Source organism: Coregonus clupeaformis, chromosome 6 (genome assembly GCF_020615455.1).
Source record: "Coregonus clupeaformis isolate EN_2021a chromosome 6, ASM2061545v1, whole genome shotgun sequence".
Taxonomy (NCBI): domain Eukaryota; kingdom Metazoa; phylum Chordata; class Actinopteri; order Salmoniformes; family Salmonidae; genus Coregonus; species Coregonus clupeaformis.
This window is the reverse complement of record NC_059197.1, coordinates 14,354,690-14,643,047: the sequence shown is the minus strand read 5'-3', so window position 1 is coordinate 14,643,047 and position 288,358 is coordinate 14,354,690. Positions and strand designations below refer to the sequence as shown.

At 43.6% G+C, this 288,358-nt stretch overlaps 7 protein-coding genes and 1 pseudogene across 13 annotated transcripts; 6 read left to right on the top strand and 2 right to left on the bottom strand.

Annotated features, from left to right (window-relative positions):
* Nucleotides 1-44,435: 44,435 nt before the first annotated feature.
* On the top strand, nucleotides 44,436-44,969 carry LOC121568345 (adrenodoxin). Its single transcript, XM_041878898.2, has one exon. It carries the CDS (start codon nucleotides 44,436-44,438, stop codon nucleotides 44,961-44,963), a length of 528 nt encoding a protein of 175 aa, XP_041734832.1. The 3' UTR covers nucleotides 44,964-44,969.
* A 15,253-nt stretch (nucleotides 44,970-60,222) lies between these two features.
* Nucleotides 60,223-164,578, top strand: LOC121567764 (galactosylgalactosylxylosylprotein 3-beta-glucuronosyltransferase 1). 2 transcript variants are annotated; one of them, XM_041878022.2, is made up of 9 exons: nucleotides 60,223-60,747; nucleotides 114,915-115,149; nucleotides 155,323-155,478; nucleotides 156,329-156,471; nucleotides 157,994-158,065; nucleotides 158,163-158,674; nucleotides 162,047-162,343; nucleotides 163,497-163,603; nucleotides 163,884-164,578. In XM_041878022.2, the coding sequence occupies exons 4-8, from the start codon at nucleotides 156,360-156,362 to the stop codon at nucleotides 163,581-163,583; spliced, it is 1,080 nt and encodes a 359-aa protein (XP_041733956.1). In that variant the 5' UTR covers nucleotides 60,223-60,747; nucleotides 114,915-115,149; nucleotides 155,323-155,478; nucleotides 156,329-156,359; the 3' UTR covers nucleotides 163,584-163,603; nucleotides 163,884-164,578. The 2 variants fall into 2 exon arrangements, with proteins under 2 accessions (XP_041733956.1, XP_041733957.1); XM_041878023.2 differs by lacking the exon at nucleotides 157,994-158,065.
* On the bottom strand, nucleotides 155,091-190,288 carry LOC121568114 (annotated as a pseudogene).
* Nucleotides 190,289-190,320: 32 nt separating this feature from the next.
* Nucleotides 190,321-220,638, top strand: glb1l2 (galactosidase beta 1 like 2). 3 transcript variants are annotated; one of them, XM_041878020.2, is made up of 19 exons: nucleotides 190,325-190,430; nucleotides 197,942-198,120; nucleotides 198,216-198,284; nucleotides 198,356-198,451; nucleotides 198,557-198,665; nucleotides 198,782-198,874; nucleotides 198,984-199,065; nucleotides 201,058-201,122; nucleotides 201,212-201,296; nucleotides 201,563-201,703; nucleotides 201,798-201,878; nucleotides 201,995-202,101; nucleotides 202,236-202,382; nucleotides 202,489-202,560; nucleotides 202,956-203,034; nucleotides 203,277-203,364; nucleotides 219,421-219,535; nucleotides 219,762-219,878; nucleotides 220,101-220,638. In XM_041878020.2, exons 2-19 carry the CDS (start codon nucleotides 197,957-197,959, stop codon nucleotides 220,209-220,211), a joined length of 1,821 nt encoding a protein of 606 aa, XP_041733954.2. In that variant the 5' UTR covers nucleotides 190,325-190,430; nucleotides 197,942-197,956; the 3' UTR covers nucleotides 220,212-220,638. The 3 variants fall into 3 exon arrangements, 1 of the variants encoding a protein (XP_041733954.2); XR_006001161.2 differs by lacking the exons at nucleotides 219,762-219,878; nucleotides 220,101-220,638 and adding an exon at nucleotides 207,757-207,887 and having other exon boundaries at nucleotides 190,321-190,430; nucleotides 219,421-219,493; XR_006001160.2 differs by lacking the exons at nucleotides 219,421-219,535; nucleotides 219,762-219,878; nucleotides 220,101-220,638 and adding exons at nucleotides 207,757-207,931; nucleotides 208,064-208,391 and having other exon boundaries at nucleotides 190,321-190,430.
* Nucleotides 220,639-222,463: 1,825 nt separating this feature from the next.
* LOC121567765 (2-hydroxyacyl-CoA lyase 2) lies at nucleotides 222,464-228,053 on the top strand. Its single transcript, XM_041878024.2, has 14 exons — nucleotides 222,464-223,026; nucleotides 223,422-223,623; nucleotides 223,793-223,920; nucleotides 224,142-224,392; nucleotides 224,485-224,584; nucleotides 224,745-224,842; nucleotides 224,931-225,067; nucleotides 225,156-225,290; nucleotides 225,409-225,523; nucleotides 225,659-225,828; nucleotides 226,036-226,106; nucleotides 226,238-226,309; nucleotides 226,405-226,510; nucleotides 226,664-228,053. Exons 1-14 carry the CDS (start codon nucleotides 222,925-222,927, stop codon nucleotides 226,840-226,842), a joined length of 1,866 nt encoding a protein of 621 aa, XP_041733958.1. The 5' UTR covers nucleotides 222,464-222,924; the 3' UTR covers nucleotides 226,843-228,053.
* Nucleotides 228,054-236,660: 8,607 nt separating this feature from the next.
* On the top strand, nucleotides 236,661-247,019 carry LOC121567766 (protein FAM118B). Of its 4 annotated transcripts, none has more exons than XM_041878026.2 (8): nucleotides 236,661-237,105; nucleotides 238,136-238,228; nucleotides 238,484-238,736; nucleotides 241,158-241,385; nucleotides 244,979-245,107; nucleotides 245,284-245,581; nucleotides 246,113-246,178; nucleotides 246,450-247,019. In XM_041878026.2, the coding sequence occupies exons 1-8, from the start codon at nucleotides 236,981-236,983 to the stop codon at nucleotides 246,461-246,463; spliced, it is 1,206 nt and encodes a 401-aa protein (XP_041733960.1). In that variant the 5' UTR covers nucleotides 236,661-236,980; the 3' UTR covers nucleotides 246,464-247,019. The 4 variants fall into 4 exon arrangements, with proteins under 4 accessions (XP_041733960.1, XP_041733959.1, XP_041733961.1 ...); XM_041878025.2 differs by having other exon boundaries at nucleotides 236,663-237,105; nucleotides 238,433-238,736; XM_041878027.1 differs by lacking the exon at nucleotides 236,661-237,105 and adding an exon at nucleotides 237,292-237,368 and having other exon boundaries at nucleotides 238,433-238,736.
* A 764-nt stretch (nucleotides 247,020-247,783) lies between these two features.
* LOC121567768 (signal recognition particle receptor subunit alpha) lies at nucleotides 247,784-258,469 on the bottom strand. The gene is made up of 14 exons (XM_041878029.2): nucleotides 258,120-258,469; nucleotides 256,098-256,181; nucleotides 255,790-255,953; nucleotides 255,389-255,549; nucleotides 254,881-255,043; nucleotides 254,619-254,775; nucleotides 254,291-254,424; nucleotides 254,047-254,165; nucleotides 252,948-253,034; nucleotides 252,582-252,754; nucleotides 252,123-252,336; nucleotides 251,741-251,904; nucleotides 249,220-249,318; nucleotides 247,784-248,782 (listed from the first exon to the last, which is right to left on the bottom strand). Exons 1-14 carry the CDS (start codon nucleotides 258,240-258,242, stop codon nucleotides 248,654-248,656), a joined length of 1,971 nt encoding a protein of 656 aa, XP_041733963.1. The 5' UTR covers nucleotides 258,243-258,469; the 3' UTR covers nucleotides 247,784-248,653.
* A 3,260-nt stretch (nucleotides 258,470-261,729) lies between these two features.
* On the top strand, nucleotides 261,730-264,715 carry LOC121568346 (toll/interleukin-1 receptor domain-containing adapter protein). The gene is made up of 3 exons (XM_041878899.1): nucleotides 261,730-262,466; nucleotides 263,148-263,717; nucleotides 263,868-264,715. The coding sequence occupies exons 1-3, from the start codon at nucleotides 262,460-262,462 to the stop codon at nucleotides 264,071-264,073; spliced, it is 783 nt and encodes a 260-aa protein (XP_041734833.1). The 5' UTR covers nucleotides 261,730-262,459; the 3' UTR covers nucleotides 264,074-264,715.
* The last annotated feature ends 23,643 nt before the right edge of the window (nucleotides 264,716-288,358 follow it).

Genomic DNA, 288,358 nt, shown 5'->3' with positions numbered 1-288,358 from the left:
CTGCGCCAGTGCCACGTGCTGTAGCGCCAGTACGAGTGCACAGCCCCGTACGTCCTGTGTTGATGCCTCACACGTATTGTGTGGAAGTAGGCATTCAGCCAGGACGGGTTGTGTCAGCTCTCCGCTCCAGACCTCCAGTCCACCTCCACAGTCCGGCCCGGCCCGTTCCGGCTCCCCGCACCAAGCCAGTGGTGCGTGTTCCCAGTCCAGCCCGGCCTGTTCCTGCTCCCCGCACCAAGCCAGTGGTGCGTGTTCCCAGTCCGGTCCGGCCTGTTCCTGTCCCTCGCGCCAAGCCAGTGGTGTGCGTCGGCAGCCCGGTCCGGCCTGTTCCTGCCCCTCGCGCCAAGCCAGTGGTGCGCGTCGCCAGCCCGGTCCCGTCTGTTCCTGCCCCTCGCGCCAAGCCAGTGGTATGCGTCGCCAGCCCGGTCCGGCCTGTTCCTGCCCCTCGCGCCAAGCCAGTGGTGCGTGTCGCCAGCCCGGTCCGGCCTGTTCCTGCTCCCCGCACCAAGCCTGTGGTGCGCGTCGCCAGCCCGGTCCGGCCTGTTCCTGCCCCTCGCACCAAGCCAGTGGTTCGTGTCGCCAGCCCGGTCCGGCCTATTCCTGCTCACCGCACCAAGCCTGTGGTGCGCGTCGTCAGCCCGGTCCGGCCCGTTCCTGCTCTCCGCACCAAGCCAGTGGTGCGCGTCGTCAGCCCGGTCCGGCCCATTCCTGCTCCCCGCACCAAGCCAGTGGTGCGTGTGTCCAGTCTGGCACGGCCCGTGCCTGTTCCACCGGTGCTCCACTCCGGAGCCAGAGCAATCCGCTCCACCGGGGTCTGGTCCAACTCCAGTCAGCGGATCCACTCCGGAGCCAGAGCAATCCGCTCCACCGGTGTCCAGTCCAGCTCCGGCCAGCGGCTCCAGTCCGGAGCCTGTACAGATCGATCCACCGTCGTCGGGTCCAGCTCCAGTCAGCGGTGCCAGACCAGACCAGGGGCGCAACGGGGAGGTGGAGAGAAAGTGGTGGTCACGCCCGGAGCCGGATCCACCTCCGAGGTGGAATGCCCACCCGGCCCCTACCCTGTTGTGTTTGTGTGGCGCGGTCGCAGTCCGGGGTACTGTCACGCCCTGGCTCTGGGGACTCTTAAATGTTGAGCCAGGGTGTGGAGATTCTATGTTGTATTTTCTATGTTGTGTTTTCTAGATCGTGTGGATCTATGTTGGCCAGGGTGGTTCCCAATCAGAGGCAGCTGTAACTCGTTGTCTCTGATTGGGGACCATACTTAGGCAGCCTGTTTGGCACTAGTCGGTGTGGGATCTTGTTCCGTTAAGGTTTATTTTGTGTAACCTAGGATTTCACGTTTCGTTTGTTTGTTGTTTTGTCGTGAGTGAAGTACTTAATAAAATGTAGGCTTATCACGCTGCGCCTTGGTCCGTCTCATCCATAAACGAGCGTGACAATTACACAAGTAATTTTTCCAACAATTGTTTACAGACAGATTATTTCACTTATAATTCACTGTATCACAATTCCAGTGGTTCAGAAGTTTACATACACTAAGTTGACTGTGCCTTTAAAGAGCTTGGGAAAATTCCAGAAAATGATGTCATGGCTTTAGAAGCTTCTGATAGGCTAATTTACATGATTTGAGTCAATTGGAGGTGTACCTGTGGATGTATTTCAAGGCCTACCTTCAAACTCAGTGCCTCTTTGCTTGGCATCATGGGAAAATCTAAAGTAATCAGCCAAGACCTCAAAAATATAATTGTAGACCTCCACAAGTCTGGTTCATCCTTGGGAGCAATTTCCAAACGCCTGAAGGTACCACGTTCATCTGTACAAACAATAGTACACAAGTATAAACACGATGGGACCACGCAGCCATCATACCGCTCAGGAAGGAGACACGTTCTGTCTCCTAGAGATGAACGTACTTTGGTGCGAAAAGTGCAAATCAATCCCAGAACAACATCAAAGGACCTTGTGAAGATGCTGGAGGAAACAGGTACAAAAGTATTTATATCCACAGTAAAACAAGTCCTACAGTGGGGGAAAAAAGTATTTAGTCAGCCACCAATTGTGTAAGTTCTCCCACTTAAAAAGATGAGAGAGGCCTGTAATTTTCATCATAGGTACACATCAACTATGACAGACAAAATGAGGAAAAAAAATCCAGAAAATCACATTTTAGGATTTTTAATGAATTTATTTGCAAATGATGGTGGAAAAAAAGTATTTGGTCACCTACAAACAAGCAAGATTTCTGGCTCTCACAGACCTGTAACTTCTTCTTTAAGAGGCTCCTCTGTCCTCCACTCGTTACCTGTATTAATGGCACCTGTTTGAACTTGTTATCAGTATAAAAGACACCTGTCCACAACCTCAAACAGTCACACTCTAAACTCCACTATGGCCAAGACCAAAGAGCTGTCAAAGGACACCAGAAACAAAATTGTAGACCTGCACCAGGCTGGGAAGACTGAATCTGCAATAGGTAAGCAGCTTGGTTTGAAGAAATCAACTGTGGGAGCAATTATTAGGAAATGGAAGACATACAAGACCACTGATAATCTCCCTCGATCTGGGGCTCCACGCAAGATCTCACCCCGTGGGGTCAAAATGATCACAAGAACGGTGAGCAAAAATCCCAGAACCACACGGGGGGACCTAGTGAATGACCTGCAGAGAGCTGGGACCAAAGTAACAAAGCCTACCATCAGTAACACACTACGCCGCCAGGGACTCAAATCCTGCAGTGCCAGACGTGTCCCCCTGCTTAAGCCAGTACATGTCCAGGCCCGTCTGAAGTTTGCTAGAGTGCATTTGGATGATCCAGAAGAGGATTGGGAGAATGTCATATGGTCAGATGAAACCAAAATAGAACTTTTTGGTAAAAACTCAACTCGTCGTGTTTGGAGGACAAAGAATGCTGAGTTGCATCCAAAGAACACCATACCTACTGTGAAGCATGGGGGGTGGAAACATCATGCTTTGGGGCTGTTTTTCTGCAAAGGGACCAGGACGACTGATCCGTGTAAAGGAAAGAATGAATGGGGCCATGTATCGTGAGATTTTGAGTGAAAACCTCCTTCCATAAGCAAGGGCATTGAAGATGAAACGTGGCTGGGTTTTTCAGCATGACAATGATCCCAAACACACCGCCCGGGCAACGAAGGAGTGGCTTCGTAAGAAGCATTTCAAGGTCCTGGAGTGGCCTAGCCAGTCTCCAGATCTCAACCCCATAGAACATCTTTGGAGGGAGTTGAAAGTCTGTGTTGCCCAGCGACAGCCCCAAAACATCACTGCTCTAGAGGAGATCTGCATGGAGGAATGGGCCAAAATACCAGCAACAGTGTGTGAAAACTTACAGAAAATGTTTGACCTGTGTCATTGCCAACAAAGGGTATATAACAAAGTATTGAGAAACTTCTGTTATTGACCAAATACTTTTTTTCCACAATCATTTGCAAATAAATTCATTAAAAATCCTACAATGTGATTTTCTGGAATTTTTTTCTCATTTTGTCTGTCATAGTTGACATGTACCTATGATGAAAATTACAGGCCTCTCTCATCTTTTTAAGTGGGAGAACTTGCACAATTGGTGGCTGACTAAATACTTTTTTTCCCCACTGTATATCGACATAACCTGAAAGGCCGCTCAGCAAAGAAGAAGCCACTGCTCCAAAACCGCCATAAAAAAGCCAGACCACGGTTTGCAACTGCACATTGGGACAAAGATCATACTTTTTGGAGAAATGTCCACTGGTCTGATTAAACAAAAATAGAACTGTTTGCCCATAATGACCATCGTTATGTTTGGATGTCCACTCCAAATGGACAATGACACCAAGCATACTTCCAAAGTTGTGGCAAAATGGCTTAAGGACAACAAAGTCAAGGTATTGGAGTGGCCATCACAAAGCCCTGACCTCAATCCTATAGAGAATCTGTGGGAAGAACTGAAAAAGCGTGTGCGAGCAAGGAGGCCTACAAACCTGACTCAGTTACACCAGCTCTGTCAGGAGGATGGGCCAAAATTCACCCAACTTATTGAGGAAAGCTTGTGGAAGGCTACCCAAAACGTTTGACCCAAGTTAAAAAATGTAAAGGCAATGCTACCAAATATGAATTGAGTCTATGTAAACTCTGACCCACTGGGAATGTGATGAAAGAAATAAAAGCTGAAATAAATAATTCTCTCTACAATTATTCTGACATTTCACATTCTTAAAATAAAAGTGGTGATCCTAACTGACCTAAAACAGGGAATTTTTACTCGGATTAAATGTCAGGAATTGTGAAAAACTGAGTTTAAATGTATTTGGCTAAGGTGTATGTAAACCTCTGACTTCAACTGTACATATAGGTAGCGGTAAAGTGACTAGGCAACAGGATAGATAATCAACAGTAGCAGCAGCATATGTGATGAGTCAAAAGAGTTAGTGCAAAAAGGGTCAATGCAGATAGTCAGGGTAGCTATATGGTTAACTATTTAGTAGTCTTATGGCTTTTGGGTAGAAGCTGTTCAGGGTCCTGTTGGTTCCAGACTTGTTGGATCGGTACTGCTTGCCGTGCGGTACCAGAGAGAACAGTCTGTGACATGGGTGGCTGGAGTCTTTGACAATTTTTAGGGCCTCCTCTGACACCGCCTGGTATAGATGTCCTTGATGGCAGGGAGCTCAACCTCAGTAATGTACTGGGCCGTACGCACTACCCTCTATAGCGCCTTGCAGTCGGATGCCAAGCAGTTGCCATACCAAGCGGTGATGCAGCCAGTCAGGATGCTCTCAATGGTGCAGCTGTAGATCTTTTTTGAGGATCTGAGGGCCCATGCCAAATCTTTTCAGCCTCCTAAGGAGGAGAGGCATTGTCGTTCCTTCTTCATGACTGTGTTGGTGAGTGTGGCCCATGTTAATTCCTTAGCGATGTGGAACTTAAAGTTCTTGACCCACTCTACTACAGCCCGATGATGTGGATGAGAGCGTGCTCGCCCCTCCATTTCCTGTAGTCCACGATCAGCTCCTTTGTCTTGCTGACGTTGAGGGAGAGGTTGTTGTCCTGGCTCCACACTGACCTCCTCCCTATAGGCAGTTTCATTGTCGTCGGTGATCAGGCCTACCACCGTTGTGTCGTCAGCAAACTTAATGAAGGTGTTGGAGTTGTGCACGGCCACGCAGTCATGGGTGAACAGGGAGTACAGGAGGAGACTAAGCATACAACCCTGTGGGGCCCTCGTGTTGAGGGTCAGCATGGTGGATGTGTTGTAGCCAACCCTCACCACCTGGGGGCGGCCCGTCATGAATTCCAGGATCCAGTTGCAGAGGGACGTGTTCAGTCCCAGGTTCCTGAGATTAGTGATGAGCTTGGAGGGCACTATAGTGTTGAAGGCTGAGCTATAGTCAACGAACAGCTTTCTCACATAGGTGTTTCTATTTTCCAGGTGGGAGAGGGCAGTGTAGTCCAATAGAGATTGTGTCATCTGTGGATCTGTTGGGGCGGTATGCAAATTGGAGTGGGTCCAGGGTGTCTGGGATGATGGTGTTGATGTGAGCCATGAGCAGCCTTTCAAAGCATTTCATGGCTACAGATGTGAGTGGTACGGGGCGATAGTAATTTAGACAGGTTACATTGGAGTTCTTTGGCACAGGGACTATGGTGGTCTGCTTGAAACATGTAGGTATTACATACTGGGTAAGGGAGAGGTTGAAAATGTCAGTGAAGACACCCGCCAGCTGGTCAGCGCATGCTCTGAGTACGCATCCTGGAAATCCATCTGGCCCCACGGCCTTGAGAATGTTAACCTGTTTAAAGGTCCTACTCACATCAGCTACGGAGAGCAAGATCACACAGTCGTCCGGAACTGCTGGTGTTCTCATGCATGGTGCAGTGTTGCTTGCCTCGAAGTGAGCATAGAAGGCATTAAGGTCGTCTGGTAGGCTCACATCACTGGGCAGCTCGCGGCAGGGTTTCCCTTTGTAATCCGTGATAGTTTGCAAGCCCTGCCACATCTGACGAGCATCAGAGCAGGTGTTGTAGGATTCGATCTTAGTCCTGTATTGAAGCTTTGCCTGTTTGATGGCTTGTCGGAGGTCGTAGCGGGATTTCTTACAAGCGTCCAGATTTGTGTCCCGCTCCTTGAAAGCGGCAGATACTGTTCAGTCATCTCAACAATGGATGTGTGTGTGAGAGAAGACTTGTTGTGGACAACCAAGTCTGGAACTGTCCAAAGAAGAGCTTGGAAAGAATCATGACCATGGTCACAAAAGGAAATGGAAGTCATAGGAGGGTGGGGGTAGCACTTTGTTCCACCCATGTTTACTTGAGTGAACACTATGTGATCCCCAGACCAGTCCTCTGGTGGATAGGTGACTCTCCCAGCCAGTGATGTGAATATGGACAGAATGGACCTGTCCTCCATCCATTACACATGAAAGGCGATAGCCCCATGGGTCTACCAACCAATGTGCTCATGTTCTATTCCCTTTAGAACACCTCACATTGTGCATCTGCAATAGGCCCCAATTATGCTTTACTTCTGAAATACCCTACATCATATGCAGCCTGGCCATGAAATTAATGTAAAATACTAGAGCAGAATAAGCTCAAGCAAACCTTTGGTGGCCGAGATAAGATAAGCAGGGGAATGGTGTTAGCTACGGTAGAGTGGTGGATTTAGCTAGACCCAATATGTATATTACTGTATCTGTTCAGTCTTGGCTTTGTAACTTATGACTACAGTAAAATATGTTCTTGGAAATTCAAATAGTCTGGTAAAACAACAACAACATTTTCCCTTTCGGGAGACATCCTGTGTACCACTCTAAGAAGATCTCAAGACCCCTACAAGGTTACCAACAGATCAATAAGAACTAGAGTCAACACTCAGACAGAGCAGGCTGTGAGAGCTAGAGAACTCCAGAGGGATTATGTGGGACATAGCATAGGGTCAGGCAGGGAGGCTATAGTGCTAGGGTAGAGGATAGGTCTGGTTTACGAAGGAAGTGAACGTCTTAACTGACCTAAATCTGTGGATTTTGTAATGGTCAATCACACACCATTGCCTCACAGCTTCAAATCACGCTCAACCACTCAAGATAGCTTGCTAAAAGAATTGGCAACATCTGTCCATCAGAGGCAGTGATCTATGTTGCCCTTCAGATGGCCCCACCTCCTAATAGTCTCCAGGGTTTATGAGATTTAGAGTGTGCCGTCATCAAATATATCTGATGTTATATATAGAGTATGAGCTGTGCAGAGGCTGTGTATAGTAAGCTTTTGTTTGCAGCAGTGGCGTTACAGTACGTAACTTGACACATATTATTTATAGGATGTGGCATCTAATTGTCTGTCAGGGCTTTGCTGAGAAAGATGATGGATAATGTGGCAGAATTGCGTTAATAAAGTTCACTCAAGCAGAGTGGAGTGCAGACTGGTCGGCGGGGGATGTCTGGACTCTGGGTATTAGCATGCAGTGGGGCAGTGCTGCAGACAGACGCCTGCCTGGAGTCCAGAATGACACAGCCATTTTGGATCGACACTGACCAGCTCTCTCCCAGACTGAAGCATAAAAAGAGTCTGGTAGTTAAAACTGCGACTTTGAGTGCTCTGACTTTCATGCTGGAGAGCCTACATTTTAATTTTCTGACAAGATGTACTGTAATTTAAACATAATTTACCAGCTGCTATGTGTTTGGTTTGATTTATCATATTTCCCTTCACGAGTAATGAGTGAGTAAACTAAATGTCCATATTTCTGTCAACATTTCCTGTTTTTTAAAATAAGAAACTTGAAAAATATGTTTCAATGCAAGTTGAGTCAAATGTCATTTGATTCATAATGTCCTTTCAAAATTAAAGTAGCAATTCAGCCCACAACTTTTATCACTTGATGAGGGTCTCTTTTAAAGTGAGTTATTACAGATGGTAAATGGAAACTGCCTGCACTCTATAACAACCATTGTTGAAAGGACACCCTCAGTCACTCCAATTCATTGTGCTTTCCCTCGAACAGGTCAGGGTTACTATACAGACTGTGTTCATGATTGATCAAAGCATTTAATGTAATGACAAGAGGCTTCCTCTAGTCGTGTACACTGTATCAGAGCATGTTTTTTTTAAATGGCTTTGGACTATCCTTTACCAGTATGTACTGTAGCTATTAAGAAAATGACACGCCTAGTGATGTGCATAGTGTGTGTGGATCAGAGTCTATATTCAATAAATACAAAATTATTTTGACCGCTATGAAAACTAGTCTCCAGACCAGCTGAAAATGAAAAGCTCTTGACAATACATAACGCCATGTTTTGGAAGAAGAGAGGAAAGGGCATGGTGAAACAGGATAGTGTGAGAAGCCTCAGAGTTGTCACTGGCCCAGCTTTGATTTAACATGCCCTTCCTGCTGTGTTTCAGAAGGTCTCATGTCACAAAGCTAAGAGCTCTCTTCTCCTTTCCTCCTTCTCCTTTCGCTCTTCTTCATCTCTTCATCTCTTCTTCCCTTTAAGACGTTGCCCTTCAGCCTGTGCCTGTCAGATCCATCTGGCTCAGCCACACCACACCCGGCTCCTGGGGTATTACACTCCTGCACTACACAGGCCCTGTCAGACACTGATGCTATCCCATCACCACCAAATACCACCTTTTTAACACAATAACAAAATGATATAGGAAGTAGATTATTCTGCTGTCAGGGACAGAGCTTCAATAGCATGAATGGGCTTAAAACTAACAGTGTACAGAAGGTGAAAAAAATTAAGACATAAATAGCCCATCTTAGTATCATCATTATTGCCTGAGTGCCCAATTGACTTTCCTTTTATAAAGTTTAGTTTTTGCTTTTTCTGGTATCAAGAGACATTATCTTGGCTGGAGAAGATACCCTGCTATTACGTAAATGTCTTAATGCCTTACCTTTCAGGGAGAAATTAGAGATGAGACATATAACACAGACAGAACAATGATCCAGAATTAAAGCGATGTCGTCAATAACACACGCAGCACAATGATCCAGAATTAAAGCGATGTCGTCAGTCTTGGGGGTAATGACTAGCAAAACCTATTTCCATGATAGAGCTATAAATGTCATATCCTTTCCGCTCACACATCTCTTCTCTAAAACTCATCTCAGGCTCTGGAATTGCAATCTACTGCATAGCTCTATCATACTATCCAGGTCTGTGCCCAAACAGTTTGAGCTTCTACTTCTAAAAATCCACCTTTCCAGAAATAAGTCTCTCACTGTTGCCGCTTGCTACAGACCCCCCCTCAGCCCCCAGCTGTGCCCTGGACACCATATGTGAATTGATTGCCCCCCATTTATCCTCAGAGTTCGTACTGCTTGGTGACCTAAATTGGGATATGCTTAATACCCCAACCATCCTACAATCCAAACTAGATGCCCTCAATCTCACGCAAATTATCAACGACCCTACCAGGTACAACCCTAAATCCGTAAACATGGGTACCCTCATAGATATCATCCTGACTAACTTACCCTCTAAATACACCTCCGCTGTCTTCAACCAGGATCTCAGCGATCACTGCCTTATTGCCTGTGTCCGTAACGGGTCCGCGGTCAAACGACCACCCCTCATCACTGTCAAACGCTCCCTAAAACACTTTAGCGAGCGGGCCTTCCTAATTGACCTGGCCCAGGTATCCTGGATGGATATAGATCTCATTCCGTCAGTAGAGGATGCCTGGTTGTTCTTTAAAAGTAATTTCCTCTCAATCTTAAATAAACATGCCCCATTCAAAAAATACAGAACTAAGAACAGATATAGCCCCTGGTTCTCCTCAGACTTGACTGCCCTTGACCAGCACAAAAACATCCTGTGGCGTACTGCATTAGCATCAAATAGCCCTCGCGATATGCAACTTTTCAGGGAAGTTAGGAACCAATATACACAAGCAGTCAGGAAAGCAAAGGCTAACTTTTTCAAACAGAAATTTGCATCCTGTAGCACTAACTCCAAAAAGTTTTGGGACACTGTAAAGTCCATGGAGAATAAGAGCACTTCCTCCCAGCTGCCCACTGCACTGAGGCTAGGAAACACTGTCACCACCGATAAATCTACAATAATCGAGAATTTCAACAAGCATTTTGCTACGGCTGGCCATGCGTTCCACCTGGCTACCACTACCCCGGCCACCAACTCTGCACCCTCTGCTGCAACTTGCCCATGCCCCCCCCGCTTCTCCTTCACACAAATTCAGACAGCTGATGTTCTGAAAGAGCTGCAAAATCTGGACCCCTACAAATCAGCTGGGCTAGACAATCTGGACCCTTTCTTTCTAAAACTAGCCGCCGAAATTGTCGCAACCCCTATTACTAGTCTGTTCAACCTCTCTTTCGTAACGTCTGAGATCCCCAGAGATTGGAAAGCTGCCGCGGTCATCCCCCTCTTCAAATTGGGTGACACTCTAGATCCAAACTGTTACAGACCTATATCCATCCTGCCCTGCCTTTCGAAAGTATTTGAAAGCCAAGTTAACAAACAGATCACCGACCATTTCGAATCCCACCGTACCTTCTCCGCTATGCAATCCGGTTTCCGAGCTGGTCATGGGTGCACTTCAGCCACGCTCAAGGTCCTAAACGATATAATAACCGCGATCGATAATAGACACTACTGTGCAGCCGTCTTCATCGACCTGGCCAAGGCTTTCGACTCTGTCAACCACCTCATTCTTATTGGCAGACTAAATAGCCTTGGTTTCTCAAATGACTGCCTCGCCTGGTTCACCAACTACTTCTCAGATAGAGTTCAGTGTGTCAAATCGGAGGGCCTGTTGTCTGGACCTATGGCAGTCTCTATGGGGGTGCCACAGGGTTCAATTCTTGGGCCGACTCTTTTCTCTGTGTATATCAATGATGTCGCTCTTGCTGCTGGTGACTCTCAGATCCACCTCTACGCAGACGACACCATTTTGTATACATCTGGCCCTTCATTGGACACTGTGTTAACAAACCTCCAAACGAGCTTCAATGCCATACACCACTCCTTCAGTAGCCTCCAACTGCTCTTAAACACTAGTAAAACTAAATGCATGCTCTTCAATCGAACGCTGCTGGCACCCGCCCACCCGACTAGAATCACCACTCTCGACGGGTCTGACCTAGAGTATGTGGACAACTACAAATACCTAGGTGTCTGGTTAGACTGTAAACTCTCCTTCCAGACTCACATTAAGAATCTCCAATCCAAAGTTAAATCTAGAATCGGCTTCCTATTTCGCAACAAAGCCTCCTTCACTCATTCTGCCAAACATGCCCTCGTAAAACTGACTATCCTACCGATCCTTGACTTCGCCAATGTCATTTACAAAATAGCCTCCAACATTCTACTCAGCAAATAGGATGTAGTCTATCACAGTGCCATCCGTTTTGTCTCCAAAGCCCCATACACTACCCACCACTGTGACCTGTACACTCTTGTTGGCTGGTCCTCACTACATGTTCGTCGTCAAACCCACTGGCTCCAGGCCATCTATAAATCACTGCTAGGCAAATCCCTGCCTTATCTTAGCTCATTGGTCACCATAGCAGCACCCACCCGTAGTCTGCGCTCCAGCAGGTATATCTCACTGGTCATTCCCAAAGCCAACACCTCCTTTGGCCGCCATTCCTTCCAGTTCTCTGCTGCCAATGACTGGAACGAATTGCAAAAATCTCTGAAGCTGGAGACTCTTATCTCCCTCACTAACTTTAAGCATCAGTTGTCAGAGCACCTTACCGATCACTGCACCTGTACACAGCCCATCTGAAGTTAGCCCACCCAACTACATCCCTATATTGTTATTTAGTTTGCTCTTTTGCACCCCAGTATCTCTATTTGCACATAATCTCTTGCACATCTAGCATTCCAGTGTTAATACTAATTGTAATTATTTTGCACCATAGCCTATTTATTGCCTTACCTCCATAACTTGCTACCTTTGCACACACTGTATATATATTTTCTGTTGTATTTTTTGACTTGATGTTTTTTTACCCCATATGTAACTCTGTGTTGTTGTTTTTATCGCACTGCTTTGCTTTATCTTGGCCAGGTCGCAGTTGTAAATGAGAACTTGTTCTCAACTGGCTTACCTGGTTAAATAAAGGTGAAATAAAAATAAATAAATAAATAAATTGGCCTGTCTCTGTACTGTCACAAACGAGACTCCCGCTGTTCCTCCTGCTCACCACCAGAGGGAACCCTCTCCTGAGTATTAAACCCCTGAACTTCATTTCCCACATACCTGGCTCTGATTACCGTTGCACCTGACTCCCATCAGTAGACTATTTAGGTGCTCTCTAACTCTCTCTCTTTGCGAAGTCTTGTTAGCCCTGGTGATCATTTCTGAGCGTTTTCGCCTGTGTCTGTCTACCCGTGGATTTACTCTGGACTGTTTTTCCCTCCTTGATTCTTTGCTGTCTGCCTTGGACTATATTCTTTACTGGACTGATTGTTGTAAGCTTGCTGCCTGCCCTGACCTTATGCCTGTACCTGGATTACGAGTTGCCTTATCCCTACTGTTGTGTCTGCTGGCGATTGACCCTGTTTGTACGACCAAGATTGTAATAAAACTGCAAATGGATCCTCACTCTCCTGGAGCGTCATTACAGAAGACTTCGCCAACACACGATCCAGCAGCTCTGGTTCAGATGTCCACGGAGATCTCCACTCAAGCTAACCAACTCGCCATTCATCAACAGCAGCTAACCCATTTAACTACAGTAACAGAGGAACTCGTCAGGACGCTTACAGAGGTTGCCGGTGTCGCTAACGAACCCAGCCCCTCCTCAACCGAACGCGAGTGTGGGCGCTTCTCCACCACCGTCACTCACAGTTAACCCACGTCTGGCTCTCCCTGATAAATTCGACGGCAACCCAACTAAAAGTAAGGGATTTCTACTGCAATGTTCATTATTCATTGATCAACAACCAGCGATGTATGTCACCGATGCCAGCAAGATTTCCTTGGTATGCTCACTCCTCACTGACAAGGCGTTAGAGTGGGTGACGGCGGTTTGGAGAGAGGATGGCACTGCTTTCCCATCGTTTGGTACCTTTCTTCAACGCTTCCGGGAAATATTTGAACACCCGGAGGGAGGTATGAGAGCTGATGACCGACTACTTGCGTTGAGCCAGGGCAGGAATACCGCAGCAGAATATGCTTTGACATTTCGCACTCTAGCAGCTCAAACCGACTGGGTGGAGAGCACACTTAAACTGCTCTTTCACAAGGGACTCAGCTTGGAGTTGCAATCCGAACTGGCCTGCCGAGATGAAGGGAGATCGCTGAATCAATTCATCGAACTAACCATTCAGATTGACAATCTGATTCGTTCACGTCGTCCACTCAGAACGGTACCCACCAGCACACAATACCCGGTCACTCTGTCTCAAACTGAACCCATGCAGCTCGGATATACTCACCTGACTCCGGAAGAACGAGAACGCCGCATACGTCAACATCTCTGCCTCTATTGTGGTCAACCGGGCCATCTGAGGGCGTTTTTGCCCCACAAGACCACCTCCTCGTAATCCCTCTTCGGTGAGTCCTTGTGTTCAAGCACATCACTCCAGTTCTTGCATCAAAGTACCTATAGTATTATCTCTAGAGGGCAATCATATATCCACATCAGCTCTATTAGACTCAGGAGCAGCCGGGAACTTTATGTCTCACGAGTTTGCCCAACAACAACAACTCCCATTAATCTCCTGTAACTCTCAATTGGCAGTGGAGGCGCTAGATGGACGGCCTCTCGGCGATGGGAGGGTCCTGCACACCACCGTGGACCTTCAACTACAGACCGGTACCCTTCACACTGAGGTAATTCGTTTCTACGTCATCTCATCACCTCATAACCCGGTTATTCTTGGACTCCCCCTGGCTACGTCAACATAATCCCCTCATCTCATGGAGGGAGGGTCGTATCATCGAATGGGACCCGTCATGTCACTCCAACTGCTTAACTGGCAGCCCTTCACTCTCCATTCAGACCGTCACGCTAAAGGACGAGCCGGTCCTTTTCCCCACTCTTCCCATTGAATACTCTGACCTCATCGAAGCTTTTAGCAAGACCAAGGCGATGGAACTCCCTCCCCACCGATCAAGCGACTGTTCCATCGAACTATTACCAGGCACAACACCACCTAAGGGCCGAATCTTCCCTCTATCACAACCCGAATCAGAAGCCATGAACAACTACATCGAGGAGGAACTTTCGAAGGGGGTTCATTAGAACGTCGACATCACCTGCAGCCTCTGGCTTCTTCTTTGTTAAAAAAAAGACGGTGGCCTACGCCCTTGTATCGACTACCGGGGTCTCAACGACATCACCGTCAAGTTTCGATATCCTTTACCGCTGGTACCAGCTGCCCTAGAACAACTCCGCAAAGCCAAGTACTTCTCCAAACTGGACCTCCGCAGCGCCTACAATCTCATTCGCATCCGGGGACGGTGATGAATGGAAGACAGCCTTCTCTACCAGCACTGGGCACTATGAGTATTTGGTTATGCCTTTCGGGCTGTCCAATAGTCCGTCCGTATTTCAGTCGTTTATCAATGACGTCTTTCGGGACATGCTTAATCGTTGGGTAATTGTTTACATCGATGACATTCTCGTCTATTCCAACACCTATGAGGAACACGTGCAACACGTGAGAACAGTATTACAACGACTCATTGATCACCAATTATACGCCAAAGCAGAGAAGTGCGAATTTCACCAGACTTCCACGTCTTTCTTGGGCTACATCATCAACCAGGAGGGGAGTCGCCATGGACGAGAAGAAGGTCAAGGCCGTTCTAGACTGGCCACTGCCAGTAACCTTAAAGGAGTTACAACGCTTCTTGGGATTTGCTAACTTCTACCGACGCTTCATCAGGAATTTCAGCTCGGTAGCCTCTCCCTTAACCTCTATGACTAAGAGAAATGCACCACACCTCACCTGGTCAACTACAGCACAGGAGGCTTTCGCAGAACTCAAGTCACGTTTCACATCTGCCCCCATCCTCCACCACCCTAATCCTGAAATCCCGTTTACAGTTGAGGTGGACGCTTCTAATACGGGCATTGGAGCCATCCTCTCACAGCGGCACGGATCCCCACTCAAGCTCTATCCGTGCGCCTATTACTCCCTGCAAACTTAGTCCAGCCGAACAGAACTACGACGTCGGTAACCGAGAACTGTTGGCCATGAAAGCAGCTATGGAGGAGTGGCGTCATTGGCTGGAGGGAGCTAAACACCCGTTTGTGATTCTAACTGACCACAAGAATCTGGAATACTTGCGATCTGCCAAGAGACTGAATCCCAGACAAGCGAGGTGGGCTCTCTTCTTTAACGATTTGACTTCACCGTTACCTATCGTCCCGGTTCAAAGAACACCAAAGCAGACGCATTGTCACGCCAACACGACGGTGTAGTTCCCACTGAATCCAAGGAAACCCTGCTTCCTGAGTCATTAATCGTGGCCCCTATTCAGTGGGACATCATGACAGAGCTCACCCAGGCCAATTCACAAAAGACCCCTCCTCCCGAATGCCCCCCCTAACAAAACTTTTGTACCTCAAGATCTCTGTCAGAAAGTGCTACAGCAAGTTCACTCCGTACTCAGCTCCGGTCATCCTGGAATCGCTGCCACTGTTCACCTGCTTCAGAACAGCTTTTGGTGGCCAACCTTGCGGGCAGACACAATAAAATTCATTAACGAATGCACCACCTGTAACACAAGCAAACATCTCAGACAACTACCATCGGGCCTACTGCAACCACTGCCAGTTCCCCACCGACCATGGTCCCATCTTGCCATAGACTTTATTACTGATCTTCCCAAGTCCAATGGGAACACCACAATACTCACTGTCATAGATCGCTTCTCCAAGGCCTGCCGGTTGATTCCACTTCCCAAACTGCCTACTGCATTGGAAACAGCCGAACTCATGTGCAACCTTGTGTTTCGCTTCTATGGCCTGCCTGAGGACATCGTGTTGGACCGGGGCCCCAATTCACATCCAGAGTATGGTCAGCATTCTTCCAACAACTCAACATCAACATTAGCCTCACGTCAGGATATCACCCACAATCTAATGGTCAGACAGAACGCCTCAATCAGGAAGTCACCCGGTTTCTCAGAGCCTACTGTCATCAGAACCAAGCAGACTGGAGTCGATTCCTCATGTGGGCGGAGTATGCACAGAACTCACTCCAGAAACCCTCCACCGGTCTAACTCCATTCCAATGTGTAATGGGCTTCCAACCTCCCCTATTTCCATGGTCAGGGGAACCCACCGAGGTACCCTCTGTCAACGACTGGCTCCAGAGAAGCGAGGACATCTGGAGTCAGGCTCACACCCACCTGCTACGTGCTGTCAGGAGACAGAAGTTGCAGGCCAATCGAGTCACCGTCGCCCCAATCCCGAATATACTCCAGGTCAATGGGTCTGGCTATCCACTCGAGACCTACGCCTCAGACTTCCTTGCAAGAAACTCAGTCCCAGGTATGTAGGTCCCTTCCAAATTGTTAAACAGATTACACCAGTTTCCTTCCGTTTGGCATTACCCTCTAATTATCGTATCTCTCCCACTTTTCATGTATCACTTCTCAAACCCGCTGGTGGTCCGAGAGCGGAGGAGGAGGAGCAGACCAGTGATCAGGGCCCCCCACCCATCTTGGTGGACGGCGAGGAGGCATATCAGGTTCGAGATCTACTCGATTCCAGACGCCGGGGCAGGCTCCTCCAATATCTGGTGGATTGGGAGGGGTACGGACCGAAGAGCGATCCTGGGTTAATACAGAGGACATACTCGACCCCGCACTCATGACTGAGTTCCATAGGACGCACCCGGAGAAACCGGCCCCCGACCTCGAGGAAGACCCCGAGCGTCGTTCGCCTCTTCGCGTCAGGAGCCGCTCGCAGGGGGGCTCTGTCACAAACGAGACTCCCGCTGTTCCTCCTGCTCACCACCAGAGGGAACCCTCTCCTGAGTATTAAAACCCCTGAACTTCATTTCCCACATACCTGGCTCTGATTACCGTTGCACCTGACTCCCATCAGTAGACTATTTAGGTGCTCTCTAACTCTCTCTCTTTGCGAAGTCTTGTTAGCCCTGGTGATAATTTCTGAGCGTTTTCGCCTGTGTCTGTCTACCCGTGGATTTACTCTGGACTGTTTTTCCCTCCTTGATTCTTTGCTGTCTGCCTTGGACTATATTCTTTACTGGACTGATTGTTGTAAGCTTGCTGCCTGCCCTGACCTTATGCCTGTACCTGGATTACGAGTTGCCTTATCCCTACTGTTGTGTCTGCTGGCGATTGACCCTGTTTGTACGACCAAGATTGTAATAAAACTGCAAATGGATCCTCACTCTCCTGGAGCGTCATTACATGTACATGGCTCTACATGACTTTCACTGCTGTCATGTATGTATCAGAGGAGGCTGGTGGGAGGAGCTATAGGAGGACGGGCTTATTGTAATGGCTGGGATGGAATTCATGGAAAGGTATTAAACACATCAAACATATGGAAACCACATTTTGACTCTGTTCCATTCCAGCCATTACAATGAGCCCGTCCTCCTATAGCTCCTCCCACCAGCCTACACTGGTATACCTCATTATAGCACACGCATTCATGCCATATATCATGGAGGTGAGTCTCCTTAGTGCCTCTGTATAGCCGTTATTTATCAATGTACAGAATGTAGATGTTTTTTACACTGATGCACTTCCATTCCAAGTTCATCAATCTCCCCAATAACTGTTCCTGCAAATCAATAACAGCTGGAAATAAATGTCAACATGTCTGCTGAATTGCTGGTTTGAACATATTTCTGCCATGTTGTGCAGATCTGAGAGTTTATAAGGGGATGTCTGTCCCCTCGTGTTTGGTATTACTTTGGCTTGCATGTTAAAAATCTGTACATAAACCTATATATGGTATAGGTCTGTTAACATTAGGGTGGTCCCGTGTGGCTCAGTTGGTAGCATATGGCACTTACAATGCCAGGGTTGTGGGTTCAAATCCCACGGGGGACCAGTACAAGAAAATATATGCGCTCACTACTGTAAGTAGCTTTGGATAAGAGTGTCTACAAAAATGTATAGACCTAGTTTTAATGAAGGGCGTGACCTTGGGCTGTGATATCATCTGGAAACAATCAATGGAAACATAAGTCTGGGGACTGGGAAGGGATATGTCTAGGTTGATCTGAGCACACATACACACAGGGAGGGTGGTGCCAAGGAAATGGCCTCAGAAAAAAATGAAAATCTAATCTGTCCCCCTAATGTACTTTAAGCCACAGTATTAAAAGCATTAGATGCAATTCAAACTCCATTACCCCACAACTTGTCCTTCCTCCACCTTCTTCACATGGGGAGATAATAAGCATTGAAACGCTACTAGAACATTTAAAGCAGGTGAATGGGCTTGTTTTCGGTCTGTTTACTACTATGTATTATTTTTTTCCTTATGAAATATAAAGGCTCTCGCCAGCATTTAATTTTTTTTAACCTTCAAAATGTCCATAAGATTGAATCAAGCAAGTACTGCCATGTTCAGGCAAGGGAACCGTTGTGTGAAATATAAACCTGGGATGTACTGTATGTTTGGTTTAAACAAAGAGAATGTCACATCCAGTGTAACACCCAGTTGAAAACATTGCAGACCTCTTTGCTCACCATACCCCCCAGATGTTGAGCCATATGTGCGCTATCACCAGAGCATGGATAAAACCTCAGGATTTTACAGCATTACATTTGTTTTATCTCAGCTTTGCTGTGTTTTCTTGCAGTGGGAGATTACCGCTCACATAAGAAACCAACCATCTGTCTGCCGGCCTATAGAATGGGGGATGTTTCTCTGTGTCTTTATGGAAAACACAGTCTGATCTGTGGGGGAAGCACATACATGCATCAAAGGAGATACTGTATTGATAGCTATTCTAGTAATTCACATGACATTTTAGTCATTTAGCAGACACTCTTATCCAGAGCAACTTACAGTTAGTGAGTGCATACATTTTGCATACTGGCCCCCCATGGGAATCGAACCCACAACCCTGGCGTTGAAAGAGCCATGCTCTACCAACTGAGCTACAGGAGGCCTACATCACCAGGACTAGCTGGCTTTGTGCTTCTCATTGACTATTAAAAGAACATGTTCACCTCATATATCAGTGATTCAACCAATTATATGTTGTGTTGGTAACATACTATGTATATCAGTGGAGGCTGCTGAGGGGAGGATGGCTCATAATAATGGCCGGAATGGAGTTAATGGAATGGTATCAAACACATGGTTTTCATCTGTTTGATACCATTCCATTCAAGCCATTCTATTCCATTCTAGCCATTATTATGAGCCGTCCTCCCCTGAGCAGCCTCCACTGATGTATATGCACTTTCATTGTATCACTCGCCACTGCTGTACCATATGTTAATATTTTGCAGGCATGTAAGTATTGCCTTTAGAAGCCAAATTATTTCAGCAAACCTCACCCATCTGCTCATCTAAGGACCCAGCTAGCACATTTGGTTCTTTGGAAGTTCTGGGAATGTACGTTTTTGGTTTCCCATTGGTTCTGGGAACGAAACCATATGTTTCCTGACCGGTAAAACAGAACGCTTTTTAAACATTCTGAGTACAGAAGTGAACATTTTGCCTGTTCTGGGAACATTACGTTTTAGGTTGCATGGAGGTTCTGAGAACATTTTACTCTGGTTGCTTGAACGTTTTCCTGGGAGGTTTTATTAACTCTCTGATTCTAGCTATTATTAACAAAAATTCTAGCTTATTTTGAAGTTTTTTAATAACTTTTCCCAAATGTTTCAATAAGCCTTTTAAGAACACTGCTAGCTTATTTTAGGTTAACTTTTTGGAACTCCAAGCCAGATAGGACACATGGAAATTAATTTCCTTAGGCATTCATTTTAATGTGACACGGCATCAGTGAGATTCAAACTTATAACCTTCTGTTCTCTATCCATGGAATTTGTCCAATGTGCCACCAGGATGGAGCTAGCATGTGATGTTTTTTTACACATACAAAGCTGTTAATTTTTGTCTATTCAAACAGACCCCATTTCAAAGGAAACAAGCACTCATTAAAGATCAGGGGCCGGATTCACAAAACACTACTTACGAAAAAACATAAGAAGTTTCTTAAGGAAAAAAATAAGAAGTTCATAAGATAGTTCATAAGTGCAATTCCTCAAAATGTTCTTATGAATTCATAGTTTTCTTAGGAACTTCGTAAATATCTTTCCTAAGATCTTCTTATGTGGCATTGACATTAGTGACATGCTTGAAACCAATAAATAAGCCTATGTGACAGGGATGATAGGATTTGGCTCACTATAATAATGTGTTGATATTTCCATTTTATTACATTTATTTATCTGCTTTATGTCTTTTTTTTAAGTTGTCTCGCGAACCCTTTATGCACAAAAACAAACGTTATTTTTCTCACATTATAGCCATCAGACAAGAGCTTGAAGTGATGGTGGAGGAAATAGCAGCCAGGAAAAGGTTGCTGTGTGTTGGGGAGACTCGATAACTGCGGGGCCACTGCAGAGACCATAAAGAGAGGATGGGCGAGAGTGGCTGAGTCTGTCTCTGCCGTCGGGGGTATGGCAAGGGACAGTGAAGCTGCCATAAAAAATAGTGGTTCTACATCAAGTCGGCTGCTAAGAAGAAGGGAGCTGAGAGACCATTCATGTGGACCAGCTGGAGGAGAAGGTGTTGTCCATGATAGGCGAGACGGTGGTAGAGGGACTACGCGACCGGTAAGTTAGGTAGCTAGCTAACGCATAACGACATTATAGCCAACAAAGCTAACAACGTTATCTAAGTTAGTCAAGTTCTTCTTTGCAAATTGACGAGCTAACGCTAGCTATTTAACACTTCTAGAATATTGAAATATATTGTTAATTACTAGCTAGCTAAATAATGCGCGTTTAATTAGTTTTCTTGCTGTATTCAAATGTCCGGTAGCCAACTGTGTCTGTGGCAGTGGCGCAAGAAAATGTTCATCCTTACAAAAGTATCCATTCGTCACAAGATAAGGGTTTAGCTGCCCTAAAGTTAAGTACATTTCCAAGAAGAAATCCTAAAACATTATTTTCAAGAATCCCATTTCTTCTGAACTTCTTTCTTAGGAAGAAACATAGAAGAAAAAAGAACATTCCCGATAACTTTATTGAGGAATATCAACTTTGCTTAACTTTCTTGATAAGTCTATAGTTAAGGAAAAAAATTGAGTTTAAGAAGACATTTCTTCTTAAGGTTTTGTGAATCTGTCCCCAGGTGTGGCCAATTAGTGGGTGTGGCCAACACACCTGAACACACTTGTCGACCTGAACAACTTGTCGACCTTACCAAATTCATATAGAAATGTTTGTTATAGATCTGTCATTCTCATTGAAAGAAAGTCTAAGAAGCAGTAGATCTGTTCTCTGTGCGCTATTTCAATGCTTCCCGTTCTTAAGTTTCATTTTTGATGTTTTTTTGAGTGCTCCAACTTCTATTTATCTCATATTCAGTGGAGGCTGCTGAGGGGAGGACGGCTCATAATGTCTGGAATGGAGTAAATGGAATGGCATCAAACACATGGAAACCATGTGTTTGATGTATTTGATGCCATTCCACCTATCCAGCCATTACCACGAGCTCGTTCTACCCAATTAGGGTGCCACCAACCTCCTGTGCTCGAATTAGTCCTTTTGGAAGTTTGTCTTGGTAAGCCATTCTCGTGATTTTTGGTATTGTTGTTGAGCACCCCTCCTTTCCTTAGTTTGCTGAAGCGCGAAGGCCCACCTGAACTCTTTCACTTTTGCGTATTTTACTTTCTGTTTTGTACACCAGCTTCAAACAGCTGACAATACAATAGTTTGGGTTACGGAAAATAACCGTGGAAGGCTACCCGAAACTTCGGGTAGCCTTCCACAAGCTTCCCACAATAAATTGGGTGAATTTTGGCCCATTCCTCCTGACAGAGCTGGTGTAACTGAGTCAGGTTTGTAGGCCTCCTTGCTCGCACACGCTTTTTCAGTTCTGCCCACAAATGTTCTATAGGATTGAGGTCAGGGCTTTGTGATGGCCACTCCAATACCTTGACTTTGTTGTCCTTAAGCCATTTTGCCACAACTTTGGAAGTATGCTTGGGGTCATTGTCCATTTGGAAGACCCATTTGCGACCAAGCTTTAACTTCCTGACTGATGTCTTGAGATGTTGCTTCAATATATCCACATTATTTTCCTTCCTCATGATGCCATCTATTTTGTGAAGTGAACAAGACAAGAGGACATTTCTCCAAAAAGTAAGATCTTTGTCCCCATGTGCAGTTGCAAACCGTAGTCTGGCTTCTTTATGGCAGTTTTGGAGCAGTGGCTTCTTCCTTAGTGAGCGGCTTTTCAGGTTATGTCGATATAGGACTCGTTTTACTGTGGATATAGATACTTTTGTACCTGTTTCCTCCAGCATCTTCACAAGGTCCTTTGCTGTTGTTCTGGGATTGATTTGCACTTTTTGCACCAAAGTACGTTCATCTCTAGGAGACAGAACGCGTCTCCTTCCTGAGCGGTATTACCGCTGTGTGGTCCTATGGTGTTTATACTTGCGTACTATTGTTTGTACAGATGAATGTGGTACCTTCAGGTGTTTGGAAATTGCTCCCAAGAATGAACAAGACTGATTTATTTTAATTTTCCCATGATGTCAAGCAAAGAGGCACTGAGTTTGAAGGTAGGCCTTGAAATACATCCACAGGTACACCTCCAATTGACTCAAATGATGTCAATTAGCCTATCAGAAGCTTCTAAAGCCATGACATTGTCGTGTATTGGGATTATGCCTTTGTTAAATGTTTTTCTTGAAGAAATGGAATGTTGTTTATGTTAGGTCAGATGTAGCCGTTTGGAGGGTGACGCCCCAGGGGAGACTGGTGATTGGCCAGAAGAGGGAGCCACCCATCTTTTTGCATTGTTTATAAATAGGGGCTAGACAAAGAAAGGGCAGAACGGCCATTGCAATCTGGGACGCCGTTCTCCAGATGTCATGACATCTGTCACTTATGCTGAAGCTTGTGATCTGAATAAACCTTATGATCAAAGTTCAGTATGAGCGGACTCCTTTGTTTATCAGCAATAATTGCCAGCACTTACGCGATACGACAAATGGCGCCCAACGTGGGGCTGGTCTGCATCTCTCCTTTGCTTCATTTGTAGCCGCCAAGCTAACTCAAGCTAACTCGGTCTGAAGTCATGACCAGACAAGGGTGAGTTTTTTCCTCACAAGCTTTGTGAGATTGTTAGGTTGGATACTGCTTGTGTACACTGGAGAGGTGTACCATACGACCGAAATGTGCCTCGTGTGGCGTTATTGCTGTTGACTAGGAGTCTGGTAATAATTATTCTAAAATTGTACAGCAATTAAAGGCAGAGATTAAGGCAGATATTGGCAGAATAAAGTCAGGAATACGTATGCAATAAGGGCATTGTGAATCTGTTAAAGACCTCGAAACGAGGCGACTCCTTATGAGTGGGCCATAAATCCTTGCAACGCGCTAGTGTGGTGTCAGGTTGGTTCTAGGAACTATAAGATTGGACGGTTATATTGTATGTTATGCTCATCTTATAGTCGACAGAGTATTTGTTTGGGGTAACCGCTCATATGATTATCCATAACTTACGGCAGCATAAAGTTAGCAGGGGATAAATGGACAATGATTTAGGCACAATGCAAGGTTACTTAGGGCGTGGTAGGCCACAGTTAGCTAAAGGCTAAGGCTAATGTTAATGCTAAATGGGAGTGTGGTTCATGCTACATGGTACATAGCGGCTAATGCTAAATGCTAATTGTGTTGCGTGCTACATGCTAACGGGTGTCCTTAGAGGGCCATTGCGATGGACTAAGCCTCTTAAAATATGTATGTGTGTGTAGAATTCAGAGTTCTACGCAAATGTGAGCTCTGTTATGTGTAATTGTGTGAGTATAAGGTATAAAATAGTGAAGCTGTAGCGTAATGCTATCGTTCTATTGTCTGGGAATCGTATCATTGAATGCATTTGCGCATGCGTTTAATTTTATGACACTACACTACAAAACGTGGGAGTTGTAGTTTATGGCACGAGATTATGAGACGTTGGGTTCCGGTACTAAAACTACAAAACGTTGTTTACTAAAACTACAACACGGGATTGTGGGAAAAGTGTCATATTTCTGTGGGGTTGCGTGCTCAGGAAGAGACAGAGAAACACAGACGAGGGAACAAAGAGGAGAGATTTTAACACGAATCTTATAGTTTTAAAGCGGCTGGTGTTTGAACATGAAACTATTTGTTGAGATGTAGTGAATTTATACATTAAATATATGGTGACGGAGTATAATGAATTAAATTAAATGACGGATTAAAATAAAATAAAAATGTTTTTGAGCGATCTATTTAGTTCTGAGTTCAGTCTTATAGCGAATGTGAACGAAGGAATATTGAATATGGTTTAAATAACTCAGTGATTGCATTAACTACTAAAATCTTTTCCTGTGTCTCTGTTCTTTTGTCATATGAGAGGAACAAAGGAGAGAGAGAGGAGGGGCTAACGTGTGCGTGACGTGACAAGACGTGACGCGGCAGAGGATCGAGTCAAGGGTTTTGGTACTGATTATGGTGACAAAATCTTCCCTTACAGGATATTTGATGTTATGACAATTTCACATAGGCTTGGCAAATACTATTTCATAAAAAATTGCATTTTGGAGGCTATGTGCATCACTGGGGTTGATTGGAGTTGTGTTGGGAATCAAGGACTGACATTATTCTGTAAAATTAAGATAAGGGGTTATGGGAATTGTAGTAATGGTAGGGTTACAGGCTTTGTTTTTAGGATTGTAGTCTGAAGTTGACTACTTGCATTTGATGGGTTGTGGTAAGATAGCCACTAATTGATAAATGGGTAAGATAGGATATAGAAATAAGAATTGGTTTTAATTATTCATAATTTTTAATTGATTTTTTAATTGATTTTTTATTTTAATTGGAAATGGTTTTTGATAAAGAATTTAATGGAAAATTATTTTTTTTTTGAGTTGTTTGGGTTATATTAATAATTAAAGGGGGGAAGCCATAGGCTATATAGTCTAAAATAAAATAAGTCACAATAAAGGAATATAAAAGGGTAGTTACAATGGGGAGAAAGGGACAGCAAGGCTATGAAAGTAATTACACCGGTTGATATAGGGAAAAAATAGTAACCCTTTAACTAAAGTATTGCTAGGTTATCCGGCAAATGAAACAAAAGTTGCCCTTCATTCTCAAACAAAAACTGATAAAAGATTCCAGCGATAAGATAAACAAAGGTATAGAGAAGGTGACAGAAAAACTAATGGCAGAAGTTAGTACACCTTTCTCACATACGGATTCAGCGAAAAGACACCCACCTTACGAGAAGGAAGTAGAGCTTAGGGATGTTTATCCTCAGCTTCCAGGGATCATCCAGGAGGGTGATTGTTGCATCAGAGATGAACAAATAATAGATAGAGGACAAGCAGAAACGACAATGAAGATGAATCCAAAACTCCAGAAGGAAGAAAAACCGAGATGTCTGGAAACTAAGAGAAGAATGAGGTTCGAGTTCAGATGAAGACAGGGATAAAGAGGAGACTAAAGGTGCTGTGTATTCAAAAGGAGTTTATCCTACAAGGACTGGCACAGAAGAAAAGTAAGAAGATGATGGAAGATGATATTTTGAGGACAGAACTTAGAATATAAGCTTTTGAAGAATCCTGATATGTCAACAGCAAGAAAGAACAGGATCAAGAAACTCTCAGAAAACTCAATCATACAACTGGTGGAGAAGAGAAGCTTTGGTTATGAAGAACCAGAGTGAACCAAATCAACAATCACTGTTACAGCTTCAACTGAACAATATCAAATGCAATTGTACCAGCCAAGGGGGGTACCAGGTGTTCCATATCCACAGCCAGTTTCTGGACAGACACAGAATTGGAGAGGAAGAGGACGAGAAGGCTTAGAAGGAGGAGGAAGATTTCAGCTACACTTCCAGCAACTTTCAGAAGACTGTTATAATTATGGACAGGTTGGTCACTTTACCTGTGAGTGTAATGGGCCAGGAGGAAACAACAGATAACATTTTTAAGGAAGATACAGGGGCCATTCAAGATCACGTGTTCTCCAGGTGAACCCTAAAGATTCTAGAGTGCCTAGAAGATACGAAGGGGGGTGTCAGCTGATAGCACCGATTAGAGAAGAAGAGAAAATATCTAACAATTGAAGTAAAACCAGAGGACTATGAGAAGTGATGGTGAATAGTGGAAAAGCTTTTATCTGTGTTCAGCCTAAAGAGGTTAAACATCTCACTATGTAAAATTAACTAATTAGGATAGGGATTTGAGGTAGTAAAACAGTTAATTACTCTTAAGGTACTAATATTAGAACATATACCTATTGCATTGTTGGGAAGAGATGCATTGTTTAAATTGAATTGTACAATAAGATGTACACTAGACAACTGTCTGGTAGAAGATTTTAAAAAAGTAGGGTTTTTGGGAATCATATTGGCTTAAAAAGATAATATCATAGGAAGGATGATAATCTATTGGACTGCCTATTAGACAATCTGTCTGGAAAATAAAGTTAAAAGGGGTGACTGTTATTCTGGGTTACATTCTTACACCAAGAGATTTCAGGCTAGGCTAAAAGGTGTTTAGTCGTTTGCCAAGTCTGTGTGTAAAGAAGTCAGAAGCAGGTGGGGACTTTCCCAATCACATATTCTAAAATTTGGTGGTAAAGGGATTTTGTGAATAAATCAGTGGGAAAAGGTTTTTAAAGGTTAGGAGAAAAGATTAGATTAAAATAAGTTAGGAGAACTAGGTTGAAGGAACTCTAAGACAGTAAGCTAAGTTTCAAAGTTAGTAGTAAGGGAGAGAGAACAGTGGTGAAGGACATTTTAGAGTTTAGTGGGAAGATATGGTAGGAGTTTAGATCTGTTAGAAGCATGAGAAAGTATGTGTTGCTGAATGATAAGAGAAGATTGAGGGTGATTGAGTATCTATATTTACACTTTAGAGTAGGGAGATCAAGGTAATTATAGGTGTATTTTTATAATCAAAAGTTTGAAAGTTAGGACTGAGAGTTGGGAAAAAGTGACACTAGTGGTGATAGATGGAAGTACAAGCAAAGAGTTCAAAGCTTTGGGGAAACTAGATGAAGTAACTAAGGACATTAACACTTCAGTCTATTAAAACAACAGTGAGAAGCAATTTAACTCTTTCAACATGGATAGTTATTAAAGCCATAAATATATCGCATTTGATTATAAGGGACCCAATAGCTCCAGCACCAATTTTAGGGGGAAAATACGTATTAGGGTTAGGATGGGGACGTTCCTCCCACATGGAGAGATAATTATGGAGAAGAAGTATTGTTATCAGGACCAGATGTAGAACCTGCTGCACCTAGTCAAAGGAGGTATAGTTTGTACAACGATATGAAGTGGAAGAGGGTTATGAGTGACTGTTCACTTATTTTGCATAATGTTACAGAGAAAGATCAGGGAGAATATATGTGTACTTATCTAGTGCAAGCATTAAAATTTGTTCCGGTTAAGAATTATTGGTTAAAAGGCTATGTAATTCGTAAAGTGACGCTTATAATGGAAGATTTGAAGTCTGTTGAAGCTTCCGCAGTCACCAAAGGAGGTCAGGAGAAGTATATTATTACAGTAGACACTCCAACAGTAAATAATACACATAGGATATCGGTAGCTTTCGCACTAGAAGTAGTTAAGAGTGTTAATACATCAACTAAGTCAACTACTTTAATGGTAACTGTGGAAAGGGATTAATGATACGATGGCAATAGCAAATCTTAGGAAGTATGACACCGACAACAACTTTTCTGAAATTAAAGGGGGTAGCAAGAAGGACTCAGGGGTTTATGTTACGGATGGAGAGTGCTGTCAATGATAGTACGAATAGGGTTAAAATAGGAGAACAGATAGTAGTGGAGAGAATATAGATTCATCATGGAGGTACAGGATGAGGTCTTTGATTTTAATGACAGACAAGGAGAGGTATCTGATCAGTACCGCTCGTTAGGGAAGAGAGAAACTAAATGGAGTGGTTTGATTCTTCTGTTGTGAAAATTAGAGATAGATGGGCAGGTTCCAGCAGCTCATTCTGTAATATCAGTGAGGAATCTTGAGGGTCCATGTCTGTTGAGAATTCCAGACAAACATGTTAGAGACGGTCGCTCGACCTCTATCAAGTATGTGTCAATCTTATGCTTTGTCATGACTGTGGTATCAGCAACAATCAGTAACCGATAAAATAATGTCGTTGTCAAAACATTTGTTTAAGCCTAGGGTTAGGTGGTATTGGGTTAAGTGAATTAACTTGTGTGCATTTGTTAGATGGGAAGGAAACTCAGGTAACAGCAAACTCTGAAGCATTTGAGGTGAAAGCAGTGAGGGCTAAAAGTTGTTTTTGTTCTAATAAAACATATGAGGTAAGGGGTATGTTTATGGGAATATCAGATTGTGATGATTATATGATGACTTTGGATAAGCACGAACATAAGGTTAGAGAGGACAAATATAATGTAACTTTTTATGTACCAGGTAGTAGGAACAGCAGGACTTTGATGGTTAAAAGATCAGCTTTTGCCTGTCAATGTAACTATTGGGAATTTTAGAGATATTTAGAGGGTTTGTGGTGATAAAGCGTATATATTCTTACCCTATGGATGGACAGGATGTTGTTACATGTCAACGTTGAAGCTTCCATATGAGGTTTCTACCATTAAAAGAGGGGTAGCACCGAACACAGATCAATCTGAAGCTAGGGTTGGAAATTGGATGGAAAGAGACATGGCTACATGTCATAGTCTTCAAGCCTATCATTGAAGGATGAATCTAAGGGAGAAGGGGGGACTTTTTCCATGGTATGGTGTAACATTTGGGAAGATCATATTGATAATATTAGTTATACTTTGAGTCCAGATAGTTCAGATATTATCACTAGGGTTAAATATGCATTGAAGAATATAAGGGATGCATTTGGTATATCTGAAGGAGCTGGATGGTCAGCGAAGTCTTGGTTGCAAGATCAGGTAGGCCCAGTAGGGGCAGTGATGGTTCAGATTGTAGTTGCAGCTTTGATAGCACTGTGTGTGATGTTTGTAATTTGTTACTGACCTTTGAGAAAGCTATGATATTGAGATAGGTTGGAGAGTGATGCCTGGAGACAACACTCAGATGCCGGTGTTGACTGTTCCTGATCTGGATGAAGATGGACAAGTAGAACTGAATAGATAAATATCCTTTTTGATTATTTGATCGTTTTTCAAATTATTTTTATTTATTTTTTTTCAATATTGGGGTGATGTTAGTATGATTTTATGAATCAAAGGGGGGAAATGTATGAATGAATAATTATCCTAGTTCATTATTCTATCATTTAATGTGATTCATACATCATTTATATATCATTTTTATATTCTTAGTTGATATTGATGGTCAATTTGAAAGTGTTGTTTTGCAAAAGATACTGTTTGGTCTTTCCTTTTCTTCCAGAAGCATTTGGGGGAACATGTGGAGATTGAAATACTCAAACAAGGACAATATGAAGGGACAATGTAAAAGGACAATGACTGGAGGAGATGAAAGAAGAAAGGTGTGGAGAGATTCCGATTCCATCATCAACAATCCATTGGAAGTCGAGACTACGGAGGAGATGAAGTGTAGTGGACTACATTCCAGTGTCTGCAATGAAATATAGACATATTTGCATGTACAGTGGGGAAAAAAAGTATTTAGTCAGCCACCAATTGTGCAAGTTCTCCCACTTAAAAAGATGAGAGAGGCCTGTAATTTTCATCATCGGTACACGTCAACTATGACAGACAAAATGAGATTTTTTTTTCTAGAAAATCACATTGTAGGATTTTTAATGAATTTATTTGCAAATTATGGTGGAAAATAAGTATTTGGTCAATAACAAAAGTTTCTCATTACTTTGTTATATACCCTTTGTTGGCAATGACACAGGTCAAACGTTTTCTGTAAGTCTTCACAAGGTTTTCACACACTGTTGCTGGTATTTTGGCCCATTCCTCCATGCAGATCTCCTCTAGAGCAGTGATGTTTTGGGGCTGTCGCTGGGCAACACAGACTTTCAACTCCCTCCAAAGATTTTCTATGGGGTTGAGATCTGGAGACTGGCTAGGCCACTCCAGGACCTTGAAATGCTTCTTACGAAGCCACTCCTTCGTTGCCCGGGCGGTGTGTTTGGGATCATTGTCATGCTGAAAGACCCAGCCACGTTTCATCTTCAATGCCCTTGCTGATGGAAGGAGGTTTTCACTCAAAATCTCACGATACATGGCCCCATTCATTCTTTCCTTTACATGGATCAGTCGTCCTGGTCCCTTTGCAGAAAAACAGCCCCAAAGCATGATGTTTCCACCCCCATGCTTCACAGTAGGTATGGTGTTCTTTGGATGCAACTCAGCATTCTTTGTCCTCCAAACACGACGAGTTGAGTTTTTACCAAAAAGTTATATTTTGGTTTCATCTGACCATATGACATTCTCCCAATCCTCTTCTGGATCATCCAAATGCACTCTAGCAAAATTCAGACGGGCCTGGACATGTACTGGCTTAAGCAGGGGGACACGTCTTGCACTGCAGGATTTGAGTCCCTGGCGGCGTAGTGTGTTACTGATGGTAGGCTTTGTTACTTTGGTCCCAGCTCTCTGCAGGTCATTCACTAGGTCCCCCCGTGTGGTTCTGGGATTTTTGCTCACCGTTCTTGTGATCATTTTGACCCCACGGGGTGAGATCTTGCGTGGAGCCCCAGATCGAGGGAGATTATCAGTGGTCTTGTATGTCTTCCATTTCCTAATAATTGCTCCCACAGTTGATTTCTTCAAACCAAGCTGCTTACCTATTGCAGATTCAGTCTTCCCAGCCTGGTGCAGGTCTACAATTTTGTTTCTGGTGTCCTTTGACAGCTCTTTGGTCTTGGCCATAGTGGAGTTTGGAGTGTGACTGTTTGAGGTTGTGGACAGGTGTCTTTAATACTGATAACAAGTTCAAACAGGTGCCATTAATACAGGTAACGAGTGGAGGACAGAGGAGCCTCTTAAAGAAGAAGTTACAGGTCTGTGAGAGCCAGAAATCTTGCTTGTTTGTAGGTGACCAAATACTTATTTTCCACCATAATTTGCAAATAAATTCATAAAAAATCCTACAATGTGATTTTCTGGATTTTTTTTCCTCAATTTGTCTGTCATAGTTGACGTGTACCTATGATGAAAATTACAGGCCTCTCTCATCTTTTTAAGTGGGAGAACTTACACAATTGGTGGCTGACTAAATACTTTTTTCCCCCACTGTATAATACATAATTGTGTCATATTCTTAGGTATTAATTTTTGTAGAATGATATTTGATGTTATTGAATACATGTGAGTATCTTAGATGTTTTTGTTTATTTCGTGAATGCTTAGGGACAGGGAGTCTAGGCAGGGAGAGGTCCACTGTAGGGTCCAATGGGTTGACCAGCCTTAGAGTGGATATTTTTTGGATAGGATTTTGTTTGCAGGGGCTTACATGTGTATTTAATTGCATCATAGTTTCAAATGCATTTACATTGTTTATGAGTTTATCTGGAGTACCGAGGTGGTTGCCTGGGGCAGAGGGACCGTGAGAGAATTTTACTGTCTTGATTGATGGATGGATTTGGAACGAAGGTTGCCGGACAGTTTTTCGCTCTTACACTCCATAAAGATTTGTTCATATTTCATAGTAATGTCTTCACACTTCATAAACAGTTATTCATATTTCATAGAAAGGTATTTACACTCTAGAGAAGAATGTTTTTGGTTTAATGTTAAAGATACTCAATAAGATAAATTGTCACTTGTCATAATCCTATTCTGTTTGTTTTCGAGACTGTTTAGTCTCGAAGGGGGGAAATGTCGTGTATTGGGATTATGCCTTTGTTAAATGTTTTTCTTGAAGAAATGGAATGTTGTTTATGTTAGGTCAGATGTAGCCGTTTGGAGTGTGACGCCCCAGGGGAGACTGGTGATTGGCCAGAAGAGGGAGCCACCCATCTTTTTGCATTGTTTATAAATAGGGGCTAGACAAAAAAAGGGCAGAACGGCCATTGCAATCTGGGACGCCGTTCTCCGGATGTCATGACATCTGTCACTTATGCTGAAGCTTGTGATCTGAATAAACCTTATGATCAAAGTTCAGTATGAGCGGACTCCTTTGTTTATCAGCAATAATTGCCAGCACTTACGCGATACGACAACATAATTTTCTGGAATTTTCCAAGCTGTTTAAAGGCACAGTCAACTTAGTGTATGTAAACTTCTGACCCACTGGAATTGTGATACAGTGAATTATAAGTGAAATAATCTGTCTGTAAACAATTGTTGGAAAAATTACTTATGTCATGCGCAAAGTAGATGTCCTAACCGACTTGCCAAATCTATAGTTTGTTAACAAGACATTTTTTGGAGTGGTTGAAGAACGAGTTTTAATGACTCCAACCTAAGTGTATGGAAACTTCTGACTTCAACTGTAAGTATCAAATCCAGCTTTTTATCCAATGATGGGTAATGCAACAATAAGTATGATAATCACTTTACATTCAATTCTATGCAGCGCTGAAGCTTGGCATTATTAGACAGAGATGCAGAGATTTTCAACATGCTTGTGAATCATTGGCTCATGTTTTGCACAGTATTTAGCTTGAGTGATAGAGATTCAAATGTTCTGCGTGTTGACTTCAATCCTCTCACAGATTCAGTGCAAGACTGGATGAACTCACAATAAAATGTAATCGTTAGATTTTTTGCCCTTTAGAACATCGTCATCATTGAATATGCTAGCATCATTGACCTGTCTCATATGACAAGAAGTAAAATCCCAAGGACTCAACAGTTGCCTTCTTTATCCTGACACACAAGAGGACACCACACTATGTTCTACGTGAATGGTTGACCAACACACTTAATCTCCTCAATGTTAAACTTTCATTCTGCTTTGTCTGCTAAAGTAAAGTTACAATCTGCAATTTCTTTCTCAAAGTGGCAAAGTGGATGCCTGTAAGGTAATGTTGATTAAATATTCATCCATTCTGTTAGATCCACTGTCTGGCTTGCCTCCAAATAAAACAATGCTTGTTAATACAAAAAGGCCCTTGAAACGTCCTCCAATGCAATACATTCAGGGGCATGGCATTTCATTCATTTAGTGTACTTGTCGGTTTTACTGGCATGCATTTTATAACTTATGTACTTGTCTCATTAGAAACATTATTATTTCTGTTCTATCACAGAGGTATTGTCATGAATCTCATAAATCTTCTTGGCACAGGACAAGCTTGAACGGAAGTGTAAGAAGTCGTGAATGCCAGAATGTCAATGTGACTCTTTGCCTTGTTTTGTTTCTTCCTTTTTGCTGCTTTGAAATTGTGCAAGTATAACATATTATTTGACTGGACATAAATCGACACATGCAGACAAATACTTTCACACTAGTTTTTTCCCCCCTACTTGTTGATCTTGTCACGGCGGACATTGAGAGTGTAAAATGTCAACATTAATTGGCATTACTGGCCACGTTACTGGCCAAGACTTTTATTAATTCCCTTTCCACATTCACTTTGTAGATGAAGTGTAAAGTAATGTCAGTGCTAGTCCTTTGTCCCACATTTCGAGCAATGCATTGTACGTTGGTAGTTTTAAGGATTATACAAATCCTTATAATGTAAGGATTATACAAATCCAGTTTGAAGCACATTGTTTAATGTCATATGGCAGTGTATTGGGTGGAGCACAGCATATGAATGCTTTTGAAGATTGTCCAAATGATTTGCCGGCCGCCTGTGGCTTATAAATTCCATCAGGGCCATTCCACATGATCCATGGAAAGAAAGAGCACCAGTATTATAATGTACCCAACCCACCACTGTGATATGCATTGGAGAAATAATATAATATCAATTGTATTCATAAGACTAGGTGACAGTCCATTCCTTTAAATGAAAGAAGGTGGTGGTGCATAACTGATGCAGTCTCTTTGGACGCTCTGGCTACTTTACTGTGGTGCTAGGTCCTAGATGCATTGGTCGTATAGGTAAACAAACAGATTTGTATAGAGGCGAAAGAAATGCACACCTATTTAGGCGAGGTGCTGGCTAACGGAGTAGAACACTTGAAAAAGAAAAGGAAAGCTGCACACTCTAGGAGCTCAGATGCAATCATTTAATATCCTAATAACCAACGTTTCGACAGACAAGCTGTCTTCATCAGGGTATAATGACAAACACTGCGGGTCACTAGTTTATTTAGTGTCAAAGGACACATGCAGGTGTCTGTAATCATGGCCGGGTGTGGCCTAATAGCATTGGTTAATTCACAGATAAACAGAACAAACAAAAAACATGGATAGCATACGATCATAGATACAACTTGGCTACATAGGCCCACAAACAAACAGATTTGACCATCTGAAAGCCCATTTCCTCAATCAGTCTTGAGTGATGGATCCCTTTTTTCATTCCTTTCCTCAAACCACTGATGGAAAGGAAAGGGTGAGTTCCTTTAGCAATTTAGATGCTGACATAGGTGTTTCTAAAGTGTATTAGCTCTGGAAATGGCCATTCTCCATGGATACAGGATGGGGCAGAGGCAGCTGAGCAGAAAATGAGATGTTTTTTTCCCCCAGCAGATGAAGGCCCCTTCACTCATCGTTTTACCCATTAGCCAGCCAGAGCAAGGATGCCTGGGAAGTCAGGGACAGGGCAAAGTGGGCCAGGGTGATCTGTGTCATTCATTTTGAAGAGTGTTTTCTGCCAATGTCAACGGTCAACAGGTTTAATGAATAACCCGTTGTACACATAGCTGAATAAATATATACAGTACACTCTAAGAAAAATAGTTCCAAAAGGGTTCTTCGGCTGTCCCCATACGAGAACCATTTTGGGTTCCAGGTAGAACCCTCTGTGGAAAGGGTTCTATATGGAACCAAAAGGGTTCTACCTAGTACCAAAAACGATTCTACAAAGGGTCCGTTCTCTTATGGAACAGCCGAAGAACCCTTTTAGGTTCTAGATAGCACCGTTTTTTCTATGAGTGAACATAAATGTTACCATTGGCCATATAGCCATGGTTTTGGAATAGGAAATATATAGTTTTTTATCAGAAATATGTAATGTGTATCTAACCTAACTCTTTATCATCGAACCCACGGGCCCTTCGGAGAAGGTGATAGATAAGTAAGTGAAATAATTAGGGTTACACACACATACCTCTTACTGTATGTAAGACTAAATAAGATGCTAGCTGATTTTGAAGAGCATTGTATTTTTTCCAACAACAATCTTGCTAGCTTGTAGGCTCCCATGATCCACAATCTTGGTCCTGAGAGGACACTCCCAGATCAGGGCCCGTATCTACCGTACATAGCATCCCAGAGTAGGAATGCTGATCTAGGATCTGTCCATATAATCTTATTCATTATGATCTAAAAGGCAAAACTGATACTAGATCAGCACTCCTACTCTGAGATGCTTTGTGGATATGGGCCCTCATCTTAGGGGGAACTAAATCCTTCAGAACAGCCTTGTCTTAGAGGATTTAGGCCAAGGATTAGCAATTTAGGGCTCCTGAGTGGTGCAGCGGTATAAGGCACTGCATCTCAATGCTTGAGGCGTCACTACAGACCCCCCCTGTTCGATTCCAGGCTGTATCACAACCGGCCGTGATTGGGAGTCCCATAGGGCGGCACACAATTGGCCCAGCGTTGTCCGGGTTTGGCCGGTGTAGGCCGTCATTGTAAATAAGAATTTGTTCTTAACTGCTTTGCCTAGTTAAATAAAAAATAAAAAAATATAGAAGAGCTCTCCCTGTCTTGCGCCCACTCGCCTCGCTGATTTGTTGTTTTCGCTCAACAAATAATTTGACCATAGCAACATCAAACCAAAACACAAATAAGAAATTATCTGGAAAAAAACACACTGAAGAAGAAAGGAAGGAACGGGATGTGCTTCGGTGTAGAGATACATCACTTTGTCTTCTATTGACTGCACCCTAGCCAGACGGATGTTGTGGTAATTGGTCTTGTTTTGACAACTCAATCCTATCCCTGTCTTCTCTCTGCCTTCATTAGAGCTATACTGTTTTTTGGGAGGGATGAAGAGGAGAGAGGAAGCAGCTGATTTTGAATAATAATAGAGAGATAACAGTGTCTCATTCCGGATTCCCTTTGAGCCATGCTCCCACTGATCTCACTTGCTCTTTGTCTTGCTCCTCGTGACTCTGGTGCACACTGTGCTCTGGAGGCTGCAGCAGCAGCGGATCTCTCACTTTGATTTGCTGTTGAAAACTGTTAGAGGCTCCTTGCCGATGACAAAGTCACATGTCTTTTTTTTGGACCGATAAGAGCCTTGACTTCAGTCGTGAATGCTTTTCATTAGCATTTCATTATTTGGCGCTGCAGCCTTTGTTTGGTAATCGGTGTTCACGCAAGGCCTTTATCTTCAGAGGAGGTACCTTCCAGTGTAGCATTACACAGCATCAGCAAGACAATGCCGTTACTTAGCTCAATTAGCAATATCTGGATGGGCTTTTGAGATTTCTGAATCTCATTTGCACAGCTAGTTAGATTTGGTAGGGTGCAGAGGCACAATTTCTTGAATTTGGCTTTTGAAATGTGAATATTTGGAGCCGTTTGAGGAAGAGGGAGAGCCGAAATGACATCTTCACATGCTTCTCTGCCTGCCTTTTCAGATGGAAGCATGGAAGTGCTGAATGAAAGAGCTAACTCCTCTGATACATGAGGTCACCGTGTTTCAAATAATCTGATAAACAACCACCTCTATTGAAAAAAGCCCTCAGAATGCAATTTCAGCAGGAAATTACAGAGGTAATGAGGAGGAGATAGGTTTGTGTTAAAAATGGAAATCAAAAGAGTCCATTAGTGCACCATACTCACAATCTCCTCTCTTTTGGTGTCTTTGAAAAATGCACTCATTATGGCACCAGGTCCTATGGTGCAATTAAAATACTGTTTTACATTTTAATTAGCTAAATAATCTGCCCCAGATACAATCGAGAGGGCCTGGAGAGAAAAGGCGAGATACTTTGCAGACGGCGTGTCTCCGTGGGCTGTCCACGAACATAGAGTCCCAACAAAGGCGGCCCACAATCTCGCTCTTCTGGAGACAGAGTGGGAAGCGCACTGATTGGCTCCCTGATGTATAACAAGTACGGCACTGTCTACCGAAAACAACCACAAACTCACAAAAAATACCATCCAAAGAACCAGGGTGGTTACAATGACCTTTTTCCATGATGGTGTTTCCTACATGACTAAACAATATGTTCACCTGAAGGTGGAGATCTCACCGTGAGGCTGTAAGTCTAATTGTGCTCCTGGGCCATCGATTGAGACAGAGTTTCAAATCACATTGGAGGAAGAGGAAGAGGGACTGCTTGTAATAAGGGGGGAATCCCACTGGGCAAAAACTGGTTGAATAACATTGTTTCCACTTTATTTCAACAATAAAAAACATGGACAACTGATTGGATTTGCAAAAAGTAATCAATGGAAGAGCATTTAGTCTTTTTTTCATCCAACTTTTAACCTAAATCCAATGACATGGTGACCTTTTTTGTTGATTTCACATTGAATTCACGTTAGTTGAATTTCAAGCAAATGTAAATCAAAACTAGACGTTGAACTGAAGTCTGTGCCCAGTGGATGTGACTGCAGGTCAGTCTAGCTGACATTGACTATCTAGATGGCAGCAGAGAGAGCTCATTACACTAATGAAGGAGGGCAGGAGTGGAGAGAGGCCAGGTCTGACTGACCTATTTTCAGATTGGGGGAAAGTAAGATATGAGACCTAGGTTTGCCATATCGCACATCTGAAAAAATGTGTGCCTCTCGTCAGTCAAACTCTAACGAGCCATCAGAACCCAGTCTGTACTTCATGCGTATAGGAAGCTATGGAAAATGTGGCTTGTTGTAGAGTGGGTGAAAACACACTTGGTGATGAAATGTAACTTCCTTATGTTATGAAATACATTTTACCAAGACAAATGCAATTATTCATGTTCTGAATCGTTCAGTGGGGTCTTTCTCTAACATTTTATTAACAGTATATCCAAAAAGTTGGATTTCGTAACCTAACACGTGATATTAAGCACCAAGCTTTCTTTGTGCAGCTTTTGAGGATTTTACATGTTGTGGTGGTCTCCAAAGTTGTTTCCGCAGGTCGCAAAAAGCTAAATTAGCATGACACAAGCTGAATTAAATGTAAAAAGCTTGCGGTACTCTCAGTGCTCTGTTTACATTTCACAGCGATATGCTTGTTTTTGTGAGAAATCTTCTAAAAAGAACAGGAATTTCACATTAATATGAAAAACATATACTAAAATATGAAAATACCACATGTCATGTCTCAAAATCGGTATCTATTTCAAGTCTATAATGTTTTATTTCCTGCAGATTGGAGAAGAAAGATGACGAGTTCAACGGGAAAGTGAGCCTGTCAAGTTACCTTCATTCTCACACATGATCCAGCCTAGCTGACACGATGCTGTGCAATTTTCCTTATTTTTGAACACATTTTTCTCTGCCCTCAATTGATTTAGTCACCCTAATTTTGGCCATCCTACAAGGGTAAAAACTCAAATAACTTTTGAACGGACTATGATAGAGACATGAGGTTTGGACCATTGGTTTTCTTAGAGGATTATCTACACAACCCATTATTAACCTATGATTTTACCCATTGGTCAACATATGCATTTTTGATTGGACATCCTACTTATTAGTTATTGAAAAGTAGACCTATTCTAGGTAGCTATTGCATAGCAGGCCTATAGAAAATAAATATTTGTAGATGATCAAACAAGTGGAAATTTGGAAAACACATTGCTGTAGCATGGATAAGAGAGTTCAGGGAACTAACTGCAGTTGGCTTTAGATCTGTACCTAAATGCAGATAGGAAAATCATAATTATGAAAATATATGTCAGAAGAGGATTAGTTACACAAACATCATAATAATAGACAATCAGCCTAAACTGAGAATAAAGGACATGATTGGCAGTGGGTGATTCATCATTGTGAATTGTCATATTGATTTGAAGACAAGAATACACAATCATAATTTCATCATAGCCTGGAGCGAAAAAATCATTAATGAGAACTATGTTATCCGGTGCATAAAAATGTAATCAGTTGTATCATTTATGGTTGCCTACCTAAGCAACACGAAGGGTTCATGACTATGACAAACTCAAATGGCCCTCTTTTTTAATGGCTAAGGTAGACTGTGACAATATGTCTGCACTGTATACTGAGTTCTGAGGGACACTCACAATCACAAACACACACTCATTTGATGCCTTGAACAAAGATAAAGTCTGAGGCCCTGTGGGGTTTAACTTCCAGCACTGGCAAAGGGCTGGGAAATTGCTCACTCAGGGGGAAAATGCCGGTGAGTTTCCTGCTGTCAAGGCATCCGCTGCTGAGAGAGATGACGGAGAGGCGAGGCGGAGGCGGGGGGCAATGAAAACACCCCCTGGGCTGAGAGGGAGGGCACGGCTAACGGTAACGGCAGGGGACTTGTGATGGGACACTGTCATCTGAGGGACACCACCGCGGGGTGTAGAGACCGTACAGACAGAGAAACCAAGACTGGTCATTATTTTCAAGACTGGACTGCTCTCTGATCCAGAGGACATTCAATGATATTCTCACTCTATTACCTTGACCATGCAGAGCTATACTGTAGAGGACACAGGGCATATCGTCTCGTTATTGCATGGAACTCCGTCCCATCTCATATTTCTGAAATGAACAGCAAACCTGGTTTTAAAAGAACAGATAAAGCAACACCTCACGGCACAACACCTCTCCCCTATTTGACCTAGATAGTTTGTGTGTATGTATTGATATGTAGGCTACGTGTGACTTTTTAAAATGTAGTTCTGTCCTTGAGCTGTTCTTGTCTATTAATGTTCTGTATTATGTAATGTTTCATGTTTTGTGTGGACCCCAGGAAGAGTAGATGCTGCTTTCGCAAAAGCTAATGGGGATCCTAATAAAATACCAAATCTCTATTGGCAGTATGTATTCCTGATGGAGGACAGCAGTCTTTTAGCTCTGGTCTTATTATGACTGGCCTCCTTCCCTGCAGCATCACTCAGTCATCTTCCTGTCATTCACTTCATCTGTCTGAGGAGGACAGGATCAACTCTGCATAATTCACATGCCACTGAATCTTTCAAAAGGTTCATTTTCTACATACGGTAGATACCATACTACAGTATATGACCTGATTTTACTCCATTCAAAGCCATTTCTCATACTTTTGCCGTATACTGAATGAACGTCCAGAACATAACATTCTAACATACAGTTGAAGTCGGAAGATTAAATACACTTAGGTTGGAGTCATTAAAACTAGTTTTTCAACCACTCCACAAATTTCTTGTTAACAAACTATAGTTTTGGCAAGTCGGTTAGGACATCTACTTTGTGCATGACACAAGTAATTTTTCCAACAATTGTTTACAGACGGATTATTTCACTTATAATTCACTGTGTCACAATTCCAGTGGGTCAGAAGTTTACATACACTAAGTTGACCGTGCTTTTAAACAGCTTGGAAATTGATGTCATGGCTTTAGAAGCTTCTGATAGGCTAATTTACATAATTTGAGTCAATTTGAGGTGTACCTGTGGATGTATTTCAAGGGCTACCTTCAAACTCAGTGCCTCTTTGCTTGACATCACGGGAAAATCAAAAGAAATCAGACAAGACCTCAGAAAAAAAATGGTAGACCTCCACAAGTCTGGTTCATTCTTGGGAGATATTTCCAAATGCCTGAAGGTACCACGTTCATCTGTACAAACAATAGTACCCAAGTATAAACACCATGGGACCACGCAGCCGTCATACCGCTCAGGAAGGAGACGCGTTCTGTCTCCTAGAGATGAACGTACTTTGGTGCGAAAAGTGCAAATCAATCCCAGAACAACAGCAAAGGACCTTGTGAAGATGCTGGAGGAAACAGGTACAAAAGTATATATATCCACAGTAAAACAAGTCCTATATCGACATAACCTGAAAGGCCGCTCAGCAAGGAAGAAGCCACTGCTCCAAAACTGCCATAAAAAAGCCAGACTACGGTTTGCAACTGCACATGTGGACAAAGATCGTACATTTTGGAGAAATGTCCTCTGGTTTGATGAAACAAAAATAGAACTGTTTGGCCATAATGACCATCGTTATGTTTGGAGGAAAAAGGGGTAGCTTGCAAGCCGAAGAACACCATCACAACCGTGAAGCACGGGGGTGGCAGCATCATGCTGTGGGGGTGCTTTGCTGCAGGAGGGACTGGTGCACTTCACAAAATAGATGGCATCATGAGGAAGGAAAATTATGTGGATATATTGAAGCAACATCTCAAGACATCAGTCAGGAAGTTAAAGCTTGGTCGCAAATGGGTCTTCCAAATGGACAATGACCCCAAGCATGCCAAAGTTGTGGCAAAATGGCTTAAGGACAACAAAGTCAAGGTATTGGAGTGGCCATCACAAAGCCCTGACCTTAATCCTATAGAACATTTGTGGGAAGAACTGAAAAAGCGTGTGCGAGCAAGGAGGCCTACAAACCTGACTCAGTTACACCAGCTCTGTCAGGAGGAATGGGCCAAAATTCACCCAACTTATTGTGGGAAGCTTGTGGAAGGCTATCCGAAACGTTTGACCCAAGTTAAACAATTTAAAGGCAATGCTACCAAATACTAATTGAGTGTATGTAAACTTCTGACCCACTGGGAATGTGATGAAAGTAATAAAAGCTTAAATAAATCATTCTCTCTACTATTATTCTGACATTTCACATTCTTAAAATAAAGTGGTGATCCTAACTGACCTAAGACAGGGAATTTTTACTATGATTAAATGTCAGGAATTGTGAAAAACTGAGTTTAATGTATTTGGCTAAAGTGTATGTAAACTTCCGACTTCAACTGTAACTGCATTGCATTGCATTGTTACTTGAATTCATCACTGTCTCTTGATCGTTTCTCTCACATCTGGACATGAAAAACCTTTGGCTGGACATGCACACACCCAACCAGCCATCATAACCCAAGGTGCCCCTGGGTATTGGATGGTAGCTGCCAAACAAGCAAAAAAATTATAAACATAATGATGATTGGTATCCCAGTTGTTGACCTAATGAAGGCTGGTCTCAGTTGGTTCTTCATGCTATAATTTATCAAAGTAATTTCCCTCTCATACCAGTGGGAAGGCAGAGAGTGGCCTCAAGCTAAATTCATCACCTGGTGTGTAGCAGAAATCTCATTGGCTAGAACTGGCAGCCTTGCCTATCTGTCTTATAGTGACAACATAGGACCTAAGTGTCTCTTTTGGGTCTCTAAGAAATAGCATAATTATAGTTCACACGCCAATTTGTTGGATTACTTTGCTAGTACATTAATCTACTTTTAAGAATGTTTTGCATTTTCATCTTGAGTTAAAAAGACATCCTTTACCTTTGTCGATACTGTTTGTAGAATACATCGGCCACACTCGTCAACATCTAAATAATGATGATATTGTCAATTGATGAAAAAGGTTAAGGGAGCCAATACATTTGATATGCAGAATGATAAATATATACAACAAATCATAGTTTAGTGCTCATATTTGTTGAAATTATACAAACAATTATACAAGTGATTGTCAGAAATCTGCGTAGGATAAATAAATAACGTTGTGGAACAACTGTATTTTAGTTTGTTTTTCTGGAGGGTAGGAAAGTGAAAGTGCTACTCAAAGGAGAAAAACGCTATTCTATTGAAATGCACAAGGGGGAGTATTATATATAGTGCATTCGGAAAGTATTCAGACCCCTTCACTTGTCCAAATTTTGTTGCGTGTGAGCCATATTCTAAAATTCATTAAACTGTTTTTTTCCCCCTCATCAATAACCCATAATGACAAAGCAAAAACAGGTTTTTAGAAATGTTTGCTAATTTCTTTTAAAAAAGCAACTGAAATATCAAATTTACATAAGTATTCAAACCCTTTACTCAGTACTTTGTTGAAGCACCTTTGGCAGCGATTACAGCCTCGAGCCTTCTTGGGTATGACGCTACAAATTTGGCACACCTGTATTTGGGGAGTTTCTCCCATTCTCCTCTGCAGATCCTCTCAAGCTCTGTCAGGTTGGATGGGGAGCATCGCTGCACAGCTATTTTCAGGTCTCTACAGAGATGTTCAATTGGGTTCAAGCAAGGACTAGGAGACTAGTCAGGATCGAAGGAAAGATGAACGGAGCAAAGTATAAATAGATCCTTGATGAAAACCTGCTCCAGAGTGCTCAGGACCTCACACTGGGGCAAAGGTTCACCTTTCAACAGGACAACGACCCTAAGCATACAGCCAAGACAACGAAGGAGTGGCTTCGGGACAAGTCTCTGAATGTCCTTGAGTGTCCCCGCCAGAGCCCAAACTCGATCGAACATCTCTGGAGAGACCTGAAAATAGCTGTGCAGTGACGCTCCCCATCCAACCTGACAGAGCTTAAGAGGATCTACAGAGAAGAATGGGAAGAACTCCCCAAATACAGGTGTGCCAAGCTTGTAGTGTCATACCCAAGAAGACTCAAGGCTGTAATCGCTGCCAAAGATGCTTCAACAAAGTACTGAGCAAAGGGTCTGAATACTTCTGTATATGTGATATTTCCGTTTTTGTATATATATACATTTGCTAAAATTTCTAAAAAAAAATTTTTTGCTTTGTCATTATGGGGTATTGTATTTAGATTGAGGGGGAACAACTATTTAAAACATTTTAGAATAAGGCTCTAACATAACAAAATGTGGAAAAAGTCAAGGGGTCTGAATACTTTCCGAATGTACTGTACATAGTTCATGTTATTATTAACTTATTCACTGTTATCTGGGTTTGCTGTGATATAGTCAAAGATAGAATGCATTATATATACTGTCAAAAATATAAACGCAACATGTAAAGTGTTGGTCCGATGTTTCATGAACTGAAATAAAATATCCCAGAAATGTTCCATGTGCACAACAAGCTTATTCCTCTCAAATATTGTGCACACATTTGTTTACTTCCCTGTTAGTGATCATTTCTGCTTTGCCAAGATAATCCATCCACCTGATAAGAGTGGCATATCAAGAAGCTGATTAAACAGCATGATCATTACACATGTGCACCTTGTGCTGGGGACAATAAAAGGCCACTCTAAAAGGCTAGATATAGCCATTTTAGCTAACGTTAGCTGAACTTGGCATGAAGTTAGCTTGTCAGTACTGTATCGGACTCTTCTCCGTCGTTTAAGCTATATTTTGAACGTCATCTCCAAGCGATGGCTCTGGTGACATCGGCAAGAAGACTATTTCATGTTTCGTTACGAGAAAGTTATCTACGTCGAGCAGAAACACTAATTTCAGCAACAAACTTATCATTGGCCGGTCAGAGAAGGGCCTGCATTCGTGTAAGGGATTTTAGCACCAACACACAACCTCTCAGAGCTGACAATAAGGTGACGGTCCACTTCATCAACCGAGATGGAGAGAAGATCTCTGTCAAAGGCTCTCCTGGAGACTCTCTCCTAGATGTCATTATTGACCAGGACCTCGATTTTGATGGGTTCGGCGCATGTGAGGGGACGTTGGCCTGTTCTACCTGTCACCTGATCTTTGAGGAAGACGTGTATAATAAGCTGGGCCCAGTGACTGACGAGGAGATGGACATGCTGGACCTGGCATACGGACTCGCAGACACGTCCCGCCTGGGTTGCCAGATCTGCCTGACCAGGTCCCTGGACGGCATGACGGCGAGGGTGCCTGAGAGTGTGGCAGACATCCGACAGAGTGGAGACGGATCCTCATAATAGCAACCCCAGTGGCTACCTCTGCGGAAGCACAGTTCCCGCTCAGCCCAGTCAAAACTGTTCGCTGCTCTGGCACCCCAATGGTGGAACAAGCTCCCTCACGACGCCAGGACAGCGGAGTCACTCACCACCTTCCGGAGACACTTGAAACCCCACCTCTTTAAGGAATACCTGGGATAGGATAAAGTAATCCTTCTACCCCCCCCTTACCCCCCCCAAAAAAATAAATAAAAAATAACATATTGTAAAGTGGTTATCCCACTGGCTATAAGGTGAATGCACCAACTTGTAAATCGCTCTGGATAAGACGTAAATGTAAATGTAAAATGTGCCGTTTTGTCACACAACATGCTGACTGCAGGAATGTCCGCCAGAGCTGTTGCCAGAGAATTCAATGTTCATTTCTCAACCATAAGCCACCTCCAACGTCGTTTTAGAGAATTTGGCATGTGTGATCACGCCAGATCAGGACCTCCACATCCGGCGTGTTGACCTGCGGGATCATCTGAGGGGGAGGGATTGGGGTGCTGAAGAGTATTTCTGTCTGTAATAAAGCCTTTTTGTGGCGAAAAACTCATTATGATTGGCTGGGCCTGGCTCCCCCGTGGGTGGACCTGGCTCCCAAGTAGGTGGGCCTATGCCCTCCCAGGCCCACCCATGGCTGTACCCCTGCCCAATCATGTGAAATCCATAGATTAGGGCCTAATTAATTTATTTACATTTACTGATTTCCTTATATGAACTGTGACTCAGTAAAAAAAAAAGATGTTGCGTTTATATTTTTGTTCAGTATATTATCTGTGAAAAGAAAGCAGTCCAATGCAACCTGTGTACAATTCCTCTATTACACATTAACTTAAACTGAGGGAGGAAATAATGTTATGCTTTCATTGCTGGGTGTAAGGTCATTGCTTTATTCATACTGGCTGTGGTTGAATAGCTTGATTGATGAGTATGAAGGCATATTCATTTAATCACGATTAAGCTATTGATTCTCCTACACAAAGGGTGTCTGGTATGTAACCAACTTTAAAGGCCTATTTTAGTGGACAAAGACCTCAACGTATGAATCATATAGATGCTGACATGTATTAATGCATCCTGGAATAAAGAACATTTATCACATATTCGCTGCATTCTCTTATCACTGGTAGCTGAGCTGATTGTTACAAAATGCCACTTCACTCAGACCAAGTACATCTGCTTCTGTTGAAGACATTGACTTTCCAGTGGAAAGTATGGTACTGTAAAGCTAAGAGATCCTCAGATGTAACAGAAAAAAGTCCCATGATATTTTCCCATGATGCGATGGAAACCTCAAGAAAATAAATGGTACTTCAAACCACTCCCTGAGGTGTCGCTACAACCTGACAATCTGAGCTTTTTTTCTGTTTTCCTGTCAACACAACCGAGAATAATCATCTCTAGATATCTTTGCAAAGCTAATGCCCTCAAATGAAATTTAAAAATAATAATTAATGTATTCATACAGAAGGGAAATAATCACAGTGATGAGAATGTTTGTCAAATACCTGACTTGGATATGTATAACGGCCTTTGTTTTCGAAGGAGATAGTACTGTTCATAAACTGAATCTCTAATCGTTTGAGAGGACTGAGGAGACAATCGGTGATTCTACGTCACCTATTTCCTATGTCTGAAACAGCTTGATCACAACAGAGAGACACAAACATCAGACATAGTATACATCAAGCCCTTGCTTGCAGACAAACTACTCCTATGGGAAAGCTAAAAGATAACCCTTGGGTTTTATATGTTATCTAATGATGATACTCGTAATATGGTTCTAAATTAGGGGTAGAGGGATGATTTAGGCTATCTTGGGAATGCACTGGATCGCATAATACCTTGACAATCAGATGTAATGGCTCACACTAATGTGCAGTCCTTGAATCAACTGTCCTAACCATCTCATAATAACACACATAACTGCTTTCCCCATTACATTTGAGATATAATCTATACTTTCATTTAGATTAATCAGAATTATTTTATTGACGGTACAGTAGTTTAAATATATTTCAGTTCTATCTGAAATAATATTTAGTTTCATACTTTATTTCCAAAGAACAAACAGAGGAAGATAGTTTTTTGTATGTACTTGAATAATAGTAAATTTTTGATCAAACTCTATACATTCATCAGATTGGTACTGTGTGCATCATTATCCTCCATGACACTTCCCCTAGCAGCTCCTTTTCCATTTCCGCACTACTACATCAAATCAGCCTTCATTTCCCATGGGATATAAGACTCTCCTTCACTGTAGTCAAACCACCATAACCACTTCCTAATGGTCAAGCTACCACAAGCACAATGTGCCACAAATGGATTACTATGAGCTGTACAGTCGTGGTCAAAAGTTTTGAGAATGACACAAGTATTGGTCTTCACAAAGTTAGCTGCTTCAGTGTTATGAGATATTTTTGTCAGATGTTACTATGGTATACTGAAGTAAAATTACAAGCATTCCATAAGTGTCAACGGCTTTTATTGACAATTGCATTAAGTTTATGCAAAGAGTCAAGATTTGCAGTGATGACCCTTCTTTTTCAAGACCTCTGCAATCCGCCCTGGCATGCTGTCAATTAACTTCTGGGCCACATCCTGATTGATGGCAGCCCATTCTTGCATAATCAATGCTTGGAGTTTGTCAGAATTTGTGGGTTTTTGTTTGTCCACCCGCCTCTTGAGGATCGACCACAAGTTCTCAACGGGATTAAGGTCTGGGGAGTTTCCTGGCCATGGACCCAAAATGTCGATGTTTTGTTCCCCACTTAGTTATCACTTTTGCTTTATGGCAAGGTGCTCCATCATGCTGGAAAAGGCATTGGTCGTCACCAAACTGTTCTTGAATGGTTGGGGGAAGTTGCTCTCGGAGGATGTGTTGGTACCATTCTTTATTCATGGTTGTATTGTTAGGCAAAATTGTGAGTGAGCCCACTCCCTTGGCTGAGAAGCAACCCCACACATGAAAAGTCTTAGGATGCTTTACTGTTGGCATGACACAGGACTGATGGTAGCGCTCACCTTGTCTTCTCCGGACAAGGTGTTTTCCGGATGCCCCAATCAATCGGAAAGGGGATTCATCAGAGAAAATGACTTTACCCCAGTCCTCAGCAGTCCAATCCCTGTACCTTTTACAGAATATCAGTCTGTCCCTGATGTTTTTCCTGGAGAGAAGTGGCTTCTTTGCTGCCCTTCTTGACACCAGGCCATCCTCCAAAAGTCTTTGGCTCACTGTGCGTGCAGATGCACTCACACCTGCCTGCTGCCATTCCTGAGCAAGCTCTGCACTGGTGGTGCCCCGATCCCGCAGCTGAATCAACTTTAGGAGACGGTCCTGGCGCTTGCTGGACTTTCTTGGGCGCCCTGACGCCTTCTTCACAACAATTTAACCTCTCTCCTTGAAGTTCTTGATGATCCGAAAAATTATTGATTTAGGTGCAATCTTACTAGCAGCAATATCCTTGCCTGTGAAGCCCTTTTTGTGCAAAGCAATGATGACGGCACGTGTTTCCTTGCAGGTAACTATTGTTAACAGAGGAAGAACAATGATTTCAAGCACCACCCTCCTTTTAAAGCTTCCAGTCTATTATTCTAACTCAATCAGCATGACAGAGTGATCTCCAGCCTTGTCCTCGTCAACACTCTCACCTGTGTTAACGAGAGAATCACTGACATGATGGCAGCTGGTCTTTTTGTGGCAGGGCTGAAATGCAGTGGAAATGTTTTGGGGGGATTAAGTTCATTTTCATGGCAAAGAGGGACTTTGCAATTAATTGCAATTCATCTGATCACTCTTCATGACATTCTGGAGTATATGCAAATTGCCATCATCAAAACTGAGGCAGCAGACTTTGTGAAAATTTGTATTTGTGTCATTCTCAAAACTTTTGACCACGACTGTATAATACTGTATGACATAACTGTGCTCAAGGTGAAGGCTATAGTAACTGTCTCTTTCCCCACTCCACACTCTGTCTAATTTAGCCTGCAGAAGGTCACTCATTTATTATATCGAAATGGGCTATTATATCTATTATATCTTCCCCCTTATCAGTCCCCTGTAGTACCTGTAGAGGTCACCTGGAAATACATTCACTTTTTTATAATGATAGTGCCCAAGGCCAGGCGGCCAGGAACACTGGAAGGCCATCATGGAGGCTATTATTGGGCCAGTCACCTGCCGATGCATCATTTTAATGTATCATAATCATCACATATGTTATTGTTATACAGTGGGGGAAAAAAGTATTTAGTCAGCCACCAATTGTGCATGTTCTCCCACTTAAAAAAATGAGAGAGGCCTGTAATTTTCATCATAGGTACACATCAACTATGACAGACAAAATGAGAAAAAAAAATCCAGAAAATCACATTGTAGGATTTTTTATGAATTTATTTGCAAATTATGGTGGAAAATAAGTATTTGGTCAATAACAAAAGTTTCTCAATACTTTGTTATATACCCTTTATTGGCAATGACACAGGTCAAACGTTTTCTGTAAGTCTTCACAAGGTTTTCACACACTGTTGCTGGTATTTTGGCCCATTCCTCCATGCAGATCTCCTCTAGAGCAGTGATGTTTTGGGGCTGTCGCTGGGCAACACAGACTTTCAACTCCCTCCAAAGATTTTCTATGGGGTTGAGATCTGGAGACTGGCTAGGCCACTCCAGGACCTTGAAATGCTTCTTACGAAGCCACTCCTTCGTTGCCTGGGCGGTGTGTTTGGGATCATTGTCATGCTGAAAGACCCAGCCACGTTTCATCTTCAATGCCCTTGCTGATGGAAGGAGGTTTTCACTCAAAATCTCACGATACATGGCCCCATTCATTCTTTCCTTTACACGGATCAGTCGTCCTGGTCCCTTTGCAGAAAAACAGCCCCAAAGCATGATGTTTCCACCCCCATGCTTCACAGTAGGTATGGTGTTCTTTGGATGCAACTCAGCATTCTTTGTCCTCCAAACACGACGAGTTGAGTTTTTACCAAAAAGTTATATTTTGGTTTCATCTGACCATATGACATTCTCCCAATCCTCTTCTGGATCATCCAAATGCACTCTAGCAAACTTCAGACGGGCCTGGACATGTACTGGCTTAAGCAGGGGGACACGTCTCGCACTGCAGGATTTGAGTCCCTGGCGGCGTAGTGTGTTACTGATGGTAGGCTTTGTTACTTTGGTCCCAGCTCTCTGCAGGTCATTCACTAGGTCCCCCCGTGTGGTTCTGGGATTTTTGCTCACCGTTCTTGTGATCATTTTAACCCCACGGGGTGAGATCTTGCGTGGAGCCCCAGATCGAGGGAGATTATCAGTGGTCTTGTATGTCTTCCATTTCCTAATAATTGCTCCCACAGTTGATTTCTTCAAACCAAGCTGCTTACCTATTGCAGATTCAGTCTTCCCAGCCTGGTGCAGGTCTACAATTTTGTTTCTGGTGTCCTTTGACAGCTCTTTGGTCTTGGCCATAGTGGAGTTTGGAGTGTGACTGTTTGAGGTTGTGGACAGGTGTCTTTTATACTGATAACAAGTTCAAACAGGTGCCATTAATACAGGTAACGAGTGGAGGACAGAGGAGCCTCTTAAAGAAGAAGTTACAGGTCTGTGAGAGCCAGAAATCTTGCTTGTTTGTAGGTGACCAAATACTTATTTTCCACCATAATTTACAAATAAATTCATAAAAAATCCTACAATGGTATTTTCTGGAGAAAAGTGCACAATTGGTGGCTGACTAAATACTTTTTTCCCCCACTGTATGTATTTTATATAGGACTTTTCATTAGAATCTCAAAGTAACAAAAAAAAAAAAATCTGGCAGTTCTTGGGTGATGGTCTTCCACAACTTTAGATGATAGGCAGTTCAGAAGGGTAGTATCTTGAGCGGAGGGAGCATTGATGGTGCTGCCAGGCAGGCAGGTAGAAAACATCTGACAGACAGGCCACGGAGCTCTTCCTCGGGACCTCGTAGTCTTTGACGTTCACAGCTCCTCCTTCGTAGGTAGGCTGTATCGTCCACTAACAGAAGTGTAGCACCCATATTGACTCATTCATCCCAATACATGTGAGGGTTACAGACATGTTCTCTAGACCAGACCAACAGTTATCGGTGTACTTCCTCTGGAATACTGTGAATAGTGCTGTATGTGAAGTCACACTACCACCACAGCTCTATGTAGCCCAGCTCCTTTTAGCCCGCTCTTAAGCGCTGCGTCCTTTATAGGGCTAAGCCCAATGGCTTTTAAACTATGCAATGACTGGTGTATAACATACTGGACACAACCCTCCACATTCTCTCTGCATTTGACAAATGCTGACACCATTTTATTAAAATGTCCCTTTGCTTTTCTATTCACAATAATATACATTATGCTCATCAGCCTGGTCTCATAGACTAGATGTAACATAGTCAACTTAAATCCGGGACAGGCAATTAGTATGATATGTTATGTTTGGTATGGTTAAATAACACAGAAGGTTACTTAAGACATAAACTAAAACAGGTTGGTTGGTCGGGTTGGAAGGGTAGGCACATAACACGAATGTCTAGCAACCCAAAGGTTATGTGTTCAAATCTTTTCACGGACAACTTTAGCATTTCAGCTAATTAGCAACTTTTCTACTACTTACTATTTTTTAGCTACTTTACAACTACTTAGCATGTTATCTAAACCTTCCTCTAACCCTAACCTTAATCTTAACCCCTAACCCATAGCTAACATTAGCCACTTAGCTAACGTTAGCCACACAAATTGGAATCCGTAACATTCATACGTTTTGCAAATTCAGAACATATTGTAAGATATTGCAATTAATACACACCATATGAAACATATCATACTAATTGGAGTGTCCCGGATTTATTTTTACTATGTTATATCTACCCCTGAGTCCAGGCTGTGCTCATACACTACCATAACATTTGAAGACTAACTATTGTGTTAAATAGTGGAACATTTCTGGTTTTTGACAACAGCTCAAATCAAATCTAATCTAATTTTATTGGTCGCATACACATAGGATGGCATAGACTAGAATACAGTATATACTGTAAATATAAAATGAGTAAAACAGTATGTAAACATTATTAAAGTGACCAGTGATTCCATGTCTATGTACATAGGGCAGCAGCCTCTAAGGTGCAGGGTTGAGTAACCGAGTGGTAGCCGGCCAGTGACAGTGACTAAGTTCAGGGCAGGGTATTGGGTGGAGGCCAGCTAGTGATGGCTATTTAACAGTCTGATGGCCTTGAGCTAAAAGCTGTTTTTCAGTCTCTCGGTCCCAGCTTTGATGCACCTGTACTGACCTCGCCTTCAGGAGGATAGCGGGGTGAACAGGCCGTGGCTCGGGTGGTTGATGTCGATGATCTTTTTGGCCTTCTTGTGACATCGGGTGCTGTAGGTGTCCTGGAGGGCAGGCAGTGTGCCCCCGGTGATGCGTTGGGCAGACCGCACCACCCTCTGGAAAGCCCTGCGGTTGCGGGCAGTGCAGTTGCCGTACCAGGCGGTGATACAGACCGACAGGATGCTCTCAGTGGTGCATCTGTAAAAGTTTGTGAGGGTCTTAGTGGCCAAATTGAATTTCTTCAGCCTCCTGAGGTTGAAGAGGCGCAGTTACGCCTTCTTCACCACACTGTCTGTGTGGGTGGACCATTTCAGATTGTCAGTGATGTGTACGCCGAGGAACTTGAAGCTTTTCACCTTTTCCACTGCGGCCCGTCGATGTGGATGGGGGCATGCTCCCTCTGCTGTCTCCTGAAGTCCACGATCAGCTCCTTTGTTTTGTTGACGTTGAGGGAGAGGTTATTTTGCTGGCACCACTCTGCCAGGGCCCTCACCTCGTCCCTGAAGGCTGTCTCGCCATTATTGGTAATCAGGCCTACTACTGTTGTGTTATCTGCAAACTTGATGATTGAGTTGGAGGCGTGCATCGCCACGCAGTCATGGGTGAACAGGGAGTACAGGAGAGGGCAGAAAATACACCCTTGTGGGGCCCCAGTGTTGAGGATCAGTGTAGTGTAGGTGTTGTTTCCTACCTTCACCATCTGGTGGCGACCCGTCAGGAAGTCCAGGGCCCAGTTGTACAGGGTGGGGTTCAGACCCAGGGCCACGAGCCTAATGATGAACTTGGAGGGTACTATGGTGTTGAAGGCTGAGCTGTAGTCAATGAACAGCACTCTTACATAGGTATTCCAGATGGGATAGGGCAGTGTGCAGTGCGATAGCGATTGCATCGTCTGTGGATCTATTGGGGCGGTATGCAAATTGAAGTGGGTCTTGGGTGTTGGGTAAGGTGGAGGTGATATGATCCTTAACTAGCCTCTCAAAGCACTTCATAATGACAAAAGTGAGTGCTACGGGGCGATAGTCATTTAGTTCAGTTACCTTTGCTTTCTTGGATACAGGAACAATGGTGGACATCTTGAAGCAAGTGGGGACAGCGGACTGGGATACAGAGAGATTGAAAATGTTCGTAAACACTCCAGCCAGCTGGTCTGTGCATGCGCTGAAGACGTGGCTAGGGATGACGTCTGGGCCGGCAGCCTTGTGAGGGTTAACACGCTTAAATGTCTTACTCACGTCTGCCACGGAGAACGAGAGCCCACAGTGGGAACAACATCCCCTATACACTTCCTGATGAACTCAGTCGCTGTGTCAGTGTATACGTCAATGTTATTCTCAGAGGTAACCTGGAACATATCCCAGTCCGCGTGATCTAAACAATCTTGAAGAGTGGATTCCGATATGTCAGACCAGCATTGAATAGACCTTAGCATGGGTACTTCCTGTTTGGGTTTCTGTCTATAGGAAGGAGGAGCAGAATGGAGTTGTGATCTGATTTGCCAAAGGGAGGGCAGGGGAGGGCCTTGTAGCCATTCTGGAAGGGAGAGTAACAATGGTTGAGTGTTTTTTAAGCGTGAGTACTACAGGAAAAGTGTTGATAAGATTTCAGAAGCATTTTCCTCATATTTGCTTTGTGAAAGTCCCCAGCTACAATAAATGCGGCCTCAGGATATGTGGTTTCCAGTTTGCACTGTGTCTAGTGTAGTTCCTTGAGGGATGTCGTGGTATCGGCTTGAGGGGGAATATACATGGCTGTGATTATAACTGAAGAGAATTCTCTTGGGAGGTGAATATGGTCAGCATTTGATTGTGAGGTATTCTATGTCGGGTGAAGTAAAGGACTTGAGTGCCTGTACATTTTCACAATCACACCATGAGTAGTTAATCATGAAATATACACCACTGCCTTTCTTTTTTTACCTGGAGAGTTCTTTATTCCTGTCTGCTCGATGTACTGAGAACCCAGCTGGCTGTATGGATGTGGAAAGTATATCCTGAGAGAGACATGATTCCGTGAAACAGAGTATGTTACAGTCCCTGATGTCTCTCTGGAAAGAGATCCTCGCCCTGAGCTCATCTACTTTATTGTCCAGGGACTGAACATTTGCGAGTAATATACTTGGTAGCGGTGGATGGTGTGCACGCCTCCTGAGTCGGACTAGAAGTCAACTCCGAATACCTCTTCTCCGCCGGCGGCGTCTTGACGCAGCCTCTGGGATATGTTCAATTGCCTTGGGGGGTACGAACAAAGGATCAAATTTGGGAAAGTCGTATTTTTGGTCGGAATGCTTTGGTTACCGTCGCTCTGATATCCAAAAGTTATTTCCGGCTGTATGTAATAACACAAAATACGTTCTGGGCTAATAATGTAAGAAAAAAAATAAAAATGTATGCAAAGTTGCTTAGGAGCTAAAAGCAGAGCTGCCATGTCTGTCTGTGCCATCTTACTAGTGGCTCTTTGTGTAGTGAACCAAAATTACTACGGCTATTGTTGTTTGTCACAATGAAGGAAATTGTAGTTCCACATTTCATTAAAGAGTGAAAAAAACCTGTATTTCAATCAGGGGTTGGAACCGACAGAACCTACAACTGGAAAATAACTAAACTTTTCAAGGAACAGAAACGGAACCAGGAACGAAAGTGATCCATACTGTTATGGAACAGAAACGTTAATTTAAAAGCATGGGAACCGGTTAATAACGTTATTTTACGTTCCAGGCATTTTTTTCTTGTCCCACAAAAAAATGCAACAAAGTGCTTAAGCAATGCCCTCACTCTGTCACTCAGAAACTTATTCCAGTGTCTGCCTGCAAGCTGAAAATCTTTGCCAGTGTGTGTGCGTGTTTAGGCTACCTGCCCCTCCCCCCTCCAAAGCTACTGTCGTTACAAGCGTGATTCAGAAGATAGGGAGAGAGATTTTTAATTAGCTAGAGAAGCAGCGATTAACTTTTTCAATGCCAGTTAAGGATACTATAGGCTTAGCTATCACATTTCACGTTGAATTTATTAACTACAAAAAGGTAAGACGTGTTTTTAATTCTGGTGCCTCTGCACGCACAAGCTTGTTAGCTAGCTAGCTCAAAGGACATTCAAAGTTCCTCCATAGAAGCCGCTCCTCCTAGGTATAATTCTGTGGACCTAATTCAGATAATGCATGTCATAACAAGATGCCCAGCGCTTCAAGCATCCTCCTCAACCCTCTCTCGCTCTCTCCCCACCTGCAAAATTTCAGTCGCATCTTGCACCATAGGCTAGTCTGCCCATCACGCATGTAAACAACTAGCTTGATTGGTGAAGTAATTTAATGAGCAAAATGTAAAAAACGGTTGATTTCACAGGTTAAAAAAGGAACTGAAAGAAACGATATAAACCGGTAAAAATAAGTTGGGTTCGAACCGGTTCAGAACCTTATTTTGCTGGTCAGAACAGTGGAACGGAACTATTTTTTTTTTTGTTCTGTTCAGAATAAAACTATTGGAAAATAATTCCAACCCCTGGTTTCAATAGATCACAGTTATAGCCTATTGTAAAGATTAATGTACAGTGGGGAAAAAAAGTATTTAGTCAGCCACCAATTGTGCAAGTTCTCCCACTTAAAAAGATGAGAGAGGCCTGTAATTTTCATCATAGGTGCACGTCAACTATGACAGACAAAATGAGAAAAAAATTCCAGAAAATCACATTGTAGGATTTTTTATGAATTTATTTGCAAATTATGGTGGAAAATAAGTATTTGGTCAATAACAAAAGTTTCTCAATACTTTGTTATATACCCTTTGTTGGCAATGACACAGGTCAAACGTTTTCTGTAAGTCTTCACAAGGTTTTCACACACTGTTGCTGGTATTTTGGCCCATTCCTCCATGCAGATCTCCTCTAGAGCAGTGATGTTTTGGGGCTGTCGCTGGGCAACACGGACTTTCAACTCCCTGCAAAGATTTTCTATTGCATTGAGATCTGGAGACTGGCTAGGCCACTCCAGGACCTTGAAATGCTTCTTACGAAGCCACTCCTTCGTTGCCCGGGCGGTGTGTTTGGGATCATTGTCATGATGAAAGACCCAGCCAAGTTTCATCTTCAATGCCCTTGCTGATTGAAGGAGGTTTTCACTCAAAATCTCACGATACATGGCCCCATTCATTCTTTCCTTTACACGGATCAGTCGTCCTGGTCCCTTTGCAGAAAAACAGCCCCAAAGCATGATGTTTCCACCCCCATGCTTCACAGTAGGTATGGTGTTCTTTGGATGCAACTCAGCATTCTTTGTCCTCCAAACACGGACGAGTTGAGTTTTACCAAAAAGTTATATTTTGGTTTCATCTGACCATATGACATTCTCCCAATCCTCTTCTGGATCATCCAAATGTGCTCTAGCAAACTTCAGACGGGCCTGGACATGTACTGGCTTAAGCAGGGGGGACACGTCCTGCACTGCAGGATTTGAGTCCCTGGGCGGAGTAGTGTGTTACTGATGGTAGGCTTTGTTACTTTGGTCCCAGCTCTCTGCAGGTCATTCACTAGGTCCCCCGTGTGGTTCTGGGATTTTTGCTCACCGTTCTTGTGATCATTTTGACCCCACGGGGTGAGATCTTGCGTGGAGCCCCAGATCGAGGGAGATTATCAGTGGTCTTGTATGTCTTCCATTTCCTAATAATTGCTCCCACAGTTGATTTCTTCAAACCAAGCTGCTTACCTATTGCAGATTCAGTCTTCCCAGCCTGGTGCAGGTCTACAATTTTGTTTCTGGTGTCCTTTGACAGCTCTTTGGTCTTGGCCATAGTGGAGTTTGGAGTTTGACTGTTTGAGGTTGTGGACAGGTGTATTTTATACTGATAACAATTTCAAACAGGTGCCATTAATACAGGTAACGAGTGGAGGACAGAGGAGCCTCTTAAAGAAGAAGTTACAGGTTTGTGAGAGCCAGAAATCTTGCTTGTTTGTAGGTGACCAAATACTTATTTTCCACCATAATTTGCAAATAAATTCATAAAAAATCCTACAATGTGATTTTCTGGATTTATTTTTCTCATTTTGTCTGTCATAGTTGACGTGCACCTATGATGAAAATTACAGGCCTCTCTCATCTTTTTAAGTGGGAGAACTTGCACAATTGGTGGCTGACTAAATAATTTTTTTCCCCACTGTATGTATAGAGGTGTTTGGTAGAGTTATTATAAGACTAGGATAGAGGAAGAATAACATTGACAAAAATACTACAAAGGATGCCTTCTATAGTAGTTCATCATTGTTTGAGTGACAGGTCTGCCTGCTTATTCTTCAAAGGAAAAAAATGTCAGAGCGTTAAAGATCAATGGGCCAATGACGCCGGGGTCTCGGGACTACTTTCAGGAAGTATGTGACACCATATCAGTGCCCTCTCCATCTGTTGCCCCTGCCCTCCTCATGTGAACACCACCCCTATTGCCTGTGGTGCTCCAATGTCTTCATGTCCCTCTCTCATTAGGCCAAAAAAAACACAACAGATGGCTTGTGGGAACTCACACAAAAAGTGGAAAGGCACCCCCCACAGCAATAATGGGCGCTGAAAGATTTAAGAGCCCTGATGATAAGCCCAGTGCAAAATCCAGCTAGTGACCACTCTGCAGAGATGCCTCCAGGGCAAGATTCATGACAATAAATGCCAACCTGCGGATCAGACTCAGATGGGAGTACTGATATATTTACCTCACACATGACCTTCATATGTACCGAAGCTGTGGAGATTGGAGTCAGAGGCACCATGTGTGTAGACATGCCCTGTGAATAAACAACAAGATCACTGATCCTTTGAATGTTTAAGACAGAAAAACCTGGTGTGAAGAAATATGTGCGATAGTTCACAAAACAGAGTATATGGCCATCTCAATTTGAGGCTGATTGGAAACTGCTTCAGATTTTCACATAATACATAATTCTATACATCTGGGTTTATGTATGTGGCCGCATTATTTCAGTTGGGATAAGAGAGGACAAAAGCTGCTCCAAAGGATCCTCTATTACCTCTCAAACAACAACTGCTTTAAAATGTTGACTGAAAATGACTCTCTCACATAAAACAACCCTTTATGTTTCATATAATATTTTCCCATTCCTGTGGCATCAGTAGGTCCCCAAAAGATGCATCTGTCAGTAAATGGTTCTCTCCCACCATGTGAAGCAGCCTTGTATTTACGATGGAGTGACGCAAGTCCAAAGCTCTGATGAGATCAAGCCCGAGATACTGCATAACGCTCCTCAGTGAAATGTATCACGCAATCGTTAGTTCATCTGAGGGCTTTCTCTGCTGTTTCCTGGAGTTTATCATCTCTCCAGTATCATTGCATTAATGGCGCTTTTGTGAGGTTATGTTTGCTTCATCCAGGTTGAAATCCCTGTCATTCTCTCAACCTTGACCTTTGACCATCTTCTATGTCAGGCAATCATTGATCCTTTCAAAATGAATCTTGTGTATTTTAACCATACACTAACAATAAACATTCACTTAAAAAATAATATTATCCCTATAATGCATACATCTTCTAGTGACCACCCTTTCAATAATACTGTGATTGTAGGCTTACCTAAAATAATGTCAGTGACACCTTGACCCAGACTTTGTTCGATGATGAGTTACTGTAATCTTAACTTCCATATTCTCTATGATATCCTTCATCCCAGAACATCCCTTTTCCCTTGCACTGTGTCAGCTCTCCAGGCTCTGTAGATCTGTGTGAACTGAAGGGTACTGAGAGGAGGGTTTTAGGGGATACCTGGGGCCACTGTTAGCCCTTGCTGCTGTAGGCTGCGTCTCTATGGTCCTGCCCCCTCCAGGTGCTGGTATGTTAGTCTGAGACCCAAACTAACCACAGGCAGGGGTCTCCCTGTGCTGCTCTGGCCTGACAGGAGGATCCTCCCCAGGCTGGGTGACCTAGTTGAGCTCCTCAGAGAGCCAGGCTGCTCACACTGCTCCGAGGAGGGAGGCCAAGCCGAGGTGGTGGTGCTGGGTTTTAATCTTCACACCAGACGCTGTCTCATCTCTGAAGCAGACACACACTTCCCTTCTTTCTGGGAGTCTCTGTAAACAAACTGCTTGACAGGTTTATGGAAAAATTATGTTATGAAAAATGACGATAAGGATAATCCTTCCCAATTATTGCTATTAGCTTAGCTCTTTAAATCAGATTTTAAAGCGTACATACTGACAGCTTGTCATAACGTTTGAGATGAGCGTCTTAGGGTGCATCCAGAATATTTTTCCATCCAATGGCGCCCGTGTGTGTGTTTGTGTGTTTGTGTGTATGCGCACACGTGTGTTTGATTGTCAGTCATGCGTGTATGTATGCTTTATTTGTGAAACAATTACAGTTCTTCCAGAAATAATACATTGATGTATGCCAAAATGTTGGGGTTTTCCAACATATGCTCTGTTATGCAATAATTCTGAGCATTTCCCCCCAAAAAATCCATGGATATATTGGGGATGGAGAATTCTGAAAGTGAAGTTGCACATGTAGCAGGGTGAAAAGGGGGTTGGGGGCTGTGTGATAAAACAGCCTTCAGTAGTGGTAGGGGGAATTGCATACAGTATGGTTAATTTTAACTGTCTGGACCACTCACAGAGAAAAGTGTGCATAACAAGGATCCTCTCATTTAAAAGGTAAAAATAAATTAGAGGAAAAGGAGAAAGGTTCCAGAAAGGAGTGAGGTGGGAATAGATGAGGAATACGCTCAGTTCACCATGTTTCCTTTCTTTTTCTGCCTGGCTCTCGCTATCCCCCCTCCCTTTTCCCTCTCTCTCTGCTGAAGCCCACCCTGCTCTGAGCCTTAATGGTACATGCCATTAGCGAGACCATCTCTACAAGGGGAGGGGGGTCTCTGCCTCGGCTAAGAAGCTACTTTAGTCCAACCTAATCACATTCACAGTTGTCTCTCCACGCGAAGACCCATCTCCCCAGTTACGACAGCACAGCACAGCCTGCCTCTGTGACAACTGCCGAGTCACGGCAACAGAGACAGAGATAGACAGAGAGAGAGGAAGAGAGAGGGAGGGAGGGACAGATAGAGAGAGAAGGAGAAGGACGACCACGGAGCAAAACACATCGCCATCTCTCTCTGACATCCCCCTTCGTTTGCGTGTATCTGTGTGTGAGCCTGCGCTGAGGAGAGAAGGAAAGAAAATTAAGCCAAGGAAATTCTCCCCCTCTCTCTTTTATTTTCCCTCTTTTCTCCATCCATCATCCAAGGCTTGAATAACGGTGTCAGCTGCCACTGCGGGATAAAATAAAGGGATGCTTTGAATGCTGTCTCTGTCTAAGACTAAGCACACAGAGAAGCAGAAAGAGGCAAAACAAGCAGGGACAAAACCAGGATTTTGATAATGAACGGCAGTCCTTCCGCAGCATGTGGTAGGAATAGCAGTCCATCACTGAAGCCTACGGTAAATAATATTTATGTCTCTCTCTCTCCATGCCTGATTAAACCCTTTAGTAGAAATGTGAAGAGGTGCTTGCAGCAGGAGCACAAACAGAGACATTATAATCATGAAGATAATTATTTTTTAATGCTGATAAAGATCCTAACATGAGGAAAGATATTTGTCCTGAGTCCATGTACGTGTTTAGCTGTAGCAGCATTGTGGAAGTGTTGGAGATTTAAGCCATGCATATTGTATGCAGTAGACTACAGAGCCATACAGGCAGTCTGAAGGAACAGGGAACCTGATGGTGGCTTGACTGAGTGACTGACTGACATGAGGAATCACTGATAATCCCCATCATCATGTTCCTTCCTGCTCAAATAGCAGGAGACAGCAAGAGCACATGGAGAGCTTTCATCGACTACAGTCATCAAATCAAATCAAATCAAATTGTATTTGCTACATGCGCCGAATACAACAGGTGTAGACCTTACAGTGAAATGCTTACTTACAAGCTCTTAACCAACAATGCAGCTTTAAGAAAAATAAATGTTATATGTAAAAAAAAATAGCTAGGTAACAAATAACAAATAACAAATAATGAAAGAGCAGCAGTAAAATAAAATAACAGTAGGGAGGCTATATACAGGGGGTACCGGTACAGAGTAAATGTGCGGGGGCACAGGTTAGTCAAGGTAATTGAGGTAATATGTACATACAATGCAAATAGTCCGGGTAGCCATGATTATCTGTTTAGAAGCCTTTCGGTACCGCTTGCCGTGCGGTAGCAGAGAGAACAGTCTATGACTAGGGTGGCTGGAGTCTGACAATTTTTAGGGCCTTCCTCTGACACCACAGGTCCTGGATGGCAGGAAGCTTGGCCCAAGTGATGTACTGGGCCGTACGCACTACCCTCTGTAGTGTCTTGCGGTCGGAGGCCGAGCAGTTGCCATACCAGGCAGTGATGCAACCAGTCAGGATGCTCTCGATGGTGCAGCTGTAGAACTTTTTGAAGATCTGAGGACCCATGCCAAATCTTTTCAGTCTCCTTATTTCTGGAGAGAGGGTTGTATTTTCTCATTTTCAACAGGTACACTACCCTTGCGACTGGCTTCTTCCTTGCTGAGCGGCCTTTCAGGTTATGTCAATATAGGACTCGTTTTACTGTGGATATAGATACTTTTGTACCTGTTTCCTCCAGCATCTTCACAAGGTCCTTTGCTGTTGTTCTGGGATTGATTTGCACTTTTCGCACCAAAGTACGTTCATCTCTAGGAGACAGAACGTGTCTCCTTCCTGAGCGGTATGACGGCTGCGTGGTCCCGTGGTGTTTATACTTGCGTACTATTGTTTGTACAGATGAATGTGGTACCTTCAGGCGTTTGGAAATTGCTCCCAAGGATGAAACAGACTTGTGGAGGTCTACAATTATCTTTCTGAGGTCTTGGCTGATTTCCTTTGATATTCCCATGATGTCAAGCAAAGAGCCACCGAGTTTGAAGGTAGGCCTTGAAATACATCCACAGGTGCACCTCCAATTGACTCAAATGATGTCAATTAGCCTATCAGAAGCTTCTAAAGCCATGACATCATTTTCTGGAATTTTCCAAGCTGTTTAAAGGCACAGTCAACTTAGTGTATGTAAACTTCTGACCCACTGGAATTGTGATACAGTGAATTATAAGTGAAATAATCTGTCCGTAAACAATTGTTGGAAAAATTACATGTGTCATGCACAAAGTAGATGTCCTGACCGACTTGCCAAAACTATAGTTTGTTAACAAGGTGTGGAGTGGTTGAAAAACAAGTTTTAATGACTCCAACCTAAGTGTATGTAAACTTCCGACTTCAACTGTATATGTTGTTTCCTGGCATGAGGCAGCCCAACACCCAGCTGTTCTCTCATCCGGGTGACAGTGTACTTATACCATTCTCTCTCTCTCTGTCTGTCTGTCTGTCTGTGTGAGCCTGGACATATTTAGCCCCTGCTCCAGTACAACTATGTCAGCAAATAGCATCCAGATCTAATTTATTGAACAGGGCCTGTCATCGGATTCTGTGTCACACAGTACCCCTTGGGACCAACAGTACATAGTGTAGAATGCTGATGGTAAGAAATACACATTTGGCCACGCTTGGCCAGAACGGTCAGCCCTAACTCATGGGTTAACATTTATATCACCGCCAGGCACACTTCACAGCCCGGCGCATTGGGTATGAATGACAGGCCGGGGCTAGAGGAGAAAAGACTTCGCCACTGTAGCCAAAACTTTGCAAGAACGTTTTAAAAGAGATCAGCAGAGTTCTAGAGCTAAGGAAAAGTAAGACCATGTGGCTGCTTGTGAAAACCATCTACTTTCATTCTGACTGCGTCTTCAAACTTGTTCCACTGGGTGCTATTCACAACTCTTTTGATGTCAGCTCAAAAAATGTTGTTTTGCTGTTTGAACGCAGTAGGGTTTTCTACAGTTTCAGGTAGTTTAACCAGCCCGAGGCAACGTGTGGAAAGAGTACAGGAACGAGGAGATTATAGCGTTGCACTCTTCACACAAAAACACCTGCCCCATTTCTCAGAGAGAGAAACTCTCCCCTCAGTCTGCATCCATCCTCTCCCAGACTGGGCAACAGTAAAACCAGGGCAGACTTGCCACCAGTGGCATGGCGTCTGCCACCTTTACATTCAGATTACAGAGCTAGAGGAGTTTTGCTGTGCGGAAGCCAAGTGTAAAGTGATTCATAGGGGCTCTCCCTTTACCCTGCAAATCTCCATGCAATGAATATTAACCACAGCGATTGTTCCCAGAGTGACGCCAGCGTGGCCAGACCCCTTTGTGCTACATTATTTATTCACTCAGAGCTGCCACCACCAGTTACATGCCGACATCAGGGAGGGATGGAGCAAGGGATGGCGAGAGGGAGGGAAGGAGGGATTATTTTGCTCCACTCTCCACTTCTTCTCTGGCCACCAGTCTCCACTGGCCTTTTAATAAACAGCTGAAAAGCAAACGCATAATAAAATGTACTCTGCAAAACAAGCTGTCAGGCCTAGAGCTGTAGGAGGATGTTGTGGCTCCATGGGGCATTATGCTTGATGCTTGTGTTTGTCTTCTGGCTGCCCACGAAGAGAAAATAATCTGTATTCTGCTCTATCGTACCCTTCTCCCTCCTCTTCCCTTTTCTCCCCCTTTCCCCTTCTCTTTCTCTCCCTTCTCCCCCTCCACTCTCTCCCTCTCCACTCTCCCCCTCCAGAAAGCCCTTTACCTCCACAGACAGCAGCTGTGTCCCTGCGGAGTGGTTTGCGCCATAGATGTTACTAATGCTGTTACTGCTATTGTTACTGTGGTAGTTACTGCTGTTGTTACTGCTGCTGTTACTGCTGTTGTTACTGATGCTGTTACTGCTTCTATTACTGCTGTTGTTACTGATGTTATTTCTGCTGTTACTGCTGCTGTTACTGCTGCTGTTACTGCTGTTGTTACTGCTACTGTTACTGCTGCTGTTACTACTGTTGTTACTGATGTTATTGCTGCTGTTACTGCTGCTGTTACTGCTGTTGTTACTGCTACTGTTACTGCTGCTGTTACTGTGGTTGTTACTGCTGCTTTTACTGTGGTAGTTACTGTGGTAGTTACTGCTGTTGTTACTGCTGCTGTTACTGCTGCTGTTACTGTGATATTTACTGCTGCTTTTACTGCTTCTGTTACTGCTATTGTTACTGATGTTATTGCTGCTGTTACTGCTGCTGTTACTGCTGCTGTTACTGTGATATTTACTACTGTTGTTACTGCTAGTGTTATTGCTGCTGTTACTGCTGTTGTTACTACTGTTGTTACTGCTAGTGTTACTGCTGCTGTTACTGTGGTAGTTACTGCTGCTGTTACTGCTGCTGTTACTGTGGTTGTTACTGTGGTAGTTACTGCTGTTGTTCCTGCTACAGTTACTGCTGCTGTTACTGCTGTTGTTACTGCTACAGTTACTGCTGCTGTTACTGCTGCTGTTACTGCTACAGTTACTGCTGCTGTTACGGTGGTTGTTACTGTGGTAGTTACTGCTGTTGTTACTGCTACAGTTACTGCTGCTGTTACTGTGGTAGTTACTGCGGCTGTTACTGCTGCTGTTACTGCTGTTGTTACTGCTGCTGTTATTGCTGCTGTTACTGCTGTTGTTTTTGTGGTAGTTACTGCTACTGTTACTGCTGTTGTTTATGATGGTGTTACTGCTGTTGTTTATGATGGTGTTACTGCTGTTGTTTATGATGGTGTTACTGCTGTTGTTTATGATGGTGTTACTGCTGTTGTTTATGATGGTGTTACTGCTGTTGTTTATGATGTTGTTACTGCTGCTGTTACTGCTGCTGGGGGGACCAGAGCATTTTCAGCTCGGGTTCCAAATCTTACCCCTCCATGTAGGGTGTGTGTACTGTATGGTATGATCACTCACGCTTCTGTCTCACGTGTGATTCGCCCCCCACTAATGCTGGCCAATCTCGCTGGCTATTGTTTACCACTGCAGCCAATGAGGCTGATCCATTCATACATGTCTCACCTTTTTCTTAATGGATTTTGGCAGCCAGGTATTTTATGCATAATCTCATTATGCTGATTTTGTGTTTGCACTTGGATCTCCCCTTGGGGCTGTGGGATTGTGTTAGGAGAGGAGAGGAGAGGAGAGGAGAGGAGAGGAGAGGAGAGGAGAGGAGAGGAGAGGAGAGGAGAGGAGAGGAGAGGAGGAGAGGAGAGGAGAGGAGAGGGAGAGGGAGAGGAGAGGAGAGGAGAGGAGAGGAGAGGAGAGGAGAGGAGAGGGAGAGGAGAGGAGAGGAGAGGAGAGGAGAGGAGAGGAGAGGAGATAAAGGGGGTATTAGAGACAGCTGGAAATGTAGTATCAGTCATGTTCACATCTATCAGGCCTGTCTGCCTGGAGGTTAGCAGCAGCAGCAGCTCCAAATGAGAGGCGCATGCAGACACACACAATCACTGACACATGTGTCACACACACACACACACACAGAACATTGATTCAGAGGCATATCACCATCACAAACACATGCATAATAGCTGAGTAGCTATGGGCAGAGTAATAAGTGCAGCCCCTGACCCCTGACCCCTGACCCCAGCACCTCCCCCACTGCACCCCTGTATGTTGCTGTCACAATGTATTCTGCCTACCTGGGAGAGGAGAGGATGGTGTGGTAGCACGGCTGTGTTTTCTTCTCTGTCCACAGCAGTCTACTACCTGAGTGTTACTCCAACACTGACATAACAGAAGTGTTTATGTTGCACCCATCTTTCCTTCTAACAGAATGACCTCAACCTGTAATTTAGGTGGTGTAGTCACACAGCTTGTGTCGCAGTCTGTAGAGTGCACCTCCCAACAGGGAGCTTAGAGAAGAATATAGGTTGCGACGTGCAAGACTCCACTGGCTGACAGTATAATACAGTAGGTTAGTGTGGAGGCTAGCTGAGAGGATCCCTTAACGTATCGACAAAGACAGCCTGTTCTGTTCTATGGTCTTGATAAGGTTGTCTAACATGGGCATATTACATTGTTTCTGTCCCATACCATTGTACAGTAAGCTTTGCATTCTGCGTTGAATTCTAACACGCTTTGCAGACAGATATTGTGTGAAGAGGGAGCACTATGAGCGCTGTGGTGTACCGCGGACAAGCCACCAGGGGGAGACTCGTCGAGGCCTGGTGACCAGGGGGTTTGACGTTTACGCAGTATCAGCATGGACGAGTTGATAGCTCAGTTCGTTTGGGCCCAACAAGCGCAACAGGACATTCAGGAATGAACGCTGGAAGAACAGTGTCTACAGCATGTCCGCCTGCTGGAGGAAGTCAGGAAGCTGCGAGGAGAAATGCAGACCGAATCGCATCCCAATCAGTTTTTTATCAAGCTAACGGAGGATGACCACATCGAGACCTACCTCTGCACGTTCGAACGGACAGCACTCCAGGAAGGATGGCTCAAGGCGAAGTGGGCGAGTCTGCTGGCTCCGTTCCTGTCCGGAGATGCCCAAAAGGCATATTATGACCTCAACACCGAACAGGCGGCTGACTACGACTGTCTGAAGAGGGAGGTACACAGCCTCTACAGGTACAGCCTGGCCTGTCGGGCCCAACTGGTCCACGACTAGAGGTTCGAAGCTTCCCCCCAAGCCCAGATGAGCGACCTACTGTGCATGGATGGAGAAGACCCAGGAACGGATTGCTGCCCAGTTCCACTGGCCCGGGATGAGGCGGGCCTTGGAAGACTATTGCTGCAGCTGCCCGGAGTGTCAAACCCCCCCCCCCTCAAAAGCACATTTCTGGAATCCGCAGGTTCCCCTATTGATCATCAGAGTGCCGTTTGAACGCATCGCCATGGACGTAGTGGGCCCCCTGGTAAAAATGGCCGGAGGACACCGGTACATCCTGGTAATAGTAGATTATGCCACCCGATATCCTGAGGCCATTCCCTTACAGGCGGCAGTCTCCAAGGGAATCGCCCGGGAGCTGTTCCACCTCATCAGCCGGTTGGGCATCTCGAACGAGATCCTGACCGACCAAGGTACCGAGTTCATGTCCCGACTAATGAAATCTTTGTGTGGTCTCCTACAGATAAAGGGCTCATTGAACGGCTCAATAAAACGCTCAAACAAATGTTGCGGAAGGTCATCGAGCGAGACGGGAAGAACTGGGACCAGCTACTACCCCACCTAATGTTCTCAATCCGAGAAGTGCCCCAGGCCTTTTCCCCTTTTGAACTTCTCAATGGGAGGAGACCCTGTGGCCTACTGGATCTTGCCAAGGAGGTGTGGGAACCCCAGCCGACCCTTTTGCGCAGCGTGATGGAACACGTAGAGACGATGAGGGAGAGGATGACAGCCATATGGCCAGTGTTAAGTGAACATATGGAGAAGGCCCAGCGCGCCCAAGCCAAGGTATACAATCGGGGTACCCAGCCCCGAGAGTTCCATGTGGGTGACAAGGTGCTAGTTTTGATCCCCACCGCAGAAATAAGTTCCTGGCCACCTGGCACGGGCCGTATGAGGTGACAGAGAAGTTGGGAGCCGTAAATTACCACGTACGGCAGCCGGGGAGACGTAAACCCCAACAGATTTACCACGTGAATCTATTGAAGAGGTGGCACATGAGGACAGCCTTGGCCGTGTTCTCATCAAAACCCGGGACGGCGACGGGACCAGTGGTGCACCCACTTCACCCTGATCACCAGGGTAAAGGACAGAAACGATCGAGTCACCAGGTGGTTCTTGTCCCTTCAACGCTTCTCTTTTTCTGTTGTGCACAGTTCAGAGGCGAAGCATGGGAACGCGGATGCCCTATCGAGAAGGGAGACGTACATCGCACTGACAACCACCCCCTCCCTGACAGGGCTAAAGGGGCAGGGGTTGCTACCAGACAGACGTCCTCACAGTCTGATATAACCGAGGGGCTCGGTGTTCTACCCCAGAGGAGACAGCATTCCCCAGAGCCCAGAAGGCCGTAACCCAGAAGAGGTCTCCTGGAGGAGACCGGTTTCTTTTCTTTTTCTTTATTGTTTTAAATAAACACCTTGAAACTGAGGTATCACACTTGTGTCCGTGTCTGATCTATGTAAACGTCTTGATCAAACACCCTGGTCTGCCACAGCGCCTAGAAGGCTTGTAGATCATTAACACACATCATGTACCATTTTAAAACACCCTTGCTGCGATTACTCAGATTAAACAGTAATAATGGCAACAGCGGACCACAATAAGCCCTGGAATACACATACATCCCTCAATAACACTGTGGACAAAACCCAAGGGCCATGTCATAAATCCTTCAGATTTAACAAAGGTTTAGGCTCCATTTTCTGACAGAATGGATGGACGGAAACAAGCCGATGACCTTTAAAGACAAAGAGGGAAAACAAATCACACTCTCTACAATGGCCTCGTGCAGAAACCTCCACCCCTATAAAGCGACCCTGGTGAGCCAGTGCCAGAGCCACACAGAAATGCCCCAGTGACAGGATATATACAGACAGTGGCGAACCGTGGCTATTGGACCTAGGCCTTCTGTGGGGAGAAAAAAACTAGAAAACCCCCAGAAACATATGATCACTTAATGCGCCCAACTGAATCAAACAGGCCTGAGGCTGAGCCACGCTTCGGGCTGCCACTCACACAGAGACAGCACCCGCACAGATAATGCTACCAGCAACAACAACAACCACACTGCTTACACAACCTATTGTAGCCTAACGCCATCACTATCACCAAAAGCGACAACAGTGACACAAAGGGTGTGAGTGTGACAGACTCATAAAGGACAGTGACAGTAATATGCAGCACACTCCATGTACGAGAGCTCACTTTTTGTAAAACACATAGGGCCGATAAAAAGACAGCAGTCACACAAAGCATGATGTTAAAGATTCACTCGGACATAATAAGCCAGTAGGTCCCAATCATAAGAATACAAAAACACAACCATTAGGCTAAGTATTTCCTAATCGAAATGTACAACTATTACTTCCCATTGCAAACATCTTTTTCACATTCAGCGTACAAAGTAACCGGTGGTCTAAAGTTGAAATGCAACAAGGTTTCACACACATAAGTTATTTTCAAAGAGATAGCTAATCACAGCAAGCGAGCTGCAATAGCAAACACAGTTCCACGCACCAAATGATGACCATTTGAAACGTGACTTTTTGTTAAAAGTTAATCTTAAAACGGGCAAAGCTAACAAATTAGCAACAACATCCTCTTCGATAACACCTGCTGCAGCCACTGCACACTAGCCTACAACAAAAGCTAGCTAGCTAGACTGCGGGAAAACTACTGTTCGCATACGTTTTTGTAAAAACGGTCTCACCCATTACAAGTCAAAATGTGATTGGTTGGTTGATTCCACTGTCACTCCAAAATTCTGCCTTAATAGACAGGTTAGCTGACAACGCCATGAAAATGATGCGCGCGCGTCGATGGGATAGAAGTCCGTGTGCTGTAATGATTCTGGATGATCAGACAGCTAGCAACAATGACAAGAAGCTGTTATGTGAGGAATCGTTGGTGGCTCGTTTCAGCTCGTTGTATCTTGATATTGATACCATATATTGTTTTGCGGTGTATTGACTCTTATCACATCTATGCTAATATGGCTAACTAGCTAACCAACAACTGTAATTATGTATTTGAGAGACAAGTGCTCATTGTGCAAATGTATTTATGTTTTTCAGTAAAGATTTTGAGAGGAAATATAGTTTACATGTTGTCAACAATCATTTGATTCTATGCCAACCCCTACCTGTTTTTCTCCCACGGCTGCGCACACATCGGTTTTGTTGCTAAACAACCCACCTGTCTATACTGTAATGACCCAGCTGGGTCATAAAGTAAAAGAGAGACGGGCACCAGGTGTACAGGCAGAACACAGGTTTATTCCTGAATGGGCTATTGTTCAGGCCACAGCCCACGCCGCTAAACCTCGAACATACACAAATATAACATGTCAAGTCAAGGGTCCCGAACAGAAGAGAGAGAGATGAGACCGTAACCCCTATTTAAGCATTCCAAAACCCCGCGGGATTACCCATCATACCCCCCCCCCCCAACCTTTCCATCTGTCCTGGCATATTTAACCCCTGCTAGCACCCATGAGAACGATAACACACCCACGAACACAGAACACAATACCGGGTCGTTACAATACAGTTGAATGGCAGATGCCTTCTATCTACAGTGCCTTCAGAAATTATTCACACCCCTTGACTATTTCTACATTTTGTTGTTACAGCCTGAATTTAAAATTGCCAAAATCACAAAGTATCCCTTTATATCAGAATAATAGAATAATAATAATGTAATTAGAATATCATTGAAACATTATTGAAAATATTAAATATTAATTAAAACTACAGCAATTATTTCATTAATCCTTAGGTTTTCTCTGAAGGCGTAGAAGGCCCTCACGGTTGGTTCCCCACTGCATATAGATGCCATTGCACTCTCACTTCCACCTGTGTTGCTCAATCCACCGGGTACAGGGTAGCTCCCTGTAAAAAGCTGACAAGGCAACAGCAGTAATGCAGAGGGTTAGCCCATTACGACATCCATTGACTGAATCTTTTTAGATCTGAGACCAATCAGATTTACTAATCCCCCACAAACACATTATTAAGACCATGACCATTTTCGCCACGGGCCCTGAATGCTAACAAATTTTCTGCTTCAGCGGCTCAATCATCCCCGTTACACAGTATGAAACAGGATTGGCACAGGACGCCATCTGACTTTCGCATTTCGCTGGAGTTACTTGAGGGTAATGTAGACAGCATATTTTGTTGTGTTGACTAGCAGTGATAAACATACTGTATTTACAGCAGAGATATATAGTCTACTTGAATTATTGATAAGTTAGTGATTTCTCTCAGTGCAGCACTGGCATTGCTGGACTCACTAAGCCATGGCATCTACAAAAACCAAACCCACGCACCGATACATTGCCTAACGTCAATGCATGCACTCCCTCGCCCCATAACAGGAACTCTGTTTAATCAATCCTAAACTTCCACCTCTCGCTACGACTGGTTATTGATTCAATTATAGTTTGACATTTAGTCGCTGTGAAGAGAAAATAATGCTTCTGCGTAATAGCTCAAATTGGTCACACAAAATGTGATTTGGTGTGGAAGAGCAGAGAGGCTTGTGCATCAGCGTCAGACCCGGTTCAACCCTGTCAAACAGTGTCAGGAGCAGTGAGAGATGACAGGTTGGAGAACAGCTCTGTTGATGTTGTTGTTCAGATGCATTTCAAGTAGGCCCCAATTACTTCCAACGCTGTGCTGTGGCGGGTTGGGTGGCTCACACTGGCTCGTCTCACACCACCACAGAAACTGAGGACTGAGGCCCCTTCTCCTCACGCAGACCGGTGGGACTAATGCACCATTAAATCTTCAAACCCAACCGGCCTTGTCACTCCAACTTTGCCAAGACTCTATTTAGCCAGACTGGCATTGCTAAAACACCCGCTTGACCTCTCCCAAGCCCAGATCAGAGAGAATCTGTGCGTATGCATGATCAAGTCTGTCTGGCTGCTGAGGAAACTCCAACACATTTTAAACGTTGATTTAATGTCCACATTTTCAAGTACTGATATTGTCACATGCACAAGTACAGTGAAATGTCTTTCTTGCAAGCGCTTTCCCAACGATGCAGTAATCAATATCAGTAGTAAAGATATTATACTATAAAATAAAGTAAAGTAGAACAATAGCACACAAGAAATAGAAATAAGAAGAACACAATAACGTATGTAAGCTATATACAAGGTCAGTTCCAGGGTCAGTGCCAATACCATACAATGTGCAGGGATACTGGAGTGGTAGGGTTAGATAAAGTAATAAAGCTTAGAGTCAGACCTGTTGGCGTCCGCTGTGCCTTCAGTGTCTCCTGCTCCAGCCTTTAATTAACAGCTCTATAGGAGAAGTGTGCAGTGAACCTGAACCCACTGGCCCCAGAATCAAATCACTGAGCTCTTCCACTTTTAGGATGTGAGAGAGAATGACCATTTGTTAAAAAAGTCAAATGTTCTCAGTTAAATGCGTTCAGAATTAATAATATGTCACACAAATGCCCTGTAATGTGGTATTGTACCAAGCCATAATTCTCTGGTGGACTCCAACAGATCCAAATCATATTGTGCTCATGTATGAAACAAAAATGACAAAGGCATGCATCTAAAAATAGCATGAATAGACTCATTAGCTTGAAGTTTACACTTGGGAGACTATCACTTTGATTACATGGTAACAGGCAATATAAATCAAGCACAGCTCAATCATTTGTATGCATTTGGCATATGTACGGTATTTGACCCAGGTCTGAAAAGCACCCCTTCTCCCCCGCCCCCTTACAGCTAATCATGAGCTTAAGTTTCCAGCGTATATTTCTGCAGTCTAGATGGATACACTGCTACACAGTAAATCAAATCAAATCAAATCAAATTGTATTGGCCACATGCGCCGAATACAACAGGTGCAGACATTACAGTGAAATGCTTACTTAGTATGTCCTGTAGTTGTGTAGGCTCTCTCTCTCGATGCCCTTACCCTGCAGATGTGATGGCAGCTCGTTATTATAAGCCCAGGGTGAATATATTGGAATAATTGGGCCAGAAGGTTAGCAGTGACTTGTGCATTCATTGGAGGGGCCCTGGACAGATGTCTGCAGTCCATACTCATCAATTGGGCATCAGGTCCTCCTCCGCCTAGATAAATCCATTAGGCTGATCTGGATAAATGCCCTTGAGGACAATTTCACATTGTCCACTGGGTTTCATTAAGCTAGGAGCTACATCTGCGGTCGCATTGGCAACACGGGTACTTTCTTCTTCTATTTGGGGGTTATTTTCGGAGGAAAATACAGATTGGTTCAGTTGTCTCATTTGAAAGTCTTGTTGAGCATAATGTGAACAGTTTAGAGATGCTTACAGATGTTTACAAGACAGTGATTTACAAGATTTTGCTTGGTCTCATCTCAAACTTGTTTCTCCATGCTTAACGTATCCCACAATGCAATTAGGGAACCATTGCGCTTCCTCCCAAAGGTGCATACGGAAGAGAGGGATGATTGAGAAAGATTATAGTCATTTTGTACTCTGTAGATGTGGCAGAAAATAACTTGCACTGCTCGGTGTGATACTTTCTCATTCAGAATGACAAAAACAAAACTGGGTTTAAGAAATGCTCATTGCAAATTACAACCCTCAAGCCTTTTGCAAATAGTCCGGGTAGCCATGATCAGCTGTTCAGTTGTCTTATGGCTTGGGGGTAGAAGCTGTTAAGAAGCCTTTTGGACCTAGACTTGGCGCTCCGGTACCGCTTGCCGTGTGGTAACAGAGAGAACAGTCTATGACTAGGGTGATTTGAAGTGTTTGCTTCAAATCAAGTAATATCAAATGTGCATGGCTGCACTGGAAAGTGGTTTATTAGACCATGTTTCTCAAACAGCCTGACAACTGATTTGTAAGTATTTGTGAGAATCTATTGAACACAAGCAGAGTTCAGTCATGAGTAAAATATTCTGACTGTGGTAATTATGAAGGAATAGAAGGCACTAACTATCATTCTGAGGACGAGGTTCACAGTGGAGAATAACTTACAGGGAGGAGATGTATTAACAAAAGAAAGTATTGACATTAGCAGAAGGAATAAATAAAAAGTCTATATTACTGTGAGAGTGAGTGAGCCATGCAAATTTAAAAGTTGGCAGCACTTCCTTGATTAAATAAATATGTAGGTGTGTGTTTTAATCTGTTGTGAGTGGCCTTGAAATGAAAATTACCCCCACTCACTCATTCTCAGTCAATGTAAATAATGTCACAAATTAAACTGTCATATTTCAATCCGCAATCTGAATCAGATCTGTTTCCTGTGTTTATGAGAAAGACACATTTTCAGAGCAATATATTGGTTATATCTGATCTATCTGTTAGGTATTTACAATCTATTATTTACGTATTTTATTTTCCTTTATTATTTTTTTATTTTTTACAAAAAACTAAAAGCATACATAGACAAAAACAATAAACAACAACATTTCCATACATACATTTCCACAAACATTAATGACATCACACTTGCTCAGACCCACATGTTCCCACCATATCCACACCCAATGTTGTTTCTAATACTTGTAAGACTCTACCCCATATGACTTCACATTTTGTAATGTTGTTTCTGTCTGTATCCAGATTTTTTTCAATGTTTAAGTAATAAAGCATTTGATTCTTCCATTCTCTTAACGTTGGAGTATCATTTGACTTAAGTAATAGCTTCTTCAATATAAGTGACAAAAATAATATTGTTCAACCCTTTGGGTATCTCACCACACCCCCATATGCCATGTCTTGAAATATGCAGATAGACAGATTAAAAGTAAATATACATTGTAAAATCAATGATGCGAGAAATGGCGGTGGAAAAGCCTTTATGCGCAAATATTGATATAATAACCATCATATCGAAGTAAATTTGGAGTCACTCGATGATATGTTGTGTGGTCCTCCCAATACGACTTGGAAAACCATACAGTTTATTAGGCTACAGATTAAATAAATGATGATGAACGTCACAGGTTGATGAATGTGCAAGGTGATGAGATTGATGCTCCTTTCCAATAAATATTGAGGGTCTTCTTCTGGTGACATGATGATCGATGCTTGGCTGCCGTTTGACAAATACAAATAATATCACTATTTTCCATAATAATGTCACAATGTAGGTAGCCTACCCTCACTTTATCTGCGACCTGTTGATGAACGCGCATGTGCCAAGACCAGAGTTGGCACATTTGCTATATAACGCAACAGTTGTTGTGACAAAACCATCAGTAGAGTTGAAAAATTTGATGGAAACCCATTTAACTGATATTGTTCATTCGTTACATGGGAATTTAAAGGAAAATGTTATTTTTATGTGCACTATGTCATCACGCACAGCCTTTTATCCGCAAAACGTTTGTTTGATGGAAACATCTCTTGTAGAAATTGCGCATATTGTTTTATGCAGAGTTTTTAATATTTACATGAAAATCTGTCACAAATCGGATGGAAACCTAGCTATTGTTAGTTTTACACTTAATACATGACTCTGCCATTGTACTGTAGAGTTTTAGAATTGTGTCTTTTGTATAATTAATTCTATACATTAGTTTATATTGGATTAAGCATACATTTTGGTTGACTGTAATTTTGTTCGTTATGTTCCAACACTCCCTCCATCTTGTGCCAATATCAGTTCTTTTAATGTCTTGGTTCCAATAGTTTATATATGTCAGATGGATAGGCTTTCTGCAAAGTTTTGTATATCTTACCTATCATATGAGTATCTTTTTCTGACTCAAATAGGATTCCCTCAACATTGCACTGATGTCCAAAAGCTTTCAGGTCAAAATGTAGTGATATAAAACTCGTAAATTGCATATATATATACATATATAAAAAATTAAAACAGTGATTGATTTTGTGTTTTTTTGCACGATACTACTTTACAAAAGTGGCAATATTTCAAGAATAAAGTGGCGATATTTCGAGAATAAAGTCGATTTTGTGAATAAATTGGCAATATTTTGAGAATAAAGCAGCAATATTTCGAGAATAAAGTGGCAATATTTCGAGAATAAATTCATAAAAAAATAATAAAGTCGCAGTTATATTTCAAGATTAAAGTAGGTGCTTTTAGGGGGGGTGCTGTGTGTTTTTAGGGGGGGGGGGTCTAATACACTCGTTCAAACAGGCGTCACACACACAGGGTATCCCCAAAGCAATACCATTTTAACGGCCATGGTGCATTGACAGACTGCGAAGAGACATGGAGTTACGTGCATCAGTCCCTGTCATGGTACCCTTCGAATTCACTACAATGTCATCCTCAACCCCCTGCGTATGCCAACACCGTGCACAGTATATTTTAGAGAGTAACAGCTAGGCCAGCAGCCTATATGACGAAACGAACGGTTAACTTACACATTTGTGCGTAATGGCATGGTGTTTTATGTACGCTACACTTCCAATGAAGTAGCCTCATAGGCCTACGCTTATTATCTTCTGAATGTAGGTCACGGATTGTGTGGAGAAAGAAGGATTGCGCATCCCCTGTCGGGATCAAGGGCTGCCCCCAAACCCCTGTCATGGACCTTGCATAGCCACGGGGCAGGGGGGCAGGGGGGCAGGGGTTTGGGTCAAGCACCGTCTAAAACAGTAATTTTACGTTTCATTATTTTTTTCATAACCCAACCCTGATCTGTACTTCTCCACAACTTTGTCCCTGATCTGTTTGGAGAGCTCCTTGGTCTTCATGGTGCCGCTTGCTTAGTGGTGTTGCAGACTGGGGCCTTTCAGAACAGGTGTATATATACTGAGATCATGTGACAGATAATGTGAAACTTAGATTGCACACAGGTGGACTTTATGTAACTAATTATGTGACTTCTTAAGGTAATTGTTTGCACCAGATCTTATTTAGGGGCTTCATAGCAAAGGGGGTGAATACATAAGCACGCACCACTTTTCCGTTATTTATTTTTTATTAACAAAAAAAATCATTTTACTTCACCAATTTGGACTATATTGTGTATGTCCATTACATGAAATCCAAATAAAAATCAATTTAAATTACAGGTTGTAATGCAAGAAAATAGGAAAAACGCCAAGGGGGATGAATGTTTTTGCAAGGCACTGTAATTGTTGGCTCTCTTCAAAAGTAAAAGATCATATTCCTGTACAATCTAGTATTTATGACAATCAAACCAAACACTGAAAGGTCCATCAGATAGAGCTGGTGAATTTTGAACAGCGGACTGATCATTTCCAAACAACTATCTGAGCCTTCCGACAATGATCCAGTACATTTGCAAAGGCAGAATATGCACTGTGCCTAAGGGGCGAGTAGCTCTCATGCCATCCCCAATTTTGCTCTTGGCTTGCACACCCACACGCACAGGATAGAACTAACTGCACCTCCCAAATATACATTCATCCACATTCATGGGCAGCAGTGGTTAGGCTTAATGTGACCTTGCTTGACGTCCAACATAAACCCACACGCTCTAACCACTCACCTGACCTCTGACCTCTGAACAACCCAGCTGTACTGTAGTTACCCTCCTCTCCTCTGGGCTCCAGCTCACATGAGAAACACATGCCATTTACACTCAAGCAAGACTCTACACTTAGGCATTGATTTCTTACCAGTGGTGTGACACAATATCACCACCTCAGTAAGCTTTAGTATGACTTTGCGGCTAGCTGACTGCAGATAGCTGATTGTGCGTTGCCAGAAAGAGGGAAACTGGTCCTGCTAAGGCTATTACACTAGTAATGAATAGGGGGAATGAACACATTAAGCCATCAGTAATGCAAATTATGTTTACACAAGAGCCGTGAACAGCTGGCTTTAATTTCTCTCCAGAGAGGTGATTTCTAGACCCTTCGTTATAAAGGTGACCGTATTAGTCAGCCATGACTATGTGTGTGTGTTCCCTCCACGCCAGTACAAACACAACATCACTTACCATTTTTGAAACAGGATCATTCGAAAGGAAGCCAAGTCACAGTTAGCAATGTTGGATGAGGCTAACCGTAGGGTAAGTTGGATGAAAGGGATGGTTTGTGGCGTTATGTTGCGTTTGGTAGGAGAGCTGTGTCAGATGCCCTTGTGTGATTGATTACACGCTTCCAATTAATGACAATCAATTCTGTCGGCGAGAAAACATGCGGGGAAGCAGTGGTGTGCATTGGGGGTATCAATATGCTCATATTCCAAGGCCAATAAACAAGCTGTGCTTTTTTGGCTAAGTGCAGTGTCCTGCTCTATCACATTGTTGCTACACCCACCACTGCAGTCCGGGTCAATAGTGACTCAAATATAACACAAGCTATGGGAACTGATATATTGGGCACTGACTGTTGATTAGTTGACTAACCACAGCTAATAGAACACTGCTGATTTGACAGCAACAGTGTGAATACTTCGCTGCTAAAGGCACACTGTGTAGATGCTGCAGAAGGAGGAGTGCCTTGCCTCTGCTGATGAGTTCAGAAAAGAGACATAGAGATCATTTCTGCACCTTCCACTGTGGTGCGTTGAGTGACAAACCAAATTAGAGCCGCCGTGGTTGTCCCCCGGCCCAGTGGTTAATGAGAGTCAGACTGATGCGCCAGCGCTCTGCTTAACCAATTAGAGCTTCCATGCTTCAGCGGGATAACTTTAAGAGGATAAGCAGGCCTGGACGCCATGCGTGAGGCCAAGCCTGTCTAAGCTTTTGACTCACTCTAGTGTTATCGTATGCAGAGAGAACAAGAGCTGAATCGGGTAGGCTGAGGTCTCTCCCACTTTCTCATCCTTACCCCAAAGCAGCGAATATGATAAAGTAAATTCACTGGTGCTGGTTGGGAACTGAATTGCAGCCTTCTTCTCCTACTATATATGTTTTAAAAGCTCAGTGATAAAAACATCCAGCTCCTCAGATTCAAGGAGCGTCCTTTCATTTTCCTTTAAAATAAATAAAAGGCCAAACCTAAAATTCTTGTATGACTTCTTTGGCATTTGCCAAAATTGGGGCCACCGTAATCAGTGATAAGGCTTTTTGGACACTTTAGATAAGACAGATGGAAGCAAACAGCACCGGTACTGGGAGACATTTGGAAGGACATTCAAAGAAGCAGCTGTGTGGGGGGTTCTCGGATGGCTGAGGGGCAGCTCTCGGGAACTGTTGGGGGCCGGTGGCCCATAGGTCGCTGGTCCGGCTCTCCGATTTGACTTGGTGGGAGATCTGTTCGACGTGCCCCTGGGCGGGGTGCTTGACCCTGGTTGCTCCTGTGGGTCGCTCTGGATGGGAGTGTCTGCTAGATAGGTGAATGTAATGTATGTCTGCAAAATGGCATATTATATTATTATTATAAATGTTGAGCGGCTTCACTGCAGGTAGATTGTATGTTTTAATTGCTTTATGATTGTGTCACTCAGGCCTTTTATGTGCACCTAAGGACACAGAGGGTGAGTCATCGAGAGAGCGAGAGAGAGAGAGAGAGAGACCATACTTTAATGAAGACCGCTTCTCCATCCTGGAGGGGGAAATCAATCATTTCCAGACCCAGGGACATGTACTAGTCTGTGGCGACCTAAATGCCAGAAATGGACAAGAACTTGACACCCTCAGCACACAGGGGGACAAACACCTACCTGGAGGTGACAGCATTCCCTCCCCCATATGCCCCCCTAGGCACAACTACGACAACATAACCAACAAAAACGGGTCACGACTCCTGCAGCTCTGTCGCACACTGGGTATGTACATAGTCAATGGTAGGCTTCGAGGGGACTCCTATGGTAGGTACACCTATAGCTCATCTCTTGGCAGTAGTACTGTAGACTACTTTATCACTGACCTCAACCCAGAGTCTCTCAGAGCGTTCACAGTCAGCCCACTGACACCCCTATCAGACCACAGCAAAATCACAGTCTTGTGACAGAGCAATACTCAATCATGAGGCAGCAAAGCCAAAGGAACTGAATAATATTAAGAAATGCTATAGATGGAAGGAAAGTAGTGTTGAAACCTACCAAAAAACAATTAGGCAACAACAAATTCAATCCATTCTAGACAACTTCCTGGACAAAACGTTCCACTGTAATAGTGAAGGTGTAAACTTGGCAGTAGAAAACCTAAACAGTATATTTGACCTCTCAGCTTCCCTATCAAATCTAAAAATCTCTAACAGAAAACCAAAGAAAAGTAACAACAGTGATAAATGGTTTGATGAATAATGCAAAAACTTAAGAAAGAAATTGAGAAACCTATCCAACCAAAAACATAGAGACCCAGAAAACCTGAGCCTACGCCTTCACTATGGTGAATCACTAAAACAATACAGAAATACACTACGGAAAAAGAAGGAACAGCATGTCAGAAATCAGCTCAATGTAATTGAAGAATCCATAGACTCTAACCACTTCTGGGAAAATTGGAAAACACTAAACAAACAACAACACGAAGAGCTATCTATCCAAAACGGAGATGTATGGGTAAACCACTTCTCCAATCTTTTTGGCCCTATAACAGAGAACAAACAGCAAAAAAATATACATGATCAAATGCAAATCTTAGAATCAACTATTAAAGACTACCAGAACCCACTGGATTCTCCAATTACATTGAATGAACTACAGGACAAAATTCAAACCCTCCAAACCAAAAAGTCCTGTGGTGTTGATGGTATCCTCAATGAAATGATAAAATATACAGACCACAAATTTCAATTAGCTATACTTAAACTCTTTAACATCATCCTTAGCTCTGGCATCTTCCCCAATATTTGGAACCAAGGACTGATCACCACAATCCACAAAAGTGGAGACAAATTTGACCCCAATAACTACCGTGGGATATGCGTCAACAGCAACCTTGGGAAAATCCTCTGCATTATCATTAACAGCAGACTAGTTAATTTCCTCAGTGAAAACAATGTACTGAGCAAATGTCAAATTGGCTTTTTACCAAATTACCGTACGACAGACCATGTATTCACCCTCCACACCCTAATTGACAAACAAACAAACCAAACAAAGGCAAAGTCTTCTCATGCTTTGTTGATTTCAAAAAAGCTTTTGACTCAATTTGGCATGAGGGTCTGCTATACAAATTGATGGAAAGTGGGGTTGGGGGAAAAACATACGACATTATAAAATCCATGTACACAAACAACAAGTGTGTGGTTAAAATTGGCAAAAAACACACACATTTCTTTCCACAGGGCCGTGGGGTCAGACACGGATGCAGTTTAAGCCCCACCCTCTTCAACAAATATATCAACGAATTGGCGAGGGCACTAGAACAGTCTGCAGCACCCGGCCTCACCCTACTAGAATCTGAAGTCAAATGTCTTCTGTTTGCTGATGATCTGGTGCTTCTGTCACCAACCAAGGAGGGCCTACAGCAGCACCTAGATCTTCTGCACAGATTCTGTCAGACCTGGGCCCTGACAGTAAATCTCAGTAAGACAAAAATAATGGTGTTCCAAAAAAGGTCCGGTTGCCAGGACCACAAATACAAATTCCATCTAGACACCGTTGCCCTAGAGCACACAAAAAACTATACATACCTCGGCCTAAACATCAGCATGCAGAATTCTGCAAAAACATCCTCCGTGTACAACGTAAAACACCAAATAATGCATGCAGTGCAGAATTAGGCCAATACCCGCTAATTATCAAAATCCAGAAAAGAGCCGTTAAATTCTATAACCACTTAAAAGGAAGCGATTCCCAAACCTTCCATAACAAAGCCATCACCTACAGAGAGATTAACTTGGAGAAGAGTCCCCTAAGTAAGCTGGTCCTGGGGCTCTGTTCACAAACACAAACAGACCCCACACAGCCACAGGACAACAACAACAACAACACAATTAGACCCAACCAAATCATGAGAAAACAAAAAGAGAATTACTTGACACATTGGAAAGAACAAACAAAAAAACTGAGCAAACTAGAATGCTATTTGGCCCTAAACAGAGAGTACACAGTGGCAGAATACCTGACCAAAACAAACCCAATTTCGATAAATTCCCTTATCTACTGGGTGAAAAACCACAGTGTGCCATCACAGTTTCATGATTTGTGACCTGTTGCCACAAGAAAAGGGCAACCAGTGAAGAACAAACACCATTGTAAATACAACCCATATTTATGTTTATTTATTTTCCCATTTGTACTTTAACTATTTGCACATTGTTACAACACTGTATATATACATAATATGACATTTGAAATGAGAGAGAGAGAGAGAGAGAGAGAGAGAGAGAGAGAGAGAGAGAGAGAGAGAGAGAGAGAGAGAGAGAGAGCGAGAGAGAGAGAGAGAGAGAGAGAGAGAGAGATGTAGCTAGGCTGTAAATGACATGCTAGCTCCTGGATGAATAAGGGATGTGCAGATATTCTTCTCCAAAGGCCAACAACATATTTTATTTGTCTCCAATCACTTCAAATGTATGTGTTCCAACGTTAGATCATCAAATTGAGGTTGTCGTCACTTATCCACATAATGAGCACTTCACAGGAAGACGCCGGTTTCTGTTTCCAGCCTACTTCCTGCATCATCCTGTGAGGCTGACATTTACACTGACTATTTCAGCCTGTGTGTTTCGACTGTCACAACAATTGGCAATTACAGTGTGTGTGCGTGTGTGTGCGTTTTGCGTCACTACCACACTAACGCAGGCAATTCTGTTGGAGAGTTTATGCAAACTATTAATATTAATTTGTCTATAGGACAAAACCACAAGTAAGTGAGATAATATTCCTGACAAAGGCAAACCTTTTATGCATGAATTAATTCCATGTAATATGACCTGGTGTTTACAGCTACACCTAACAGTATGACAGCCAAGAATTTCATTTCCTTACACTTTGGCCCAATCAAACTCAAATTGGCAATTGCTAATCCCTCGTAAATATGCCACGGACAGAACCTTATCCAATTGATTCCCATTGGGTTCTGGTTTTATGCACTGCTGCTGAAACTGGAGTCTCTAACTGGACTATCTTACTGAAAAAGCCCTAGCTCCTGGAACAACCTCTAAAGCATTCACATGTTCTTAGTACCCATCATTACTGCAGAGACTGGCGAGGTTAAAAAACAAAGCTGGTGATAGAAAGGTATTGGGTAAAAATGGAAAAGGAAAAGAGTGGTAGTGGATGAACATGGCCTGTTGGCCATGGACCAACCACACTGACGTGTTCCAAAGGCTGGGAAATGAATTCATATTAAACTCTAGCATGCTAGCAACGAGGGCTTTTGTCAGATTGAACGGATGCTTTTGCTAGCTTGCTGATTACAGATGTGGAGGAAAACAAGTTTTTCACTCCACACACAAAAGGTAGAGAAAGGGAAAGAAATCAGTACAGTTCCAGCCAGTATGGCAAATGTAAAGCATACAGCTCATGTTTTATTCACAAGGTTTGAATATACTGCAGAAGGGTGATTGATGAGCTAAGGGGAGGGTAAGTGCATTTTATGCACATTATGGCTGCCATGCCAGGGTGTTTATTCAACAGTGGAGGGGGTGAGAAAAACTGCCCTTCATTGGGTTTACATTTGGTTGTGATGTAGCACCACTGGGTTGTTGACTTAATACAGAAAGGATGTAATCTGTGTTCAAAGCATGTACTTTTAGTACACACTAAGTACTGAATCTGTCAGTTATACTGAGAGTATATAGTGCTTTCTTGGACACAGCATGCTTTATCAAGCCTTCTTTGGCTCGCTAGTGGATGTCTTGCATTAATTGTTTTCATTGTTGATTCAAAACACAAGAATTCAAAGAAAACACTTTTACTATTTAATTCACGGTCTCCTGCAATTACACTTGTCTGCATGCCTGGTGGTACCTCAGGTTGTATGAGGCTGGCCACTGCTGCTGCTGCTGCATGCCTAACAGCTATCTGGGGCCTTCTTAGGTGGAGACAGAATAGAGGGAGAATGTAGACTGCTGTTTAAACTGTGACACTCGCTCTGAATAGCAAACAGACTGCGCTGAACAAAGAGAAAAGGAACAACATTACAATATTTACAGCAGTGAGGGAGAGGAAGATGGAGCTTTTGTTAGTAGAACAAACCATGATACATTTCACATCATTCCTAATCTGTAAGGCATCCTGGCTGCATCTGGCTGGCTGCCTGGGAGGAGCGATGGTACGGGGGCAGTATGTGTGTATGGGGGCATGCTAATGCTACTTCACATGGGAGTGAGTCAGTCCTGAGTGGGATCGCCTGTGAATGCAGACTGTGCAGGTCAAGCATGACTATGTCTGGGCAGAGGGAGGAACGGAGTGGTCGGTGGTGGTGGGGCCGAGCAGAGTCTTGGCCTTGGCATTGCATTGCCATCTGGCCGAAGATCTCTTCATCCCGTGTCCAGGGTGACAGTCTCTGGGTGGTTGGAGTTTGGTTGGGGAGAAGCAGCACAGGAAAATAGGTTTGGGAAACAACATGTTAGAGGCAAGCTGTGGCCACTGGAACATAAGATGTCTCTAAAACATGAGGTTGATTTTAAACATTGTTCTTTCAAGTATGACTATACAGTACATGACTACAGATATATGTATATATCTACATATGTCAGGAGACGAAACAATGTGAAATTGAAGGTCCATCACTGTATACACTATCACAAGGTTGTTTGCATTGTTTCTGCATGGGATGGGAAACATGCATCTTAATATGCAAATCCGTTGGTTTAGCAGCCAGATGTCATTCGTTCTGCATCTCCTAGACCACCACAATGCTTTACATGGCAGCAGGTGGTTGTGTCAGCTGGAGAGCCAGTGATTCAGAAACAGTAATAGCTAAGGGAGATGCAAACCGGGGTTTGGCTCAATTCTAATTAAAGGCAGTCAATTCAGGAAGTGATTTGAATAAAAAATTCTGAAAACGTTTTAAATAAATAGCTTCTACTTTTCATTTTATTGAGAAATTGAATATAAATGAAATTTTTTCGATTATTGAATTGTAATTTTAGTTTACTTCCCGAATGGACTTTCTTCAATTCAAATTGAGCCCAACCCTGATGCAAACTGTATTATTTCTACCAATCTGACCTTACATGATATGGTATATTTGTCACTGTAAACATGTGATTTGTATTGTTAATCTTATAAATGCACAAAGTGCTCTAGATAAAACAGAACAGTGTGAGGCTTAAGCCCTATTCGGACGTGATACATTTTACTGGGGAAGCTCATGTAGTTTAATTATGTGCACGAGCACAAATCACCACATCAGTAATTTTAGTCCCGTCCAAATCTGCCATGTCAGTAATCTTTACTTGGCAGGAAGGTTATTATCCCAGCCCTAAAAACCTACTGTTTTCCGGCAAACTCCCAGGTCCTATGATAATACTTATCCCGTGCGAATCGTCATCCCTGTGTTTTGAGGGATATTACAGAGTTTAACAGGTACTGCACCCAGTTTGGGTAAGAACATGGGAACAAATTGATGCTTAAAACAAAGTGCTATGCAGGTAACCTACAGATGAATGATCTGTTTTGTCTCATATCAACTTTCTTAGTGCCATACTTCTCTTTTAAAAGATGAAGTGGACGATATTGTGCCAATTAATTGATAAATTGCCAAATCCGTCACTTAATTAAATGTCTGCATAGGTTACAGTTCATGGTTCTTATTGACATGCATTATTATTTTGACTTTCTCCAAACTGGCCAATATTAGGCTATCCCTAGACATTTGAAATAGCTTCACACCTAGAAGAGCCTCCAGGCTTCCGTCATAATGGTCCATTCTGAATGAGAAAAAATTATTACGGGACAGTTTGGTAAAACGAATCCCGTCCGAATCATCCATTGGAAAAACAGACATGCTGGGGTAATAATTACATAACCGACGTTCCACAGTAATACTAGTCCCGTGCAAATAGGGCTTTAGTTTCTCCGGCTTAACAGCGTCTGTACGTAACAGAACGTCAGTTTGGCATAGAGGAACTACGTCACTGCCTACGTCACTACCTTATCCGATTGAATAAAATACAAAATATAGCTAGCAAGATGGAGATAATCTTGCTAGCAAGATAATCATATTGGTTATTTTTAATGGGTGCATTTCGCAAGTGGCTAGTTTGCATCAACTACCTTCACTAAAACTACTGCAAAGGTTTTGCCTGCAAACTTTGGTTTAGAATCACAACGTATTGGCATGTCTGCCTCGTGATTTGTTGGGAGAGTTGTCTGTCTGAAGAGGACCCACCCCAGATTGTTTTTTACCTTATCGAAGTTTCCAAAATAGTCCTTTGTTGAAACCAGACCCTAGTCACTTGCCTGGGGTTTTCAAGACTATGTGAGGCTTGGTGCCAGAAGCACGTGTCAGCTGTACCAATCTGCTTCCTTCAGTCTGGACTGGGAGAAGATAGACCTGTTGTTGGTGTTGCTTATAGCCCAGGATAAAATGCTTCTGTAGATCAATCCAATCTCCAACACTGCAGTCTGATTCAAGCATACTCTACTGCCTTGAGTGAAATCTGAAACTTTAATACTGTAGAGAATGAAATTACAAAAGAAGAAGGGGCTTCATATTTTTTCAAGCCGAATTTCATGCACAATTATTTTGAAATGTTTTCATAGCTATAAAACTCAACCACTTCATGTGTGTATGAGTGTGTCACTCTCTCTTTGTAGTGCTGGTTGAAATTGCTATACCCATCTGCTTACTGTGAGATAGTATTCGTAGACATGTTGTCTCTACGCACAGCCATCCTCCCTTTGCGATTGGTCACAGGTGTAAGAGAGGCGTTGCTGGGTGGTAAAGGGGGAAAGCGGGGAATAGAAGTCAGGATCACCTTTTCTCCCACACAAAGGGTAATGTCACCTTTACACATTTACCACTAACAGTCAAGCTTTGTCTCTCCTGTGGTCCATAAAACATGAGTTGGAGCCCAGAGCGTGGGACTGAGCAGAGAAATAGCTTCCCCATCCCAACACACGCTGTCTGGCCTCTGATGATTTTATCCCTCTCATGTTGTGGCAAGCAAACATTATCCGCACTTACGGTGTAAGCAGATTTGGGCCCTAGCAGGTTGGACATGAGTGTGTACTGTAACGTCGTAAATACAACCACCCACCCAGGGACTTTGGGTGGCTTTACTGCGTTCGGCCTCTTTGTTCGGGTGCCCTTTAAAAATGTGGTGTAATGAGAAATGTTAGAGATCCTGCATCCTGCCAGAGTGAATGGACTAAGGCTAAGCAATTTAAAGCCATTTAAATAAAGAGGAAATAGTTGGCTACCTTTAAAGTGGGGCTTGCGCTAAGCTTCACATAAATCTGATAAGTGTTCAGCGCTGAAATAGTGTTACCCAACCCCAGCATTTGACAATTACCATGCAATAAGCTTGGCATGAGAAGTACTCTCATTTGAAATATTCTCATGCGAGAAGGGAGACAATGTTACATTAGCTGTTTTTGTAATACAAGGTATCACTTATCATTAAGTTGCTCTTGTACCTGTGTAACTGAGTGGCACAAGGATGGTGTTATTAGCAAAGGCTATGAAACGGATATTCAAATTAGCAAGAAATAATACATTATAAATAATTAGAGATATTTACACAGATATAGCCAACATTCATAATGGCAGTTTGTTTGGTACGTTCATCCTCAAAGGGAGACCCATGTTTAATTGCATAATTGATCTTATTAGGAAGGGGTTGTTTTTCTATTCAGAACAGATTACGCTTTAGAGTCCGTATAAAGACGTATCAGGGTATTTCTTAGCTTTCACAAAGCCAACCAGCTTTTATCAATCATCAAGTGTGGCTTAAAGGGACGATAAGTCACACTGATGTCACTGATGACTCATTGCTTTAATTTGCCCATCCCAAGCTGATTGTTTCTGTCACTCAGACTTTACAGGTTACTGTGCTGTCAAAATGTGTGTAGCCTCCTAATTTGAGGACCATGTATTTAATTGATCCCTTAAAGCGTGTTGTACATTAGTTGTTAATTATAAAGCACAAGAAATATACAGCAACATGGCTGTGTGCAACATAAATAACAACACCATCAACAGTGTAATTTACCCAGCCGACAGAAGCTAAGACCAGACTGTCACTAGCCGACTACCACCCAGTACACCACCCTGCACCTTAGCGACTGCTGCCCTATGTACATAGAGTCATTGAACACCGGTCACTTTAATAATGTTTACATACTGTTTTACCCACTTTGAATGTATATACTTTATTCTAGTCATGACTCATCCTATTTAACTGCTGCTGTACACACTTTTTGTATTCATATACTGTCCATACTGTCTATACACACCATTATACAGTATATACTTCTACAAGATGGTGCCGACAGACATGGCAGCTCTGCTTCTAGCTCCAAAGCAACTTTGCAGTATTTTGTTTTTTTGTGTGTTATTTCTTACATGATTAGCCCAGAACCTTTTTTGTGTTATTACATACAGCCGGAAATAACTTTTGGATATCAGAGCGGCGATAACTCACCAGCATATACTGTCCCCGTCCATACAGCCAGCTGGGTTCTCAGACAGGAATAAAGAACTCTCCGGGAAGAAGAAAAGTGGGGGTGTATGCTTCATGATGAACTATTCATGGTGTTATTGTGATAACATACAGAAACTCAAGTCCTTTTGTTCACCTGACCTGGAATACCTCACAATCAAATGCCAAACGTATTACCTCCCAAGAGAATTCTCTTCAGTTATAGTCATAGCCGTGTATATTCCCCCTCAAGCCGATACCACGACGGCCCTCAAGGAACTACACTGGACTTTATGCAAACTGGAAACCACATATCCTGAGGCCGCATTTATTGTAGCTGGGGATTTTAACAAAGCAAATTTGAGGAAAACGCTACTCCAGTGTGTATTTGGCCTTGTGTTTTAGGTTATTGTCCTGCTGAAAGGCGAATTTGTCTCCCAGTGTCTGTTGGAAAGCAGACTGAACCAGGTTTTCCTCTAGGATTTTGCATGTGCGTAGATCTATTACGTTTATTTTTAGCAAAGAAAAACTCCCTGGTCCTTGCCGATGACAAGCATACCCATAACATGACGCAGCCACCACCATTCTTGAAAAATGAAGAGTGGTACTCAGTGATTTGCCCCAAACATAACACTTTGTATTCAGGACAAAAATTTCCTTTCTTTGCCACAGTTTTTGCAGTATTACTTTAATGTCTTGTTGCAAACAGGATGTATATTTTGGAATATTTGTATTCTGTACAGGTTCCTTCTTTTCACTCTGTCATTTAGGTTAGTATTGTGGAATAACTACAATGTTGTTAATCCATCCTCAGTTATCTCCTATCACAGCCATTAAACTCTGTAACTGTTTTAAAGTCACCATCGGCCTCGTGGTGAAATCCCTGAGTGGTTTCCTTCCTCTACGGGAACTGATTTAGGAAGGATGCCTGTATCTTTGTAGTGACTGGGTGTATTGATACACCATCCTGTATCTTTGTAGTGACTGGGTGTACTGATACACCATCCAAAGTGTAAAATGAATAACTGCACCATGCTCAAAGGGATATTCAATGTCATTTTTTTTTTACCCATCTACCTCCCTGGTCTTTGTGGTTGAATATGTGCTTGAAATTCACTCGTGGTGGACCTTGAGGGACCTTACAGATAATTGTATGTGTGGGGTACAGAGATGAGGTAGTCATTTAAAAATCATGTTAAACAATATAATTGCCTACTGAGTGGCGCAGCGGTCTAAGGCACTGCATCGCAGTGCTTGAGGCATCACTACAGACCCAGGTTCGATCCCAGGCTGTGTCACAACCGGCCATGACCGGGAGTCCCGTAGTGCGGTGCACAATTGGCCCAGCGTCGTCCGAGTTAGGGGAGGGTTTGGCCGGGGGGGCTTTACTTGGCTCATCGCGTTCTAGCGACTCCTTGTGGTGGGCCGGGCGCCTGCAGGCTGACCTCGGTTGTCAGTTGAGCTGTGTTTCCTCCGACACATTGGTGCAGCTGGCTTCCAGGTTAAGCGGGTGGGTGTTAAGAAGTGCGGTTTGGCGGGTCATGTTTCGGAGGACGCATGACTCGACCTTCACCTCTCCCAAGCCTGTTGGGGAGTTGCAGCGATGAGACAAGTTCGCAATTGGATATCACGAAATTGGGGAGAAAAAGGGGGTAAAAAAAATATATATATATATATTTAACAATATTATTGCACACAGAGTGAGTCTATGCAACTTATTATGTGACTTGTTAAGCAAATGTGTACGCCTGAACTTATTTGGGCTTGCCATAACAAAAAGGTTTGAATAGTTATTGACGTTTCAGCTTTTCATTTGTAATTAATTTGTAAACATTTCTATAAACATAACTCCATTTTGACATTATGGGGTATTGTGTGTAGATCAGTGACACAAAATCTCAATGTATGACATTTTTAATTCAGGCTGTAACACAACAAAATGTGGAAAAAGTAAAGGTGTGTGAATACTTTCTGGACTCTGGACATTGCTTGTTCTAATTTATTTATTTAAACTTTTTTGGATTATGTGCATTTTGTTTTGTATTGCTAGGTATTATTACTGCACTGTTGGAGCTAGAAACACAAGTATTTCGCTGCACCTGCGATAACATCTGCAAATCTGTGTACACGACCAATAAACTTTGATTTGATTTGACAGACGTGTCAGCAGATCCAGGAAAAGCCACGAATAAACCCTGACAATACAAATGAGAAACAAAGATTAAAGGTATTTTTCTCCTCAGATTAACATACACACATATGGAGAGTTAATATAGGTTTGTGTGTGTGTGTGTGTGTGTTTTAAATAGCATAAATTATTCAAAAAATAACCACCACCATGCAGTTGAACCTAAACACAAAGCTAATTTAAGCAACCTCTCAAGGATGAGAAAAGCAGCACATGATGTCTGTGTCCTATAAAACTTGAGATCTGCCTGTTAAACAAGCTCACCAGCTCCTCATCCCCAGGGTACCAGCCTACATCTTCACCCAGCCTTGCCTGGCCATACGTAGCCGTAACCATGATCCTGACCTACAACTCTGCTCTCTTTCTGCCTTAAGGCCCAATGTGAATCCAGAGATACAATCTGTCAGCTGTAAAGCTTCAGCTTGGCTACTGGTTCATAATGATACAGAGAATTATACACAGCACGGCATGATGTTATTAAAATGACCTTGTGTTTAGGGTGGACTCTGACCAGCGTTCAGCTGTCAGGATGAGTAGAGAGGAGAGAGAGGATACATGTACTTTCTATCACACCTAATTGAACTGCTAGAAAGGCCTGAAGAAATGGGAGAGAGGAGGGTTTCTGGTAATAATGGTCAGCTGTGATGAGGATGGAGAGGCGGTCTAATGCACCTCATGTCTTGGCTCCTCTACGAGATAGACCTTTCTCTGCAGGCCTGTAAAGGGTGGTTCCATGTCAAGGCTGAGAGACAGACAGTTCCTATTCCACTGTATCATTTGGAAGATGGATGAAGATGGTATCTCCGTCTCGATTGAGGGGGATAGGAAAGCGATTGATCGGTTTAAGGTATAGCTAAAGTGAGGATGCATTGACTCCCTGGGAGTTCAGCATTTACAATGTTAAAAAAAACAAGAGCCCTCCATTTTTATCCCTTATTTCATAAGTTTGCGGGCTTCTCAGGAAGAATAACAAGCTGGAGCAAATTAATGATGCTTTTAATTTTCCTTTTGTCTATGGGATTTCCATGCTTTGTGTAGATTGTTAAGGATTAATCCAAATCACATTTACAGTTTGTGCAGTAATTCCCTGAAGGTGAGACACAGGCACAATTTGAGCTGAGACTGCTGTGTCTAGCTCTATCACTCACAGAGGGAGCAAAGCAGAGTTACACATTTGCCTCCCATGAGGACACTGTATTCTGCTGCTGCTGCGTTAGGCTTGCTCAAATAGCTCTACAGTACAGACAGTTCTCCATCTTTTAACATGCCTGTGTCTACCACCATACAGGGAGGGCTTACATGAGAGAGCAGGTGGTCAGTCCTCATGGTGTCTCCTGGGACTCCGAGACAAAGTCTGCTGTCCCTGATGCCATTGTGAGGTTCAGTACTGTACACCTATCAGCCCTGATGGATCACAGAGTAAAGAGGGAGGCCCCTGTTACATTCATCAAAGCCAGACAAACTTTTCAGGCCTGGTGGCCTCAGTGAAAAATTAGGACCAAGCCCAGCTGGAGGATGGAGGATTTTTATTTAATTTTTATTTCACCTTTATTTAACCAGGTAAGCCAGTTGAGAACAAGTTCTCATTTACAACTGCGACCTGGCCAAGATAAAGCAAAGCAGTGCGATAAAAACAACAACACAGAGTTACATATAGGGTAAACAAAAAAAAAAGTCAAAAATACAACAGAAAATATATATACAGTGTGTGCGAATGTAGTAAGTTATGGAGGTAGGGCAATAAATAGGCCATAGTGCAAAATAGTTACAATTTCGTATTAACACTGGAATGATAGATGTGCAAAAGATGATGTGCAAATAGAGATACTGGGGTGCAAAATAAATAACAATATGGGGATGAGGTAGTTGGGTGGGCTAATTTCAGAATGGCTATGTACAGGTGCAGTGATCGGTAAGCTGCTCTGACAACTGACGCTTAAAGTTAGTGAGGGAGATAAGAGTCTCCAGCTTCAGAGATTTTTGCAGTTCGTTCCAGTCATTGGCAGCAGAGAACTGGAAGGAATGGCGGCCAAAGGAGGTGTTGGCTTTGGGGATGACCTGTGAGATATACCTGCTTGAGCACAGACTACGGGTGGGTGTTGCTATGGTGACCAGTGGGCTAAGATAAGACGGGGATTTACCTAGCAGTGATCTATAGATGACCTGGTGCCAGTGGGTTTGGCGACGAATATGTAGTGAGGGCCAGCCAACAAGAGCGTACAAGTCACAATGGTGGGTAGTATGTGGGGCTTTGGTGACAAAACGGATGGCACTGTGATAGACTACATCCAATTTGCTGAGTAGAGTGTTGGAGGCTATTTTGTAAATGACATCGCCGAAGTCAAGGATCGGTAGGATAGTCAGTTTTACGAGGGCTTTGTTGCGAAACAGGAAGCCATTTCTAGATCTAACTTTTGATTGGAGATGCTTAATGTGAGTCTGGAAAGAGAGTTTACAGTCTAACCAGACACCTAGGTATTTGTAGTTGTCCACATACTCTAGGTCAGACCCGCCGAGAGTAGTGATTCTAGTCGGGTGGGCGGGTGCAAGCAGCGTTCAGTTGAAGAGCATGCATTTAGTTTTACTAGTGTTTAAGAGCAGTTGGAGGCTACGGAAGGAGTGTTGTATGGCGTTGAAGCTTGTTTGGAGGTTTGTTAACACAGTGTCCAATGAAGGGCCAGATGTATACAAAATGGTGTTGTCCGCATAGAGGTGGATCCGAGCGTCACCAGCAGCAAGAGCGACATCATTGATATACACAGAGAATAGAGTCAGCCCGAGAATTGAACCCTGTGGCACCCCCATAGAGACTGTCAGAGGTCCAGACAACAGGCCCTCCGATTTGACACATTGAACTCTATCTGAGAAGTAGTTGGTGAACCAGGCGAGGCAGTCATTTGAGAAACCAAGGCTATTTAGTCTGCCAATAAGAATGCGGTGGTTGACAGAGTCGAAAGCCTTGGCCAGGTCGATGAAGACGGCTGCGCAGTACTGTCTTTTATCGATCGCGGTAATAATATCGTTTAGGACCTTGAGCGTGGCTGAGGTGCACCCATGACCAGCTCGGAAACCGGATTGCATAGCGGAGAAGGTACGGTGGGATTCGAAATGGTCGGTGATCTGTTTGTTAACTTGGCTTTCAAATACTTTCGAAAGGCAGGGCAGGATGGATATAGGTCTGTAACAGTTTGGATCTAGAGTGTCACCCCCTTTGAAGAGGGGGATGACCGCGGCAGCTTTCCAATCTCTGGGGATCTCAGACGTTACAAAAGAGAGGTTGAACAGGCTAGTAATAGGGGTTGCGACAATTTCGGCTGCTAATTTTAGAAAGAAAGGGTCCAGATTGTCTAGCCCAGCTGATTTGTAGGGGTCCAGATTTTGCAGCTCTTTCAGAACATCAGCTGTCTGAATTTGCGTGAAGGAGAAGCGGGGGGGGCATGGGCAAGTTGCAGCGGAGGGTGCAGAGCTGGTGGCCGGGTAGTGGTATCCAGGTGGAAAGCATGGCCAGCCGTAGCAAAATGCTTGTTGAAATTATCGATTATTGTAGATTTATCCGTGGTGACAGTGTTTCCTAGCCTCAGTGCAGTGGGCAGTTGGGAGGAGGTGCTCTTATTCTCCATTAACTTTACAGTGTCCCAAAACCTTTTGGAGTTAGTGCTACAGGATGCACATTTCTGTTTGAAAAAGCTAGCCTTTGCTTTCCTAACTGATTGTGTATATTGGTTCCTGACTTCCCTGAAAAGTTGCATATCACGGTGGCTGTTCGATGCTAATGCAGTACGCCACAGGATGTTTTTGTGCTGGTCAAGGGCAGTCATGTCTGAGGAGAACCAGGGGCTATATCTGTTCTTAGTTCTGAATTTTTTTAATGGGGCATGCTTATTTAAGATTCTTCTTTAAAAGTGCTTTCCTCTCAATCAGGCATCCTCTACTGACGGAATGAGGTCAATATCCATCCAGGATACCCGGGCCAGGTCAATTAGAAAGGCCTGCTCGCTAAAGTGTTTTAGGGAGCGTTTGACAGTGATGAGGGGGTGGTCGTTTGACCGTGGACCCATTACGGACGCAGGCAATAAGGCAGTGATCACTGAGATCCTGGTTGAAGACAGCGGAGGTGTATTTAGAGGGATAGCGAACGGGGAAATCTCAATGTGGCTGAAACGGGCAAACCTTAACACTTCATCCCCACATGCCCCCACCAGTCCCATATTGCTCACAGTTCATAAAACGTCCAATATTACCTCTGAACATTTGTCTAGGGAAATGAAATGAATGACAAATTGCTCTCTGTGCTTTTAGCAGAGTTCAATAAAGCCCAAATTGCCACTTAAATGCCTCGTGGTGAGAGCGAGGCAGATGCAGCTGAAGTAAGCTGTGGAGACTCGTGTCGACGCAAATCGCGTACCACATTGCAAACCGCAAGGAGGGAGCAGAGAGAATTGATTTCATTCTAAGCTCCATATAAAGTGGAGGTTTCAATAGATGTAATACATTATATTGTTAGAATGTGAATAGATAGTCCCAGAGGGGGATAAAAAGACACATTAGACCAGAAGCATCTACGTCATTTATATTGGTAAGAAATTATAGACATCATCAGAGCCTGCTTTTAGAACCAAAGTTTGACTTTCATTTCCACCTTCAAGCGTTTGTAAAGAATGCATAATGTATTGACTCAAAAAGGTATACAGGTAATTACGTGTGGATATACTTAAAACAGCCCTTTTTCCCATCTCTTTGGGTTTCCAGCTGGATTTACTCATCTTACATTAAAGATTTAAAAAATAAACCTTTTACGTGCAACCATAAAGGAAGAGGGCTTAGAATAACCTTTTTTAAGCCTCAACAAAAATGTGACTGGGCAGATGGCTGAATTCAAACATGACAGGGACCTTTGCCTCTTTCTCTGTAGGCTATGTTACAAAATATGGTGAAAGTGAGGCCCTCAGTTGTACTGTAGTTGTGTATACTGTTTTATCCCTCTTACTCCTTGTGTTTGGTATTCCTCCCCATCCCTTCCCTTGGTGACAGTACTGGACTCCCAGGAGCTATTTGACAGCTAATTTGCGCCCCTTCTAAACAACTAAATCCATAATAAATCCCCTTCTAATCAAGCCCCCAGTTATCTGTTAACTCATGGTAGGAAGGAAGGAGTTATATGGATGACTGAGGTAAGTGCTCCCAGTAAACGATGGAGATTCTCTAGATTTTATTCTCAGTTTTAAAAGGCCAAGGAAGTGTGAAACATCAATGTTTCTGACTGCCACAGCAATCCTGGGCCGGACCAAATGAATCCTTCACACATGAAGATAGAGACCGCACACACACACGCCATGTTAGCTTAATTATTAATCTCTGACTTTCATTCAGCAGCTTAAACCGCCCATGCCGAAATGAAACGGAATCTGTAAAATTGTTTAACTTCCCGGACTAATACTTATCGCACAAGTGAGTTTCTCTGTTTGGTTTAGCTCTGCGTTTGTTTTATGGAGTCTGATTTGCAAATCTTGTTTGGTTAGATGTTTGCATATGTTATTGATTTTTCCTGAGTGCTCGGGGTAGTGAGGAGAACATAAATAATCACAGTGGATTTATTGCCTCCAATGCAAGTTCAGCTTTGTTTAGAGAGAAAGCTCACTCACACATTTTAATTACATTTTGTGACAGGCACTCACAGCAAAGCCATCAGGTTATGTATATTATTGGATTTGACTTCAGATCAGTATAATGCTTAAATTGCTTTCACTTTGGCTTTTAGTTTGACGACACGTTGGACTTTGACATATCAATACAAATAATTAATGTATCACAGTATCGTTTACGTAAAGCATATTTTTCCCAAGTGCATTACTGTATGACAAACCTGGGGCGGCAGGTAGCTTAGTGGTTAAGAGCGTTGTGCCAGTAACTGAAAGGTCGCTGGTTCTAATCCCCGAGCCGACTAGGTGAAAAATCTGTCGATGTGCCCTTGAGCAAGGCACTTAACCCTAATTGCTCCTGTAAGTCGCTCTGGATAAGAGCGTCTGCTAAATGACCAAAAAAATAAACAAAGAAACCTTCCCTTACATTTTTTTTATTTTGTATGAAACCTTCCCAACAGCAAACGTCCTCTCCCCGCCTCTCAGCGAACAAATGGCAGTAGTGAATAACAAACACATTTTAAATCAAGCAGACAAACACACTTGAAAACAGCAGAGAGATACAGTACAGCACACATTTCCACGGAGCGCGATCTCTGCCTTGCATGGTGATGCTCCTGCACCTCTCGCTACCCTTGAAGCAGGGAGCTTGGCAGGCATGAGTGTGCCTTGCAGGGAGGTGTTGCGGTATCACATTAGGAGGTGTGCACTGCTTACCTGCAGAAAAATACCTCAGCTGAGGTGAAGGGAACCCTGCACACCACATTCACTGTTATGAGCACAGGGAGGCTGATGGGGCACAAAATGGTAGGGTGTGTGTGTGTGCTGCAATCCCTAGGTGAGCTGATAAACAAGAGTGCTGGAGGAAGCCGTGTCCTCCTGTCAATATGCACCAGTAGCTTTACATTTTAGTCATTTAGCAGACGCTCTTATCCAGAGCGACTTACAGTTAGTGAATGCATACATTTTTCATACTGGCCCCCCGTGAGAAACGAACCCACAACCCTGGCGTTGCAAGCGCCATGCTCTACCAACTGAGCTACAGGGGACTTGAAGGGCATCCATTCTCGAACATTGTTGAGTGTCAACAGGGAACTCCAGTGTACATGCTGTCTCCCTGTGACAGGAAAGCCTTCAAATAAGGGCCACCCTCAATACATACAAACTGCGTGAATGGCCTGCACTCTCTATATCCTATTAAATACACACAGGTGAACATGTACAGTATATTTCACATATTTATTCTTGTGACATTTTGTGCATTTTAGCTAGGTCAATGGATTCAGTCAGATTATCATCTTGTGGTCCCACATCAATGATCAGTAGACTAGGACTAGGCATTGGGCGGTAGGTAGCCTAGCGGTTAGAGCGTTCGGCCAGTAACCTAAAGGTCGCTAGTTTGAATCCTCAAGCCGAGAAGGTGAACAAATCAGTCGACGTGCCCTTGAGCAAGGCACTTAACGTGACCTGTCTCAGGGATATTTAAAAAACACATTTAAATGAAACTGGACTGATATAAGCACCCACCAAATTATTGTAACATTATACTCTTCGTAACATCTGCAGTCCATTGCTTCATTAAAAAAATCTAAACTTTCCTCCATTCAGCAATTTGTCCCCATTCTCCCTCAGTGTGTCAGTAATGTGGTCTCTCTCTCTCTCGCTCTCTCTCTTGCTCGCTCGCTCTCTTGCGCTCTCACACACACAAACTGATGGCTATTAGACTGTGGTTCTGCTCAAAGGCAGAAAAGCTCAACCTGCTAGTCTTGTCAGAGGGAGGCTTCTCTTGAACAGCTAAACTAAAACATCAGTGCTCTGCTGTAACGAGGAGAGAAAGAGGCACCAGGAAACAGACACAGACTCATTTCAACCAGGCTCTCCAGGAACTTGGCACAGGAATGATCATTTGGAGCCCAAAGAGAGCTTCTCTACTGGGCCTGAACACTTTGAGCCTGGGTGTCCATGGCACAAGTGCACAGTCCCAGGCCCTAACAATAACACCCATGTTAATGCTATACGAGGGCCTGGAAGGGCGGACTGGAGACGAGGCAGGAGCCTGATTAGGATAAATGGACTTCTGTTGAGAGGCTCCAAGAGATAAACAGAAGCGACAGACCAGCAGACAGACATGTGAGAAATTGAGCCTGAGGGACACAGGGAGGACAAGATCCTAAAGGAATCAGGGTGATATAAACGATCAGATATAATCCACAAATTCAGTCCATAGACTGTCTGTCGATTCAGCTATCGGGTGAATATTTATCCTCACTCCGAGCCCTCTAATCTATCAAGCTTAATGGTGAATTTTAGAATTTCCTCAATCAATGATTTTGATATTTGTCCTTCCTGTTTATCCGCTGTATCAAATCAAGATTAAGGGTGTGGGCAACTCCCACTTCGCTGTGACTTTAGTTCCTAGGCCCACTGCAGTCATGCCAAGCCAATGCTGTTCGGGGCCGGCAGACTAGCAGTCTGTGGGGGGATGACGGTGACAAAGTAGTGGTCAGATCCCCAGGAGAACGTGAAGTACTGTGTCTAGAACAGCACTGACTGAACTATTCATAGAAGGCTCTCAGTCAGCACTGCTGATGACAGATGGACAGACAAACAGGGGCGAATGCCTTGTCATTCGTCTTCGACCTGATTGGACCTGTCAGGGGAGAGCTGAGCAGTGAGAAAAGTGCATTATGTCCACTCGTACACTCGCACAGTACACTCGAGTTTCCCCATCCCAACTTCAAAAGAGGACGCTGTGTAAATCAAATGTTGTTTTAACATGAGTTTGATAGAAGAGTATTACCATATCATAAAATACCCTGATGTTTTTTTTGTTTGTTTGTTTTATAGCCTGATGTTAGTAGCTGTCACGTTACTCATCCTTACATAAGGATCTCTGTTATATTTAAAACTGGTGTAGGAGTCTTTTTAGTAATAGCACAACTACTGCCAAGAGGGTACCGCTAACCACGTCTTTATCCCAACGCTGGCAGGATGATCACGGAATGCTAGACCAGTGGTTCCCAACCTGGGGTCCGCACCCCCCTTAGGCATGATCTCATTTGCTTTGAGGTCAAACATGCATAAAATGTTCCACTATAATTTAATTGTAAAATTAATACATTTTAAAATGTTATTAAAAATCATATGTTTACAATGCCAAGGCCAATCTAAAAAATAATAATAATGGCAGAGAAACGTAAAAGCAGTAATTCCCCGGAAAAATAATTGTGCTCGTCAATGACCCGCGCTCAATCAGTTTCAGTTAGCAGCTCGTTTTTCACTATTTTATGAATAAAACAACATGTCTAAGAAACGTAAAAGTGATGATGACTCATCATCAAAAAATAAAGTAAGGCTACTGTATATCTCGAGAGTTACATTGGGGAAAAAATGTATTTAGTCAGCCACCAATTGTGCAAGTTCTCCCACTTAAAAAGATGAGAGAGGCCTGTAATTTTCATCATAGGTACACGTCAACTATGACAGACAAATTGAGAAAAAAAATCCAGAAAATCACATTGTAGGATTTTTTATGAATTTATTTGCAAAGGGTATATAACAAAGTATTGAGAAACTTTTGTTATTGACCAAATACTTATTTTCCACCATAATTTGCAAATAAATTCATAAAAAATCCTACAATGTGATTTTCTGGATTTTTTTCCTCATTTTGTCTGTCATAGTTGACGTGTACCTATGATGAAAATTACAGGCCTCTCTCATCTTTTTAAGTCGGAGAACTTGCACAATTGGTGGCTGACTAAATACTTTTTTTCCCCACTGTATCTTAACTTCGGTTTTATTGAAGGACAGGACAGGACTCGGCCAGAATGTGTCATTTGTGGCGAGAAGCTAGCTAATGACAGCATGAAGCCAAGCAAAATGCAACAACACCAGGAAACAAAACACCAGGAGACTAATGGTGAAGGTCAGGATTATTTTGAGAGGAAGAAGCAGTTGGCACTATCAAAAAGATCCACAGACATCAGAAAAACATTTGAAAGAGCAGGCAGTGATTTACACAGAGCCACGGTGGCGTCATTTGAGTGTTCGCTATTAATTGCCAAGGCTAAAAAGCCGCACAATATTGGAGAGCAGCTAATCAAACCCGCCTGCCTGAAAATTGTAGAGAGGCTGTGTGGCCACAGGTGGTGGATAAAGTGAGAACTGTCCCACTCTCTGACAACACTGTCAAAGACAGAATTGATCAAATGGCTGGACATTGTCAAAACCAGCTGCATGAGAAGCTTAGGAATGTTCCCTTTGCCATTCATTTGGATGAAACAACAACAGTGTCAGACGAATCCGTGCTCATCGTTTATGTGCAATATATTGACGGTGATGACTTGAAGACATTCTTATGTCTCCCAATCTAGCCACAACAACAGGCCAAGATATTTTTATAGCTATGGAGTCATATCTCTCGTCCAACAATCTGCCCTACGAGAATATTGTTGCATGCTGCACTGATGGGGCTGCAGCGTTGATGGGCAAAAACAAGAGATTTAACAGCCGATTGAAGGAAATAGCCCCAGGGTGCGCAATTTTCCACTGCATGCTACATCGCCAAGCATTGGCCAGTAAAAAACTTTCGGAAGACGTTAGTAACACCCTGGCAACTGTTGTTAAAGTTGTCAACTTCAGTAAGGCTCGCCCTACTAACAAGATACTTTTTGCCCAGTTGTGTGAGGATGAAGTGCATCAAACACTGCTGTTACACACAGAGGTATGCTGGTTGTCACGTGGACAAGTGCTTGTGCGTTTTATGGAACTGCAGGAAAAAATAAAGGAATTCTTGCAAGATCACAATCGACCACTGTGCGAACAGCTGACTGATGCGTTTTGGATCAAAAGGGCATACCTAGAGGATACATTCAAATCAAATCAAATCAAATTTTATTGGTCACATGCGCCGAATACAACAGGTGCAGACATTACAGTGAAATGCTTACTTACAGCCCTTAACCAACAGTGCATTTATTTTTTACAAAAAAAGTAAAAATAAAACAACAACAAAAAAAGTGTTGAGAAAAAAAAGAGCAGAAGTAAAATAAAATAACAGTAGGGAGGCTATATATACAGGGGGTACGGTGCAGAGTCAATGTGGGGGCACCGGCTAGTTGAGGTAGTTGAAGTAATATGTACATGTGGGTAGAGTTAAAGTGACTATGCATAAATAATTAACAGAGTAGCAGCAGCGTAAAAAGGATGGGGTGGGGGGGCAGTGCAAATAGTCCGGGTAGCCATGATTAGCCATGATTCACTCTCTACAATGAGAAAAACAAGTGGATGCAGGGTCCTGAATCAAACGTTATGCAGTGCAAAGACGCTCTCAACGCTTTTGTGCGGAAACTGGAGTACAGAGTTGGAAAAATGTAAAAAGGGTAGCTACAACAATTTCCACTGCTGATGAAACAGTCTGGTGGCACTGAGTTTACCCGGCACATGAACATGCTTCGGGAGGAAATTAAATCCTGTTTTGCCGATGTTGACGAATACTTATCAAAGGAATCGTAGGTGATGGACCCTTACATTTGCAGTCTCGAGGATGTGGAATACCTCGGCTGTGAAGACGAGCTTGCTGACCAAGCCGATTCTGTGTCAAATAAATATTTCCAAGAGAATGGATACAAAAAGTTTTGGATTGTCAAAGGACACGGTGTTGCACCCAGACTGGCCAACCACGCAGCTACAAGGGTTATTCTACCATTCAGCACTACGTACCTGTCTGTGACGGCCTTCAGCGCACTTGTAACAATAAAAACAAAAGCCCGCAACAGGCTCGATGTCCACCAGGACTTTAGGCTGGCTGTCACTAGCATCACACCTGACATCCCATCCCTGGTCAGAGTTATGCAGGCCCAAGGTGGCCATTCGTTTTTTAAGGAAGGAAAAAGTTATTGACTGTAACTTACTGTTTGTTATTGTTACTTATTGTTATTTTTATAACACATACAGTGGGGGAAAATAGTATTTAGTCAGCCACCAATTGTGCAAGTTCTCCCACTTAAAAAGATGAGAGAGGCCTGTAATTTTCATCATAGGTACACGTCAACTATGACAGACAAATTGAGAAAAAAATAAAAAAATAATGGTGGAAAATAAGTATTTGGTCACCTACAAACAAGCAAGATTTCTGGCTCTCACAGACCTGTAACTTCTTCTTTAAGAGGCTCCTCTGTCCTCCACTCGTTACCTGTATTAATGGCACCTGTTTGAACTTGTTATCAGTATAAAAGACACCTGTCCACAACCTCAAACAGTCACACTCCAAACTCCACTATGGCCAAGACCAAAGAGCTGTCAAAGGACACCAGAAACAAAATTGTAGACCTGCACCAGGCTGGGAAGACTGAATATGCAATAGGTAAGCAGCTTGGTTTGAAGAAATCAACTGTGGGAGCAATTATTAGGAAATGGAAGACATACAAGACCACTGATAATCTCCCTCGATCTGGGGCTCCACGCAAGATCTCACCCCGTGGGGTCAAAATGATCACAAGAACGGTGAGCAAAAATCCCAGAACCACACGGGGGGACCTAGTGAATGACCTGCAGAGAGCTGGGACCAAAGTAACAAAGCCTACCATCAGTAACACACTACGCCGCCAGGGACTCAAATCCTGCAGTGCCAGATGTGTCCCCCTGCTTAAGCCAGTACATGTCCAGGCCCATTTGAAGTTTGCTAGAGTGCATTTGGATGATCCAGAAGAGGATTGGGAGAATGTCATATGGTCAGATGAAACCAAAATAGAACTTTTTGGTAAAAACTCAACTCGGTCGTGTTTGGAGGACAAAGAATGCTGAGTTGCATCCAAAGAACACCATACCTACTGTGAAGCATGGGGGGTGGAAACATCATGCTTTGGGGCTGTTTTTCTGCAAAGGGACCAGGACGACTGATCCGTGTAAAGGAAAGAATGAATGCGGCCATGTATCGTGAGATTTTGAGTGAAAACCTCCTTCCATCAGCAAGGGCATTGAAGATGAAACGTGGCTGGGTCTTTCAGCATGACAATGATCCCAAACACACCGCCCGGGCAACGAAGGAGTGGCTTCGTAAGAAGCATTTCAAGGTCCTGGAGTGGCCTAGCCAGTCTCCAGATCTCAACCCCATAGAAAATCTTTGGAGGGAGTTGAAAGTCCGTGTTGCCCAGCGACAGTCCCAAAACATCACTGCTCTAGAGGAGATCTGCATGGAGGAATGGGCCAAAATACAGTGGGGAGAACAATTATTTGATACACTGCCGATTTTGCAGGTTTTCCTACTTACAAAGCATGTAGAGGTCTGTAATTTTTATCATAGGTACACTTCAACAGTGAGAGACGGAATCTAAAAATCCAGAAAATCACATTGTATGATTTTTAAGTAATTAATTTGCATTTTATTGCATGACATAAGTATTTGATACATCAGAAAAGCAGAACTTAATATTTGGTACAGAAACCTTTGTTTGCAATTACAGAGATCATACATTTCATGTAGGTCTTGACCAGGTTTGCACACACTGCAGCAGGGATTTTGGCCCACTCCTCCATACAGACCTTCTCCAGATCCTTCAGGTTTCGGGGCTGTCACTGGGCAATACAGACTTTCAGCTCCCTCCAAAGATTTTCTATTGGGTTCAGGTCTGGAGACTGGCTAGGCCACTCCAGGACCTTGAGATGCTTCTTACGGAGCCACTCCTTAGTTGCAGAGGCTGTGTGTTTCGGGTCGTTGTCATGCTGGAAGACCCAGCCACAACCCATCTTCAGTGCTCTTACTGAGGGAAGGAGGTTGTTGGCCAAGATCTCACGATACATGGCCCCATCCATCTTCCCCTCAGTACGGTGCAGTCATCCTGTCCCCTTTGCAGAAAAGCATCCCCAAAGAATGATGTTTCCACCTCCATGCTTCACGGTTGGGATGGTGTTCTTGGGGTTGTACTCATCCTTCTTCTTCCTCCAAACACGGCGAGTGGAGTTTAGACCAAAAAGCTCTATTTTTGTCTCATCAGACATCATGACCTTCTCCCATTCCTCCTCTGGATCATCCAGATGGTCATTGGCAAACTTCAGACGGGCCTGGACATGCACTGGGTTGAGCAGGGGGACCTTGCGTGCGCTGCAGGATTTTAATCCATGACGGCGTAGTGTGTTACTAATGGTTTTCTTTGAGACTGTGGTTCCAGCTCTCTTCAGGTCATTGACCAGGTCCTGCCGTGTAGTTCTGGGCTGATCCCTCACCTTCCTCATGATCATTGATGCCCCACGAGGTGAGATCTTGCATGGAGCCCCAGACTGAGGGTGATTGACCGTCATCTTGAACTTCTTCCATTTTCTAATAATTGCGCCAAAAGTTGTTGCCTTCTCACCAAGCTGCTTGCCTATTGTCCTGTAGCCTATCCCAGCCTTGTGCAGGTCTACAATTTTATCCCTGATGTCCTTACACAGCTCTCTGGTCTTGGCAATTGTGGACAGGTTGGAGTCTGTTTGATTGAGTGTGTGGACAGGTGTAATTTATACAGGTAACGAGTTCAAACAGGTGCAGTTAATACAGGTAATGAGTGGAAAACAGGAGGGCTTCTCAAAGAAAAACTAACAGGTCTGTGAGAGCCGGAATTCTTACTGGTTGGTAGGTGATCAAATACTTATGTCATGCAATAAAATGTAAATTAATTACTTAAAAATCATACAATGTGATTTTCTGGATTTTTGTTTTAGATTCCGTCTCTCACAGTTAAAGTGTACCTATGATAAAAATTACAGACCTCTACATGCTTTGTAAGTAGGAAAACCTTCAAAATCGGCAGTGTATCAAATACTTGTTCTCCCCACTGTACCAGCAACAGTGTGTGAAAACCTTGTGAAGACTTACAGAAAACGTTTGACCTGTGTCATTGCCAACAAAGGGTATATAACAAAGTATTGAGAAACTTTTGTTATTGACCAAATACTTATTTTCCACCATAATTTGCAAATAAATTCATTAAACATCCTACAATGTGATTTTCTGGAGATAAAAAATCTCATTTTGTCTGTCATAGTTGACGTGTACCTATGATGAAAATTACAGGCCTCTCTCATCTTTTTAAGTGGGAGAACTTGCACAGTTGGTGGCTGACTAAATACTTTTTTTCCCCACTGTACATTACAGCTGTGTCAAAACCAGTGTTCACATGATGTGCATGTGTGTATGCAACAATTTTTCTTAGATACAAGTATGGGGGGCTCCAAGTAAAAAAGGTTGGGAACCACTGTGCTAGAGCACTGATCCAACAAGGACGCACAGTGTTCTTTTTAATGTCTCTCATCTCAGGGATATTACTTAAGCCTCTGTTTTACGACAAGTTCAGCTCCTCTTATTTCCCCAAGCCCTTCTTATTATCCAGAGTCGTGGTGTGAACCGTCTGATTGCACTCTGTGGCAGAAGGTATACCTTTTAAGGCGTCCAGTGGGGTACCTCCGGGAGAGGCAGCATGTCATTTCAACGCACATTGAATTCAATTGCTGGAGCATGTAAAAGGGATTTTCTCATTGTTGTGGTTGACTGTGTCTGGAGCCGCAGACGTGCCCAGATTGACATTGTGGAATGAAACATGTAATATCATACGTGATTAGAGGTCATGTTGTTGTGGGATGTGTCCACTTGCATAATGTAATGTGCTAGCTAGACTGTAAATACGAACCAGATGTATGCACGTTAGAGAAATCATCAGGAAATAATTTACAAACCTGCACCTCGTTAATCCACAAAATCGAAAACAGCCAAGTAACCAGAAGAGCTGTAACCTACTCACCAAGGGTGAAAATGAGCCGTCCTCCCATTTTAATTAATTGAATCCCCTTGCAGCTACAGAATGACCCTGAGAGGTTGACTGACAGCTGTAGCAGATTAAAGAGATAGACTGAAAGGTCGGGCTCTGGCTCTGCAGTGCGCTGCTAGTCTACTACTGTAAAGGCAATGACAATACCTCCCTCCCTGGAATCAGGCATCCTTAGGAAGTGCTCTTAGGGAACCACTTTAGTTTACTTTACTTTGGGATTGAGAGGGCTATTACTTTAATGGCACTGAAAATATTGACGACAGTCTTTGGTTTTATAGAGAAATCAAATCTGCCGCGCCTAAGGATCAAAGGCTAAATAATCATTGTGCCGCTGTGCAAACTTAACGCACATACTTGAGGCTGTTACAATGTATGTGTTTAGCAGATATTTTGTTGGGCGTTACCCTTAATGTATTAATTTTGTATAATATTCAAGAGTAGTGCACCTTCTTCCTAAAGCATGCACTGCTTACACTACATCCAGGGGCCAGTATTTATTTACACCCTAGGGAGGATCTGCAGTAGGATCCTGTCTACTTTACACACCACTTTTAGGCTGTGTTATTCCTGCACCGATCTGCCTTGGGCTTGGAATTCTATGCGCAGATCAGCATATCTTTTTACAGAAGAGGAGACGAGGAAGGGAAGCGGTGTGTGTGTGTGTGTGTGTGTGTGGGGGGGGGGGGGGGGAGATTGCTGTAATGCCACAACCTTCTCCTGTCCTCTGTCTTTGGCACAACCTGAGCCCTCCTTGAGGAGGACTGGGTGAGAGAGGAGAGCAGGGGAGGGGAGGTGGTTAGAGCCATGGCCTGACTACTTGCCAACCTCCTGAAGGGACCGTGTTTGGTGTCGCTAATAACAGGCCCTCCCTGCCTGCCTCCCTCCCTGCCTCGTTGCCTGCCTCTCTCCCTCCCTGCCTGCCTCGCTGCTTGCCTGCCTCTCTCCCTGCCTGCTATCACTGTGCCCACAGCCGGGGAGGTTTAATAACAGCCTCTCTCTAATCCAGACTTTGAGGAGATTCTGGCATGGTCAGCGGCAGATAAACTGATTCATTTTCACATATTAATGGTCATAGGGCTGGACCCAACAAGTGCTGATAAAGTGGAGGAAATATCATCAGACAAACCAAGTTGCTTCCACTGTCCTTTGAGTATGAGTATCGACATGAATGTGCACGAGGGGCATGCATTGGACGTTTTGTATTCACCTCATCGTTCCTCCAATTCATAGTTCTCCATGATATGATTTTGTATTCTATACAGATCCTGTATTGTGCTGTACAGGAGTAACACAGCCCAAGGCATGGTAAGGAAACTAGACATGTTTAGTATATTGTTTTTCTTTTACATAGTGGCCATAAATGACGAATGTGCTCGTCCTCTGAATGGGTTTGCCCTTAATCAGATCCTCACCGTTCCAATTCTCCACAGTGCATAAAATGAAATTATCTCTACCTGTAAGCAATCACCGGCCATCTCAAAACCAGATGGCATTTCATGAGGTGCCACAGAAAGTGACTCCTCAGAGATTAGAGGCATTGTTCTTTTGGATTTTCACACATGAAAACAGTGCTGTTACCCTCTGCCTTTCCTATACGCCACAAGCTAACATGGAGGCTCTGGTGATGATGAAGACAATCAGTTAGAGGGTAAATGGTTGTTGTGGTTAAACCTCTGGCTGAGAAGCATTCCCAATGACAGCGTAAAGACGACGGGGAGAGTTAACATGTCACCATGGCAACCAAGGCTGGTCTGGTTGGGGAGCTCACTACAGATTTCTTATTTTCTTCAGTAAATCATAAACAAGGCAAGAAACGCACAGGAGGCTGTTTGTCACAGCCTAAATGAAGAAAGGAAACACAGCGTGATCATTCTTTCAACTGTCATGTAGAGCAGAAAAATATATCTTCATTGGGATACGGTGTACAAACAATCTTGCTTTATACACTTAACATTCCTAAAATGTCATCAGGATTATGACATTAGGTTATAAACCATAGGCATTTCAAGTGAGGCGCTAATGTGATTTAAGTTGTATATATTACAAGTAATAATTAAAAGCATCTTTAAATGAGATAATTAGAACCCGCTTCCATCCAACTAAATGGTTAATTCTGATTTAAATTAATTGGATGGGTCCAGGCTCTGAGCAGAGGCAACCCCCAACTTGGATGATTGTCCAGTGTGTGTAAGAGGACAGCAACGCTCTCCTAACCTCCACAGAGAGCTGTCAGATAGAAACGGTGGAGGACGAGCTGCCAGGTGCCTACACTCAGCCATCCTAGGGATCGATCAAGCCACTACCTCCCTCCCTACCACAGAAACCCAACACCACAGTACCTCCAATTACAGATGTACGATCTTAATTTGAGCCAGTTTGCTACAGCAGGAAAAGTTATCCTGCAACAGGATGATCAAATTAAGACCCTACATCTGCACCTCCCTCCCTACCACAGAAACCCAAGCCCACAGCACCTCCAATTACCACTGATGGTTGAGATCGTTCCATCAGAAGAGCTGTCAGATCCACACCTGTTACAGGAGGGGGGTCGCAGTTCCGGAGCGACCCACTAGGTGTTATCTTCCGACAACCTTAAGCACCTCCTCACTCACAGTCTGGACTAATCATTGTTGTATTGGTGTCACTTGTGTCTACCTGTTCACCTGTGTATTTATGCCCTCACTTCCCTGTGTTCCATTGCTCTGTTTTCTCTGCTAGTTCTCAATGCCAAACAGTACTAATCAGTGTATGATTGCGAGACATATGTTTCATTGTTGTTTTCAGTCATTGTTAGTATTTCGTATGTTTGCTGTCAGACATTTTTTGGAGACCAATTTTCTCCTCCGTTGTTTTGTATCCTGGTTTTGGGACCACCAGTAAAGATCCTTGTTTCACCATCTCTGCCTACTGCCTACTGTCTATCCTGCACAGCACCTGGGTCACAGCTCACACCAACCCTTACAGAAAACAGAGCCAATATTGACCCAGCGGAGGCAGCACAGTATCGTAGCGCATTGGCAACGCAGGGAGCTATGCTGAACCAGCACGACCGCAGCCTGCAGCAGATCACCGAGAATCTCTGCCAGCTGACGATTGTCGTGCAGAGCTGGGTGGACATCTGACCAACCCCGGCAGCCGGCGGAGCGGAAGCCGCGGCAGCGGCGTCTCCAGTCTTGCCTGCGATATCGCGGGAACCCCGCCTACCACCTCCGGAGAGGTACGACGGACATGCAGAGGGCTGCAGAGAATTCCTCACCCAGTGTTCCCTGGTATTCAGCCTACAACCCTCCTCCTTCCCAACGGAGCAGGACGGGTGGCCTACATTATCACTCTGTTTACGGGTTGGGCCCTTTCCTGGGCTACCGCGGAGCGGGAGAGCCAAACTCCGGCATGCTCCAACCCCAGATAGACTGGTCCACGGGGCAGCTCATCCTGGCGGCAGGCTCCGCCTCCGTCCTGTTCCGGTCTCCACCGACCACTCATCAGCCCAAACCACCGTCCCAGACCACCTACCAGTCCTCACCTCTTCCCCAGGTCCCGCACTCCGAACCGCCTACCACCCTAGCGGCGGTTGCCACCAGGAGGACGGCGGCTACAGACTCCGTCACCGGCCAAGACCTGGCAGGCGTTCCCCAGGAGTATTGGGATATGGGGGAGGTGTTTAGTAAGAGGCATGCCAAGGGCCTATCTCCTCACAGGCCACACTCGTCGAGGGTCACATCCTTCCCTCTACCTCACCCGCGGGTGTGGGCTTCTTCTTCGTGGGGAAAAAGGATAGTGGGCATTGATTACCGGGCGCTCAACGACATTTACATTTTAGTCATTTAGCAGACGCTCTTATCCAGAGCGACTTACAGTTAGTGAGTGCATACATTATTTTTTTATTCCCCGTGGGAATCAAACCCACAACCCTGGCGTTGCAAACACCATGCTCTACCAACTGAGCTACATCCCTGCCGGCCATTCCCTCCCCTACCCTGGGCCAATTGTGCGCCGCCCCATGGGTCTCCCGGGCGCGGCCAGCTACGACAGAGCCTGGATTCGAACCAGGATCTCTAGTGGCACAGCTAGCACTGCGATGCAGTGCCTTAGACCACTGCGCCACTCGGGAGACATCACGGTTAAGAACCGCTACCCACTCCCCCTGATAACGACGGCATTCAAGTTGTTGCAGGGAGCCCGGGTCTTCACCAAGCTGTACTTAAGAAATGCCTACAACCTGGTGAGGATTCAGGAGGGTGACGAGTGAAAGACGGCTTTTAATACACCCAGTGGGCATTACGAGTACCAAGTCATGCCGTTCGGTCTAGCCAACACGCCTGTGGTGTTCCATGCGTTGGTCAATGACGTGCTCCGGGACCTCCTCAACTACAGCGTCTTCATGTATTTGGATGACATCATAATATTTTCAAAGGACATGAGTGAACACCCACAGCACGTTCGGCAGGTCCTCCAACGACTTCTCCGCCACCAGCTCTACGTCAAGGTGGAGAAGTGCGTGTTCCACACAGAGACAGTATCCTTCCTGGGTTTCATCGTCATCCAGGGGGACCTACGGATGGGCCCAGCCAAGGTCAGCGTGGTACTGGATTGGCCCCAGCCCTCATCCCTCAAGCAACTACAACGGTTTTTAGCGTTCGCTAATTTTTATAGCCGATTTATTCGCAATTTTAGTTCCCTAGCCGCTCCCCTGACAGCCCTCACCCAAACAAGCATGCGCTCCTTCGCCTGGACTCCGGAAGCGGGAAACGCATTTGATGCACTTAAGTGGTGCTTTACATCGGCTCCGGTCCTAGGGCACCCTGATCCATCCCTGCCGTTCATTGTGGAGGTGGATGCTTCAGACGTTGCGGTGGGAGCAATCCTGTTCCAGCAGTTCCTCACGGACTGTAAGACACACCCCTGCGCGATTTTCTCCCGTCGGCTGTCCCCGGCAGAGCGGAATTACGATGTGGGGAACCATGAGCTGCTAGCGGTCAAGCTCGCCCTGGGGGAATGGAGGCATTGGCTAGAGGGGGCCGACCATCCATTCGTCGAATGGACTGACCATAAGAACTTAGACTACATTCAGGGGGCCTAGAGGCTCAACTCGCGCCAGGCCAGGTGGGCGTTGTTATTCACCAGGTTCCGGTTCACGATCTCATACTGTCCGGGCTCGAAGAACACCAAGTCTGACACGCTCTCCCGGCAGTTCGACCCCGTGGACCTGGTGGAGAAGGGACGACCCCATTGTCCCCAATGCCCTGATTGCTGCCCCAGTTTCGGGGGGAATCGATAGGCTTGTCAGAGCAGCTCTACGGCGGGAGCCCGATCCGGGCAGAGGTCCATCGGGGATGATGTACGTACCCAAGGCTGCGCACTCGCGACTGCTTCAGTGGGCCCATGCGTCCGACCTCACCAGCCATCCGGAGGGCACCAGGACATTGGAGTTCCTGCATAGGAGGTTCTGGTGGCCATCAGCTGAGGGAGATATGCGCGCCTTCGTGGCTGCTTGCCTGGTGTGCGCGCGCATGAAGAGCTAACGTCAGCCCGCGGCAGGGCTGCTCCGACCCCTACCTATCCCCAAGCGCCCTTGGTCCCACATCTCGCTGGATTTAATTTCCGTCCACTTCATTCCCCTTCTCAAATTCCCGTCGGCCCGGGAGACGGCTAAGTTGGTGGTGCAGCACGTTTTCCGGGTCCACGGCCTTCCCCAAGATGTGGTGTCGGATCGGGGCCCTCAGTTTGCCTCCAGGTTCTGGAAGGCGTTCGCCACCTGCCTCTGCGCCTCCGTCAGCTTGTCTTCCGGCTTCCATCCCCAGTCGAACGGGCAGACTGAGCGCGTCAACCAGGATCTGGAGGGGGTGCTGAGGTGCTACGCCTCCAGCAACCCAGCTACAAGGAGTCAGCAACTGGCGTGGGCGGAGTACGCCCACAACACCCTTCTCTGCTCGTCCACTGGCCTGTTTCCCTACCAGTGCCAATACGGGTACCAACCCCCCCTATTCCCCAAGCAAGAGGAGGAGGCGGCGATCCCGTCGGTCCAGGCACTGTTACAGGAGGGGGTCGCAGTTCCGGAGCGACCCACTAGGTGTCATCCTCCGACAACCTTAGGCACCTCCTCACTCACAGTCTGGACTATCATTATCTAATTGGTGTCACCTGTGTCTACCTGTTCACCTGTGTATTTATGCCCTCACTTCCCTGTGTTCCATTGCTCTGTTTTCTCTGCTAGTTCTCGATGCCAAACAGTACTAATCAGTGTCTGATCGCGAGACGTATGCTCAGGTACTTGAGAAGTATTCTCCCTGTTTCATTGTTGTTTCCAGTCGTAGTTAGTATTTCGTATGTTTGCTGTCAGCCTGTTTTTGGAGACCAATTTGCTCCTCCTTTATTTTGTATCCTGGTTTTGGGACCACCAGTAAAGATCCTTGTTTCACCATCTCTGCTTACTGCCTACTGTCTATCCTGCACCGCACCTGGGTCACACCTCACACCAACCCTTATACACACCACGTCGGCGTTCCCTTTCAGGCAGGGGAGAGGAGAAAGAGATGAGGCGGCTAATATTCTAATGAAACCTTTTCATTTTGCGAACGCAAGAACTTTGCAAAGACTGATGCTGAACTTGGCCCTTTGTGCATTATTAATATCGACCACTTATGAGAGAATAAAGAAGCATTTACTCAGCATGGGCATGCCAGAATTAATAATAGAGCCAGTGCTCAAAGTCGCAATGAATTATCTTTCATTACAAACCCACCCAAATTCATTTGAATGACAGATGTCTTCAGCATGGACCACCCCTATCATTATCTCAGGCATCACTTTACCCCTGCATCAGAGATTCAATAGACGTCAGCCTATGTTATTCCTCACCGTAGCATTTTCCACTCGCTGAATAAACTCCTACAATATGCAATCTGGTCTCTCCTATGAAAGCCGATGACATTAAGTGTGTCCGTATGCCTTACAAGGCTTGTGTGACTGTGAGGTTCGATCCGCATGAGCAGCTTTGAGAAGGGCAGGATTATCTGTGTGCACTTTCTGAAGACAGGGACTTCCTCCAAAGACCTCCAGAGACCATGCCATCAAAGGTTAAAAGTGGTTACCATGGTGATGGTGAGAGGAAGTGACTGTTTGAGACAGACCTGTGTTCAGGATCACACAGTGTCCGTCCCAGAGTTCTGTGTGGTTGGTGTTCATTTTGCCCATGGCCAGAAAGCTCTGGTGTGCTTTGTCCTCTAGACCACTCCCTGCAGCCACATCAGGTAGAGTCTGAATTAAAATGGAGTGGACCTCATGGGCTAATACCAGCTACACTTCCAGACTATGTTTTAAGTCATGGATTTTCTCCAAAATTACAGCTTTTGTATAAAGCAAAAACAAGCTCACAGATCCGTGTGGATCACAATGGTCTTGCAGAAGAGACATATTTAGAATGTTCTTCTATCATATAGGGCTACGCCTATTGAGTCTCATTCATTTTCTGTCATCCGAGTTGGCCACTGATATCATCAATGTTTGGAATTAGGCCTATAAACAAAAAGTTCAGGGGTCACCATGGGTGTCAGTCTTCTTCATCCCCTTCCCGAGCAGGCTCTGTTACCCTATTGGATTTACAGTGGTGTCAGTAGGGGGGATGAGGGTTGGGGTTGTCTGGGAGACAGCTGGGGGAGAGGGAGTGTGGTGTGGGGTTATAGAGCAATATGGTGTTGATTCATCTGTACGCTGGTGGGTCTGCGTAGGGTGATCAGTACTAATCTCCCCCCTGCCCCCTCCCCAGCAGTTCAAGCGGAGTTCCCATCCGACTCTGTCAGCAGAGAAACTGGAGGGACAGAAAGAGTGGTCAGCCGAGGTGAACAGGACCATAGTGGGAGTACCACCACCAGGTTGTCACTGTTCACCAAGTTTTGAATAAGCTTAGGAAAGCCACAAAGATGACCATCTTGACTTGATTCAGCGTCTCTGTTAATTCACTGAGTGCTGTGTTATCAATGTTGTATTTATGAGTATCAGAATTTGAATGAGAAATAGTATACGTCAATGAGTAAACTCCTACAGTGTACGTTGTTCTCCTGCCATTGGAGGACCTTGAGTCAAGCTATGTGGAATTAGCTAGCTGAATAAAAACAAATCATATTTTGGTCATGGTTGAGATCATTTGGGTTAATATAAGTAATCTCCCTCTTATTGGATTTAGATCAGAGGGATAACAACAGCATGTCATTGCACGGCCTCTGTTGTTTGTCTTGTCAATAAGCTGTAATTGTGTTGGTTTTCAGCCGCCCTTATTTTTCATCATTCAGCCGTCCTCTGTGGCAGTGACTGCCTCCGGACAAACACAGCAGATATAACACTGTGGCTGGCGCAAAATACAGAGCAGCTCTCATTAATATTAGTAATGAAAAGGGATGGGTAGCATCCCTTGAGTGTGAAGAAATTGCAGAGAATCAGCCAGAAGTGCAGCTGGTGTGTTTGTCATGTTTTTCAGAAATGGACATCTTCAAATGTCGCTCCCCAGAGGCGACACTCAGAGGAAGCACTATTTATAGATAATAGTCTGAATAACTTGTCAGATTTCTGTTTGGACGGCTTGGCCTTTTCTGTGGGTTTGTCCTGTAAACGTCCCTTAGTGATTCTGTTGTCCTGTCCTTGGTGAAACAAGAAAATCTATGATTTATCCAAGAATAGATTCATGGAAGTTGGTTGACAATCAGCACTTCCACTTCAAATTAGAAAATGTCAGAACTAATATCCACTTGGGTCCTGAATAACTGTACATGGGCGCTGTTCTCTAGCCACACCCACATGACAAACAATATAAATACTCCTCATTTCCTGCCTGTCTGTGAACTAAAATGTATCCCTACATCATCAGGGCTACAACTCTGAGGAAAACATCCACCCAATGGCAGCTATGTCATTCCCAACCCCTGCCCACTGAAGCGCCATCATCCCACCCCTTCAATGAAACCCATTGTTTTACAATGAGAAGGGCCATTCTAATAGTCCCTGCTCTCCCTTCTTGTTTCTGTAGGAGCCTGCCCTTACGACGTGACAGTGCACATGGTCTGGATGCAACCAGCCGCCCTGCTAGCCCTGCTACGCTCCACAGCCAAAGTTCCACTCCTCTTCGTCACCAGCCACAGCGCCCATCACCACCGCTCTCCAAGTTTGTCCAATTAAGGGATGTGAGGACTAAGAGGCCAGGGTTACTAGCAGACAACAATAAAAAAAGCAGAAGGCTGCAGACGGGCAGAACACTGTTGATTGTGAGTATCTTTATTGCTCTTTGTTGAAATGAATCCTCATTTCTCACCAGTGGTAAAGCTGCCATTCTGGCCACACGCATTGGTCATTTTCCAAAGGAGCAAAAGTACTGTACGTAGGGAATGCACTGTCTCTAGCCAAAACAGAGCACAACTATTTCATTCAACACTGAGTTTCCTACAAAGAACTGCAATGGAATATCAGGAGGCAGCCATTACGGGACCAGAGGCCTGTTAATACGTGTGCAGTTTCTTATCCCTCCATAAACTACGGTATGTGTATCCACACACTGAGCAGAAACTGTTAGGCTCATGCGGCCCTGTGTCGTGTTGTCCTCTGTTTTGTTTCATAGCAGATGAACAAACACACTGCTGAATTATTTATTTTCAGCTAAATTTGAAAGTGATGACAATCATGTCTATATCAGAGGACATGATAAGTGGGAGTATGTAGGTTCAAACAGGGCTACTTCCTCCCCCTCCTCCTCTCTGTGCACTATTCCATTTTCACAGGGAGATGCGGGGATGGGGGGATGGAGGGATTAGGAAAACGACAGGGGGGATCTGACCGATCCACTTATTTCAACCATCTGTGAACACCCGGCCCTGATATTATTAGAGCCAGATACCTCAGAGGTGAAGAGGTAGACGTCGGCTTGAGAGGGGAGAGGAGAAGGAGGTCTGGAAGGAAGATGTAGGTGAAAGTGATGGAAAATCTGGAGAAATCAACTTCAGAGGTGGAAGGAGGGAGAGAGGAGTGAGCAAGCTGGTGGAGGGAAAACGGCTGTGGGTGCTGCTTGTCGTCTCCTGGGTACGGAGGAAAATATTGTGCTTCTCAACTTAAAATCCTTGGGCCAGATTAATTCATTCCTCATTCTCCCCCCGCCTTGCCTGATACAAACGAACAATGCTGAAATAAGTCTGGTCAGCACGCTGTCTACAAAATGGACATAAAATCATTTTACCGCAGAACCCAGGGAGACAACTACTATTCCTGTCAATCAATCAATCAATCAATCAATTTTATTTTATATAGCCCTTCTTACATCAGCTAATATCTCGAAGTGCTGTACAGAAACCCAGCCTAAAACCCCAAACAGCTAATAATGCAGGTGTAGAAGCACGGTGGCTAGGAAAAACTCCCTAGAAAGGCAAAACCTAGGAAGAAACCTAGAGAGGAACCAGGCTATGAGGGGTGGCCAGTCCTCTTCTGGCTGTGCCGGGTGGAGATTATAACAGAACCATGCCAAGATGTTCAAAAATGTTCATAAGTGACAAGCATGGTCAAATAATAATCAGGAATAAATCTCAGTTGGCTTTTCATAGCCGATCATTAGAGTTTAAAACAGCAGGTCTGGGACAGGTAGGGGTTCCATAACCGCAGGCAGAACAGTTTAAACTGGAATAGCAGCAAGGCCAGGCGGACTGGGGACAGCAAGGAGTCACCACGGCCGGTAGTCCCGACGTATGGTCCTAGGGCTCAGGTCTCTCAGTTGGCTTTTCATAGCCGATCATTTAGAGTTGAAAACAGCAGGTCTGGGACAGGTAGGGGTTTCGTAGCCGCAGGCAGAACAGTTGAAACTGGAATAGCAGCAAGGCCAGGCGGACTGGGGACAGCAAGGTGTCATCATGCCCGGTAGTCCTGACGTATGGTCCTAGGGCTCAGGTTCTCAGAGAGAAAGAGAGAACGAGAGAATTAGAGAGAGCATACTTAAATTCACACAGGACACTGGATAAGACAGGAGAAGTACTCCAGGTATAACCAACTAACCCCAGCCCCCCGACACATAAACTACTGCAGCATAAATACTGGAGGCTGAGACAGGAGCGGTCTGGGAGACACTGTGGCCCCATCCGAAGAAACCCCGGACAGGGCCAAACAGGAAGGATATAACCCCACCCACTCCGCCAAAGCACAGCCCCCGCACCACTAGAGGGATATCCCCAACCACCAACTTACAATCCTGAGACAAGGCCGAGTATAGCCCACAGAGGTCTCCACCACAGCACAAACCAAGGGGGGGCGCCAACCCAGACAGGAAGATCACGTCAGTAACTCAACCCACTCAAGTGACGCACCCCTCCCAGGGACGGCATGAAAGAGCACCAGCAAGCCAGTGACTCAGCCCCTGCAACAGGGTTAGAGGCAGAGAACCCCAGTGGAGAGGGGAACCGGCCCGGCAGAGACAGCAAGGGCTGTTCGTTGCTCCAGCCTTTCCGTTCACCTTCACACTCCTGGGCCAGACTACACTCAATCATATGACCTACTGAAGAGATAAGTCTTCAGTAAAGACTTAAAGGTTGAGACCGAGTCTGCGTCTCTCACATGGGTAGGCAGACTGTTCCATAAAAATGGAGATCTATAGGAGAAAGCCCTGCCTCCCGCTGTTTGCTTAGAAATTCTAGGGACAATTAGGAGGCCTGCGTCTTGTGACCGTAGCGTACGTATTGGTATGTACGGCAGGACCAACTCGGAAAGATAGGTAGGAGCAAGCCCATGTAACGCTTTATAGGTTAACAGTAAAACCTTGAAATCAGCCCTTGCCTTAACAGGAAGCCAGTGTAGGGAAGCTAGCACTGGAGTAATATGATCAAATTTCTTGGTTCTAGTCAGGATTCTAGCAGCCGTATTTAGCACTAACTGAAGTTTATTTAGTGCTTTATCCGGGTAGCCGGAAAATAGAGCATTGCAGTAGTCTAATCTAGAAGTAACAAATGCATGGATTAATTTTTCTGCATCATTTTTGGACAGAAAATTTCTGATTTTTGCAATGTTACGTAGATGGAAAAAAAGCTGTCCTTGAAACAGTCTTGATATGTTCGTCAAAAGAGAGATCAGGGTCAAGAGTAACGCCTAGGTCCTTCACAGTTTTATTTGAGACGACTTTACAACCATCAAGATGAATTGTCAGATTTAACAGAAGATCTCTTTGTTTCTTGGGACCTAGAACAAGCATCTCTGTTTTGTCCGAGTTTAAAAGTAAAAAGTTTTCAGCCATCCACTTCCTTATGTCTGAAACACAGGCTTCTAGCGAAGGCAATTTTGGGGCTTCACCATGCTTCATTGAAATGTACAGCTGTGTCATCCGCATAGCAGTGAAAGTTAACATTATGTTTTCGAATAACATCCCCAAGAGGTAAAATATATAGTGAAAACAATAGTGGTCCTAAAACGGAACCTTGAGGAACACCGAAATGTACAGTTGATTTGTCGGAGGACAGACCATTCACAGAGACAAACTGATATCTTTCCGACAGGTAGGATCTAAACCAGGCCAGAACTTGTCGTGTAGACCAATTTGGGTTTCCAGTCTCTCCAAAAGAATGTGGTGATCGATGGTGTCAAAGGCAGCACTAAGGTCTAGTAGCACGAGGACAGATGCAGAGCCTCGGTCTGACGCCATTAAAAGGTCATTTACCACCTTCACAAGTGCAGTCTCAGTGCTATGATGGGGTCTAAAACCAGACTGAAGCATTTCGTATACATTGTTTGTCTTCAGAAAGGCAGTGAGTTGCTGCGCAACAGCTTTTTCTAAAATTTTTGAGAGGAATGGAAGATTCGATATAGGCCGATAGTTTTTTATATTTTCCGGGTCAAGGTTTGGCTTTTTTCAAGAGAGGCTTTATCACTGCCACTTTTAGTGAGTTTGGTACACATCCGGTGGATAGAGAGCTGTTTATTATGTTCAACATAGGAGGGCCAAGCACAGGAAGCAGCTCCTTCAGCAGTTTAGTAGGAATAGGATCCAGTATGCAGCTTGAAGGTTTAGAGGCCATGATTATTTTCACCATTGTGTCAAGAGATATAGTACTAAAACACTTAAGTGTCTCTCCCGATCCCAGGCCCTCGCAGAGTCTGTGCAGATCCAGGACAGCTAAGCCCTGGAGGAATACGCAGATTCAAAGAGGAGTCCGTAATTTGCTTTCTAATGGTCATGATCTTTTCCTCAAAGAAGTTCATGAATTTATCACTGCTGAAGTGAAAACCATCCTCTCTTGGGGAATGCTGCTTTTTAGTTAGCTTTGCAACAGTATCAAAAAGAAATTTTGGATTGTTCTTATTTTCCTCGATTAATTTGGAAAAGTAGGATGATCGAGCAGCAGTGAGGGCTCTTCGGTACTGCACGGTACTGTCAGGTGAGATCTTCATTTTTAGAAACAAAAGGTACAAAGGGATATTGGATGTGTGGTTCCTGGTGGTGCATAGTGTTTTAAAAAAAAAACACAAAATTATTGGTGGATTGTCTCCTTTGGTACTACTCACAAAAAACCTACTGTATGTGACTTCATGTTGTGTTGTTTGGCCCTGGTTGAATAACGGTATTGGATCATTGTGATTTTGAAAGTATTACCCTGAAATGAAAAAGCACAGACATGGTGTTATAATATCTTTATAACTGTAGGTACATTGGTTTCTTCTGTTCTAGGCAAAGAACATATTGTCTGTGTTGTGCAATAATTACATTCTCATTCTCATTCTCAAGTAGGTGGGAGTTCAATTACTTCAGACCAACCAGTCTGGTAGTCTCCTGTCAGATTTACAGACCGTGACTGACTGCTGTGAGGGCTAGCTTAGCTCTGCCAATCTATGGGCCCGGTGAAATGAGACGCTGAAAGAATCGTTCCTGCTACAGACAGATTCAAATGTTTGCTGTTAATATTTATTGTTTATTTCACTTTTGTTTACTATCTACTTCACTTGCTTTGGCAATGTTAACATACGTTTCCCATGCCAATAAAGCCCTGAGAGAGAGAGAGAGAGAGAGAGAGAGAGAGAGAGAGAGAGAGAGAGAGAGAGAGAGAGAGAGAGAGAGAGAGAGAGAGAGAGAGAGAGAGAGAGAGAGAGAGAGAGCTGTCACACTGAGTCCTAGAGCACCGGGAGACCGGGGTTGTGCTGAATTAAACTGAGAGGATGTCCTTTCCAGCTTCGCGGAGGACCACAGAGACACATCCACCCCCACTCTGTCAGAGCAGATAGAGAGAGACAGAGAGACAGAGAGAGTAGAATAGAGAGGGGTGCAGCTTCCTGGCAGCCCAGCCTGCGACCCTTCAGCAACCCTGCTTATTAATTAACAGCAGAAATACAACATCTGCCCTGCAGACCAAGCAGACCCCCGAACCCTGCTATCTCTGCTCCTGTCCCGCTCTGACCAAAGCATGTAGGGGTAAATCCTGTTAAATAACTAATCATGGTTTAAAGAAGGACAACAAAATCATTGAGTATCGTGACATTACTCGAAGGGTATTACCTCCACAATGACAAGAATACAGCTGGCTAGCATAGTAATTCCTCACCACTCATACTGTATGTTGGTAGCTGGTTGTTGGGATAAGATGCTGGGTTGCTGCAATGTGCTGGAGATTGATTTTTTAGTGGCTTGCGAAAGTATTCACCCCCTTGGCATTTTTTCTATTTTGTTGCCAACCTGGAATTAAAATGGATTTTTTGGGGGTTTGTTTGATTTGATTTACACAACATGCCTACCACATTGAAGATGCAAAATATGTTTTATTGTGAAACAAACAACAAAAAAGACAAACAAACAGAAAACTTGAGCGTACATAAACCCCCTTTTCCCCACGGGGGGCCAGTAAAAAAATAAAATTTACAAATTTAAAAATAATAATGTATGCACTCACTAACTGTAAGTCGCTTTGGATAAGAGCGTCTGCTAAATGACTAAAATGTAAAATGTACAAATGTTTTCCAGCAATTACAGCTGCAAGTCTCTTGGGTTATGGCTCTATAAGCTTGGCACATCTAGCCACTGGGATAGTTGCCCATTCTTCAAGGCAAAACTGCTCCAACTCCTTCAAGTTGGATGGGTTCTGCTGGTGTACAGCAATATTTTAGTCATACCACAGATTCTCAATTGGATTGAGGTCTGGGCTTTGACTAGGCCATTCCAAGACATTTAATTGTTTCCCCTTAACCCACTCAAGTGTTGCTTTAGCAGTATGCTTAGGGTCATTGTCCTGCTGGAAGGTGAATCTCCGTCCCAGTCTCAAATCTCTGGAAGACTGAAACAGGTTTCCCTCAAGAATTTCCCTTTATTTAGCGCCATCCATCATTCCTTCAATTCTGACCAGTTTCCCAGTCCCTGCCGATGAAAAACATCCCCACAGCATGATGCTACCACCATGCTTCACTGTGGGGATGGTGTTCTCGGGGTGATGAGAGATGTTGGGTTTGCGCCAGACATAGCATTTTCCTTGATGGACAAAAAGCTCAATTTTAGTCTCATCTTACCAGAGTACCTTCTTCCATATGTTTGGGGAGTCTCCCACATGCCTTTTGGCGAACACCAAACGTGTTTGCTTATTTTGTTCTTTAAGCAATGGCTTTTTTCTGGCCACTCTTCCATAAAGCCCAGCTCTGTGGAGTGTACGGCTTAAAGTGGTCCTATGGACAGATACTCCAATCTCTGCTGTGGAGCTTTGCAGCTCCTTCAGGGTTATCTTTGGTCTCTTTGTTGCCTCTCTGATTAATGCCCTCCTTGCCTGGTCTGTGAGTTTTGGTGGGTGGCCCTCTCTTGGCAGGTTTGTTGTGGTGCCATATTCTTTCAATTTTTTAATAATGGATTTAAATTGTGCTCTGTGGGATGTTCAAAGTTTCTGATATTTTTTTATAACCCAACCCTGGTCTGTACTTCGCCACAACTTTGTCCCTGACCCGTTTGGAGAGCTCCTTGGTCTTCATGGTGCCGCTTGCTTGGTGGTTCCCCTTGCTTAGTGGTGTTGCAGACTCTGGGGCCTTTCAGAACAGGTGTGTATATACTGAGATCATGTGACAGATCATGTGACACTTAGATTGCACACAGATGGACTTTATTTAACTAATTATGTGACTTCTGAAGGTAATTGGTTGCACCAGATCTTATTTAGGGGCTTCATAGCAAAGGGGGTGAATACATATGCACGCACCACTTTTCCGTTATTTATTTTGTATAATTTTTTGAAACAACTTATTTTTTTCATTTCACTTCACCAATTTTGACTATTTTGTGTATGTTCATTACATGAAATCCAAATAAAAATCAATTTAAATTACAGGTTTTGTAATGCAACAAAATAGGAAAAACGCCAAGGGGGTTGAATACTTTTGCAAGGCACTGTACTTAGATTTTTCCTTAGGTTAGGACACACCACCCGAGAAGAATTGCTATCAGATGCAACTGCATTTTCCATTCTGATGGAGTGTACAGAGTTTCTCCCTCCCACTGGATGATAAACACCCCACATTTAAGAAGAAGGAGCGGTGAGCTGCAGTCTTGACTTCTTACCAGAGATTCATTCATATAATGGTGGGAATAAATTCCTAGGCTTGTCTGTCCGCCGTCTCAGAATATGAAAGGGAAACCAAGGCTTGTCGCACCTTTTGTTGTTTTCCAAGGCATTTGTGCAGCATTGAAAAACAGCTTGGCATGCTGAAATTAGTGCTGTCTTCACAGCATTACTGTATATCTAAAATGTCCTGATTTTAATTTGAAAGTCATGACTACCTGACTCCTACTATAGTTAATTAAAGCAGTTAAAGCAATTAATGCTTAGGGCACATAATTTACGTGATTACTTTAAAGCTAGAATCCTTAGTCGCTACTGTACATACAGTTTTTAATGATGTATATCTATTGACTCTTGAAGAATATCACTTACAGTATAAATGCCTCTAACTTAGTTCAATTGTTGTACCCCATCAGAACCCAAAATATAAGCTTGTTTTACTCCAATGTTTGTAAACAATTTAAATGTTAACAAACACTTGGTTAAAACTATCATTTTGATCTCATGGATGGTCAGTCCTTGCATCCATAGCTCTGTCTATGAATTTGAGAGTCGTTACATTTCTCCAGGCTGATCCCTCAGCTTTTTACCAAAACAGAGGCAGGGAAACCGATTTGCTATTGTTTCAATTAAGGACTCTGGCTTTAATAGCAGGAAAACATGCAATAACACATATAAACGATTTGAGAAGTAATGTACTTTAATCATCATTTTAATTAAGAGGGTTTTGCCACCTACACTATAGTCAATCAATTATGGTTATTTTCTCGAGCATCAATTCAAGTTCAGGAGATGGAGACTAAAGCTCCATACAAGAAACTGAACTAGACATTTTTAAGTGGCTGCTGCCATGAAAACACTTTAGGTTGCTATTTCTTATGGCAAGAGTGCCACATGGTCTGTCACACATTGCAAATTGATTTGGACGAGAAATGGAACTCATGGATTGGTTGTCACTTTCTTTGGCATTTCTGTCAAACGTGATGTGCTGTTTGTTTATAATAACCCATCCAATCTATGACCGCACATAATATCCAGCAAGCTTTGTTTCCAGTAGTTTGAAAGCTAAATTGTGCACTCATGCCATTTTGTAATATACAGTAAATGCCCCTACAATACATAGGCAGAAACATTTCAACATATGCATCTTCTATCATCAATGGCCAAACAACAATTATTACAGGATTATTTAGAACCTGGAGAATTCTTTAGTGTACTGCCGCTCAGGTCTTGGGAGTAATCCTATTCATGTGGGGATTAGTTACAGTGCCTTCAGAAAGTATTCATACCCCTTGACTTATTTCACATTTTGTTGTGTTACAGCCCGAATTCATCAAACAAATTCTCACCCATCTACACACAATACACCATAAGGACAAAGTGAAAACATGTTTGTAGAAATTTTAGCAAATGTATTGAAAATGAAATACAGAAATATCTAATTCACATAAGTATTCACACCACTGAGTCAATACATGTTAGAATCACCAGCGATTACAGCTGTGAGTATTTCTGGGTACGTTTCTAAGAGCTTTGCACACCTGGAACACACAATGTGTTGTGAAAAGTGTTATGAAATGTAATGTCATGTAATGTTGCTGGACCCCAGGAAGAGTAGCTGCTGCCTTGGCAGGAACTAATGGGGATCCTTAATAAATACAAATACAAATTGTACAATATTATTATTTAAAACAATTATTCAAGCTCCGTCATGTTGGTGGTTGATCATTGCTAGACAGACATTTTCAAGTCTTGCAATAGACTTTCAAGTCGATTTACATTGAACAATAATATAAACGCAACATGTAAAGTGTTTGTCCCAATTTTCATGAGCTGAAATAAAAGATCCTAGAAATGTTCCATACACACAAAAAGCTTATTTCTTTGTGCACACATTTGTTTACATCCCTGTTAGTGAGCGTTTATCCTTTGAAAAGATAATCCATCCACATGACAGGTGTGGCATATCAAGAAGCTGATTAAACAGCATGATCATTACACAGGTGCACCTTGTGCTTGGGACAATAAAAGGCCACTCTAAAATGTGCAGTTTTGTCACCCAACACAATGCCACTGATGTCTCAAGTTTTGAGGGAGTGTGCAACTGGCATGCTGACTGCAGGAATGTCCACCAGAGCTGTTGCCAGAGAACGGAATGTTAATTTCTCTACATTGTTTTAGAGAATTTGGCAGTACGTCTAACCGGCCTCACAACTGCAGACCACGTGTATGCCGTTGTGTGGGCGAGCGGTTTGCTGATGTCAACGTTGTGAACAGAGTGCCCCATGGTGACGGTGGGGTTATGGTATTGGCAGGCATAAGCTACGGACAGCAAACAAAATTGCATTTTATCTATGGCAATTTGAATGCACAGAGATAACGTGATGAGATCCTGAGGCCCATTGTCGTGCAATTCACCCGCCGCCATCACCTCATTTTTCAGCATGATGATGCACGGTCCCATGTCAGAAGGACCTGTACACAATTCCTGGAAGCTGAAAATTTCCCAGTTCTTCCATGGCCTGCATACTCACCAGACATGTCACCCATTGAGCATGTTTGGGATGTTCTGGATCGACGTGTACGACAGCGTGTTCCAGTTCCCGCCAATATCCAGCAACTTTGCACAGCCATTGAAGAGGAGTGGGACAACATTCCACAGGCCACAATCAACAGCCTGAATAACTAAATGCGAAAGAGATGTGTCGCGCTGCATGAGGCAAACGGTGGTCACACCAGATACTGACTGGTTTTCGGATTCACTTTTTTTAAAGGTATCTGTGACCAACAGATGCATATCTTTATTCCCAGTCATGTGAGATCCACAGATTTCAGAAAACTGTAACTAGGCCACTGAGGAACATTCAATGTCGTCTTGGTAAGCAACTCCAGTGTATATTTGGCCTTGTGTTTAAGGTTATTGTCTTTCTGAAAGGTGAATTTGTCTCCCAGTGTCAGCTGGAAAGCAGACTGAACCAGGTTTTCCTCTAGGATTTTGCCTGTGCTTAGCTCTATTCCGTTTCATTTTATCAAAAAAAAACTCCCTAGTCCTTGCCAATGACAAGCATACCCATAACATGATGCAGCCACCACCATGCTTGAAAATATGTAGAGTGGTACTCAGTGATGACTTGGATTTGCCCCAAACATAACACTTTGTATTCAGGACCTACGGTTAATTTCTTTGCCACATTTTTTGCAATTTTACTTTAGTGCCATTGGCCTCATGGTGAAGTCCCTGAGCGGTTTCCTTCCTCTCTGGCAACTGAGTTGGGAAGGAACCAAATAAGGAGTGAACATGTTCAGTCTACTTCATGTGAGACAGTGCTGCATGGATTTACCCCAGCACTAGTTGGCTGGCAGTATGCTAAAGTACCTGCACACTGTAAGCCCTGGAAGATAAGATAACCTGTCCTCTGCTGAGGCGCTGTGCTGTGCTGTGAGGCGCTGCCTGTGAGATCCCATGGACCTGCTGGATGAAGCGTCTTAATAACACTGCAGCAGATCACAGCCTCACAGCCCATTATCACACCCAAGGGCCAGTCAGAAGGGGGAGGGAGTGGAGACAGTCAGCCACATCTGAAACACAAAACTCCCAGATTTTCTGCATCTCCCTAGAGACCGACCGGGGGAGATTGAGGCCCAACTTTTCGGCAGCAGTGCAGTGCGCCCCGCGGCAATACAGCAGTAACAATCCCTGCTAAGGCAATCTCATCTCAGCTGCTCTATTGTCTGGTTCAACATATGGCCACTGTGTTGTGGTTTATGGGGTTAGAAAACAAGGGATTGGCTCTCAGGCTCCAAGTGATTACTAGACTTCTATAACGCAACGGGGTTGGAAACCAATTACTACATGCCATGCATTGCTTCTTTTCTAATTTAAATGTACTGTAACAATGTTCTGTGACTGTAATGTACTGTAACAATGTTCTGTGACTGTAATGTACTGTAACTGTTGTAATAAAAAACAAACTGCGACATTAATAATGTGTCAGAGTTAGGATGAAGAATATGGAATGTAAAGTTAAACTAAGGTACACTACATTACACATAGGCCTATACACTTACAAGCAACGAAAACCAATTGTTCTGGTTATGAGGCGGAGAGGAACTGCACGCGAGCAATTTGAGCCACGGAGATTTCCCTCATAACTCAGGGATCTGTGTATTGTTGAGCCTGGAGAAACCTTGAATCTCCTCTAGCCCTAAGAAGTGTAAAATCAATCTGTGCCCTTCAGTTGGATCCCTGTGAATTGGAGAAGGAATTACAATCAATGCTTGAGCAGAAGCAGAACCTTTTCATTCCCAGAGCAAAGGTCTTTACCACAATATGGCAGCCTGCGAGTGAATAGGAGCCATTCCCCTGCCTAATGTGTACATTCTACTATTCCATCCCCCACCAGTCAAGGACGAGCTGGGCAACAGAACATATCCACAGCTGTAATTTTTTAACTGTGCATACTGTCAGTGACCACATAATGCCCTTAAACATACAGCATTATTACATTATTGTAATTTTATGAACAATTTGCGCTAACTTGTCTGCAATGAGTTGAGTTCAATCAATACCACAGCACAAATCATTACTCTAGTCAAACAGCTTAGGACCATGGGGTTCACCGCATACTCAGAGTAGATGCATTCATTCATCAAGCTAAAAGAGCCAACTGTATTCCGACGGGTCACGCAAGCTTGCCAGTATCATTTGTGGCAATCCAGGAACAGATTATGACCTCTGTAGCTCAATTGGTAGAGCATGGCGCTTGTAACGCCAGGGTAGTGGGTTCGATCCCCGGGACCACCCATACGTAAAAATGTATGCACACATGACTGTAAGTCGCTTTGGATAAAAGCGTCTGCTAAATGGCATATTATTATTATTTACAGTGGAAAATGTTCAGTGAATATAACTCTTATTATAATCACCACCCACCCACTCAGACAGCTATGTATGTGCATATACATAACATATAGATGGCATCTGATGAAGAAAACAGTTGACCACATAATAATCACAATGATCACACATTGCCTCTGTGGCATTGACAATATTTCAATGTAACATAGGATTCATATCTCAAGCACGGCATACATCAAGTCAGAATCCAAATCGGTGGATTTGTGTGACTTACACAAACCATGCAGGGGAGGGGGGAAAATAGCCTTTGAATTGCCCAATCAGGAGGCCTTAACGGAAGGAAAGTCCCAGGTCTGCGGATAAAGGATTGTGTGATTGAATGCAGTGCTGATGGCACCTGATTACAGTCGCCGTGGTCATACCCATAACCTTCCCTAACTTAATTAAAGTGAAATGTTCAACCTCCATCCCCTGGAATTTATGTCTGGACGTTTTAATTGGATCCATTTCCACTGGTAATTCTGCATTAGTACTACTGGGTCTCCTGGGTGCACCATGGTTTAGTCTCCCGGCCTGACAGACTACATGTCACGCACGTTGACTGATGACTCGTGGAACCAAGGCGCAGCGTGATAAGCGTAAATGTTTATTTAGTACACAACACACGAACAAAACAACAAAACGAACGATACGTGAAGTCCTGAGGTTACAACAACACAAACCTTTACAGAACAAGATCCCACAAACTAACTGGTGCCAACAGGCTGCCTAAGTATGGTCCCCAATCAGAGACAACGAGCTAGAGCTGTCTCTGATTGGGAACCACCCTGGCCAACATAGATCAACACGATCTAGAACAAAAACATAGAAAACTAAACATAGAAAATCCACACCCTGGCTCAACATTTAAGAGTCCCCAGAGCCAGGGCGTGACAGTACCCCCCAAAGGCGCGGACTGCGACCGCGCCACACAAACACAACAGGGTAGGGGCCGGGTGGGCATTCCGCATCGGAGGCGGATCCGGCTCCGGGCGTGACCACCACCTTTTCTCCACCTCCCCATTGCGCCCCTGGTCTGGTCTGGCCTCGCTGACTGGAGCTGGACCCGACGACGGTGGACCAAACCTTACCGGCTCCGGAGTGGATCCGCTGACTGGAGTTGGACCAGACCCGGTGGAGCGGATTGCTCTGACTCCGGAGTGGAGCAGCTAACTGGTGCCGGACCAGGCACCGGTGGAACAGGCACGGGCCGTGCCGGACTGGACACACGCACCACTGGCTTAGTGCGGAGAGCAGGAACGGGCCGGACCGGGCTGACGACGCGCACCACTGGCTTGGTGCGGGGAGCAGGAACGGGCCGGACCGGGCTGACGACGCGCACCACTGGCTTGGTGCGGGGAGCAGGAACTGACCGGACCGGGCTGACGACGCGCACCACTGGCTTGGTGCGGGGAGCAGGAACAGGCCGGACCGGGCTGGCGACGCGCACCACTGGCTTGGTGCGGGGAGCAGGAACAGGCTGGACCGGGCTGGCGACGCGCACCACTGGGTTGGTGCGAGGGGCAGGAACAGGCCGGACCGGGCTGGCGACGCGCACCACTGGCTTGGTGCGAGGGACAGGAACAGGCTGGACTGGCTGGCGACGCGCACCACTGGCTTGGTGCGAGGGACAGGAACAGGCCGGGCTGGACTGGGAACACGCACCACTGGCTTGGTGCGGGGAGCAGGAACAGGCCGGACCGGGCTGGTGACGCGCACCACTGGCTTGGTGCGGGGAGCAGGAACAGGCCGGGCTGGACTGGGAACACGCACCACTAGCTTGGTGCGGGGAGAAGGAACAGGCCGGGCTGGACTGGGAACACGCACCACTGGCTTGGTGCGGGGAGCCGGAACGGGCCGTGCCGGACTGTGGAGGCGGACTGGAGGTCTGGAGCGGAGAGCTGACACAACACGGTCCTGGCTGAATGCCTGTTTCCACACAATATGTGTGAGGCATCAGCACAGGACGTACAGGGCTGTGCACTCGTACTGGCGCTACAGCACGTGGCACTGGCGCAGGATATACGGGACCGAGGAGGCGTACTGGAGGCCACGAGCGTTGAGCCGGCACACCCCGTCCTGGCTGCATGCCCATCTTAGCACGACACGTGCGTGGTGCTAGCACCGGACGTACAGGACTGTGCCGGAACACTCGTGGCACAGTACGTGGCTCCGCATAACACGGAGCCTGCCCAGTCTCACGCTTCCTAGCCTGAGTACGGGGAGTTGGCTCTGCTCTAACTCTAGGCTCCGCCAACCACCCTTTTAGCCCCCTCCCCAAAAAAAAATATTGGGGCTGTCTCTCGGGCTTCCTCCTCGGCCGGTACCCTCTGCGTTGCCGCTGCTCCTCTCTGTAGCGCGCCTCCACAGTCTCCTCCCAAGGACGGCGATCTATTCCGGCCTGAATCTCTTCCCAAGTCCAGGATCCCTTCCCGTCCAGGATCTCCTCCCAAGTCCAGGCTGTCTGTTCCTGGACACGCTGCTTGGTCCTCTTTAGGTGGGATCTTCTGTCACGCACGTTGACTGATGACTCGTGTAACCAAGGCGCAGCGTGATAAGCGTACATTTTTATTTAGTACACAACACACGAACAAAACAACAAAACGAACGATACGTGAAGTCCTAAGGTTACAACAACATCAAACCTTTACGGAACAAGATCCCACAAACTAACTGGTGCCAACAGGCTGCCTAAGTATGGTCCCCAATCAGAGACAACGAGCTACAGCTGTCTCTGATTGGGAACCACCCTGGCCAACATAGATCAACACGATCTAGAACAAAAACATAGAAAACTAAACATAGAAAATCCACACCCTGGCTCAACATTTAAGAGTCCCCTGAGCCAGGGCGTGACACTACAGCCTCCCAGCTCCCATAGGCCAGATAAAGCTTCTGTAATGGACAGTGTGAAGGAAGGAACAACTGTCCCGCTGTCTTGATTGTAGCCAGCAAATCCCTGCCTTATCTTAGCTCATTGGTCACCATAGCAACACCCACCCATAGTATGCGCTCAAGCAGGTATATCTCACTGGTCATCCCCAAAGCCAACACCTCCTTTGGCCGCCATTCCTTCCAGTTCTCTGCTGCCAATGACTGGAACGAACTGCAACAATTTCTGAAGCTGGAGACTCTTATCTCCCTCACTAACTTTAAGCATCAGTTGTCAGAGCACCTTACCGATCACTGCACCTGTACACAGCCCATCTGAAATTAGCCCACCCAACTACCTCATCCCCATATTGTTATTTATTTTGCTCATTTGCACCCCAGTATCTCTATTTGCACATCATCTCTTGCACATCTATCATTCCAGTGTTCATACTAATTGTAATTATTTTGCACTATGGCCTATTTATTGCCTTACCTCCATAACTTGCTACATTTGCACACACTGTATACAGTGGGGAAAAAAAGTATTTAGTCAGCCACCAATTGTGCAAGTTCTCCCACTTAAAAAGATGAGAGAGGCCTGTAATTTTCATCATAGGTTCACGTCAACTATGATAGACAAAATGAGAGAAAAAAAATCCAGAAAATCACATTGTAGGATTTTTTATGAATTAATTTGCAAATTATGGTGGAAAATAAGTATTTGGTCAATAACAAAAGTTTCTCAATACTCTGTTATATACCCATTGTTGGCAATGACACCGGTCAAACGTTTTCTGTAAGTCTTCACAAGGTTTTCACACACTGTTGCTGGTATTTTGGCCCATTCCTCCATGCAGATCTCCTCTAGAGCAGTGATGTTTTGGGGCTGTCGCTGGGCAACACAGACTTTCAACTCCATCCAAAGATTTTCTATGGGGTTGAGATCTGGAGACTGGCTAGGCCACTCCAGGACCTTGAAATGCTTCTTACGAAGCCACTCCTTCGTTGCCCGGGCGGTGTGTTTGGGATCATTGTCATGCTGAAAGACCCAGCCACGTTTCATCTGACCATATGACATTCTCCCAATCCTCTTCTGGATCATCCAAATGCACTCTATCAAACTTCAGATGGGCCTGGACATGTACTGGCTTAAGCAGGGGGATACGTCTGGCACTGCAGGATTTGAGTCCCTGGCGGCGTAGTGTGTTACTGATGGTAGGCTTTGTTACTTTGGTCCCAGCTCTCTGCAGGTCATTCACTAGGTCCCCCCGTGTGGTTCTGGGATTTTTGCTCACAGTTCTTGTGATCATTTTGACCCCACGGGGTGAGATCTTGCATGGAGCCCCAGATCGAGGGAGATTATCAGTGGTCTTGTATGTCTTCCATTTCCTAATAACTGCTCCCACAGTTGATTTCTTCAAACCAAGCTGCTTACCTATTGCAGATTCAGTCTTCCCAGCCTGGTGCAGGTCTACAATTTTGTTTCTGGTGTCCTTTGACAGCTCTTTGGTCTTGGCCATAGTGGAGTTTGGAGTGTGACTGTTTGAGGTTGTGGACAGGTGTCTTTTATACTGATAACAAGTTCAAACAGGTGCCATTAATACAGGTAACGAGTGGAGGACAGAGGAGCCTCTTAAAGAAGAAGTTACAGGTCTGTGAGAGCCAGAAATTTTCCTTGTTTGTAGGTGACCAAATACTTATTTTCCACCATAATTTGCAAATAAATTCATTAAAAATCCTACAATTTACGTGTACCTATGATGAAAATTACAGGCCTCTCTCATCTTTTTAAGTGGGAGAACTTGCACAATTGGTGGCTGACTAAATATTTTTTTCCCCCACTGTATATATTTTCTATTTTCTGTTGTATTTTTACTTTTTGTTTTGTTTTACCCCATATGTAACTCTGTGTTGTTGTTTTTAGCGCACTGCTTTGCTTTATCTTGGCCAGGTCGCAGTTGTAAATGAGAACTTGTACTCAACTGGCTTACCTGGTTTAATAAAGTTGTTTTATTTTTATTGTGTGATCCTATCGCTATGCTCTAGTTGCCAAGGGTCTTTCTGGAGCGATAGGGGTTGGAGACAGAGGGTCCAGGGAAACAAAGGGTTTTATTAAGGAATCCTCTCAGATGTTTCAGGGCCACCTGGTTGTGAAGGGGAGTGTTGCCATGGTTGCACTGGTGCATGCTTCTTTGTTATCTATAGACTACCAGTTAGTTAAACTATTCAACAATCCCATGGTTGACATTTACATTTACGTCATTTAGCAGATGCTCTTATCCAGAGCGACTTACAAATTGGTGCATTCACCTTATGATAGCCAGTGGGACAACCACTTTAAAAAATATATATATATTGTTTTTTTCTTTCTTTCAAAAAGAATTAGGGTATGTTTTTAATTTTCATTTGTTTTATATATATATATTGTTGTTGTTTTTTTATTTTTGTTGTTTATTTATTTGTATGTGTTTTTTTATTTAAATTATTATTATAATTATTATAATTATAATTATTTTATTTATTTATTTATATTTTTGTGGGGGTGGGGTAGGCGGGGGGCGGATAGAAGGATTACTTTTATACTATCCCAGGTATTCCTTAAAGAGGTAGGTCCTTGTACTGTATGTATCGGATTATCCTAGTCTCACTTACAGACATTCAAATTAGATAGCTATCTCGAGATTTGATGATGGCTGGCAAGAATAGATTATCCTGACTCTTGAAAATAGCCTCTGAGTTTGCTGGAATTGCCAGAGGAGGGCATGCAATCAAAGTCAACGGTGAGCTCTCTGCAAAGTCATCTTCCAGCCGAGTCAGTGACAGCAGATGCAGAAATGCTGTGTCAACACTGTTCTGAGCGTCTCATTTTTCTGTTCCCCCCAGCACTTTGGAATGTGACTCTCTGTATTAGATCACACCACTTATGTACAAGGACAGCAGAGGTAAAAGGGCTGACAAAAATATGCCAGCCAGTCGGTAATTTGAGAGGGCAAAAAAAGGGGAATATGGAGAGATGAGTGTTGAAATGTCAGAGGCCCCTCGTTAAGAAGTGAATTTAAATTTAAGATGAGTCATTTTCAGTTAGGCCTCTGGATTAACTAAACAAATAGGACTACTTAATTAACGCTTATGTCCAGTGTGACACTTACTTGGCATTTCACCAAGGGGTTTTAAATGTCATTGCTTCTCAAAATGTTAACATCCCAGTCTGTGCAGAGTACACTTTGAAGTTTCTGAGCAAATGCTTCAACTCTACATTCTCTATCTATAGACGGGTTAGCTGACAACGTCACTAAAACGATGCGCACGCTTCAATGGGCCAGAAGGATGTGTGTTGTTATGATTCTGGATGGCCAGATAGCTAGCAACAATGATAAGAAGCTGCCATGTGGGGAATCGTAGGTGGCTCGTTTCAGTTAGTTTTATCTTGTTCTTGAAACCATGTCTTGTTTTGAGGTGTTTTGACTGATGTCATGTCTATGCTAATATGGCTAAAATTTGCTTGCTAGGTAACCAACAACTGTAACAATGTATTTGAGAGACAAGTGCTCATTGTGTAAATTTATTTATGTTTTCAATGGAAATTGGAGACTAAATATAGTTCACAAACCCTGTCAAGTTTTGCCCCATAGTTGGGCACGCATTGCTTTTGTTGCTAAACAACCAACCTGTCTATTCATTGCTGAAACTGTGACAGTTACGCTGGATGAATTGGCTGCAGTAGGTTTACCGGAAAGACATCCTTCAAAACTTGAAATATATATAAAAAGAAACATCTCTCTTTATGCTGCAGTGTTATAAGGAGAGGCTGGGCATTGCTTTATATAAACATGTTTTATATAAGAAGGACATGTTTTATATAAAGTGTCACGGTTTCGGCCGAGGCTGCTCCTCCTCCTGGTTCGGGCAGGCTTCGGCGGTCGTCGTCCCCGGAGTACTAGCTGCCACCGATCTATGTTTCATGTTTGTTTGGTTTTGTCTTGATGTTGTACACCTGTGTCTAGTTAGTCCTCGTTAGTGTCCTATTTAAGTCTCGTTGTGTGTGTCTGTGTTTGTGTGTGATTGCTCTTCTGTTTTGGTGTTTGAGCTACGTACTTCCCTCCAGTGTTTGGAGAGGTTTTCGCACATGTTAGTGCGCCGTTTATTTGACGCCTGTGTGCGCCGTTATTTCGCCTCCGGGCTTATTGTGCTCATTTACTCCGTGAATATTTCACTAAAGTCTTTTGGACTGAGCTTCTGCGTCCTGCGCTTGATTCCTGCACCACACCCACCTTCAGCACCCCTTGACAGAATCACACACCAATTGAATGGAATCAGCAGGATCAACAGTCACGCCTGAGTCGCTCGAGGAGCATGTCCGCGGCCAGGATGACCAGATACGACAACTGGGGACCGCTCTACAGGACGTCATCAACACCCTGCACCGATGGGAGGCCAGAGGGGTACCCACACCTCCACCTACCCTGCCAACCCCATCGGCCGGTCCACCAGTCCCAGGTCCGGAACCCAGGGGGATTCGGCTCTCGCTCCCGAGGGCGTATGACGGAACAGCTGCCGGGTGTCAGGGGTTCCTCCTGCAGGTGGAGCTCTACCTGGCCACTGTACACCCGGTGCCCTCGGGACACGAGAGCGTTTCCGCCCTCATCTCCTGTCTCACGGGCAGGGCGTTGGAATGGGCCAACGCCGAGTGGAGGAAGATGGACGCCACCACCATCTCCTACGCCGAGTTCTCCCGTCGCTTCAAGGCCGTGTTCGACCATCCACCTGAGGGCAAAGCGGCGGTGGAGCGTCTAGTCCACCTGAGACAGGGGAGGAGGAGCGCACAGGCGTTTGCGCTGGAATTCCGGACTCTAGCGGCGGACGCAGGGTGGAATGAACGGGCCCTCATCGACCATTTTCGATGTAGCCTACGGGAGGACGTTCAACGTGAGTTGGCCTGCAGGGATACCAATCTCACCTTCGACCAGTTGGTCGATATGTCCATCCGTCTGGACACCCTGCTGGCCACCCGTGGACGTCCCGAGGGGGGTCCGTCCATTCCGCCCTCCGGCACCTCCGAGCCGAGCCCTATGGAGCTCGGGGGTGCCGGCACTAGAGAAAGGAGGAGGAGGAGCCCGAGGGGGCCTGTCTCCTGCACCAAGTGCGGTCGTGGAGGGCACACTGCGGCCAGGTGCTGGGGAGGGTTCTCCGGGGGAGAAGACAACAGGCCACGCACTGGGGAGCCCTCCCAGGTGAGTAGACGCCCCACTCACCCAGAGCTCTCTGTTGTGCACTTTTGTATACCTGTTTGTTTTCCACAGGTTGCACCTCATTCCCAGCATAAGGCGCTAGTAGATTCAGGCGCAGCTGGGAATTTTGTTGATCGGAAGTTTTGCTTAGATTTAGGGATCCCTCTCCTACCTGTTGACAAACCTTTTCCCGTTCATGCCTTAGATAGCCGCCCGTTGGGGTCGGGGTTGATTAGGGAGATCACAGCACCACTTAGGATGTGTGCGCAGGGGGGTCATGAAGAGACTATACAGCTGAATCTGATCGACTCTCCTGCGTACCCAGTGGTGCTGGGTCTTCCCTGGTTAAGCACCCATAACCCTGCTATTTCGTGGCAACAGAGGGCTCTCGATGGGTGGTCTGCTCAGTGCGAGGGGCGATGTCTGGGTGTTTCCGTGGGGGCGACTTCGGTGGAAAGTCCAAACCAAGTGCCCGCACTGCACATTCCGCCTGAATATGGGGATTTAGCTCTCGTGTTTAGTAAGACTAGGGCGACGCAGTTGCCTCCTCATAGACAGGGGGATTGTGCGATTAATCTCCAGGCAGGAGCAGCGCTCCCACGGAGCCACGTGTATCCTTTGTCTCAAGAGGAGAGAAAAGCTATGGAGACTTACATAGCCGAATCTTTGAGACAGGGATACATTCGGCCCTCCACTTCTCCCGCCTCCTCGAGCTTCTTTTTTGTGAAGAAAAAAGATGGAGGGTTGCGCCCGTGCATTGATTACCGTGGTCTCAATCAGATTACTGTGAAATACAGTTATCCACTCCCTCTGATTGCGACCATGACGGAGTCATTGCATGGAGAGCGGTTTTTCACAAAACTGGATCTCAGGAGCGCGTATAACTTGGTGCGCATTAGGGAGGGCGACGAATGGAAAACAGCGTTTAGTACCACGTCAGGTCATTTCGAGTATCTTGTCATGCCATATGGGTTGATGAATGCTCCATCAGTCTTCCAATCCTTCGTAGATGACATTTTCCGGGATATGCAGGGGCAAGGGGTGGTCGTGTACATTGATGACATTCTGGTGTACTCGTCTACCCGAGCATATAACCCTGGTGCGTCGTGTATTGAGGAGGCTGTTGGAGCACGACCTATATGTCAAGGCAGAGAAATGTCTGTTTTTCCAGGAGTCGGTCTCCTTTTTGGGTTATCGGTTGTCCGCGTCAGGGGTGAGAATGGAGGTGGATCGTGTGTCCGCTGTGCGTAATTGGCAAACCCCAACCACTGTCAAAGAGGTGCAGCAGTTCTTGGGTTTTGCGAATTACTACCGGAGGTTTATCCGGGGTTTTGGACAGGTGGCAGCTCCCATCACGTCCCTTCTGAAAGGGGGTCCGGTGCGCCTGCAGTGGTCAGCTGATGCGGACGGGTCCTTTAGGAAACTGAAGGACCTGTTTACGTCGGCTCCGGTGCTGGCGCATCCGGATCCCGCATTACCCTTTCAGGTTGAGGTGGACGCGTCTGAGGCTGGTATAGGGGCCGTTCTCTCTCAACGGTCCGGCACGCCACCTAAACTCCGCCCCTGTGCTTTTTACTCAAAGAAGCTCAGCCCGGCGGAGCGTAATTATGACGTCGGGGACAGGGAGCTGTTAGCTGTAGTTCAGGCCCTTAAGGTGTGGAGGCATTGGCTTGAGGGGGCTCAACACCCTTTCCTCATTTTGACTGACCATCGGAACCTGGAGTACATCCGGGCAGCGAGGAGACTGAACCCTCGCCAGGCTCGATGGAGTATGTTTCTCACCAGGTTCGTATTTAAAATCACGTACATCCCTGGGTCCCAGAATGGTAAGGCAGATGCGCTGTCCCGGCGGTATGACACGGAGGAGAGGTCCGTTGAGCCTACTCCCATACTACCGGAGTCTTGTCTTGTGGCACCGGTGGTGTGGGAGGTCGATGCCGAAATCGAGCGAGCGTTGCGTACAGACCCCAGCCCTCCACAGTGTCCTGAGGGTCGGAATTACGTTCCGCTCGAGATTCGGGATCGACTCATTTACTGGGCTCACACGTCACCCTCCTCTGGACATCCGGGTATTGGCCGGACAGTGCATTGTCTTAGCACTAAATACTGGTGGCCCACGTTAGCCAGGGATGTGAGGGTTTATGTCTCCTCCTGCTCGGTGTGCGCCCAGTGTAAGGCGCCCAGACACCTGCCCAGGGGTAAGTTACAACCCCTGCCCGTTCCACAACGACTATGGTCCCACCTCTCGGTGGATTTTGTGACAGACCTTCCCCTCTCTCAGGGGAATACCACCATCCTGGTCGTTATGGACCGGTTCTCTAAGGCCTGTCGTCTTCTCCCTATGTCGGGTCTGCCTACTGCCCTACAAACCGCAGAGGCCCTATTTACCCACGTCTACCATCTTACGGGGTACCCGAGGATATAGTGTCTGATCGAGGCCCCCAGTTTACCTCCCGAGTTTGGAGAGCGTTCATGGAGCGTTTGGGGGTCTCGGTTAGCCTTACCTCAGGGTACCACCCGGAGAGTAACGGGCAGGTAGAACGTGTCAACCAGGATGTGGGTAGGTTTCTGAGGTCGTATTGCCAGGACCGGCCTGAGGAGTGGGCTCGATACATTCCCTGGGCCGAGATGGCCCAGAACTCTCTCCGCCACTCCTCTACCAACCTAACCCCCTTCCAATGTGTGTTAGGTTACCAGCCGGTTCTGGCACCTTGGCAGCAGAGCCAGATCGAGGCCCCTGCGGTGGATGATTGGATGAGGCGCTTGGAGGAGACGTGGAACGCTGCCCACGTCCACCTGCAGCGGGCCATCCGTCGTCACAAGGCGAGCGCCGATCTCCACCGCAGTGAGGGGCCGGTGTACGCACCCGGAGATCGAGTCTGGCTCTCTACCAGAAACCTACCCCTCCGCCTGCCCTGCCGGAAGCTGGGTCGGCGGTTTGTGGGGCCTTTTAAAGTCCTGAGAAGATTGAACGAGGTGTGTTATAGGTTACATCTACCTGTTGAATATAAGAATATTAACCCCTCGTTCCATGTGTCTCTTCTCAGGCCGGTGGTAGCTGGTCCACTCCAGGAAGGTGAGATAGGAGAGACTCCTCCGCCCCCACTGGACATCGAGGGGGCTCCGGCGCACACCGTTCGGTCCATCTTGGACTCAAGGTGCCGGATGGGGGTCTCCAGTATCTCGTGGAGTGGGAGGGGTACGGCCCGGAGGAGCGGTGCTGGGTGCCGCGGAGGGACATCCTAGACCCATCTCTCCTGTCGGAGTTCCACCGGGACCATCCCGCGCGCCCTTCTCCGCGTCCTCCTGGTCGTCCCCGAGGCCGGGGTCGGCGCACGGCTGGAGCCGCGCGTCAAGGGGGGAGTACTGTCACGGTTTCGGCCGAGGCTGCTCCTCCTCCTGGTTCGGGCAGGCTTCGGCGGTCGTCGTCCCCGGAGTACTAGCTGCCACCGATCTATGTTTCATGTTCGTTTGGTTTTGTCTTGATGTTGTACACCTGTGTCTAGTTAGTCCTCGTTAGTGTCCTATTTAAGTCTCGTTGTGTGTGTCTGTGTTTGTGTGTGATTGCTCTTCTGTTTTGGTGTTTGAGCTACGTACTTCCCTCCAGTGTTTGGAGAGGTTTTCGCACATGTTAGTGCGCCGTTTATTTGACGCCTGTGTGCGCCGTTATTTCGCCTCCGGGCTTATTGTGCTCATTTACTCCGTGAATATTTCACTAAAGTCTTTTGGACTGAGCTTCTGCGTCCTGCGCTTGATTCCTGCACCACACCCACCTTCAGCACCCCTTGACATAAAGATCACTCAGTATGGTCAAGTGACATTCATTACATTTTGCAAAAGAGACCTTTGTCTCAATGGGACTCCCTGCTTAAATAAATAAGTAAGATGGTTTATGTTGTGTGCAATGACATGCCATGTTTCTTTACTGAACAAAATACAGGGTGGCCTTGTTGCTCATATAGAACGCTTTGGCTGTAATGTTCAGTATTAAGTAGTTTGATAGGCCATGTCCATGCCCCCCATCATTCTGCTTTTAGTATTCTGTGTTGAATGAGATACATGAATTTATACTAGCTTTCATTTAGACTAAAATCAGCAGCTAGACGTGTAAACACAACACTAAATCCAGAGTAGCCAATCCAGTGGGTGTATGAAGGTCAACATGTATCCTGCGGGCTGCATTACCAAACGGAATCACTCTCATATAGTAAGAAAAAGTGTGCAGGAACCAACTACTAGCTAGCTCTCTCTCTAATTAGCAAAGCCATTAAATACAATTCCACCAAAAAATTGTTTACTTCAGGGGGCTGCCTTTTAGTGACAGGTTAAAGGCTAATGACAGCATGTCACGCCAACAGTCTCACGAATTATGCAATTAAGAAAACAACAGGGATGTAGAGAAATGGTGCCCATGTAGACTGGTAAATTATGTGTATGGTGACACACTAATGCAAGTCTACATTGAAATCAATGTCCAGTTTAACCTTATCTCCCTTATAATGGTCGTCATCGATATCGTTGATATTTAGATTCTTAGCAACATTCATAATGTTGTCAAGCCATTTACAATAGCTGCTTAGTGCTATTTGATGTTCATGTTAGACTACCCTGCACTTATTAATGTATTACAGTCATTCAATAAACACCATCAATGTGAGTGTTGCTATTTAACAACACAGCCACAGCTCACTGTTTCAGTCTGTTCTGGTATTATTCTCTCTCCTTATCAGTCCTCTACCAATTATTTTCCAAGCCAAACTAATTTCATAAACAAATGTCATGTGCTGGCTGCCTCAGCCTTGGATGAATTCCCCCTGGTTTAATTATTGATGATCAGATTCATAATTATATATTTTCCCTCCACACAGCCATTTACAGTAATTGGGGATTTTGGCTCTTGAGAAGGCTTTATGTGAAGAATCCATCGTCTCTCCCTCATCAGGGGAACTTAGAGTAGAGTTAGCACTAGCTACCACCAGGATATGCTGTGGCGTCTGAGAGGAGAAGACAGTGGGGAGTGTTGGCCTGAACTCCCACTCAGTACACTAACTTTAATTAACTAATTAATCTATCTAGGAGGCTCTTGGTCCATGTTTATGAGTGGGCCTGATCTATGGCTAGATGAATCATACATCTCTGTTCCACACTGAACACTGGAACCTTACTATATTTACTTCTAAATGGTTCATGATTATGGCAATGAACTGAACAAGTGTACAATCTACCGTTTTTCACCAACAGGTCAGATTCTGATACCCATTATATTTCAAAATGTGCTGTAATAGCATTCAGTACAATGCTGATAGCTCATGAACCGTTTATATGAGATTCATCTCACATTTTGTAGATGTCATGGATCAGATTATTGCTAAACAAGCTATTCAGTGTGTCCAGTGCCTGTGGTGTAGAATAGCCATGGATCAGCAGCATACAGCTCGACACAGCAAAATAAGAGCTTGAAAATACAATACTGTATTTTGTAACTGATGCTGTATTACTGTATCAGACAAGTCAAATAAAATAAGTGCACAATGAAAAAAATTAAGGAAGAATGGATGAAGTGAATACAGTGTTATGTGAATAAAGCCTATGGATATCTTTGGGAAAAGATTCTGCTTGGTTGTACGTCACTGTTCACGCTGAATTATGGTGCTCTGTGGGACAACGATGGCAAGCAGTCTCCCCCATAGAATGTAAATGTTCTTTCTGTCCTAAGATCTCCTACAAGAGTCTTGACCTTTTACTTGTTTTCTTAATCATATTAGTTTACCGCCACACATGGGTCACTATGAGACATGTCATGACATTACCTGATCTTTACCCTTTGCACGAGGTTTCGGTTTCAGTCCCCATGGTCCTAGGGGACGTCTGTGTGCTTCATAACCCAGCTGTGAGTGCCTAATCCCGGGATCAGCCAAAATAAGTTGCCCTGGCTGAGCTGTTGCAAATAAATTTGAAGGGAAAGTGGTAGACTGGCTGGCCCCAGCCTGTGGTTATCAGCAGAGAATAACCTGCCTTGGAATGGGCGCCTAAATCTTTCATCAATGCTGAGGCAGCCGACTCTGGACGGGACCCGGCCATCAATCAAGGGCAAAGCACGCAGAAAATGGCTTACTTAACTTTTCCTGGAAATTAAACAGCCATTCTCATCTAAATCAAATGGGAATGTGTACTCCCCGCCACTCTTTTGGAGTGATTAAGTTATTAAACAGCATTAAAGTGGACAGTTCGCCAGTCTCGTTTTAAGCAAAACGAAGAGTGTAAATCTATATGGGCTGACTTAACAGTAGGTGGAAATGAGGTGATCTTGCATCCTTACACCCATTAGGCACATTTAGAGATGGATTATCTTTGATTACATGTCAACTTGCCCATATTCCATGCAGCATAAGCCTACTATAGGGAAATTATCATTCTTATAATAACATCGCAAAATAGAGAATTATTTCTGTAAAATGCCTATTTTGAGGGGGAGAAGTATTTAGTCACTGCTCTGAATTTCACATTACCAAGACATCAGTGCAACATCTGTCCAGACTGGGTTTGCATTTGGTTGACTTTACACAATATCCTGTTTGACTCTGTCACTCTCTGTGAATCATAGCCATTGGACCAATATGTTGTGGCATATTACTCTACTCCAAGGGTACTCTGTAGGCCCAAGTTGTTTTCTCCCATTCACCTTTATGGCCTCTGGATAAGGCTATAAATACAATGGAGGCATCTGAGATGTATGTACAGTAAACAGAATGTAAATAGAATTCGGTGTGCTTCTGTTTCTTGTATTTAGTGTAGCTCATTATGTTACAGTATTTCTATGTATGGAGTGCCTGGATGAAGTTAACCTTCAGGCTTGCATTATGGAACCAATTATTTACAGAAATGTAATCTATTTTTCATACAGTATATGGCCCATCTTGGTTTTCTATAGCTGTATTCATTCTGTCTTCTCTGAATCCAATACAAGCGCAATAGAGAACACAATGAAAAGTAGAGATTGTAGAAACCACTCAGCCAGGCTGTCCATTCTTGGTCATTTCTAAAGCAATTAAGGTCGTGTGAATCAATACCTCACAAATCCAGAATTAACATTTAATGATACCTGCAGGCGAAGTACTTTTTTGGGCTGTGACAGGAACATCGATAATGACCTATCGCAGCCTCTCTCTTAGAAAGTCCCCAAGACGTCACTGAAAACTGTTCCAAAGCCTGGCCAGTTGGTAGGAGACCAATAAATTAATAAGTAGGAGTGAATGATTAGACAGACAAGGACATAATATCTCCTCTGTGGCTCTCCAACTGACTAGAGACTACATCAAAATGATGCCTTGGTGAAGTGGCTAGGAAAAGATGGTGTTATTATTGGTATCCCAGACATATGAGCAGATGGGAGCCAACGGTGTTACAGGAGGGGGTTGCCGTTCCGGAGCGACCCACTAGGTGTCATCCTCTAACAACCTTAGGCACCTCCTCACTCACAGTCTGGACTAATCAGTAACCTATTGGTGTCACCTGTGTCTACCTGTTCACCTGTGTACTTATGCCCTCACTTCCCTGTGTTCCCTTGCTCAGTTTTCTCTGTTAGTTTCTCTATGTCCAGCAGTCCTACTCAGTGTCTGATTGGAGACAGTTGAAGTCGGAAGTTTACATACACTTAGGTTGGAGTCATTAAAACTTGTTTTTCAACCACTCCACAAATTTATTGTTAACAAACTATAGTTTTGGCAAGTCGGTTAGGACATCTACTTTGTGCATGACACAAGTAATTTTTCCAACAATTGTTTACAGACAGATTATTTCACTTATCATTCACTGTATCACAATTCCAGTGGGTCAGAAGTTTACATACACTAATTTGACTGTGCCTTTAAACAGCTTGGAAAATTCCAGAAAATGATGTCATGGCTTTAGAAGCTTCTGATAGGCTAATTGACATAATTTGAGTCAATTGGAGGTGTACCTGTGGATGTATTTCAAGGCCTAACTTCAAACTCAATGCCTATTTGCTTGACATCATGGGAAAATCAAAAGAAATCAGAAAAAAAATTGTAGACCTCCACAAGTCTGTTTCATCCTTGGGAGCAATTTCCAAACGCCTGAAGGCACCACGTTCATCTGTACAAACAATAGTACGCAAGTATAAACACCATGGGACCACGCAGCCATCATACCGCTCAGGAAGGAGACGCGTTCTGTTTCCTAGAGATGAACGTACTTTGGTGCGAAAAGTGCAAATCAATCCCAGAACAACAGCAAAGGACCTTGTGAAGATGCTGGAGGAAACAGGTACAAAAGTATCCAGTACACCGTGGCCCCGTCCGATGATACCCCCGGACAGGGCCAACCAGGCAGGATATAACCCCACCCACTTTGCCAAAGCACAGCCCCAACACCACCAGAGGGATATCAACAGACCACCAACCTACTACCCTGAGACAAGGCTGAGTATAGCCCACAAAGATTTTCTCCACTGCACGAGCCCAAGGGGGCGACAAACCGGACAGGAAGATCACGTCAGTGACTCAACACACTCAAGTGACGCGCCACTCCTAGGGACGGCATGGAAAGCACCAGTTAGCCAGTGACTCAACCCCCGTAATAGGGTCAGAGGCAGAGAATCCCAATGGAGAGACGGCAACCGGCCAGGCCTACACTCAATCATAGGACCTACTGAAGAGATGAGTCTCCAGTAAAAACTTAAAGGTTGAGACCGAGTCTGCGTCTCTCACATGGATAGGCAGACCATTCCATAAAATAGGCAGACCATTCCATAAAAATTGAGCTCTATAGGAGAAAGCCCTGCCTCCAGCTGTTTGCTTAGAAATTCTAGGCCTGTGTCTTGTGACCGTAGCGTACATGTAGGTATGTATGGCAGGACCAAATCGGAGAGATAGGTAGGCGCAAGCCCATGTAATGCTTTGTAGGTTAGCAGTAAAACCTTGAAATCAGCCCTAGCCTTAACAGGAAGCACTGGAGTAATATGATCACATTTTTGGGTTGTAGTCAAGATTCTAGCAGCCGTGTTTAGCACTAACTGAAGTTTATTTAGTGCTTTATCCAGGTAGCTGGAGAGTGGAGCATTGCAGTAGTCTAATCTAGAAGTGACAAAAAGCATGGATTAGCTTTTCTGCATCATTTTTGGACAAAACATTTCTGATTTTTGCAATATTACGAAGATGGAAAAAAGCTGTTCTTCATATGTTCGTCAAAAGAGAGATCAGGGTCCAGAGGAACGCTGAGGTCCTTCAGTTTTTTTTCAGACGACTGTACAACCATCAAGATCAATTTTCAGATCCAACAGAAAATATCTTTGTTTCTTGGGACCTAGAACTAGCATCTATGTTTTGTCTGTGTTTAAAAGTAAAACATTTGCCGCCATCCACTTCCTTATGTCTGAAATACAGGCTTCCAGGGTAGGCAATTTTGGGGCTTCGCCATGCTGTGTGTCGTCCGCATAGCAATGGACAAACCATCCACAGAGACGAACTGATATCTTTCCGACAGATAAGATCTAAATCAGGCAAGAACTTGTCCGTGTAGACAAATTAAGGTTTCCAATCTCTCCAAAAGTATGTGGTGATCGATGGTGTCAAAAGCACGAGGACGCCATTAAAAGGTCATTCACCACCTTCACGAGTGCAGTCTCAGTGCTACGATGGGGTCTAAAACCAGACTGAAGCGTTTCGTATACATTATTTGTCTTCAGGAAGGCAGTGAGTTGCTGCACAACAGCTTTTTTAACAACAAAACAATCAGAGGAATGGGAGATTTGGCAGATGGTTTTGTACATTTTCTGGGTCAAGGTTTGGCTTTTTCATGAGAGGCTTTATTACTGCCACTTTTAGTGAGTTTGGTACACATCCAGTGGATAAGGAGCCATTTATTATGTTCAACATAGGAGGGCCAAGCACAAGAAGTATCTCTTTCAGTAGATTAGTTTGAATAGGGTCCAGTATGCAGCTTGAAGGTTTAGAGGCCATTACTATTTTCATTAAGGTGTCAAGAGAAATAGGATTAAAAAAACTAAGTGTCTCCATTCATCCTAGGTCCTGGCAGTTTTGTGCAGACTCAGGACATTTGAGCTTTGGAGAAATATGCAGATTCAAAGAGGATTCCGTAATTTGCTCTCTATTTTCTGGAAGCTTGCTTCAGGGCTCGGATATTTTCTGTATAACAGGGAGCTAGTTTCTTGTGAAAATGTAGGTCGTTAACAGATTTTTGTACTCCGACGTCCTTGAGTAGATAATGGGAGTCTGGAAGGGCATCTAGGAATCTTTGGGTTATCCGAGAATTTATAGCACGGCTTTTGATGATCCTAGGTTGGGGTCTGAGCAGATTATTTGTTGCAATTGCAAACATAATAAAATGTTGGTCCGATAGTCCAGGATAATGAGGAAAAACATTTAAAGCCACAATATTTATTCCACGGGACAAAACTAGATTCAGGGTATGACTGTGGCAATGAGTAGGTCCAGAGACATGTTGGGCAAAACCCATTGAGTTGATGATGGCTCCAAAAGCCTTTTGGAGTGGGTCTGTGGACTTTTCCATGTGAATATTAAAGTCACCAAATATTGTAATGTTATCTTCCATGACTACAAGGTCCGATAGGAATTCAGGGAACTCAGTGAGGAACTCTGTATACGGCCCAGGAGGCCTGTAAACAGTAGCTATAAAAAGTGATTGAGTAGGCTGCATAGATTTCATGACTAGAAGATATCACAATCTCTTTCAATAATGACAGGACTGGAGGAGGTCTTTATTCCAGTGAGATTCCTAAATTGAACACCGCCATGTTTAGTTTTGCTCAACCTAGATCGAGGCACAGACACGATCTCAATGGGGATAGCTGAGCTGACTACGCTGACTGTGCTAGTGGCAGACTCCACTAAGCTGGCAGGCTGGCTAACTGCCTGCACCCTATCTCATTGTGGCGCTAGAGGAGTTAGAGCCCTGTCTATGTTGGTAGATAAGATGAGAGCACCCCTCCAGCTAGGATGGAGTCCGTCACTCCTCAGCAGGCCAGGCTTGGTCCTGTTTGTGGGTGAGTCCCAGAAAGAGGGCCAATTATCTACAAATTCTATATTTTAGGAGGGGCAGAAAATAGTTTTCAACCAGAGATTGAGTTGTGAGACTCTGCTGTAGAGCTCATCACAGGGAGGGGGCCAGAGACAATTACTCGATGCCGACATATCTTTCTAGCTAATTTACACGCTGAAGCTATGTTGCACTTGGTGACCTCTGACTGTTTCTTCCTAACATCGTTGGTACCGACATCGATAACAATATCCCTATACTCTCTACACTTGCCAGTTTTTGCCTTAGCCATCACCATCTTCAGATTAGCCTTTACGTCGGTAGACCTGCCCCCTTGTAAACAGTGTATGATAGCTGGATGATTCTTTTTAAGGGTAATGGAGTCGCCAATGTCTAGGGTTTTCAATTTGTCCAAACTAATGGTGGGAGGCTTCGGTGGCTCAGACCCCGTAACAGGTGGAGGAGAGACCTGAGAAGGCTCGGCCTCTGACTCCGACTCGTTGCTTAATGGGGAGAACCGGTTGAACGTTTCTGTCTGAATGAGCGACACCGGTTGAGCATGCCATCAGCATTTCTTTCCAGAAGCCTTGAGAAAGTTGTCCGGCTGCGGGGACTGTGCGAGGGGATTTATACTACTATCTGTACTTACTGGTGGCACAGACACTGTTTCATCCTTTCCTACACTTAAATTAACCTTGCCTAACGATTGCATCTGAAGCTGGGCTTGCAGCACGGCTATCCTCACCATTATGAGTACAGCGACTGCAATTAGATGGCATAGTGTTAATGTTACTACTTAGCTTCGGCTGGTGGAGGTCCTGTAAAACCATGTCCAGATAAAGCGTCCGGGGTGAAAATGTTGAATGAAAAAAGTCGAGCGAGGAAAAAAATAATAAAATAATAACTACGACGTTGGTAAAATGTGTTAAATTGATTAAACGGTAAAAAAAAAAGTAACAGCCATACAGTTTGGCAGGTAGCCAAGTAGCAGCAAACACCACAGCACAGCAGCACCGCAACAAGTGACGTGCTCAAAACGGAAGTATAGCCGCTTGGTCTCGAGCTCAACTGTGAATGGTCCTGGCGCACCAAAAAAAAGTGTCAAGGGAAGCCAGTTTGGATTTGTTATCACTCATATCAAATCCCATTGAGAGCATACGTCATTGACAGAAAAACTTGAATTGTTGCATCTGTTTGTGTTGTTGTCCTCCGGTGACTAGCTAGCCAGCTAGCTAAAATTGCCCCTTTCCTAAATTAGCCATGGATGGAGATAGGGATTTGGACTTGTGGTTTAATTAATTATTTGTACTGGCCAATGATTATAACGGCGATTCTGATCCAACCATTAATTCATACATTGTTGTGCCCCTAGCCTGAGAGGATGGAAGTTCAATATGTAGCTAGATGTAGGCCTAGAAGGCTACTGTTAGCTAACGTTGCCCATGAATGGAAGTTAGGCTAGCGAGCAAGCATTTCAGCCAGGTAGCCTAGGACAACAAAAAATAAAAGTGTGTACTGAATAACATAGTGATAGACCGTTTCGTCAACATGAAAGGGAGGATGGTATTGGCGTTTCTCTACAAGTAGGGTGAGTCAACATGTTTTTCTACTTGCATGAACGCGCACGCACAAACTTACACACACAGAAATCAGAACCATGGACAGCCACATCATATTTACAGTTTATTTGGAAAGTATTGAGACCCCTTCACTTTTTCCACTTTTTCTTGAGTTACAGCCTTATTCTAAAATGGATTAAATAGTTTTTTCCCCTCATCAATCTACACACAATAACCCATATTGACAAAGCAAAAACTGGTTATTAGACATTTTTGCAAATGTCAATTTTTCTTTTTTTACTGAAATATCATCATCCTCAACATCCTATATCAACATCCTCTGACATGATTATACATTATATGATACAGTGACTTCAGAAAGCATTTATACCCCTTGACTTATTCCACATTTTGTTGTCTTACAGTCTGAATTCAAAATTGATTTTCTCACCCGTCTACACACAATACCCGATTATGACAAAGTGAAAACATAATTTGGGGAAATTGTTGCACATTTATTGAAAATGAAATACAGAAATATCTCATAAGTATTCACACCCCTTTGCTAGGACACTCCAAATTGAGCTCCAGTGCATCCAATTTCCTTTGATCATCCTTGAGATGTCACTACAACTTGATTAGAGTCCACCTGTGGCCAATTCAATTGTTTGGACATGATTTAGAAAAAAACACACCTGTCTATATAAGGTTCCACAGTTGACAGTGCATGTCGTAGCAGAAACTATACCATGAAGTCAAAGGAACTGTCTGTAGCTCTCCGAGATAGAATTGTGACGAGGCATACAGTGCCTTCGGAAAGTATTCAGACCCATTGACTTTTTCCACATTTTGTTACGTTACAGCCTTATTCTAAAATTGATTAGATTGTTTTTTCCCTCATCAATCTACACACAATACCTCATAATGACAAAGCAAAAACAGGTTTGCTAATTTATTACAAATACAAATCTGAAATAACACATTTACATAAGTATTCAGACCCTTTACTCAGTACTTTGTTGAAGCACCTTTGGCAGCAATTACAGGAGCGAGTCTTCCTGGGTATGACGCTACAAGCGAGGCACACCTGTATTTGGGGAGTTTCTCCCATTCTTCTCTGCAGATCCACTCAAGCTCTGTCAGGTTGGATGGGGAGCGTTTCTGTACAGCTATTTTCAGGTCTCTCCAGAGATGTTCGATCGGGTTCAAGTCCGGGCTCTGGCTGGGACTCTCAAGGACATTCAGAGACTTGTCCCGAAGCAACTCCTGCATTGTCTTGGATGTGTGCTGAGGGTCATTGTCCTGTTGGAAGGTGAACCTTCGCCCCAGTCTGAGGTCCTGAGTGCTCTGGAGCAGGTTTTCATCAAAGATCTCTCTGTACTTTGCTCCGTTCATCTTTCCCTCGATCCTGACTAGTCTCCCAGTCCCTGCCGCTGAAAAACATCCCCACAGCATGATGGTGCCACCACCATGCTTCACCGTAGGGATGGTGCCAGGTTTCCTCCAGACGTGACGCTTGGCATTCAGACCAAAGAGTTCAATCTTGGTTTCATCAGACCAGAGAATCTTGTTTCTCGTGGTCTGAGAGTCCAGCCAGCTCTAGGAAGAGTCTTAGTGGTTCCAAACTTCTTTCATTTAAGAATGAAGGAGGCCACTGTGTTCTTGGGGACCTTCAATGCTGCAGAAATGTTTTGGTACCCTTCCCCAGATTTGTACCTCGACACAATCCTGTCTTGGAGCTCTATGGACAATTCCTTTGACCTCATGGCTTGGTTTTTGCTCTGACATGCGTTGTCAACTGTGGGACCTTATATAGACAGGTGTGTGCCTTCCCAAATCATGTCCAATCAATTGAATTTCTCAAGTTGTAGAAACATCTCAAGGATGATCAATGGAAACAGGATGCACCTGAGCTCAATTTCGAGTCTCATAGCAAAGGGTCTGAATACTTATGTAAATTATGTATCTGTTTTCTATTTTTAATAAATGTTTTTAAAAAATCTAAAAACCGGTTTTCACTTTGTCATTATGGGGTATTGTGTGTAGAAAGATTTTCATAAATTTTAGAATAAGGCTGTAACGTAACAAAATGTGGAAAAGGGGAAGAGGTTTGTATACTTTCCGAATGCACTGTAGCTTACGTTGGTTGAACTAAATTGTTTTTGGCATCTTTAAATTGTCACTGTATGAGACTAAGCAGAGGGCATTTGATGATGTTGAAATGTTGAAGTTGAAATTGTGCTGGAATAGTGGAGGCTTCTCCTGTTTTCTTTGCGACTTGCGGTAACTCTCTCTGGTTCTAAATCAACAGTTGTTTAGTGGTCCGGAAATGTCGGAAACATTACCTTGCTTGACCATGCTGTAGGTCATGTAACTGTCTTACTGTACATGCAATATGCTTTGTGGACTTCACTGGACACAGGTCGCTATCCGGTTTTGTGATTAAACAAAGGTGTGGTTGAATTGATTTTGCCACTGTGTCTTCTTATTGTCTCTGCCTTTAGGCCTAGATATCACGGTCGCAAGGCATATGAATTAACAGCTTATAGAGCAAACAATGCAATTATCACAACACATAGGTTCAAGGCAGGGTACTGGCCAGAGGCCGGCTAGTGGTGACTGTTTAACAGTCTGATGTATAATAATAATAGTCTTGTGGTATATTGTGACACACTCTCATATAGACCGGAGACATGGAAAAGGGGTGAAAGAACATAACAAGATGTAAGACTCATGTAGAGTTTGAATTATTTCACCTCAATGTGAATCCCTATATCCTATCCTAAAATTGAATTTGACTACCCTCAAATGGTACTTTTGTACCTCACCTCCCTTATTCTCACCCACTGTAGGTACAAAATATGGAAATATTTGTTTTCTGTTGTGCTCCTCTCCCATTTCCTGTTGTTGCAGTCATCAGGGGTGGGGTCAAAGGCTATGTAGTTCAGTACCTCCCAATCAGTGCAGCATTACTAACATGTAATAATAATAATAATAATAATAATAATAATATGCCATTTAGCAGATGCTTTTATCCAAAGCGACTTACAGTCATGTGTGCATACATTTTTACGTATGGGTGGTCCCAGGCATCGAACCCACTACCCTGGCGTTACAAGCGCCATGCTCTACCAATTGAGCTACAGAGGACCAGTAGCAGGTACTCCATCCATTCCTCCCTTCACGCCTAGTTAGACGGTTGACATGAAACGCTGTCGAGCCCCACTGTCTGACATTGATTGTAGCAGTCTCCAGGTCAAATACACATTTGTTTACCTTAATCTTCACACATTTGTTAAGCAGTGCCGATCCCACTGTTCACCATGGGGGGGACTACTATTTAGTCTACCTGGTATTGAGCTGGGACTACTATTTAGTCTACCTGGTATTGAGCTGGGACTACTATTTAGTCTACCTGGTATTGAGCTGGGACTACTATTTAGTCTACCTGGTATTGAGCTGGGACTACTATTTAGTCTACCTGGTATTGAGTTTTTCTAATGATTTCTTGATGATTAAGACCGTAGCTTGTTCATCCTATTCAATTAAGATTTATAACATAACACTGTAGAGAGAAGCTGAAGGCTGTCAGGATGCATCTGTTTTCTAGTTCTCTTTGACGGACTGAAATGTTGACAGGTTGTTGTGCTGTACAATGTCTTGGTTGTGTCGAGCTGAGGAAATGGAAGGTGTTCATGCAGCACTCCCATTGAGATACATATACCCTACATCACTGTGTTTTGTGAGCATGGATGCAGTGACAATAGCAGCAAGCATGGTTATTTTTGTCAATACAGTGAAGTATTATCCATCTGTTGCACTTCCAGTCGTCCATTCAAAATAGTGTTCCTGGTTGTCATCCTTCCATTTGATTGGTCTGAATTCTCAGAAGACATTCTTCAATTTGTGACATGTCTGTAAATTAGATGAGCTGGGTCATTGTAAGGAGAGATTGTTGTGAAATCTTGTGCACATCAAGCATATACCCTCCCTACCAAATTACCGGGTCAGAGGCCATTTGCATTTATACTATGCCTCAATAAGACTGGGCCCCTGCTGTTCGCTCTGAACAACAACAAAAAACATCTTTGCAGTTCATTTGATCTTTCATCACAAAGCGTCTAAAAATATACACCCAGTCGCATCTGCAGCCGAACAATATTTGAGCTGCAGCCTACACAGAAAACGTGGCTCAGTTTAGCGTTCTGTGGCATTCATTCATTCATTCCTATGATTTTGGATGAGATAGGATGCTAATTGTTTCATATCACCATTCTCCATCCACAGCACCAGACTCTTAGCAAGTGACATGGCTGTACGCTTTTCTCCCAGTATGGAAACAACCTGTCACTGCCACAGATTCCTACTGTAAACAGAACCCAATAGGCACAGAGTTCAGTTCAACGTCTAGTTTTGATTTACATTTGGTTGAGTTGTCAAGTAACCTGAATTCAACATGAAATCAACAAAAAATGTCACTGTGTCATTGGATTTAGGTAAAATGCCCTTATGTTGATGACTTTTTGCAAATCCAATAAATTTTCCATGTTGATTCAACGTCATCACATACACTTTTTGGGTTGAAATGACATGGAAACAAAGTTGATTCAATCAGTTTTTGCCCAGTGGGGAATGACGTTAGTCCTGATTGGAGTTCTGTACTGTAGTCCTCTGCTGCTCCTGCTCTTGAACAGTAGTTCTGTGATGGTTGAGACAGGGATATTACATTGTGGATGCACATGCAGCCGAGGTAGATTGATAGGCATTCAACACCATAGTGCCCACAAAGCTCATCACTAAGCTAAGGACCCTGATGATTCATGTTTTCTTTTAAATCCCTCCACAGCCTCATAGAGGATCTAGATACATTTTGTAACCTCTCTGGATTACAACCCAATTATGATAAATGTACTATATTACGTATTGGATCACTAAAAAATAAAAATGGTACATTACTATGTAGTTTATCAATAAAATGGTCTGATGGTGATGTGGATATACTCAGAATACATATCCCAAATGAAATAAATGATCTCACTCCAATACATTTTAATAGAAAGTTAGCAAAAATAGATAAGATCTTGCTACCATGGAAAGGTAAATACCTGTCTATTTGTGGAAAAATCACCCTGATTAACTCTTTAGTATTATCCCAGTTTACCTATTTGCATATGGTCTTGCCTACTCCTAGCAAACAGTTTTTTAAATTATATGGAAAAAATATATTCAATTTTATTTGGAACGGCAAGCCAGACAAAATTAAACGGGCCTATTTATATAATGAATATGAATTCGGAGGACAGAAATTATTAAATATTAAAACATTAGACCTATCACTAAAATATTCAGTCAAACAAAAGTTATACTTAAATCCGAACTGGTTCTCTAGCAAATTAGTAAGATTGTCTCACCCCATGTTCAAGAATGGCCTTTTTCCCTTTATTCAGATTACAACCTCTCACTTTCAGTTATTTGAAAAGGAAATCATCTCCCAAATATCACTATTTCTAATAGAAAGTTGGTTGCAATTTCAATTGAATCCTCCAGAAACGACAGATCAAATAAAGCAACAAATATTGTGGTTAAACTCAAATATACTAATTGATAAAAAAAACATTATTTTTTGAAAAAATGTTGAAAAAAGTTATCTTTGTAAATTATATCATAGGTAGGACTGGTGGAGTTATGTCGCACATGCAGCTAAATGGAAGAGGAAAGTGGAAGGGGGAAAAAGTAAGGAACTTGTCTGTCGGCCCTGCATTAAAGAACATAATTGGTTAAAGAAAATTGTGATAAATAAAAAAGTATACCAGTTTCATTTAAGGACCAAAGGATTGTCAGCCGTCCCATATAGATTGCAAAATAGTTGGGAAGAGATTGATGTACCGATACCATGGCATAGTGTTTATGAACTGATACGCAAAACGTAGAATTTTTCAATTTAAATTATTATACAAAATTCTTGCTACCACCAGTCTCAACATCAACAGTGAAGAGGCGACTCCGGGATGCTGACCTAGGCAGAGTTGCAAAGAAAAAACCATATCTCAGACTGCCCATCTTAATCTTTTCTTTTTATTGGCCAGTTTATAACACAACAATTACATATTTATTTCATTTATTTCATAAACAAAGTTATGCAACACCCAATTCCCCTGTTTGAAAAAGTAATTGCCCCCTTACACTCAATAACTGGTTGTGCCACCATTAGCTGCAATGACTCCAACCAAATGCTTCCTGTAGTTGTTGATCAGTATCTCACGTCGCTGTGGAGGAATTCTGGCCCACTCTTCCATGCAGAACTGCTTTAACTCAGTTACGTGTGGGTTTTCAAGCATGAACTCAAGTTTGCCAAAAAGCACCTGGATGATCATCAAGACTCTTGGAAGAATGTTCTATGGACAGATGATTCAAAAGTATAACTTTTTGGACGACATAGTTCCAGTAATGCCTGGCAAAAACCAAACTCTGCATTCCACAGTAAGAACATCATACCAAAGGTCAAGCATGGTGGTGGTGGTGTGATGGTTTGGGGATGCTTTGCTGCCTCAGGACCTGGACGACTTGCCTTAATAGAAGGAACCATGAATTCTGCTCTGTATCAGAGAATTCTACAGGAGAATGTCAGACCATCCGTCTGTGAGCTGAAGCTGAAGCGCAGCTGGGTCATGCAGCAAGACAATGATTCAAAACACACAATCAAGTCTACATGAAAATTGCTAAAAAGCAACAAATTTGAAGTTTTGGAATGGCCAAGTCAAAGTCCAGACCTAATCCCAATTGAGATGTTGTGGCAGGACTTGAAACGAGCAGTTCATGCTTGAAAACTTCAGTATCACAAATATGCAAAAGTAGAGAAAATTAGAAAGGGGGCAAATACTTTTTCATAGCACTGTATGCATAGTCACTTTACTCCTACCTACATGTACAAATTACCTCGACTAACCTGTACCCCTGCACATTGACTCGGTACCGGTACCCCCCGTATATAGCCTCGTTATTGTTATTTTATTGTGTTACTAAAAAAAAAAAAAGTTTATTTAATAAATATTTTCTTAACTCTATTTCTTGAACTGCATTGTTGGTTACAGGCTTCTAAGTAAGTATTCGGCGCATGTGACAAATAACATTTGATTAGATTTGATAGGCAACCTTGTCAGATACTTGAGTACAGTTATTGAAGCCTAGAGTTGGTCTGAATGGCACCCTAATGTGACTGATGTCATGTCTTCCTGTAACGTGACTGACTGATGTCATCATGCGGTGACTAAGCCATGGCCGGTTGTCTTCCATCCAGGTCTCCGGGTGGTGTTTCCTGGCTGTGTGAGGAGGAGGCATGGCTGGCTGAGATGTCGTGGACGATCACACCACTCTACTCCACGTGCTGCTGCTGTGCGGCCCCGGCTCCTCCAGCTGCACCTCTGATGGTGCCATGATCCAGTTCTAACCGTGGGTGAGGAATCATAGTCATTTACCATAATCATCAACATGTTTAGCACAATACATTACAGCCATTGTTGTAATATGGCCATAGGTCTGTTTATGACAGGCTTTAATGAGTGCAAGATACCATATTAGTCTCACAGCATGGATTCCTTCCACAGCAGAAACACATTGATCCATCAGTCTAATCAATCACTGATATTCCAAAGCAATGAAATGTGCATATGCAAAAATAATTGAAATGATTTGTTCCAGATAGTGCCCGCCACAGGAGTCTGGTGGCGCCTTCATTGGAGAGGATGGGCTCGTGGTAATGGCTGGAGCGGCGGAATAAGTGGAACGGTATCAAATACATCAATCACATGGTTTTCATGTGTTTGATGCCATTCCATTTATTCCATTCCAGCCATTATTATGAGCCGTCCTCCCCTCAGCAGCCTCCACTGCTGTATACAGTTCTAGATACTCAGGCAGCACAACAATGGCAATTTCCACTGAGGACTTCCCTCTGCCTACTCTCCACTGAGGCAGAATAAAACTGCTTAAAACTCTTCTTGACCCATTTCTTTATCAGTGGAAGGCTTTTATGGGGCTTATGTTGTGTCAGATGCATTCACACTTAGGAAATTAAGCCTTTTGCCTGACAGCATGTGTATAAATTGAGTATTTATACGCCGGGAAGATAAACAGAATTTACATGGTATTATGTCACTGTGCTAAAAGACTGTCACCTTCCTCATGGTAAAATAAGTTAGTGGTTCTCTCAGCCAAGCCACCACATCTTGAAATAAAATGCAGAGTGGATAATTTAGCTAGTGGCCCTTGTTGACATGTTTGTCGCTCCTCCTCTCTCCTGGCAGGTAATGAAGAGACATAAAACCAATCCTGGAGATGCCGAAGAGAAGAGACATTCTTGCCATCGTGTTGATAGTGTTACCGTGGACTCTGCTCATCACCGTTTGGCACCAAAGCGCAATCGCTCCGCTGCTCGCCATCCGCAAGGGTACATACTCAATCCTCCGCTTTGTCATAAGTCCTCTGTTGCATGGTGTAGGACTATTCAATAGCCAATTCCAATTCAGTCACATGCCCAGTCACAGAACATCATGGTACAGTACATACAGTCCAACACATGCCTTCCACAGGGTCTGCTTCATCATATTGTAATATAGGTCAATTGTCTGTTAAGGCTATCCACTTCTTGGTAAGTGTCCTTTGATTCGCACAGCCACCATCCGCAGCTTGTGGTTGGAGTAAAGCTAATTTACACTCAGCATATGGTCTTCAGCAGTCATTCAGCTAATCTTTTTAGCAGTTAAACTGTAGCAGACTTTTCAAATCAAAAAGGAGACTAGATTAATTTCTAATGCCCTTTAATCAGTATCTGAAATAATAATATGTGCTCCCTGATGGCTTCCAGGCAGGCTTTATTGAATATTCTGTGTCAATGTGCTTATGTGGCTCCCACATACTGTACACAAGCCTGAGACTTTATCTCACACTCACATTGTGACCCCAAGTGACCATAATAAACCAATGTGTGATATGTCAAGTACAGTACTCTGTCTGGTGAACAGAACCATATTAAAAAGGCCCAATGCAGCTGTTTTTATCTCAATATCAAATCCTTTCTGGGTAACAATTAAGTACCTTACTGTTAGCTTTTTCAATTAAAATGGTAAAAAATAGCAATTTCTCAATCAAGGATTTTGCTAGGACTGTCTGGGAGTGGTCTGAGTGAGGGGCCTAATTGGACGAGCCTAATGGGAGGGATATGTAACCTGAAAACTAGATGTTATTGACAGAGAGGTTTGAAACTCTCTTTCTTATTGGCCTTTTAATTTACACCACCTAGTGATGTCACCAGGCAGGCCAAAACTCCTTCACACCAAAACAGGCTGAAATTTCAGGCGGTCTTTTCAAACAGCTCTTATACTAAAACAGCATTGTCATCGTTTTCACAATTTTACAGCATTATTCCAACCTCAGTGTGGAAATATATATAAAACACAGGAAAATTAAAATTTGACTTCACTGGGCCTTTAAGGTGACAGTAAATCAATAGCGTTCTTTGCCTCCTTCCATTTGCCATCAAGGTGAAATGTAGGATGTAAAATAGGCAGGTTTCCACAAATCAACTGAATCCTTCAAAGAATGCTTTCTGGCAGCCACCGCAGAACATCTGGCCATCACGAGATTGTGTTAATCTGCTGTGTGATGCAGAAATATCATTTTTATGTCTGAAGTGAGAACCTCCTCTCTAACAGAGCACTGATAAAGTTTGCCATTAACTATGGAACAATGTGGGGAGAAATTAACTACCTTAATGATCCAATAATGATATTCTATCCATCATAGAGGGCTATAGGGGCCACGTAATCAGAGCTCCACTACTGGAATAGACCCTGTCCCTGCCACGGCTGTTCCAGCTGAATGAGTAGGGGCAGCCAGGGGAGCCGCTGCCCTAACCATACTGTAGCCATGTTGTCCACTCACCTCACGCTGCCTGCTTTCACTCTTTACAGCCTGTCACCACCTAGTAAAAGATATCTTTATCATACCAGAGAGGCTTGCAGTCCATCGACACCGACTCGCAGGTACTTGCCTCTTGGATTGTGTCACTTGAGATTATACAGCGGGAAACCCCGCCCTGGGGCGTGCTAATGCCTTACATGTCTTCCTGTTCCCCTGCAGATGACGGAGCCGACGGAGGGCGGCGGGAGGCAGGCCAGGCCAGCGACTCTAAGGAGTACTGCTCCTCTGATAAGGACATAGTGGAGGTGGTGAGGACGGAGTACGTGTACACGCGGCCGCCGCCATGGTCCGACGTGCTGCCCACCATCCACATCATCACCCCCACCTACAGCCGCCCGGTCCAGAAGGCAGAGCTGACGCGGCTGGCCAACACCTTCCTCCATGTGTCCAACCTGCACTGGATCCTGGTGGAGGACTCTCAGAGGAGGACCCCACTGGTCACACGCATGCTCCGGGAAACAGGCCTCAACTACACCCACCTGAACGTGGAGACTCCCAGGAACTATAAGCTGCGTGGGGACACGCGGGACCCCAGGATACCCCGGGGCACCATGCAGAGGAACCTGGCACTGCGCTGGCTCAGAGAGACCTTCAACTCCAACAGCAGCCAGGCAGGCATTGTCTACTTCGCTGATGATGACAACACCTATAGCCTGGAGCTGTTTGAGGAGGTCAGTCCAGGCCTGGGGCGCACTGGCATCTCATGGCCACGTCTGGTCCACTAGATTCACTTTAGTAACACTGATCACAATAGTAGTGGGGAGTTCACAGCACATAATTTAAGAATTAATTACATTTATTTTAATTTGGAACAATTTTAGTACATCGAATGGTGGCTACTCCTACTCCTAGTAGTAATAGATTGTGGTTATTGCTTGAAGCATTTTGATTCCCATTACCAACAACAGTGGTCCGAGGATAAGTTTGAACTTGGTAATTAGTGCCCCAGGCCATCCATTTTAACTCAAGACACATTTGCCTGGCTTGAATGGGTGCTGTTGGGCCCTGGGGCATTAGCCTCAGGTCTTGCTAGTGTGAACGGGGCAGGTTGTAAATGATGCGCTCTGTATCGATGGGCCTGTCATTACCTTTCCCTGGAAATCAGGCAGAGTGCTCTCCCTATCCCTAGAAGCCTTCCATCACTTAAGAGAAACCACTCAGTGAGAAACCACTCCGACCCAACTGACAGAGCAGTAAATATCAGACCATTCTCATAGACCCGCTAACAGGTGTAAGTCATGGAGGTGATGGTTATGGAGATGAGGCAGAAAACAGCTACATGTGAAGGGGTTTAAAGTAGACATCCATCCAAGAGATTGTATGTTGTTGTGATCTGGACATGAATTAACCTGACTGGAAAGATGCCAGCTTGTTCAGCTTGACCTGGCATTTGAAATATGAATTTTTTTACAAATTAACTAATTCATAATGTCATGAACTCTTGCCCAGACATGGCATGAATTCGATGTGGATACACGGGTTACAAATACAACAGCTGAATAAAATATGTACAGCAAGGAACTGTAATGGCCAACCTAACCTTCTGGTATTGCTCCATTACATTACATTAAGCAGATGCTCTCACCCAGAGTAAACCAAACCATGGGGAAACATTCCATGTCGAGAGACATGGGCAGAGACTCTGCTGTAAATTGTGAAAATTAAAATAGCTGATGAAATATGCATCTGCCATAGTTTTAGAAAATCACTGTAAAGGGGTGATTGGAAACACATCTGGGCCACCGAGACCAGGACTCTGCCAGGCTAGCCACTCAGGGCGGCAGGTAGCTTAGTGGTTAAGAGCGTTGTGCCAGTAACCGAAAGGTCGCTGGTTCTAATCCCCGAGCCGACTAGGTGAAAAATCTGTCGATGTACCCTTGAGCAAGGCACTTAACCCTAATTGCTCCTGTAAGTCGCTCTGGATAAGAGCATCTGCTAAATGACTAAAATGGGTGCATTCATTATTAAGCTTTTGTAAAAAAATGCTTATGTTGCCTTTCCAAAGCCACAAGGAATATTTACCAGCAGCGCCTGCCTCTATTTTAATCATATCTATCCTTCTCTATCAGCATCCACATTCAACAATGTCAACCAGATCACTTAGAATAGAATATATCACCTCAGTTGAATACCTTTTTAGATCATAAAATAAGTATTTGATATTTGCTTCTGGCTTAGGCATCATTGTATTGATGAAAATGGGCCACCGTTTAGGAGTTGAACTAATCATTTTCTACTGTGTTCTCTATGGATTAAGCCATCAATTCCATGTATTAAAGACAGATAATCAACCAATAGCAGTATAAATCACCCGATAGCAGTATCAGCCTATTTCTGAGTGGCGCAGTGGTCTAAGGCACTGCATCACAGTGCTAACTGTGCCACTAGAGATCCTGGTTCGAATCCAGGCTCTGTCGCAGCCGGCCGCGACCGGGATACTCATGGGCGGCGCACAATTGGCCCAGCGTCGTCCAGGGTAGGGGAGGGAATGGCCGGCAGGGATGTAGCTCAGTTGATAGAGCATGGCGTTTGCAACGCCAGGGTTGTGGGTTCGATTCCCACGGGGGCCAGAAAATAAAAAATATATAAAATATGTATTCACTAACTGTAAGTCGCTCTGGATAAGAGCGTCTGCTAAATGACTAAAATGTAAATGTAAAACTCACTTTAGAGACTCTCCTCACCCTCTCCTGTGCTCCAGATTGATTAATACACCCGGATGTCTCCCGTCTCCCTTTAAAGTTTGGGATTAGTTTCCTTTGTTGTGCTCGGACTTCAAGAACATAGGCAAGCTGTCTCTGTGGGCCTCCCCCATCACTTGCCTCGCCCCAATAAAAGAAACATAGCTTACACACACACACACACACACACACACACACAGAGAGAGAAAAAAAAGGAAACACTTCAAATCCACAAAAATGGGGCAGCACTTCATGGCATTTCCACCAGCTCAGCTCTAAACTGAGGAGAGACTGGGTGCTGTTTTAGCACTGATTCCCGTTAGTGGCAGCCTTGGAAACATTAATTTTCACATTGTAGCATGGAGGGAGAGGGGCAACCCCCCTGACGATGTTTGAGACAGTTTCATTCCAGAACCAAACCCTTGAGGAAAACAGCTATTTCACTCATTGGAAAGATGCATGATCTAAACTTGTGATAAAAGTCTGTTTTCTAATTAACATAAATCACATGTGACCCTTGGGAGAAGGTGATGTCATCCCTAACACACTATCATGTGAAATGTTATCTGGGTGGCTAGCCTGGCAGAGTCCTGGTCTCGGTGGCCCAGATGTGTTTCCAAACTTCACTCATAAACCCTGGCCATCTCCATCCTGTTCACACAGACACACAACTCCGCTCTGATCCCTTGGGCTGATGGGTAATCATCAGATACGGCTAGAATATTGGGACACACAGAGACCTGTTTCCACAGTGTTGTCCCACCCACCACACACCTCTCTCTGCTACACACCTCATTTAAAAAGCACTTCCACAACAGTACACCAGCACCACTATTATTTCTACTGCATTGAGTGTGTATAAATGACTCTACAGTTCACCCATCCTCATTAGAACACTTCCTTTCATTATTTGGGCAGCTCTCTCTCGCTGCCAGTGGTGCAGAAATACAGTCGACAAAGAGCTGGCGGCCGGGAGATCGTTTGATGCTGGAAGATTAAAGAACAAACCTGAGCCTCTGAGGAACGGAAGAGTCCAGGCACCTTTCAAGCATCTCCTCAACCAACCTGCTCTCATCCACTCTGTATAATGGCCCTGGTCCTCAAACCCACTTAGTTCTGTCCATGTTTGCTCTTCTTGGGCTGGGTCCATCACGGTGGGCCTGCATGGCTCCTGTGATACATGCAACTGTCGCTTTCAGCTTGTCTGGCTCTATTTATATAATTGTTTGCAATGAAAACTATAATGTATCTTGCCTTGTTGGCACATCTCGTATAGACACTGACACACTGATCCTGTTCATTAGAAATACAAACAGCGCAAAGATGCGTAACTCTCTCTGTCCTCTCTTCCTCTCTATCCAGATGAGGTCAACAAGGAAGGTATCTGTATGGCCCGTGGCCTTCGTTGGCGGCCTGCGCTACGAGTCGCCCAAGGTCAACGCAGCAGGGAAGGTGTACGGCTGGAAGACTGTGTTCGACCCTCACCGGCCCTTTGCCATCGACATGGCGGGCTTCGCCATCAACCTGCGGCTCATCCTCTTCAAGCCCCAGGCCTACTTCAAGCTGCGGGGAGTGAAGGGAGGCTACCAGGAGAGCAGCTTGCTCCGGGAGCTGGTCACACTCAACGACCTGGAGCCCAAAGCAGCTAATTGCACTAAGGTAATGCACAGCAGATAGAGCAAAATAGATGCTTTCTTTTTACATGTTAGACTCTGTCATTTTACACCAGAATATCCTCATTTTATCTATTGGTATTTTATATAATGTCAGGCAAATGTGAAATCCATACTCAGATGATCCTCTGGTAGATCCAACTTTAGTGCAGAGGCAAGTTCACCCTCTCCAAAACAACTTCATATATAACCAGTTGCTAAAAAAGTCAGCGGATCCATTAGGTAACTGGCAGGCTCCCCACACGGTGGGTGTGATTGTAAAAGGCTTCAGGACACAGTGTGGTGTTTCATGCCCACTTCATTTCCGGCCTGGCTGTTCCCTGCCTGGCCCTGGCCCCAGCCGCTAAGCCTCTTGCTGGGCAGAGAGGAGTCGGCCAGGGGCCTTAGCTCACCACCACTCACACTCACAGGATGGGATATTCAGCCTGATTATATTCAGGACTCCTGGAGGGGAGTAGATTAAAAGAGGGGGGCGTCCTAGTATGCATTCAGCCCAGATGAGCACAGGGAGAGGGATGGGGGTTGAGCCGGGCTCCGGCACCTCTCCTCCTTATAATCTACCTCTTCAGACGCAAGTGTGACTATTAACCTCATCTACACCTGGGTAAAGTGGGAGTTGGCTTCTGGCGGAGGCAGCTCAAACACGCCTCATGCATAATTCATTACTGAGTTGGAGGAGATGAAAGGTAGGGCTGCTCAGAGACTGAGGGGAGAGAGGAAGAAAATGAGCTCTATACGTCGATTCATTTCCACCATCAATCTCCTGGATGTGTGTCTGGTCTCCAGGGCCAAATCATCCCACTCCAAAGGCTTGATTGGGGCTATAGTTACCGGTATGTGACGCACCCAAAAGAACTGAGCTGCATCACTTACAAAGATCCAAAAAGAAGAGCAAGTTCTTATTTTTCACTACGGGGGAACTCTCTATTCACTATCATCTAATGTTAAGCAGGGCCGAGCTGACACGCCGGAGTACATACTTATAGGTTTCCTATTGTACTGTTCTTGTTGCTATATCTGGGAGTAGAAGAACATTGCCACAGCCCACGCAAAGAGGAGTGTGGAGGAGTGAATGGGTGTGTGTTAGTTCGTGAGAGTGCTGCCTGATGCTGATTCTTTTCTCTGATATTTCTCTACAGATTCTCGTTTGGCACACTAGGACGGAAAAACCTGTCCTTGTAAATGAGGGAAAGAAAGGATTTACAGACCCCAACGTGGAGATTTGACGTTGTCTCCTCGGGCGATGGTAAAGAGAGAAATTATTCAAATGAGATCACATCTCAGACTTAATTTACTCATTTATATAAAAATATTTTTAGAACATCTGGCGAACAGGGAAATGGTATACCAATGATAAACACATTTCGGGACTTGTTTGACTTATCCATTGCTTTTCCAGACGCCCACATTTTTGGGCTAAGAAGGTCACTAATAACTGTAAGCGTTATTAAAACTAATCTGTACTGCAAATTGACTTAATTATGAATGTGTGTAATTTCTCAGTGAGTCCCTGCTCTCTGTTCCAGGTGGTTGTCTAATATGGACCCTGAGAAGAAAAAGAGGCCATCTCCCAGCGCAAACAGTGTTCATGTCTTAATCATCTCAGAAAAGACTGCCTCGGGGGCAAAATCCCCTTGACTGAAACTAAACACTTTTAATATTGGGATTAAAACAGTACAAATGTATCATATTAAAGCACAGACTAGTACAAGATGGCAATATTTATCAGGTTAAATGTTGCTAGCAGCACCAACATGAAGCAAACGGTGAGAGCTGAGTCATTAAGGATCAACGGGAGATTGATGCTCTCGGAACCTGCATGGCACCAAACTGCATCTGTAGTGTCCTAACACGAGACAGCACAACACAAACATTGCAGGGAGAGCGGGAGTTAGGCAGCCAGTGAGATGGACCATTACTGGCCTGAACAGGCTAATGAGATATCCATTGGCTTTCCCTCTATAGACGTGGATCTACAGGGCAGGGGATGAGCTCTTAGTAGGGTCTGTAAGAGACTGAAGGATCTGATTGGACACTGAGCCCCTGGACACCTTTAATAGACATGTACTGAAATGGCCTCCATGTCTTCAGACCGAACAATCATGGAGAATCCGAACAAGTTCTCTCTCAGAAGATCAATTCTACTTTCAGCAAACACTGAAAGTTCAAAAAGGGAAGGAATGTCCTTTTTGTATAACTAAAACTGTCTGCTTTTATTTAATGTGTTTGTTTTTGGTGTTTACATGCATTTTCTTGCTAGTTCAATATGACTGACTGATTCTTGCCTCCATTTTGAAAGCTAAAGATGGGGCACCATCCATTTTCAGTGTCATTCTCAGACATGTAATTCAGTGTGTACTGAAGCTATTCACTTGAAATAACTGACATCAAGATGGGCTCCTAACGCTTGGGAGGCACACAATATTACAGGTCAAAGTCCCAAAACTTAATTTAGCACTTAAAATTGCCAGTGACGGTGTTCCTAAGTGGCAACACGTGTACATACTAATTTAACACAGGAACAACTAGAGGACTCATAGTAAGGTCCTCTCAGATAAAATGTAACTACTGTATTTATATAAATGTAAAATCAAAACTAAGAATTGCCAATAACACCTTACTGTATGACAACTGGTATAGCACATGTTCTCTCCTGTTTTTCCATCACATGGACAGTATAACGGCACACCACCAAGTTAGGTTTAACCCAACTTTGTGCATATGTTACAGTATTCCATTACCCAATGATGAGCAGTTTGGCAGATGGCCATATAGTATGCTGGTTTATATAACCACAGTAGCTAACTAGTAGAGTAGGACAAAAGAAAGCAATTGACGTTATCCAAGCTAAAGGCACTGACAGTACAAGTTGAGATATACAGTACAATCTGCATAAGTATCCAGGTTCACAGTGGGTATTGCCTACTGTACGTGAGTTAGATATTTGCGCTCGCACAACAGCTACATCTATAAACCCACTGCAGTGTAGAAATATTACTGAATACTTAACCTCAGTTTCATCAGAGGTAGACAGACAATCATGCTTAAATGTTTTCAAGAAACAACCCTCATTCATTAATGGGTCTATGAACTGTAGGCGAGTAAGAAGGCAAATAAAATATACCATGAAAACTAGAATAAGATCCTCTGCTTTGGACAACTTCTAGCAAGATACCCCAGTCTGCAACACCATTATATCCATGCATGCTCAAACCTAGTTTCTTGCCCTGATAAAACTGTACCATATACGGGTTGAAGTTAGTTTTGTGACACACTTTGTGACAATTCTTGGCAATAGCAGGCAAAACTAAATGACAAGCACAATTGAATTGGTGTTACGCTCAGCTACAGTATTAAGGTTTCATGTCCGTTTAAATGTCTTAATATCCTTCAGTTATACCTCAAATGTAGGGGAAGACACTATGGGAAACTATGAAAAAGGAAGATCAATGACCAGGATAGTTATGGCCTTTTAACTTATCCAAAGCAGTATTAGATCAGAGATACGGTTTTCCCATCAGGTGCTGTTCCCCCATCGGATACGGCTCCCCCAAAAATATGCTACCCCATCAGGTCAAGTGGACATACCAACATGTCATTTTGATCATTTCTATTAAATAGTATTGTTTCATTGAGGAAGTCAAACCGAATGTTTTGAGATCAAACAATGTGTGTGGCTGTTAATCTTCATGTTGACCACATCTTTCGCCTTTGGATTGCACGCAAAGTACCATTAAGATCATTAGGCAAGAATCAATGTCTTCTGATCTGTTTCCATTCTCCAAAATGTCAAGTGAAGTCTGTCTATTTATGCGAAAATCAATAGTAATATATTTATTTATGTATTTATTTGAAGTATGAATGTCCTCTTGTAAAATTGAATTATAATTGAACATTTCTTTGTCCATGTTTGCCCCCACCCCCTTCTTCTCTCATCGCTGCCTCTCAGCCACTGAGGTTCAGAAAACACACACAGACAAGCTCTTCTGAGGTCACATTTAGGTTTGCGGGCAACACCAACAAACTGAGACACAACATTTAACATAAATTCTGTATTGCTCTGACTTCAACCGCCATCAATAGCCTTCATTTTCAATTACCTTTCTTAGAATTGATTGTATTCATTAATGTGATTTTAGGAAAAATGTTTGGGCCTGTCTAGAGAGCCCTGCAGAGATGAACCCAGACAACACTAAGCCATGAGTTATACATAATGGAAGTGCAATTTCATCTCCTGGACATTTAATGGCGCTTGCTCCTACACTGTTGTAATCACTTAAATAATCATAAGTTAGCTGTAGTACTCTGATGGTACAAAACTCAAACTTCTCCTTCCATCCCTGGCTTTCTCACACTCTCACAGCTCGATCAACAAGCGATACTGTTCTGACCGTCAGAAACGACTTTAACGTAAAGGAACAGCCTTATCCAGTGTTTAGCTTCGTAGTGGGACATACATAATGTAACAAAGGTGATGGCTCATACTAGGCCCTAAATGCTTTCTTAGGGCAAATCACAATTTCCTCCACTCCCCCTTCCTTTACCTACTTTGATCCACAGTCATCTTCCATCCTTGTGTGAATCACTTCTTCTGCATGTAACTCTAAAGGTTGTTCATCTCTCCTCATGACTCTATCTCAGAGATTCCATATGACATTTATCAAGACAAATAAACAACTGAAAAGTGAAGTACTTGACAAATGTCTTTGTATTTCAGAGTCTCCACTGCACTGATGGTTCAGTTTAATTCACCATCACACGTCACTGGTTAATCTCAAAAGAACAATCTGTGTATTCGTTGTAATTGTCCATTCAAAGAAATACAATGACAAGTAGATGTGTACTTGAATCCGGACAAACACCTATACATTAAAATACCTGAAATTAGTATCTCTGACACAATTCTCACAATACACATATGTAAAGGTATTGCAGTACATTGCAATACAGATATTGCAGTGACCCATCGAATATAATGAAGGCACAGTTACATTTGCAAGATCTAGTAGGATGCTTTATTAGTCTGGATCATTCAGAGGCTGGGGCTTCCCGACAGGAAATAAATGCCATTTGCAGTGATGTGCATCAATTCTGAGTAGCTATCTAGCTAGGTCCCTGATGGCAGGCGGTTTGAAAATGTGAGAGGATGGAACTCCTAACCATACCTCCATTCCACCAGGCCATCCTCACTATACATCAACAGTCATTCCAAGGTCAGGCTCGCTGGCGAATTGGATTTGACCATCAGCTTCCTGCTCCTCAAACACAACGACCTCAGATTAACAAAAACAAAAGGCTCTGAAACACAGCAGAGGTCAACACAGCTGTAGGGTGTGGAGCCAGGAAGCCAATGTGTGGAGCCAACACGTTCAGAGGGAAGAGAAGTCGTCTGAGGACTATTCCCGCAAAGCACTGCCAAGTTCAATATCATCAAACCCACGGGGTGGCCCAGCCGCTATACAGTGGGGAAAAAAGGTATTTAGTCAGCCACCAATTGTGCAAGTTCTCCCACTTAGAAAGATGAGAGAGGCCTGTAATTTTCATCATAGGTACACGTCAACTATGTCAGACAAAATGAGGAAAAAAAATTCCAGAAAGTCACATTGTAGGATTTTTAATGAATTTATTTGCAAATTATGGTGGAAAATAAGTATTTGATCAATAACAAAAGTTTCTCAATACTTTGTTATATACCCTTTGTTGGCAATGACACAGGTCAAACGTTTTCTGTAAGTCTTCACAAGGTTTTCACACACTGTTGCTGGTATTTTGGCCCATTCCTCCATGCAGATCTCCTCTAGAGCAGTGATGTTTTGGGGCTGTCGCTGGGCAACACGGACTTTCAACTCCCTCCAAAGATTTTCTATGGGGTTGAGATCTGGAGACTAGGCCACTCCAGGACCTTGAAATGCTTCTTACGAAGCCACTCCTTCGTTGCCCGGGCGGTGTGTTTGGGATCATTGTCATGCTGAAAGACCCAGCCACGTTTCATCTTCAATGCCCTTGCTGATGGAAGGAGGTTTTCACTCAAAATCTCACGATACATGGCCCCATTCATTCTTTCCTTTACACGGATCATTCGTCCTGGTCCCTTTGCAGAAAAACAGCCCCAAAGCATGATGTTTCCACCCCCATGCTTCACAGTAGGTATGGTGTTCTTTGGATGCAACTCCGCATTCTTTGTCCTCCAAACACGACGAGTTGAGTTTTTACCAAAAAGTTCTATTTTGGTTTCATCTGACCATATGACATTCTCCCAATCCTCTTCTGGATCATCCAAATGCACTCTAGCAAACTTCAGACGGGCCTGGACATGTACTGGCTTAAGCAGGGGGACACGTCTGGCACTGCAGGATTTGAGTCCCTGGCGGCGTAGTGTGTTACTGATTGTAGGCTTTGTTACTTTGGTGCCAGCTCTCTGCAGGTCATTCACTAGGTCCCCCCGTGTGGTTCTGGGATTTTTGCTCACAGTTCTTGTGATCATTTTGACCCCACGGGGTGAGATCTTGCGTGGAGCCCCAGATCGAGGGAGATTATCAGTGGTCTTGTATGTCTTCCATTTCCTAATAATTGCTCCCACAGTTGATTTCTTCAAACCAAGCTGCTTACCTATTGCAGATTCAGTCTTCCCAGCCTGGTGCAGGTCTACAATTTTGTTTCTGGTGTCCTTTGACAGCTCTTTGGTCTTGGCCATAGTGGAGTTTGGAGTGTGACTGTTTGAGGTTGTGGACAGGTGTCTTTTATACTGATAACAACTTCAAACAGGTGCCATTAATACAGGTAACGAGTGGAGGACAGAGGAGCCTCTTAAAGAAGAAGTTACAGGTCTGTGAGAGCCAGAAATCTTGCTTGTTTGTAGGTGGCCAAATACTTATTTTCCACCATAATTTGCAAATAAATTCATTAAAAATCCTACAATGTGATTTTCTGGAGAAAAAAAATCTCTGTCATAGTTGATGTGTACCTATGATGAAAATTACAGGCCTCTCTCATCTTTTTAAGTGGGAGAACTTGCACAATTGGTGGCTGACTAAATACTTTTTTCCCCCACTGTAGCTGTATATCAAAACTGTTGACCTGTGACGTTACTAACAGAGGCATCTGAGTGAAATCCTGTGGAGGGTGTTTTTTCCAAGGAACCAGTTAGAGACAGAGAGGCAGTAACAGTTACGGCATCAGTACCTGATTGTTTCCTCGATTAAGCCAGGGGGCGGGAAGGTAGAGAGTTTGCTGGGGGCCCATGGACCAGTGGCGTCCAAGATTCTGCCCGTTGATAAAGACCACTCCTTTACGCCAGCCCTGTGGATTAAAAAAACACAAATCAGTGACTTGACAATCAGAGTTTAGAGTTTCTCTGGGATCTTCTTTCATCACTATGTTGGTCTGATGTGTGATGCCTACTACACTAGCTGTCAATAAACCAGAGATAGACCTACTATACTACACATCAATAGACAGTATGGACAGGTGGTGCTCTCTATCATAACCACAGAGCCTGTTGGGCTGCTTTACACACAGGCAGTCTGATGAAGGTGTCTCTGGGATGGCCGTCCACATACAGCCTGCCCTGGATGAACCCTGGGAAGAAGGCTTCTGGGGGACTGAGTTCCACTGGCTTGCTGCACTCAGTCTGAAACATGGGAGGAGATCACCCTATTATAACACAGAAAATCACTGACATATTTATTCATGTAACAAGATAATTTGTGAGAGTGTACACTGGCATGGCTTCAGTTGTGGATATATAAATTGTTTTAATTACACTTCTGAACTTTGGATCTCAGTGGGCAAGAATTTTCAAGACGGCGCTAATTTCCCAGCTGATTATAATGGGTTTTTAACATGGTAGTGGGAAACCACTTATTTCTGTAATCTGGCATTGTAATTCCACGCTCAGCGAGAACCAAGAAGATAATCAACAGAATCCGAGCTAGGCAGGAGCAATGACAGAGACTCAGAACAGAACAAATAAACATGGGGGCAGAAATTAAAAGATGTACATGATCAGTACAAACCTATTTACAAAACCAGGCTTCATATCCAGACTATGAATGATAAAGCCTCGTAGTGGGGTATTGTTCAACTCAATGTCTCCGAACAAGACCTGAAAAAATAAGCCATGGCTGAAATAATGCGGTCTTTGATTTTCTACATTCAGTTGTTAATTAGCTGCTTTTGAGCTCCTATTCTGAAAGGATTTACCAATAGATGTGTCTAGTTACACAACCACAAGGCTATCACTGACCCAGATACAGTAGGTGAAACTATCGAATTACCTTTACGCTGTTCATCTAGGAGTTTACCATAGTTCACTCTCCCAGAGTTCTCCAAAGTAAACTCAATGTTCACTCCCACTTCAATGGAAAGTACATAAAATATGTGGAAACATTTGGAGGTGTTATCTACAGTCCACAATGCAAAGTAGACTAACTAGAGACAATAGAGGAAACATGTGGCTTTCAATAGAACTGAAGATAATAATTGATCAAGTCCAATCTGCTGCTGTGCGATAGAGTAAGCAGCATGGACTTGTTTTCCAATAACAGGCAGGTGCAAAGTTAGTGATTGTGATTCCTATTTGTTAGAACAACGTTTGTCTGAAAACATTCTGTTGGCATCATCCTGGCACCTCAGTAACAAACGCATTTATCAGCATCACCAGAAGTTTTCAGCTCTAACATGGTGTTGAATATTAACTAGCCAGTGTAAAAAGCAGCTCAGCAGCACACCTATAGCCTGAATACATTAAAAAAATATATATGTTTTATTGTCACATACTCGGATAGCTGCAGTGAAATGTGTTGTTTTGTAGAGACAGCCATAGCAGTACGGTGCCCCTTGAGCAAACTAGGGTTAAGTGCCTTGCTCAAGGGCACATCGGCAGATTTTTCACCTTGTCGGCTCGGGAATCGAAACCAGCTACCTTTCGGTTACTGGCCCAACACTCTAACCGCTAGGCTACCTGTCGCCCGAAACACACACTATCACTATACCTTTCCATCAGGCAGTGCAAACTCCAGCGTCTTATAGTCCAGAACTCCAACAAAGAGTTTGTCCACAAACACCTAGAAGACAAGACAAGTTTATTAGTACAAATAATTTACTGACATAGTGTGTGCATCATAGGGTACTTGACATTTTCTAATATCATGAAAAAAATACAGTATGTAATAATGTCATGTAGCTGTGTCGGTCTGTACTCACCAGGGCTCTGTCTCGAACATTGTTCCTGGAGTTCAGAAGGCCTCCACTGTGGATGACGGACTCGTAGAGTGTAGCCATAGGACTGACCATTGTTATTGTTGACAGGGAGGTTCTCCATGTTGACAGGCCCCTCTGACTTCAAGGGCTACAGCAGGACAAAACAACGACAACATCCTCTGACATGATTATACATTATATGATACAGTGACTTCAGAAAGCATTTATACCCCTTGACTTTTTCCACATTTTGTTACGTTACAGCCTTATTCTAAAATTGATTAGATTGTTTTTTCCCTCATCAATCTACACACAATACCTCATAATGACAAAGCAAAAACAGGTTTGCTAATTTATTACAAATACAAATCTGAAATAACACATTTACATAAGTATTCAGACCCTTTACTCAGTACTTTGTTGAAGCACCTTTGGCAGCAATTACAGGAGCGAGTCTTCCTGGGTATGACGCTACAAGCGAGGCACACCTGTATTTGGGGAGTTTCTCCCATTCTTCTCTGCAGATCCACTCAAGCTCTGTCAGGTTGGATGGGGAGCGTTTCTGTACAGCTATTTTCAGGTCTCTCCAGAGATGTTCGATCGGGTTCAAGTCCGGGCTCTGGCTGGGACTCTCAAGGACATTCAGAGACTTGTCCCGAAGCAACTCCTGCATTGTCTTGGATGTGTGCTGTGGGTCATTGTCCTGTTGGAAGGTGAACCTTCGCCCCAGTCTGAGGTCCTGAGTGCTCTGGAGCAGGTTTTCATCAAAGATCTCTCTGTACTTTGCTCCGTTCATCTTTCCCTCGATCCTGACTAGTCTCCCAGTCCCTGCCGCTGAAAAACATCCCCACAGCATGATGCTGCCAACACCATGCTTCACCATAGGGATGGTGCCAGGTTTCCTCCAGACGTGAAGCTTGGCATTCAGGCCAAAGAGTTCAATCTTGGTTTCATCAGACCATAGAATCTTGTTTCTCATGGCATGAGAGTCTTTAGGTGCCTTTTGACAAACTCCATGTGGGCGGTCATGTGCCTTTTAATGAGGAGTGGCTTCAGTCTGGCCAGTCTAACATAAAGGCCTGATTGGTGGAGTGCTGCAGAGATGGTTGTCCTTCTGGAAGGTTCTCCCATCGCCACAGAGGAACTCTAGTGCTCTGTCAGAGTGACAATTGGGTTCTTGGTCACCTCCCTGACCAAGGCCCTTCTCCCCCGATTGCTTAGTTTGGCCGGGCAGCCAGCTCTAGGAAGTCTTGGTGGTTCCAAACTTCTTCCATTTAAGAATGATGGAGGCCACTGTGTTTTTGGGGACCATCAATGCTGCAGAAATGTTTTGGTACCCTTCCCCAGATCTGTGCCTCGACACAATCCTGTCTCGGAGGTCTATGGACAATTCCTTTGACCTCATGGCTTGGTTTTTGCTCTGACATGCTCTGTCAACTGTGGGACCTTATATAGACAGGTGTGTGCCTTTCCAAATCATGTCCAATCAATTGAATTTACCACAGGGGACTCCAATCAAGTTGTAGAAACATCAAGGATGATCCATGGAAACAGGATGCACCTGAGCTCAATTTCGAGTCTCATAGCAAAGGGTCTGAATACTTATGTAAATAAGGTATTTCTGTTTTTCTAAAAACCTGTTTTCGCTTTGTCATTATGGGGTATTGTGTGTAGATTGCTGAGATTATTTTTTAAAATCCATTTTAGAATAAGGCTATAATGTAACAAAACGTGGAAAAAGTAAAGGGGTCTGAATACTTTCCGAAGGCACTGTATATATCTGGGGAAGGGTATCAAACAAGTGTTGAAAGTTTCCAAGAGCACAGTGGTGTCCATCATTGGGAACTGTAAAAAATATGGAACTACCAAGAGCTGGCCGTCCGACCAAACTGAGCAACCGAGCAAGAAGGACCTTGGTCAGGGAGGTGACCAAGAACCCAACGAACACACTGACAGAACTACAGAGATCCTTGGCTGAAACAGTCTCTACAGCACTTCACCAATCTGGACTTTATGGGAGAGTGGCCAGACGGAAGCCACTCCTGAGAAAAAGTCACATGACATAACGCCTTGAGTTTGCAAATAGGCATGTGAAATACTCAGGGCATATGGCAAAAGATTCTAAGGTCTGATGAGACAAAAATGTAACTCTTTGACCTGAATCCAAAGCGCTATGTGTGGAGAAAACCAGGCACAGCTCATCACCCGTCTACTGGTGGCAGTATCATTCTATGGGGATGCTTTTCAGCAGCAGGGAGACTGGTAAGGACAGAGGGATCAATGAATGGAGCCAAACATAGGCACATCCTTGATGAGAACCTGCTAGTGTAAACAACCTTAAAAAATGGGGCAAAGATTTACATTCCAACAGGACAATGACCCCAAGCATACAGCCAAAGCAAAGCTGGAATGGCTTCAGAACAAGATTGTGAAAGTCTTTGAGTGACCCAGCCAAAGCCCAGACTTGAATCCCATTGAAAATCTGTGGAAAGACTTGAAGATTGCTGTTCACAGCGCTCCCCATCTAACTTAACAGAGCTTGAGAAAATCCCCAACTCCAGATGCGCAAAGCTGATACAGACATACCAAAGACGACTCAAAGCTGTAATCGCCGCCAAAGATGCTCCTACAAAGTATTGACTCAGGGGTGTGAATACTAATGCATATTCAATATTACAGTATTTCATTTTCAATAATTTGGTAAAATTTCTAAAAACATACTTTTCTCACCCATCTACACACAATAACTCATTATAAGTTATTGTGTGTAGATGGGTGAGAGAAAAATATATATTTAATCAATTTTGAATTCAGGCTGTAACAACAAAATGTGGAATAAGTCAAGGGGTATGAATACTTTCTGAAGGCACAGTATATCTAATATAAAGGTCAAGATCAATTTTTAGACAGCCAATTACCATAATTAATAATGTATTATGAAATACATTCTTTCTACAAGTGTGTGTCTGGATCTAGATGTTGTGAAAATAATTGTCTTCTCAGAAGGGAGCAAATTACAGCAGCGGCTAGTGAATAATTAATGGTCTAAGCAAGTACCAGACGTGCTGCTGCATCTGCCCACAAAATAAACAACAATGAAGAGAGCATGTAAGTAGGTCTAGTCTAGTGATGCAGCATACAACCAAGTCTAGTGATGCAGCATACAACCAAATCTAGTGATTCAGCATACAACCAAGTCTAGTGATGCAGCATACAACCAATTCTAGTGATATTGTATACAACCAATTCTAGTGATATTGTCTACAACCAAGTGCAACTGTATACAACCAAGCAGTCCAGGCCAGGTTACAGCAGACAGCATGCTACTTGGCCCCTAGCTGCTCACCTTCTCAGTAAACTGCAGGCTCTCCCACAGTGACAGATGCTGCTGAATGACGACAGGCTCGTACACTCTCCTGGCCTGGAGAGAAGGAGCCTCAGGAAGCTTCTCACCTGAGACACACAGTCAGATATAGAACATGCAGGGAGTAGGAGTCTCTTGGGGGACTGAGACAGAAATGGGACATTTGAGCTTAACAACACGAGCAGAGGGTTTGTAGGAACATCAATGCACTCTAAGGGCTCTATTTTCGGCTGGCGTTAAGGCGGCACTAGTGTCAAATGCACGTTAGTTTGCAAGTTCGTCATGTAGAAACTGGCGCAATGGCATTTTCAAGCCCTAACGCCAGGTTCGACAATTTACCTCTTATATCAGCAAGCTGGCACTCAGATGGGAGGGGTGGAAATAATTTAGGCATGTCTTTTAAAAATGCTAAGTGCTAATATCAGGCACCGCTGGTAGTACTATTTAAGACCAACCAAAAGCTGGTTTTAGTGGTAACGCAGTTGGTTATGGCATTAACTTTGACAGTGGAAACGCAGCCTATCCAGCGGTGACGCACACTGCCTGTATGCGCACGGAACGAAGTATAGCCTCCCCTCTTCTCAATTAAGGCTTTTTTTTCCTGCCCAATGCAATTGCGAAGTAGTCAACTGTTGATAAAGGGTTTGGCTCCTGAGAAATAAATCTTAGATCACCAAAACGTTATTACAATTTAAAGTTTGAGAGGAGTAAAATACTGAGCTGACATTCCCTTTTTATCTATGCATTGTAGGCAGGCCCACATTATTTTAGCCATGCAGGTCCCGTTTTGGACGTGAGTAAACCCCCTCCATGTTGTAGGCTACTTTTCAAGCCCATCATGAAATGAGAGATGAGAACCTCCGGTGAATACCGGTGAAACTCGTATTTAGAAGTTATCTGTAACAATGTCTTGTTTTCCGTTTCATACAGTATGTTCAAAACCAAAGCCCTCCCTTAGGCCTACTATAACTGCTGGTTTAACAGCAATGAGCGTATTATTATCCTGCCGATTTTATGATATCATTACATTTTACACACACATACATATATACACACACATATATATATATATATATATATATATATATATATATATATATATATATATATATATATATACAGTGAGGGAAAAAAGTATTTGATCCCGTGCTGATTATGTACGTTTGCCCACTGACAAAGACATGATCAGTCTATAATTTTAATGGTAGGTTTATTTGAACAGTGAGAGACAGAATAACAACATAAAAATCCAGAAAAACGCATGTCAAAAATGTTATAAATGGATTTGCATTTTAATGAGAGAAATAAGTATTTGACCCCTCTCCAAAACATGATTTAGTACTTGGTGGCAAAACCCTTGTCGGCAATCACAGAGGTCAGACGTTTCTTGTAGTTGCCACCAGGTTTGCATACATCTCAGGAGGGATTTTGTCCCACTCCTCTTTGCAGATCTTCTCCAAGTCATTAAGGTTTCGAGGCTGACGTTTGGCATCTCGAACCTTCAGCTCCCTCCACAGATTTTCTATGGGATTAAGGTCTGGAGACTGGCTAGGCCACTCCAGGACCTTAATGTGCTTCTTCTTAAGCCACTCCTTTGTTGCCTTGGCCATGTGTTTTGGGTCATTGTCATGCTGGAATACCCATCCACGACCCATTTTCAATGCCCTGGCTGAGGGAAGGAGGTTCTCACCCAAGATTTGACAGTACATGGCCCTGTCCATCGTCCCTTTGATGCAGTGAAGTTGTCCTGTCCCCTTAGCAGAAAAACACCCCCAAAGCATAATGTTTCCACCTCCATGTTTGACGGTGGGGATGGTGTTCTTGGGGTCATAGGCAGCATTCCTCCTCCTCCAAACACGGCGAGTTGAGTGGATGCCAAAGAGCTCGATTTTGGTCTCATCTGACCACAACACTTTCACCCAGTTCTCCTCTGAATCATTCAGATGTTCATTGGCAAACTTCAGATGGCCCTGTATATGTGCTTTCTTGAGCAGGGGGACCTTGCGGGCGCTGCAGGATTTCAGTCCTTCACGGCGTAGTGTGTTACCAATTGTTTTCTTGGTGACTATGGTCCCAGCTGCCTTGAGATCATTGACAAGATCCTCCCGTGTAGTTCTGTGCTGATTCCTCACCGTTCTCATGATCATTAACAACTCCACGAGGTGAGATCTTGCATGGAGCTCCAGGCCAAGGGAGATTGAAAGGTCTTTTGTGTTTCTTCCATTTGCGAATAATCACACCAACTGTTGTCACCTTCTCACCAAGCTGCTTGGCGATGGTCTTGTAGCCCATTCCAGCCTTGTGTAGGTCTACAATCTTGTCCCTGACATCCTTGGAGAGCTCTTTGGTCTTGGCCATGGTGGAGAGTTTGGAATCTGATTGATTGATTGCTTGCTTCTGTGGACAGGTGTCTTTTATACAGGTAACAAACTGAGATTAGGAGCACTCCCTTTAAAAGTGTGTTCCTAATCTCAGCTCGTTACCTGTATAAAAGACACCTGGGAGCCAGAAATATTTCTGATTGAGAGAGGGTTAAATACTTATTTCCCTCATTAAAATGCAAATCAATTCATAACATTTTTGACACGTGATTTTCTGGATTTTTTTGTTGTTATTCTGTCTCTCACTGTTCAGATAAACCTACCATTAAAATTATAGACTGATCATTTCTTTGTCAGTGGGCAAACGTACAAAATCAGCAGGGGATCAAATACTTTTTTCCCCTCACTAACATATATATATATATATATATAAACAGATTGTTTTTCGTTACATTTTATTACAACCAAACAAACAATCTTATTAGAATGATTCACCTTCCTGCTTTTATGGTTACAAGGTCCGTAGCACACATCCAATGCAACTTCTGGAGATGTGTGAATGCGATGTGATCTGTAAAATGGTTCCGATTATGTTCATAAAACATAAGCCTATTTGGAGGATGGAGTGGATATTCCACCTTTCTCTTTATATTGCACCTTTGTCCAGGTCCTGTGAAAAGTTTGGATGTGCGTAAAACCCTCCATAGTCTGCGCTGTTTTAATATTATATGCCCACAGGGAGAAATGATGGTGCCTGTAAGTGTTCCTATGTAAAACAAGTTGTTGTTTCGTTTTGTTTAGAATTTGATTATAATTATCTGTTCCCTTTTTAGGCCTCATCAATAATGAATTGAATCTGCTTATTGACAATGTTTGGTATGTCCATGCTCAGCCATAATGCAATTTACAGTAGGCACCGGTCAAACGTTTTCTGTAAGTCTTCACAAGGTTTTCACACACTGTTGCTGGTATTTTGGCCCATTCCTCCATGCAGATCTCCTCTAGAGCAGTGATGTTTTGGGGCTGTCGCTGGGCAACACGGACTTTCAACTCCCTCCAAAGATTTTCTATGGGGTTGAGATCTGGAGACTGGCTAGGCCACTCCAGGACCTTGAAATGCTTCTTACGAAGCCACTCCTTCGTTGCCCGGGCGGTGTGTTTGGGATCATTGTCATGCTGAAAGACCCAGCCACGTTTCATCTTCAATGCCCTTGCTGATGGAAGGAGGTTTTCACTCAAAATCTCACGATACATGGCCCCATTCATTCTTTCCTTTACACGGATCATTCGTCCTGGTCCCTTTGCAGAAAAACAGCCCCAAAACATGATGTTTCCACCCCCATGCTTCACAGTAGGTATGGTGTTCTTTGGATGCAACTCAGCATTCTTTGTCCTCCAAACAGAACGAGTTGAGTTTTTACCAAAAAGTTCTATTTTGGTTTCATCTGACCATATGACATTCTCCCAATCCTCTTCTGGATCATCCAAATGCACTCTAGCAAACTTCAGACGGGCCTGGACATGTACTGGCTTAAGCAGGAGTACACGTCTGGCACTGCAGGATTTGAGTCCCTGGCGGCGTAGTGTGTTACTGATGGTAGGCTTTGTTACTTTGGTCCCAGCTCTCTGCAGGTCATTCACTAGGTCCCCCCGTGTGGTTCTGGGATTTTTGCTCAGCGTTCTTGTGATCATTTTGACCCCACGGGGTGAGATCTTGCGTGGAGCCCCAGATCGAGGGAGATTATCAGTGGTCTTGTATGTCTTCCATTTCCTAATAATTGCTCCCACAGCTGATTTCTTCAAACCAAGCTGCTTACCTATTGCAGATTCAGTCTTCCCAGCCTGGTGCAGGTCTACAATTTTGTTTCTGGTGTCCTTTGACAGCTCTTTGGTCTTGGCCATAGTGGAGTTTGGAGTGTGACTGTTTGAGGTTGTGGACAGGTGTCTTTTATACTGATAACAACTTCAAACAGGTGCCATTAATACAGGTAACGAGTGGAGGACAGAGGAGCCTCTTAAAGAAGAAGTTACAGGTCTGTGAGAGCCAGAAATCTTGCTTGTTTGTAGGTGACCAAATACTTATTTTCCACCATAATTTGCAAATAAATTCATAAAAAATCCTACAATGTGATTTTCTGGAGAAAAAAAATCTCAATTTGTCTGTCATAGTTGACGTGTACCTATGATGAAAATTACAGGCCTCTCTCATCTTTTTAAGTGGGAGAACTTGCACAATTGGTGGCTGACTAAATACTTTTTTCCCCCACTGTATTTCACCATGGAGCACGTTCTGATTGGCCAGTGATTGGCTAAAGCCTCAACACACCCACGATGTATTTAGTCATCGAAACCCAGCCCATTCGCGCCAACGCCAGCAAGTGCGCCAATAATTGTAATAGTGAAAATAACAAAAATACCCCTGAACCTAGCTATAGTCCTACCGCCTGCGCCAGACATTTTCTTAAAAGCATGGGTTATTTCCTGAGTCACAGAATTTTTCCACTTCTGTTGTCATTCATCACATACCACTTTAATGCAGAGGTCAGAATGCTCATATGAAATTATTATGTTGTGACAAAAATAAATAGATTTAATTATCTTGTAACTGATCATTTATATTATTACCTAGCAACGGCACAGTCTGAATAAACTGTTAGCTATATACTGTTGGAGCTGATTGTTGCTCCTTTCTAAGAGATATCCTCCAGCACTCTTTAAGGTGTTGAAGCACTGAGAAACCTGCAGCCACTCGGGGTTACTGGTGGAAAGTGCTCCCCTATCACAATGTTCAAAAGGGGATAATGGGTGGCAGAAATCACCTCGCCCTGAAATGGCATTCTGTGTTTACAAGCAGAGTATTTGTATGGAGAAAATTGCAGTTCCACACACTTGCTGTTGTTTGATATTGTGTGAGCTGCCTGACAAAGTTATCTTCAGCTGCAGTTATATAAACTTGAAACTTTCATGTTATTGGATTCTACAGTGGATTGGTATTTTGGTAAAAGTGGGTTAAATTTGAACTCAATTTAAAGAACGTTGTGCAATTTGGACTGCCTGCCACATGCATAATCAAATCTTATTACCTTGGCTTTTAACCACTGCTCCGACAGTATCTATTGTCCTTTTTGAAAAACAAGACTATTTCATGTTGTTATTAAACCAAGTGTTAGATATTCAATTTAAACTATTTTCCTTTGATTCATGGGAAATTATTAGAGATAATGTTTTAATCTGTGACTCACAAAATCCATGTGATAGACTAGCGTCCTGTCCAGGGCGTGTACCTGTACATTAAGGTGCCTCATGCTATAGAAACAGGAGATAGGTGCAGGAGCCTATGAGCCATTCCGGCTCGCAAAAGCCAAGGCTCGTACAAGGCTACTTACAAAGGGTATGCATGACTCATGAAACCCATATCAGCTGAGAGCCAAACAATAGCAGATATCGGGTAGGGTCTAAATACAGAATTAGGTCATGTATATGTGGTGCTGAATAGAAGATACACACTCTCAGACGCTTTAGTGCTTGCTCTCATCCAGGCCAATGCTCATTGTTCAACATACTGCACAACGTAAGGATGAATCGTGTTAAGATAGCCCTGAAGATCTTAGTTTACCGGGAGGCTGGATACATGTAAGATTGTTCTGACCGCATACCCAGCGTCAATCTCACACATACTCATCTCTGATTGGGCAACACTGACTCAATGTTCCCCGTAGGGCCTTACTAAGTGACTTTGGAGAACGATACAAAGAAGAGCCCCTCACGGCAACACTCACTGTGGTAGCAGCTCAATACATTCCTCAGAAGAGTGTACTTGGTGGTGTAATCCCCTGCCTCAGATAATGCAACATCGTAATCTGTAAAGAGAATGCCACTATCAGAACAGCAAGAGGCACGAGGAGTGAGAGGCGGGGATGCCTCCTCCCGTGTCCGATGAATTTCACTCTGCTCCTATCAAACATCTCAAGCCAGCAGGAGACACATTTTTTGTGGTTATCTTGACAGATGCGGCTGCAGGAGTTTGGATGGAGGCAAGAGGCAGTCGATGGAATAAAATTTAAATACAGACTACTGTTAAACTTGAAATTCAAAGAGCAAATGCCAATGTGCCACTGTTACTAATGTTTGACATCAACGTCATTCTCCTCTGAGGAGCGAGGTCATTACAATGTCAACAGTTGTAAAGAGGATATAAAACCCATCATGCCGTCTTTCATTTACATTTCCCATGCATTTTATTAGCCGATGAATTAATTATGCAGTGAGTGCTAAAAATGCAGCCCGAGGTCAAGCACCATCTATTGGCCTTTAGTAACAGTACAGTGACAATATATTACTGTAACCCTGCCTGTATAACTGGCTGGTGTAACGTCCTTATCAGAGGTATGTTTCAATAAAGATAAATAACAAGGTAAACTATGAGAACACATTGATTCTAAAACAAGTGGACAGCAAGTAATATAAAGATCCAAATATAATTTACCATAGCTTGTTACCATTGGCTTAGGCATGGGTGTGGCAATTGCAAAGGCCCCGTTCATGAAGCCAAAATGTGTTCCTCCGTGTGTCACGTTCGTTGAGTAAAGGATTGGACCAAGGTGCAGCGTGGTATGCGTACATAGTCGTTTATTATATAAACACAGACAAAATAACAAAATCCAACAGAACGTGAAGTTCAAAAGGCTAAACATCCAACAAGCCAAACAGAAACAAGATCCCACAACTAAGGTAGGCAACATGGCTGCCTAAATATGATCCCCAATCAGAGACAACGATCGACAGCTGCCTCTGATTGGGAACCACAACCGGCCAACATAGATATACACATTCTAGAATGTACACATAGATATTCACACCCTGACCAAACCAACTAGAGATCTCAATGTCAGGGCGTGACAGTACCCTCCCCCCAAAGGTGCGGACTCCGGCCGCAAAACCTGACTCCTTAGGGGAGGGTCCGGGTGGGCATTTTAGCCTAGGTGGCGGCTCCGGCTCCAGGCGCGACGTCAACCTTACTGTCCTCTCCTTTTCTGGCTCCCCGTTGCACACCTGGTCCGGTCTGGTCCCCGGCGCGATGCTTCCCCTCTCAGCCCTGTCTGGACCCTGGTGTGGGAGGCCCCGACCCTGGAGAGGGGCTGACGTCTGGTTCTGGCTCTGCAGTCCTCCCGCGATGCACCAAGTCCTGTCTGGACCCTGGTGTGGGAGAGTAGACGACCGGACCCGGACTAGGCACCGGTGGAGCGGACTGCTCTGGCACTGGAGTGGAGCCGCTGACCGGAGCTGAACTGGACCCCGGTGAAGCGGACTGCTCTGGCATTGGACTGGAGCAGCTAACCGGAGCTGGACTTGGCACCGGTGGAGCGGACTGCTCTGGCACTGGAATGGGCCGTACCGGGCTGGCGACACGCACCACTGGTTTGGTGCGAGGAGCAGGAACGGGCCGTACCGGACTGGAGACACGCACCACTGGTTTGGTGCGAGGAGCAGGAACGGGCCGTACCGGACTGGAGACACGCACCACTGGTCTGGTGCGAGGAGCAGGCACGGGCCGTACCGGACTGGAAACACGAACCACTGGTCTGGTGCGAGGAGCAGGCACGGGCCGTACTGGACTGGAAACACGAACCACTGGTCTGGTGCGAGGATTAGGCACAGGCCGTACCGGATTGGAGACACGCACCACTGGTTTGGTGCGAGGAGCAGGAACGGGCCGTACCGGACTGGAGACACGCACCACTGGTCTGGTGCGAGGAGCAGGCACGGGCCGTACTGGACTGGAAACACGAACCACTGGTCTTGTGCGCGGAGCAGGCACAGGCCGTACCGGATTGGAGACACGCACCACTGGTCTGCTGCGAGGAGCAGGCACGGGCCGTAACGGATTGGAGACACGCACCACTGGTCTGGTGCGAGGAGCAGGCACGATCCACATTCAAAATCACCTCCCTCACCATACTGATTAGCTACACATATTGCATAGAACAGTTCCCAAACTGTGGGCCGGTGTTTTTTTAAGGAACTCAGTCCGGCTTTAAACTTACTCTTGAAAGTTGTAATAGTAGAATGCACAAGGTGCAATTTCGAAATTGGGTAGTGCATCATCAGTTTCTCTTGTCCTGTTAGTCATTGCATACCTTAGAGAGCTATTTATAACTTGTCAGAAAAGTCCAGATCAAGCCCATGTAAGGTCATGTTTTCTTTTTTTTAGCCCATAGATATTGGTGTAATTTCTTTGTTACTCAAATATCACATGAATACACAGACATTACAAAATGTATAGAATTGCAAGAAAATTAGCATTAAAACTGCTAAATGTTCTTTGCACCCCATGACACAATTTATGGAATTGCGGGGGGAGGGGGGGTGGGATGATCTCCAATGCTGGAAAGGGGGCCCCCGAGTGAAATTTTGGGAACCCCTGTATAGAACATAGCGACGCATTTAATTAGACATTCAAATTGAGCTGACTTTACCGATTTAAATCAAGGGCAGTGGAATAATGAATAACAAGCATGGAGTGACAGAGCATGACTTGATTAGCATCCAGTGTGCGAGATAGACGTGGATGCTGCTGGCAATGACAGGAAGACAAAACCAGGCCTGGGGACCCGAGTTATCAGTGGCTGTTGTTCAACATAAGAAGGACAGTCTGGAGAATCTACATGACATTAATACACCTCCACAACTGTGTGCCAACCTGTATGACGACTGACAAGTATTTACTGCAGTGATGCATTGTCTAATGAGAGGATCGTGAAAATTTAGTGTAAAAAAAAAAGATTCACCATCATGTAAATTGTAATGTATGGCCAAAATATCCCAAAGCTAGCAGTGGCTACAGTGTTATGCGGATGGTGTGTGTGTGTATATTAAATGGTTAGTCAGTAGCCCTTTCACATACTGTACTGTTCCCTGCTAAGAGGAGCTGAGTCACTCTTATCTAACAATCTGCAAACATGTACAGTGAGGGAAAAAAGTATTTGATCCCCTGCTGATTTTGTGCGTTTGCCCACTGACAAAGACATGATCAGTCTATCATTTTAATGGTAGGTTTATTTGAACAGTGAGAGACAGAATAACAACAAAGAAATCCAGAAAAACGCATGTCAAAAATGTTATGAATTGATTTGCATTTTAATGAGGGAAATAAGTATTTGACCCCTCTGCAAAACATGACTTAGTACTTGGTGGCAAAACCCTTGTTGGCAGACGTTTCTTGTAGTTGGCCACCAGGTTTGCACACATCTCAGGAGGGATTTTGTCCTACTCCTCTTTGCAGATCTTCTCCAAGTCATTAAAGTTTTGAGGCTGACGTTTGGCACTCGAACCTTCAGCTCCCTCCACAGATTTTCTATGGGACTAAGGTCTGGAGACTGGCTAGGCCACTCCAGGACCTTAATGTGCTTCTTCTTGAGCCACTCCTTTGTTGCCTTGGCCGTGTGTTTTGGGTCATTGTCATGCTGGAATACCCATCCACGACCCATTTTCAATGCCCTGGCTGAGGGAAGGAGGTTCTCACCCAAGATTTGACGGTACATGGCCCCGTCCATCGTCCCTTTGATGCGGTGAAGTTGTCCTGTCCCCTTAGCAGAAAAACACCCCCAAAGCATAATATTTCCACCTTCATATTTGACAGTGGGGATGGTGTTCTTGGGGTCATTCCTCCTCCTCCAAACACGGCAAGTTGAGTTGATGCCAAAGAGCTCGATTTTGGTCTCATCTGACCACAACACTTTCACCCAGTTCTCCTCTGAATCATTCAGATGTTCATTGGCAAACTTCAGACGGGCCTGTATATGTGCTTTCTTGAGCAGGGGGACCTTGCGGGCGATGCAGGATTTCAGTCCTTCACGGCGTCATGTGTTACCAATTGTTTTCTTGGTGACTATGGTCCCAGCTGCCTTGAGATCATTGACAAGATCCTCCCGTGTAGTTCTGGGCTGATTCCTCACCGTTCTCATGATCATTGCAACTCCACGAGGTGAGATCTTGCATGGAGCCCCAGGCCGAGGGAGATTGACAGTTATTTTTTGTTTCTTCCATTTGCGAATCATCGCTATTGTCACCTTCTCAACAAGCTGCTTGGCGATGGTCTTGTAGCCCATTCCAGCCTTGTGTAGGTCTACAATCTTGTCCCTGACATCCTTGGAGAGCTCTTTGGTCTTGGCCATGGTGGAGAATTTGGAATCTGATTGATTGATTGCTTCTGTGGACAGGTGTCTTTTATACAGGTAACAAACTGTGATTAGGAGCACTCCCTTTAAGAGTGTGCTCCTAATCTCAGCTCGTTACCTGTATAAAAGACACCTGGGAGCCAGAAATCTTTCTGATTGAGAGGGGGTCAAATACTTTTTTCCCTCATTAAAATGCAAATCAATGTGTAACATTTTTTACACACGTTTTTCTGGATTTTTTTGTTGTTATTCTGTCTCTCACTGTTCAAATAAACCTACCATTAAAATTATAGACTGATCATTTCTTTGTCAGTGGGCAAACGTACAAAATCAGCAGGGGATCAAATACTTTTTTCCCTCACTGTACACACTGCATGGAATGCTCTTCTATTGTCTGTACATACACATATACAGTACATGTAGGTTAACAATAGGGGCTTTGCAGTTTCCATTTACTTTGAAGGTTCTAGACACTGAAGGCCAGTATAAAATCATACCACAGTATAAAACAGTATATAAAAGACAGCTTGGTTCAGTTGATATTGACTACATGGATCAAAATATAATTTTATGGGGAATAAAGACCAAATCTGTTTTATGATGCTTGGCTTGGAAACAAGCATACATGGAAAGCATATTAATCTCTGACAGAAACATACCACAAAGGAGAACTGACCATATGCTAAGCACCATGTGACCAATCTATTGAGTGGGATTCATGCGGTGTGGCAAAGAGAGACTGCTGTTTGAGGAAATATGACTTACCCTCAGCAGCAAAAACATGGTGAAGGTCACCCCAGAGGTCAAACCACCCAGACCAAAACTCCATCACCATCTTGGGCTTCTGGGGCTAGAAGAATGGGAAGGGGAATGTTCAACAGAGAGGTACAAAAAAACTAAATATATGTTACTCCTTGTAGACACAGTATTTACTCCTTGAACAACAGGGACCAGTTTTTTTAAAGTTATCGATCGGATTTTGGCAATCGGATCATTTAATCCTAGCCGAAATCCGATCAGATAACTTCTGAAAAACTGGGCCCAGACTATAGGCATCTCAAGACTGTGGTTCAAAGCAATTTAATCTACAAGTATCGGATGAAACTGAGTAATTGATCAACTACAATGCTGGAGCTGGATAAATCTAATGATAAATATTAGTAGACAATCATCTGAACACAACTCAATACATTCACTCACTTGAATTGCATCCAGATACTTAAATCCCTCTGGGCTCAGTTTCAGAAAATTGATGGTTTCTAGAACTATTGACTTAAACGGAAAACAAAAACTGCTTTGCATTTTAACAGATCCTATTTTTGTCTTGTTTTCTCTTAATCTGTATCTATCTAAACAGCACATTCACTCATCTCATCAGTCTCCTTTGTGTTTAGGCTTCAAGTGGAAAGGGAATTAGTCAAGGAGCAGTTCTAATGAAGCCTAACAGCAGCTGCCTGACCTTGGCACAGACAGAGCCCTTGTGTTTTGGGAGAATACCAACTACAGTTCAGGCAGAGACTGCAGTGTCAGATGGGCCAGAGGCTCTACTATAGTGCAGCTGTCTGTCTGTTTGTCCAGTCAGTACAATACCTCCATTCACTCCCCCGTGCTTCAGCCCATCCTGGTTGTCTGAGGTCAGGAGCAGCTCCTCGATCCCCCTGGACAATAGTGCCTGGAACAAGGATCTCATCTCAATCATGCTCATATTTCCAAGTAGATATACTACTATTGCAAATGAAACTAGTTGTAGTGAAATCAAGTTAAAGTGATGCACAGTGTGTTTGCATGTACGCGCGTGTGTGTGTGTGTGTAACAAAGCAGATGCACTGCCTTACCTCCTTTATGTATGGCATGTATGCAACGTCTTTTGCATAAGAGCCGTACTCGTTCTCCACTTGAACTGCTATAATTGGGGCCCCCTTGGAGTACTGAGCGTTTTCAATAATACATCAAATAAGAGCAGAGCTGTAAATTGATTCCAGAATAAGTCACAAGCATATATTTTCAAAACCTTTGGGATTGATAAAACACCAAGCTGCACATTTTAGGAATATTTTTGTATTTTGATAGCCATAATCAACGACCATATCTATGCGGTCACATCGTGGTCACTCACAATTGAACAGGAAAACTGGAAACCCAAGTGTACTTAATAGAAGAGTAGTGAGAAAGTAAGAAAAGATTACCTGATATGGTGCAACTATTGGAATGAGTTGATCAAAGAAGGAGTGGACTGCTTCTATGAAACCTGGGTAAGTTGTTCTCAACTTCATGTATGGATCACGCAGCAACCAACTAGGAAGACAGCAATACTTAACAACTCTCTAATGTTATCAACAATGTATGCAGTTACATTTAAATACTGGTTGCACTGATGGCATGAATGCATAATGACTGCATTGATTGTTAATGTGCTTCATAACACAGTGTGAGTTTAATGGATTTCCAAATATCTATAATCTGGTTAACCTAGTGGTACATACTGGGATATTTCTGGACCAATTACCCTTCCTAGATCCATTTAGATGATGATCAGAGTCAGTCAAATGACACTCATTGAGGGGGAAAGCTCAGTAAATAAATGTTTTCATTCTCTCTGTGTGTGAGCAATATCTGTTTTTCCACTTTGATCTATAATCTATATTTAGCCACATTACTAAGAAGGAATGTGGGCCTGTCTACCCTTTTACAGAGACCTGACTGTAAACATCAATGTAGCTGATTGACTAAATGACTAGGCAATGAGGGAAATAACACCACAATGGAAATAAGCATTACAAACATGGATGAGGAAAAATGGATGAGACGTCTTATAGGGATGGACCTATCCATACAGGGAGCTGAAACCAACCTGGGCTAAAATAATAATAATAATATGCCATTTAGCAGACGCTTTTATCCAAAGCGACTTACAGTCATGCGTACATACATTTTTTTTTGTGTGTGTATGGGTGGTCCCGGGGATCGAACCCACTACCTTGGCGTTACAAGCGCCGTGCTCTACCAGCTGAGCTACAGATCTGGGAACATCTAACCTGGGCAGCCCTCCTAAGTCCCATTCAGCACAGATGTAGGGTCCTGGCCGCAGAATCACCCAGAGCCCCAACTCTGCTGCTAGGCTGATGTATGCCCTGAGAGACACAGAGAAAAGCAGAGAGACAAAGCTCAACAGCTCTATCAAACATTTTAATCACAAAATCATATTAAAAAAGTGGAAGTCTTCCTTACTTTAAATCCAACTGGTCCTAGAAGTTGAAACCCCCCACCCCCCTCTGGCTCATGAAGGTTCCATGGCACATATCTGAAAGATAAACCAGTCATTCTCAGTATCTCTCCATAGTAGAGCAGCAGTGAGTGGTGGTATAAGAGGACATGAGGTGTTCTGTGTGTCCCTACGTGGTGAGAGTGTTGACCCCACAGGCCCTCATCTTCAGCAGCCGGTCCTCCCAGTAGGCTCTGGGGACGCGGAAGTAGTGGATAGAGCCCCCCAGGATGCGAAAGGGCTCTCCCTCCAGAGTGAACTGAGAGGAGTTGGCCCTCAGTCCCTCTTTCTGGCTCATTCTCCCCACCTCTGGGTGTTGGCTGGAAGAAAAAGACAAACTGCTGGTCAACCCAGAAAGTTAGACTAAATAGGAGTCATAGGAACTAGACAATGGCATCTAAGGTGAGTAGCTAAGTATTTATAATACTTGTCACAAGCATACAAGACACACCCAACAGTTTTAGATAAATCAACAAAGCTTTTAGCATAAGCTACATGCATGCTACTCCTCTTATCTTACAAGAATGAAAATCTCTATTTGATAATGAGGGAGACGTACATAGTCAATTGCTCACACTGTCCCATTGTGGAACAAGTACTGAACTGAGCCATAACAAATGGCAACATACAAGCTAAGTGTTTGTCTACACAAGGTTAATGTCCATAGTAGGTGGGTCAGGTGAAAGTTCATGATGGGGTAAATGAAAGATATATTCCATTAATTAGACTATCGAAAGTATTGATTGCATATTATTTTTCTTCTTCTCACATTTGTATAGTCCTACCTCTTCTGTGTAATAATATTTCACAATCTGATAACATTTTGTCATTATGAATTGTCTTTAAAGCATTGCCTATAATACATTTTCTTTAAATAACCAGTTTGAAAAGGGTCCGTTTGGGATACTGGTTGCCTATTGATGCATTTGCAGGTCCATGACAACATGAGGAAAAACAACAACAAACAGGACATAACTTTGCACACACTCTCGAGCCCTGCCCATAAAGTCTTACCACAGATAGAACAATGAGACAGATATTTCACCGGATGTATAAATGTGAAACATTCGCTTGCGTTTCCACTCACTACCAAATATGATAGTGAGAGGAAGCCCAGTGGCCGGTAGTGGGAGAAGATGGAAAGAGATGGATTTTGTCCGACATTCTGCTAAGTTTCTCATCAATTAAACATTTGATCTCAATACAGTTTTCTGTTCCCAAAACTAGAATATGTTACAAACAGGATGCAAAGTTTTGTAGACTTTACCCTTTGCCAAAGTTTTTAAAAATTGCGATGTTTAGAAGGAGTGTAAAGGCGAATTGCGTTGTTGCGCACTTTGCATAGTAGGCGTTCCCTAACGGAAATATGCAAATATTGGCTAGAACGCACCAATAGGATCTCGCTAGCTCGTGCTTGGCTCTGCCCACTATGACTCATTTGTTTCAATTTGACACGACAGGCTGTGGTTTATCTTCGTTTATTTATAACAATCTTTGGTCTTACCGTGTGAATTGAAAGATGATATATCCGACGACAATAAAACCGAGAATGGCATACCGCCGTCTCCGTGTGAGAGACAGCCTGACGATCATGGATGCATTTAAAAAATGTTACGAATAACGATGCAACGCTGCAACAGCTGCGTTGACAGCCACGCCTTCAAAGACCCCGTGGCAGACAACACATCACCGGAAGAACAGGCTAATAATACTGTAGTACGGGCGATTCACTCAAGGGGAAAATACAGGTGAGAGCTATAGACCATAATGAATTACAATATCAATCTGCACCCGAATTGCACAAAACTCCAATCCTAATGCAAGTGGAAAGGCTTACTGTTAGTTCTGACAAAGCCCACAGTGTTTCTCACTAGGCTATCATAATTCGATTTTCAGCAGGCAGTAGCCTTTACATTGTGCGTTTTGGTAGTCGTAGTATATTGCTCGCCTTCAATAGGCACTATGAAACGGATAGTTGTTATATATTGTACCGACTGGTAGGCAAAACTAATGTTTTGTCCTTACAACCAAAATCAGTAAAAAGACCGGTCAGGCGAACTTGCAAGACCGGAATCATACCATTTGGCGTCATAGCCTACTGTTTACACTAGATTGTAATGGGAAAAGGCGCAATTTCTTTTACCCATGTAACTTTCAAACTCTCACGCACACACGCTGAACTGCAGCCATCACATTCTTGCTCGGCCCAACTGTCCGCAAATGACGCTATTATTCCTGACGTCTTTTTCTTTTTCTTCTTTAGTTTAACGGCGGTTGGCATCCAATAAATGTTGCATTACCGCCACCTACTAGACTGGACTAAACTCCCTTAAACTTTGCTTGAAAAAAGACAACTAGATCAACAAATACCCTACCGTCTAACCCTACACTCATTAAAAACCCACCACTCTACTGAACTATTTAAACCTATCTAGTCCTACCTCAGGCCAACAACCTGAAAGGATGGGACACCACCATTCAACACACCCTGTAACTCTTCTAACGTCAAATCTCGTACACCCAAATACTTCTCTGCAGCTGCCACCACAACCTCTATTTTCTGCGACTTACGTTCCATCCCTGCAATTCCTTACTTTGTTTGTCAGCTTCAACCTTTATGCTGTACTATATTATACTGCCTATAGTCCATGAGCCCGCGGGTCGGTCGGGCTCATTTGGGATGACGATGTCTCATAGTGATTTTCTTGAAGGTCTATGTCCCTAGAGTTGGTAAATGTGTGATAGCAGTGCAGCAATGACAGCTTTCTCTGTGTTGTCACTCTTTCATCCCTCCATCCCATTCATTTTTCCCATAGGGATTGTTTACCCTATGACAAACAATGCCAGTATACAACAAGTTATTGCTCATGTATACCCTTTAATCATATATCATTTTGAAAGCTTCGACTCACAGCTATCCATCAGACACATTTTCGGAATGTTGTATAAATTACTTTAAAAGGAAATGCTGATACATTTTCAACTTTGTTTGACAAGTGGTTCTGAGAGGTCATGAAATGACCTTCAAATGATATAATAAAACCAACTTTGAAAGCACCAACTACAACTATTTTTTAAAATCATGAATGAATCATGAATAATGATGAGTGAGAAAGTTACAGACACACAAATATCATACCCCTCCAAAAATGCTAACCTCCCCTGTTATTGTAATGTTTAAAGGTTAGCATGTCTTTGGGGTATGATATTTGTGCGTCTGTAACTTTCTCACTCATCATTATTCATGATTCATTCAGGACTATCCGTAATCATGGTAGCCCCCGTAATCAGCCGGTGCCCCCGCACATTGACTCTGCACCGGTACCCCCCTGTATATATAGCCTCCCTACTGTTATTTTATTTTACTTCTGCTCTTTTTTTTCTCAACACTTTTTTTGTTGTTTTCTTTGTACTTTTTTTGTTAAAAATAAATGCACTGTTGGTTAAGGGCTGTAAGTAAGCATTTCACTGTAATGTCTGCACCTGTTGTATTCGGCGCATGTGACCAATACAATTTGATTTGATTTGATTAATGTAGAACTGTTTAGAAACATATTATATTCTTATTTACAATAAATGTGACTCCAAAATGACAATACATTATTTACCATTCATTTCTATTGGGCACAAAATAATCTGAAACACAACCAAAACAAACAGTAAATGCATCCAACAAGTTTGTTGAGTCACAAACTTGATGTGATCATTGTGTGCTAGGAATATGGGACCAAATACTAAACTTTTGACTACTTTAATACACATATAATTTAATTTGTTCCAATACTTTTGGTCCCTTAAAATGGGGGTACTATGTACAAAAAGTGCTGTGATTTCTAAACAGTTCACCCGATATGGATGAAAATGCCCTCAAATTAAATCTGACAGTCTGCACTTCAACCTCATAGTCATTGTATTGTATTGGCATTCCTATGGAATTGTACAAGTTTCCAGTCCTCTGTTTTATGAAAACAGTTAATAGGATAACATTGTATATCATTTTAATCAGCTCACATCAATGACTATTCACATGTACATAGACATTTTACATCTTTTTGGGCACATTCTTACCACAATTCAGTGAATACTTTAACGTCTTTATATATCTGGCACACCTGGCATATTTGATTGTGCTTTCTACATCACTATTAACATTTTAAGATATTATTGGGCATACTACAATTAGGCCTATATTTCAAACATACAGGTATAGTCATGCGAAATTGATTAAATAAGACCCCATTGAATTGTTTGCCGGACATATTGGGAAAAGGCTTCTGTGGGGTTAATGCATGAATCCTGTGATGACCCTCTACAGTGCCTTGCAAAAGTATTCATCACCCTTGGTGTTTTATCTATTTTGTTGCATTACAACCTGTAATTTAAATAGATTTTTATGTGTATTTCATGTAATGGACATACACAAAATAGTCCAAATTGGTGAAGTGAAATGAAAAAAATAACTTGTTTCAAACAATTCTAAAAAATAAATAACGGAAAAGTGGTGCGTGCATATGTATTCACCCCCTTTGGTATGAAGCCCCTAAATAAGATCTGGTGCAACCAATTACCTTCAGAAGTCACATAATTAGTTAGATTGCACACACGTGGACTTTATTTAAGTGTCATGATCTGTCACATGATCTCAGTATATATACACCTGTTCTGAAAGGCCCCAGAGTCTACAACACCACTAAGCAAGGGGCACCACCAAGCAAGCGGCACCATGAAGACCAAGGAGCTCTCCAAATAGGTCAGGGACAAAGTTGTGGAGAAGTACAAATCAGGGTTGGGTTATAAAAAAAATATCCAAAACTTTTAACATCCCACAGAGCACCATTAAATCCATTATTAAAAAATGGAAAGAATATGGCACCACAACAAACCTGCCAAGAGAGGGCCGCCCACCAAAACTCACAGACCAGGCAAGGAGGGCATTAATCAGAGAGGCAACAAAGAGACCAAATATAACAATGAAGGAGCTGCAAAGCTCCACAGCGGAGATTGGAGTATCTGTCCATAGGACCACTTTAAGCCGTCTTTATGGAAGAGTGGCCATAAAAAAGCCATAAAAAGCCATTGCTTGAAGAAAAAAACAAGCAAACACGTTTGGTGTTCGCCAAAAGGCATGTGGGAGACTCCCCAAACATATGGAAGAAGGTACTCTGGTCAGATGAGACTAAAATTGAGCTTTTTGGCCATCAAGGAAAACTCTGTCTGGCACAAACCCAACACCTCTCATCACCCTGAGAACACTATCACCACAGTGAAGTATGGTGGTGGCAGCATCATGCTGTGGGGATGTTTTTCATCGGCAGGGACTGGGACACTGGTCAGAATTGAAGTAATGATGGATGGCGCTAAAAACAGGGATATTCTTGAGGGAAACCTGTTTCAGTCTTCCAGAGATTTGAGACTGGGACAGATATTCACCTTCCAGCAGGACAATGACCCTAAGCATACTGCTAAAGCAACACTCGAGTGGTTTAAGGGGAAACATTTAAATGTCTTGGAATGGCCTAGTCAAAGCCCAGGCCTCAATCCAATTGAGAATCTGTGGTATGACTTAAAGATTGCTGTACACCAGCGGAACCCATCCAACTTGAAGGAGCTGGAGCAGTTTTGCCTTGAAGAATGGTCAAAAAGCCCAGTGGCTAGATGTGCCAAGCTTATAGAGACATACCCCAAGAGACCTGCAGCTGTAATTGCTGCAAAAGGTGGCTCTATAAAGTATTGACTTTGAGGGGGTGAATAGTCATGTTTTTTTTGGTCTCATTTCTTGTTTGTTTCACAAGAAAAAATATTTTGCATCTTCAAAGTGGTAGGCATATTGTGTAAATCAAATGATACAAACCCCCCAAAAATCCATTTTAATTCCAGGTTGTAAGGCAACAAAATAGGAAAAATGCCAAGGGGGGTGAATACTTTCGCAAGCCACTGTATCTGCAAATCTTTTTTAAATCCTGTTCTAGCTGTGTGTGTGCAATTTGGAGATTCTATCACCAAAGTTACAATCCAAAACATTAGCCACTACATGGAATTCTATGGCTAAGCTTCCAACATTTTAATGTCAATGGCAAAATTTGGTCTATTTTTAAACAATATTTGTAGGTGGTGCTTTCAAAGTTGGTTATATTATATATAATTTGAAAGGTAATTTCATGGCCTTTAAGAACCACTTGTCAAACAAAGTTTCAAATGTATCAGGGTTTCTTTTTTAAAGCAATTTATACTAGTAATTCTGATTTGTACCGTAGAGGTCAAAGTTCTGTTGGCCTGAACATTCCGAAAATGTGTCTGATGGATAATTGTGAGTGATACAGTGCATTCGGAAAGTATTCAGACCCCTTGACTTTTTCCACATTTTGATTAAATTGTTTTTTTTCCCCCTCATCAATCTACACACAATACCCCATAATGACGATGCAAAAACCGTTTTTTATTTTCTTTGAGCAAATTATAAAATTAAAATAAACGGAAATATTACATTTACATAAGTATTCAGAACCTTTACTCAGTACTTTGTTGAAGGACCTTTGGCAGCGAATACAGCTTTGGCACACCTGTATTTGGGGTGTTTCTTCCATTCTTCTCTGCAGATTCTCTCAAGCTCGGTCAGGTTGGATGGAGAGCGTCGCTGCACAGCAAATTTTCAGGTCTCTCCTGAGATGTTCAAGTCCGGGCTCTGGCTGGGCCACTCAAGGACATTCAGAGACTTGTACCGAAGCGACTCCTGCGTTGTCTTGGCTGTGTGCTTAGGGTCATTGTCTTGTTGGAAGGTGAACCTTCACCCCAGTCTAAGGTCCTGAGCGCTCTGGAGCAGGTTTTCATCAAGGATCTCTCTGCACTTTGCTCCATTAATCTTTCCCTTGATCCACTCTACCAAAAAGGCCTGATTGGTGGAGTGCTGCAAAGATGGTTGTCCTTCTGGAAGGTTCTCCCATCTCCACAGAGGACATCTGGAGCCTCCTTGACCAAGGCCCTTCTTCCACGATTGCTCAGTTTGGCCGGGCGGCCAGCTCTAGGAAGAGTCTTGGTGGTTCCAAACTTCTTCCATTTAAGAATGATGGAGGCCACTGTGTTCTTGGGGACCTTCAATGCTGCAGAAATGTTTTGGTACCCTTCCCCATATCTGTGCCTCGACTCAATCCTGTCTCGGAGCTCCACGGACAATTCCTTCGACCTCATGGCTTGGTTTTTGCTATGACATGCACTGTCAACTGTGGGACCTTATATGTGCCTTTCCAAATCATGTCCAATCAATTGAATTTACCACAGGTGGACTCCAATCAAGTTGTAGAAACATCTCAAGGATGATCAATGGAAACAGGATGCAACTGAGCTCAATTTCAAGTCTCATAGCAAACGGTGTGAATACTTATGTAAATAAGGTATTTCATTAAAAAAAATATATATATATATATATATAAATACAGATATGCATCTGTTGGTCCCAGATACTTTAAAAAGGAAAGGGTGTGGTCTGGATCAGAAAACCAGTCATTATCTGGTGTAAATACCATTTGCCTCATGCAGCGCGACACATCTCCTTCGCATAGAGTTGATCAGTCTGTTGATTGTGGCCTGTGGAATGTTGTCCCACTCCTCTTCAATGGCTGTGCGAAGTTGCTGGATATTGGCGGGAATTGGAACACCCTGTCGTACACGTCGATCCAGATCATCCCAAACATGCTCAATGGGTGACATGTCTGGTGAGTATGCAGGCCATGGAAGATCTGGGACATTTTCAGCTTCCAGGAATTGTGTACAGATCCTTGCGACATGGGGACGTGCTTTATCATGCTGAAGCGTGAGGTGATGGCGGCGGATGAATAGCACGACAATGGGCCTCAGGATCTGGTCACGGTATCTCTGTGCATTCAAATTGCCATCGATAAAATGCAATTGTGTTCGTTGTCCATAGCTTATACATGCCCATACCATAACCCCACCACCACCATGGGGCCCTCTGTTTACAACGTTGACATCTGCAAACCGCTCGCCCACACGACGCCATACACACTTTCTGCCATCTGCCCGGTACAGTTGAAACCACGTTTCATCCGTGAAGAGCACACTTCTCCAGCGTGCCAGTGGCCATCGAAGGTGAGCTTTTTCTTGCTGAAGTCGGTTACGACGCCAAACTGCTGTCAGGTTAAGACCCTGGTGAGGACAACGAGCACAGATGAGCTTCCCTGAGACGGTTTCTGACAGTTTGTGCAGAAATTATTCGGTTGTGCAAACCTCCAGTTTCATCAACTGTCCAGGTGGCTGGTCTCAGACAATCCCGCTGGTGAAGAAGCCAGATGTAGAGGTCCTGGGCTGGCGTGGTTACACATGGTCTGCGGTTGTGAGGCTGGTTGGACGTATTGCCAAATTCACTAAAGGGACGTTGGAGGCGGCTTATGGTAGAGAAATTAACATTCAATTCTCTGGCAACAGCTCTGGTGGACATTCCTGCAGTTAGCATGCCAAATGCACGCCCCCTCAACTTGAGACATCTGTGGCATTGTCTTGTGTGACAAACATTTTAGAATGTCCTTTTATTGTTCCCAGCACAAGGTGCACATGTGTAATGATCATACTGTTTATCAGCTTCTTGATATGCCACAACTGTCAGGTGGATGGATTATCTTGGCAAAGGAGAAATGCTCACTAACAGGGATGTAAACAAATTTGTGCACAACAGTTGAGAGAAATGAGCTTTTTTTTTGCGTATGGAACATTTTCTTTTATTTCAGCTCATAATACATGGGACCAACACTTTACATGTTGCGTTCATATTTTTGTTCAGTATACTATGGCTTCACAAAAAGAACAGCCGTGTTCTGAAGCAACAATGGTTTCCATTGTTCATACCATTCTAGGCCTTTCTTCATTGTTCTCCATTCGTTCAAGCCTTCAACGCGAGCTCTGCTTCAGTAGATAGGTATAAGCCATACTGAAAATTATTTCAGCTTTAGACTTTGTGAAAATCAACGTACACGGTAAGATTCTTGAATTTGACATTAGTTGAGATTGGTCAATCTGCATAAGGATATTGTGTTGAATTGACTGACTTAGAATAACAGCCTATATTATGACCAGAATTGATAGCTATCATCATACAGTACATTACAAGTTGTATGCATTTATTAGTCACTACACAGTCTCTCTAATTATTGTCTTAAGTGTGATTATTCATAACATTCATAAGAGATCCAGACAATGTAATATTGACCAACAATCTGAAGTTGACCAGCGCTTTGTCTTTTTCTTGCAGCCTGAGGTGAGGAGAATGAGCCAGAAAGAGGGACTGAGGGCCAACTCCTCTAAGTTCACTCTGGAGGGAGAGCCCTTTCGCATCCTGGGGGGCTCTATCCACTACTTCCGCGTCCCCAGAGCCTACTGGGAGGACCGGCTGCTGAAGATGAGGGCCTGTGGGGTCAACACTCTCACCACGTAGGGACACACAGAACACCTCATGTCCTCTTATACCACCACTCACTGCTGCTCTACTATGGAGAGATACTGAGAATGACTGGTTTATCTTTCAGATATGTGCCATGGAACCTTCATGAGCCAGAGAGGGGGGTTTTCAACTTCCAGGACCAGTTGGATTTAAAGTAAGGAAGACATTGATATGTTTGATAGAGCTGTTGAGCTTTGTCTCTCTGTTTTTCTCTGTGTCTCTCAGGGCATACATCAGCCTAGCAGCAGAGTTGGGGCTCTGGGTGATTCTGCGGCCAGGACCCTACATCTGTGCTGAGTGGGACTTAGGAGGGCTCCCCAGGTTGTTTCCATTACTTTAAGCCTTTAACTTTGTAGTCCAATTTTACACAAGTCAACATGTTGAATGTCCAATGAGACAGCCTTATAACGGTTATTTTCCTTTCAGCTGGCTGTTACGTGACAAAAACATGAAGTTGAGAACAACCTACCCTGGCTTCACAGAAGCAGTGACCTCTTTCTTTGACAAACTCATCCCAATAATTAAGCCTCTACAAGTATGTAAATAAGTTACCTTATTATCCAAGTTATCAAGTCCTGATATCTGTTAGAGAGGTTCGCAGGGGCATTAGTGGGCTAGCTGTCAATAAATGTTGTCCTCTTTGTTTTACAGTTTGAAGTGGGAGGCCCCATCATTGCAGTTCAAGTGGAGAATGAGTATGGCTCATATGCAAAGGATGAACGATACATGTCTTTTATAAAGGAGGTACTTTGATACTGTACTGTTTCTCACCATCTGCATCATACTGTATGCCCAGTATAGACTTTTGCAGTGACCTCTAAATGTATAGTGAAACTGTACTCTCATTTGGCAGGCTCTACTATCCAGAGGGATCAATGAACTTCTGCTGACATCAGACAACCGGGAGGGGCTAAAATGTGGAGGAGTGGACGGAGGTAATGGATTTCTATTGCTAGATCTTGAGATTTGGTAATTTACATTTACATTTAGCAGACGCTCTTATCCAGAGCGACTTACAAATTGGTGCATTCAACTTAGGATAGCCAGTGGGACAACCACATCTTGATCACAGTAAGTACATTTCTTTAAACAAGTCAGTGCTAGCAGGTGAAATAAGTCAGGTGTTAGTTTAGACAAAAGACAGTGGTAGTAAAGGGGGGGTAGAAGGATTAGTATTATACTATTCCAGGTATTCCTTAAAGAGGTAGGGTTTCAAGTGTCTCCGGAAGGTGGTCAGTGACTCTGCTGTCCTGGCGTCATGGGGGAGCTTGTTCCACCATTGGGGTGCCAGAGCAGCGAATAGCTTTGACTGGGCTGAGCGGGAACTGTGCTTCCGTAGAAGTAGTGGGGCTAGCAGGCCAGAGGTGGATGAACGTAGTGCCCTCGTTTGGGTGTAGGATCAGAGCCTGAAGGTAAGGAGGTGCCGTTCCCCTCACAGCTCCGTAGGCAAGCACCATGGTTTGGTAGTAGATGCGAGCTTCAACTGGAAGCCAGTGGAGTGTGCGGAGGAGCGGGGTGACGTGAGAGAACTTGGGAAGGTAGAACACCAGACGGGCTGCAGCGTTCTGGATAAGTTGCAGGGGTTTAATGGCACAGGCAGGGAGCCCAGCCAACAGCGAGTTGCAGTAATCCAGACGGGAGATGACAAGTGCCTGGATTAGGACCTGTGCCGCTTTCTGTGTAAGATAGGGTCGTACTCTGCGAATGTTGTAGAGCATGAACCTGCAGGATCGGGTACACCGCTTTGATGTTAGCAGAGAACGACAGGGTGTTGTCCAGGGTCACGCCAAGGTTCTTTGCACTCTGGGAGGAGGACACAATGGAGTTGTCAACCGTGATGGCGAGATCATGGAGCGGGCAGTCCTTCCCCGGGAGGAAGAGCAGCTCCGTCTTGCCGAGGTTCAGCTTGAGGTAGTGATCCGACATCCACACTGATATGTCTGCCAGACATGCAGAGATGCGATTCGCCACCTGGTTATCAGAAGGGGGAAAGGAGAAAATGAATTGTGTGTCGTCTGCGTAGCAATGATAGGAGAGACCATGTGAGGATATGACAGAGCCAAGTGACTTGGTGTATAGAGAGAATAGGAGAGGGCCTAGAACTGAGCCCTGGGGGACACCAGTGGTGAGAGCACATGGTGCGGAGACAGATTCTCGCCACGCCACCTGGTAGGACACAATCCAAGAGTGAGCAGCGCCGGAGATGCCCAACTCGGAGAGGGTGGAGAAGAGGATCTGATGGTTCACAGTATCAAAGGCAGCAGATAGGTCTAGAAGGATAAGAGCAGAGGAGAGAGAGTTAGCTTTGGCAGTGCGGAGAGCCTCCGTGACACAGAGAAGAGCAGTCTCAGTTGAATGACCAGTCTTGAAACCTGACTGGTTAGGATCAAGAAGGTCATTCTGAGAGAGATAGCAGGAGAGTTGGCTAGAGACTGCACGCTCAAGAGTTTTGAAGAGAAAATAAAGATGGGATACTGGTCTGTAGTTGTTGACATCGGAGGGATCGAGTGTAGGTTTTTTGAGGGGTGCAACTCTAGCCCTCTTGAAGACAGAAGGGACATAGCCAGCGGTCAAGGATGAGTTGATGAGCGAGGTGAGGTAAGGGAGAAGGTCTCCGGAAATGGTCTGGAGAAGAGAGGAGGGGATAGGGTCAAGCGGGCAGGTTGTTGAGCGGCCGGCCATCACAAGTCGCAAGATTTCATCCAGAAGGGGTGAGCCATCCTCAGGAAAGGAACTTATCAAGGCGTCAAGCTCATTGATGAACTCTCCAAGGGAACAGAATCAAGCAGGATCCTTCCAAGACTATTAGTTGACATGTACAGTATAGCACATCGCTGTGCCATTTGATTTCAATAGAGTAATGATGCTGCTAGAAAATATCCTTATTTAGTCTACCTTTGTTTTACTTGAACCCCTCCTCTTTTAAGTTCTCAAGACGGTAAACCTTCAAAGACTGGCCTATGGAACCATACAATATTTATCATACCTGCAGGTAATGATTCTCTATTTTCTTCTATTGTGTCTTGCATCTGAGAAAACATGGTGGTCCAAAGGCTAAGTGTGACTTTGCCCTTACTGTAGCCCCAGAAACCTCTGCTTGTAATGGAGTACTGGTCTGGGTGGTTCGATGTCTGGAGTGAATCTCACCATGTGTTTCCAGCAGAGGGTAAGTTTAATTACAAACTAGGTTAAGATCATGTCATATTTACATTTTAGTCATTTAGCAGATGCTCATTTAGCAGACTTACAGTAGTGAGTGCATACTTTTTCATTTTTTGCTTGTATTGGTCCCCCGTGGGAATTGAACCCACAACCCTGGCGTTGCAAGTGCCATGCTCTACCAACTGAGCCACATGGGACCATCCATCCATCAATCTAAGGACTGTATGAGTGGCCACTGTCTAGCATTGATTCTGTCTCCTCCTCTGATAGACATGTTGGCTGTGGTGTCACAGATACTGGAGCGAGGTGTATCCATCAACCTCTATATGTTCCATGGTGGAACCAGCTTTGGCTTCATGAATGGAGCTGTGGCAAACCTTGGCACCTACAAACCTCAGGTCGGCAGCTATGGTAGGTTTTATGTATCCTATGAACGGACATTTCCCAAATGTAATATTACTTGCAAAGAAAAACGTTGTCATCTGGATCTTTTTTTTTTTTTTAGATTATGATGCTCCGTTATCCGAGGCCGGAGATTACACCACCAAGTATCAGCTCTTGAGGAATTTATTCAGCCAGTTTCACAGTAAGCTTTCTCTTTCAAACATTCACATACAATACTATTTGCGTTTTGGAAAACAACAGGCACCATATGTCATTTGAGAAAATGTCTAACTTGGCACATGTATCTGTGTGACTCAGGTGAGAAGCTTCCTGAGGCTCCTTCTCTCCAGGCCAGGAGAGTGTACGAGCCTGTCGTCATTCAGCAGCATCTGTCACTGTGGGAGAGCCTGCAGTTTACTGAGAAGGTGAGCAGCTAGGGGCCAAGTAGCATGCTGTCTACTGTGACCTGGCAATGCTCTATCTCTTCAAGGGTTGATGTTGATTCCATAATGGTCTTAATTTAATTGAATGCACTACATTGAATTGTTTCATCATCAAGCCCTTGAAGTCAGAGGGGCCTGTCAACATGGAGAACCTTCCTGTCAACAATAACAATGGTCAGTCCTATGGCTACACTCTATATGAGACCACCATCAGCAGTGGAGGCCTTCTGAACTCCAAGAAAAATGTTAAAGACAGGGCCCTGGTGAGTACAGACAGACACAGCTACATGGCATGAATGTACTATACTGAATGGTGCACACCGTATGACAATACATCATTTGTACTAATAAAGTTGGCTTGTCTTCTAGGTGTTTGTGGACAGACACTTTGTTGGAATCCTGGACTATAAAACGGTGGAGTTTGCACTGCCTGATGGGAAGGTATGGTGATACTCTGCATTTAGATTCAGGCTATAGGTGTGCTGCTTTCTAAACTGGCTAGTTAATATTCAACACCATGTTAGAGGTGAAAGCTTCTGGTGATGCTGATAAATGCGTTTGTTACTGAGGTGCCAGGATGATGCCAACAGAAAGTTTTCAGACAAATGTTGTTCTAACAAAGAGGAATCACAATCACTAACTTTGCACCTGCCTGTTAATGGAAAACAAGTCCATGCTGCTTATCCTATAGCACAGCGGAAGATTGGACTTGATCAATTACTCTCTGCAGTCCAACTGAAAGCCACGTTTCCTCTATTGTCTCTGGGTACTATGCATTGTTGACTGTAGTGCTTCAATTAGTGGTTTCCACATGTTTTATGTATTTTCCATTGAAGGGGGAGAGAACATTGAGTTTACTTGTGGAGAACTGTGGAAGAGTGAATTATGGGAAAGCCCTGGATGATCAGCGTAAAGGTATGCTATTCTTAGTTACTACCACTTTAACAATCAGAATTCCATGGCAGAAAGCATATGTTGAAGGAACTGTAGACCTTCAGGTGTAATCCTTCATTGCTGTGACAACTGTACATAGTCATTAAAGTGGATAGACCTGAATTCTCAACAAATAGCGACAGTATCCATGAGGTCTTGGAATAATTGTATTGTTACTCGCCCATGCAGCTCTTAATCTTTAGTCACATATCACCCTGTTCTAGGTCTGGTGGGAGACATTGTATTGAACCACGTGCCTCTGAAGGGCTTTACAATCTACTGTTTGGATATGAAACCAAACTTCCTAAAGAGGTTTGTCCTGATCATTTAATTTATACATTCTGACTCTTACAGTTGATCATTTAAGTGATAATGCCAGAAAAGCCGGTGTTTGGAGGATATATTGGCACAGGTGTTGTTAGGCAGCACACCTATAGCTTGAATCTAAACGCACCGGCTTTGAGGGCATTATTACTTTTATACAACGGGTTTCCAACATATTCAAATAATGATTGACATATTTTCATAAACTTTATTTTGATTAATTAATTTATACTATTTCATCCTTCCACGAGATATAGTCCTGACACAAATCTAGAATTGCTACCCAAGCCAGCTAGTCATTCGTTCTATCGGCTCGCTTGCCAGAGATGCGACCCAGTTGTTACGTTTTTTTGTTCTGTATCTATGGACGCGACCCAATCGTTCGTTCTAAATGTTCTATTGCCGTACTGGCTGGCAACGTTCTTATCCCTTGCTTGCTAGCTAGCCAACTACGGCTAATTTACAGTCACATCAAACAGTGCAGCCAGAATAACAGCAAAGTAGCTGCATTTGCATTTGTTTAAGCTGTTTTCTTGTGACATTTATTTGGATACATTCATAAGAATGAGCTACTGCTGCTCGATTTCACCTGGCATAGAAAATGTGCACTCTCATCAGGACACTGTTGTTCAGAGGAGCTAGCCAACAACACAGCTAACACAATCACTTCAAACTGAAGCTGGAAAGACTACAAACTAGCTGCATTCGTTTAGTTTTACCTGTTTTTTTGTATTGACATTTCTTTGTATAGGTCCATAAAAATTATGCTGATTCATGATTTCGACTGGCTGAGAAAAGCTGCCTGCCTGTCTCATCCCGCCTTCCGACTCCTACACATTCATTACTATGGGACAGCTGGAGATCGAATTTCAATATTGAAACAATGTTGCAAATGTCAGAGAGACAGACTGCATGTTTTATACAAATCTCCGCTACTGAAAACCAATTGCTAGTCTAAAAGAAATGGGAGATAATGTCTAGATGCTTTTTACAGTGGAGATCAAGTTTATAAATTGTCTGGTTGGGCTGAGACAGTGGATCGCGTAGTGAGATGGAACAGAGTAAATAGGCATTTCAACGTCATAGCTTTCGCTGGTGGTAACTTGTGGAATAGACACTGGCTGGAATACGGTTTTAACCAACCAGGATTGGACCCACCCGTTGTATAACTGTTGTCATTGTAAGTTTAACTGGCATATCAGGTTGTCTTAAAGGCCCAGTGCAGTCATAAACAGTATTATTCTGTGTTTTATACAGTACCAGTCAAAATTTTGGACACGCCTACTCATTCAAGGGTTTTTCTTTATTTTTACATTGTAGAATAATAGTGAAGACATCAAAACTATGAAATAACACATATGGCATCATGTAGTAACCAAAAAAGTGTTAAACAAATCAAAATATATGTTATATTTGAGGTTCTTCAAAGTAGCCACCCTTTGCCTTGATGACAGCTTTGCACACTCTTGGCATTCTCTCAACCAGCTTCATGAGGTAGTCACCTGGAATGCATTTCAATTAACAGGTGTGCCTTGTTAAAAGTTAATTTGTGGAATTTCTTTCCATCTTAATGCGTTTGAGCCAATCAATTGTGTTGTGACAAGGTAGGGTTGGTATACAGAAGATAGCCCTATTTGGTATAAGACCAATTCCATATTATGGTAAGAACCGCTCAAATAAGCAAAGAGAAACAACAGTCCATCATTACTTCAAGACATGACGGTCAGTCAATCCCGAAAATTTCAAGAACTTTGAAAGTTTCTTCAAGTGCAGTTGCAAAAACCATCAAGCACTATGATGAAACTGGCTCTCATGAGGACCGTCACAGGAAAGGAAGACCCAGAGTTAAATCTGCTGCAGAGGATACGTTTTAGAGTTAACTGCACCTTAGGTTGCAGCCCAAATAAACCGCTGTGTCTTTGTGAGACGCATAGTAGGTGAACGGATGATCTCTGCATTAGGGGTGGACGATATGAACATAAATTCATATCACAATATTTTCCACTGTCTGGACGATAAAGATATAATATCACGATATACTGTACGATTTGTTTAAAAAAATGTATGAGCCCTTCAAAGTTAATAAATGACAAAATATTGCTTTTAACATTATAGAAACAGAAAGGGGGCATTGCAAAATTTTTACTTCTGTGGTAAATCTGTGCAAACATGAAACAAACAAAGTTATGAGTTAAATAAATATGCAGTAAAATAAAAAATATATATATACTGCTCAAAAAAATAAAGGGAACACTTAAACAACACAATGTAACTCCAAGTCAATCACACTTCTGTGAAATCAAACTGTCCACTTAGGAAGCAACGCTGATTGACAATAAATGTCACATGCTGTTGTGCAAATGGAATAGACAACAGGTGGAAATTATAGGCAATTAGCAAGACACCCCCAATAAAGGACTGGTTATGTAGGTGGTGACCACAGACCACTTCTCAGTTCCTATGCTTCCTGGCTGATGTTTTGGTCACTTTTGAATGCTGGCGGTGCTTTCACTCTAGTGGTAGAATGAGACGGAGTCTACAACCCACACAAGTGGCTCAGATAGTGCAGCTCATCCAGGATGGCACATCAATGCGAGCTGTGGCAAGAAGGTTTGCTGTGTCTGTCAGCGTAGTGTCCAGAGCATGGAGGCGCTACCAGGAGACAGGCCAGTACATCAGGAGACGTGGAGGAGGCCGTAGGAGGGCAACAACCCAGCAGCAGGACTGCTACCTCCGCCTTTGTGCAAGGAGGAGCAGGAGGAGCACTGCCAGAGCCCTGCAAAATGACCTCCAGCAGGCCACAAATGTGCATGTGTCTGCTCAAACGGTCAGAAACAGACTCCATGAGGGTGGTATGAGGGACCGACATCCACAGGTGGGGGTTGTGCTTACAGCCCAACACCGTGCAGGACGTTTGGCATTTGCCAGAGAACACCAAGATTGGCAAATTCGCCACTGGTGCCCTGTGCTCTTCACAGATGAAAGCAGGTTCACACTGAGCACGTGACAGACGTGACAGAGTCTGGAGACGCCGTGGAGAACGTTCTGCTGCCTGCAACATCCTCCAGCATGACCGGTTTGACGGTGGGTCAGTCATGGTGTGGGGTGGCATTTCTTTGGGGGGCCGCACAGCCCTCCATGTGCTCGCCAGAGGTAGCCTGACTGCCATTAGGTACCGAGATGAGATCCTCAGACCCCTTGTGAGACCATATGCTGGTGCGGTTGGCCCTGGGTTCCTCCTAATGCAAGACAATGCTAGACCTCATGTGGCTGGAGTGTGTCAGCAGTTCCTGCAAGAGGAAGGCATTGATGCTATGGACTGGCCCGCCCGTTCCCCAGACCTGAATACAATTGAGCACATCTGGGACATATTGTCTCGCTCCATCCACCAACGCCACGTTGCACCACAGACTGTCCAGGAGTTGGCGGATGCTTTAGTCCAGGTCTGGGAGGAATTCCCTCAGGAGACCATCCACCACCTCATCAGGAGCATGCCCAGGCGTTGTAGGGAGGTCATACAGGCATGTGGAGGCCACACACACTACTGAGCCTCATTTTGACTTGTTTTAAGGACATTACATCAAAGTTGGATCAGCCTGTAGTGTGGTTTTCCACTTTAATTTTGAGGGTGACTCCAAATCCAGACCTCCATGGGTTGATACATTTGATTTCCATTGATAATTTGTGTGATTTTGTTGTCAGCACATTCAACTATGTAAAGAAAAAAGTATTTAATAAGATTATTTCATTCATTCAGATCTAGGATGTGTTATTTTAGTGTTCCCTTTATTTTTTTGAGCAGTGTATTTAAAGTACTCGGGATGTAAAGAGAATGTGGGGAAGAAATTCCTGCCAAATATAAGTAGTGCAGTCTTTTTTTCAGCATAAAATTCAAGTTGTAAACCTTTTCAAACTAACTTCTTCAAGCATTAACCAGACAGTCTGTATGTTTCTCAGTTCACAATGTAACAATTCACTGCCTCCCTCTTCACAAGTTCTGTGCCAGGAACATCAGCCTATTGACAGTTTCTGGCTTCAAAGTTGCCGTGTGGCGTGTGACCACATTGCCCCCAGTGCTAAATGCTATCTCAGAGGGTGAACTTGTGGCAGGGACGCATAAGTATTTATTTGTCAGACAACTCACCTGTGGGAAGTTGGATGCGTGAACTCGCCACCACTCCAAAGGATCAGCCTCACTGTCTGCTGCAATCATCAGAGTGTAGCTGTCCAGCTCTTGCTCGATGACCTGTCTCTGGGTTCTTAAGGCAGGTGCACTACTGGTTTTCTTAAAGAAGCTCCCAAGGCTCTTCTTGGACTTCTTTGCTGGTTGTGGAGCAGTGGCAGCTTCTTTCTCTCTCTCACTCTGGTCCTCTTCAACAGAGAAGTCTCCCACGGCTGTGTTCCCTACCAGGAGGGCTTCTATCTCTGAGGCAGCTCTCGCCTTCACCTCCACCAGCATCTCAGTGGTCATGTAGGTGGTCTTGAACCTTGGGTCCAGAAAGGTAGCCATGGTGAGCAGCTCATCGGTTTCAGTGTCGATGTATTTGTCATTCAGGTAATTGAGCACCCTCATCTTAATCTCTCGGGTCAGTTTGGCTTCGCCATCATATGATTTCAGAACCTCCGTCTTGAACAAATGGAGGACCGGCTTCAGATTGGACACACTCACGTATATCTCTCCTGACAGGGCATCTGTGAAATCCTGGAGGGGCTTAAGTGCTGCCGTGATAGATTCAAAGATCTCAATGTCTTGCCAGGAGGGTGCAAGGTGGCGTGTTTTTTTGTCTGCTGCCAGGACTTGTGTGATGGCCTTTTCCTGATCCAGGCCTCTTTCCATCATCTGCAGTCGAGATCCCCACCTTTTCGGGGATTCCATGATGAGCTTGTGGAGGGGCAGGCTCAGTTTATTCTGTGCACTTGTCAGGGCCTTCTGCTTCTTCCAACTATAGGAAAATGTGCTGACCAATGTGCTGTTTTGGACACTCCTCTCTGAAAAATTAAAAGTTGAAAAATAATTACATATGAATCACAATTATTCAATATAAATAACATTGCATCTGCTGTAATTACAACAATTTACAGCATGGACACTGGGCATGATTACAAATTAAATCCATCTATAGATGTACATACAACTGTTGTGATTAAGAGAGCTATGTTGCTTTAGAAAATGGGATAATTTACTGAGTAGGCTATTTATTATTGAAAGAGAAAGGATGGATTCATATATTGAAACCATAGGCTAATGTATAAATTATAAATAAAAGCAATGTAATCCATGTTATGTTTGGATATTGCACACATTTACAAATTACAAGAATTAAAGAATTGCATAGCTGTATATATTCGGCTTAACGTAAAAGAAGGATCAGGCAGTGTAGTCAGCTATAACTTTAAACAGAGGAGATAAGGAATACAACAGTTATTCAGCATTTTAAGTTATGTTGTTTTTAAGTTACGTTATTTTTCTACCTAGCTCTGTGTTTTGGACGTTGAAACCTACCAATCGCAATGTGTAGCCTGTGTCCGAAACACCCTAGTCTTGTCCATTTGTTCAGCTCCAATGTTCGATCCGCTGTGGGTAGACATACAGTGAGGGAAAAAAAGTATTTGATCCCCTGCAGATTTTGTATGTTTGCCCACTGACAAAGACATGATCAGTCTATAATTTTAATGGTAGGTTTATTTGAACAGTGAGAGACAGAATAACAACAAAAAAATCCAGAAAAACGCATGTTGTAAATTGATTAGCATTTTAATGAGGGAAATAAGTATTTGACCCCTCTGTAAAACATGACTTAGTACTTGGTGGCAAAACCCTTGTTGGCAATCAGAGAGGTCAGACGTTTCTTGTAATTGGCCACCAGGTTTGCGCATATGTTACGAACCCCGTGGCTTTGCACGTCTAGGGTGATGGACATGAGACCCGTAACATAATTCATGTAAATTATAAGTGTGGCATGGAATAGTGAGAACAAATATGACGCAACAACCATGAACTACCGTCAAACACAAATGGTTTATTTCTGAACACACGGTAACGGTTTGGGAAAAAGGGCTGAGCAGGACCCAAGAAATGAAACAAGTGTAAAACACCCCTAAACTGATCTTGCCTGCCTCAAGAACCGCTAAACTACTGCTAATCATACAAAAGTACAGGGGGTGGTCCGCTCAGGTCTAACTAGTGTTTATAGACAGTTCTTTCTACGGGAAATGTATGCCCAAGGGCAGCTAGCTCAAACTCCCCTTTTCCCAGAAACACACAATAGTTACCAAACAGAGTAACCAGCAAATTACTGAGTACTCTAAACACAGGACATCACAGTATCCATTACTCACATACAAAACAGTGGTCTAACAAAATTACCAACCAGAGTAACCAGCAACTTAGTGAGTAAACAAAAACAGGACACCACAGTGTCCATACTCACATACGGAAATATTCTCTCTCTCACAACAAACACAAGTGACTGGTTTTTATATAATGGGATGTGTGATTGAAAAAACGAGTAACAGGTGGTGCAATGCACAGGAATGTTCACTGATTGTCCAATCAGCAGACACCTCAACGACCACCAATCAGGAACATACAGGACACCTGTGATTAGGGCAGAAGGAGAGAAAAACACAGGACACAGGATACCTGTATCCGTAACACTCCCACCCTTAAAAGAGCAAACCACAATGGTTTGCGACACACGGACTATCACAACACCCAAATTCACAAATCATCCTGCCGGGATAACAAAAAAAAACCTAGATCATTACACACGAGACAAAGCATCTGCCAACACATTATCCAACCCCCTTTTTTGTGGCGGATCTCCAAATTATAATTTTGCACGACAAGTGCCCAACGCATAAGGCGTTGGTTCTGGTTGTACATCCGGTGGAGAAAAACTAAGGGGTTATGGTCAGTATACACTATCACTGGTAATGCACTGGAACCAACATAAACTTCAAAGTACTGCAGAGCTAACAACAAAGCTAGAGCTTCTTGTTCAATGGTGAAATAGTTTGTCTGACATTTGTTAAATTTCCGTGAAAAATAACAGACAGCATGGTCCACTCCACTCTGGTCTTGCTGCAGTAGAACAGCCCCAGCACCTCTGGCACTTGCATCTACCTCCAGTTTAAACGGTCGTTCAAAATCTGGCGCAGCAAGAACAGGAGTACTACATAAGAGTGCTTTAGCAGTGTTGAAAGCAGTACGACAATCTTCAGACCATACAAATTTTCTCGCCGGACTGAGCAAATCCGTTAATGGAGCAACTACAGCAGAGAAATTTTTACAGAAACTACGGTAGTAGCCAACCATCCCTAAAAAACGGCGTAGCTCTCTTCTGGTGGTAGGTGCGGGAAATGCGTTTATAGCCGAGACCTTGGCATCTAGAGGGCGCACCTGACCATGGCCGACCTGTTTACCAAGATAAGTAACAGTGGCCTTCCCAAACTCGCACTTTGCTAAGTTCGGGGTTAGAGAAGCGGTTGCTAGACGTTCACACACTACCCTTAGAGTGTTAACATGATCAGACCACTCAGTTGAATAAATTACCAGATCATCAAGGTAAGCACTACAATTAGGAACTCCAGCCAATACTGTGTTAACCAGGCGTTGGAAAGTGGCTGGTGCGTTCCGCATCCCAAATGCCATGACAGCATATTGTAGGAAGTGATCTGGGGTCACAAAGGCAGAGATGTCGGAGGCACGTGGGGTTAACGGCACCTGCCAGTAACCTTTTTAGAAGATCTAGTTTGGTTACATAAGTAGCAGCACCAACAGTATCAATACAGTCATCCAGTCTGGGTAACGGGAACGAGTCGGGCACTGTGACAGCATTGACCTTCCGATAGTCCGTACATAATCTGGATGTCCCATCAGGTTTAGGAACCAGAATGCACGGAGAACTCCAAGGACTTGAACTTGGCATAGCCAGGTTATTCTCCAGCAAATAACCGACCTCACCCCTCATTATCTTTCTTTTAGAGACGTTGACACGATAAGGATGTTGCTTGATAGGTGCAGCGTTTCCAACATTAATGTCATGTTCTAACACATTTGTACATGTAGGAACATCATTAAAAAGACATGGAAAGCTGTGTAATAGTCTCACAATATCATCTGACTGTCTGTCCGTTAAATGAATCAGGCTTGACGGGAGAGACAGCAGCATCTCTGAATTGGGCAATCTAGCACACTGCTGTTGAGTATTGCGCAACTCCAAACCATCTCCGTCCACATCATTAACATGACCTCCCACTACAGCCGTAGCAGCAATAGAGACAGCCGACTCGGCCAGTTTCTCTGGACTGTCTACCTGAGTGACGGGTCTGGTGTGGTATGTCTTCAACATGTTAACGTGGCACACACGAGATTGGCGTTTTCTATCAGGAGTCTGTATCACGTAGTCAGTTTCTTTTCAATGACATAAGGACCAGAGAAACGTGCTGACAATGACGCTCCTGGCACAGGCAACAATACAAGAACTTGGTCACCTGGCTGCAGTGAACGAGAAACAGCCTGTGTGTCATAGTGTCGTTTCATCCGTTTCTGTGAGGAAGACAGCGCTTCCTTTGCTAGAGCACAGGCAGCATGTAGGCGCTCACGAAAGCGACTAACGTAGTCCAACACATTTTCTTTCACACACAACTCTTGTGACAAAAACTGATCCTTAAGGACTTTCATAGGTCCTCTCATGGTGTGTCCAAACACCAGTTCAGCTGGGCTGAACCCTAGGGGATTCCTGTACTGTCTCACGGACAGCAAACAAAACTAGAGGAACTCCCTCATCCCAATCTTTCTCAGATTCCAAGCAATATTTACGGAGCATAGACTTCAGGGTCTGATGCCAACGTTCAAGCGCACCCTGAGACTCTGGGTGATATGCGCTTGACACACGGTGTGTCACTGACAAGGATTTTAACACTTGTTTGAAAAGTTTAGAAAGGAAATTCGTACTCTGATCAGTTTGTATCACCTTAGGTAACCCAAAAGTTGAGAAGAATTTGATCAACGCTTTACTCACCACCGGAGCAGTAATCCTTCGCAGAGGAATGGCCTCTGGGTACCTGGTGGCCACACACATAATTGTCAACATAAACTGGTTACCAGATTTTGTTTTTTGGTAATGGTCCAACACAATCAACCATCACATGTTCGAAGGGTTCACCTATGGCCGGTATGGGACAAAGAGGCGCGGGGAAATAACCTGGTTCGGTTTCCCAGTTACTTGACAGGTGTGGCAAGTCCGACAGAACTGAGCCACATCTTGCTTTAAACCAGGCCAAAAGAAATGTCGCAAAACTCGATCATAAGTCTTGGTGACTCCCAGATGTCCGGACCACTGGTGATCATGAGCGAGGGATAAAACATTTTGTCGAAAGGCTGTAGGAATCACTATTTGGTAAACAGCATTCCAATCTCCGCCAGCGTCAACATGGGATGTCCATTTACGCATGAGGAGATTACCATCAATGAAGTATGCCATGTTTTTCTTCTTTAGCTCCTCCTCTGAGACAACACTAGAAAAACATTTAGCCAGGCTAATGTCAACCTGTTGGTTAGCGATCAGCTGCTCACGAGTAACTGGTAACTGTATGGCCTCAGCAACAAGTTCCACATCCTTCTTCCTTTCTCTGGGCTGTTGGTCAGACTGACCAGCTTACCAGAGGTAGCATCCGAACTATCCTCTGGGTCACACTCTCTGAATAGAATCGTGTTCGACAAATCTATCACTTCACCCACTTGTCGTGCTTGAGCACGTGTGACAGCACAAGCGGGAACACATCTGGATAACCCTGTGCCAGCTCCTCGGAGAGAGACTGGTCACTTTTATCCAATACCTCCAATACGGTATCACCTTTCCTCCGGCAATATCGTTGCCCATTATAAATGTCACACCTTTTACTGGCAACATAGGACGTACGCCCACTCTGAACAATCCACTGACTAACTCAGAGTGTACGTTCACAAAGTGCAATGGCACTGGGACAAATCCCATTTCAATTCCTTGTACTAACACATTGGAACCACAATATGTATTATTAGACAAGGGCAACACATCAGATAGTATGAACGACTGCGCCGCACCAGTATCTCTGAGGATTCTAACTGGACGCTGAGACGCTTCGTCATCTGATATAGAAACAAACCCCTCAAAAATGAACGGTTCATAACTGTGATCTGGGACAGGGACTTTCAAACCACATTCAGTATGAGGCCTCTGTCTTGATTCCGGCCTTACAACCGTACGAATCAGCCCAACACCCGTTGCGGCCTGGCGTGCTGAGGCATCCCGGTTTGCGTTTTAGCAGAAAGCAATCATTAACCATATGTCCCACCTTATGACAATAGAAACAGTGACGCACATCTTTTGGGCGTGCTGGATGTACTGCTGGTCGACTAGGACTAAAAGTTAGCAACTCCGCAGCCCTGCCCTCCGACGAGCCGAAAACAAGCTCTTATGCGTCAACACAAACTCGTCTGCCAATACAGACGCTTCCGACAGTGAGGATACTTTCTGTTCGTTCAGATAAACTACAATGCGTTCGGGTAAGCAATTTTTAAACTCTTCTAACAAGATTAACTCCCGTAGAGAGTTAAAATCAGTTACTTTACTAGCACTGTGCCATTTGTCAAACAGATTTCCTTTGTCTCTAGCAAACTCCACATAAGTCTGAGTAGGAGACTTTTTATGAGACCTAAATCTCTGTCGATACGCCTCAGGAACAAGCTCATAGGCACGAAGAACAGTAGCTTTGACCACGTCATAATTCAAACTGTCTTCAAGAGGTAGCGCTGCCAGAACCTCTTGGGCTTTACCTGTTAGTTTACACTGAAGTAATAGGCACCATACCTCTTTGGGCCATTTCAATGCTACTGCTATACGTTCAAAAACACTGAAATAGGAATCAACCTCTGACTCCTGAACACAGGTACCAAGGTGATCTGCCTACTAATATCAAACGTAGCAGACGACACAGCTGGTGAGGATGGCTCACTAGCAGGCATAGTATGAGCAGAGACTAACCTCGCTGTTTCTGCCTCTAGTTCCATTTTACGCATCTCCAGTTCTTGATCAAGCCTACGCGTCTCCAGTTCCATCTTACGCGTCTCCAGTTCTTGATCAAGCCTACGCGTCTCCAGTTCCATCTTACGCGTCTCCAGTTTGTCTAGCCTGATTTGTGCCCGCTCTTCCGCCTCCATTTGGAGCTGTGTCGAGCGGACATCCTTCCTGGCATCACTGTCAGTCAGTGGGGAGAGTGGGTCATAACGGGGCAATGTGGCTGGAGCCTTAGTCTCGTCCTCAGACACTGATGGGCTTACAGGAACAGCAACCACATCCCCTACAGGAGCAGCAGACTCAGGCGGCGGTAACTCAAGCACTCGCTCGTTCAACAATATCGCTAGCACTACTTCCCTAACTTCTGCTTTCACTAAACCCCTCGGTATGGGTACAGAAAAGTGGTCAGCCAAAGCCTGTAGATCCACTCTACAGCAATTATCAAAAACCTCCCACGTAGGGTTTTCCAAAAATGCATCCAACTCAAAAGTAGCCATCCTAAATTAGCAACACGAGCCGTCGAATACTGAACACACAAAAAAAAACAGGTAGTTACAGCTGCCAAGCTCAACACTGAACCAGACACTTACTAATTTGCATGAGTAGCATGGGATAGATCTCGGACGAGCCCCCACTTTATGTTACGAACCCCGTGGCTTTGCACGTCTAGGGTGATGGACATGAGACCCGTAACATAATTCATGTAAATTATAAGTGTGGCATGGAATAGTGAGAACAAATATGACACAACAACCATGAACTACCGTCAAACACAAATGGTTTATTTCTGAACACACGGTAACGGTTTGGGAAAAAAGGGCTGAGCAGGACCCAAGAAATGAAACAATAGTGTAAAAACACCCCTAAACTGATCTTGCCTGCCTCAAGAACCGCTAAACTACTGCTAATCATACAAAAGTACAGGGGTGGTCCGCTCAGGTCTAACTAGTGTTTATAGACAGTTCTTTCTACGGGAAATGTATGCCCAAGGGCAGCTAGCTCAAACTCCCCTTTTCCCAGAAACACACAATAGTTACCAAACAGAGTAACCAGCAAATTACTGAGTACTCTAAACACAGGACATCACAGTATCCATTACTCACATACAAAACAGTGGTCTAACAAAATTACCAACCAGAGTAACCAGCAACTTAGTGAGTAAACCAAAACAGGACACCACAGTGTCCATACTCACATACGGAAATATTCTCTCTCTCACAACAAACACAAGTGACTGGTTTTTATATAATGGGATGTGTGATTGAAAAAACGAGTAACAGGTGGTGCAATGCACAGGAATGTTCACTGATTGTCCAATCAGCAGACACCTCAACGACCACCAATCAGGAACATACAGGACACCTGTGATTAGGGCAGAAGGAGAGAAAAACACAGGACACAGGATACCTGTATCCGTAACAGCATATCTCAGGAGGGATTTTGTCCCACTCCTCTTTGCAGATCTTCTCCAAGTCATTAAGGTTTCGAGGCTGACGTTTGGCAACTCGAACCTTCAGCTCCCTCCACAGATTTTCTATGGGATTAAGGTCTGGAAACTGGCTAGGCCACTCCAGGACCTTAATGTGCTTCTTCTTGAGCCACTCCTTTGTTGCCTTGGCCGTGTGTTTTGGGTCATTGTCATGCTGGAATACCCATCCACGACCCATTTTCAATGCCCTGGCTGAGGGAAGGAGGTTCTCACCCAAGATTTGACGGTACATGGCCCCCTCCATCTTCCCTTTGATGCGGTGAAGTTGTCCTGTCCCCTTAGCAGAAAAACACCCCCAAAGCATAATGTTTCCACCTCCATGTTTGATGGTGGGGATGGTGTTCTTGGGGTCATAGGCAGCATTCCTCCTCCAAACACGGCGAGTTGAGTTGATGCCAAAGAGCTCGATTTTGGTCTCATCTGACCACAACACTTTCACCCAGTTCTCCTCTGAATCATTCAGATGTTCATTGGCAAACTTCAGACGGGCCTGTATATGTGCTTTCTTGAGCAGGGGGACCTTGCGGGTGCTGCCGGATTTCAGCCGTTCATGGCGTAGTGTGCTACCAATTGTTTTCTTGGTGACTATGGTCCCAGCTGCCTTGAGATCATTGACAAGATCCTCCCATGTAGTACTTGGCTGATTCCTCACCGTTCTCATGATCATTGCAACTCCACGAGGTGAGATCTTGCATGGAGCCCCAGGCCGAGGGAGATTGACAGGTCTTTTGTGTTTCTTCCATTTGCGAATAATCGCACCAACTGTTGTCACCTTCTCACCAAGCTGCTTGGCGATGGTCTTGTAGCCCATTCCAGCCTTGTGTAGGTCTACAATCTTGTCCCTGACATCCTTGGAGAGCTCTTTGGTCTTGGCCATGGTGGAGAGTTTGGAATCTGATTGATTGATTGCTTCTGTGGACAGGTGTCTTTTATACAGGTAACAAACTGAGATTAGGAGCACTCCCTTTAAGAGTGTGCTCCTAATCTCAGCTCGTTACCTGTATAAAAGACACCTGGGAGCCAGAAATCTTTCTGATTGAGAGGGGGTCAAATTCTTATTTCCCTCATTAAAATGCAAATCAATTCATACAATTTTTACATGCGTTTTTCTGGATTTTTTTGCTGTTATTCTGTCTCTCACTGTTCAAATAAACCTACCATTAAAATTATAGACTGATCATTTCTTTGTCAGTGGGCAAACGTACAAAATCAGCAGGGGATCAAATACTTTTTTCCCTCACTGTACATACTTGACGAGACTCTTTCAAGCCCAAAGATGAAAGTGCCTCCCTCAGCCCAGCTGTAATTATTTATCCGGTGTGGTCGTCTGGGAAATAAGAGGTTTGAAGGCATTTGCTTTACAGCATCCAGTTGTCGTCAATGTAATGAATCGTGAGGCTAATGTATGGCTCTGTGGTCCAGCTTGACCATATGTCGGCGGTGGTAGAGAAGAATGCAGCGTAATGGATTTGGTTGGCAACTCTGTACCAACATTCTGTGTAGAGTTCTGGTATTTACGGCTCGGGATCTTGGGTCTAGAGTTCGAATCAACTTTCTGAAACCGTCTTTCTCCACCGTTTGAATTGGTTCCATGTCTTTCGCTTTGTGATACGTAATTGTACTCGTTATCTCATTCCACTTCTTGCTCTTCTTGTCATAGGAAGTACCACTAACGAATGATGCCTTGAGTGATAGCTGAGTGCGGGTCTGGCTTGAAGAGGTCTTGGGACTTGCTCCGCTGCTCCGGGGGTTTGTTGCACGCATTCTGGTAGATTCTTCATATTCGTGCACATGCAGGGTTTTCAGGTGGTGAAAAAGATTGCTGGTGTTTCCACCTTTGGCACAATGCGTTGACACAACTTACACAGTACTGTTTGCCTTTGGCTGGCACAATGCGTTGACACAACTTACACAACAAACTACTGTTTGTTGGTCGAGGTCGGATATCTTAAAGCCAAACCAATTCCAAATGACAGAGGAGGCCCCCTTTTTTCGAACCAATGCTTCGTCGTCCTGCAAATCAACCTCCATAGCTTTATTTTCTTTGTCTTCAGTCATCCTCAATGCTTGATTTTCGGACACTTTTGCTAACGAAAGGAGTTTACTTCACTAAATGTTCGCTTACTCTGCAGTTGTGCATGCTTGTTTGTTGACTGATTGGCAGGCAGATTGCGTGTAATGTCCATGCTTCTAGTTTTTAAGGCTATGTTTTTAGTAAAAGATAAACAATTTGAACTAGCCCACTAGACTGTATCACTCGACTGAAATTTTGAACGAAACAAAAACGCCTTATTTTATTCATTTATCATGATAGGCACCATATGGCAAAATCCAGATCATGGCATAAAGTCATACCGGTATTCCGGTTCATACCGGTATACTGCCCACCCCTACTCTGCATGTGTGGTTCCCACCGTAAAGCATGGAGGAGGAGGTGTGATGTGGGGGTGCTTTGCTGGTGACACTGTCTGTGATTTATTTAGAATTCAAGACACACTTAACCAGCATGGCTACCACAGCATTCTGCAGCGATACGCCATCCCATCTGGTTTGCGCTTAGTGGGACTATCATTTGTTTTTCAACAGGACAATGACCCAACACACCTCCAGGCTGTGTAAGGGCTATTTGACCAAGAAGGAGAGTGATGGAGTGCTGCACCAGATGACCTGGCCTCCAAAATCACCCGACATCAACCCATTTGAGATGGTTTAGGATGAGTTGGACCGCAGTGAAGGAAAAGCAGCCAACAATTGCTCAGCATATGTGGGAACTCCTTCAAGACTGTTAGAAAAGCATTCCTTATGAAGCTGGTTGAGAGAATGCCAAGAGTGTGCAAAGCTGTCATCAAGGCAAAGGGTGGTTTTGAAGAATCTAAAATATATTTAGAATAGTTTAATACTTTTTTTAGTTACTACATGATTCCATATGTGAAGTTTTGATGTCTTCACACTTATTCTACAATGTAGAAAATAAAGACAAAACCCTTGAATGAGTAGGTGTGTTCAAACTTTGGACTGGTACTGTAAATATTTCCACACTGAGGTTGCAATAATATTGTGAAAATTAGCATAATGCACTTTTAGTGTAAGAGCTGTTTGAAAAGATCACCTGAAATTTCAGCCTGTTTTGGTGGGACGGAGTTTTGGCCTTCCATGGTGATATCACCATGCGGTAAATTAGTTAATAGACCAATAAGAAAGAGTTCCAAACCTCTCAGCCAATGACAGCTAATTTTCAGTTTGTCCCTCCCCACTTAGACCATTCCCAAACAGTCCTAACAAAATTCTTGCTTGAGAAATTGCCCTTTGCTAAGAAGCTATTTTTGTTTATTTTTTAATTGAAAACAATCACAGCAGGGTCCTTAATTGTTACCCATAAATTATTTCATATTGAGATAAAAATGTCTGCATTTGACCTTTTAAAGTTTAGATGATTCATATTGTAATGCTGCCACATCTTGTTTAAATGGGTGATCTCCTCCCATGTTTCAGACTGAGTGCAGCAAGCCAGTGGAACTCAGTCCCCCAGAAGCCTTCCTTCCCAGGGTTCTTCCAGGGCAGGCTGTATGTGGACGGCCATCCCAGAGACACCTTCATCAAACTGCCTGTGTGTAAAGCAGCCCAACAGGCTCTGTGGTTATGATAGAGAGCACCACCTGTCCATACTGTATCCCTGCTGGTTTATTTGTATAGTGTGGTAGAGCTATCTCTGGTTTATTGGTGTATATGGTAGTAGGCCCATCCCTCATCAGAAACACATAGTGATGAAAGAAGTTCCCAGAGAAACTCTAAACTCTGATTGTCAAGTCACTGATTAGTGTTTCCATCCACAGGGCTGGAGTAAAGGAGTGGTCTTTATCAACGGGCAGAATCTTGGACGCCACTGGTCCATCGGTCCCCAGCAAACCCTTTACCTCCCTGGACCTTGGCTTAAAAGTGGAAATAATCAGGTAGAACTAAAAAAAGCTCCTTTAAATTCCAATAGATATAGGGTTCTAGTCTTCTGATGTGTTTTCAGAAGTTGTTCTCATGTTTACAGTACCATGTATTCTTATAAAGTGTGTATCAGCCTTTATTTGTACAGTTTATCCTCAAATCAAGACATTGATACATAAACTGGCTAGAATAGTTTGTTTAATGGATCCCTGTTTTACTTGTTTTCATTATTTTAGATCATCGTGTTTGAGGAACAGAAAGCTGATGACAAATTAGTATTTGTTGAAAATCCTGATCATGGAAAAACAATTGATGTATACAAACATCCATTTTGTGTTCTGCTTTGAAATTATACATATTTTAAATAAAACGATGACGCAGTAAAATCTTATAACATAGTAATAACATGGTAAAATACAAAAGCTATGCTTACCTTAACACTATGTACTGTATGTAAAGTAGTTTTTTTTGTTATGGGATGGGTCTATCACTGAATGTGATGATAGACATGTCTTTTTATGTAGCCTAGAGCACAGTCATAAGGCAAGTTACATACATTGAAAGACAAGACCTTGAGTGGCGGAATGCAGACTATTACAACAAAGAAAGGTGAGATGGAAGAGATAAAGTACAACAAAGTTCCAAGATCCTTAAGGTAAAATGCAGGTGTGTAAAACATTCCAGTTTCAGTGCCTTACTCTAGTTGCCCGGATAGGCAGTGTTATTGTCCATCTAAAATGAAATATAGATGAATAAACAAACCACTTGAATGCACATATACAGTATGTGTGTCTTGAGTACTGTTATGCATAATTTCGCTGTTAGGTTGACAAAAAATGTATTTTTTTATATATGTACATGAACACAATATAGTTAGTAGCGCATCTTATGCTCATCTTGAATGGTAAAGATCCAGTTATTAATGTGTAAACATTAACCTACAATATTTTCAGGACAGGACATTTTATTTTTTCTTTATCATAAATTATTATAAGGTTATTAAAGAGAAGAACGTAGTTTACAGTAGGATAATACCAATCTGGCATGCCCCTTCGTGTATGGGGGCTTTTTATTGGATGAATTGCTTGTATATCATTGATTTATATATTTTTATCACAGATTATCCATTATATTCACCTCTGTTTATTTTCTATCCTGATTTTCCTAGTCACTTTTACACCTACCTACATGTACATACTACCTAAATTACCTCAATTACCTCTTACCCCTGCTCATTGACTCGGTACTGGTACTCCTTGTAAATTATATAGTCTTGTTATTGTTATTCTATTGTGTTACTATTTCATTAGGATTTCTTTTGCTAATTTTTCTTACTTTTTAACTCTGCATTGTAGTCAGTATGCCTATATCATAAGAATTAATGAAAACAAACATTTTTGGGGGGTCTTAATTTAAGGTTAGGGTTTAAAATAAATTGTTAAGAAGATACATTCTGGAAATGGGCGAGGTTTATGACTTTGTGGCTGTGGTAACTATTGATGAGGAGGCACAACTCTGATATTAAGTGTTTTTTCTCAAAGTTGCCGGGATGTCACGTGTCCTACTTACAGTATATCGGTACACTCTTAACAACCTTATGTTTTGGAAACATCTATTCAATCAAATAAGCCACACACAGCAAATAAGCCATGCAATTTTTTGTTAACCAAATTCGACACTCATAGAGTACCACAGTATGAGTCATAATACCCATAAAACCTAGCAGTCAAACAGTGAAATGGTTCCAGTCGTTTTTCTACCATTCATTTTTCCCATAGGGGATATTAGAAAGATGTAAAATAAGGGCTGTGTTTTGTGTAGGCTTACCCTGGCGTGACGCTTTGATCACCACGTAAATCTCTCTAGGACAAGGAGACTTTTATCAATATATTCGCCTGTATTTACCCCCCAAAAATGAAAATGCTAATTAGCTGCTAATGTGTCTATCATAAAGAACCACAAATGCCATGATAATAATAATATGCCATTTAGCAGACGCTTTTATCCAAAGCGACTTAGTCATGTGTGCATACATTTTTACGTATGGGTGGTCCCGGGGATCGAACCCACTACCCTGGCGTTACAAGCGCCATGCTCTACCAATCGAGCTACAGAGGACCACACTGTAGCTCAATGATCTGGACAAGCCTGCCGAATCGAGGCAAAGGTAAGAATCTCTGGATGAACTAATGTTAGATAAATGTAGCAATGAATAAATTGCATACATTTCTTTAAATGGACAATTCTGTGAACTGTCTTGTGCAAGTTTTTAAATTGACACAATACCTGTTAGCAAAGGTGTCAGCTAGAGATTAGGGTGCAGGAGCTTGCAGGGATTTGTAGTTTTGCATGATGTCTACTTGAACGCAAATTAGCATTTTCGAATCTGAAAGTAAATAGAGACAAATATATTGATAAAAGTCACCTTGTTGGAGAGAGATTTACATGGTTATCAAAGTGTCAAGCCAGGGTAAGCCTACACGAAACACAGCCCATATTTTTAAGTGTTTCTAAAATCCCCTATGGGAAAAATGAATGGAACCATTTTCCTGTTTGACTGCTAGGTTTTATGGGTATTATGACACCTCCAGTGTGGGGCTCAATGAACACCCATACAAAAACACGCTTGGTGAGAGAAGAAAACCGAAGCAAAAAAAATAAAAACACCTGCTGGAGAAGACAGATTTTCGACCCAGTTATCGCTCTCCCTTCCTCTGTTCTTATTCACCTTCCCAGTACTTGCGGACCACTACGATATTGACCATAACTTGCCATTTTGCGACATTTGCGGAACTTCGTGTCGACAGTGAGCAATAGCAATCATCGGTCATTTCAAATCGAAATACGGTGATTAGTTTCATTGCATGAACGGGTGGATTATGGTTTTCCACGCGTTTCTTGTACAGTGTGCTAGTAAATGGTGCATTTGAAATGCCTGTCTATAAATTGTACTGCTACTAGGTTGTACTTTTGATGAACAGCAGCCTAAACTGGAGAGTTATCCGATCAGGATAAAATATTGGCTACTGCTTTATTTTGACACATTGCCGTCGCTTGAAAATGGAGATTGCCACCGCGCTAGGGTGTTCTGTTGGTTTTGCCATCGGAGGACTAGTATTTGTAGCGTATAAACTTGGCTTACTTTATCAGTTGTTTCATAAGGTAAGTTTGTTTCGTGTAAACAATGTTACATTTTAACTTGGCGTCAGCCTGCTCACTTGCTGTCTCAACTCTAAAACTTAGTAGGTGAAAGGTAACCCTGCTGCATGTGAGAGAACTCTTAACTGCCTTGTGGCTAACACAAGGGCCATGACGACACAGTGCAGGTTCTTCAGAAGTCATACAATAGGCTACATAAGGAGCATTAGGCCTACTAGGACAATATGCAGTTTATTGATAATTACAAGATACTGTAGTAATAGATAAATAACCAATAGGCCTTTTCTAGTTTACGACAACACTTTTCAGTTAATGAAATCTAATATTCACAGTCCATGACCCCGATTTGAGGTCTGCCTGTTCAATCCTTTGCCTGAGTCCTCTACTTCTTCCCCCAGACTGAGACCCAGAGCCCTCGCCATGGTGGGGAGAGTGTGGCAGAGGTTCTGCGTGCCCATGGGGTTAAGTTTGTCTTTACCCTGGTGGGGGGGCACATCTCACCCATCTTGGTGGCCTGCGAGAAGCTGGGCATCCGCATCGTGGACACCAGGCACGAAGCTACTGCCGTTTTTGCAGCTGACGCAGTAGCCAGGCTCTCTGGTAAATAAGTAACATAAATGACCTACTATAATATCCCAAATACCTTGCATTACAGTTGTCGGTGTCTATCTGAACCGTCCGGGACTGGTTTAACTTGCTTAGTGCGCTATAGTCTACTCATTTGTTCATACTGTAGCATTGACACTGTCAGTGATTCTCCCTCCAACAGGCACTGTAGGTGTAGCTGCAGTGACTGCTGGCCCAGGCCTGACTAACACAGTCACAGCAGTGAAGAACGCTCAGATGGCCGAGTCTCCACTGCTTCTCTTGGGGGGAGCTGCTGGAACACTACTTCAGGTGAGTGTCTGAGGGCTTTTACTGGTGTGGCTGCATGGGTGGTACCCTAGTCCTAACATTAACACTAAAGCTAAGGTCACGCTACACCAGCAAGTTATACTCAACAAAATACCATTATCTTGCACTGTAGAGTTGTGTGACTGTGGGTGAGCACACTCTCTCATCTGATTCCCCCTATCCATTGTGGAGGTTTGACCTCTTGGTGAACTTTTGTTGTGCAGGGTAGAGGAGCGCTGCAGGACATTGACCAGATGTCCCTGTTCAAGCCGCTGTGTAAGTTCTGCGCCTCGGTGAGGAGTGTGAGGGAGATCGCCCCCACGGTGAGGAAGGCCCTGGCCATCGCCCAGTCTGGAACTCCAGGCCCTGTGTTCATAGAGTTCCCCATCGACACACTCTACCCCTTCCACCTAGTGTCCAAAGAGTTCGGAGTGAAAAACCCTCCCAAGGGAATAATGGGGAAAGTTGTCACTTGGTAAGTAATCAGCAGGATTGTGCTTGACCATGCTTTCACATATCCCTTGTGATTTGTGAAAGTAACAGATGCTGTATATCTTTTTCCATAAGGTACCTCCACAATCACCTAAATAACTTGTTTGCTGGAGCCTGGGAAACCAGAGACGTGTCCCCTCTCCCAGTGCACATCCCTCAGGCCACAGACGATCAGGCAAGACTAACTCTAGCCCTCAGTCGTTCTCTAACAACAGTGAGAAAGGCTTAATTTAAGCCGACAGTTCGTACTGTAGCCAGTTACAGTTTTCCAATAGACATGAAGGTATGTTTGTTATGTATCCCTTGTGGCTCAACCTCTATTTATTTGTCATCAGGTACAAAAGTGTATAGAGCTGGTTAGCAGAGCCAAGAAGCCTGTAATCCTACTGGGGAGCCAGGCAACACTACCTCCAACACCTGCAGACGACATCAGGTATTTCAACAACCACATTTATATTACACGAGACATCAGCAGACTTCTGGTCCATTCAATGCCAATTCATATAGTTGTCCTGTTACAGGGCGGCCCTGGAGTCCCTGGGTATCCCCTGCTTCCTGGGTGGAATGTCCCGTGGCATGCTGGGTAGGAACAGTCCCTTGCACATCAGACAGAACAGGAGGGACGCCCTAAAGGACTCAGACCTTGTGCTGCTAGCAGGTGAGACACAAACTGCCACCTATAAGTTTTGTCTTCATACAGTTGTTGTGTCTTTGAGGCTGTCTCACAATGGTGGTATGTGTTGCAGGAACTGTATGTGACTTCCGATTAAGCTATGGCAGAGTGCTGAACAGGCGCAGCAAGATCATTGCTGTCAACAGAGACAAGACTCAACTTCTGAAGAACTCTGACATGTTTTGGAAGCCCACTGTGGCCATTCAGGGTTGGTACTGATGACTGAATTGTCCAATCAGAAGTGTTATTTGCTTTCACATAATGCTGCCACTACCTCTTTGGGCTATTTGGTCTTGTGGAGACTCACATTTCTGTCTGTCTTTTAGGAGATGCAGGCTCCTTCCTACTCCGCCTCTCCGATGGCCTCAAGGGCCACAAATGTCCTGAGGATTGGCCACAGAGTCTCAAAGCAGGAGATGTCACCAAAGAGAAGGCTAATCGGTACAGTTGTGGAATTCATTCAGCCAGTTGGGCAGAAAGCCTCCATACAAATGACTACAGTCAGTACATCTAGTGCACCAACCATAGCCAGTAAAGGGTGTGTTAGTTCCCTGTGAAAGTGTGTTTTCCATGCAGGGGGAAGGCTGATGAGAAGACGGACCGCCACCTGAACCCCCTGAGTGTCCTGCACCGTGTGGATGAGCTGATGGCTGACGACAGCATCATAGTGGCGGATGGGGGCGACTTTGTGGGCAGTGCTGCTTACATCATGAGACCAAGGGGCCCACTCCGCTGGCTGGATCCAGGTTAGGATCCTCAGTGGACAGTGTTATGAGTTTTATTTTATTTTTACAAAATATGTTTTGAAATGTGTTATAGGATAGTCACTTGAGTAAGAGAGGTATTAACAAGTACAATAAAAAAAAAAGTAGGACTTGTTTATTGAATTTGAACCCTGGACGTTCTTGATATTTTAATGGATGATTACCTAATGTTGTTCGTCATTCTAACAGGAGCATTTGGAACCCTTGGTGTTGGAGGAGGGTTTGCTCTGGGAGCCAAGCTGTGTCGACCTGAGTCAGAGGTAAAGTAGAATACCTAGCAGGCTTTATCGATCACTGTTTTTATAGGGGTTTAGGTTTGTCATTTTTGTTCATGTTATGAAACAACATATATGGTTTTGGTTGAGTTTAGCTGACTAAGTTTCTCATTAAGGTGTGGATCATCTATGGTGATGGATCCCTGGGATACAGTGTTGCAGAATTTGACACCTTTACCAGACACAAGGTACAGTAATAACCAATTCACTATTCAGACCAATTTATCAGCTAACTAATCTTGCATTCCGACCAGTTAATCTGCTTTGTCCCTCTCTCTCCCAGACACCAGTAATTGCTCTGGTGGGGAACGATGCCTGTTGGAGCCAGATCTCCAGGGAGCAGGTTCCCATCCTGGGCAGCAACGTGGCCTGTGGCCTGGCCTTCACAGGTCTTTATGTTGGCCTACTGTAACCCCACTGCCACCATACTGGGGATCTCTAGTGCCCATACTCACACATGCAATGTCTCTGTTGGCCCATGTCATCTGTTTGGATGTCATGTCACACATCCAACATGCTGTCTCTATTTTCCTCTTCCCTAGATTACCACATAGTTGCAGACGGTTACGGCGGCAAGGGCACCCTCATTGGTCGCGAGGACGAGGACAAGCTGGATGACATCATAAAAGAGGCACAGAAGGAGACCCGAGAGGGGAGAGCCACACTACTCAATGTTCTCATAGGGAAGACCAACTTCAGAGAGGGCTCCATCTCTGTGTAGAGTAGGTCAGACAGACGGGCCGCAACCCGTTGGGTCTCTGTCTGGACCTGTGGGTCCTAAAACCTTCCCACCTTGCCTAGAAACCCAAATTTGTTCACATGCTGTGGAACAGTACAACTGCTGCATTTATCTGGTGAAGAAGGGAAAAGATGAGTGTGTCTGCTGAATGAACCCAACAATTCAGGAACTCATTCTTCAACCTTTATCAGCCTTTCAAACAGCTGTTAAGATACGTTTTGATCATGGACTTGAATGGATGAATGAAACCATTTTGGGTTGTTTTTGCTTGAGAGAATCAAACTTGACTTGTATGCTTTAGAAAATGAACTACGACTGGCTTTGCTGCTGTTATGTAGTAGGCCAGTATCCTTGCTGTATACACTTAACTAATACATGTATATTGACTTCAGATAGCCTATTGATCTACTGAACTCTACCTTGAAGCTGGTCATTTATTTTGAAAAACAAAGTGAATTTTGGAATGATGTCCTTCATAGGGATATTTAGGAAAGTTAAACATACACTAACCTACAAGCCGCAGCAGGGTCTTTAGGGTTAAGAACAAGGTAATAATACAATTGTAATAATACTGTAATCATTTAATTTAAATAGTATAGAATTGATGATTGTATGCCTTTTTTAATTTTTTTATGTACTGTAAGACTCCACTAATACATCAATCAACAGAATGGGTACACAAATACAAGACGCCCTATGAAAGAGGAAGGAATTTCAACTGGAAGATGTTATCATAAGTTACCATTTGGGTATTGGTCATTATAATCTTACATAAGTGATAAAATCTTACTTATTACACTGCTCATACTATTTCAGGTTGACCTATTTTAAGGAATTCTGCATTATCCTGATCATGCAAATTGGAGTCCACCTTAAATTTGAATGTTTTGAGAATATTGGAATATTTTCTGTTTTGCTTTGGATTGAATCACTATGTACTATTCATAATATTTGAGTCGTTGTCAGGAGAGGGATTGGAAGACACCTGCCCTGAATCTGGGTGTGAGAATCTGTTGCACTGACATTTTGGGTTTGATTATATAATATTTTATCTTATACATAAGCACACTGATACTAGTATGCCTCTTCTGTTTTTCAATGTTGACCCAATGCATTTAGTCATCAGAACGATGTGGGATTATAGGGACAGTTGTTATTTTTGCATTGCAATAAAGAGAATCATGTATATTGTTTTTTTCCGCTCTATTGAGTGATGCCTGCCTTTGTGACACCAGCTGTATTGGTTGTCTAATTCTGAGATATTCACCATTGTTACGACCAGTGTATGACTACACTATCCACTCCACTGCCTCCTTATCCTCTATCATTTACCTTGAACTTTTATCAACTCAGAGGTCAAGAGTGTGTTAGCTGTAGGCAGAGCTACTGTACATACAGATCTCTATATGTCTCTGGCTATATAGTCGCAAACATGCTAGTCTTGCGTTACCATACTACCAAGTCTTGTTCAATGATTGTTCTACTGTATAAATGTTCTGACTGTTTTAGATAATAGGATATGATGGTTTGCTTTTAGATTTAATGTTCAAAGTCTACAAGTGTTACAGCCAGTGTATTACATATTAATAATACAATTTGGATCATCGCACCCTAACCATTTACTTTGGTCCTATTGGTCGAAACAAATTGAAGAGTAATTATAGGTCTGCTTGATGAATGAACGATTGTTATTTGGCCAACAGCTTCTCTTAACTAATTTTCCTTTTCTTTTCCAGCTGTATGTTCTCTTCTTTGAAGTGTTAATCCATATCTCACAGAACTGCACCTGTAGACCTCTTTCTTATTCTCTACTTTTCCTGGGAGAGTTTAACCTCCTGTGAACCTTTCTATGGTGAGCAGTGCCTCCTGATGTTCTGGAGCACCATTAGCTCTAGAGCAAACAGCATGGCTTGCAAAAGGCTTTTCCATATGTTCTGGGTTGGTCCTACTTTCATTTTTCCTCAAGCAGTACTAATGGAATTGACTGATTTAATGCAGATTTCTTTAGTAATTTTGTCCTGAATTCTGTTATGCTTTTACAGCAGTACTACCTGTGTCTTGGAAACCTTTGGCCCACTCCTTGTGGGTGCAATTTTCGTAATTACCAGTAGATGGTGGACTCTCACCATTGTTTGTGTGTCGGCCACACATATACTATTATTGGTATCCTCAAAGTAGGCTAACTAACCAGTTGTGTAAAGTACTTAAGTAAAAATACTTGAAAGTACTACTTAAGTAGCTTTTTGGGGTATCTGTACTTTACATTACATTTTTGACAGCTTTTACTTTTACTTCACTACATTCCTAAAGAAAAGTATGTACTTTTTACTCCATACATTTTCCCTGACACCCAAAAGTACTCGTTACATTTTGAATGCTTAGCATGACAGGAAAATTGTCATATTCAAGCACTTATCAAGAGAACATCCCTGATCATCCCTACTACCTCTGATCTGGCGGACTCACTAAAACATGCTTTGTTTGTAAATTATGTCTGAGTGATGGAGCATTCCCCTGGCTATCCGTAAATTTAAAAAACAAGAAAATTATGCTGTCTGGTTTGCTTTATATAAGGAATTTGAAATTATTGATACTTTACTTTTGATACTTATGTATATGTAAAACCAAATACTTTTAGACTTTTTAAAATATTGCTTGTGTAGAACATAGTTTTATTGTCAGTAATTTCCAAACAGGGTATAATTTCTTTAATTTGTGGTAGAATTTAGAAAAAAACTTTTATTTTATGTATTTAGAATCAACTATATGCTAGCTGTAATACTGGCCAAAGCATGCTAGCAGTCTGTCATTTTTCTCCAAAAACTGTAGAAGCGTTATTTCCATCACAGTCATTTCCATCACAAACTTAACTGTGGTGGAAATGACAGATCGTGGTGGAATTGAAAACAATTCATTATGTTATTAGTTTTTATTTATTTTTACTTTATTTACTTTAGGCTCATTTAATTCATGTTTTAAATTCATTTAACTTAGAAAATGCTCCAAGTTGTGCACAAGTTGAAAACTTAAGTAGTATTTTTCTTTGTTTATAGAAGATGCCACATAAAACAGCACAGAGGTCACAGACATAGAAACAAAACAAAAAAGTATCCTATACGATACCAGGAGCATCTGCAAAAAGACAGGAAGAGATATTGGAAGAAAAAAGAGAAGGGAGAAGTGAAATCTATCTCTGAGCTTACAAAGCGAGAACAAAGAAGCAAGAGAAGGCAATGGAAATGCAACCAACAGAATAGAAGACAGACTTGAAAGAGAACAGTTGCAATGGAGACCTACCTATCAGGCAACACACCACCTGTCACCAGATGACTTGCAGCCAGAACATGAGGCCAACATACCTGCCCCTAATTTACCTGCCCCTGATGCATGCCCTGTAAATTTACCTTCCTCATCGTCTGCAACAGGAATGAGAAGTCGAATACTTGCTGGAAGGAAAAAGGTTGGAAGAGGTCGCTCAAAAACATACAGAGATCTTTGCATGACAAATGTCAAACTTGATAAACCTTTATGGAAAGCAGAGAAATACAAAAAAATATATTATCAACTGATGAAGAAAATGGAGAGACAAGATTCCCCAAAGACAAAGACAAAACAGCAAATGAAGAAAACGTTTGTTTCAAAATGCCATCATAGCAGAGTTAAAGCAAAATTATCAAAAAATGTGCAGTGCCAAGGACAAACAAGTGGCTTAAAAAATGCTCAGAGGCAACATCCAGAAACATACCAGAAAGTATGGCCTGGTCAAAGCCGCAAACAGAGAATTTGGATTTTCAGCAAAAGCAATGAGGGCAAAAGAAAACAGGCCAACAAGTCTTCAATACTCCAGGAAAAAACAGTGTAACAGAATTAGCACAGCCACAGAAGAGAAAATCACTAGATTCTATGAACATGATGACAACAGTAGAACAACAACAGGGAAAAAGGAACAAGAAAAACAAGCAGAAGCGCTTCTTGAATGGCATAATTCAGAACCTTTATCAGAAGTTTAAGAGGGAATATTCAGAGATGAAAATCTACAAAATGTGTCCTTTTTGGGTTGTCAAGCCAACAGTCCAGGATAGGGACACATGCCTCAGCAAAACCCACGGCAACCTCCAGTTCATGGCGGACAAACTACAGTATCACAAAGTGATCAGCTGCAGCAACATTGAGAACCTTATTGAGTCTTTGTGGACCTGAAAAAAGAGTGCATGTACAGAGAGTGTCCCTTTGCCAAGCAAAAGAGCTTAAACATCTGACTATGATGCTAGTGAGCAGACATGGTGGTTTGAGTGGAAAAACAGCTGAAGAGAGAGAAGAAAAACAAAGAGGGAAACATGGAGAAGTTCACTGTACATTTGACAGTAAAAGAAACGGTGTGTTGCACACTGCAGGACTTCTCCAAAGGATTGACAGAGAAGTTGGGGAAACAACTGTACAACATTCGACACCAATACTCCAAACTGAGAGAATTAAAAGAGAATCTGCGGTAAGAGGAGATCATCGTGCATATTGACTTTGCAGAGAACTACCTGTGTAAATACACCAGTGAAATCCAGGTAGTTCACTTTGGTGATTCTCACAAGCAGGTGACCCTCCACACCTGTGTTGGATATACCACAAATGATACAGTTTCACTCTGCTCACTGAGCTCTTCTATGCGGATGACCCCTCTGCTATCTGGGCCCATCTGCTTGAGCTCTGCCCATCGGCTACTTTTGGAATCTTACTTTGTCTTATATTAATTAAATGTTTAACAATGTATTATGAAGCCAAGATCAATGATATTATGAAGCCAAGATCAATGAAAGAATGATGGAAAAAAACTTTTGAGTACTTTAAATGAAATTATGGGCAGAAAGACAAATTCAACTCTATCTTTCATCGAATCAGATGGCTTATTCATCACAAAACCACTTGATGTTGCCAATTATTACTTCATTGGCAAAGTGGGCTAACTTAGGCAGGAAATGCCAACAACGAACAATGAGCCATCGTATTCATGCATAAAAAAAGAAATAATGAAAGAAAAGCATTGCAAGTTTGAATTTTGTAAAGTTAGTGTGGGAGAGGTGGAAAGATTATTGTTATCGATCAATAATGACAAACCTCCTGGCATTGACAACTTAGATGGAAAGCTACTGAGGATGGTAGATGACTCTGTAGCCACTCCTATCTGTCATATATTTAATCTGAGCCTAGAGAAAAGTATTTGTCCTCAGGCCTAGAGGGAAGCCAAAGTAATTCCGCTACCCAAGAGTGGTAAAGCGGCCTTTACTGGTTCTAACAGCAGACCTATCAAGAAATTGATAATAAGAAGATTGTGGGAGCTGTACTGTTAGATTTCAGTGCAGCCTTTGATATTATTGACCATAGCCTGTTGTAGAAAAACCATGTGTTATGACTTTTCAACCTCTGCCATATCGTGGATTCAGAGCTATTTATCTAATAGAACTCAAAGGGTTTTCTTTAATGGATGCTTCTCTAATGTTAAACATGTAAAGTGTGGTGTACCACAGGGCAGCTCTCTAGGCCCTCTTCTCTTTTCTATTTTTACCAATGACCTGCCACGGGCATTAAACAAAGCATGTATGTCCATGTATGCTGATGATTCAACCATATATGCATCAGAAACCACAGCTAATGAAGTGACTAAAACCCTTAACAAAGAGTTGCAGTCTGTTTTGGAATGGGTGACTGGTCCTGAACATCTCTAAAACTAAGAGCATTGTATTTGGTACAAATCATTCCCTACATTCTAGACCTCAGCTGAATCTGGTAATGAATGGTGTGGATGTTAAAATTACTTGGCGTTACCTTAGATTGTAAACTGTCATGGTCAAAACATATAGATGTAATGGTTGTAAAGATGGGGAGAGGTCTGTCTGTAATAAAGAGATGCTCTGCTTTTTTGACACCACACTCCAAAAAGCAAGTCCTGCAGGCTCTAGTTTTGTCTTATCTTGATTATTGTCCAGTCGTGTGATCGAGTGCTGCAAGGAAAGACCTAGTAAAGCTGCCGCTGGCCCAGAACAGAGCGGTAAGTCTTGCTCTTCATTGTAATCAGAGGGCTGATATAAATAATATGCATGCCAGTCTCTCTTGGCTAAGAGTTGAGGAGAAACTGACTGCATCACTTCTTCTTTTTATAAGAAACATTAATCTGTTGAAAATCCCAAATTGTTTGCATAATCAATTTACACATAGCTCTGACACACACACTTACCCCACCAGACATGCCACCAGGGGTATTTTCACAGTCCCCAAGTCCAGAACAAATTCAAGAAAGTGTACAGTATTATATAGAGCCATTATTGCATGGAACTCCGTTCCATCTCATATTCCTCAAATGAACAGCAAACCTGGTTTCAGAAAACCGATAAAGCAACACCTCACGGCACAATTCCTCTCCCTTATTTGACCTAGACAGTTTGTGTGTATGTATTGATATGTAGGCTACGTGTGCCTTTAAAACAAATTATGTAGTTCTGTCCTTGAGCTGTTCTTACATTTTACATTACATTTTAGTCATTTAGCAGACGCTCTTATCCAGTGAGAGAATACATATATATTTTTTTCATATTGGCTCCCCGTGGGAATCAAACCCACAACCCTGGCGTTGCAAACGCCATGCTCTACCAACTGAGCTACATCCCTGCCGTCCCATACCCTAGACAACGCTGGGCCAATTGTGCGCCGCCCCATGGGTCTCCCGGTCGCGGCCGGCCATGACAGAGCCTGGATTCGAACCAGGATCTCTAGTGGCACAGCTAGCACTGCGATGCAGTGCCTTAGACCACTGCGCCACTCGGGAGAGTGTCTATTAATGTTCTGTTATGTCATGTTTCATGTTTTGTGTGGACCCCAGGAAGAGTAGCTGCTGCTTTTGCAACAGCTAATGTGGATCCTAATAAAAGACCCCCAAAAATACCACATACCAATGGTTGTTGTTCAAAATGTTTGCAATAAAATATTATTTTCATATGTTTTTTCTTTACATAGCAGTCAGACCAACACACCTTGTCATTTCCACCACATCCATATTTTTGAGGTAAAATAGTATATTATGTATAATTTACATTGATTGATTTGTTTTAGACAGGGAAATCATATGGTTGTTATCATAATCTCACAAAAAGGTTGGGTGGAAATATCTTATTTTTCATGATAAATAAATGTTTTCAGCTGTCACAAAGGCAAGTTTAAACATTCAGTCGTCGTGTTGAGTTATTCATTTTAGGAAAAACTTAAGAATCACTTAAAATAATATGACATAATGTACAAAGGTATAAGAAATGTTTTATAAATTAATTGTATGATATTTTATTCAACTAAAATTGATGTTTAATAATGTGATGGAAATTACATTTGTCTATTGCTGTCTGAGAAAAATGACAAAAATATATAAATTCCTGAATAGGACGATTGCAGCAATTATCAGATATTGTTTCTAGACAAATTAAAGACAATTGTAATACTGGTAAAATGGAGTTTCAATAAGTTTTAATTTCTGAAAGCTTGCATGGCCAAAGTGCCCGAAGTTGTAGAATCACCCATGTCACTGACGTCATGATTCGACCTCATTTTTCCCAAGGTCCCAGTTGTCTTGAAAGCACTATTAACCCTTAACCGTTTTACATTTCAACTTCAATAGGATGATGTCAGAGTTGGACGTCCCAAGGATACCGTTTAGACGTTACCTCTGGCAGCCACCTGGTCCTTCAGAACTTTTTTTTATATTTATTTTTTAGCAGGTGCTCTTATCCAGAGCGACTTACATGAGCAATTAGGGTTAAGTGACCCTGGGTACCCTGTTTTTATGCATTATATGAATGGTATGCCTAATCATCATCACAAAGAGCCATCATCAATGTACACAGATTGTTTTTGTGCAACAATAATCCTCTTGTGCACCAGGATCTCAAGCATGTACTTTTCAAGTGTCCTTTTAGGTCTGTCTCAGTCATACATATTAGTCCCACATAAATGTATTAACGATTTATGTAATATATAGAAGGGAATAGAGCTGGAGACGCACTGTGGTGAGCGCTAAAAGGCTATTGAAGTCAAAACATAAAATTATTCCCATGCATTTTCACAGCACAAGAGGGTTGATGATTTTAACTCATCCCTGAAACGCAGCTGATGGTCGGTCTGTTGGTGTGTATCATGCTGGTTACAGCCCCAGCCAGGTGTGCTCTCTCAAGATGACTGATAGGATAGACAGGCACCAGATAACAGATATGGGAAACTGTAGGCTACATGCTGCTACATGCCACAGGCTTTCATCAACAACGTGAGAGAGGCCTGGAGCTGAGGCTACCATGCTGTTTTATAACACATTCACTAACACACGTCTCCAGAATGGGAATAGTTGAAGCCCCTCTTGTCATCCTCATACACAGTAATACTGAGCCTCCTATATTTATGTCATACATTTTCTGTGCCCTTTCTCAGGCTGTGGCTATGAGCTTTTGAGAGAGCTGAAACCTTTTCCATTAGAGGAAAATGCATTTGCTCTCTTATGGATTCTGTCCCAATGAATTACTCCAAGAATAATACTGTGCAACATAGGTCAGTCTCCTAGTTTCAGAATGGTGCTAGTACAAAATCTCAGCAACATGCATGCCTCTGTCTCCAGGGTGGTGGTAGTAAACTTAGGTTTGCTTAATATAACAGATGCACACAATTGCAGGACCGGGGAACAGTTTATGGTGGGCAACAAAACTTCTTAACAGTATTGTGAGTAAATAGCATGGTCTCCCTCTCTAATTGACTACCAGTGACACAGAGTAGCATTATATCTAAAATTGTACAAGCTCTCAGCAATCAATGCAACACCATATGGTCATGGGGGGAGGGGGGTGGGGGACTGTGCTGCAACTCTGAGATAAGTAGTTTGTCATTTGCATACTGTGTGTGAAAGTGATAGGTCTCAATTTTTTGAATTAGGCAACTGGTCTAGCTCTTAAATAGATAGGCCTAGTCCAAGCACATTCAACAGTGACTCATGTAACTGCACTAGACATGAAGACATCCCAATGGATAAACAACCCCCCCCCCACCCCACCCCACCCCACCCCACCCCACCCCGGAGTCCGGTCTCAACATACTGTGGAATAGTAGAATACACAAGGCAATTTCGAAATTTGGTTGTGCTGCATCAGCTATTTTTATCTTGTTATGTCAATCACTGACAGTCACTCAATTAGCCCTTGTCAGCTAACATTTTTAGATTGGTAAATTAGTCTAGCCAGCTATCTAAACTTGTAGTAATCATGGTTTAATTACCGACCAGGGCCCCATGTTGATTTTGTTAGACACTCACTCAGATATCATATAAAAAACTGCAAACATTGCTCTCCACCCTATGGCAAAATGTGTAGAATTGCAGGAAATTACCTGTAAATCTGCAACATTTTCTCTCCACCCAATGGCAAAATTTGTATTATTGTATGAATGTAGCTAGAAAATCGCAAAATCTTCTCTCTGCCCCATGGCTAAATGGGTAGAATTGCAGCAAACTTGCTTTAAAACTGCAACATTTTCTCTACACCCTGTGGCGAAATGGGTAGAATTGCAGGAAATTAACTATAAAACAACAACATTTCACTTAGGTACCCCAAAAGGCTAGAGCCGGCTCCTGCATGTGCGGGTATGGATGTGGGTATGCAAACCTGCGGGCCACTCATGATGAGTTCACATTTTTTGTTAGAGCCGGCTCCTACATGTGAGGGTATGGATGTGGGTATGCAAACCGGCGAGTCACTGCGGCCCCTTCAAGATGAGTTCAGATTTTCATCAAAGTTGCCCATCCCTGATCTAGCTAATATTACACGGGGCGGTCGTAAGTGGGGGTAAAACATTGTTTACCTCCGTTCCAGAATGTAGAGAGCCAGTGGGATTTACAGTAGCGGGTTGAGCACATCCCTTGTCCAACGCAATCTTCGTCAGACCTCCAGCCGCATATGAGTCGATAGGTTGTGTACACAGAGGAAGTCGACTGAGAAAAATTTGATAGCTAAATAGATTTGCTAAGAATTACATCTAGTAGCCAAATGCACACAGACTCAGCCATGTCAAGTACATCAATCTCAAATACCGGCTTTTAAAGCAGGATATGTCCGTAGTAGACTGTACTGGATGTTTAACTCGCAGTTGCAAGCCAGCTAACGTTAATGCGTCGTCCGCTAGTAAGTTGAACATTTCCACTGACCAAAAAAGCAACTTGTTGGAGTTATCAGGGTAAGTGTAAATACTTGTGTGAATTTAACTAGCCAATGTGTCTTATTTCGCAGTTTTAGCTGGGTAGCTAGTCCAACTGTAACGTTATTCTAGCTAGTTGAATTTTTGCTAACGTTAGCCAATTCTTCCTGACAGCGTACTTCCCATCCTTAGTAAGTAGCTAGCCAATTTAGCTAGCTAAGGTTTCGCCATCCTGAATGAACACGTCACCAAAAAAAAAATGTTTCCGTGGGGTGAAGTTTTTAAATGTTTCCAGGAGGAAGGTATGATTCTTATTTTGCCCCAAGACTATTATTACAATAAATAGGCATCAAACCCGACTTCGGAAGTAATACATTATGAAGATAATTTAGCTAGCTAACGTTAGATAGTTAGCTAATAGATTACGCCGAGATTTTTCACTTTAAAATGCAGCTATACCAAACAAAAACCGTATAACTCTGTGTTGAACTTGAGGACTACTTTTGACAATTTCCACTTAAATTTTTTATTACAAATACACATTTACATGAAGAACTGTGCCGATACAAAGTCTGGTAACACAGAATGAAACCGAGGGAGATTTTACCGTTCTGTTACCAAATTTAGCATCTGCAGTTTTTCCAGTAAAAGTTTTTTTAAATTTATTCCGTGTAAATTGTTCAAAGTAGTCATTGTGCATAGAGTTGTATGGTTTGTTAAACTTTGAAATCAATAGTTTTTGTTTGGCATACATTTTAAAGTGAAACATCTCAATCTAATTACGTTACCGTGGAATTGCCCATAGTTAGGCATCTCAGTACTTGGTGATTAAATCTTCTCTGATGTGTAAGGAAAGCCCCATGAATGTTCCACTATGTAAGGCTAGTTAGTGTAAGGTGAATCTGATGCCCTGCCTTCGGTAGTAATGGGGACAGTGGCACACTGCCCTGTAAAGGTGCTGTTCTATGTATGATACAATAAACTGAGATCATCACTCCAGATTGCATTGCACTTAAGTTATTGCTTTTATGGTATTGTATGTATATTTACTCTCATGGTTGTCTTACAGGAGCCGAATGGCCTCTGTTGTGGTTGTGAAAACCGAGAAGAGACCTGCTCTTGCTGACACTCAGGATGTTGACTCCAACACCAAAAAACCCAGGTATCAAAAATTGATATGAGTAGCCTACATTTAGCACGCCGTTCCTGTTTATGTGCCAATGCATTATCTGTATGTCACTGGTCAGGAACATTTTCTCATAGTTCCTGTTCCTAAACCCATTCTTTATCTTTTCAGCCTAGGTTTGAGTTCAAACAGCAGCCAAGTAAACTTGCCATGATTTGTTTAACCTTCATGTTGTCTAAGGATTTGGGCACCATCAATGGAACCATCACTCAATCTCTGCCTGCCCCAAAGGAAACTGCTGCCCAGCCTGAAGACCAAGCGGGCCTCCGAGCTGGTCCTAGTTATTGGTACAGGGGTGAGTTCAGCTGTGGCCCCTCAGGTCCCTGCGTTGCGCTCCTGGAAGGGTTTGATCCAGGCCTTGTTGGACGCGGCCAATGACTTTGACCTCCTAGAGGAAGAGGAGAGTCGGCGTTTTCAGAAGAGCCTGAAGGACGACAAGAACCTAGTCCACGTGGCTCATGACCTCATCCAGAAGCTCTCTCCGGTAAGGCTTCCCCTCCCCCGCTCCTGTGCACACACAGACAGCCAGATGTGGACAGCACACTGCCAATACATTGTCTCCAGCTGGTTGAGAAACACCAGTGACGTTCATTGTAAACTTTCCTTTATTGGGATTTGTTATCCTAGTGGGAATGACCGTGGCAAGGAGTCAGAATAATTATATCTAAATTCTAAAACATTTGATTCAGGTTTTTCAACCTGTGTTCTTTGTAAAAGGTGATGCCCTAACCAAAGTACAGCACTGATAGATTACAACAACACTTCATCATTCATTGCCTTGTTTTCAAAGCCACTGACAAGTTAGCTCAACAAGTTCTGTCACTCAGGCTAATTTAAACAGGTATTTTAAGGCCTGTTATTTGATTCGCTAGATGAAGAAATCCCCCCAGTGAATAACCTCCCATTGATTTCTCAATAAGTCAACGAACCAGTGGACCGTGACTAAATGATGGAGAAATTCAAGGGGAAAACATTTAGGGATTTCCGTACCAGCCCATATCCCCTTCATACCAGGTCGGCTCAAACCATAACCGGTTGATGAGGCCTTAATACTATCTGCCTTCAGTGTTAGTCATGTCTCATCGCACCTTTCACATTGCTTAAACATGCTTTGTTTCAGCAGCCCGACTGTTACCACAAAGGGAACAAACAGCCCATTGTGGGTTTATCCATAGTTTCTATTCCAGTTCACAATCATGCAGACCCAGGCCCATTGCTGTTGGCTATGGATTTGGGGGGCTTTAACGTTTTAATGGGAGTGCTGCTGCCTTGAAAAAAAATAAAAAAATAAAAATGTTTTGTAATCATGGAGTAATGTGAATCCGGGAACACCGGCCCCAGCCAAGGTTTCCATTCAGCCTCGGAATAACAGAGCGCCCCGCCAGACTAAATAGCTTATAAGAGACATGATTATCAGGTGATTACACAGCCATGGACCCTATGGCAAATCTTTTTCTGTTTTTCTGTTCTTACTTAGCAAGCAGTGGTTCTCCACAGGCCTGTCTGTACATGTTCAGCATCTTATCAGTATGGGAAACGCAACTTTAGCTGAACATAAAACGATTGAATAGCGAAGTATAGATGTATGGCGCTTGCTATATAAAGTAGCTTGAGTCTCAAATTTTGTAGAATTGAATATGCTGAAAGCGTAAAGAGAAAGAAACACATTGAAAAGAGGACTCTCGTAGCTTGAGGACTCTTGTAGAGTGTAGAAGGAGAGATTTGTCATTGCTTCGCCTTTTTTAGTCTTTGGTCACATTATTGCCCACCGGGCACAGACGTCAATTCAATGTCTGTTCCACGTTGGTTCAACGTAATTTAATTGAAATGACGTGGAAACAACATTGATTCAACCAGTGTGTGCCCAGTGGGTGCTTGTTCACAGAACAGCTGAAGATAACCAAGGCTTCTGTGAGGAGTGTCCCTCGTGTCTCAAGAAGGGATCAAATACCAGGTGGGAAACAGCAGTTTAACCCAATGGTGTTGGTGCTACAACGAGGGCAATCCAAACTGTAAATAACTGTGGATTAGGGCTGTGTTTTGGCACGTAATGTCGGTTAATGAGCCTAATCTGAAAGTTAGACTCAGAGAATGTTTGTGACCTAAATCCTTTCATGCTGTCGTTGAATGACCTAGGCAAAATACTAAAGGCAATTATATTGTAACTTTCCCTGTTTAGGGCTAGATTGGTTGAAAACAACTCAACTTTAGTGTCGAATCCTAGGCTATATCAATCTCAACATCAGTATCAGAGCGTGGTACTACTTTTTACCTTATTTGGTCATTACATAAATCCTGAACAAAAAAGGAGAATGCGTTCAGTGCAGAAGTCAACAGCAGGGTGGGTGGGTAGCTAGATGCTTGCCCTTGGTGATAATGACTGCCTTCCTGTGGAAAGGGATCCTGTTGTTAGTTAATTAGCCCACTAGATCTCTTATCTCTAGACAGTCCAGCAGTCGGCCAGGCAGCTGGCTGTGCTAAGCTCACCTCGACAGTGCTATTCATAGCGGGCCAGCCCTTCACCTTTGTTTTCCTACAGCCACTGCCAGGTAGTGTGTGCGTTTTGCATAGCTCTGGGTAATGAGATTTATCCATTACAGACGGCCATAATCTCATGGCTACTCAAACAGCCTGCCCTCCAACTCTTTGCTCCATAGCCATAATGTTTACTGTGTAAAGCAACTGTTTACATGCCACTGCTACTGATGGAAAAACATTTTCACCTTTCATTTACATGACTACCACAACCAGTCATAAACACTTTATTGTACCTTTAAAAAACAGAAAATGCTTTTATAAAATGTCTCCCTCCTAGTAGTTGAGTACCAGCAGAATAATCTGGACCCAGAAATGCAATACACACCCACTAACCCCTATTCACTGTGTTCCTGCCCTATCATTGCAGAGAACAGGCAACGTGCGGTCCACCTTCTTCAAGGACTGCCTGTACGAGGTGTTTGACGATCTGGAGTGTAAGATGGAGAATGCGGGGAAGCACCTTCTCCGCTCCGTACTGCAGCTGATGGAGAGTGGAGCGCTGGTCCTCACCACCAACTTTGACAACCTGCTGGAGATCTATGCAGCCCACCAGGGATCGAAGCTGGAGTCTCTGGACCTTACAGATGAGAAGAAGGTAACAACAGATCCTTCTTTTCCCTTTGGAAAGATCTCTGTTTTCATGGTCTTGTGTGCTCTTTAGGACCAAATTCTAAATTGTGTGTGCATAACTGACTTTCATTGAAATAACACATCATGGATTGATGCCAATTGGGGATTTGCCTGAAAATATTAGTTACAGTATGTCATGTGTGCAGATCTAGGCACTGTTCCAAAAGCTACACTAGCATACCACTTCGCTATGACGCAATTAGGGGTGTGAACGTTTAAACGAAATTGGGATTGTTATCGTTTAGAGAAAATCCCTAACTGGAAAAACAAAACCAAAATAAAATCACAGTGCAGGTATCACAAAACTACCACTGACATGTCCCGATCATCATCATAAAGGGAAACACTTAACATGTAACAAATACCTAACACAACAATGCTGTAACGTTAGTAGGAGGAGATATGCATCTTTCAAATTATTTGCCACAGATATTGGAATTGAGCTACAGTGGCAGTACAGGTGCAATGCTTACCCAACTGAAAGGGACGAACTGTGAGACACTAACCGTTGCAGGCAGTAGTGCAACAGACATTAGACAGGCTCCTCACACCAAAGAAGTGGGATACGGGATGGAGTGAGAGCATCACAGAAATGATTGCAGTTGATATGCAGCCACTGTCAATGGTAGAGGATGTCTGCTTTAATGCCCTGATGGCATATCTAGAACCAGACTACAAGATGCCATGTCGAAAAACTGTGACGTCCTGGATAGAGAAATTGTACAATGATTGCTCTGCAAGTACAAAGCGTGAGCTCTCAAACACCCCATAAGTGGCGTTAATAACAGATTGTTGGATGTCTATGAAAAAGCTGTCATACATCACTGCAACGAGCCATCATATTGATGAGAAGTGGGACGTTAAGTCCCATGTACTGACCACTGAGAACATGGAGGAGAGGCACACAGCAGAGAACCTAAAAACGGCATTAACTACCATAGTTGCTGAGTGGGTTGGGGACAGCAGTAAGATAAGCGCCATCTGGTAGCCAATGGTAGATGGAACTGCATTGCCCCCTAGCGAGCATACACAGGACCATATCTTCATTGTGAATTCACGTAATTGAATTATTTTTTTCGTAACGTTTAAATGACAATTTTTTAAAAATAATTTAAACGTTACGAAAAAAATAATTCAATTACGTGAATTGCCATTTAAACGTTAAGAAATATATACATTTGCATGTCTATAGAAGCAATGTATTGGGCATGTATTCTAAGTGGTATGCAAGTGTGGACACTGGAACATAGGCGTTGGTCCCCTGTGACCTTAAGACCGCATCAGAGCTGTTAGGGGAAGTTATCTATGAAAGACTGAGGGCATGACAGTTTAACTATACTATGATCACATGTTTAGGCTCACAACACAGGGAATGCTCTTACACATAAAACATATTTTAAGGTGTATTAAAGGCAAATTCAAGGGAAGGTATTTGATTCAAAGCTCAACATACAGTGGGGAAAAAAAGTATTTAGTCAGCCACCAATTGTGCAAGTTCTCCCACTTAAAAAGATGAGAGAGGCCTGTAATTTTCATCATAGGTACACGTCAACTATGACAGACAAAATGCGATTTTTTTTCCAGAAAATCACATTGTAGGATTTTTAATGAATTTATTTGCAAATTATATGGTGGAAAATAAGTATTTGGTCAATAACAAAAGTTTCTCAATACTTTGTTATATACCCTTTGTTGGCAATGACACAGGTCAAACGTTTTCTGTAAGTCTTCACAAGGTTTTCACACACTGTTGCTGGTATTTTGGCCCATTCCTCCATGCAGATCTCCTCTAGAGCAGTGATGTTTTGGGGCTGTCGCTGGGCAACACGGACATTCAACTCCCTCCAAAGATTTTCTATGGGGTTGAGATCTGGAGACTGGCTAGGCCACTCCAGGACCATGAAATGCTTCTTACGAAGCCACTCCTTCGTTGCCCGGGCGGTGTGTTTGGGATCATTGTCATGCTGAAAGACCCAGCCACGTTTCATCTTCAATGCCCTTGCTGATGGAAGGAGGTTTTCACTCAAAATCTCACGATACATGGCCCCATTCATTCTTTCCTTTACACGGATCAGTCGTCCTGGTCCCTTTGCAGAAAAACAGCCCCAAAGCATGATGTTTCCACCCCCATGCTTCACAGTAGGTATGGTGTTCTTTGGATGCAACTCAGCATTATTTGTCCTCCAAACACGACGAGTTGAGTTTTTACCAAAAAGTTATATTTTGGTTTCATCTGACCATATGACATTCTCCCAATCCTCTTCTGGATCATCCAAATGCACTCTAGCAAACTTCAGACGGGCCTGGACATGTACTGGCTTAAGCAGGGGGACACGTCTCGCACTGCAGGATTTGAGTCCCTGGCGGCGTAGTGTGTTACTGATGGTAGGCTTTGTTACTTTGGTCCCAGCTCTTTGCAGGTCATTCACTAGGTCCCCCCGTGTGGTTCTGGGATTTTTGCTCACCGTTCTTGTGATCATTTTGACCCCACGGGGTGAGATCTTGCGTGGAGCCCCAGATCGAGGGAGATTATCAGTGGTCTTGTATGTCTTCCATTTCCTAATAATTGCTCCCACAGTTGATTTCTTCAAACCAAGCTGCTTACCTATTGCAGATTCAGTCTTCCCAGCCTAGTGCAGGTCTACAATTTTGTTTCTGGTGTCCTTTGACAGCTCTTTGGTCTTGGCCATAGTGGAGTTTGGAGTGTGACTGTTTGAGGTTGTGGACAGGTGTCTTTTATACTGATAACAAGTTCAAACAGGTGCCATTAATACAGGTAACGAGTGGAGGACAGAGGAGCCTCTTAAAGAAGAAGTTACAGGTCTGTGAGAGCCAGAAATCTTGCTTGTTTGTAGGTGACCAAATACTTATTTTCCACCATAATTTGCAAATAAATTCATAAAAAATCCTACAATGTGATTTATTGGATTTTCTTTTCTTATTTTGTCTGTCATAGTTGACGTGTACCTATGATGAAAATTACAGGCCACTCTCATCTTTTTAAGTGGGAGAACTTGCACAATTGGTGGCTGACTAAATACTTTTTTCCCCCACTGTATGTATTCTAATAGTGTTGCCCTTCTAATATGGTGTCCTTAAACCAGAGAAAATGGTCAACGCATTGACCTGTGAAAGTACAGTATTTTTTCTCTGACAGACGTAGGATGTAGTTAGTATATGTTGAGGTCAAAGTTTCAAACTTCCTCCAACTGTTGTCAACATTTATGGATGAATAAATATGTCTTTGATCAGAAATAGGAACTAACATGACAAATGGATTCCTTAAGCAGAACTTATAAACACTATTCCTACTCTTACCTTAGCAGTGACCCAACATGGATTGTTATTTATGTAGAAGCATAAAATAATTGACAATCTTCTTAAATTATTCACATGAGTTTATGTATTTGTCAGAACCCTGCGATATTGCCCTTCAGGTGTGGTATTTATGCCCTGTCTCCATCATGACTAATATCCCTGTCTGACAGTGGTGTTACTCCCTACCCAGTAAGAACAGGATTTGGTGAGATGGACTGTGAAATGTGTGTGTGCGCGCAGGTCCTGGAGTGGGCTCAGGGGAAGAGAAGTCTGAGCGTTTTGCACATTCACGGTGTTTACACGAATCCCAGCGGCATTGTACTGCACCCTGCTGGCTACCAGAATGTACTGAGAAACACTGAAGTTATGGTGAGCATTGAGACAGGCAGCCTTTCTAAATGATACCCTGGAAATGTTTCAGTTCTTAGCAGTTGCTGATGTTTAAATGAAAATTTTCAATCAATTTAAGACCCATCACACATTGTTAAATTGTAGCAAAGTCAATTCTGTCAGTGTCTTCATGCAAACTGAATTCCCTTGGACAGAGGGAGATCCAGAAACTGTACGAGACCAAGTCGTTTGTGTTCCTGGGCTGCGGGCGCACAGTGGACGACACCACCTTCCAGGCTCTGTTCCTGGAGGCGGTCAAACACAAGTCGGACCTGGAACACTTCATGCTGGTGCGGCGCGAGGACGTGGGAGAGTTCAAGAAGCTGCGGGACAACATGCTGGACAAGGGCATCAAGGTCATCTCCTATGGCAACGAGTATTCCGACCTGCCCGAGTACTTTGAACGGCTGGCTAACGAGATCTGCAACCGCGACGCCGTCACTAATGGCTGGGGTAAGGAAGCCCCTCTGGTACCATTTATAGGAAGCGGAGATCCTTTTCACATACATAACTTACCAGTTTCAGTGAAATTACTCTCTCACTGTAGGTTTAGTAATCATACTGTATCCATTTCCTACAATAGATCACTTATTTGGTGGTATGTTACTATAAGTGTAAATCATAAAACAATGATCTACTTAGGGCTTGGATCTTCTCTTACGGTGATGCTACTGAGGAATTCCATTTTAGTGAGCTGAGTTGCACATTACCTGTGTTTAAACATTACATTTTAAATTTTAGTCATTTAGCAGACGCTCTTAGCCAGAGCGACTTACATGAGCAATTAGGGTTAAGTGCCTTACTCAAGGGCACATCGACAGATTTTTCACTTAGTCGGCTCGGGGATTAGAACCAGCGACCTTTCGGTTACTGGCACAATGCTCTTAACCACTAAGCTACCTGCCGCTACCATAACATGAATAGCTCCTTTGTTTGCGTTCGCTATTTATTGTTAATCTGTTGATTTCATTGTGATTTTCATAGGATCTCCCTCCCAAGAAGAACAGGAAACCCAGAATGGCTTTCATTCACAGAAAAGCCTCCTTCAAGGTTGGGATTGTGTGCTTCTCTTTGTCGGTGCTTGCATGCAAGAGGCATTTCCCAAAATCCACAATTCATTTTATCTCACCTTAGAACCCATTTCCCCTGCATGCTTTTAGAATTATTAAGCTTATATCCAGGCTTTTCATAAGCGAAAACCCCCATTGGAATTCGCACCCCCTCACACAACTGGCTTACCTGTAATGCATGGCAGTCCGTGGTAATATACAGCTGTTGGTTCTCCTTGTCACTTACCTGTTCTCCTTCTCTTTCTGCCCAGACTATTCTTCTTGACAGGCACAAAACAGTTGGAGTATCAGTCATTTTCATCCAAAGTTCCTTCATAGAGTTCAGTCTACTACTACTCAGGTCTGGTTTCATTGGATCTACTACTACAACTCCTCCAGGCTGATATGGGCCAGGAGATACCATGTTACTGGTCTCTAGTCACCCGCTTATTGTTTTTATTTTCTTCTGTACTGGTAGTCACGACAAAGGGAAAGACCCAGCCAAGGAGCTAACAGGAAAGTAAAGCCTAACATCTGGAATAGAATGTTGGAAAGGGCAATGGCAGACTGATGGACATAGATGTGTGGAGTAGGGAAGACATAAGGACAGGTCCATGATCTGGTTTCTCACGCAACATCATTTAGAAATGAATCGTGTCCTGAATGAATGGATGGCTGGAGAGTCAGTCCAGTGTACAGTACTGAGGACCTAATGTGCTAAAGACTCCCTGAGTTTCTGCAGGCGTGGCGAAAATGTAGCACAAAACATTCACATCAGAGGAGGCTGGTGGAAGGTGCTATAGGAGGACGGGCTCATTGTAATGGCTGAAATGGAACTAAGTCAAACGTAGTTTCCATATGTTTGATACCGTTCCATTTATTCCAGCCATTACAATGAGCCTGTCCTCCTATAGCTCCCCCCACCAGCCTCCTCTGATCCCCATCCTCCCCCCTTTAGGATCAACAATGCTCCTCCTCTAACCATGTAGTCTGTAAATAGTGCAAGCCAGTGTGACAGGATTCCCAATGCTAACTTGAAAGCAACAAGTTCAATCTGAAGCAATACTTGATACAGTTAAGGATGGTTACATGTGTCTGCAAGTTAAGCAGTGACATCTTTGTAAAGTAACAATCACTTGGCCACACCTGTGCAACAAAAAAAAAGTATACTTACACAATAAGACACGAGGGGGTGTGGTATATGGCCAATATACCACGGCTAAGAGCTGTTCTAATTAGCCGTGGTATATTGGCCATATACACCAAACCCCAGAGGTGCCTTATTGCTATTAGAAGCTAGTTTCAAACATAATTAGAGCAGTAAAAATAAACATTGTCAGCATTCATGGCTCGAACCACCCAGTTTGTTCTTTATAAGCCTTTTGTATTTTTAATACTGCATGTTTTGTGAAATCTGTGTAGGTATTTATAAGTGCTATTTAAAAATAAAAAAATCACCACCTGACTTCCTGTTGCAATACTTTTCCATGTTGCCAAGAGATTACATTTTGGCAGTTTGCCATTGTTATCCAGACCACACTATCAGCATTTATGTTCCAAGGTTGGAATTGGAAAATTTAAGACTATAGGTTACATAACAAAACCGTAAGTTGTTACATGCTATCATAGCAGCTTTATTTTAGAAATGTTTACATTCTCATAAATGACAAATCTATGTAACTCTTGATTCTCATTGCAATACTGAAAATTAAAGGGACTGGAAAAATGTAAGACTTGTATTTTTGTTTTCAAAATGACAAAGGGGAAGTCCTAAAGAAAAGCTACATGAGGCCTCCTAGTGCTCCAGTTGTCCAGAGACTAAGGTGTAGACCCCTGAAGCCTCTGGAGGACTTTTAACCCCCCAAAATGTCACAACTAAAGTTATCTGGATGAACTATCAGTCCATCCAGAGAGCGAGAGAAACAGAGAAGATAGTTACTGGGTGTAGTGTAGTCTTGTTGATGAAGTTTCAGATATCAGCAGACAGTAACCCGTGCAGTGGTGATGCTTCAGGGAGACTAGAGGGGGATGGGATAGGATAGGCACTATGGTCACTAAGCTTTCCTCGGGGACGGGGCGGCTGCTGAAACGTGTCGCATCCAGCAAGCCTTCATACCTGACATTTCCTTGTTTAAGTGAAGGGGGAAAACAGACACCAAATGCCAGGAAGTGAATTTGACAATCTGAGTAACCTGTGAGTGAGGACAAAAACAATTGAGGTACTTTTGAATTTGGAACATCAGTTTACAGATGATGCAAGAGACTCTTAGCGCAATTTCTCTTTCCAAATCTTGCTTAAAAGTCAACACCCACCCCTTTCCCGGATGGAGATGGGAGGAAGCCTGTGTGCTTGTGAGTTTTGCGCTATGTGAAGGATCATGGTTAGGATGTGAGCCGCAGGACCGGACATTTTAAAGCGCGGTGTTTGGTTGGCTTTGTCACGATGGTGGTGGACACAGATGCAGGCAGCAGCCACTCAGGCCTTCATGAGGGCGCCCACAACAGCACGGGCGTTGAGGCTCCGCAGGTCATTGTAGGTCTGCCCCGTGCCCACAAACACAATGGGCTGGCCTGTGATGTAGGTCATTGAGATGGCAGCGCCAACCTGAGGGGAGGAGTGATGTCAGCTTTGCAATCACAAACTACGCAGACTTATGTTCTGACACATTCCGATAAGGACGTCATAAACAACATTTAAAAAGCTTTGACTTCCTGTCAATAAACCATTGTTTACATTTTATTTACAGCACCTTCTGTTAACCCTTAAGAGTCTAAGCCAGGGGGAGGGGGTTCTACTAAGCTATATGTAATTATTTTATTAAGGTCATACCAAAGCTAAATTTAGCTATTTGATTTAGAATTTTAACAGCCCTTGAAGTATAAAATAAATAATATTTGATGAAAAATAAATGTTGGGCCTTACTGCTATTAGCCCATACAAACACATTGAATAACAGATTCACTACATGGAAAAGTCCCCCAAAAATATAAAAAAATAAGAAAGATTGTTCTGAAGTGTCTGTATTTAAATGACATACAAACCTTGTCATCAATGGTGTCAAACTTGGTGAGAACAATCCCATCGATGAGACGAGGTTTATCAGACATGGAATGATCAGCCAGCGCCTGGTTAAATTTCACCTGAAAGTAAAGTATCACACTCGTTATACAGTGTGGAGTCCAACATGAGACAGCTATGCAAATGTTTGGGTTAAATGGCAGGTAGCCTAGCAGTTAAGCGGACTGGGCCAGTAACCGAAATGTTGCTGGTTCTAATCCCTGAGCCGAATAGGTGAAAAATCTGTTGATGTGCCCTTGAGCAAGGTACTTAACCCTAATTTCTCCTGTAAATTGCACTGGATAAGAGTGTCTTCTAAATGATTTAAATGTAAAATATGCCCTCTGCATGACATTACTGAAAATATACCATTTACACTGCATTCGGAAAGTGTTCAGACCCCTTGACTTTTTCCACATTTTGTTATGTTACAGACTTATTCTAAAATGGATTAAAGTTTTTTTCCCCTTAATCTACACACAATACCCTATAATGACAAAGCAAAAACAGGGCTAGATTTTTTTGCAAATTTATAAAAACGGAAATATTACATTTACATAAGTATTCAGACCCTTTACTCAGTACTTTGTAGAAGCACCTTTGGCAGCGATTACAGCCTCGAGTCTTCTTGGGTATGACGCTACAAACTTGGCACACCTGTATTTGGGGAGTTTCTCCTATGCTTCTCTGCAGATCCTCAAGCTCTGTCAGGTTGGATGGGGAGCTTCACTACACAGCTATTTTCAGGTCTCTCCAGAGATGTTAGATCGGGTTCAAGTCCGGCCTCTGGCTGGGCCACTCAAGGACATTCACTCCTGCGTCGTCTTGGCTGTGTGCTTAGGGGGTCTTTGTCCTGTTGGAAGGTGAACCTATCGCCCCAGTCTGAGGTCCTGAGCAGGTTTTCATCAAGGACCTCTCTGCACTTTGCTCCGTTCATCTTTCCCTCGTTCATCTTTCCCTCGATCCTGACTAGTCTCCCAGTCCCTGCCGCTGAAAAACATCCCCACAGCCTGATGCTGCCACCACCATGCTTCACCGTAGGGATGCCAGGTTTCCTCCAGACGTGATGCTTGGAATTCAGGCCAAAGAGTTCAATCTTGGTTTCATCATACCAGAGAATCTTGTTTCTCATGGTCAGAGTTCTTTAGGTGCCTTTTGGCAAACTCCAAGGGGGCTGTCATGTGCCTTTTACTGAGGAGTGGCTTCCGGCTGGCCACTCTACCATAAAGGCCTGATTGGTGGAGGGCTGCAAAGATGGTTGTCCTTCTGGAAGGTTCTCCCATCTCAACAGAGGAACCCTGGAGCTCTGTCCGAGTAACCATCGGATTCTTGGTCACCTCCCTGACCAAGGCCCTTCTCCCCAGATTGCTCAATTTGGCCAGGCAGCCAGCTCTAGGAAGAGTCTTGGTGGTTTCAAACTTCCATTTAAGAATGATGGAGGCCACTGTTCTTGGGGACCTTCAATGCTGCAGACATTTTTTGGTAGCCTTCCCCAGATCTGTGCCTCGGCACAATCCTGTCTCGGAGCTCTACGGACAATTCCTTCGACCTCATGTCTTGGTTTTTTCACTGTCAACTGTGGGACCTTATATAGACAGGTGTGTGCCTTTCCAAATCATGAATTTACCACAGGTGGACTCCAATCAAGTTGTAGAAACATCTCAAGGATGATCAATGGAAACAGGATGCACCCGAGCTCAATTTTGAGTCTCATAGCAAAGTGTCTGAATACTTATGTAATTAAGGTATTTTTCTATTATTTTTTATTAATTTGCAAACATTTCTAAAAGCCTGCTTTGTGGAAAAAGGGAAGGGGTCTGAATATTTTCCAAATGCACTGTATAATCTGATAGCATAGCCCATTTCAAATTAATACAGATAAAGCTCAGGGATTCTTCTGCCATTATAATCCTTGCGCGGGCCGCCTAAGCATTTTTTCGGGTCGCTTAACTCCAAACAGTGTAATAAAAATATTTTTGTGATGGACAAACGCATTCAGTGTAAACTTAAATGACAAAAACAGATAGTGTGTACAAAAGATAATGGACCTATATATTTTTTAAATAATATAATCTTTGAGAAGTAAGAGTAACCAAAATAAGAGCTAGACAGTCACGGAGAATTGACAATTCCAAAAACAATGAATTTAGCAGTATTCATTTTGTTATTGTTTTAGCAAAAGAACACAGCATTAGCCATGGCAAACTGCATAGAATTGCAAAAAAATTGTTTTAAAATTGCTAAATTCTCTCAGCTCCATGACAGAATATGTAGAATCACAGGAAATTAGCTTAAAGTCAAAATTGTCTCGACACCGCCAAGATGGGGGCCCCTTTTTGATCCAGAAAAAACACTGAAGCTATAGTATAATCCAGAATAAACTCAAGAGTATCTGAAACGCATGTGGAATTATTTAACAATTGGTCAGATTACCTTCTAGGGATCTGAGTTTCAGAGGCAGATTAAACAGTAGGATGTTTTATGAAGTTGTATAAGGACTCTCACCAGCTGGTCCACAGCCTCGTTGCCCACTAGAGCCTCTCCCACGAACAGCACCAGGTCAGGCATGTTGACAGCTATCAGCTTGGCCAGGGCCGTCATCAGGGGGGTGTTGTCCTGCATCCGCCCAGCAGTGTCCACCAGCACCACATCAAAGGCCTGGTTACGGGCTGGACAGAGAGACAAGGGAGGATTTCTTCACTTGGTTGAATGGAGATCTGACTTGGTCGGTATACTCAGTTTATATGTGAGACACTAAGAAGCATTCGTGAACCCCTCCTATGTAATCACCATACATTTATTTGAGGACAGACTTCAGAGCTATGGCATGCTATGTGGCTAGGATGATCTAGTCTATGAATGGCAAGCTGGGGCATGGTATGGTTACCATAGGCGATAGCCTCCATGGCAATGCCAGCGGCGTCCTTCCCGTAGCCCTTCTCATAAAGCTGCACTACGGGCCGTCCCCCGTGGTCCTGAGGGGGGTGCAGGGAGTTAAGGCGGCGCTGGTGGGTACGCAGCTGCTCTACGGCCCCCGCACGGAACGTGTCACAGGCTGCTATCAGCACAGTGATACCGTTCTCGATCAGCCAGAAGGAGATCTGCACACAGACAGAGGATGGAGGGTTTCAGCAAATAAAAATATAATTTCCCTGCTGGTATTTCTGTGGTCAATGGGGGCTTCCTAGGTTATCGGTGGCCTATTTATGTAGGTCTGGGTACAGCCTGGAAAGGTCCTACCAGGACCTGGTTTGGTTAAATGGATACAACCCAGGTTTGAAATCCCCAGCAATACCAATGTTTTCAATATGACAGATAAAAAAAAATACACACTGGTGGATCTCACCTTGGCCAGGTTGGTGGACTTGCCGACCCCGTTGACCCCACAGAAGGTAATGACGAAGGGCCTGCGCTGGGTACGAGCATCCAGGACGTCTCTCAGGATGTCCATACGCCGCTTGGGCTGCAGGATCTGGACCAGGGAATCCTGCAGGGCCCCCTTTACAGTTGAGGCCACAGCTAGAAAGAGAGTGGGAGAGAGAGGGGGGCTTTATCAGAGCAAGAGGAGTACTCTGAACTGTTGTGCAGCATCTTCACATCTCTTTGGGGGAGTGAAGTCTATCTAGTTCAGTTAAATCTCTCCACAGGTGAACTCATTCTATTGTGGACTAATTCTATTCAGAGTGGCTATGTGGAATACAGTTGTACTCACTGGTGAAGGTGCCCATGACTTTGCCCTCCAGTTTCTTGGCTACAGAGTCACAGAGTTGAGAGGCAATTTCGGCTGCTACATTCTTAGCTGCAAATAAATTGATGAGAGAAAATTCTATGAATACAAGTAGACTGTGAAGATTTTGTCTCAGGTAAACTAGGACATGTACAAATCTAGGTCAAATAGTTATGTAAACTTTTGGCTCTATACTCCAGCATTTTGGATTTGAGATCAAATGTTTCATATAAGGCGACAGTACAAAATGTCACCTTTTATTTGAGGGGATTTTCATACGTATCCGTTTCACTGTTTAGAAATGAAAGCACTATGTATCTAGTACCCCCATTTGAAGTACATGTGGATGCTACCAGGATTACGGATAATCATGAATGAATAATGAGTGAGAAAGTTAGAGGCACAAAGATCATAACCCCAAGGCATTGGGCTCCCGAGTGGCGCAGCGGTGTAAGGCACTGCATCTCAGTGCTTGAGGCGTCACTACAGACCCCCTAGTTCGATTCCAAGCTGTATCACAACTGCCCGTGATTGGGAGTCCCATAGGGCGGCGCACAATTGGCCCAGCGTCGTCCGGGTTTGGCCGGTGTAGGCCGTCATTGTAAATAAGAATGTTCTTAACTGACTTGCCTAGTTAAATAAAGGTAAAATAAAATACTAACCACTCAGCATTTCCAATAACAAGGGAGGTTAACATTTGGGGGGGTATGATATTTGTGCCTCTAACTTTCTCACTCATTATTCTCAATTAATTCAGGATTATCCGTAATCATGGTAGCATCCACATTAATGTAGAAGTGTTCAGGAACATATGCTATTCTTATCTCCAAAATGACACAATACATTGTTTACCATTCATTTCTATTGGGCACAACATAATCTGAAACAACCAAATATTTCCAACAAGTTTGTAGAGTCACAAGCTTGATGTAGTCATTGCATGCTAGGAATATAGGACCTATAATCCAAAATGCTGGAGTATAGAGACAAATACAAGTTTTATCTTCACTGTTCAAATAAATACGAAGGGGAGTGTATGTGTTAAGGAACTGATAGTGTAGTGGGGGAACAGAGGAGTCCATACCGATGAGGTGATCCCTCATCTTGTCCAGCACTGGCTCCATGTCCTCCTGGCTCAGACTCTTGGAACCCACCAGGCCCTTGAGCATCCCAAACATCCCCCCAAAAGCACCCTTTTTGGGGCTGAGGAAAATGTTAAAAGGACACAGAGACAGGAGCAATAGGGCACAACATCACATTCATATCATCTTCCATTCATCAGCCATGCTTCCTATTATCTGACACATGAAATAATCTAAGGGTCTCACATTTTCTTGCTAGTGTCAGCAACTACCACCCTCTTCACCACATCTTCCTCCTCCACCTCCATCTCCTCATCTCCCTCGCTGGACTCGTAATCCACGGCGAGCAAGTCACCCTTCATCGAGCTCAGCTGCAGCCCCTGGACAACAAGACAAGGCTTTATTAAGATGTGCAATTCCTATAAACTAAGCACTTCTACACCACATCCCTGAAGGCTATTAGCTCTAGTCTGGTTAAACCAGACTGACCGCTGTGCTCACCATTATTTCACTGCACATAATGTACAACCAGGCTACATTAGCTCGCCTGCTCTCAAACCAAACAGGCCCATACCGGGTCAGCTTGAGCGTCCAGGCCTTGATCCCCAGCAGCATGGGCTCCGTTGCCATTGCTCTGGCTGTAGTCCAGTTCCTTGGTGCTGCACCCACCCAAGGTCCACACCCGCTTCTCTTTCCCCTTGGGTTTCTCCTTTGCAGGCTTGGGGGACTTACTGGAAGGCAAAAGACAATGTGACTTTCAGTATGGAAACAACTGTCAGCAACATTCCGAATTAGAACTTTAACCACATTGTATTCCATTCCTCCCTCCAACTCACCTGGGCTTCTCCACAGGTGCCCCCATGCGCTTGCGGATAAACTCCTCTCTCTTCTTCTGAATGATCTCCTCCTGAGTCATGCCCTGGTTATCATTCTCCACTGTCTTCTGCACACTGGCCGGAGCCTTGGCTTTTTCCCCTTTCATAGGCTCAGCAGCAGGAGCTAGGGGGAAAAATATCAGAAACTAACCCCAGCCACACAAAACATTATCAATGTCCCCATCACAGGAGGTTGGTGGCACCTTAATTGGGGAGAACGGGCTCGTGCTAATGGCTGGAGCGGAATGGTATCAAATAGATCAAACACATGGTTTCTATGTGTTTGATGCCATTCCGTTCCAGCCATTATTATGAGCCGTCCTCCCCTCAGCAGCCTCCACTTGTCCCCATGAAATTAAAACATGAATAAAAAAATGTGGGACCGGTTTTAAACAGAAATTAAGGAAGAACCATGCCACAGTGCTTGTATTCCAACAACACCTCCATAATAATCACGTCAAATCCTTACCCTCTTTTTTGGCATTCTTATTCTTCTTGCCACCCTGTTCCTTGCCCTTATCCCCTCCCTTTGTCTCAATCATGGACTTCACAGTTTTCTGGGATTTCAGGGAAGCATTGAAGCTCCTCATGGAGGTGGGACCTCGAGCTTTGCTGCTCTCCTCCGCCTCACTAGAGCACAACAGGACAGTAACATTTGAGACAAAGCACTTAGCATTTGACTTGAAGTATAGTGAAATTATATTTTGTACAAGTAGCCTACAAGTCCTTGTAGACCTGTGGGTTGACAACTCAACAGCTGGTTCTGTGCGAGATTCAGCATATTAGTTTGACTGTCAAATCTTTATCTCTTTATGCATCATTATTTCAGCTCTGTTTGCAGTATCCGCCCTAAGATGTGACACTGCTTACCGAAGAAGCAGTTTGAAGTCATCCTCAAACGCAAAATGGCTGTTCAACAGTGCAAGGGCCCCCTTTTGCTCCAGCTCATTCTTATAGCGATCCCTGAAGTGGAGCTGTACGTCATCTATGAACTTGTCAACATACGTCAGCGTCAGGATTTTTTGAAAACCTACCTGTACAAAAAAAAAAAAGAGAAACATGGTCAGTTTGGAGTCCATAGACTGCATGAGAAGCAAAGACTGCTGTATGTTAGTATGGTATTTTCCTTCAGGAAATAGTAAATGTTATAATGCACTGTAGTTCTATGTGAAACTTACCACAAAAACCAGCTCAAACTCATTATCGAGTTTGTACTTAAGACTCATGGCGTCATGAGTATAGGAATTGTTGCCACTGCGTTCCTGAAACAAAATCAGAGAAGCATTAATATTAGGCTACTCAATACTGTAACACAGATCAGAGGTTTCATCACTGAAATTAAAACATTTCTCTTGAACATATGTTCTACACTGAACAAAAATATAAACGCAACTTGTAAAGTGTTGGTTCCATGTTTCATGAGCTGAAATAAAAGATCCCATAAATGCTCCATACACACAAAAAGCTTATTTCTCTCAAATGTTTGCCAAAAATGTCTTTATCCCTGTTAGTGAGCATTTCTCCTTTACTAAGACAATCCATCCACCTGACAGGTTTGCATATCAACAAGCTGATTAAACAGTTTGATCGTTACACAGGTGCACCTTGTGCTGGGGACAATAAAAGGCCACTTAAATGTGCAGTTGTGTCACACAACACAATGCCACAGATGTTTCAAGTTTTGAAGGAGCATGCAATTGGCATGCTAACTGCAGGAATGTCCACCAGAGCTGTTGCCAGAGAACTGAATATTCATTTCTCTACCATAAGTCACCTCCGTCGTTTTAGAGAATTTGTCTCTGTACGTCCAACCGGCCTCACAACCGCAGACCACGTGTATGGCGTCGTGTGGGCGACCGGTTTGCTGATGTCAACGTTGTGAACAAAGTGCCCTATGGTGGCGGTGAGTTATGGTATGGGCAGGAATAAGCTACGGACAACGAACACAATTGCATTTTATCAATGGCAATTTGAATGCACAGAGATACCGTGACGAGATTCTGAGGCCTATTTACATTTAAGTCATTTAGCAGACGCTCTTATCCAGAGCGACTTACAGTTAGTGAGTGCATACATTATTTTATTTTTTCATACTGGAATCGAACCCACAACCCTGGCGTTGCAAATGCCATGCTCTACCAACTGAGCTACATCCCTGCCGGCCATTCCCTCCCCTACCCTGGGCCAATTGTGCGCCGCCCCATGGGTCTCCCGGTCGCGGCCTGCTACGACAGAGCCTGGATTCGAACCAGGATCTCTAGTGGCACAGCTAGCACTGCGATGCTGTGCCTTAGACCACTGCGCCACTCGGGAGGCTATTCATCCGCCGCCATTACCTCATGTTTCAGTATGATCATGCATGGCCCCACGTCGCAAGGATCTGTACACAATTTCTGGAAGCTGAAAATGTCCGTTCTCCCATGGCCTGCACACTCACCAAACATGTCACCCATTGAGCATGTTTGGGATGCTCTGAATTGACGTGTATGACAGCATGTTCCAATTCCCGCCAATATCCAGCAACCTCGCATAGCCATTGAAGAGGATTGGGCCAACATTCCACAGGCCACAATCAACAGCCTGATCAACTCTATGCGAAGGAGATGTGTCGTGCTGCATGAGGCAAATGGTCGGCACCCGATACTGACTGTTTTCTGATCCAGACCACGCCCTTACCTTTTTATTTTTTAAGGTATCTGTATTCCCAGTCATGTGAAATCCATAGATTAGGGCCTAATGAATTTATTTCAATTGACTGATTTCCTTATATGAACTTTAACTCAGTAAAATCTTTGAAATTGTTGCGTTTATATTTTTGTTCAGTATAAATACTTGATATCTAGCTAGTTACGTGGTAATAGATTTGCATTTTCTAATAATCCCACTATGCTGTGATAGTGTGATGTGGCTGGCAAAATAACAACCTGTGCGCGTGTAACCCCCAGTTCCCCATGTCTGTATTACGCAACCATATACTAGTTAGCTAGTGCGCTAGTTTAACCAAAACATAAATCCTATTTAGTTTAGACAAAAAATAATTTACATGATATGTGTATCTACGAAAGCTACCTAGCTAAATTAGCCAACCAACTTGTTGATGAAGTGGCGACGCTCTGGCGCATGCTGAAAAACAGACCATACACATAACTAGCCGGCACGGAATCATGACAGTTGTCACTTGATTTTCAAGCGTTTCTCACCTGAAGGATCACGGAGCGGATCAGCGCGTTGACAGGCCCGGTGAAGGATTCAGTAACACCGGTTCCCTGAAAACACCACAACACTATGCCCCCCTTACTAAAGATGGTGAAGAAATCCAGCATCTTGACACCACGTACATGAGATAATATACAAATGTAAAGAAAACAAACACTAACAACGTTAAACGGAAAACCCCCGCAATAAATAAGTTGTCTTTTAAGTGCCTTCCACCTCCAGAAGGAAATCTAATCAGATATACACTATCTGATGAAACATTTCCTCCCAAGTCTAGCTACCTCCACTAAAACTGTTTTAGACACGTCAGTTGCAAGACCAGGAAATGACGTTTTCTTCCGGGGATTTCGGATTCTTTTTCGTCTTCTTCTTCTTTGGAGTTTAACGGCGGTTGACATCCAATATGTGGCATTACCGCCCCAAACGGGACTATAATTTAAATCCATTATACCTTGTGATACAAAACGTGGAAAAGGAAAAACAACTAAAAAACTACAACTAAAAAATGTATAAACACACTTCCAACTCTGGTGGCAGAATTTGGGGTGAGCTGTTGTAACTTCTCAAGGGATATGTTCTGTGTTAGACTGTGATGTTGTGCCTTTCATAGACTCCTGGTATGTCTGCACCCTAGCACAAGGCTATTGTGTTCCGGAACTGTTGCTTGTATAAAATAACTGTTGTATAAACAATATGATTGTATTATCACCTCCCACTATATAAGAGACATGTAACCATTCCCTGTGAAATCTGAGGTAGATCTCCCCTGCAGCTGCTTGTATTAAAGATTGTTCTATTATACAATTAAATAGTCTCTGCCTTAATCGTTTGATCTAATTTTCCACAACATTTGTTGCCGTGACCCGGATGAGAACGACTTGACTTTCTGATCCGTTTCGATCGGCTTGGACCCAGACATCCCTCTGGCCACAATTAAAAAAGGTAAGAGACCTTATTTAAAAATCTCTGTGAGGGACTGTCTGTTTTCCAGCCAAGCCTTAATGGTGGAAGATCTCTTGTCCTCCTCATCTACGAAATTTTGGGGTTCAATTTGTTATTTTCCTATAATAATGAATCTCGCCGGTTAACATTGATCAATGGGAGCACAGGGGTGTATCTAATAGTAGGGATTGGTTTTCCTACAATCAGTTGAAAATAATGTTGGATCAGTATAAATACTGTTGGTTCAAAATATAAATAGGGATTGGTTTCTCTACACTTACAGGTGAATACCGTTGGATCAGTATAGAATACTGTTGGATAAGTGTAAAATACTGTTGGATAAGTATATAAGTAGGGATGGGTCAGTATAGGGTCAGTATATAAGTAGGGATTGGATTGCCTACAATTAAATACAAATATATAATTAAATACAAGCACTATATATAAAAGGATTGAGCATGTTTAATGAAGTTGGTAAATGTACACTACCAGTCAAAAGTTTGGACACACCTACTCATTCCAGGGTTTTTCTTTATTTTTACTATTTTCTACTATGAAATAACACATATGGAATCATGTAGTAACCAAAAAAGTGTTAAACAAATCAAAATATATGTTATATTTGAGATTCTTCAAATAGCCACCCTTTGCCTTGATGACAGCTTTGCACACTCTTGGCATTCTCTCAACCAGCTTCATGAGGTAGTCACCTGGAACGCATATCAATTAACAGGTGTGCCTTGTTAAAAGTTAATTTGTGGAATTTCTTTCCTTCTTAATGCGTTTGAGCCAATCAGTTGTGTTGTGACAAGGTAGCGGGGGTATACAGAAGATAGCCCTATTTGGTAAAAGACCAACTCCATATTATGGCAAGAACAGCTCAAATAATCAGAGAAACCACAGTCCATCATTACTTTAAGACATGAAGGACAGTCATATGGGAAATATCAAGAACTTTGAAAGTTTCTTCAAGTGCAGTCACAAAACCCATCAAGCGCTATGATGAAATTGGCTCTCATGAGTACCGCCACAGAGTTACTATTGCTGCAGAAGACAAGTTCATTAGAGTTACCGGCCTCAGAAATTGCAGCCCAAATAAATGCTTCACCGAGTTCAAGTCACAGACACATCTCAACATCAACTTTTCAGAGGGGACTGTGTGAATCAGGCCTTCATGGTCGAATTGCTGCAAAGAAACCACTACTAAAGGACACCAATAAGAAGAAGAGACATGCTTGGGCCAAGAAACACAAGCAATGGACATTAGACCGGTGGAAATGTGTCCTTTGGTCTGGAGTCCAAATGTGAGATTTTTGGTTCCAACCGCTGTGTCTTTGTGAGACGCGGTGTGCGTGAACGGATGATCTCCGCAATTGTAGTTCCCACCGTAAAGCATGGAGGAGGAGGTGTTATGGTGTGGGGGGGCTTTGCTGGTGACACTGTCTGTGAATTATTTAGAATTCAAGGCACACTTAACCAGCATGGCTGCCACAGCATTCAGCAGCGATATGCCATCCCATCTGGTTTGGGCTTAGTGGGACTATAATTTGTTTTTCAACAGGACAATGACCCAACACATCTCCAGGCTGTGTAAGGGCTATTTTACCAAGAAGGAGAGTAATGTAGTGCTGCATCAGATGACCTGGCCTCCACAATCCCCCGACCTCAACCCAATTGAGATGGTTTGGGATGAGTCGGACGGCAGAGTGAAGGAAAAGCAGCCAACAAGTGCTCAGCATATGTGGGAACTCCTTCAAGACTGTTGGAAAAGCATTCCAGGTGAAGCTGGTTGAGAGAATGCCAAGAGTGTGCAAAGCTGTCATCAAGGCAAAGGGTGGCTATTTGAAGAATCTCAAATATAAAATATATATTGATTTGTTTAACTTTTTTGGTTACTACATGATTCCATGTTATTTAATAGTTTTGATGTCTTCACTATAATTCTACAATGTAGGAAAGTGTAAAAATAAAGAAAAACCTTTGAATGAGTAGGTGTGTCCAAACTTTTGACTGGTTCTGTACGTTTTGGTCTGTATTCACAATTTTGAGAATATGTCTGATAAAGCTGATGGTATTGGGTAGACAACAGCACAGTATTTCCTTCAGATACAAATAACATAATAGGCTACTATCAATATGGCTTGTGTTAAAATTTTGAGAAATAAATACAGTAGCCTACAGTACATGCATGACAGAACATTAAAAAGCTGTACATCACAAGTAGGGCCACAGCTTTTCTTAGGAAGTTGTGGCTAAAAGGGTTACTGCATGACTTCCTTCCTGTTGCGTACATAGTTCTCAAAAATATTTGATTTACTACTACATGATTTGATTCTAACCCAGACAAGAATAATGAATCTGCAGTTCCAGGTTTGAGGATGGCCAACCAAGTAACGTTAGCCTACGCAAGGAACAGGCTACAGATTATTTTAGGACCGGTCACCACCACTCAACACACCCTGTAACTCTTCTGAAGTCAAATCTCGTATACCCAAATACTTCTCTGCAGCTGCCACCACAACATCTACTGTATTTTCTGTGATTTACGTGCCATTTCTGCGTGGATTTCTCTGATATGCGCATACGCAGTTCAAGTACTTTCGCTTGTTTGTCAGCGAGCCAAAAATGGTAGTCGTCAATAGTTACCACAGCCACAAAGTCATGAACAGGATTCCTGCATGACTTTCTTCCTGTAGTGTTCGTAGTTCGCTAAAATATTTGATTGCCTACTACATTATTTTATTCTAGCCCAGACAACAATAATTACCACATCCACAAAGTCTTAAAAAGGGTTACTGCGTCTGCATGACTTCCTTCCTGTTGCGTACATAGTTCGCTAAAATATTTGATTTCCTACTACATGATTTGATTCTAACCCAGACAAGAATAATGAATCTGCAATTCTAGGCTCGAGGCTGGACAACCAAGTAGCCTACGCAAGGAAACTTTTTAGTCTGTGGAGGAATAGGCTAGACCTCTCCTGTCCTGCACTATGGATAAAAAAAACAGATCTACATTACAATTTTATGAGAGAAATTGTGCCTTGTGGGAATCAAGACATTTAGACAAACAGTGAGCGGCAGCTGCTACAGATTCAGCTTCCTCTTTTTCTGTTGAGAGTATCAGGGAAACTTTTGGTGTGTTATATTTGCAATTATAGTACATTTTTTGTAGTTATATACTGTATTTAACTTTTATTTTATACTTCATTCATGAGCGTACATGTTTTATGTGATCAACTCTCTGTTAAGTGCTTACTGTGTATACAGAACAGCACATCTATTAAAAGAAAGAAATCAATCAAATGTGAAGGATATTAGGGTACATTTTTTCTTATTGGAGGTACAAAATTGCAATAGTCTGGAGGTATGATGTCAAGAGCATGTATGGTAAGTTGAAATACTTTTTTCCTAAACCACATTTACTGTATATAGTTGATCAACTTGACAACAAGAAAATCTATTCACAAATGTGATATTTATACAATATCAAACTTGCCTGTTTTGGTAAACAGTTATGATGTGAAAGGACCAGTACCCAATTGTCATACTTGAGTAAAAGTAAAGATATCTTAATAGTAAAATACTACTTGAGTAAAAGTATTGGTTTTAAATATACTTAAGTATAAAAAGTAAATGTATAAATCATTTCAAATTTCTCAAACCAGATGGCACCATTTTCTTGTTTTTTATTTATTTTGGATAGCCAGGGGCACACTCAGACATCATTTACAAATGAAGCATGTGTGTTTAGTGAGTCGGCCAGATCAGAGGCAGTAGGGATGACCAGGGATGTTCTCTTGATAAGTGTGTGAATTTGATACTTTTCCTGTCCTGCTAAGCATTCAAAATGTAACCAGTACTTTTGGGTGTCAGGGAAAATGTATGGAGTAAAAACTACATTCTTTTCTTCAGGAATGTAGTGAAGTAAAAGTAAAAGTTGTCAAAAATATAAATAGTAAAGTAAAGTACAGATACCCAAAATAACTACTTAAGTAGTACTTAAATGTATTTCTAATTTAAGTACTTTACACCACTGGAAAGGACCCATGTTTAATTATCTTGTTTCAGGTTGGTTCCGTCGACTCTTAGTGAAACCTAAAAGAGAGTCTCCACAGAGCAGCCCGTCTCCACATGTACCGGTCAGGACCCCATCCCCTTCTGTCGATGGTGCCTTATCATTGGCTACCACCTCCACTCCTAACCCACCACCACCTTTTCTGAGCTCCACGATTCGTTGGAGCCAGACCTACGACGTGTGTGTGTGCCATAGCCCTGTGGACATTGAAGAAGCCATCCGTCTGGCCTCTTACCTGGAGAACCCGCCATGTGGCCTGCGCTGTTTCCTGCGGCAACGTGACGCCAACGTGGGGGGTGCCATCCCCACTGAGCTATGCCAGGCTGTGCAGAGCAGCCATTGCTGGGCCCTTCTCATCACCCCCAACTTCTTGCTGGATGACTGGTGCCAGTACATGATGCACCAGGTGCTGTCTGAGGGGCCCATGTCCAACCGGATCATTCCCCTGGTCCTGAACCTGCCTTACTCTCAGTACCCAAAGGAGCTACGCTTTTACTACTACAAGGACCTGAGCAAGAACCCAGAGCGAGGCTACACACAGGTGTACAAGACGGTGCTGAAGTGTGAGTAGTAAAAGTCTGGTAGAGACTTCCTCTACATTTCTTCAGCTATTATGAGTCTGTGTGGTTGTTGACAAAGAGTAATCTGACAACAACAGCTAGAGACACGTTAAAATCTAAGGCTGAATAACCTCTTTGTACTTTCCTTTGTAGACTTGGAGGACATGGTTGAAGAAGATGCTGATAAAGTTGATTGCAACATGGATAGTACTAGCAACATATTGGAAGGGGCATCCTGTTCTCCAAGGACAAAACTGTCATCAAACTATCAGCATTCTGCGCCTCTGCTTTCACTTCAAGAGATTGAGAGGACAGATGCTGCTGATTCACAGGGCTATTGTAAATCGCATGATAGCTAGAATAAAGAGGGTTGCTGACTGACTTAGGGAAATCCCCTTATGAAAAACACCCCACTGGGCACACACTGTTTGAATCAACGTTGTTTCCACATAATTCAATGAAATTATTTTGAACCAACCTATAATAGATGTTAAATTTACATCTGTGCCCAGTGGGACTGCAATGGTTGATTGATCTGACATGATCACAATTAACTTATTTTTTGTATCAAGTTTCTTATCAACAGATGTAAATATTAATACATCTAATCCATGTTATTGTGTGCAGACTTGCGATCTCAATGTACACTGATTCACACATGGTGCTCAAAAGCCAGTGTTATGTGCAATAGAAACCTACCTGGACAGGGTTTTCAGTGGAATAATATGTAACCCAACATGTGAGAGTGATGCAAGATAGTAGGACAGAACATCCCTTTGGGACCATTGATGTTGCTTTGATATGTCATAACCAATTATGTGTAAACCCTGGATGACTGACAGGGGGCACTGTATTGAAGCCACCGGGCAGCCATCTTGGCACTCCTCCTCAAGTGTAAAAAATATTTTGGTTATGACATATCAAAGTATATAAGCTATAGAAATGTATTTATTAATGTCTACATTCGTGTTTGATATGTTTATTCTATTAAAGACACCTTAATGCGTACTTTTAAATTATATTATGTGAGATAAACATAAAAATATAAAATGAAAAACTATACAAGCATTTTCATTAAAGTATATTTTTAGAGAGTACTAATGTTACTGTCCGCACTACAAAAACAAAGAGAGTCGCACACTCCATATGTATTAACTCCCAGTAATGTATTGGGTAAAACACCAATGTTGCGGCATCACTGCCTTCTTCAGGGTAATGTAATGAATGCTTGAACCAGGTTATGTAGACAAACAGTGCAATTAGTGCAACCAATGACAATAGTGAGGGGTGTGTCATAATTATTAGGTTGATTTGAATGAATTGACTGAAACTGTTAAAATACCATAGTTTACAACATATTGAAAATATTAGGCTATTGTTAGCATTAGCATAAGATTAGCATCAACTTACATTATTGTTTAATTTAATTTCACATACAGTACCAGTCAAAGGTTTGGACACACCTACTCATTCAAGGGTTTTTCTTTATTTTACTATTTTCTACATTGTAGAATAATAGTGAAGACATCAAAACTATGAAATAACACATATGGAATCATGTAGTAACCAAAAAAGTGTTAAACAAATCAAAATATATTTTATATCGGAGATTCTTCAAATGGCCACCATTTGCCTTGATGACAGCTTTGGACACTCTTGGCATTCTCAACCAGCTTCATGAGGTAGTCACCTGGAATACATTTCAATTAACAGGTGTGCCTTCTTAAAAGTTAATTTATGGAATTTCTTTCCTTCTTAATGTGTTTGAGTCAATCAGTTGTGTTGTGACATGAAGGTCAGTCAATACGGAACATTTCAAGAACTTTTAAAGTTTCTTCAAGTGCAGTCGCAAAAACCATCAAGTGCTATGATGAAACTGGCTCTCATGAGGACCGCCACAGGAATGGAAGACCCAGAGTTACCTCTGCTGCAGAGGATAAGTTCATTAGAGTTACCAGCCTCAGAAATTGCAATAGTGTGCAAAGCTGTCATCAAGGCAAAGGGTGGCTACTTTGAAGAATCTCTGGAATGAGTAGGTGTGTCCAAACCTTTGACTGGTACTGTTCCTCTCTTGGTTTTTGAGATATTTCCATAATTGCAGCATCAAGAGTTTTGTCTTTGAAGCCTCTCATTTTGAATTTATCTGTAATTTTCTTAGCATTGCTGTGAAAATCTAACTGGTGGCCACAAATTCGTTTAACCCTGCATAACTGGCTATATGCATACTATCCGCACGTAGCAGGGTATTGCGGTCTGTGGGCTTTGTGTATAAGTCTGTACACTCTAAAAAGAAAAGGTTCCTGGAGTATCCTTTAGGGGTTCTTCCAATTGAAACTGCACTCTAAAAATTAGGGGTTCAACAAGGGTCAAATATTCTCAAAGTTCTTTGAAGAACCTTAGGGTTCTTGGCACTGAAAATGGACCCCAAAAGGTTCTTCCAAGAACACCATAGGAGGTGGGTGGGGTTCATCGAGGAACCTCCTTAGTTGGTGAGGGTTCTTGCAGGAACCTAACTGCCCAACTGAAACATTTGGATTTGAATTTGAATGGACAGCAGCTGCAGGCACTTAACTGAAAAATGTAAAGATCTCCTCAATTTAAGGTAAGGTTTGTCCCTTGTATGATCTAAATTGATATTGTTTTATGATGATACCATCTATCTTTTCATATTTGTGCAAATCTTTTTAAAACAGAAAATGGACACAATTCGATGGATATCAATCAACAAAGTGGTAAGAATATGTATGCTATAGGAATATGTTGAAGGCTAGCTGTATTGGGTGCAGATGTGTTATGTGAATTATTTAACAAACTATTTCAGTGTCTCTGTGCGTCTCCCAGAAGGTTGTAAGTCTTTTGGGATTTAAGTAACGGACAGAGTCCCGGTCTGCATAGTCAGAGATATTTATTCATTGAGAATTCTGCCATCACAATTTCAGAGTCCATCGTTTATACTCATACGTCATACACAAATCCCTCCTCTCTGTAGGCAGGCTGTAGTTTTCCACTTTATAATTGCTCTCCTGACCATCAGTTCACACACACACACACACACACACATACACACATACATACACACACACATGAATTACACACACACACATGCATTTTCTTATCATAGTCTCTCTCCTCCCTAAATTCCTCAGTTATCTTGGTTTCTCAGTTGCCTGTAGACAGTTCTCCTTGTCCTTTGTTGTCTGGCCTAACTCTTACTCACATTGCTAAATAGTAGCACAATGTCATAATCTTTACTGGTCCTACACTCACACATTACCAGGTAGTAGATTCTAACACATCTCACACAGTTTCAGAGTGTAATAATTAGTCACTACTAAGAAAGTACTAATCATACTTAAAACAAGAACATTTCACAACTATATTTAAGTCATTACTTTTAACCTGTATATATAATTAATTTCTATATCAATCCACCCTTTGACTAAATTATCCACACTTTAATACACAGAAAATCATTACAATTACTTTTAATCTAGAGATTTATAGTTCTAGGAAAACAACCAGTCTCAAACTATCTGAATCGTCGTTGTCCTCCACCAAGCCTGGTGGGTCATATTCTTCATTCCTTAGGTCGGAGTCCGGGATTGGGCCGTATCTCACCATCTGCTGTGATACTGCATCCTCCAACGCCTTGCTCACCAACCCTCGGACACAGGGAATAAGACAACATCCACAAAGAACAAGTATACCCATAGAAGCTATAGCTGCACCCAGAATAGTTACAACAATAGTTTTCCATTTACCAAACATGTTATCAAACCAACCGTTTAGGGAGCTATCAATACCAGAGTTCTCGGCCAGTTCGTTTGCCAGCGTGGTGAGTCCCTGAAAAGCTTTGGTCACGGACCCGTCCGGTGCTGTATTGTTGGGGATGAAAGTACAGCACATAGATCCAAACAGAATACAAACTCCGCCCCGCTCAGCTAAAAGCATTTCAAGAACCAAACTATTCTGCAGGTCATGAGTGAGGTGGAGGATAGTTGGCCTGAGATTCTCTTCACTGCATCCCCTGTCTAATTAACGAACCTTTGTAGATGTAATTAATCCAGTCAACATTTTTATCAACCCTTCTCCAATTTCATCTGTGATTCGCATTACTTTGGTGTCTATAACATTGATAATCTCTGGGGTTCATGGTGAATTGGGGTGCCTTAGTATTATCCTTTTTAAGAGTGGTTATTTTAATATCAGAACAATTAGGTGAGGTTTGGTTTGATCCCAAATCTATCACACAAGAGAACATGGTCTGAGGCATAGGTGAGGTTACAAGGGTTGGCCTACCTGTTGAACAGGCATAACAATTAGTTTGACCCAACGCCCTAGCTGTGTAGTTCATCCACCTTACCCAGAAGTTCTCATTTGAAATTCCTTCTACTTCTCCTTGGTTCATTTCCTGCAAGAGGAAATATTCTACCCTTGGTGGTTTAGTGCTATTTAGGATTCCTTCTGAGGGCCTTCCAAGGGGTATTAGACTATTTGTTGATACCTCTGGTGATAACATTAGATCTACCTGCTGTTCTGTCTCGGGGGTGGAAGATTCATTTCTCTCCTGAAAAATGAACCTCAAACATACAGTGGGGAAAAAAAGTATTTAGTCAGCCACCAATTGTGCAAGTTCTCCCACTTAAAAAGATGAGAGAGGCCTGTAATTTTCATCATAGGTACATGTCAACTATGACAGACAAATTGAGAAAAAAGAATCCAGAAAATCACATTGTAGGATTTTTAATTAATTAATTTGCAAATGATGGTGGAAAATAAGTATTTGGTCACCTACAAACAAGCAAGATTTCTGGCTCTCACAGACCTGTAACTTATTCTTTAAGAGGCTCCTCTGTCCTCCACTCGTTACCTGTATTAATGGCACCTGTTTGAACTTGTTATCAGTATAAAAGTCACCTGTCCACAACCTCAAACAGTCACACTCCAAACTCCACTATGGCCAAGACCAAAGAGCTGTCAAAGGACACCAGAAACAAAATTGTAGACCTGCACCAGGCTGGGAAGACTGAATCTGCAATAGGTAAGCAGCTTGGTTTGAAGAAATCAACTGTGGGAGCAATTATTAGGAAATGGAAGATATACAAGACCACTGATAATCTCCCTCGATCTGGGGCTCCACGCAAGATCTCACCCCGTGGGGTCAAAATGATCACAAGAACGGTGAGCAAAAATCCCAGAACCACACGGGGGGACCTAGTGAATGACCTGCAGAGAGCTGGGACCAAAGTAACAAAGCCTACCATCAGTAACACACTATGCCGCCAGCGACTCAAATCCTGCAGTGGCAGACGTGTCCCCCCTGCTTAAGCCAGTACATGTCCAGGCCCGTCTGAAGTTTGCTAGAGTGCATTTGGATGATCCAGAAGAGGATTGGGAGAATGTCATATGGTCAGATGAAACCAAAATAGAACTTTTTGGTAAAAACTCAACTCGTCGTGTTTGGAGGACAAATAATGCTGAGTTGCATCCAAAGAACACCATACCTACTGTGAAGCATGGGGGTGGAAACATCATGCTTTGGGGCTGTTTTTCTGCAAAGGGACCAGGACGACTGATCCGTGTAAAGGAAAGAATGAATGGGGCCATGTATCGTGAGATTTTGAGTGAAAACCTGCTTCCATCAGCAAGGGCATTGAAGATGAAACGTGGCTGGGTCTTTCAGCATGACAATGATCCCAAACACACCGCCCGGGCAACGAAGGAGTGGCTTCGTAATAAGCATTTCAAGGTCCTGGAGTGGCCTAGCCAGTCTCCAGATCTCAACCCCATAGAAAATCTTTGGAGGGAGTTGAAAGTCCGTGTTGCCCAGCGACAGCCCCAAAACATCACTGCTCTAGAGGAGATCTGCATGGAGGAATGGGCCAAAATACCAGCAACAGTGTGTGAAAACCTTGTGAAGACTTACAAAAAACGTTTGACCTGTGTCATTGCCAACAAAGGGTATATAACAAAGTATTGAGAAACTTTTGTTATTGACCAAATACTTATTTTCCACCATAATTTGCAAATAAATTCATAAAAAATCCTACAAAGTGATTTTCTGGATTTTTTTTTCTTATTTTGTCTGTCATAGTTGACGTGTACATATGATGAAAATTACAGGCCTCTCTCGTCTTTTTAAGTGGGAGAACTTGCACAATTGGTGGCTGACTAAATACTTTTTTTCCCCACTGTATATCTGCCCCGAAATCATCGAAACACAGGCCCAATAGTTCCTTGCTATGTCATCTTGCATAATTGACTTTACCGTTATCACCTGTTCCGTCTTACATTTATCATGGGTTTGTTTAATTCCCCATCGGTGTACTGCGTCCATTCCATTCTCATAGTATGTTCCCCAGGTATGTTTAAACACCCTTTCCCAAGGACATGAGCGTTCCCCAGTGCCAATGTATTTACCATACCTTCTAGGACCTAACTTTCTTGTACACGCCCCCTTCTTACCAAAGCCCCCAAAACCTCCTATCTCTTCATGGGAGAAGTCGAATGGTATCTTGAATCCCCCATCTTGTCCTAAACTGACTTTAACTATTAAAATAATAATTCCCCCAATAGTCTTTCTTGGTTTCAGTATTTCTACGAGATCGAATCAGTGCATCATTTCCCTGTTTATGTTGACCTGGATTAATCCATAATATGGTTAACATGATGATGCAGCTCAGAGTCCCCCAAAATCCCCAAAACCGCCATCCCAATCCTGTCCCTGACCCACCTGCCTGGTACTTCCCCATACCCACACCTCTATAAACACCCCACAGTGATGAAAGGTCGGGGTAGGGTTTCTTCGTTAACAGAGTTTACCCCCGAACCCTAGTGGGTCAGTTCTTCTCTTTAACTCTGTGTGTGTTCAACGGTGTTGGTATGTGGGCCTACCTTTTGTAGTGGGTAACGTGGACCCAAGTGGCTCTCTCAGCTATTCTTATAGCGAAGGCAGTTACCAATAGGACTTGGTATGGTCCCTCCCAGTGTGACTGCTTTCAATCCTTTTTCCTCAACGATTGGAACCACAACCAGTCTCCAGGTTATATACTATGAATCACCTTCTCCTTTAATTCTCCTGTAGGACACAAATTCTTAGACATACGGGTATGGTTAATGAACAATTTTCTCATGTGTTCTGCTAGTGTATTCTCTAATTCTATGTCTGCTTGTTCTGGTCCTGCCAACTGTGGCATTCTGTAAGGTCTTCCAAACACTTATGGGATAACCCATCGTTATCTGGGGTTACTCTAAATTTCTTCCCTTCACTCCGTGATAACTCTATAAAATCAATTTCCAATTGCTGGAAGGGGTACTTAGCCGGAGGATACTCACCCTGAGGTGCCCTTTGTCTGCCCTGGTGATTATTTTGAGCACAGATATCACATCTTGTTTTTTTCTTTTCTTTTTATAATTAGTAATCCCATATGCAACAAAGTGTTGTGTAATCTGCTCTACCATCCATCCCTCCCGTTGACACATGGCTCTGCCCGTGTGTCAATATTGCAGCATATCTAAACAGTAATTTCGGGAGAATTGGTAAGCTGTCTTTGACCCATATTCCTTCCTTATTTACTGCGCCTTGCTTCACCCGCCTTGCGTGAACTTCCTTAATTGGGGCCCTACTGTAGCTCTCTATAAGTAGATCTCTATCTATCGAAACTTCCTCTTTTGACAGCTGACTGGGACCAGAGAAGTGTTTTAACCCTGCTTACAACATTTGATAATACCTCAACTTACTTCTACCCCTAAAAGTAATCCAAGATTAGTACAATTGACTAGCAACAGGTATCCCTCATTCAGGGAAAGCTCTCTCTCTCTTCTGTTATTTTATGGTTCGAATCATATATATATTATTACCAAATTATAAATTTCTTCACACTTTTCACAGTACTATAAATAACCCTCAACTTGGTAAAATAAACTATCTTAAAGTCCTCCTCTCATGCCTTTAGAATTTACCAGTGTGGATGATCAATTAACACCAGAGTTCAGAGGCAATTGAAATCATTCAACGAACTGTTCCATCCCATAGTATACTAAACATTACCATCATTCTAAATATTTCATAAATGTTACTTATCCCAAATGTTCATTAAGTCCTCATGACATTTATTCTCATAAGAAATCATATATACCCTAAACTCAGTCAAAACCGAAAAACTCCATAAAATTCACTGTGTGTGCTCCTTTAAGACTAATCACCTTTGACCTGTTGAAAACCCCCTAAAATCAAAATAACAACCCTTTATAAACATCATACTAGGTGTGTTGTTTTTTATTTGAAAAACCCAATTGAAAAACAACAACCAAAAATAGCCAGGTCATGAGGACTCCTGATTTCTCACTTCCCCTTCTGCCTACAGTTTCTTAACTGGTGCCCTTTCCTTGCACAGTAACTACACGGTTCCTCACATTCTCTAGCAAAATGTCCCGTTTTGTCACAATTGTAACACTTCCACTCACTCCTGTCTACACTATTACCGTTTCCTTCTTGTGTCACGCCCTGACCTATAGAACTCTAGTTAGTTTGGTCAGGGTGTGAGTATCACGTGTGTGTTGATTCTATGTTTGTATTTCTATGTTTGGCCGGGTGTGGTTCCCAATCAGAGGCAGCTGTCCCTCGTTGTCTCTGATTGGGGATCATACTTAGGCAGCCAGTTTTTCTGCCTGTGTTGTGGGATCTTGTTTGTGTTTGGTGAGTTTTGGCTTGTTCGTGTATAGCCTGCCGACGTCACGTTTCGTTGCCTTTTGTTGTTTTGTATGTTTATTCGGTTAAATAAACATGTATGCATTTCACGCTGCGCCTTGGTCTGACCCGTCCTTCAACGAGTGTGACAGAAGATCCCACCACCAATGGACCAAGCAGTGTGCCCAGGAGGAGCAGAGAGTATGGACTTGGAAGGAGATAAGAGAGGATCTGGCAAAGCAGATGGAGGCCCTGAAAGGGATCAGGGTGGAGAAGGAGAGACAGACCCAATATTTTTTTTGGGGAGGGCTAAAAGGGTGGTCGGGGAGCGACAGAGAGGAGCCCCGACCACTGCACTCATGGGGGCTCAAGGAGGAGTCCTCACTGGAGGAGGACGGGGCGCGGAGTGTAAAGGACGGAGACAGTCGTAGACCTCCAGCACCGGTTCCCAGTCCGGTACGCCCCGTTCCTGCTCCTCGCACCAGACCAGTGGTGCGTGTTCCCAGTCCGGTCCGGCCCGTGCCTGCTCCTCGCACCGAACCAGTGGTGCGTGTCGTCAGCCCGGTACGCCCCGTACCTGCTCCCCGCACCAAGCCAGTGGTGCGTGTTCCCAGTCCAGCCCGGCCCATGCCTGCTCCTTGCACCAGACCAGTGGTGCGTGTTCCCAGCCCGGCCCGTTCCTGCTCCTCGCACCAGATCAGTGGTGCGTGTTCCCAGTCCGGCACGGCCCGTGCCCGTTCCACCGGTGCCCAGTCCAGCTCCGGTCAACGGTTCCACTCCGGAGCCAGAGCAGTCCACTCCACCGGTGCCTGATCCAGCTCCGGTCGGTTGCTCCACTCCGGAGCCAGAGCAGTCCGCTCCACCGGTGCCTGATCCAGCTCCGGTCGGTTGCTCCACTCCGGAGCCAGAGCGGTCCGCTCCACCGGTGCCAAGTCCAGCTCCGGTCAGCAGCTCCACTCCGGAGCCAGAGCAGTCCGCTCCACCGGTGCCCAAGCCAGCTCCGGTCAGCGGCTCCACTCCGGAGCCAGAGCAGTCCGCTCCACCGGGATCCGGTGCAGCTCCGGTCAGCGGCTTCAATCCGGGTCCAGACGTCAGCCCCTCTCTAGGTTCGGAGTCTCCCACACCATGGTCCAGACAGGGATCGGTGCATCGTGGGAGGACTGAGAGGGGAAGCTCCGCGTTGAGGTCCAGACCGGTCCAGGGGTGCAACGCGGAGTCAGTAAGGGAGGAGACGTCGAGCCGGAGCCGCCACCGAGGCTGGAAGCCCACTCGGACCCTCCCCTGTTAAGTCAGGTTTGTGCGGCCGAAGTCCGCACCTTTGGGGGTGGGGGGGGGGTACTGTCACGCCCTGATCTATAGAACTCTAGTTAGTTTGGTCAGGGTGTGAATATCACGTGTGTGTTGATTCTATGTTTGTATTTCTATGTTTGGCCGGGTGTGGTTCCCAATCAGAGGCAGCTGTCGCTCGTTGTCTCTGATTGGGGATCATACTTAGGCAGCCAGTTTTCCTGCCTGTGTTGTGGGATCTTGTTTGTGTTTGGTGAGTTTTGGCTTGTTCGTGTATAGCCTGCCGACGTCACGTTTCGTTGCCTTTTGTTGTTTTGTATGTTTATTCGGTTAAATAAACATGTGTGCATTTCACGCTGCGCCTTGGTCTGACCCATCCTTCAACGAGTGTGACATCTTGTCTGTCTTTGCTACCGTAACCTCTCTTCTCTCCTAGGTATTGACTAATAGTCTCCCTGTTTACACTCATGGACTTTGGAGAAGTCAGCATGTCTGTGATAATATTGTCTCAGATTATCACAGAGTTGTGCTAATTTATCTCCATAAGCCCCTCCTTCTGCCCACTCTAGGACCTGCGCATTCCCATCCCCGGGAACCCAGTTTCCCCTTACTGCCGCCCAGTCCTTCAACACTATCTGTCTGACTGCCCTCTCTAGGTCCCCTGTATTCAGCTTAAAGCTGGCGGTCAGCCCTTCCAATCAATCAATCAATCAATTTTATTTTATATAGCCCTTCTTACATCAGCTAATATCTCGAAGTGCTGTACAGAAACCCAGCCTAAAACCCCAAACAGCTAGTAATGCAGGTGTAGAAGCACGGTGGCTAGGAAAAACTCCCTAGAAAGGCGAAAACCTAGGAAGAAACCTAGAGAGGAACCAGGCTATGAGGGGTGGCCAGTCCTCTTCTGGCTGTGCCGGGTGAAGATTATAACAGAACCATGCCAAGATGTTCAAAAATGTTCATAAGTGACAAGCATGGTCAAATAATAATCAGGAATAAATCTCAGTTGGCTTTTCATAGCCGATCATATCTCTTCTGAACTGGTGTACCCCCGTCTTAGGGTGGGGTATCCCTTCCACTGCTCTCACTACATCTCTCTGCTTCGTTTACTAAATCCTGGCATTAGTCAATTCTATCCACACACCACCAAAAACGAATAACATATTTGCATACACATAACTAGAAAGCATGAATGTAATGCCATTCTTGCTTAAACAATGCAATTCAACCTTTCTCAAATCTAATTACCTCTATCAACTAAAATTATAGCCACCTCTTATGAAACCCCCAATCTGTCATTGTTTAGAATACAGCAGATATAGGTAACTGTCCTTTCTAAGTAGGCTACAAATAACACCAAACACATGCCGTAGTTGACCAGCATATATTGAATTTATCTCTATCCTATCAAAGTATTTTTAATGGTCCTGCTTATCTCTGGTCTCATTCCACTGAGGAACGCTATATTTTTAATTGCTGATGGTAGGGCGTATCATTCCCCTGTCTCTGGTCTGGCTCGGGTATGCCACTGTTTGCGTTAAACACATCTTTAACTCTCTCTAAGTACTGGCTGACAGTCTCACTATCCTCTTGTTTACACTCATGTAGAAGTCTGCATGACGATGGTAATGTTCTCTGAGGCTATTACACAATTGAGTTATTTTCCCAACATACTCTCCGTGATCGGCCCATGGCAAAAGTGCCCTCTGTGCATCCCCTGAACCCCACTGCCCTCTAACGGCAGCCCAAACTTTACTATTCCTGTTTTGGGGTACGTCATTCCTTCTACCGCTCTGGCCATGTCCTCTGTGTTCATGGCCTGTCTGCTAAATGGCATATTATTATTACTGTATACATCTAAGGTTGCTGGGACCCCTTCATTCCCTGCCAATAGATTAGGTAAGGCTATCAGTGGGTACTGGCCCCCTCCTACTCTCTCATCTCCTGACTCATACTGACTCCCTGCTGAGCTTAGCTCTGAATCCTCCTGTTCCTCTTCTATATAACAAGTTATTCAAAACAGTTTCACACAACAATTTGAATCACCCCTTCCTGTATAGGTACTAGTTCCCCAGAATTATCTCCTACTCTACGGAGGAATTCATCCCCACAATGTAATCTTGATAATTCCTGACAGCCCCATACAACAGGAATGGGTTCTCCCTCTTTTCTATACAACCACCTGGAACCACCCCTTCCTGTATATGTAGTCTTGACTAGTCCCCCAGAATTATCTCATACTCTACGGAGGAATTTATCCCCACAATGTAATCTTGATCATTCCTGACAGTCTCATACAACAGGAATGGGTTCTCCCTCCTCTATACAACCACCTGGAATTATTCATAGATGTGACTTTTGAGCAAATATTAGGTCTCACACGTATACAACCTTACATGATTATTGGTTAACACTATCCGTAACCCGGAGTTTGTAAGGCTCCAGTTTCATGAAACGGATAGAGTTACGGCAAAATCTACAGTTGTTTGTGACTTTTGACTTGACTAATATTCTATTTCTCACACATGCTATTTTAATTCCTTCTGGTGTACTTTTTGTATTTGTTTAACCCTGATTATTTGTTGACTGTTCTATAATCTCTTACAGGTTACATCCCTTAGGTGTACTTTTAATAGTTCCCTCTATTTCAACACTGGGTAGTTTCTTTTGGTAATGGCCTATTACCGTGAATCGTTACGGACCCACCAACAGGTTGACTAGTCCCCCAGAATTATCTCCTACTCTATGGAGGAATTTATCCCCACAATGTAATCTTGATCATTCCTGACAGTCTCATACAACAGGAATGGGTTCTCCCTCCTCTATACAACCACCTGGAATTATTCATAGATGTGACTTTTGAGCAAATATTAGGTCTCACACGTATACAACCTTACATGATTATTGGTTAACACTATCCGTAACCCGGAGTTTGTAAGGCTCCAGTTTCATGAAACGGATAGAGTTACGGCAAAATCTACAGTTGTTTGTGACTTTTGACTTGACTAATATTCTATTTCTCACACATGCTATTTTAATTCCTTCTGGTGTACTTTTTGTATTTGTTTAACCCTGATTATTTGTTGACTGTTCTATAATCTCTTACAGGTTACATCCCTTAGGTGTACTTTTAATAGTTCCCTCTATTTCAACACTGGGTAGTTTCTTTTGGTAATGGCCTATTACCGTGAATCGTTACGGACCCACCAACAGGTTGACTAGTCCCCCAGAATTATCTCCTACTCTATGGAGGAATTTATCCCCACAATGTAATCTTGATAATTCCTGACAGTCCCATACATTTAACTTAAAATGGCTACGCATTGATCAATTTGCTACTTTTCAATATTTTAGCAAGTTCTCAAATCAATTTCACCAAGTAATGAATAAAGACTACTGACATTTACATTTACATTTACGTCATTTAGCAGACGCTCTTATCCAGAGCGACTTACAAATAGGTGCATTCACCTTATAGCCAGTGTGATAACCACTTTACAATGTTTAATTTTTTATTTTATTTTTTATTTTATTTTATTTTTAAAATGGGGGGGGTGGTGGGGGGGGTGGGTAGAAGGATTACTTTATCCTATCCCAGGTATTCCTTAAAGAGGTGGAGTTTCAAATGTCTCCGGAAGGTGGTGAGTGACTCCGCTGTCCTGGCGTCGTGAGGGAGCTTGTTCCACCATTGGGGTGCCAGAGCAGCGAACAGTTTTGACTGACCTTATCCTTGCAGCCGAGATTCAATGTAGGTTTGGATTCCGTCACCGTCTCTGTCATTAATCAGGTGTCCTCTGGCCTGTCTTAACCCTTAATGTCAAAGGGCAGGACTTTCTATTTACGAATGTATCATTCGCCCGTCAACGGTTTTCAGAGTTACCTGGAATGACACAGGCAGATATTGGATTCCGAGCTCGAAGGACCAAGCTGTTATGTGAATTATTTAACAAACTATTTCAGTGTCTCTGTGCGTCTCCCAAAAGGTTGTAAGTCTTTTGGGATTTAAGTAACGGACAGAGTCCCGGTCTGCATAGTCAGAGATATTTATTCATTGAGAATTCTGCCATCACAATTTCAGAGTTCAATATTTTAGCTCAGTGTTTATTATGATTGTAGTGGCAAAGCAGAATAAAAAAAATCAAAATGAGGTAAACTCCCAGCAGAGCCCCAAGTCCAACATAGCTTGGTTTTAGTGGTGAATGTGAATGAAATAAGCTGTTTTGATAATGGTTTTCATACACATACCTTGTCCATAATGTAGAGGCCTATGGGATATTAATCGAAGAGTTAGGAATGGTAAATGTGATCAGCGTAACATACCAATACCAATTGACATACCTTTGCATACCTCCTTGTCTGTATACCTGCAGACACAGACACAAAAGTGAGCAGTTCAGTCATCTAAACCCAATACAGCTAGCCAACATTATTATAGCCTACATATTCATACCTCTTTGTTGATTGATATCCATTGAATTGTGTCCATTTTCTGTTTTAGAAAGATTTGCACAAATTTGAAAGGATAGATGGTATCATCATAAAACAATATCAATTTAGATCATACAAGGGACAAACCTTACCTTAAATTGAGGAGATCTTTGCATTTTTCAGTTAAGTGCCTGCACCTGCTGTCCTTTCAATTCCAAATGTTTCAGTTGGGCAGTTAGGTTCCTGCAAGCACCCCCACCAACTGAGGAGGTTCCTCAATGAACCCCACCTCATATGGGGTTCATGGAAGAACCTTTTGGGGGCCATTTTCAGTGCCAAGAACCCTAAGGTTCTTCAAAGAACTTTGAGAATCTTAGAAGAACCCTTGTTGAACACCTAATTTTTAGAGTGTATGTAATGCATAATTCTCTTTGATGATCCATTGTGATGAGGTGGTGTTGAAGAAGTCAGGCGCAGGAGGGTAAATCAAAGAATAACAGGCTTTAATCAGCAAAATACATGTTTACGCAGAAATGCGTCAAACACACTCAGAGGGGTTAATACGGTAATCAGGGGGAAGTAATAACCTATAAGTGACCTTGTTGACTCTCCTCAGGACTTTGAACGGCCCCACAAACCGCGGGCTCAGCTTCCGGCAGGGCAGGCGGAGGGGCAGATTCCGGGTCGAGAGCCAGACCCGATCCCCCGGTACAAAGACGGGGGCCTCACTGCGGTGGCGGTCAGCATTGGCCTTCTGACGACGCACGGCGCATTGGAGGTGAACGTGGGCAGCATCCCACGTCTCCTCCGCGTGCCGAACCCAGTCATCCACCGCAGGAGCCTCGGTCTGGCTCTGGTGCCACGGTGCCAGAACCGGTTGGTAACCTAGAATACACTGGAAAGGCGTTAGGTTAGTAGGTTAGTGGAGGAGTGGCGGAGAGAGTTCTGGGTATATTCTGCCCATGGCAAGAACACCGACCACTCCCCCGGCCGGTCCTGGCAGTAGGACCGCAGGAACCTACCTACGTCCTGATTTACCCGTTCCACCTGCCCATTACTCTCGGGGTGGAACCCAGAGGTCAGGCTGACCGAGACCCCCAGACGTTCCATGAACGCCTTCCAGATCTTGGACGTGAACTGGGGACCTCGGTCAGACACTATATCCTCTGGTACCCCATAGTGCCGGAAGATGTGTGTAAACAGTGCCTCCGCAGTTTGCAGAGCCGTGGGGAGACCGGGCAGAGGGAGGAGGCGGCAGGCTTAAGAAAAGCAGTCCACAACGACCAGGATGGTGGTGTTACCTTGGGAGATTGGAAGATCAGTTAGAAAATCAACACTTAGGTGAGACCATGGTCATTGTGGAACTGGTTAAGGTTGTAACTTACCAGCTGGTACACCCTCACGTCCTTAGCCAAGGTAGGCCACCAGTATTTTCCGGTCAGGCAGCGCACTGTACGGCCGATACCTGGCTGACCAGAGGAGGGTGACGTGTGTGCCCAGTAGATCAGACGATCATGGATAAGAGCAGGCATGTACTGTAGCCCATTTGGACACTGAGGTGGAGAGGGATCCGTGCGTAATGCCTGCTCTATATCCTCGTCCATCGCCCATACTACCGGCGCCACAATGCAGAAGGCCGGCAGTATGGGAGTGTTGTCTCTGGGCCTCTCCCCTGTGTCATACAGCCGGGACAGCGCGTCTGCCTTCACGTTCTTCGTACCCGGGATGTATGATAGAGTGAAATCAAGCCGGGTGAAGAATAGGGCCCACCTGGCCTGGCGAGGATTCAGCCTCCTCGCTGCCCGGATGTACTCCAGGTTACGGTGGTCCGTCCAGACGAGGAAAGGGTGTTTTGCCCCCTCGAGCCAATGCCTCCACACGGTCAAAGCTCGGACAACAACCAACAGCTCCCGATCACCAACGCCGTAGTTCTGCTCCGCTGGACTGAGCTGCTTCGAAAAGAACGCACAGGGGCAGAGCTTGGGTGGGGTACCCGAGCGTTGAGACAGGACAGCTCCTATCCCAGCCTCGGACACATCCACCTCCACTATGAACGGTAGTGATGAATCGGGGTAGGCCAGTACTGGGGCTGAGGTGAACAGACCCCGCAGTTTGCTGAAGCCCAGGTCAGCCTCAGCAGACCAGCGGAGCCGGGACGGCCCACCCTTCAACAGGGAGGTAATGGGAGCTGCGACCTTGCCAAAGCCCCGGTTAAACCTCTGATAATAGTTGGCAAAGCCAAGGAAGCGCTGCACCTCCTTAACTGTGGTTGGAGTCGGCCAATTACGCACGGCTGAAATGCGATCTCCCTCTATCTCCACACCTGAGGTGGAAATGCGGTATCCAAGGAAGGAGACGGACTGGTGGAAAAAAAACATACACTTCTCTGCCTTAGCATAAAGGTCATTTTCCAACAGTCGGGCCAGCACCTTGCGAACCAGGGACACATGCTCAGCGCACGTAGCGGAACACACCAGGATGTCATCGACGTAGACCACTACACCGCGACCAAGCATGTCCCGAAACACCTCGTTTACAAAGGGACTGGAAAACTGAGGGAGCATTCATCAAACCACAGGGCATCACCAGGTATTCATAATGCCCCGTGGTTGTGCTGAATGCTGTCTTCCACTCATCTCCCTCTCGGATACGCACCAGGTTATACGCACTCCTGAGATCTAATTTGGTGAAGAAGCGCACCCCATGCATTGATTCAATCACTGAAGGAATGAGGGGGAGAGGATAACTAAATCTTATCGTCTCCCTGTTCAGTGGTCGATAATCAATGCACGGGCGCAGACCTCCGTCCTTCTTCTTCACAAAGAAGAAACTCGAGGAGGCGGGTGAAGTGGAGGGACGTACAGTGGGGAGAACAAGTATTTGATACACTGCCGATTTTGCAGGTTTTCCTACTTACAAAGCATGTAGAGGTATGTCATTTTTATCATAGGTACACTTCAACTGTGAGAGACGGAATCTAAAACAAAAATGCAGAAAATCACATTGTATGATTTTTAAGTAATTCATTTGCATTTTATTGCATGACATAAGTATTTGATCACCTACCAACCAGTAAGAATTCCGGCTCTCACAGACCTGTTAGTTTTTCTTTAAGAAGCCCTCCTGTTCTCCACTCATTACCTGTATTAACTGCACCTGTTTGAACTCGTTACCTGTATAAAAGACACCTGTCCACACACTCAATCAAACAGACTCCAACCTCTCCACAATGGCCAAGACCAGAGAGCTGTGTAAGGACATCAGGGATAAAATTGTAGACCTGCACAAGGCTGGGATGGGCTACAGGACAATAGGCAAGCAGCTTGGTGAGAAGGCAACAACTGTTGGCGCAATTATTAGAAAATGGAAGAAGTTCAAGATGACGGTCAATCACCCTCGGTCTGGGGCTCCATGCAAGATCTCACCTCGTGGGGCATCAATGATCATGAGGAAGGTGAGGGATCAGCCCAGAACTACACGGCAGGACCTGGTCAATGACCTGAAGAGAGCTGGGACCACAGTCTCAAAGAAAACCATTAGTAACACACTACGCCGTCATGGATTAAAATCCTGCAGCGCACGCAAGGTCCCCCTGCTCAAGCCAGCGCATGTCCAGGCCCATCTGAAGTTTGCCAATGACCATCTGGATGATCCAGAGGAGGAATGGAAGAAGGTCATGTGGTCTGATAAGACAAAAATAGAGCTTTTTGGTCTAAACTCCACTCGCCGTGTTTGGAGGAAGAAGAAGGATGAGTATAACCCCAAGAACACCATCCCAACCGTGAAGCATGGAGGTGGAAACATCATTCTTTGGGGATGCTTTTCTGCAAAGGGGACAGGACGACTGCACCGTATTGAGGGGAGGATGGATGGGGCCATGTATCGCGAGATCTTGGCCAACAACCTCCTTCCCTCAGTAAGAGCATTGAAGATGGGTCGTGGCTGTGTCTTCCAGCATGACAACGACCCGAAACACACAGCCAGGGCAACTAAGGAGTGGCTCCGTAAGAAGCATCTCAAGGTCCTGGAGTGGCCTAGCCAGTCTCCAGACCTGAACCCAATAGAAAATCTTTGGAGGGAGCTGAAAGTCCGTATTGCCCAGCGACAGCCCCGAAACCTGAAGGATCTGGAGAAGGCATGTATGGAGGAGTGGGCCAAAATCCCTGCTGCAGTGTGTGCAAACCTGGTCAAGACCTACAGGAAACGTATGATCTCTGTAATTGCAAACAAAGGTTTCTGTACCAAATATTAAGTTCTGCTTTTCTGATGCATCAAATACTTATGTCATGCAATAAAATGCAAATTAATTACTTAAAAATCATACAATGTGATTACCTGGATTTTTGTTTTAGATTCCGTCGCTCACAGTTGAAGTGTACCTATGATAAAAATTACAGACCTCTACATGCTTTGTAAGTAGGAAAACCTGCAAAATCGGCAGTGTATCAAATACTTGTTCTCCCCACTGTATATACCCCTGGCACAGGGACTCGGTGACATGTTTCCATAGCCACCGTTTCAGCCTGTGACAGGGGGTATATATGACTCTTGGGAGGTACAGCGTCTACCCGGAAGTTTATCGCACAATCCCCCGCCTGATGAGGTGGTAATTTAGTAGCCTGCGTTTTAGAGAACGCTTGCGCCAGATCGAGGTATTCAGGGGGAATGCGCACGGTGGAGGTACTGTCTGGACTTTCCACCATGGTTGCACCAACGGAAACACCTAGACACCTACCCTGACACTCGCGACCACCCCGTGAGAACCCTCTGCGGCCATGAGAAGGTGGGGTTGTGGAGTGCTAGCCAAGGGATACCTAATACCACAGGGAAAGCAGGAGACTCAATAATGGAAAAAGTAACCTGCTCACAAATGAGTCTCCTGGGTAATCATGGTGACTGGTGCAGTAACTTCCTTAACCAACCCGGACCCTACTGGTCGACTATCAAGTGCTCTGATGGGGCATGGAATGGATAGGGGAATCAATGAAATGCCTATATGGTGTGCGAATGCCCTGTCCATAAAGTTCCCAGCTGAGCCTGAATCGACTAGCGCCTTACACTGGGGAACAGCCATGTGCTCAGGAAAGGAGACAAGTATTTTACAGAGCGCAGCAGAGGGCTCTGAACGAGTGTGGGTGTTCGATACCTGGGGTGATGCGAGAGTGCCCTGCCTGCCGCTTCCAAACCCAGAAGAGCATTGACAACAACGTGTGGTGAAATGTCCCTTCGCCCCACCAGTGTGGCACTGGCGCTGTTGTCCTCCGCTCTCTCGGCTAGCGGTTCCACCCATCTCCATCGGTTCTGGATCCGAGTCGGCCGGGATGGAAACGGGCAGACCTCCTCCAGGACATCCTCTGGTTGCCAGCAGGTTATCCAAACGAATGGCCATGTCCACCAGTTGCATGAAGGACAACATGGTGTCACGGCAGGCTAGCTCCCGTCGGACGTCCTCTCGCAGATGGCACCGGAATTGGTCGATCAGGGCCCGCTCGTTCCACCCGGACCCAGCTGCCAGAGTTCGAAACTCCAGTACGAAGTACTGCGCAGTCCTCATCCCCTGCCTCAGGAGGACCAGGGCTTTCCCCGAGAGGCAGGAGACGAGGGCGGACACCTTCTCCCGCTCCAATGGAACCGGCCGGATGCTGGAGAAGTAGAGCTCCAGTTGGAGAAGAAATCCTTGGCACAGCGCCGCTGTCCCGTCGAACTCCCCTGGTCGGGATATCTGGATCCCTCTGGGTGCTGGGGTGTAGGTGGCGGGATCCGGTTGACCAGCTGGTCTTGACGGATCGGGCTCTCTCCTCTCCAGGCGTTGGACAACCTGAAGAAGCCGACCCATCGCTTCACCCAAGCTGGCTAGCATAGTTGAATGCTCCTGGACCCGTTCCACGACTCCAGGCATGTGCATCTCTCCCACTTACTCCATAATAGGGTGGGTGATTCTGTGATGAGGTGGTGTTGAAGAAGTCAGGCGCAGGGGGGTAAATCACATAATAACAGGATTTAATCCGCAAAATACAGGTTTACACAGAAATGCGTCAAACACACTCCAGGGCACAAAACAGGCGCACTGGAAAATGCAAGGCACACGGGAAATACTCCCGTCGATACACAATACACAAGCTCCACCGAGCTTCACAAACCTCCACAATAAACAATCACCCACACAGACAAGGAAGCAGAGGGAACACTTATACCATGACTAATGAGGGAATAAGGACCAGTTGTGTGTGATTGAAGACAAGACAAATGGAGTGATGATAAATGGATCGGCAGTAGCTAGTAAGCTGGTGACGCTGAACGCCGAAACCTGCCCGAACAAGGAGGGGAGGCAGCCTCGGCGGAAGTCGTGACATCCATAAGTCCAGGTAGTTTGTTTTTCTCTCATCAGTCAGCATGGTGAATTTGAGTTTAGTTCCTGCTGACTTCCTTCCTAGAGCACAAAGACATCAAATCACAAAGATTTTAGAAAGTAGGGGGTGTGTCTCTGTTTTGTAAATGAGTGCTTCCTCAAATTGTCCCACATACAGGTTTGCATCGTTGGGGTCAAAGGGGGAGCCCATTCCCCACTACAACAGCAAAAATACTTAAATACATGTAATTTTGTCCTTGAAACATTTAGTTGAAATACTGTAGAATTCAATTCATTCCTATGGAGGACTGCTCCTACTAGGGAGTGCCAGTATGGCTTCAAAGCCTCTCAATGGCCAATGCATAGCATCAGCAATCCAGGGTGTATGTAACATTTACATTTACATTTTAGTCATTTAGCAGACGCTCTTATCCAGAGCGACTTACAGGAGCAATTAGGGTTAAGTGCCTTGCTCAAGGGCACATTTACGTCATTTAGCAGACGCTCTTATCCAGAGCGACTCACAAATTGGTGCGTTCACCCTATAGCCAGTGGGATAACCACTTTACAATTTTGGGGGGGGGGGGGTAGAAGGATTGCTTTATCCTATCCCAGGTATTCCTTAAAGAGGTGGGGTTTCAAATGTCTCCGGAAGGTGGTGAGTGACTCCGCTGTCCTGGCGTCGTGAGGGAGCTTGTTCCACCATTGGGGTGCCAGAGCAGCGAACAGTTTTGACTGGGCTGAGCGGGAACTATGCTTCCGCAGAGGAAGGGAGCCAGCAGGCCAGAGGTGGATGAACGCAATGCCCTCGTTTGGGTGTAGGGACTGATCAGAGCCCGAAGGTACAGAGGTGCCGTTCCCCCTCACTGCTCCATAGGCAAGCACCATGGTCTTGTAGCGGATGCGAGCTTCAACTGGAAGCCAGTGGAGTGTGCGGAGGAGGGGGGTGACGTGAGAGAACTTGGGAAGGTTGAACACCAGACGGGCTGCAGCATTCTGGATGAGTTGTAGGGGTTTAATGGCACAGGCAGGGAGGCCAGCCAACAGCGAGTTGCAGTAGTCCAGACGGGAGATGACAAGTGCCTGGATTAGGACCTGTGCCGCTTCCTGTGTAAGGCAGGGTCGTACTCTCCGGATGTTGTAGAGCATGAACCTGCAGGAGCGGGTCACCGCCTTGATGTTGGCGGAGAACGACAGGGTGTTGTCCAGGGTCACGCCTAGGCTCTTCGCACTCTGGGAGGAGGACACAGCGGAGTTGTCAACCGTGATGGCGAGATCATGGAACGGGCAGTCCTTCCCCGGGAGGAAGAGCAGCTCCGTCTTGCCAGGGTTCAGCTTGAGGTGGTGATCCGTCATCCATACTGATATGTCTGCCAGACATGCAGAGATGCGATTCGCCACCTGGTTATCAGAAGGGGGAAAGGAGAAGATTAGTTGTGTATCGTCAGCGTAGCAATGATAGGAGAGGCCATGTGAGGATATGACAGAGCCAAGTGACTTGGTGTATAGGGAGAAAAGGAGAGGGCCTAGAACTGAGCCCTGGGGGACACCAGTGGTGAGAGCACGTGGTGCGGAGACAGCTTCTCGCCACGCCACTTGGTAGGAGCGACCGGTCAGGTAGGACGCAATCCAGGGAGTGAGCCGCGCCGGAGATGCCCAGCTCGGAGAGGGTGGAGAGGAGGATCTGATGGTTCACAGTATCAAAGGCAGCAGACAGGTCTAGAAGGACAAGAGCAGAGGAGAGAGAGTTAGCTTTAGCAGTGCGGAGAGCCTCCGTGACACAGAGAAGAGCAGTCTCAGTTGAATGACCAGTCCTGAAACCTGACTGGTTTGGATCAAGAAGGTCATTCTGAGAGAGATAGCAAGAGAGTTGGCTAAAGACGGCACGCTCAATAGTTTTGGAAAGAAAAGAAAGAAGGGATACTGGTCTGTAGTTGTTGACATCAGTGGGATCGAGTGTTGGTTTTTTGAGAAGGGGAGCAACTCTCGCTCTCTTGAAGACGGAAGGGACATGGCCAGCGGTCAAGGATGAGTTGATCAGCGAGGTGAGGTAGGGGAGAAGTATAAGCCACTGGTCATAACAAGGATGAATCATCAGCCTTCCTACCTGGGAAGTTCACCCATTTTTACATGTGGCCTTATTTTCACTCTTTCTGTGCTTGTAGTTGAAATTCCCAAACTGTTTTTTTTTTTTATATTTTGGTTTTGTTAAAGAGAAAATTGGTTGTTACATTTTTCTGAGTCATCACTTGCCATAGACTACAATGCATTATGAAAATGTGTAAAAGCATGTAATAAAATGCTCCAAAACACTCCAAACCAACTCATTCTGGATAATGTCTCTGCACTCAATTTTAGAAAAATTTGCCCACTGTCCCATAAATCCATATTTGCATATTTATGTTGTTGTAAATAGCATCATTCAAACATGGATTTATGGAACAGTGGGGGAATAAATCCTAAATTGAGTGCAGAGACATCCAGAATGAGATTCTGATGTAATATAAGTTGGTTTAGAGTGTTTTGGAACGTTTTATAACAAGCTATAGACACATTTTCACAATGCTTTGTAGTCAATAAAAGTGATGACTCAGGAAATGTGACATCAAATTTTCTCTCTAACAAAACAAAATATATATTAAAAAAACTGTTTGGGGGGGATCAACTAAAAGCACATAAGACCACATGTTAAAATGATTGCACTTCCCCTTTAATGCCAACCTGAGCTAGAAAGTGAACAACACTTGTTCTTAGTATCTACCACTAGGTGGTATATGTCTGCCACATTTTATCACTGATGAAGGTTATACAATTAATGAATAGTTTATAAGAGGTAGTCATAGTTTTTGTAGAAAAAGAATCAGCAGATTGAAATGTCACAATACCAACCACACCACACATCAGCAGACACAACATATAACATGAAGCATAATCCTTGATCAATTTGTATTATAGCCATATATATTCATTTCTATTCCCAACTACCATCATCATTTTCCTTGGCCAGAGAAAATGATTTGTCAGGGTTTCCGTTGGCTTCCCTGCAGTGTTGTAATTAGGGTTCTGAGGCAGATTATTATTTTTTACTTTAAGTGGCTTTAGCTAAATTTATGTTGGAGTTGGACATTTCAAATTACCTTTAATCAGGCTGTTAGGAAGGATGACCGAATGGTTTTGGCAAGGGCAGTGTTCTGGTAATAACCACATTGACAAACAGGACGGTTTTCATCGGTGAGGAAAGATTATATGATCTTTATAAAATATGTATTATCTATTTATTACTTCCATTGCACCTGTGATACTGTATGTGTGAAATGCATGGTGCACAAATCTTGTTAAATTATGAATCAATGTGGACAGGATACAAAGTTATACAAATACGTTTCCCCTCCAAAATCTATTTTAATGATGTGATCTCTGCTATGGATTAAAGCAGATTAACAGGCATTTGAAATTAAGCTCTCTGTAAAAGGCCCTCTACAAAGGTCCCGTTTGTGGCTTGGCCCAAATGAAAATCGAGACTAATCTTTGAAAGACACAGATGCTCTAAGAAGCTTTTGTTGCCTCATAACATTTCCAGGATCAAGCATCATTCCCTCTATGACTATGCTAATGAGAGGGAGATATGAATATCCACCTTCTACAGAAGCCACAATTTCCCTGCTAATTTAAATCTTATCTCTCTATGATAAGGTCTAAGTACATACAAGAGAAATGTGCAATAGCAATACCTTTGTAAACCACAGTGAGGGTAAAAGTGTCACCCTTTAGTTGGTAAAGTTGCACCCAGTAGATATTACCTAATTATTCCTGACAGACTACAAACTTTGAAAGACAATAACAAAATGGTGAGCAAATGTTTGCTTATTCCTTGACCAAGGGCAGTGCCAG

Bases quoted from the DNA above. Each gene is read 5' to 3' on its own strand.
- LOC121568345 (XM_041878898.2), top strand. From the start codon at position 44,436: ATGGCTCTGGTGACATCGGCAAGAAGACTATTTCATGTTTCGTTACGA.
- LOC121567764 (XM_041878022.2), top strand. From the start codon at position 156,360: ATGCCGAAGAGAAGAGACATTCTTGCCATCGTGTTGATAGTGTTACCG. The intron at 158,066-158,162 runs GTACTTGCCTCT...GTTCCCCTGCAG, and splicing joins CCATCGACACCGACTCGCAG to ATGACGGAGCCGACGGAGGG. The intron at 158,675-162,046 runs GTCAGTCCAGGC...CTCTCTATCCAG, and splicing joins GCCTGGAGCTGTTTGAGGAG to ATGAGGTCAACAAGGAAGGT.
- glb1l2 (XM_041878020.2), top strand. From the start codon at position 197,957: ATGAGCCAGAAAGAGGGACTGAGGGCCAACTCCTCTAAGTTCACTCTG. The intron at 198,285-198,355 runs GTAAGGAAGACA...TGTGTCTCTCAG, and splicing joins CAGGACCAGTTGGATTTAAA to GGCATACATCAGCCTAGCAG. The intron at 198,875-198,983 runs GTACTTTGATAC...CTCATTTGGCAG, and splicing joins ACATGTCTTTTATAAAGGAG to GCTCTACTATCCAGAGGGAT.
- LOC121567765 (XM_041878024.2), top strand. From the start codon at position 222,925: ATGGAGATTGCCACCGCGCTAGGGTGTTCTGTTGGTTTTGCCATCGGA. The intron at 223,624-223,792 runs GTAAATAAGTAA...TCCCTCCAACAG, and splicing joins CGCAGTAGCCAGGCTCTCTG to GCACTGTAGGTGTAGCTGCA. The intron at 223,921-224,141 runs GTGAGTGTCTGA...TTTGTTGTGCAG, and splicing joins CTGCTGGAACACTACTTCAG to GGTAGAGGAGCGCTGCAGGA.
- LOC121567766 (XM_041878025.2), top strand. From the start codon at position 236,981: ATGTCCGTAGTAGACTGTACTGGATGTTTAACTCGCAGTTGCAAGCCA. The intron at 238,229-238,432 runs GTATCAAAAATT...ATGTTGTCTAAG, and splicing joins TCCAACACCAAAAAACCCAG to GATTTGGGCACCATCAATGG. The intron at 245,582-246,112 runs GTAAGGAAGCCC...TGATTTTCATAG, and splicing joins CGCCGTCACTAATGGCTGGG to GATCTCCCTCCCAAGAAGAA.
- LOC121567768 (XM_041878029.2), bottom strand. From the start codon at position 258,242: ATGCTGGATTTCTTCACCATCTTTAGTAAGGGGGGCATAGTGTTGTGG. The intron at 254,425-254,618 runs GTATGGGCCTGT...CTTGTTGTCCAG, and splicing joins TGGACGCTCAAGCTGACCCG to GGGCTGCAGCTGAGCTCGAT. The intron at 251,905-252,122 runs GTAACCATACCA...CTCTCTGTCCAG, and splicing joins CATGGAGGCTATCGCCTATG to CCCGTAACCAGGCCTTTGAT.
- LOC121568346 (XM_041878899.1), top strand. The intron at 263,718-263,867 runs GTGAGTAGTAAA...TTTCCTTTGTAG, and splicing joins GTACAAGACGGTGCTGAAGT to ACTTGGAGGACATGGTTGAA.